At 63.0% G+C, this 253,564-nt stretch overlaps 10 protein-coding genes and 3 long non-coding RNA genes across 25 annotated transcripts; 6 read left to right on the top strand and 7 right to left on the bottom strand.

Moving 5' to 3' along the window:
- Positions 1 to 26,889: 26,889 nt before the first annotated feature.
- On the top strand, positions 26,890 to 30,557 carry LOC132515319 (uncharacterized). Of its 2 annotated transcripts, none has more exons than XR_009539128.1 (2): positions 26,890 to 28,572; positions 28,789 to 30,557. XR_009539128.1 is itself a non-coding variant. In XM_060141678.1 (2 exons), the coding sequence occupies exons 1-2, from the start codon at positions 27,724 to 27,726 to the stop codon at positions 29,218 to 29,220; spliced, it is 1,050 nt and encodes a 349-aa protein (XP_059997661.1). In that variant the 5' UTR covers positions 26,890 to 27,723; the 3' UTR covers positions 29,221 to 30,557. The 2 variants fall into 2 exon arrangements, 1 of the variants encoding a protein (XP_059997661.1); XM_060141678.1 differs by having other exon boundaries at positions 26,890 to 28,341.
- Positions 30,558 to 36,824: 6,267 nt separating this feature from the next.
- MORN1 (MORN repeat containing 1) lies at positions 36,825 to 63,816 on the bottom strand. Its single transcript, XM_060141995.1, is given in 11 exon segments — positions 36,825 to 37,237; positions 39,902 to 40,025; positions 48,787 to 48,897; positions 49,836 to 49,935; positions 58,602 to 58,686; positions 59,266 to 59,356; positions 60,256 to 60,369; positions 60,858 to 60,953; positions 61,865 to 61,936; positions 63,052 to 63,133; positions 63,307 to 63,816. Coding segments are annotated over 11 exon segments (1,437 nt in total). The 3' UTR covers positions 36,825 to 37,185.
- Positions 63,398 to 75,958, top strand: RER1 (retention in endoplasmic reticulum sorting receptor 1). 3 transcript variants are annotated; one of them, XM_060141675.1, is made up of 9 exons: positions 63,405 to 63,553; positions 65,024 to 65,190; positions 67,027 to 67,108; positions 68,168 to 68,272; positions 70,042 to 70,141; positions 71,417 to 71,495; positions 72,670 to 72,805; positions 73,360 to 75,861; positions 75,892 to 75,958. In XM_060141675.1, exons 3-8 carry the CDS (start codon positions 67,028 to 67,030, stop codon positions 73,447 to 73,449), a joined length of 591 nt encoding a protein of 196 aa, XP_059997658.1. In that variant the 5' UTR covers positions 63,405 to 63,553; positions 65,024 to 65,190; position 67,027; the 3' UTR covers positions 73,450 to 75,861; positions 75,892 to 75,958. The 3 variants fall into 3 exon arrangements, with proteins under 3 accessions (XP_059997656.1, XP_059997658.1, XP_059997659.1); XM_060141676.1 differs by lacking the exon at positions 63,405 to 63,553 and adding an exon at positions 63,661 to 65,023 and having other exon boundaries at positions 65,113 to 65,190; XM_060141673.1 differs by lacking the exon at positions 65,024 to 65,190 and having other exon boundaries at positions 63,398 to 63,553.
- PEX10 (peroxisomal biogenesis factor 10) lies at positions 75,197 to 80,647 on the bottom strand. Of its 3 annotated transcripts, none has more exons than XM_060141670.1 (6): positions 80,429 to 80,647; positions 79,397 to 79,477; positions 78,600 to 79,006; positions 77,193 to 77,368; positions 76,971 to 77,103; positions 75,197 to 75,489 (listed from the first exon to the last, which is right to left on the bottom strand). In XM_060141670.1, the coding sequence occupies exons 1-6, from the start codon at positions 80,538 to 80,540 to the stop codon at positions 75,379 to 75,381; spliced, it is 1,020 nt and encodes a 339-aa protein (XP_059997653.1). In that variant the 5' UTR covers positions 80,541 to 80,647; the 3' UTR covers positions 75,197 to 75,378. The 3 variants fall into 3 exon arrangements, with proteins under 3 accessions (XP_059997653.1, XP_059997655.1, XP_059997654.1); XM_060141671.1 differs by lacking the exon at positions 75,197 to 75,489 and adding an exon at positions 75,918 to 76,120; XM_060141672.1 differs by lacking the exons at positions 75,197 to 75,489; positions 77,193 to 77,368 and adding an exon at positions 75,892 to 76,120.
- LOC132515629 (uncharacterized) lies at positions 80,608 to 87,011 on the top strand. The gene is made up of 3 exons (XM_060141994.1): positions 80,608 to 80,832; positions 82,794 to 83,117; positions 86,092 to 87,011. Exons 1-3 carry the CDS (start codon positions 80,608 to 80,610, stop codon positions 86,512 to 86,514), a joined length of 972 nt encoding a protein of 323 aa, XP_059997977.1. The 3' UTR covers positions 86,515 to 87,011.
- Positions 87,012 to 87,105: 94 nt separating this feature from the next.
- On the top strand, positions 87,106 to 88,623 carry LOC132516399 (uncharacterized). Of its 3 annotated transcripts, none has more exons than XR_009539310.1 (3): positions 87,106 to 87,390; positions 87,600 to 87,805; positions 88,040 to 88,623. It is a non-coding gene; the product is annotated as an uncharacterized LOC132516399 (long non-coding RNA). The 3 variants fall into 3 exon arrangements; XR_009539311.1 differs by having other exon boundaries at positions 87,108 to 87,390; positions 88,183 to 88,621; XR_009539312.1 differs by having other exon boundaries at positions 87,109 to 87,390; positions 88,198 to 88,619.
- A 3,922-nt stretch (positions 88,624 to 92,545) lies between these two features.
- PLCH2 (phospholipase C eta 2) lies at positions 92,546 to 159,347 on the top strand. Its single transcript, XM_060141668.1, is given in 24 exon segments — positions 92,546 to 92,618; positions 136,135 to 136,281; positions 138,027 to 138,269; positions 138,481 to 138,611; positions 141,898 to 142,068; positions 143,521 to 143,614; positions 143,768 to 143,971; positions 144,252 to 144,372; positions 145,910 to 146,081; positions 146,468 to 146,575; positions 147,591 to 147,749; positions 150,418 to 150,500; positions 150,873 to 150,977; positions 151,067 to 151,239; positions 151,626 to 151,733; positions 152,394 to 152,518; positions 152,598 to 152,682; positions 153,005 to 153,151; positions 153,566 to 153,645; positions 155,764 to 156,061; positions 156,237 to 156,254; positions 157,499 to 158,331; positions 158,333 to 158,479; positions 158,627 to 159,347. Coding segments are annotated over 23 exon segments (4,029 nt in total). The 5' UTR covers positions 92,546 to 92,618; positions 136,135 to 136,145; the 3' UTR covers positions 158,915 to 159,347.
- LOC132515314 (uncharacterized) lies at positions 139,041 to 144,347 on the bottom strand. Its single transcript, XR_009539126.1, has 2 exons — positions 143,890 to 144,347; positions 139,041 to 139,198 (listed from the first exon to the last, which is right to left on the bottom strand). It is a non-coding gene; the product is annotated as an uncharacterized LOC132515314 (long non-coding RNA).
- LOC132515313 (uncharacterized) lies at positions 149,769 to 154,630 on the bottom strand. Of its 3 annotated transcripts, none has more exons than XR_009539124.1 (5): positions 154,117 to 154,630; positions 153,583 to 153,656; positions 152,379 to 153,314; positions 151,050 to 152,038; positions 149,769 to 150,409 (listed from the first exon to the last, which is right to left on the bottom strand). It is a non-coding gene; the product is annotated as an uncharacterized LOC132515313 (long non-coding RNA). The 3 variants fall into 3 exon arrangements; XR_009539125.1 differs by having other exon boundaries at positions 152,379 to 152,878; XR_009539123.1 differs by having other exon boundaries at positions 153,583 to 154,630.
- A 2,506-nt stretch (positions 159,348 to 161,853) lies between the features above and the next one.
- On the bottom strand, positions 161,854 to 177,745 carry PANK4 (pantothenate kinase 4 (inactive)). 3 transcript variants are annotated; one of them, XM_060141661.1, is made up of 19 exons: positions 177,604 to 177,745; positions 173,932 to 174,014; positions 173,423 to 173,853; positions 172,801 to 172,984; positions 172,354 to 172,446; positions 171,831 to 171,984; positions 171,566 to 171,747; positions 170,841 to 170,922; positions 170,057 to 170,157; positions 167,569 to 167,724; positions 166,651 to 166,763; positions 166,283 to 166,370; positions 165,235 to 165,386; positions 164,367 to 164,422; positions 164,163 to 164,212; positions 163,682 to 163,786; positions 163,222 to 163,322; positions 163,066 to 163,134; positions 161,854 to 162,380 (listed from the first exon to the last, which is right to left on the bottom strand). In XM_060141661.1, exons 1-19 carry the CDS (start codon positions 177,725 to 177,727, stop codon positions 162,167 to 162,169), a joined length of 2,538 nt encoding a protein of 845 aa, XP_059997644.1. In that variant the 5' UTR covers positions 177,728 to 177,745; the 3' UTR covers positions 161,854 to 162,166. The 3 variants fall into 3 exon arrangements, 2 of the variants coding, with proteins under 2 accessions (XP_059997644.1, XP_059997645.1); XM_060141662.1 differs by having other exon boundaries at positions 173,423 to 173,637; XR_009539122.1 differs by lacking the exons at positions 161,854 to 162,380; positions 163,066 to 163,134 and having other exon boundaries at positions 163,682 to 163,752.
- Positions 177,746 to 179,730: 1,985 nt separating this feature from the next.
- HES5 (hes family bHLH transcription factor 5) lies at positions 179,731 to 181,223 on the bottom strand. 2 transcript variants are annotated; one of them, XM_060141666.1, is made up of 3 exons: positions 181,064 to 181,223; positions 180,823 to 180,988; positions 179,731 to 180,705 (listed from the first exon to the last, which is right to left on the bottom strand). In XM_060141666.1, the coding sequence occupies exons 1-3, from the start codon at positions 181,115 to 181,117 to the stop codon at positions 180,428 to 180,430; spliced, it is 498 nt and encodes a 165-aa protein (XP_059997649.1). In that variant the 5' UTR covers positions 181,118 to 181,223; the 3' UTR covers positions 179,731 to 180,427. The 2 variants fall into 2 exon arrangements, with proteins under 2 accessions (XP_059997649.1, XP_059997648.1); XM_060141665.1 differs by having other exon boundaries at positions 179,731 to 180,988.
- Positions 181,224 to 210,813: 29,590 nt separating this feature from the next.
- PRXL2B (peroxiredoxin like 2B) lies at positions 210,814 to 214,056 on the top strand. Its single transcript, XM_060141669.1, has 7 exons — positions 210,814 to 210,985; positions 211,186 to 211,363; positions 212,211 to 212,262; positions 212,770 to 212,833; positions 212,917 to 212,992; positions 213,287 to 213,405; positions 213,899 to 214,056. Exons 1-7 carry the CDS (start codon positions 210,899 to 210,901, stop codon positions 213,920 to 213,922), a joined length of 600 nt encoding a protein of 199 aa, XP_059997652.1. The 5' UTR covers positions 210,814 to 210,898; the 3' UTR covers positions 213,923 to 214,056.
- Positions 214,057 to 215,722: 1,666 nt separating this feature from the next.
- MMEL1 (membrane metalloendopeptidase like 1) lies at positions 215,723 to 247,463 on the bottom strand. Its single transcript, XM_060141663.1, has 23 exons — positions 247,316 to 247,463; positions 233,464 to 233,541; positions 232,700 to 232,759; positions 231,535 to 231,696; positions 231,278 to 231,358; positions 228,695 to 228,790; positions 228,223 to 228,341; positions 227,596 to 227,661; positions 226,066 to 226,200; positions 225,894 to 225,983; positions 221,754 to 221,890; positions 221,304 to 221,397; positions 219,965 to 220,093; positions 219,462 to 219,560; positions 218,961 to 219,044; positions 218,488 to 218,591; positions 218,150 to 218,208; positions 217,824 to 217,943; positions 217,217 to 217,350; positions 217,054 to 217,119; positions 216,418 to 216,513; positions 215,895 to 215,971; positions 215,723 to 215,822 (listed from the first exon to the last, which is right to left on the bottom strand). The coding sequence occupies exons 1-23, from the start codon at positions 247,446 to 247,448 to the stop codon at positions 215,723 to 215,725; spliced, it is 2,319 nt and encodes a 772-aa protein (XP_059997646.1). The 5' UTR covers positions 247,449 to 247,463.
- Positions 247,464 to 253,564: the final 6,101 nt, after the last annotated feature.

Below are 253,564 nucleotides of genomic sequence, written 5' to 3'. Positions count from 1 at the left end.
CTCAGCCCGTCGGGGGCCTGGAGCTGGGCCGGTGGCAGCTCCCGGGGGCTCCGGGCTCAGCTGTCTTCCTGCGCTGCCCTGGGCTTCCCTCTGGGTTCACCTCTGGGTGGGACCTGATGGCATTAAAGGGCTCTGGGCACCCCCGGCCCAGAGAAGACAGGATGGGAGCCGTCTGAGCTCAGAACCCCCTTCCCGAGCCCATGCTGAAGGGGTCAGGGCACCCCGAGGGCTCAGAGAGAGGAGATCAGACCCTCGGGGAGGGAGGGACCCCTCCTCGGGAATTCCTGGCAGCCCCATGCCCCACCCCCCCACCTCTGAGTCCCCAGGCTCGGGACTGTCACACCAGCAAGGGCCTCTGTAGGGACCCACGGGGCCATCCCCCAGCCTGGCCTTTGCCCAAGGCCCTGGTTTGGAGAAAGTGTCCCTGCACCGGCAGCTCTCGGCGGGCCCCCCGCCCACGTTGGGGCCAGTTCCCAAGTCCCCCCGAGGCCTGGGGTGACGTGAGCCCAGGGCGGGGTGCTCCTGAGAACCTCCTCGGCTCCCCAGCTTCTGTCCCTGCCCCGTGGCTCCCACCCCCCGGCTTTCACTTCTGCTCCGTCACTGGCAGCTGCGGGCCCCACCCCGGCCCCCTGGGCTCTCAGCTGTGCCTGCCTGTGTCTTGGGGTTCTCACCCCTCTAGTCTGCCGGTCCCAGAGCCACAGTCTGGCCCCCCAGCCCCTACCCAGCGTCCTGTGGTCAAAGGGGCCAACCGCAGGCCGAGCGCCGGGCCCTTATCCGGGGAGGCGGATGCCAGGCGCGCCCTCGTGGAAAGAGGAAGCCGCCTGCCCTTTACAGCAACAGATGGCACAGCCCCTCCTCCCTTCCCCGAGCCCCTGGCCCTCGGTGGGGCCCCCACCCAGCTTCCACCCCACCCACACCTCCAGCAGAGCGCAGCTGTGGCCAGCAGCCGCCTCCCTGGCCCACCTGGCCCCAGACCCCAACCTGCCCCTGCCCCCTCGTCTCTGCCTGTCCTGTCGCAGGGTCACCCCTTCTTGCTGGCCAGGAGGAGAACTGTGGGAGGGCTCCACGAGCGGGTCTAAGATTAGGGCGGTTCACGAGACCCCTGAGGCCTCCTTCCCACACTGTGCTCACCAGGCCGCTGGGCAGCTGGTGGCCCACCGGGGCTGGCCAGGAGCCCTGGCCGCACTCTGGGTGACCTGGGTAGTCCCCCCTCTCCCCGCAGGGAGGTGGAATCCCCTAGGGAACAGGGACGCTGGCTCATCCCCCAGGAAAGTCTGTGTGCCCTCAGGAAAGGGTGGGGCTGTCAGCAGAATGTGAAACCAGGGCCTCGGAAGTGACCCTGAACCCCTCCCCACAGAAACCCACTGTGCTCTGGGGGGCAGCAGCCCTGCACCCTCCTGTCTGCCCACCCACTGACGGGCGACCCTGGGAAGGATACGGGGACAGAACTTTGGGGACCTGGATGCCTGCCGGCCCCTGCCCCCAAGGATTGAGGACGTGCGCCTGCAGGGCCATCTGTGCCCAGGCCTCTGCCAGAGGCCAGGGCCGCTGGGGCTGCTAGCCCTGGAGCAGGTGGCCGCACAGCAGGGGGGTGGGCAGGCAGGTGGAGTCAGCCCGACCTGGCTTGTCGTGGAGCGTCCTGTGCCAGGCAGGTGTCCGGCCGGGCTGGGGTCGGGCCTTCCTGCTCTGTGCCCGGCCTGGCAGCCCCTGCAGGCAGGAAGCTCGGCCCAAGCTCTCTCCCAGGGCACTCCTGCTGCCGTGGAGGCCTGTTCCGGAAACCTCCAGGGATAGGGCACCTTGTGTGGGAGGGAGCCTGAGGTTGCCTTCTCTGCAAGGCCCCCATCACAGCACTCATGTCCAAGGCCACCTGAGTCCTGCAAAACCCAAGCAGAGAGGGGAGGCAGGTAGCTGGCAGCGCCCCGTCACCGGTGCCCCCTGCAGCCCCAGAGAGGCAGGTGGCATCGGGTACCCCCTGCACCCAGGCAGGCCGTGGGCGCGGCTCTGCGGTCTACAACCTGGCGTGTAGGGAAAGCCCTGGCAGCGCGCGCTTAGTGTCGGGGTGCCCACCCTCCCCCTCCTCAGCCCCTCAGGTTTCCTCCTCCCACCCCTCCCCCACGCTCAGAACCCTCTGGTCCCTCCACCGAGTCAGGAGAAGCAGGTGCCGCTGGGCGGCAAGTGCGCACCGACTTGCATCAGGGCCCACCCCACAGGCCTTCCTGGGCTCCATCCTCTGCGGCCCTGGGGTCCCCAGGCCCACGGCGAGGGTGCGGGTGGGGGCCTGCCTGGAAGGAAGCCCTGCATCCTGAAACCCTCCAAAACCAAACCTCCCTGTTCTGGCCGGGCGGGTGGGGCGGGGCCAGCTGGTGACCCTGGCCGGGCCTAGTGCAGGGCCAGGCTGGGCGCGCTGCGTCAGGCCTCCAGGGCTGTGCTCACGGTGCCCTCCGCGGGGCTCCCAGCCAGAGCGGCTGGCAGTGGGACCACCGGACAGATGCTCACCTGTGAGCACGAGAAAGCGTCAGACACGGGGCAGCGGTGGAGAAGACCCTCCACCCTGCCCAGTGAGCAGGACACAGGGCCCAGGAGCTCCGCTGGAGAAGAGGAAGGGGCTGAGCCACCAGGGCTGGGGTCAGAGACCCAGGTCCTCAGGCCCAGGACGGCTGCGGCACCTCGTCTGGGGCAGGGGTCTCCTGGCCTTGGGGGGCAGGTTCTGCTCGGGCGAGCGGCTGCGGGGCTGGGGCCGGGAGGAGAGCACCGGTGCGCCTGCTCTACACGCCCGGGGCCGGACTCGTGGAGGCGCCACCGAGAGGCCCAAGTGACCCAGTGCTGCGGCTGGCGCCGAGTGGGCAGCAGAGCCCAGGCAGCCAGGCCGGGTCATCCTGTTTCCCTCCCCTCTCCTCTGTTCTGCGTACACCTGGGGTTCCATCGGGCGCCAGAGGGCTGCAAGAGCCGGGCAGGATGGCGAGTTCCCATGAGTCCAAACCCCCACCCTGCTCTGCCCTCGGCGGGGCCTTGACCTGGGGGACGTGTGGCCCACACCCCAACTTCCTGTTTCTAAGAAAAAACAGTCCCAGAAAAGGCTCTGGTGGTTTGTGGAGGAGGTTCCCTGCCAAGGCCGGGCCGGGGAAGGGTGGTGTTGCGTCCAGAGGGCTGCAGCCGGCGCAGCCAGGCAGGTGTCACTGGCCGCGTCACTGGGGCGTCTGCCGTTCCCCACAACTGCTTCCCCGGCGGGAAGGCAGCGGCTGCTCCAACACGCCCGGTGTTGGGAGGCCCAGCTGGTCGGGGCTCCTCCGCCCAGTGCGGCCTCCCTGCAGGCACCCCTGCCAGGACACGGGCCTCGCCCCCGCCTTCCTGCGCCCCCGTGCCTGAGGTTGGCGCTGGGCCGGGTGCCCGGGCCTTCCCCCAGCCCCGGTTTACGCGGCACCCGCGAGACCGCGTCTCGGCCAGACGCCAGGGTGGCCCCCGGCCCTGGAGGTACCACCCCGCCTTGTCGGAGGCAGACTAGGCTCCTCCCCTTGCCCCGCCCACCCTGGGGGGAAGGGCGGGGGCGGAGAAGCCCCTGGAGAATTATAAGGCTGGTTCCCAACATTCCAAATTCCTGCTCCTTCCGGCTTGGCCGGAAGCCGGGCTGGGGTGGGGGGAGGCGTTGGCGCGCGGGCTGGGTGCGGAGGCCTGTGGTAGGCCCTTTTGGGGTGAACCTAAGCCCCTTTGCCGCCTGCTTTGCACGCGGCTCCGGGTTCCCGGTCCGGAGTCTAGGGGTGCGGGTCGGGGGCCACGCCCTGCTGGGCCAAGGCTGCGCGCCACCCCAGGAGGCCTCTCCCAAGTCACGCGGGTCTCGGACGCCCAGCAAACGTGCCGATGGGGGTGCAGAGCGCGAACCCGAGATGCACCCCCAGCACGGGGTGTCCGTGTGGGGCCCGGCACCCAGTGAATCAGGCAGCGAGTAGGTGTCTCCGCCGGAGTGAGTCACCCGGAGGGTGTGCGCCCCTCGTGGGCGGTGCTAGGAGCCTGGGGGGCGGGCTGCGGGGACAGGGGCGGTGGGTTACGCCCTGCCCAGGAAGGCCCTGCTCCAGTCGGGACAGGGCAGATCCCCCCAACTTCCTTCCCCGGAGCTGCCTCCTGAGATCCAGCGAGGCTGGAGAGGGGAGGCTGCTGCGCCCCATCTCCGCAGTCGAGGGGGCTTCCCCAGCAGAGCCGGGGCGGCGGGAACGCAGGCGGCCGGGGTCGGGAATGGCCGCGCAGCTGCCGCGCCCCCGCCCCGTGGCCTCAGTTTCCGATTACGCGTCTACAGAAACCCCGACGCGGCCCCCGGGCCCCGCCGCTCGGTTTCACTTCCCCTCCCCCTTCCCGGCGGGGGGCGCGGGGCTCTGTCCGCCTCCGATTCCGACGGGGGTGGGCACGGCGGCGCTTCCGGCCGTGGGGCGGGGTCGGAGATGGGGTTACGACGGGGCGGCCCGCCCCCGCCTAGGCCCCTCCTCTCCACGCCTGCGCCGGGCGCGGGGGTGGGGCCGCGCGTTCCCCCGCCGCCGCGAGGTCGACCCCTCCACCCACCGCGAGGGGCGGGATCAGGTTCAGGCCCGGGGTGGGGGTGGGGGCGGAGCGGGCCGGGGCAACCCACGCGCCGCAGCCCGGGCACTCGGGCCCGGGGCCCGGGGGTGGCGCGCGCTCGGGAAGGAGGGAGCGGGCGGCAGGAAGTGCCCCCCCTCCCGCCCTGCGCGCTGGGGAGAGGCGGGATGGGGGGGAGACAGAGGTGTACCCTGTGGGGGGAGGGGCCTTGGGGGCACGTTGGGCTGGAGCCCCCCCGCCCTCGCTCCGGGGTAAGATAGGGGCTCCCCACGCGCTCCGAGCGTCTCCCCTGCGGGGGCGGGCGGGCGCTGACGTATCCACGCATCCGAGCGCCGCGCGGCCTAGGGGGGCCGGGGTGTCGGCGCGACCCCCGGCGGCGGAGGCGGGAACTGCACCTTCGGGCCGAGCGCGGGGAGGGGCTTGCTCCGGGGTCAGCACACGAGCCCGCCCTCCCCAGGAGGTTTCCGCTCAGCCTGCTTGGGTGTCCTTATCTTTGGGGGGCCGCCTGCCTTTTATGCCAGATCCGAAGCAAAACGGATCCTTTAAGACCCCTCGAACTTTGGGCAGCGCGTTCCCACCGGTGTGGAAAAGCATCCCTGTGAGAACCCTGCGCGGGCTCCCTGGAGGCCTTGGGCCCCGTCCCTCCCCACTGCCCTCCATGCAGGCGCAGACTTGAGTTTAGTCACTGCTGGGGGTGGGGGTGGGGAAGCCCCAGGGCACCCCAGCCCCCAGGGTGGGAGGTGGGATGGGCCTTGAAGGATGTGACCAGAGAAGGCCTCGCACGACCTGCTCCCCCGTAGAAGTGCTCTCCCCGCCTCTCTCTCTGTCCCTGTCTTCTCTAGGCCTCGCCTCCTCTGTCCCCAGCCCTCACTGTCATCAGGATGATAACCCCCTCGTCTACACACCCTTCCTCTCCCTGGCACTGGCTGGTACTTGGGGCCCCCTCCCCAGGCCCTGCCTTGCCTCTGGGACCTCACCTCCCCGCCCCCCACCAGCTCACAGCAGGTCTGGGATGTCCACTGGCCAGCTCTCCAGTGCACCCGCTGGCCAGCAGGTTCTTTCCAGATCGGGGCCTTTGTGGTGCTCCAGGTGCACCCCCAGCCCTGACCCAGGCATCTGCCTGAAGGCTCCCCTTCATCTCTGCTCCACCTTTGCCCTCTTTTCTAGTGGGGTCCTCGAGAGGGGCTCACCAAGGATTAGCGCACAGGATGAGAACCCCTGGAGGGCCAGCCCGGCCTCGATCTGGTGCAGAGGCCCCCGGTGGCTGACGCGGCCAGGCTGGCATCTGTGCTGCGTGGAGGGCCAAGGAGTGTTGCGGGCTCGGGGGTGCGGGGGGTGGACAGCACTCCTCCCGGGCCCCTCCCCAGGTGGTCCCACCCACTGGGCTCTGGAGCCGCATCTGTGGGAGGGAGCTGTTCTGGTTCCTGTTGCCGGGTGTCCAGGGGGCAGGGTCGGGGGGGGGCTGACAGTGCTCTGAGCCCCTGTGGACGGGAGGGTTACCAGGAGGACGGGTGTCCGTGTTCGGGGGAGCAGTCCCGCTCAGGGGCCGTGTGGGGCGGGAGGGCTGGCCTGCCGGCTGAGCCCGCACATCTGGTGTCCCCATGACAGTCCTATTTATAGTCTCCATCGGAGAACGTCCCCGGCCGTGGCAGTGGGGCGCCCGCCCGCGCCTCAAGACCCAGGGCCTCGCGCCAAGAGGAGCCCGGGCTGGGGCAGCTGTGGCCAGTGTGGGTCACCGCCTGGCTCGCTTGCTCCCGGGACGCCCCCAGGCTTGCTGAGGGCCAGAGGCGGTCCCGGGCCTGAGGAGGGGGGCCCGTGGCAGCCGCTCCCCACCTGCCTCCCAAGGTCCCCTGTGCCCACCCCAGCCCGGCTTTTCCATCAGAGAGGCCCCGGGCTGGCCCTCAGTGGCTGTCCCTGCCCTGAAGGGAGGGGGCAGGAAGGGGGGCGCCGCGGGCAGCTGTCTGTGTGCCCTGGTGGTGCTGAAACAGGCCTGGAGACCCTCGCCCGACTCCGCCAGGACCGAGGGCTCCCAGGGCACCTCGGGCTAGCAGTGAGCTCACCGAGCGGGCCAGGCTGCCCCGGAGCCTGGCTGGCAGGCTGGCCCCCCTGCGCCCTCCAGGAAGCCCTCCCTGGGGGTGGCGGGGGGGTGCTCTGCACAGCTGGCCTCGCCACCCGACTGGCACCGAGACCAGGCGGCCTGCCCGGGCTGCGGAGAAGGGCGGCCTCCGCCGGGGGCATCCTGGGCGACCCGCCGGCCAGCGGGAGGGGAGGCTGGGGGGAGCGGCCTGGAGTGCTCTGAGGGGCTGTGACTGCCGAGGCCCTGCTGGGAAGTGGGCTGGGCAGAGGGCAGGCGCCCCCAGCTCTCCCGGCTCTTCCCATCTCTGTGTGCGTCCCTTGTCTCTGGCTCAGACTCCAGTCGGGGAACGAAGTTGCCAGGACTCAGGCGCGTGGCTGTCACTCGGTAAATGGCCCTTCCGTGAGTGGACCATCTGGAGTCAGTCCCCAGCCCCAGAAGTCAGAGGCAGGAGGAGGGTCCACCGGGGGCGCCGAGGCCCGGGGGAGAAAGGAGCCCCCTCCCAGAGCCTGCTGGAGCCCGTGTAGCCTCCTGGGGTGTAAGGCAGCCTCAAGGCAGCCCCCCATCAGCCTCTGTCCATCTGCCCGCCCCACCCCGGTGTGGAGGAGGGTGGCTTGGAGGCCCCACCTGGCCCACTGGTGCTGCTCTCCTGGGAGACTCCCAAGAGGCCTGCCTGCCTCTGAGGAGAAGGCCCCAGGCGGGGGGCTCTCCAGGCCAGAGGCAGACGCATAGCCGCCCCCGAGAGGCAGGCCTGCCGGAGCCCCCGCCTGCCTGGGGGGCACCGTCTGCCGGTAGGGCCCTGCCTGCGGCCGCCTTGCCGCTCTGGCCTTTCGTGGTCCAGGCTGGATGCTGCCCCTCCCAGGACCCCCTCTTCCCTCCCAGCTCCTCCTCCAGAGCTGGTGTAATGGCCGGGCCAGCACCTCTGGCTTCTGCTGACCCTCCCTCTTCTTTTTTTTTTTTTTTTGTTGAGAATTCAGATTTTCTACAGATTTGTCTGTGGGACACAGTGTGAGGACTGGGGGTCCTAACGGGCTGGGGGCGGTGCCTCTGGTGTCTGAACCCCCCCCAGCACCCCCTGACCTTCAGCTGAAGTCCTGGTGGGTCCCTGGGGCCGTGGCTCAGGCGCGCGGCCAGGAGCGGTGCCTGCCCCCCACCCAGGACTCCTGGCAGCGGGTGGGCACGAGGGGAGGGGCAGGGGACAGCGCCTTTCACCTGGGACCGTCCTGCCCCCACCCCACCTCCTGGGTTCCAAGCAGCCCCTGCCCTCGGGCCTTCGGAAAGTAGGAGGTTTCGTGGGCCCTGTGTTTGCAGAGGCTGCCGACTGAACAGCCAGCTTCGCTCCAAGTCTGCGGGGGCACCCACGGTGGGCAGCCCCCGCCCCACGTCCCGGGAGGCCCGCATCGTCCTTGTGGGGCGGCGACCTTGAACTTGCTGCCCTGGGTTTGGGGACTGAAAATCGTGATTCTGATTTGGAATTCAACCCCAGAAGATGCCTCCTGACCCGGACGTGTGGGAAACACAGCAGCTGCTTCTGTTTCCAGCATTTTTGTTTTTTAAATTGAAACATCATTTTCATTGTTTTTCTTTTGACAGAAGCGTGGTTTTATCTTGAAGCAAAGAAGGAGCTGCAGAGCGACTTGCCGAGTCTTGGGGTGGAGCCGGTGGATGACGGGGCCTGGAGGAAGCTGTCTTAGGGGCTTTTCAAGGGCATGGGGTCCTGGCCAGGGCTCTGCCCCCGGGATTCACGCAGCCCTGTGTGGACACCGCCCCCGGCAGCTCACCTGCCACACCCTCCGGAGGGGGCGCTGTCCTGCACCCCCTCCGTCTGCCTCCACCACTTTGGGTGGGGTAGAGCCCCCAGGAGCCCAGGCATGATGCAGGAGTCAGGGGTTCCCGAGGACGGGCCCCTTCTGGGAACTCACTGCTGGGACACCTGCAGCCTGTCCTCTCCTGACAGACATTCAGAGGCGGAGGCCCTGCTAGACCAGGCTGGCAGCGTCTGTGGCTCCTGGAGCCCGTCGAACCAGGAGGAGGCTGGCGGATGCCGCTTGCTCCAGGCTCCCCAGCTGCCACCCCCCGTCTCGGGCTCAGAACTCCATCAGCTCCCTCATCGTGGAGGTCCTGGAACCCCCTTTCCCTCACTGGCTGTCATTCCTCTCTGTTCCTCATGCTGAAGCTGGCCCTTGGCGGGGCTCACGGCCCAGCCGCTCCCCCTGCCCTGGGAGCCGGACCGAGCAGAGGTGGAGGGTCGCCTGGGGCCGGGGCTCAGCTCCCCCGTCCTGCAGGGGATCAGCTCCACCCCGCTGCCCCATCTGCCAGCTGTCGACCGTGTATTGGGGCAGGTGTGTTGAGGGAAATTGGGTGGGAAACCTACTGAGAGAAAAGCAGGAAGGGTGCAGGGCTCTCGTGCTCTGGATTGGTTTTGGTCGTTAGCCTCCTCCTGCCTTTCACGTTAGAACATAATTATTCCACATCGACCTACGTCCTAAAGACACATGGACCTCTGCTTCCTCCATCCCTCATTACATCCATCCCCATCCACCCACCCACCATCCATCTATCCATCCCTCTGTTTATTCATACTTCCATCAGTCTGTCCACCTACCCACCCACCATCCATCCGTCTGTCCTTCCAGCTATCCCCCCACCAAAGCCCTGCTCTGCACACCTCCTCTGCCTGTTTGTCTCCAGTGCCTGCACGCTGCCCGGCTTGGAGTAGCGGCTGCACCAACTGCGTTCTCCGCATTCACCCATTCCTTACAAATACCCGCTGAGTGCCTTGTGTAGGCCACATGCTGCTCCAGGTGCCGAGGTGTGCTGGTGTACAGAACTGAAGAAATGCCCACCCTCTGGGAGATTCGTTTGTGAAACGCACAGCGTCCTAGCCCGTGACACGTGCAGAAGACGGAAGAGGAAGCAGGCAGCTGGAGGCCGTGTTGCTGGAGCTGGGGTGGGGAAGGCCTCGTGAGGAGGTAAAGAGCGAGTGCAAAGGCCCTGAGGCAGAAGCATGCCCAGCTTAGCTGAAGGAGCAGCGAGCCGTGGGGTCACCTGGTGGAGGAGAGACGTCGGGGCAGGGCGAGTGCTGGGTGGAGTGAGATGGGGTCAGCTGGGGATGCACCTTGAAGACCTGCAGGATTGCTGGGGTTGAGGTGGGGGCGTGGACCACAGAGCAAGAGAGAACAAAGGCGGACGTGGAGGATTTGGGCCTTAACGACAGAAGACTGCGTAGCTGTCAGCCCAGCAGGAGGAGCGGGTGTGGGGCACGTCAGGTCTACGGTGCCCTGGACGCCCGAGGGGGCTGCCGTACCACCGCTGCTGAAGCCAGGGGAGACCAGGAGACAGCGAGCTCCCCGGGAGGTGGGGGGGCGGCCCAAGCCCCAGGCCCCAGGGCTGAGTCAAGGGGATGGGGGGCCTTGCCAGGGCCACGTCTGGTGCCTGGAGCCCCTTGGGGCAGGTGGCCCTGCTCTGAGCGCTGAAGTGGGGGTGGGGTGCTCACGGGGACGGGGGGTGCAGATGGCGAGCGTAGGAGGGAAATGGGTGCGGGATGAGGGGCGGGGGGTCAGCAGGGCGTTTCGGATGGGAAGCAGCAGCTTCATCCTCATGGCTGGGGGCTCAGGGGCCCGTCCACTCGGGTCCAGGGGTGACTGTGCCGGTGAGGGAGGGGCTGAGGGCTCTGGGCGTCCCCTCCCCCTTCCTCCCACTCTGCGAGGGCAGCAGGTGGCCAGGGAGAGGAGGAGGTCGTGGGCTTCGAGGCAGGGGGTGAGCCCAGCCCTGTGTGGATGCGGGGAGATCTGGGGGCCCTGGGCGGAGGCTTTGGATCCGGGGTCTGGAGTGTGGTCGCACCCCGAGTAGGAGGTTGGCAGGTGCGGGCCCCTCCGCCGGCTCCTCCACGTGGCTGCTCGTCCGGCTGCCCCCAGGCCTCCCGGCGTGTCCCCTGCTCTATCCCCCGAGCCCCAGACCTGGCTGATTGGTTGGGGGTGCATTTCAGAGGCAGCTGTGAAATCTGACAAGCGGTCCCTGCAGACACGGCCTCTGGTTTCTGGAAAACCGATCACCTGCCTACGGCCTCTTGATTCTCGTTTGGGAGCCGTCCTGACCCTCAGGCTGCCAGCGGGGCCCCGGAGCCACCCTCCAGGGCAGGGACGGCGGGGAGGCAGGCGCTGGCCGGCCGGCCCCCGGGCAGTGCTGGCCCGAGGGGTCTGCTGGGCCGGCTTTGCTGCAGGGCTCTGTGGCCAGGGGACTGGGACCGCCAGGCCTGGGCTCACCCCGGGGAGAGCGCGGATGGTGCAGACGTGCCAGCCGAGAAGGGCACCAGCCACCACCGGCCGCCCCGCCTTGGGACGCCCAGATGAGCCGCCACGTGTGTCCGGGGGTCGGGGGAGGAGCCCCCCCTCGGAAGTCGGTGTTGCGCGTTCTATGAAAGCCAGTGGTGGGTTCCTCGGGCAGCCCCTAGCTCGGCGCTGCAGGGCCGCCTCCAGGGGCGTGGGGCTGCTGGCCCGAGCCCTGCGCCGAGACCCGAAGGTGTTCGAAGGCAGCAGGCAGCGTGTGGCCCGGGAACGGAGGGGTGGCCACGTCACGGATCACGACGACACACCCCCTGCGAGAGGCGGGCACTTGGACCAGGCTGCCGCTGCCCTCAGATCCCCCGCACCCCCCAACCCCCACCCAGGGACCCCGCCTCAGTACCCTGCCTGGGGCTCCAGGCCCTTCTCCTGGGGAGCTGGGTGTGCAACGCAGGTGAATAAGTGCATTTGGGGTGAGGGAAGTCACCTCCCACCCCGTGTCCTGGGGCAGAGCTGGGGCCGGACCTGAGGACACATGCCAGCTCTGCAAGGTGGGCCGGGCTCAGGGCCTCCCCACCCTGCCGATGGGGCTGCGTGGCTGAGGGCAGGGGTTCTTCTGAAAATACTTTCCTATCTTTTTAGAAGAAAAATAATTCACTTCCTCTAGGATGCTTTTAAAAATAATTAGCCTCTGAAGACACGGCTGTCTGGCTTCTCTTGTGGGAAGGGGCGGCTCTGGGGGTGGGATTGCTGCCCGCTGGGGGACATGGGAGAGAAGGAAACACTTTTCTTCCTTGCAGTCTGTAAACTGTCTGGAGAGCTTCAAAGTTGGAGAAACCATAAAAAAGAAAATAAGAAATAACAGAAAGTGAGGTTGCCATGGACACCGTCCCCTCCCGCCCCAGCCCGCCAGCGCCGGCACCGGAGCGGGGAAGACGCTCGCAGGGCTGGCCGGGCCCCACCAGGAATGCGGCCGCAGCTGAGGGGGGCGCGGGAGTCGGCGCCCACCGTCAGGGAACATTCCAGCACCCGGGGTGGAAAACGGGCCACCTCCCTGGCTGCGCTCTACCCTCCGGCTCGGGCCAGCCTGGGGGCCGCGGACGCCCCGCGTTCCTGGGGCGGGACGAGAAAGGGCCTCTGGGGCTGGCAGGAATTTGCTTGACCTTGAGTCAGTTCCTTCAGAAGAAGCCACGGTTCTGGGGGTCCTGGGGGCCGGCTTGGGCCGCTGGGAGGGGGCCCACATTCCGCAGCCGGGCACCGGGCCTCCCTGGCCGGCCTGGAGGAAAACGGCGCATGGCAACGCCGCAGTGTTTCCAAGCAGCCTGGTTTCTAGGTGTTCCCGGGAACACGCAGCCACACCAGCCGCGGCCAAGGGCGCCGGCGGGGGAGCCGGCGAGAGCTCAGTGGGCAGCGGCCGCAGAGCCGGGCCCCAGCCCTCATCTGACCTTGTTCCTGAGGCCCTTCTCCCAGCAGATGGGAGAGGGCCTGGCCAGGGGCCCCCTTGCCGGCCTCGGAAACCACCCAAGGCCCAGCCCAACCGCCACGTGGTCCCACCGTGGGCCCGGCGCCCGGCCGAGCCTGGCCTGGCTTGACCCACATCTCAGAGACTCGACCGTCCACCTGGCTTTGCCCCTCACAGCCTGGCAGTCCATTCGGTCCCCTGCTGGCTTCTCCCAGCTGGTGCAGAGGGGCACACTGTCTGCCTAGGCTCGCCGCCTCCTCCTTGGGCGCACGCGAGGGTTCCGGGGTCCTGTTGGGGGTGACCTCGGGGCTGGTCCTGTTGGCCAGTTGGCAGGAGCGTGTAGCTGTTGTTAGGACGGCCAGTGCCAGCTCAGAGAGCCAGGCGGGGGCACTGCCTGGAGCCCCAGCGCTGCCCGTGCACGGGGCCCTTTCTGATGAGGCGTTTGGAGGTCGACACGGATGACTCATTCGGATCGTGGAGTGACAGCCGGAGATGCCCCACCTGGCCGTGTCCACCGCTGCCCGCCCACCTGGGAAGGCCGCTGCTGCCAGCTCTGCCGTGACCACCCTGTCAGGCCTGCGGGGAGAAGAGGAGAAGGCCCTTGAAGGCACTGCCCGGGTCCCCCGCATCCGGGCCCGAGGACAGCGGAAGCCTCAGGCCCGCCCTCGTGTGACCATCCTGTCCTCCCAGGCCCATTGCTGCCTTTGAGGGGGAGTGTGCGCCAGCCCCTCTCCGCTCTGCCTGCACCTGGAGGGGGGTCCCTGCGAGCCCTGGGACCTGGGTCTCCGGCCCTCAGCCCCCGAACCTTGCCGTCCGATCCCAAACGTGCCCACAGACGGATGGAGCCAGAGCTGGAGCCAGACAAACCCAGTCCCAGCCCCGCTGCGGGCGCTGCCCTGTAGAATCCCGGGGCTGCTCTGAAAAGTGGGCGTCAGAGCTGCACTGAGGCCTCACGGAGGTGCGGAGTCTGTTTGGGGAGGACACAGGAGCTGCGTTTATTTCCCGGCGAAAAGTGACAAGCGGCAGCTGGGACTCGGGGTCTGGGGCCATGGGCGCTGGTGTCCCCTCGTGAGGCAGGAGAGAAAAGGCAGCGGGTGAAGACAGGAGGTCGCGGGGCTCCCAGGGGCCCAGCTGTTCAGCCCCGAGGCCCAGTCCAACGTTTCCGGCTCGACCATGCGGGCTTCTGCTCTGCAGTGAGTGACGGGCTCACCCTGCCTGCCCGCAGGGGAGGGTCACCTGCCCAGGAGGACCACCTGGGCTTCACCTCCAGGCAAGGGCAGGGCACTGTGCCCCAGCTGAGCCCTGACTGCACCCTCCGTTTCTGCCCAGCCTCGTCCACGCATCCTCGGGGGACAAGGGAGCCGGTGCCGTGTGGACGGCAACCCTGAATCCTTGGGCTGCTGGAGCTACAGAGTCCCAGGTGCCACAGGCTGGGCTTTGCCCTGACTTAGCCCCCAAAGGGACTTAGGGGAGTGGGCGGGCTCCCCCCACCCCTGCCTTCTGTGGCTGGTGGTTTCCTGTCATCAGAGCCTGGGGGTGCCTGGCACAGGCTTGGTGACCCACCAGGTTCTGACCCCTTGCCAAGCTTCCACACCTCAAGCGTGGTTTGGGTGATAAAAAATTAAAGACAAAAGATTTTAAAATTCCTTCACTTCCAGTGGGGGAGATGGGCCTTGGCTCAGACCCAGGAGCCGCGTTAAAGATTCCGAAGTGCGGGTATTCAGCTCTAAGAATAACCGGAGCCTGTCAGGCTGCCAGCTTTAAGAGAAATAAACGGGGTTACAAGAACCCTGAGAGTTTTTACAGAGCCCTCAGGGCTTCGAGAAAACAGAGGCAGAGCCGGGAGGGAGCCAGCGGATTAGCTGACGGTTCTGGTAGTCCCGAGGGCTCGCGGGCTGGCCCTGTGGGGACCGCTGCAGCTGCAGCCCGGGCGGTGTGTGAGGTGGAGGTTCTGTCTGAGCCCAGAAATGCTGACTGGGCGCCCACTGTGTGCACAGCGCTGGAATCGGGAGGGCTCAGGGCTGGGATGCTAACGGACTTCCTCTCGGAATCCACCTGGACTCCAGGTCAGTGGGGAAGCGTGCGTGGGGTCAGTGGGGAGACCCGAGACCCAGGTTTGGGGGGGCTGGGGAATGGGGCAGGATGTGGGAGGGGCCGAGTGCACCCGAGGTCCTGCAGTCCCCCATCCAAGACCTTCCTTCTGTCTGTGGCTGGTGTCCTTGTCTTCATGTTTCTTGTGCTCAGGGTTCTTGAGTGTCTGAGATCTGTGGGTTCATAGTTGTCATCAAATTTGAAAACATTTTGTTTCTTTGTTTGTTTTTGTTTTTTTGCCATACGCGGGCCTCTCACTGTGTGGCCTCTCCCGTTGCGGAGCACAGGCTCCGGATGCGCAGGCTCAGCGGCCATGGCTCACGGGCCCAGCCGCTCCGTGGCATGTGGGATCTTCCCGGACTGGGGCACGAACCCGTGTCCCCTGCATCGGCAGGCGGACTCTCAACCACTGTGCCACCAGGGAAGCCCAGATTTGAAAACATTTTGGCCATAATTTCTTCAAATATGTTTTCCACCTCCTCCTCGCCCCATCACTTTGGAAGCTCCGATTCTGTGTACGCGTTTGGCCTCTTGAAGTCGTCTCAGGGTTTAATGAGCAAGATCTGCTTACCGTGTCCGGTCTTATCTTGCTTTGGGTTTCATGCGGGATGGCCGTGTCTTCAAGCCCACTCGCCCACTGCGTGGCCATTACCCCTCCGTCAGACATCGCAGTTTCAATCTCCAGACGTTTGATTCAGTCTTCTCAACCTTCCATGTTCCATCAGTTGTCACCGGTCCAGCATATGTGCCCATGAATTCTTCCACTTGTGTCGTCCAGGGTCAGTTTTGATGGACTGATTTTTCTCCTCGTTACGGGTTCTGCTTTCCTGCATTCTCTGTGTGCCCGGTAATCTTTGGTGAGAAGCTAGACATTGTGGGTTTTACCTTCTTGGCTGCCGGATACTTTCGTATTCTTGTAAATATCCTTGGTGCTGTTACATTACTTAGAAACAGTGCGATCCTCTTGGATCTTGCTTTTAAGGTTCGTTCGGTGGGGTTTAACGTAGGACCCTTGTGAGTACCAACGCCCCATGAATTTGGAGGTCTTCTGGCCCGGCTGTTGGAACGAGCCCGCACTTTTCACAGCCCGTGTGAGCTCTGGACCCGACTCCCTTTAACCTTCTTGGTGGGTCTCTCCTGGCCTCTGGCCCGATCCTCACATGCACGGGCTGATCCGTGCTCTGCAGACTCTGGGGCTCTCTCCTCTCTGTGCTGCGAACTCTTGCCGCCTCGGCTTTCCGGGCCTCCCAGCTCCGTGTCTCCCCGCCGGGGCATCCCTGAGCCCGCCTGGGTCCCCTGCCTGCGCCACAGCTGGAGACCCCGGAGGCAGCGCGCTGGGGGACCCGAGGGCTCACCCCGATGGTTCACCCCGAGGGCTCACCCCGACGGTTCACCCCAATGGCTCACCCCAAGGGCTCACCCCGACGGTTCAGCGTCATGGTTTCCCATTCCTCGACGTCAGATGTACAATGTCTCGAGGACTGTTGTGTCCTGGCTCTTGTCCAGCGTCTGACTTGTTTACTTGCGGGAGGGCAGATCCAGCCCCTTGCATTCCATCTTGGCTGGAAGCAGAAGTCCGTTTCTGCATTTACAGACCAAACCGAGACCTGGTGCCCAGACAGCACCAACTTGTCTTCCAGTGACCCTGCCTGAAGGGTGGGGCTCCTCAGGGGGAGGGCGACCTCGAGCTCCTGCTGCGTGGGGCTGTCCGTCCAGGGCCTTTGTCAGGCGTCTTGACCTGACAGATGTGTCCCTGTGACACGAGGCCTGTAGTGAAGCCCCCCTGGTGGGTCCCCCCGAGTCCTCCACGAGGCCCAGGGGCCTCACCCTCTGCCTGCTCCAGTGGGACACGTGGTCCAGCCGGGCCTCCTGCGAGGGTCCCTGTCGGGCACTCAGCTACCCAAGGGACCCGCCAGTCCGTTGGCTGCCCTCTTGGCACAGGTGGCCCCACGGCCGTGCCTCTCCTTTCCGGAGGCCCTGAGAGTGTCCTGCCAGAGCTGGTGCGTCGCAGCACTGCACTGGGGTCACAGAGGCCCTAGGAATCTGCCCTGGACTTTCTCTGCTGAAATTACCGGGAGCACGTCTGATCCTGAGCAGAGCTGTTGCCAAGGCGACGCCCACGGAGCCTAGGCTGGGTGTGGGGCTACAGCCGAGCTCCGTGGCCCGTGGCTTCTCACTGCTTTTCCACGTGGCCCAGGTCAGGAGAGCCAATGGGCAGAGGTGAGAAAAGGGCCGTGATTGGATGAGAAGCTTGAGGCTGGTCGGCCAGACCCCGGCGAGCAGAGCGCCTGCACACAGCGGGCTCTTCTGCAGGCAGCTGGCTGCAGGAGGCGCTGGGCATTGGGAGCCGCTGGCCAGGTGCCCAGTGACCACGGGAGAAAGGGGCTCACGCTCTGGAGAGACCGGTTCCCTACTGGGCCCGGCGTCTCCAGCAGCCCACGTGAGCCGGGCCTGTCCACCCACAGACCCGCCGGGGACGGGCTGGGGTGCGGGCTCTGGGCGCGGTCAGACCTGCACCTGACCCTTGAGGCCATCTGTTTTCCAGTCTCTGGAGTGTGGCGTGGGGTGTGGATCCCCCGAGGCCTATCTGGGCATGGGGACCAGTCTTTGAGGCTGACCCGCTGCGAGAGCGTGGGGACCCCTTCCCGCGGCCTGGTCAGGGGACAGCCCCGGGCAGTCTGGGTCAAGGCCCAGGATCCTGGGGGTGGGCGGGAGCGTCACGCCAGCACTCGTGGGATGTGCCGGCTGACAGGGCCCAGTCAAGGCCCCAGTTCGGGAAAACTGTCGCCCTGAGGGTCTGCAGCCTGCAGAGAGGCCCGCCCAGGCTCCCCCAACCTGCTGCTCATGTGGGGCGTGGGCCCCGGGGCTTCTCTGGCCCCCGCGGAGAGCCCATACGAAAGTTCCAAAATTAAAAGTCAGCTCGTCGCAGTACTGCGGCTGGCCCTGACGTGGGGCCTAGCCGGGAACTGTCACTGCCTCCCTAGGACCCCGAGAGACGGGGGGTCTCACGCAGTGCCATGGGCTCTGGAGCAACAGCCCCAGGTTGGCGCGGGCCTCCGGGCGGCTCCTCTACCAGAGCCTCCTGTGCCCCGCACGGCACCGCTGGGCAGTCAGCTCCAGGCCCTGGAAAGCCTGCAGGGTGTTTTGTGTTTGGGGGTGCCTGCTGAGGGGGTCCCTCGGCCGGGGGATCGTGGGTGGTGCCCTGGGGGTCGGCATGTGAAGGGTTAAGGGCTCTGTCGGGCCTCCAGCCTCCGCATCTGCCGTCGGGGTGATTCTTCCAGCCCTGCGTCGGGGGGAAGCATCCCGCTCTGCTGTGGGGCGGAGCGGTCAGGGCGCCAGAGCCGCGCTTCCCGGCCAGCTGTTCCCGCCTGGCCCACACCTGCTCTGGCTTGTTATTCCTGCGGACAAGACGGGCTCACTTCTCAGTCTTTGAAAGTCTCTAAAGAAGTAAAGAACCTTCCGTTTCTCTTGTTCTCCATGAATGCCCACCCCGAGGAGCTCCCTGCCGAGGGCCGGGAAGGCAGAGGGCCCGTGGGCTTTGCCTCGGTCCTCACGTGGGGAGCCTTCGGGTCATTCGAGATTCAGTTCTAAAGCATCTGCCTGTGGGCCCCTGGGCTGAGCCCCATGTAGGACACGGAGTCGGGGGAGGGCTCCCAGAATTGGCCCCCAAAGGCCAGAGGGTACGGTGGGAGGCCTGGGGTCCCGGGAGAGGCAGGCAGCCCCTGGCCTGTGGCCGTGGAGTTGCCCGTTTACTCCATCACGGGGGCCGAGGAGGCCCCGTCCCTGCCCTGCGGCTGCAGGTGTGCTTCCCTCTTGTCTGCCTACTGTGGCCTCACCAAGCCGGGCCTGCCTGACTGGGCCCAGCACATTCAGGGTGCGGGGACCAGCGCTCGAGACAGGAACTGCTGACGCCGGTGGTTCCTGGACTGCGCCCCACCTCCCTCCAGTCCAGTCCAGGGCTGTCCTGGACTCGGCAGAGGCGGGGGGCCGGCGGGCGGAGGGGAGCCCAGGATGCAGGCTCAGGGAGGACGCGAGCCTGTCTTAGGGGCTCGGCGGTCACCGCGACCCTCTGCGGAGGTGGGGGGCTCTTGGACCGCGGGCTTCAACTGTCTATTCAAGTAGAAAATTGTCTCCATCTGCGTTGGCCTAATGACTGATTAAATGACTAATCACGGAAGCCTTAATGAAGCCCGTTTTTCTCTGAGCGAGCAGGGCGTGTCGCTCGCTGTGTGTCAGGCTCCGGCTGGTCCTCCGCTGAGCAGTTTCGGGCAAGGTCAAGTGCAGCCACCAGGCTGATGGGGCTGCGGGCGCGTCTTCCTGTCACAGAGCCGGCATCCAGGATTTCTGGGGAAGATGCAACCAGAGCCACGTGCTCCCCAATTCGGTGGAATTCCCCCGTGTGGCCGGGCAGGCTCACGGCCACGGTTCTGAAATGGAGAGTGTCTTGTGCGGCTGACACAGTCTCACATCATTCAGGAACTGACAGGGCTCTGTGTCATGCTGTGAAATTCCGTAATACGCCAGGAATGTCTCCGCAGGAATGCAGCGAGGCCTGCGGTGGAGACCACGCTCTCCCGGGAAGCAGCACGGCACAGGGCCGCCCTCCGGCCTCCCTGGGTCCTGGGGCCGCAGGCAGGGGCCACCCTGTCCGCACGCCGTCTCCCCTGGCCTGGCACTGCGGGGACTGGGGACCAGGGCAGGCTCCCCTGACCGTGGTGGGGCAGCAACCAGACTCTGAGACGCAAAGAAGCCACGTATGCGATGGCCGGAAAGAGCCAGAGCCCCGTGGACGCAGGCCATTCATTCCCAGGGGAAGGGGAGTTCAAGGCGGCCACACCCCCTGTACGGCCCCCAGGACTCGGGCCCTCCCTCGTCGTCCACACGCAGGGCCCTTCCAGGCCGGAACCCTGCCGGGTGGGCGCGAACCCTGCCTGCTCCCTCCACAGGGCGGGGTCTGTGTGGTGAGGGGCCCCGGTGGGCTGGGCGCCCCTTCCCTGGGCGGGCGTGCACCTCCAGGAGCAAATGGTCAGAGCGTGTCTGCGGCGGGGCCGGGGCCTGGTGGGCTGCCGGCTAGGCTCTGGGGAGGCCGCGACCCCCAGGCCGAGGGTGCCGGTCTGCCCCAGCGGGACCCCTTCCCTCCACGGAAAGGCTTACTTTAGGGGGCACAAAGGTAATTTAGTTAAACCTGAACATTGTGACCAACAGCAGGTGGTTCCCCTTGAACTTGCCCCTGTGTTACGTGAAATAAAGACCCGCTCGGCTCTGAGGCTACAGGGCCCGCGTCACCCAGCCCTCGTGGGGATGGAGAGGCACCCTTGCAACCCCGGCTACTGTTGGAACCCTCTAGATGGTGACGATGGGTGCAGCTAGCAAGTGACGACGTGAGGTGTCCTGCGGCTCTGAGGGGTTACCAGGGGAGGACACGCAGGGGCCCTGGGGCAGGAGGGCAGGCAGGTGGTGGCTGAGTGGGGGGCCATGCGGGCTGTGGGCATGGCCGGGGCTGCTCTGAGGGTCAAGTGGCCCTGGGGCCGCAAGGTCAGCTCGCCCTGGGCCCAGCCCCACAGTCGGCCGCCTGGACCACTTCCGCGGGCCCCGGAAGCTGAGCAGCGCCGGCCTACCCTTGGTCTCCTCCTGGGTCACCCTGGGTTGGGGGGTGGCGGCCACCTGAATTCAGCGGCTCCTTCCACCCTTCCTGGACCTTGGGGTCCGACACCTCAAGGCCAAAGCCTACAGGCCAGCCTGGAGGCTCCACGGTCACGGCCAGGTGTCGGATGGCCCCAAACTCAGGGCCCCGTGGACGGCGTTTTGGGGGAAACGGAAAGGGTTTCCAGCGTTGCCTGCTGCGCGCTTGCCAACCAGAGGGGAGGGCGAGGGCTGGGCTGCACCCGCCGGGCATCCACGTACGCCGTCTCGCTCCCGTGAAGACTGTGGGTACCTCAAGGAACCTCGTCTGCAGGCAGGTGTTTGCTAGTTGGCCCGAGATTCGGAACAAGCAGGAGACAGTTGTGGCGGTTTGCAGTCAGCTTCTGTCAATATCTGCGTCTTTAGCAAGAGTGACGGACACGTCTGAGAGAGCAACCAGCCCGGCGGGGGGGTACGGCGACTCTGGGGTTTGCTGCCAGGGGGAAGAGCGAGCGGGGAGAGCCTCGTCTGGGGTGGCCCTGGCAGGGCCTCGGCAGCCTTGGGCTGTACCAGGAGTGACCGATGGTCTGTGCCCCCCGGGGTTGCCACAGGGTGAGACCCGCGGGCGGCCCCCATGCTGGCCTCTCCCAGGCTTTGCCTCCTTCTGCCCCCCCCAGCCCTCCCCCTGCCCCCAGGGCTGGGAGGCAGACTGTCAAGAAACAAATGCGGAAATGCGGATGGTGACACAGGACGGGCTTGGCTTTGCTGGACGGGGACGGCCCTGTGGCCTCTGCGTTTGCCTGAGCCAGCCCGGGGGGTGGGGGGCCAGCGGGAGACCCGACTGGCCCTGCACTCCGTCTTGGCGTCTGGGTCAGGCCCTGCAGGCTAGCTGCCCATTACAGAAAGAGGGGTCCCCCAGCCGACCGTGGGGGAGGGAACCGCCGTGTGTTGCTGGTGAGACCGTTCGGGGCAGGAGGCACTAAGGACTCAGGAGGCCCCGCCGGCTGCAGGGGCCCACGTGCCCCTTCTCCCCCCACCCCCGCCCCCTGTGGGTCTGTCATTCACAAACCAGAGCCCCAGCCTGGGACCTGGCCGCCGGGTGGGGCCTCGAAAGGCGTCAGGAGGAGGTGTCACTTTGCCCCGGTCGGTCGTGTAGCGGGGAGCCCTGTGCAAACGCTGTGCCTCCTGGCAGGGGTGGGGACAGTGGGCCCAGCGGGAACCGAATGTCCACGGCTCTGTGGGAATTCTCAGTGCAAACCCGGAGGCCCAGGTGCTTCTGACTTGCCAGAGCCGGCTGCTGGAGAGGATGGGTTTCTTAGAAGTCCCAAAGGTGGGCTTTTGGGTCCGGAGGCAGGTGTGGAGGGTGGCACAGGGCACTGACGCCTGAACAAGCGCGAGGAAGTTGTGGTGGGCAGGGACCAGGACGGCCCGCGCCCCATAACGCAGAGCAGGAGGTGCTGGGGGCCTCCGGCCGGTCCCCGCCTCTTCCTTGTATGGGGCCGGGGACCACACAGACCCAGAGCAGGTCGGGGACTCGGGGGCACAGAGCTGGGGCCCTGGAGGAAGCCTTGAGGCCAATGCCCGTCGGCACAGGGCATCTGGGCAGTGGGAGTGTTGGGATCTGTGGGGGGAAAGGACCTCACGGCTGCAGGAACTGGCCCCGGGGCCTGGGAGGTGGATGCAGGCCAGGCAGTGGGCTCGGGCTGGGGCGCTGGGGCCAGGTCGGGGTTTGCCTGTCCACACTGGCATGTGTCCTTAACCGCGGCAGCTCCAGGCCCTGTGGGGAGCTCTGCATACGGGGCCCTGCCCCTCCACAGCTGGCCCGGCTGAGGGGGTGGCCCAGGAGCTGTGGGAGAATTCAGGATTAAAAATATCTCTCCGGGGTTTCTATATTCGGAGAACGAGCTCAGATGGGGCTCCCCGGGGAGAATGGGCCAGGCCTCACACTCGGGCCAACACGTGGGCACGGAGCAGTATAAGACGCAGACGTGCCCTCCTGGGGTGGTACCCACGCTAGCAGAGGACATGTCATTTCAAGAGCTTGGAAAGCCCTCAGCAGGGCCGGCCTGCGGGAGGAGGTGGCTGCTCCCCCGTCTTCTCAGAAGAATTGGACGGTGAGAAGCTTCTTTTTGCTGAAATCAGACGTTTCCACATCAACCTCAGCTGCCGGGTTGCCACAGTTACCAAATCAAGCAGCAGTTCTGCCCTGAGCATCTGGGTGTGTGCACAGTTATGTGAGTTATTCCTGGGGTGTTTCAGCCTTTGGCTTGCACGCGTGTTCCCGAGATCGAAACACTGGGCAACGTGGGGTCTCGTGTCTCACAGGATCTTGCCTGTTTGTTTTGTTCTCTTTTGAGTCTGTGCTTCTCCGGTTATCAGTGAGCTTCATATTTAATTCACAAACCGTGACTCAGAACGACACAGAAGGATGGCCCCTTCTGCTGGAAACGGCGCACCCCCGCTCCCCCTGGCGAGTGGGATCAAAGGCCTGTCAGCCTGCCGACCCCATGCCAGCCTCCAAGTGTCCCGGCCCGTCCCACTCCCGCTGGCGTCACGGATGAGCAAGCCGATCGCTGGGAGCGTCGGCGGCTGCAGCATCTCAGGGCGGCGCTGCGGACCCCCTGCCCATCTGTCCTGCGTTTCTCCTTTTCCTAGAGTTTTGTGGCTGCGTCTGTGCCCACGGGCCTCTGCTCCTGTGTGGCTGTTTCAACGTGTGCCGCGGGCTGGCGGCGAGAGGCTTCCACGGCACTCCGACCTTGGCTCCCGTGGCTGGCAAGCCTCACGCTCGGGTCAGAGGCCGGGCCTTGGGGGCAGGCGAGTGTCTCGGAGGGCCTGGCACCCCTCCCCGGCCCCTCAGGGGCCATGTCCTCCCTCCCCGCCCACCCAGGGCCCGGCTGCCTGTCTCGGGAAGGAGGGCTCCTATCTTTCAGGAGCGGTGATTGGATTCTCCGGGTCTCACGGCCCAGTTGCCAGCCCGCCTGGGCTCCGCGTGGCCACACCTCATAGGTTCCACCCGTGAAGGGGACCCCAGGTGGCGGGGCGCTGGCGGCTCCGTGGAGGGCCGCCCCGTGCTCAGGACTCCCAGGCACTCGGGTCTGGAGCGGGGCTGAGGGTCAGTCCCACCCGAGCCTCTGGGGCTGGTCTGTTTGGCTTGGCAGGGGCGGGTGAGGGGCTCCCAGGAAGTTCCTCTGGAATCCAGCCTCCCGCCTGCGGGGCAGGGTCAGCGCTGCAGGGAGCGTGTGTCTGAGAAGGAACAGCAGAGGGTGTCCCCTCGCCTCCCCACACAGCCCTGCCCACTGTGTCAGACAGAAACCCCAACTAGCCTGGGCGCACCGCGGTCTCTGGGCCCGTAGGATGGGCGTGTGGCAGCCTGAGCGGCTGTGCGGGGCGGGGGGGGACGTGGGGAGACGAAGCGCCCGCCTGCCTGAGGCCTGGCTCCCCGCCCAGTGGCCCCCGGCCTCTGTCCACTGGCTGGAGCGGCCCGCAGGCCCCGTGAGGAAGGTGTCCCCTGTGACCGCTCTGCTCCACCCCCACTGCCCCATCCCAGGCGAGGCCTTCGGTGCTGCAGGGACATCGCCGTCCTGGCCCAGGCCCCGGGCTCCCCTCGCCCCAGGCCACGGAAGCATGTGTGATTCCAGGGCAGACAGAGGTCTCGCTCGCGGCCTCCATGCCCAGGCCTGGGGACACCGGGCAGGCGGGTGGAGAAGGGCCCCCCGTCCCCGAATGCACACGCCGGCGAGGCCCTGCCTGTGGCCCAGCTGACGGGGAGGCCAGACCGAGCCCCCAGGCGCCCGTGAGTGGGGTCAGCCTCTCCTACCTGCTGTCTCCTGGCGGGGTCCACACTGTGGGCGTCGTTCTCCTGCAGCCCAGGCCTCGGGGCCTGCTGCCCGCCTTATAGAAGGAGCGGGTGGGGCTCCGAGGGCCCCCCCGCGCTGGCCTCAGTGTCTGAGCCACGTGGGGCTCTCCCGCCTCGCCTCCCGGAGGCTGTCCAGGAACAGGATGGGGTGGTACCTGGGGGGAGGGGGCCCGCGGCGGACGCCGGAGAGCGGGGTGCAGCTTTGCCCTGCTCGCCGGCGGTCCTCAGGGCAGCGGGGCTTGTGTCCCCCAGCAGAGGGGAAAGAGCTTTTCCAGAAAAATGAAGAACGAAAAGGCCTTTTAAGTGCCACAAAGCAAAAGTTTGAAGCGTGACTTGTGTGGCTGCGGTGGTCGGGCCACGGTGGCCACGTGGGCCCTGGGGGCCTGGCCCTACTGCCCGGCGTGGGGCCATGCGGCCCTCCCTAGGCAGGGCCAGGCCGGGTCCAGTGAGACAGAGCAGGCTCCGTGGCTGGTACGCTTTGGGGCCACAGCCCTTTGACGCCCCTTCATCTGGGGTCTGCTACCAGGCCTGGCAGGCTGTGCTCTGGGGCTGGGAGGGTCTCCTGTCGCGAGGCCCCTGCCGGCTGAGGCCCGGGCTGCCTGGGGCAGGACTGGGCAGGCCACAGGCCAGAGGCCTCGTGCTTGGCCAGGCAGAGCCCAGCGCCCGCTTCTGAACAGTGTGGCCAGAGGACATTCCTGCTTGCTGACGGCTGCCCAGTGCGGGTGACGTCAGACTGCACCCGTGACGGCGAGGGGCATGGGTGGGGCTGCAGCCGCCCCCCCAGGAGACCCTGGAGCCCTCCGTGCTGGGGAGTGTCAGCGAGCTGGGCTCGGCCTGCCTGTCCTGCAGCGGGTGCCCCCCGGACTGCTGCTCCCCCCGGCTTCCTCCATCCCTCCTCCGCCTGGGGCCCCAAGGGGCGAGGGCAACAGGGAGCGTTTCCCCTAGCAGGCCCGCCCCCATGCTCCGGCGGCTCACAGACAGGGGTGCAGCCCCAGCCCTGCACCTCCGCACTCGGCCTTTTCTGCACAGAGGCCGACAGCTGAGCTTCCAGGGGACTCTGCGATGTGGCGTTGGTGCAGGGTCACCCCAGGACCGTCCCCAAAACAGGCCCATCAGGCCCGCTGTCCTATGGGGGCTGGACTCAGGGCTCTGCTGCCCACCCTCTGTCCATGCACACCAGTGGGGAGGAGCCTCAGGGAGGTGGCTGGACGCTCCTGCCAGCGGAGTCTGCAGGGTGGACCCCTCATCGGCCCCCCTTGGTGGGGGGGCCTCCGGGTGAGTGGAGGGGTGTTTCTCATCCATATGCTCGGGATGGGGCCCCGGGGCTGCAGGCATTAACGCGCCTTCCCCGGAGCCCCAGCTTCTGCAGGGAGAGGTGGAGACGGGTCCCAGAAGAATTTCCAAATTACAGGTGGGGAATTATTTCTCCCGGAGGCGTCTTCACCTCATCATTATGGTACATTATAAAAAGGAAAGTCTCCCTCCACAAGGACGTTCTCTGCTAACGTCCTCTCCTCAGCAGCTTCTGCTGCCCTCACACTATTTACGTCCTGGGCAACGCCAGGAACTGTGCTGCTGACGGCACTGTTTCCATTTCTTAACGCACCACCGGCTTCCACGTGACTTCACGAGGGGCTGACTTCTCCTGCCTCTTCTATCAACACCTCTGGACAATAGAGACCCTGCGCTGTGCTCTGACAAGGTGACCGTGCTAGTGGCGCCAGGCGGAGCTGGGCTGGCCGGGGCCGCCGTCCCTCCCGGAGAAGTAACCTCAGACCTGGGCCCGCAAGACGCCACTGCCAGGGGCTGGGGGCCGGGGGCCGGGGGGTGGGCTGGGGGCCGGTCCACACCCAGCCTGAGCTGCCGCCCCCCGGCTCTGGGCTGTTGGAAGAGGCCCGTCCTCCCGACCATCACAGGCAGCCTCGGAGCCCAGGTCTCGGAAACCAACGGGGTGGACAAGGCGGGGAGAGGGCATGGTGAACCCGATGGCGGCTCAGGACCGCCTCCATCTCGGCCACGAGGGCGGGCATTCCCGACCCCCGGGACGCGCCGTGCGCCGTCCAGGGACAGAAGAGCAGGGTGCGCCGAGACCCGGCACGAAATGGCTGAAACCCCAGAGGCAGCTGTGTCTGCAGTCCTGGGAGGGAATCTTCCCAGATTCAGGTGCATTTGGACCCTGGCCTGGGACTGGGGGCTGGGAAGTGCATCTGACCCCAGTGGACGGCCCCACAGGGAAGGAGGGGCAGGCGGCGGGGCAGCCTTTGGAATTCGGATCCTGGACACAGGAGACTGAGGGGTGCCCATCCCCACAAACACGTGCTGCCCGTGCTGGACACCAGGCCACTTCCTGCCGCCTGCACTCGCCGGCCTCATCTGCTCAGGGGGAACCACCTTCTGGGGATGGGCACCCACTCCAGGCGCTTGAGCCAGAAGCCGGAGCAGCCTCCGTGCCCCCACCCCGCACCCTCTCCGCGCCTCGTCTGCTCTCAGCAGCCCCAGCGACGCCAGCTCTGCCGCAAATACTTTCGACTCTGAACCACCATGCTCTCCGCGCCCACCACGACCTCGCGGGCCCCAGCACTGCCCGGCTGCTGCCAGCTCTGCCCTTGGTGGGACTCCAGGGTCCTCCTCACCCTTCGACCTGCTCTCCATGGAGCCAGGCCGCTGCCCCAGCTGCCCCCAGAGCACAGTCCGGCCGGGCCCCGCTCAGCCCCGCTCGCTGACCCCCGTCTCGGACATGCTCCCTGCCACCTCCTCTGAATTGGCTGGATGGTGGCTTCCTGGCCCGTCCACTGGGTCACTCAGCTTCTGTTGGCTCTGCTGTGTGATGTCCAAGCCTGCAGAGCCTCCCTGGGGACAGGTCAGCCAGCCGTTCTCCTGGCCGAGTTTGCACGGACTCCGTGGGCCCTGAGGATGCCACATAAGAGGAAGGAACGCCCTCACCCCCTTATGCTCCAAAGGGGACAGTGTTCCTGGGGGGGAAGGGTCCCGCCTCGGCCTCCAGGGCCCTTGGCGCTGCTCTTGACGCGTTGCTGGGTCCTCCCCAGCCAGGCGGCCCGTGAGCAGATGCGAGACTCCAGATCTGGGGAGTGACTTCTGAAGCCTTTGTGTCGATTTTAATTACAACAATTATGGCTTTATCAGCAAGATAAAGGTCACTGCCGGCCAGGGAGATCAGGCAGCTTGACCTCTCCGGGAGGGAAATGCCAATTAATTATCTTTTTACAGCCAACTCAATTAGACTCCCTAATCACCTGTGTAGGACTCAGAGGCGAGAGGCGCAGAGACCTCGTGCAGGCCCGGCTGTTCCCCGGGGGAGAGCCGGCTCTAGGCCGGATGTTTCCTCCGTTTGCGACACTCAAACCCCTAAGAGGTTATCAGGCCGAAGCGGACAAGCCGTCCGGTCTGCTGGTGACTAGACACACCGCGCAAGCCTTCAGGGCAGCCTCCATCAGCGAGGGGCTGGCGGGTTGCAGAGACAGGGACACACGAGCACCGGGGCAGCCAGTGAAGCAGGGAGGCCATGCAGGGAGGACACGTGGGCCCTGGGTCTCGATGACCGGGGGTCGGGGGAGGCATCCTTTAGGGCTGTGCACGGCCAGGCGGGCACCTCGGGCCCCTTCTCCAGCCACCCAGGCCCCTGGCGAGGGCCCCCTCTGGGCTGCATGCCAGCCCCCCGACCCCCGTTTGTCCAGTGGGTACACACAGCTCTGCTGTGGCCTGGGGTCTGGCCTGGAGGGTCTCTCATCAGCCGGGCACGGGCAGAGAGGGTATGGGGGCATCTGTACTGGGCTCCCCTCGGGCAGAGAGGGCATGGGGGCATCTGTACCGGGCTCCCCTGCCACCAGGCCTGCAGACCTCTGTCCAGAGTCCCCGATGCTGTCTCCCCACGTGGCACGCATGTGCACACACAGGCACACGTGCGCACATGTCCCGACTCTCACACTCCCCTGCCCAGGGAGGTCTCCAGCCCCAGGGCCACTGCCCGTGCACCCCAGACGGAACCACGCCTCACGGACCAGGCCTTGGTCCCGTTGGTGGTGTCTGCCTCGGAGGGCTTCCTAACATCTGGCAAAAACCTCTGAGGGACGGCTCCCCAGCCCTGCCACGGTTCCTGGAGGCTGGAGACGGGAGGAAAAAGAGGAGGTGCCCCTCCCCACTCACTGGATCCTGTCTGGGGCTCCTCCACGTGCATTTGACGAACCAGCCAGAAGGCGTGCTCTGCATGTCTGGACGGGCTCCCCCTACACTCGTTCTGCCGTCCGCGTCCTGCGGAGCTGTCCCAGCGGCACTTCCCACGCAGCGGACCCCATGGGCAGGGGCTCCCCTCAGCAGTGGATGCGTGTGTCTTGCCCAGGGAGAGGAGAGTGACAGAAACGCCTGCAGCGGGGTAAGTGCAGCTCCGAGCTGCTGACATCTAACGGGTCAGCCTATCCTATTGGCCGATGGGGTGAGCGGTGTGGCTGGGAGACCCGAGTGCGCCCTGAGCCCCACAGGTGACCAGAGGCAGAGCAAGGACCCCTTGACCCTCCCACTCCTGCCCTCCTGACCCTGGAGCCGGGAATCAAGTCTGGCGCCCGTGAACCATTTGGTACCAGGAGATGGTCCAGGCCAGGAGGAGGTAAGAAAGGCCACGGCTGCCTGTTCAAAACCCTGCAGGTGGGTCCGTTTGGAGCCCGCAGGGACCAGAGTGGACGGGCTACTGTCCCCCAGGCGTGGCCGGACATCCTCCAGGAGTCCTGCCTTCTCACCCCACCTGGCACCCTCTGGACAGCTCAACCCATCTAAGATCCGGCTGCGAGCATCCTACACCAAGTGGGGATTGTTTCTGTTACAGAAAAACGAAGCCAGGCTCCTCGAGAAAGAACACAGGAAGCGAGTGCTAGGTCTGCAGCCGAGTGATGCCCCGGCTTCCCTGCTCCAGCCCTTCATGCTGCCTCTGCCCCCAGGGGCTCAGGGCCCTCACACCCACCTTCCTGCCCAGTTCCCATTCCCCCTTTCATCCACGCTGCCACACAAGAGTCCCTCCCAACCTGCGCCAGACTCAGGGGCCTCTTCCATCTCCTCCTGGCTCCTCCCCGCCTCCCAGGGCCCCATCTGCCTGTGCTTCTCTCCAGCTTTCCTGCTGCCCACATCCACTGGCTCCTCCATCCCCAAACACACTCCTCCTGGGCCTCCTTCCATGGCTTGTTTGGCTGCTGACATCCCAAGGATTGAAGCCTGCTTCTCCTGGACAGTCCCTCCTGGCTCTTATGGCCTCAGTCCTTAGGTGTCCTTAGGACCAGGTCTGCCTGCTGTATTGTCCTCACCACCCTGACTACCACCATCATCCCCATCACCATCATCATCATCACTGTCACCATCATCATTCTCACCATCATCACCACCATCATCATCATCACCACTGTCCCCACCATCACTAACAACACCATCACCATCATCATCACCATCACTGATGTCACCACCAGGATTGTACTCACATCCACATTATGGTCACTCTACACTCTCCAGGGGCCAGATCCTTTGATAAGCTCTTCCCATGTGGTTAACACGCATTTAACCCTCACCTCAGCCTAGAGGAGGAGTCATTGTCTCCCTATTTATGGAGGGGGAAACTGAGGACAGCCAGCTCCAGCCAAGGGGCCCTGCTGCTCTGCAGGTACCACTGTGGTGGAGGCAGGTGCATGGATCTTGTCTTTGAAGAGATCCCAGGGCTGGACCCGCAGGTCCCTCAGGAGCCCCTGCAAGGGCACCCTCCTCCACCTCAGCCTCGTCTGTCCAGGCTGCCTGCGCCTGGGGTGGAGACACGTGCCTGAGAATCAGCCCCAGAAGCAGAAATTCACCGTGTGGGGAACATAGTGCCTCATCTGTAACTGGACCCTCTTACCCACCCGGGGGCGAGGCTTTGCTTTTTTTTTTATTAAGAGATTTTCAAACTTGAGAATTTCCAGGCGAGCAAGGGGACCGTGACCTGGCCTGGCCTGGCCTGGGAGGGATGGGCATGGTGGGCATTTGGAATCTCCAGTCCCTGTGGTGGGCGGCTGTGGATCAGGACCCCCGGCAGACCGAGGTCCCGGGCCCCGGCAGCCACCCCAGGCTGAGCTCAGCAGATCCTGCCTCTGGGGCCACGGCACCGGCTACTGAGGGGAAGCCCGACCCTGGTGTTGCCTGTCCTTTTGTGAAGCAAAGCCATCGTCCCCACTGGACGCTCAGAAGGGACAGGATGCACGTTCCTACAGCCTGGGCTTTCTGTCTGCCACGTTCCTGCTGCCAGTCGTGTTTCCCTCTGAAAGGAGCTGCACGCTCTGTACGCATCGAAGCTCGGCTGAAAACTCCCCCTTTTCAGAGACGTTGCACTGGGGCGTCCTGCCCCCTTGAGGGCACAGTGCTGGTTTCAGACCGGCCTGCTAGCGCTCTGAGGAACACGAGGGGCCATGTTTCAGCTGGCAAGCCAGCAGGGCTGGGGAACGAATCTGGGGTTCTCTCCGAGCCTGTTTCTGACACCCCCACCCACTCCCCACCTCCACGAGGCTCCCCCAGCCGAGCCATTTGCACGCAGCTTGGCAGAGCAAGGCTGGGCAGGCCCCACGGGCCCGGGGGAGAGCTATGCTGGGGCTCCAGCCCTGCAGGGCGAGGTGAGCTGCCGGCCACCCACACGGGGGCCCCTGGAGGTGCCCACTAAGCCACGGGTCCCCGTCCGTCCCCACAGTCCTTGGCCAGAGATTGGAAAGCAGCCGGCGGCCCCTGTGCTCCCCGTGTGCTCTGTCTCCTGCACGTGGCTTCACTAAGCAGCGGCCTCGTCCTGGGTGGAGGAGTGGGGGTGGGGAGGGGCCCGAGGACGCTGCGTCCAAGGTCTCTCCTGCGGTGATGTGTCCTTTCACTCGCTGGGAAGTTGCAGTTTCTAAAGCTGCCACTTTGACGACATCCATCCTGGGGGTCTCGGACAGCCCTGGTTAGAGGCCGCAGGGGCCATGAAGTGGCCTGAAGTGGGGCAGCCGGCGGTTGCCTTCCAATGTGAGGGCCCCTGCAGGGGGCGGTCAGCACGCTGAGGAGGCCTGGACTGCGGCGCGGGGCCCTCGCTGGGCCCTGGAGGTCCGGGGTCTCCAGGGGCGGGAGCTTGTCTTCTGGAGGGGACGGGGTCAGCCTCAGGCTGGGGGCTTGCGCTTCTCAACAACAAAGCACTCATGTGCTTCTGTTCTTCCAGGAAAGGGTGGAGGGGTATTTGTCACTGTGTCTAGGACACTGTCCGGCTGCGGAGCTTGTGGCTGGCGTGCGGGGCACGGCCCAGGTCACACTGCACAGGGCAGGGCTGGCGTGAGGCCCGAGGCCCGGCGGGAAGGAGGGAACACAGCTGAAAACTGCCTTTAAAAAGAAAACGTGCTGATTCTGAGGCTTCAAGAAACGGCTTGCGGGGGCTCCAGCTGCCAGGCGCCTGGGAGCAGGTGGGCCGCGGCGGGATCCGGGCAGGCCGCGTGACGCGCCCTCTTCCCCGCACTGCTCTCCGGGAACCAGGCCCTGACGGGGCGGTGCGAGCACACACTTGCACACACACGAGCGTGCACACAACTCACACGGCCTCATTCACACACAGGACTCAGCCACACGGGAAACACTCTCACCCGTGCACAGGCCCTCCACGCTCCGGTGCACACACACACTCACACCCGTGTGCAGACGCTCACCTGGGGTCTGCACTCACACGCGCATTCACAGGCCCACGAGGGTAGCCCCTCAGGCCCGGGGCGACCCCTCCTGGTGGCGCCCTGCCAGTCCAGCCCCCTCCTCCGCATCACGCTGTCCTGACTCTGCCCCGCCCGTGGGGGCCCCAGGCCAGGCCTCCAGGACAGCAGCGACCCCCAAGCAAGCCCCTCCCCGGTGCCTTCGGCACGAGCTTCCTGACGGTGGCCGGGTCCTGGCCCCTCGCCCAGGGACCCTGGACAAGTCAGGGGGCCTGACTCGCCTCCCGCCCTCAACAGTCTCCAGGCTAGAGCTGCTCCTGACCCGTAGAGGCGAGACCCCAGTGCCCTGCCAGCCGGGCCGTGGCCGCACCGAACAGCGCCTCAGCCGTTGCGGGAGCCTGACCCCAGCGTGGTGCCCTGGGCTGTCCCCCTGGACGGAAGCCCGCAGGCAGCGTTGGGGCTGACACGGGAAGGCCACAGGCTCGGTGACGTGTGAGGTGACACGGGGGCAGAAACTGTGCCCAGGAGAGCCCCTGGGGCAAGGCTGCAGACAGGCGCGGGCTCTGACCACAGAAGACGGGGAGCCCCATGGGCGGCGCCCACGTGGGCGGCAGAAGGGCTGACGCGGGGTTCCGGGCGCGGGGCGAGGCAGGAGCTGCCCCCACTGATGCTGGAAGCTGCCAGCAGCCACTGGTCGGGTTTGCTTCTTGGTCCCCTGTCAGAACGTAAAGTTAAAATCAATAAGCCACCTTCCCTGGCTGGTCTGGTGGCTCTAAGGGGTCTGGGGCCCAGCCAGCAGACGGCCTGGACCCCCAAGGTCATAGGGAAAGAGCCCACCTGGCCCGCCCGGCAGGATGTCCTCACCTCGAGGCCACGACGGGGGCTGAAGGGGGTGGGCCAGGCCGGTTGCCCGCCGTGCGGTCCCCCCTAAGGACACGTGTGCACCCAGTGCGAGCGTCCACGGGGGTGCAGATCTGCCGCCATGCCAGACCTCGGCTGCACTGGGAGCCTGGGTGCCACGCCACCTCCCTCTGCTCTCCACCCTGTGGGTCCCACCAAATGGCGCCAGAGATCCGCTGCCGGGCCAAAGGGCGTGGGGCATCCGAGGCAGCGCAGGTGCTCTCCCGCTGGTTGTGCCCTGGGGGTCGCGGGACACTGGGAGGGGCTGGTGTCCTCTTGCCTGGCCCCAGACCCACAGCCATCCATGGGAAGGAGGAGCCAGCGGGGGCTCCCACTGGACCCACCCTGGGGGTCAGGCCCCCACCACCCTGCTGACCGACCCCTCCTCCTCCCTGGGGCTCCCAGGCCACAGGGCCACCACAGGGCCAGAGGGCCCAGTGTCCAGGAGAGCCACCAGGGAGGGCACCCCCTGAGGCCCCGGCTCCCAGGAGCTGTGGTCTCGGGGTCCTGCGGATCCCGACCCCTCACCCTCCTGACGCTTGGTTCCGGGCAGACATCCCCCCTCACATCTGAGCTCACCTCCATCATTACCCACGGCGTTGGCCCTGGAAGCAACGCGGTATCTTTTTATATTTCTCTGGGACGTTTCCTCTAGCTGGGATGGTTCCTAGACAAGAAGTTTTTAGCACAAATTTTCCTTTAAAAGTACGGATCTTTCATACTATTCTGCCATGATTAACCGCAGACAATATTAAAACGTGTCATCACCCCAAGAGGCAATGAAGTTTCCAGAAGTTCTCTGCCACACATTCTGTCACCTCTACTGGCAAGACTGGATCAGCAGCAAAGGGCACCTTGATTTTTAAAATCATCTTATAATTATGATGATTCTTCCTAGAGCCCATCTGATGAATACTCAAAACGATTGTTCAACAGTGAAAAAGAGGAACCACTCAGACCAATTGGAAACATTTCCTGGGAGGGTTTTGTGCATTAAAAAAAAAAAAAGCAAGCAATCCGAGGTTCTCCCTCACTGCGATGGCTTTTTTAGGTTCCCAAATCCAATTTACAGGCTCAGCCAGGCTGACAATGTCCGACTCGCAATTACCAGCACCTGCATTAGGATTCAATGGGTTTAAATTACCGGGGGTCGGGGGGGGGGGGCAAGGCAGACACCCCACTGACAACAATTAACATAAAAGGGTTCTATCGTTTAAAGCTGTGGGTGGGAATTACAAAAGGTTAAGAGACTAAATATAAAAAATTTTTTGAATATAAAATCAGTGTGCTTTGTTACTAAAATCTGGGTGCTATAATTTAACCAAAATAGGGTTTAGAATATCAGGCGATAGCCATGTCGATGAAATCCTCTTTTCTTCTCAACGGAAAGCAAATCGTCTATTCAAAAGTTAAAAACAATGGAACAACTGAGATATTTCCTATCAACAAAATAATAAAATAGAGTTTGAATTACATGTTACTGACATTAGGCCTTGGGAAAGAAAAAGCATTTTCTCTCCTCCTTTTACTTATTTGTATAATTAGAAGCCAAGTTTTTAGAGGGTCCACTTTCTTAATTGCCCACCAGATGCGGGAGGGAAGATGCTGACCTGCCGTCCTTGAGAACCTGGCCCCGGCTGGGGGCGGGGTGAGGGCCGAGCCCCCGGGTAGGTGCTCGGGAGGCCTGGGTGAGGCCGGGCGGAGGGGGGCTGAGAGCCCTGAGTGGGGGTGACTTCCAGGGGCCCGTCCTTTGTGCACAGGCCTCGGCTCCAGGCGCCCAAGGTTCTGAACCTGCGACTGAGAGGCCACATTCCCTCTGTCCAGGGAAGTCTGGGGGCGGAGCGTGGGGCACGGGGTGCCAGGCGCCTGTAGCTGCTGCCGCCTGCTGGGGCCCGTGTTCACGCACCCCGGGCTGTCGGCACGATTCTCAGAACAGGCTGGAACTGGAAAATTGCTTCAAAATGTAAGACGACTCGGGCTCTGCTCTAACTTCAAGTCGGCCTCAGCCGCGATGCTTCTGCTCCGGGCCTCCTTCCCTCCCTCCTGTCCTGGGGCAGCCCGACCTCCAACCTCCGGGAGACCCCTAACTGCTCCGAGGTTTGAACCCGACTTCGTGCTCCAGCGGCGGGGGTGGGGTGGCCTCCCCCACTCGCAGCGGCTCCCCGCCTGCCACACCCAGCGCTACCTCTAGGAGCAGGCCCCCAGCTCTGCCTTCACCCACCGGGGCCTCGGCTCAGGGCCCGGGGCACTGCCTCCTGTCAGTGAGTGAACCCCATGGCAGGAGGGCAGGGCAGGGCCGGGGGGGCAGCTCCGGACCCCCAGCCCTCAGCCCCAGCCAGCCTGCCCCATCTGGCGGGCCGCCCACTCCCTGGGGGGCCTCATTAGCTCCCGAGGCTGCGACACCCTCACGGCGCCCGTTGGTCTAAAAGAATCAGCATCTTCACTACCAGCCTGTTTTACCAAACCCATTAATCACGACCTTACAGTCCTGTCGCGGGGCTGCAGGGTGAGGTCACAGGGCGGGCAGGGGTCACGGACGGGGCCTGCTTCCTAAAAGGAGACGGGAGGGGGGGCACCGGCACGGAGGTGGCAGGAGGCCAGGATCCTTGCCCGCAGGCTGCTTCCCGCTCAGCTGGTGCCCAGCAGGGGCCGGCAGTGCAGCGTGATGACACGGTGTCTGACTCGGGCTTCCAAACCGCTTGGCAGACGGCTGGGTGACCACCCTCCCCTCCTCTGATGGCAGAGCCGGGTCTGAGCTGGCAAATCGCGTTGTTTGTCTCTGTATGGCCTGGTGTGGACACGTAACCAAGCTCTGGCCAATGAGGTGTAAGCGGCAGTGGGAGTGATTCCCCCGGGAAGCTGCTTAGAAGCGAAGGGCCCCTCGCTCCTTATGCTCCCCCCTTCCTGCTAGCTGGAATAGGGGCATGATGCCCGGTGCTTGTGCAGCCCTCGAGGACCACGAGTAGCAGAACAGGAAACAGAAGTGGGAGTCCCTGGCAATCAGGGATGTCGCCCCTGCCTCTGAACTTACGTGAGCAGCAAACGTCGATGGAGTTGGAGCCACGGCTGTGTTGAGAGAAGCAGCGGAGCCTCGCTGTTAGCGTGTGGTCTGCCCAGGAAGAAGCCACACACAGCAGGCATGCGGTGAGCTCCGTGCCCTGAGTCAGCTGGAGAGACGGGCGACCACGGTGGAGCTGCCCGGTGAGGGCAAGGGGCCCAGGGACAAGGCCTCGGCGAGAGCCGTCCTGTGTCTGGCTCTGTGGCACGCGTCGGTCATGGCAGGCATTCAATAGCGCCCGCGGCTCTGGGCCGAGAGGGAAGCCGGACGTTTCACTGGACTCCTCTGCGCGGGGGTCCCTGTAATTCGCTTCAGTAGAAACTGTCACCTCAGAGATTTCCTGGCCCAAGTTTATCTCAGGACTTGTGCTGAATTATCTTTCAATCTGAAACCCTCTGGGTCTCTTCGAGACCTGTCCGCGTGGGGATCCTGGCTGAGGCTGGTGCCCCGAGGGCGCGTTCCCCAGGCTTCCCAGGGCCCACGGCGATGCCCCCGCCCTTGGACTCAGCAGGGGCCGCCTTCTGCCTCCGCGTCCTGCCCCTCACGGCCCTCGCGCAAGTTAGCACACAGGCAGAGACAGCCACCCGAGCCCCTCAGGCCCCGTGCTGGCTGGAGAAAGGGCCACAGCCGTGCTGGGGTGAGCATGAGAGGGACGGGTTTATCTCTCTGGTTCTGAGAATACAGAAGTTCACTCTTATGAGGAAAGGACCCCTGGTTTTTGATCCCGGTACATGTGGGCCTGCCCCAGAACTCCGCACTCTGCTTTCCTTTAGGATGAGGGATAAATAAAACTTAAAGAAAAGATATCTGTCCCCATATAGTCATAGAATAAGCCATTGTATTAGAATTAGAAAAGGCTTGGGACTTCCTTGGTGTTCCAGTGGTTAAGACTCTGTGCTCGCAGTACAGGGGGCCAGGGTTCGATCCCTGGTCAGAGAACTAGACCCTGTGTGCCAAAACTAAGACCCGGTGCAGCCGAATAAATACATAAATATTAAAAAAAGAAAAAAGAGGGCTTCCCTGGTGGCACAGTGGTTGAGACGCCACCTGCCGATGCAGGGGACGCGGGTTCGTGCCCCGGTCCGGGAAGATCCCACATGCCGCGGAGCGGCTGGGCCCGTGAGCCATGGCCGCTGAGCCTGTGCGTCCGGAGCCTGTGCTCCGCAACGGGAGAGGCCACAAGAGTGAGAGGCCCGCGTACCGGAAAAAAAAAAAAAAAAGAAAGAAAATGCTTGCTCCTTCCCTAGCCCAGCAGCCCCGTGTCCCCCTCTGGCCACTTCGAGGCTTTGCTCTGCCCACCAGGGTCCCAGGTCCGACTGGGTGCCCCGCAGGCCTGCAGCCCAGGGTCTGCCTTCCTGCTGACGGGGTGCGGGGCCCCCGAGTTGAAGCCGTTTCCTCACTGGCGGCTGACCGCTCACCTCCTCACGGCAGGGCTGGAGCGTGCACCACAGGACAGACGGAGGACAGACAGACGCAGCGTGTTCACCACCCTGGGCCGACCTGGGCTCCCCGCAACACGTCCGAGAGGCTCGGGGGCAGGGCGAGTGTCATCGTGGGGGAGATGCTCTGCTGCAGCTGTGTCCGTGGGGGGAGACTTTCACCGGGAACGGTCCTGCGTGAACCCGCTCGCACGACGGGAAGCATCAGTGCTATAGGAGGAGCAAAAGCAGAAGGGAGCCCACCTCCCTGAGCTCTGGGCGGTGGGCCCTCTCCCTTCTCGGGGGCACTTTCCGGGTCAGACCCGAGACGGGGACGGAGTGGGGCGCAGGGGCTCGGTCAGCCGTCCTGGAGGTGGACGCTGTGACCACCTCATCTGGCAGAAGAGCAAACTGAAGCCCAGGGAGGGTCAGCTGGAAAATGATGGAGACTCTCCGGCCGGTCCCCAGATGCTCCTGCTGGGGACCCAGGGCCCTCCGACTGGGCGCCGAACACAGAAGGGTGACGGCCGGAACCCAGCGGGTCTGTGCCCCTCGGCTTCCCTATGGGGCACTCTCTACAGCTCAGTGCCCGTGCTGAGCTGCGCTGAGTCCAGCCCGCAGGCCCGCACTCGGCGACGCGGGGCTCGCATTCCGCATTCCACCGAGACCTCCTAGCGGCTCTGAAAGCCCTCCCGGCGGAGGGCCTGGCGCCCAGTGAGCCTTTTTACACAGAAATACAAGCACGTTCCCCGACGACAATGCAGCCAAATTTGCTTCCATAAACTGAGGCGGAAGCAGAGATGGGGTCTCTGGCCAGGCTGGCCCCGCCTGCCCCATGAGGGAGGCACCCGGGGCTCAGTCTGGACGTGCCTCACCTCAGCACCGCACGGCCACCCTGTCTGGCTCGGCCCCGGACACGGCAAATCTGTGCCCCACACCCACCTGGCGGCGCCCAGGGCTGGAATCCTAACTGGAGGGATGGGGGCCCCTTCAAGAGGCTGAGGAGAGGGACTTCCCTGGTGGCGCAGCGGTTAAGAATCTGCCTGCCAATGCAGGGGACACGGGTTCGAGCCCTGGTCCAGGAAGATCCCACATGCTGCGGAGCAACTCAGCCCGTGCACCACAACTACGGAGCCTGTGCTCTAGAGCCTGTGAGCCACAACTACTGAGCCTGCGTGCCACAACTACTGAAGCCTGTGTGCCTAGACCCTGTGCTCCACAACAAGCGAAGCCACTGCAATGAGAAGCCCACGCACCGCGACGGAGACCCAGCGCAGCCAAAAGTAAGTAAATAAATAAAAATTTATTTAAAAATAAAAAAAGAGGCTGAGGAGAGCATGAAGGCCCTAAACCGAAGTGTGCATGAGTCTGCCCGTCAGGGACCCCAGCTCCAGTTACCGAGCAGCCCTCACAGTGTCGAGGGCCCTGGGGACCAGGTGGGACCCCCAGCAGCTGATCAGCTGACGCTCGGCTGGGACGCGCCCTCTGTTAACTCACATGCCCACTCTCCCCGAAGACGCGAGCCCTGGGTTTGCGGGAGGATTCGATCCCTGAGCATGAACTGCAGTGATTAAACCAGCTTCCGGGAGTAATTCCAGAAAAGACCCGTGGCGCAGCTAGGCCCACACTCCACGGAGACAGGCCTCCCCTGCCCGGGCCTGGGGTGTGCGGGCTCTGCTGCACACCGGAGCCACATCTCCATGAAGAACCTGGAGCCAAGCGCACACAGAGGTGCTGTCGGCCCTGTGCTCCAGGCAGGGTGGAGTCGGTCGGAAAACCAGGCGAACACGCGTGACCATCGGGCCCGCAAGGTCCCCACAGAGCCGGGGGTGACCTGGGGGGCCCGGGGGGGGGCTCCTACGCGGTGTCCTGTCTGGGCCGACACAGGCCTCCTGCTGGCAGCAGCCTCGGTGGGTTGCCACCCTCCAGGGATAGCCCTGAACAGAAACAGCCCTGAGACCAGCGGCCCGGGGGCCTCACCCGCTGCCAGGCTCACAGGGGACGAACAAACCGACTTCCCTCTGCGTTCACGGCAACGAGGGCTGTGCACGTGGACAGCCCAGGACAGCGGTGCAGTGGCCCGGACCACTCATCCCAGCCCACCCCGCCCCTCCCCACCGGGGGCCCTGGGTCTGCACGGCGAGCACGTCCAGCAGCCCGGACGCCAGGTTGGCAGCCCCCAGCCTGCCTTTTAACCCATCGCCACGGTGACCGCCCCTCGGAGCTGTCTGGGATGTCTTCCTGGGGTGCCCCGTGTCTCCCAGGTCCCCTGTTCTCAGGGATCGACTACACTTCCTCCTGCCCAGGCTCGGGGGCACCGCTGTCACCCCATGCACCCCTGAGCTTGCACTGCCCACTGCTGACCCTTGGTTAACCCCACGCACCGGGCAGGTCGCAGGGGTCTCCCTCGGGGAGTGGGGGGCTGGCACCCGCACTTCCCAGGGCAGCTCTGGGCTCCAGGTCTCTGGACTTGGGGCCGGACAGAGGGTAGGAGATGCACTGCGGAGGGAAGGACAGGGCTGGGCTCTGCTCGACATGGAGCTGGGTGACACCTGGCTGCGGGGACACGGGGATCCAGGGGCCGGTCCAGGTAGGAGGAAGGGCTGAGGTGGCCGCTCGGAGACCAGGGTGGTGGGAAGGAAGGGGGGCAGGCAGGGTGTCTCGCCGCAGCCCTGGCCTCCCTGCCTCCCTGCCCTCTGCCTGGAGCCCCCTCCCTGCCCGGACCCCACAGTCAGAAGGCGCCTTGGTTCCGCCTCCGCCAGAGTGTGTCGTGACCCCAGTGCCCGCAGTGTCCTGGTGGGAGCAGGAGGGGTGCGGGAGGGGCTCGGGGGAGCAGAGTCCAGGAGGGACCCCTCCCCACCCTCATGGGTGTCGCGCGGGGTCACCCTTACTCACAACGGGGTCTGGATGGGTGTCTCTCTGTGACCATCGTCCACTTTGAAAAAGCTGACCTCCAAGTAGGCTGGGAGCTGTGTGTATCGGATGCCCGCGGAGATCTCCACCACCCGGCCGTCCTCACCTTCCCGAAGGAGAGAGAGGGGCTGCCGAGGGCTGCAGGGGCGGGGCGGCAGCACCTGGGTCCCCCCAGCCCCCACTCCAGCCTCCGTGAGGAATGTCTGCGGCAGAGTGTCCAGGAGGAGCAGGGCGCTGCCAGGGGCCAAGAGCACGGGCACCTCGCCCTCCGCTCACCTTCCTGGGCCCACCACTCCTCTTGGCCCTCAGCCGACTGTCCACCCTCTGCCTACCCGCTCCACCCCGTCCTGGGAGTCCCGACCTGAGTCCAGCTCCGGGCCGCAGGGCACCTCTGTGCCTCTGGCCCTGACCGGTCCCTACTCCCTGGGAGGGCCTCTCCTTGCTGGCTGGCCTCAGGGCTTCACCGGCTACAGGCTCAGGGCCGTGGGGGACCGACTGAGCACACGGCCACCCAGCTCCCACCTCGGCCTGGGGGATGGGCTCCACCCACTCGCCGACATCTTCGAGGCACCCAGCACAGGCCTGGTCACACGCATGCGGGGGCTCGGGGTCAACAACGAGCGCTGACCAGCGCCAGTGAGGGCCCTGTGCAGCCTCGAGTTGCTGAGATCGTAAAAGGAGACACGCAGGGCAAACACCAGCACGTCGTGGACTTGGGGAGACAAGGAGCCAAGTGTAGAGACAACTGTGGTTTGATCGGCTTCTGGTTCTGGTCCAGAGGGCGTCACTGGGACCCACGGACCCTCCTACTCGGAGCAACCAAAGAGCAGATGAAACTGAATGAGACTGTGGTTTTCAAGACCTTGGACGTCAGGCAAGGACAGCGGTTCCCGAAGGATGGGAAACACACGACGGACTCCACAGTTGCCCAGTTCCTGCCCTGAGAGGACGTGCGGGGCTGGTACAGAGCGGGTCGGGTAGAGGCTGGTAGACAGGCCCACGCAGGAGCGGAGCAGAGGGGCACCTCAGGGTCAGTGCAGCACAGATCAGAGCATGAGTGAGGGGAGAACGAGAGGCCCCAGCAGGATGGGAGGCCTGCTCGTCCTGTCAGCCAGGCTGGAGAACTCAGAAGTCAGGGCAGGTCGAGCAGAATTCTCAGTAATGGGGGGGTGACTGGTCTTAGACTGAGGCCCCCTGCAGACCCAACAAATCCCAAAACCAAGATCTGAGAGGATTAAACTGTCTCCAAGCAACTTAACTGCGCCCCAGAACATAGGTCAGGAATGTTTACAGGGACACAGGCGTCTCTAGCCCCCAAGGTAAAATTCACAAGGTCCGACATCCAATCAAAGATTACCAGGCAGAGAAGGCAGGAAAGTATGGCCCATAACAAGGAGGAAACTCAATCAAACTGACCCAGAACTGACACAGTGGAAAAGGACATCATTTTTTTTTAAGTAGGTTTTTGGGTTTTTTTTGAATTAATTAATTTATTTATTTTTGGCTGCGTTGCGTCTTCGTTGCTGTGCAGGTTTCTCTGTTGCGGTGAGCGGGGGCTGCTCTTCGTTGTGGTGCGTGGGCTTCTCGTTGCGGTGGCTTCTCTTGTTGTGGAGCATGGGCTCTAGGCATGTGGGCTTCGGTAGTTGTGGCACGTGAGCTCAGTAGTTGTGGCTTGTGGGCTCTAGAGCGAAGGCTCAGTAGTTGTGGCGCATGGGCTTAGGTGCTCTGCGGCATGTGGGATCTTCCCGGACCAGGGCTCGAACCCATGTCCCCTGCATTAGCAGGCAGATTCTTAACCACCGCGCCACCAGGGAAGTCCCGAAAAGGACGTTTTTGAAAGTTATTATTATAACTGTATTCGTGTGTTCAAAAGTTAAGTAGAGACATAGAAGATATAAAAGAGAACAAAGGTGGGGCTTCCCTGGCGGTCCAGTGGTTAGGACTCCGTGCTTCCACTGCAGGGGGGTGCGGGTTCGATCCCTGGTGGGGGAACTAACATCCTGCTTGCCACACGGCCAAGAAAATGAATAAATAAATAAATAAAAATAAAAAAGAACAAAGTTGATTCTAGAGGTGAAAACCATGAGATGAAAAAACACACCGGATGTGATCAACAATAGATTAGATACTGCAGAAAAAAAGATTCATGAACTTGAAAACACAGCTATGGAAATGATCCAGAATGAGACACTGTGAGAAAAAAAGAAAAAAAGGAAGGGAGGGAGGGTGGGAAAGAGATTCCATGGACGGGGGGCAGCCTGATACATGGAAAATTGGGGTCCCCAAAGTGGGGGCAGAGGCTACCCACTGCTTTGGGTCCCCCAGATGGGGGCAGAAAAATTATCAGAAGAAATAATGGCTGGAAAATTCCCAAATTTGATGAAAATTATAAACCCACAGATCCAAGAAGCTCAACAGATTCCAAGCACAAGAACCACGAAGACAACTACGCCATGTCGCATCACAATCAAATTATTCAAACCAGTGAAAAAGAGAAAACCTGAAAAACAGCCAGAGGAAAAGGACATTTGTACAGGGACATGAAAGCAGATCTCTCAGAGAAAACAACGCAGACAAGGTGACACCACAAAGCTCACCTGGAAGATGAGGCAGAATCCTGTATGCGCTAACAATGTCTATCAAGGAAAGCAAAATCAAGATGTACGAAAGCTGAGAGAATTCATCACCAGCAGACACATATGACAAGAAATGTTAAAAGTTAAGTCCTTTGGGCAGAAGGAAAATGGTAGCAGATGGAAATCTGGATCCATGGGAAGGAATGAGGACCAGAAATGGTAACTCAGCAGATGAGACGAACAGGTGAGACTTCCTTTTCTGTTTGTTAAATACTCTTTAAAAGATAAATGACTGTTTAAACAAAAATAATAACAATGTATCATAAAGTTTATTAGATACATGAATGTAAAATGTACTAAAACAATAGCATAAAGATTGGGATTGCAGAAGTCAGTTAATTAAATGACATAAAAATCCTAAATGTTTATGCTTCTAATAATAGAGCTTCAAAATACATGAAGCTAAAACTGATAGAAATGAAAGCAGAAATAGACAAAAACACAAGTATAATCAGAGATTTCAACATACCACTGTCAATAACTGATGGAACAAGCAGACAGAAAATCAGCAAGGATATAGCAAACTCGACAGCAGGGTCAACAAAATTCACCTGATTGACATTTATAGAAAATGCCACCCAATTCCACTCAGAAGCAGAATTCACACTCTTCTGAGCCATATTCTGAGCCATAAAACAAGTCTCAAAAAACTTAAAAGAATTCAAGACACACAAAGTATGACTCTAACCACATGGAATTAAGTTAGAATCAATAACAGAAAGATTTCTGGAAAATTCCCAAACACTTGGAAATGAAACAACACACTTCTAAATAACTCTTGGGTCCAAAAAGAACTCAAAAGGAAAATCAGGACGTATTTTGAATTGAATGAAAATGAAAGCACACCATGTCAAAATCTGTAGGATGCAGCTAAAGCAGTATGAAGGGGGAAATTTCTAGCAATGAACTTCTATATTAGAAAAGAAAGGTCTGAAATAACGTTAGAAACTTTCCACCTTAGGAAACTAAAAAAGGAGAGCAAATTAAACCCAAACTAAGCAGAAGCAAGGAAATAATGAGATCAAAATAGGAATTAATGGGACTTCCCTGGTGGCGCAGCGGTTAAGAATACACCTGCCAATGCAGGGGACACAGGTTCGAGCCCTTGTCCAGGAAGATCCCACATGCCGTGGAGCAACTAAGCCTGTGTGCCACGACTATGGAGCCTGTGCTCTAGAGCCTGCAAGCCACAACTACTGAGCCTGCGTGCCACAACTACTGAAGCCCGTGAGCCTAGAGCCCACGCTCTGCAAGAGAAGCCACCGCAATGAGGATCCTGCGCACCGCAATGAAGAGTAGCTCACACTTGCTGCAACTAGAGAAAGCCTGTGTGCAGCAACGAAGACCCAACGCAGCCAAAAATAAATTTAAACAAAACAAAACAAAACAAAATAGGAATTAATGAAATAGAAAACAGACAATAGAGAAATCAATGAAACCAAAAGTTGGTTGTTTATCAATGAAACTGATAACCTCTCACTAGACTGGTCAGGAAAAAAGAAAGAAGACCCCAATAATCAATATTAAGAACAAGAGAGATGGTATCAATTCATTAACTGGGGAGCAAGGGAGTGTTACGAACAAGCTTATGCCAAGAAATCTGAAACCTTGGAAGACACAAAACACCATACTCACTCAAGAAGAAATAGATAAACTGAACAGCTCTATATCCAAAGGAAACGGAATTAGTAGTTAAAAATCCTCCCACAGAAGCAGCCGCACAGCACAGGGAGATCAGCTCAGTGCTTTGTGACTGCCTGGAGGGGTGGGATAGGGAGGGTGGGAGGGAGGGAGACGCAAGAGGGAAGAGCTATGGGAACATATGTATATGTATAACTGATTCACTTTGTTATAAAGCAGAAACTAACACACATTGTAAAGCAAGTATACTCCAATAAAGATGTAAAACAAAACAAAACAAAAAAATCCTCTCACAAAGAAAACTCCAGGCCCAGATGGGCTTCATATTGAATTCTACCAAACATATACAAAGATTAACTCCAAATAGATAATAGGCCTAACTGTAAGAGCTAAAAATATAAAATTCTTAGAAGAAAACATGGGAATAAGCCTTCATGACTCTGGGCTAGGCAGTCTTCTTAGATATGGCACCAAAAACACAAGCAACAAAAGAAAAAATAGGTAAATTGGACTTCATCAACACTTAAACGTATGGGCTTCCCTGGTGGCGCAGTGATTAAGAGTCCACCTGCCGATGCAAGGGACGCGGGTTCGTGCCCCGGTCCGGGAAGATCCCACATGCCGCGGAGCAGCTAGGCCCGTGAGCTATGGCCGCTGAGCCTGCGTATCCGGAGCCTGTGGTCTGCAACGGGAGAGGCCACAACAGAGAGAGGCCCGCGTACCGCAAAAAAAAAAAAAAAAAAAAAAAAAAAAATTTAAACGTACGTGTTCAAAGGACACCATCAAGAAACTGCATGATAACCCACAACATGGGAAAAAGATGTTTGCAAACCAGATGTCTGACATGGGAGTCGTATCCAGAATACATAAAGAACTCTCAATAACTCACAATAAAAAGACAAGTTGCCCCAATCTTTTTTTTTTTTTTTTTTTGTGGTACACGGGCCTCTCACTGTTGTGGCCTCTCCTGTTGCGGAGCACAGGCTCCGGACGCGCAGGCTCAGCGGCCATGGCTCACGGGCCCAGCCGCTCCGCGGCATGTGGGATCCTCCCGGACTGGGGCACGAACCCGTGTCCCCTGCATCGGCAGGCGGACTCTCAACCACTGCGCCACCAGGGAAGCCCTGCCTCAATTTTTTAATGGGTAAAGGATCTGAATAGATATTTCTCCAAAGAAGATGTACAGATGGCCAATAAGTGCATGAAAAAAATGCTCCAGATCACCACTCATTAGGGAAATGCAAACAGAACCACAGTGAGATGCCACCTCCTGCCCACTAGGATGACTATACCCAGAAAGACAGAGCAAAGAGTGCTGGCGAGGAGGGGGAGGGTTTACAACCCTCAGCCATTGCTGCCGGGAATGAAAACACATCCAGGCTGAAAAGGAAGAAGTAAAATTGTATTTATTCGTAGACGACATGATCCTGTGTATAGAGAATCCTAAGAAATCCTCAGAAATAACCAGCAAGGTCAAGGAAGATGAGATCAACATGGAAAACTCAACCGTAGTCTAGCAATTTCTGAAGTGAAGAAAACAAAACAATTCCATTGATAATAGCATAAAAGAATGTAACAAATGTATTAATAAACAAATTCGAATTAAACAATAATAAATCATTGATCGTTTATTAATAAATTTAAGAAAAGTGAGAGACTTGCTCACTGAAAAATACGGACATAGATGAACGTAAAGAAAAATAGGCGGAGAGATGTGTCACGTTTACGAATCAGCGGATTCAGTGCTGCTAATGGCGGTTCTTCCAGCCTGAGTCAATGCATCCCTCACAAAATCCCAGCAGCTTGTTTTCTTTCCTTGTTGGGGGGACAGAAATGGACAAGCTGATCCTGAAATATTTATATGGAAATACAAAGGTCCCAGATTAGCCAAAACAATTTTGAAAAAGAAGAACAAAGTCGGAGGAATCTCCAGTTTCAAAGCATACTGGAAGGCTGCAATAATCAGATGGTGTGGCAGGGGCGTAAGGACAGATACATCGGTCAATGGACAGAACTGACGTCCAGACATAAACCTTCACCCTTACGGTCAAGTGACTTCTGACCAAGGTGCCCAGGCAATGCAGTGGGGGAAAGGACAGTCTTTTCAACACATGGCCCTGGGACAACGGGAGTCCACATGAAAAAAGATGAATTTAGACCTCTATCTTACCCACAAAAATTAATTCAAGAGGGATCACAGACCTAAATGTAAGAGCAAAAGTTGTACAAGAAAACTGGAGAAAGTCTCTGTGAACTTGGGCTAAGAATCCTTAGACAGATCACCAAGACCATGGTCCATAAAAGAAAAAAATGACAAACTGTACTTCATCAAAATTTTAGGGCTTCCCTGGTGGCACAGTGGTTGGGAGTCCACCTGCCAACGCAGGGGACACGGGTTCGAGCCCTGGTCCGGGAGGGTCCCACATGCCGCGGAGCAACTGGGCCCGTGCGCCACGGCTGCTGGGCCTGCGCTCTGGAGCCCATGAGCTACAACTACAGAGCCCGCACACCTAGAGCCCGTGCTCTGCAACAAGAGAGGCCGCCAAAATGAGAGGCCTGTGCACCGCAACGAGTGTTGGCCCCCGCTCGCTGCAACTAGAGAAAAGCCCGTGCACAGCAACAAAGACCCAATGCGGCCAAAAATAAATAAATAAAATAAATTAAAAAAAAAAATTTAGGGCTCCCCTGGTGGCGCAGTGGTTGAGAGTCCGCCTGCTGATGCAGGGGACGCGGGTTCGTGCCCCGGTCTGGGAGGATCCCACATGCCGCGGAGCAGCTGGGCCCGTGAGCCATGGCCGCTGAGCCTGCGCGTCGGGAGCCTGTGCTCTGCAACGGGAGAGGCCACAGCAGTGAGAGGCCCGCGTACCGCAAAAAAAAAAAAAATTTAAAATTGTGCCCTTCAAAAGACAACATTAAGATTAAAAGATAAGCCACAAACTGAAAGAAAATATTTGCAAATATATATTTGCTAAAGGATTTGTATCCAGAATACATAAAGAACTTGTATAACTAAAAACTAAGACAAGCAGCCCAATCCAAAAAAAAAAAGGTGAAATATATGAATAAACATTTCTCTGTAGAAGACGTACAAATGGCCAATGAGCACACGAGAAGCTGCTCAACGTCGTTAGTTTTAGGGAAACGCAAATCAAAACCATGAGGAGGGACTTCTCTGGCGGTCCAGTGGTTAAGACTCTGTGCTTTCATTGCAGGGGGTGCAGGTTTGATCCCTGGTCAGGGAACTAGGATCCTGCATGCCGCGCGGTGCGGCCAAAAAATTTTTAAAAAACCCAAAAAACAACCAAAAGAAAACAACAAAGAAAACAAAAATCCATGAGGAGATGCCCCCTGACATCCTCAGGATGGCTACGCCCTGGCAAGGACGTGGAGAAACCGGAACCTTCGTACGTTGCTAACGGGATGGTAAAATGGCGCAGCCACTTTGGAAAAGAGTTTGGCCATTGCTTGAAAAATTTAAACACGAACGTACCCAACCACTGACCCAACAATTCTACTCATAAATATATACCTGAGAGAAATGAAACACGTTTGCACAAAAACCTGCACAGGAATGTTCACAGCAGCCAAGTGCCAAGGACTGGACTGTCGCCCACGGACGCAGGTGAGCAAAGTGCTGGGCAGGCAGGATGGGAGGCTAGTGGTCCACAAAGAGGAGAGCAGCACCGCGCACTGGGCGGGAGGGAGGAGCAGAGCGCGACCACAAGTGAGATTGCATCCACACTCAGTGTCCAGGAAAAGGCATTTGTGGTGCCTGGGATGGAGGGTGGGAACAGGGCAGGAACGAGGGGTCTTTCTGGGGTGGAGGAAATGTTCTGAAATGGAACTGGTGTAGCAATGGTCGCCCAACCCTGCAAGTGTACTAAGAATCATTAAATCACGGAATATAGATGAATTTTATGGTATGTAAATTATGCTGCAATAAAGTTGTTAAAATAAGCCAATTGTGACTAAATATACTCGGTTTATGCTGCACGTCATGCTTCCTACGCGGAGCCGTGGAACCGAGCTGGACCACTGTGCAGGAACGTCTGTCTCCGGTGGTCCCGCCCCGTCCCTCTGGGTCTTCTCTGCTCATGGGGCGGGAAGCCCGGTCGTCCCTCTGCTTGGCCGCAGGGCTGACTGAGCATCTAGACGCAGCCCAGACGGATGGGCGTCTGTCCACCTTGGTCACCCCACGAGGAGCTTGAGAAACCCTCCCCTTGCCAGGCTGAGCGGCTGGCCCGGCGCCCACGTGGCCTCCTCTGTCCTCTGACTCTGAGTGTGTGACCGCCGGGAGGGCCGCCTGTGTGCTCACGCACATGCACACAGATGCACACACAGAGCCCATGTGCTCACACACGCACATGCACCGCACAGCGGCCTCCCACCGGCTGGAGGGCTCGCACGCCCACTGTCCTTTCTGCCGAGGCTCCGGCAGCGAGGACTTGGGAACGGGGTGACCTGGGCGCAGCTGGGAGGCCAGAAGCCACCTGTGGCATCTTGTCTGCGTTTTTGCTACTTCAGAACCCGACAGCTGCTTATCCTTCTGAAAAGAATACATAACCCGGCCACCTTCCTGGAGACACTGACTCGTGGCAACTTCCCTACCGTCCCGCTGCAGCTGGATGGTCAATGTGAAGGAAGATCCCTGGGCCACTTCCATCCCCTCCGGACCCAAAATCACGATCCCTGTGGCTTGTGCTGGGGAGAGCAGAGCGCATCTGTCGTGGGGTCAGGGCGGTGAGTGCCACGGGTCTGCATCCCGCATCCTGAATGCGCTGTGCAGCCGCTCAGGCCTGACCGTGTCCCAGCGGGGGTGGGGGGCGCATGGATGGCACAGCTGTCAGGGCTGGGGGACCGTCACTGACGCCGTGACCTTAACCTCGTCCAGAGGGCCGGCTACAGTGATTTGAAGTGGGTCATCTCAGAACTGACCTGATCACGGTAGGGGGACGGCAGAGCTGAGGTGACGGCCCGGCAGTGCCCAGTGCACCCGGGGCATGTTCCCGCACGGCCTCCCGCCCACTGCTCGGACCCGGGCCCTGCATTGCGTGCGTCTGAGTCAGCGACCTGATGTGTGCTGGACGAGGCTGTGGCTGTCTGCCCGGGAGCTGGCCTGGTGGGCAGGGTCCAGCCGCAGCTCTGAGTGAGCAGCTGCACCCGTGGACCCGGCACCAAGGTTCTGATTGGTGACCCGAGTCCCTGGAGTCTAACAGAAGCCCCCATGCCCGGAGGCAACACGGGGAGGGTGAGGCGCCAGCAGAGGACCCTGCAGGCCACAGGCCACCTGTGCGCACACTGCAGAGAGCTCAGGGTGGGGGGCTGGATGGAGGCTGTGCAGGGAGGCCAGACGCCCAGAGCCCCGTGGGTGGGAGACCCCGAGGCTGGGAGCCCTGCTTGAAGCAGGACCACTTGGGTGCAGGGTCTGACGGGGGCCTCTGCGTGTCACGAGGCCCGTGAAACCACAGCAGAGCATGTTTCTCCCAAAAGGGGATTCTAGGTTCCACTCCATCCAGCCCCGCTTGGTCCACACCTCCCGCGAGACTGCCCAGGGCCACTTGAGAAAGGACACGGCCAGACCCAGACGTGACCCCACAAGAGGACCCCACGGGGCCAGCGGCAAGGCCGGGGGCACCTACTCACGGGGTGGCCATTGATCCACACCCCTCGGTAGACGCCCCCGGAGCAGTGGGCCACGCTGCCCTCTCCACTGAACACGTCACCGTGCCACTGTCCCCGTGGAGAGAACCATGGGCTCAGACGGGCTGGTCTCCCTGCCGCACAGCCCGGCGGCCCCTCCAGGCTCCGAAGGCCCCTGGGGACCTCCGCAGAAGGCGCTGCCCTTTGAACTTTAAGAAGCCAGGAAGTTTGGAGACAATGGCCCGAATACAAAATGCAAAGAAAATATGGCTCCAAAGGGCACACTTTTTAGCACGAAACCCTTTTAACACAAAGATACTGCATTTGTGCAGAGTCACGGGAGGCCGACTGTGCAGGCGAGCGAGCGGAGGCTCGCGGGGTCGAGGGGCTGAGCGTTCCGACACGCTCCTTGATAACAAAAAGGCCAATTAAAATCACACTGGGAACCCGCACAGCCGCACCCTGGGGGCAGTGCCAACTCGCTGCACACCCCAACTCTGCCACCCCCATAATAAGCCTGCTTTGTAAACGATACGCACGACCGAGCGGAAGAACAGTGCCGAAGAGCAGAAAGACTGCTTTCCTGGAAAAGTTCGAGATCTTAATGGGGTTTTATTCAGCTATGAATTACTCCTATTGGAAGAAGCATTAGCCACAGGCGCGTTTTGGTTCGATTCACTCTGGCAGAAGGTGACTGGGCTCCTGCTTTCCTGCCCAGCCCTCCGAGTGGCCCGAGGCCACCCAGCAGCTGGGGCCGGACTCCGGTTGGCGGGAGCCCCTCAGGCCCTCGGGAGGGGCCGTCTGGCAGGTGAGGCCTGTGGGAACGGCCCCTGAAGAGCTCAGACACCCCAAGATCTGGGGGAACAGGTTCCACGGCTGCTTGGAACACACGGTCGCTGTGTTCACATTACAAGGTGACAGGGAAGGGGCCTGGCCGCGGCTCCCCCTCCAGCCGGGGCACCAGACAACTGCGGCGCCCTGGTGGGTGCATGGCAGTAGCGGCAAGGCAACAGCTCGCGGCTGCAGGAGGGGCCGGCTGCCAGCTGGGGGTGGCAGTTGGGCAGAGGCGTGGCTGTGCCCCCCACGGGAGGCCTGGAGCCGCAGGGCAGCCTCGTCCCTCCAGCCCCCAGACCCAGAGAGCTGAGCCCTCTGGGGCCACAGTCGGGCTGCGTTCCCGGAAAGCTCGATGCCAGCACGGCTGGCATCGCAGACGGTCTATCGACATCCCCTGAGACGTGGCTCACGTCTGCAGGCAGCGTGCCAGGCCAAAGAGGGGGCGAGGCCCCAGGTGTCACGCCAGAGCGGGGGCCCCGCGCTGCCGTCCTGCGAGGGGCTGGGGAGCCCCACAGTCACTAGCTGACCATCCCTGGAGCCAGTGCGGACTCCAAGCAGCAGCATCTGCTGGGCTTGCTGCCTGGTCCCAGGAAGGGGTCCTGTGCACAGGTGTGCATGCATGCGGGCGTGTGCACCTGCGTCTGCTGTGTGGTGGAGGCAGCAATGCTCAGTGATCGCGATGGGCAGGGTGACCTGCGGGGGAGCAGAGCGGGAGGGTCCTGGCCGAGCTGGGCCATTGTCTCTGAGTCTGGGTGGGGCCAGCCCTGGGGGGCAGGGAGCCGCCCCCCACCCCCAGCTGTGTACAGCACACTGACGTCAGAGCTTCTCCCAGCTCGAGCCCCGTAGTCGGTCTGCTGGGGTCAGTGGTGCTCCTCAGAGGTGAACGAGTCGCCGGAACCCCTCGCTTCCCTCACGCCGCCGTCCCCAGGCCGGAGAAGTGACCGGTTTCAACTCGGGAAGCAGGTCTCACGGCCAATCGAACGCACCTCTCAGGAGCCAAATCAACTCATCACTCCGCCCCCCCCCACCCCCGCCCTTTTACGTAGAGGTTCATGCCCTCGTCTGAGGCTCTGTGCTGTGGTGCCCGGGCAGTGGGCCGGTAGCCCCGGGGAAGGGTGGTCGCCTCCAGAGACAAACACCCCCCCTGTGGGGCCCGGCTGCCTCCCCCGCACACCGCCCCCAGCTGGAGCTGCGCCCGCTCTGTGCCCGGGGCCAGTGTGCTGCCCGCCCGCACAAGGGCAGGCCTCACCCCTGTCCTGGGCAGAGGTGCTGGGGTCACCGCCCCTGCGGGGTGGACGGGGGAGGACGCCCAGAGGCAGGTGGGAGACGGGGCTTCCAGCCACGGGGAAGTGGCGGGAGCTCAGTGCGCGCGCACGCCCGACCCTGTGACACGGCCTCGGCCTCTGTTCGAGCTTCTCCATCACGTGACTCTGAGCGCTCCCGCCAAAGAGGGCCGAGCTCTGTGGCGCTCTGCGGGCCCCTCCCAGCGGCCTCTCCCTTCCCTCTCAGTCGTGGTCCCCTCTTGTCTGTCTGTCTGCTCCGGGGCATGAGCTTCCCAGGGCAGGCCTCCATGGGGACAACTAGGGCTCGAATGAGCGCGGGCTCCTCTCCAAACAGCACGATGGCCACTGGGGCCCTCGACCGTGTCGGGGTCCACATCTTTGCACGCCCTGCCCGGCCCCTTGGCCCTCTGCGAAGGTGCAGCGTGGGTTTTCAGGAAGAAGGCAGGCAGGGCCTAGGGTCGCCTGGGAGCCAGGAGCAGACTCAGGAGGGTCCAGCACACAGAGCCTTGGAGCATGGCCTGCGGGCGCACGGGCTGCCGCGTGCAGACAGGCAGTGAACGTGCCCCTCAGACCACGAAGCCCCGGCCCACTCCGCCCCACGGGGTGTGAGCAGGGTCAGGCTCCCCGCCAAGTCACTGTCCAGTCCTCGCCATCCAAGCATTGACAGACCGCTTAATCGCTGACCGACCGCTTAATCGCGCTCCCGTAATCTGAGACCCCCCACCCCAGCTCAGGCTGCAACACAGCACTTTCCCAGGACAGATACACGATACACTCCAGCAGTGTAACTCATCCAACAGCGTAGAATCTAATTAATGTTACAAATCATGCTTTTGAAAACCCTGCCCTTTCTCAGTCAGCTGACACGCACCAGCGCGCGAACAAACACGTGTTAACGCGTCGCTGCGCCTGGCGGCTCTTCCTTCTCCTCCCCGTGCAGGTGAGGACCTGTGTGTGCTGCCGCAGTGCAGGAAGATGGGAGGACGGCCGGGCCACCCTGCACGCGAAGCACGGGTGCGCGGGGTCCCTGTTAGGAGAGGCCCCGTGGGGTGAGTGGGGCACACCTTGTGGCCGGCGGTGGCTGAGGCAACCCCAGGGCCTCTCAGCTCCAGGATAGGGACCTATGTGCTCAGAACTCCTTACCTGGTCCTTTCTTTGAAGAGCACGGAGTCGGCGGTGGGACGAGGGGCCGCTTGGGTGCCTTCCCCACCACACACGAGTTTGAATAAATTGTGAGAAATACACACCTGACTCTTCTCATTTCGGGAAGCACTTTCTAGTTAACAGACGCTGTTTTTCTTTCCCGGGAAAAGTGACGGTGCTTTCCCTGGAATTGCTTCTACGGCTGCGTTGTTCTGTTGCGTTTTCAGGCGCTCCCAGGCACACTCTGAATCTCCGCCCCGGTCAGAAGCCCACCTTCCCAGCTCACCCATCTCTTCCCCACCTCCAGGCCGCTCCAGGGCACCGGGCTTTGACCGACCACACCAGGAGGGGCCGGGGCCCGGCTCTCCACAGCATCTTCTTTGATGGCATCCAGTCTGGAGAAGGTGACTTCCCACTGTCACCGAACTCCCTCCTGGAGCAGGTGAGGACTTTCCTGAGGCCACGGCTCCTAGACCAGGGAGGGGCGTGGCCCCGGGTCACCTGCCTGGGCCTGCGGCTGCAGGGGCCCGGGGTCTCCAGCTTTCGGGGTGGCCTGCTGGGGCAGCGGTGGCCACACAGGCCAGAGTGTTGGTGGCCCCTGCCCATCATTCCCTGCAGACACAGTGCCCCTCACTTCCCAGCTAACAGCAGGGTCCCTAAGGTGTCTTTGATCTCCACGATCCTGGCCGTAAGTTCCCTGGATTCCAAAGTGTGACAAGCTCTGCTGATGCAAATGCAAGCTGCCTTCACACTCCGGGTCCTGATATCCGTCTGCGTAGAACCCCACCAGGAACGTGGGGCAGCGCTGGTTCTGCTCTGGCAGCCCAGGCCCCTCCTCCCACGATGTGCCAATGGGCCCAGATGCTTCTCACGGTCAGGCCCCCATTCCTGGACTGTGACCTCCCGGCCAGGACAGTGGCACAGGGGCACGGAGCCCCTGGCATTCCTACAGATGCACAGGTGAGGAGAGGGGAGGCTGCGAGCCACCAGCAGGTGAAGATGCGCATGAGGCCGACCACCTGCTCTGTGTGATGAGCAGGTGCGCCGCCCAGCAGGCCTCCCTTCGAGAAATGCAGAGAAACGCCAACACGAGAAATGCAGCCAATGCACACGGAGGTGCCCCGGGACGGGCAGAAGCGCAGCTGCTGGCGGCACCACGGCACAGCCGCACAGGTAGGAACATTCCATGTGCACAGAGGCTGAGGCTCACTGGAGAGCACCCCTCTGTCCCCTCCGCCAGGTGTGCGCTCGCCTCCACAGCCCACAGTCTGTCCCCAGGCTCCACGGAGGTGGCCCCGGAGGACGCTGCTCTCCGAGGGGCTGCCTGATGCCTGTCTCTTAATCACTTCATTGGCACCGCGGTTATTTAAAAAGCAGGAAACATGGGACTTCCCTGCCGGTGCAGTGGTTAATCCACCTGCCAACGCAGGGGACACGGGTTCGAGCCCTGGAAGCCCAGGAAGATCCCACATGCCGCGGAGCAACCAAGCCCGTGCGCCACAACTACTGAGCCTGCGCTCTAGAGTCCACAAGCCACAACTTCTGAGGCTCGCGCGCCTAGAGCCCGTGCTCTGCAACGAGAAGCCACCGCAATAAGAAGCCTGCGCGCCGCAACTAGAGAAAGCCTGCGTGCAATGAAGACCCAATGCAGCCAAAAATAAATAAATAAAAAAACAAACACAAAACCCCCAGAGAACACAAGCGTTGGGGGAGGATGTGGAGAAATTGGAACGCTGGTGCGCTGCTGGTGGGAATGGAAAATGGAAAATGGTGTGGAGGTTCCTCAGAAAGTTAAAAATAGAATCGCCACGTGACCCAGCAGTTGCGCCGTTCCCAGAATTGGGAGCAGGATGGTGCTCACAGCAGCGTCACTCACAGGCGCCAAGAGGTGGAGACAGACCGAGTGTCTATCGATGGACGAGCAGCCGGACGCAGCGCGGAAGGAACATCCGCACGGCAGAGCAGGAGCCAGCCTTAAAGAGGAAGGAGGTCCCGACACCTGCCCCAACGTGGATGGACCTAGAGGACACGATGCCGAGTCAAATGAGCTAGACACGAAAGGACACATCCTACACGACCCCACTTCTATGAGGTCCCGGGAGGAGATCCATAGAGACAGAAAGGAGGAGGGCGGGGCCGGGGGCTGGGGGAGGGGGTGGGGAGTGAGTGTCTAATGGGTACAGAGCTTCAGTTTGGGGAAAAGAGAAAGTTCTGGAAATGACGGTGGTGATGGCTACACACAATGTGAATGTGCTTAATGCCACCAGGCTGTGCACTTACAAATGGATGAGATGGCAAATTTTATGTTATGTGTATTTTGCAATAAAGTTAAAAAACAGAGAAAGCTCTTTGCCTAGTGAAAGCTTGGGGACAGCTGTACCCTCATGGGAGACATGCCAACTCCCTCTGGCGGCTCCATCTCTCCCAGGTGACCCTTCATGCCCAGAGGTCACAGCTTAGAGGTCAGGCGCAGGAGGCATCCCCACAGCACGGAGAGGCGGGCCCTGAGAGCTGGGAGCTCCTGTGCCCACACCGTCGGGACGCTGTTTGGGGCGCGGGGATTCAGGGCCTGGCTGTCCTCCCGGGGCCCTCAGGACATGGTCGTGGCTGCGACTGTGGGTGGGGGCAGCGCTTCCCGACCGCGGGGCTGCGTGGCCCGGTGCTCAGGGTCTGGGTCGCGCGGCCCTGAGAGGCTGGGGCATCGCTGAGCAGCGGGAACGCAGGCGGACGGCCTGAACCCCGGGGAAGGACCCTCGTTCACCTGCAAAGCGCCGGGGGGACGAAGCCGCCAGCCCCTCGCACTCCGCCGGCTCCCGCCTGACATCCAAGCCGGCGTCCACTGGGCATCCGCTTGGAGGGACGCGGCTCTAGCTCCGCAGCCGGGCGGTCGTTAGGGCCGTGCTGCCCCCTGGTGGATGGTGGCGGGGAACCCCCAGCCCCCCGGCCGAGCAGCGACTTGCTGGGGAGGCCCGAGCACGGCCCCCAGTGCCCAGGCCGCTGATGCGGAGGCCCTGGAGGAGCCCAAACTGCCTCTGGGGGAAGGGCATGCGGGGTGGAGGGTGGGGGCGGAGGCTTTCGGGATTCTCTGGAAGAAGGCGAGGGCTCGGCCACCCCCTGGTTTGGGAGGCCGCCTCGTCTTTGGAACGGTGGTCGAGAGAGTCGGGGAGCCAGAGGGCAGCTGAGGGCAGTGCCAGCGCTAGAACCGCGACCCCACGCCCCCAGCCCGCGAGGTGTGGGCGCTGTTGGGGGCTCCGAGCGAGGAAGATCCTCCCAGGCCCCCCCGCATTTCCCTCTTCCGTGGCAGCTCTGGAGAATTCAGGCCAGTGACCGTGGCTGCCCAGGATGAGCCCTAAAGCCTGGCGCCATGAGGATGGACAGACGTCCCCCTTGGGGAGAAGCAGCAGAGCTCTGGCCGGGGCACAGCGGCATCTGCAAATGGGCTCTGGCGCAAACTGCCAACCGCAGCGGCCCAGGCGGCACCCCGGGAGTGGCTGGCTACCCAGACCAGGACTTGCGGTCCCAGGAGGGGCCTGGGAGGTGGTGTCACCTAAGCAGAGCTCTGCGTTTTACAAGCAGGCAAGGTGAGCATGCCGGGGGGAGCCTCGCAGCCAGGGCAGGACTCCACACTCCCCAGCAGGCCACTCCATCTCAGGAAGTGCCCTGGCCAGTTACCAGTTTACTGCCCCTCAGCCCCCAAACGACCCTTCCTGCCCGACTCTGTGCTCCGGGAGCTGGACCCTGAAACGTGTCGCTTTGCCAGCTGGTGCCGTGCTGGGCGCTGCAAGGACCCTGCGGGGAAGAGGCTTCCCTCGGGCTCCAGGGTGCCCACTCCTAACCCCTCAGGCACAGGGGTTTGTCCTGGGCGAGTTCCTCTGCGTCCCAGGGTCTCCTGCACACGCGGCCCCGGCGGCTGGCAGCAGACGCCCAGGGAAGCTCCTCCAACCCAGCGGGCTGTGGCCACACCCCCTGTCTGCAAGGTCTGAGTCTCCGGAGGGGCTGGGCTTTCCCTCATCTCCCGGGACTTCTTTCCCAATCTCCACTCTAACTTTCACATGAGAAACTTGACAAAGATATGAATTCAGCTGACAACCTAATTCTGCAACCCACACAATCAAAATGTTTCAGCCCTGAGGCTGTGAGAAGTGAGAGACTCTCAGGACCGTGGCTGGAGCTGAGTGCAGACCTGAGCTCCTGTCCAGGACACCAAGGGCCTCGCGCCGCCGTCACTACGTCCACAGCCACGTGCAACCCTCGGCTCCCGAGGCCCAGATTCAGCTGGCGCATCACAGCCGAGCTCGGTGGCAGCTCGGTCACTCCCAAAGCCACCACGTGCCACAAGTCACATCTCCATGGCCTCAGCCCCACGCGGTCAGGCCCGAGGATGCAACCAGGCCGGTCCCCACCCCATCTTTGGGGGCACCTCCTGGGGCCACTTTCGCATTTGCTTTTGCCATATTCCTGCTTTCACCCCTTTGGGTATTTTGCTGTCTTTCACTAGTTGATACTTTCACGTTCAATTACTGGTGTGACTTCTGTCTTCCGGTGGATTCTGGCTCAGGCATCACCACCATCCACCTGACGCTTGGGCCAGAAATGCAGGGACATCTTCGCTTCTGCTCTTGTCAACCAGTCCAGTGTCTGTGCCTCCAAACCCCCCCAAATTTGGTTCCACACCCCGTGCAGGCCGCCATCACCTCTCTCCATGAGCGAGAGCAAGAGAAGCCTTCCAAACACAGGGATCAGGTCACCAACTCCTTCCAGCACTTTCTGTGATGTGTACGATAAAACTCCAAGCCCTCGTGGCTCCAGGGCCTATGCGTGGGACTGCCTGGACCTCCTGCCTTGCCTCCCCTGACCCCTGCTCTGGCTACGCAGGCTTCTTCCTGCCTTGGAGCCCAGCCTCGCCCTTCCGCTGCCTGCAATGCCCTTCCCTGTGGTCTCCATGCGGCGGCCCCTTCCCATCCTTCAGACCTGGCTCATGCGGCATTCTCTGGCCCCTGGCTGCATCTCTGCAGGGCCGGCCAGGCCCACAGGCCGGCGTGCGGGAAGCACAAGGATGGCGGATTCTGGGGGCCCGAGAAGGTCTTCCCACGTACCTGAATCTCTTGGCCTCGTGGCACCTAAAACCCCCCATCAACCCGAGAGTAGCAGCTGCGACATGATGGGGGGTGGGGCGCAGAGCCCTGCTCGCGAGGAGCAGGGAGGGGTCCTCGCCTGCTTCCCCAGGTTATCGAGGGCACTGGGACCCCACGGGTATCTCCTCTCAAAAAGGCTTCACCAGGCCATTCCCACAGGAGAGAGTGTTGGGTCATGGGGTGTTTCAGGAACCAGACGGGACGGAAAGGTGTTAGCGGGTGGCCCTTAAGCTCTCTGAACCGCATCTTCTCATCAGCGAAAAGGGAACGGTGGCCGACCCTACCTCACAGGGTCAGAAGGGCAGCACCTGGGCTGCACCCCGGGCAGCACCGGGAGCAGAGGACGCCCGGCCGGTGGGTCCAGTACCTCATAGATGGAGCCGTCCGCATGGCGCAGTGTCCCATGGCCCTGGCGCTGGTCCCGGACCCAGTCGCCCTCGTACTCATCTCCGTTCCTGAGGGACAAACGCAGAGGCTGCTCTCAGGCTGGGAAGGGCCAGGTGGCTGTGTGACGCACACCGGCTCCTCCGACTGGGGCTCAGCACGCACCCCCGGGACCAAGGCAAAAATAGGCCCAGAACAGATGGCACAAGCTGTGGCCTTGCCAGGGCCCGGCCAGAGGGGCAGGTGGCCTTGGCGCCCGGTGGCGTGCAGTGACGGGAGGCCCCGCTTGCTGGGCCCCAGGTGTGAAGGTTTGGAGAGGAAAACGGGAAGGAAATGGGGGGGCCTGCAAATCCCAAGGGCAGGATTTTGCACGAAAACTGCCTGGAGTGTGAAAGACGCCCAGCACTGGGCCCGAAGCTGAGAGCCTGCGGGTGTCACCCGACTTGGCCCCGCTCCACCCTCGCGCCCACCCGACCTCCTCACCTGGTGTTTCATTGGAGGAGGGGGACGGATGTTCTTTCTACTAAATACACACAGAACCAATGTCAGCAACTGAGGGAGAAATTGCAGGATCATATGAAAAAATCACAGACCGTACTTTCAGGGCTGGGTGTTCGATGGGGGTACGGCCCACAGGACGGCGGACTCACCGGAAGACCATCCACCCTTGGCCGTGCCGCTTGTTGTCGTGAAATGACCCCCAGTACACTTGTCCATCTGCGTCCACCAGGTGCCCCTGTCCTGGAGGCGGGCGAGAGTCGAGGGTCACCTCGTACCTCCGTTGGGGGAGGGGGGTGTCTAGAAGAAGGATGGGGTCAGCACCCCCTGTAGCTGGGCCCCATGGGGGTCCCCCGGCCCCACAATCCGATCTGGGGCGGCCTGGAAGCCACACGCAGCGGGAGCGGCTCTGAGTCCAGCTCTCAAGGTCCCGAGGGAGGGTGGGGGCGCCCGGGGTCCCCAGCATCGGAGACTGAAACGCTCTGCTGTCCGGCTGGGGTGGTGCTGCCGCGCGGTCAAGGCCAGCTCGCAGGTGCGAGTTCACGCTGAGGACCGACAGTTGTGCAGGGCCTCTACCACCTACTCAAAGGGCCCAAAGGCCAGAGGAAGTGCTCGTGAAGACACAGAGTCTCAGGGCCTGGACACTCGGGAAGGGGGGCGTCCTGACCCCTCACGGGAGGCCTTGGAGGGGTCAGAGCTGCGCCCGCGCCGGCATGCTGTCGGGGGCTGGGACTGCTCCGCTCGCTCCGGCGACCCCGGGGCTCTGCCTGCTGCTCCCCGGAATGTGGCCTCCTGACTGGCTGGGTCCCACAGGACGTGGAGGAGGTGACTGAGCCCAGGGTCAAGAGGACCCACAGCGCTGGTTGAGCCACTGCGACCCTCAGCGAGTCCAGGAGACCCGCCTGGCCGAGCCCAGGCCGACTGCTGACATGGGATCGAGGGCGATGGCAGAGTGGGGACCTGAGTCACCAGGTTTGAGGGGCTCGCTGTGAGCCCTGCGCTCCGAACCTCACCGGACCGGGGAGTGCACTCGCGCCCAGGCCCGCCCAGGCCCCGAGTCAGGATCCGGGGAGGGCTGGGGTCTGGGCCCCACAGTGTCCACCCCGAGGCCGATGCCTCACGCCTTCCCACGGACCCCGGACCTTCTCTCAGGCTGCAGGAGAGCTCCCCTTCGTAACGTCCGCCGGCTTTGTACTTCATGACGCCATGTCCTTGGGGTTCTCCCAAAACAAACTGTCCGGTGTAGGTGTTCCCCGGTGTGGACGGGAGGCGGGAAGCCGTGTCCAGGGTTAGACTCGTTTCCTGAGTCCAGCGGGGTAACCAGTAGTTCCTGCCCGACCCTTGGGCAGCGGTAGCAGAACACGGTGTCCCTTTATCTCACCGCTCACCCTGAACAAGGGAAATGGGACTCCCTCCCTCCCAGCAGTGTACGTGCAGACTCCATCGCAAGGGGACCCTCTCTGGGGCATCTGTGTGCTGGGGGCAAAGGCCCCGCCAGGCCGGAGTCCGTGGTGTGAGGCTTCTCTCCGCTGAGAACCCAACACCCGCTTGCCGGTGGGGGTCTGAGGTTCTGCGGGCAGCAGTGTGGCCACCCTGCCCCAGACTGGCATGAGGCCATTACGAGACACCTTAGGGAAACCAGGGGTCCCCAGGTTACTGATGGAAGTGCCTTCTGCGCCCGGAAGGGAGGGGCCAGCTCACACCAAAGTTGCTTTAGGAGGAAAGCGTCGGGTCAGCTAACCTGTCAGGGCCCAGTGCCGGCAGCCCTCTCCCGTGATCTCTCCGTCTACAAACTCGCCTTCGTAGTAACTCCCGTCTTTAAGCAGAAGTTTGCCCTGACCTGGTGAAAGACGTCGCGCTGTCAGGCAGTGGCTGGGAGTGGCCGCTGGGGCATGCGTGTGGCCGGGCTCGTTTCTCAGGGACGAGCACGGAGCCATGAAAGTCTCTGCATTTGGCTCCATCTCTCGTCCAGCACGTGCTCTCTGCAGGCTCACCCACACAGGTCCACCAACAAGAACGTCGTGAAACATGACCGAAAGTCTTCCTGCTGTTCTGGCCATCGAAAGTTCAAGGACCCCGCCCCCAGACCTCCTCAGAGGGGACTCGACGGCCACCTCGCCTCTGTCAGTGCAGTGACAGAAGGAGAGAGAGAGAGAGTCTGTGGTCATAGGGTGACACTGAAGCATACATTTCAAAAAGGAGGAACCACTCTGTCCAGGCCAGGAAGACAACCAGAGATTTCAGCACAACAGTGAGAAACATCCGTGGGGCAAAAACAAGAAAAGTCAATAAAAGTCAAAAGGTTCAAAATATAGAAAATCCTGGCAGCCAACAGATGTAAAAATAGCTCATGAGAAAATACTGAAAGATCAATCCTCTAGTAGAAAACCAGGCAGAGGATGTGAGCAAACAGAGCCCCAAACAGGCACAAAACCATGAGTGTAAACTTTGGAAAGTTCAGGCCTGCCTCTGGGGGGGACTCCAGGGGACTTTCGCTTGATACTTGCTCTCCTCTGCTGCTTAGATTTTCTACAAAAACTGGCAGTCTCTTTATCATCAGACAAAAAAGAAAAGCAGATTTCATCAGCACCAGGGGAGCTGTCCAGGCCTCCAGCGCTGCAGGATGGCCCCTCACGGGCACTAGTGAGTGCTGAGGGCCCGGTGTGGCCAGCACCTGTGTGGTCCCCAGATCGGCAGGGACACGGGCCATCAGCGGCATGGCTGGAGGAAGAGGCCACAGCCCATCCTTACCATGTTTCCTGCTTCCTCTCCATTCTCCTTCATATCAAAAGAAAGAATTCGGGTAAACGAAGACTCCGTAACCTGAATGTTGAAAGGAGGGCGCACAGGTTAGCAAGAGACACAGGTGACCTGGCTGATGACCAGCAAGCACTGAGGTGCGGGCCGTCCCGGGGGCTTCTCCAGGTGTCTGTGGCTTCACCCCCAGTGAACTCCCCTGCCCACTGCTCCCCAAAGGCTCAGTTTGGGTCACGACTCTCCCTGTTCATCTGTTTATGCACCAGACACGCTGAGCACCTACTCTGCAGAGAGGCCCCGGGGGAGGTAGGCTAGGAGTGAGCGCAGGGTCCTTGAAAGGAGCGTGCGGGTTGGTGGGAGGGTGGATGGGTGTGCGCGGGGGTGGGGAGCCTTCCTGAGAGGGGACATTTGAACTGAGCCGAATTAGCTGGGGGTAAGTGAGGGCACAAGGAGAAGAGCCGTCCAGGTCATCTCTCTGCAGGGACCTCATCCCCCCAGTGGCCTCCTGTGCCCTCCAGACAAAACCCACACCTGCATCCCAGGAGGGCCTGCCCATCGTCACTTCTTGCCACTCAGCTGCTGGGTGCACCATCCCCCAACTCCAGTAGTTCCCACCAGCCCCCCTATTTCAAGGCCAACTTGGGGCGAGCATTTCTAGGGAAGCTTGGGGTTGCCAGACTCTGGTATCTGCCATAAACGAGGCTCGGGTTCTACCTGAAGTTAAGAGATGTGGACTCGGATCTCTACGGCCCCGTTTTTTTCGTTCTATGAACAGGTTCTATCAAACCTCCTCTGACCGCGCGTCGGGGACGTTGGGAGGAGCGGTCAGAGGAGGCGACCCCTGCCAGGACGCAGGGACACCCAGGGTCGACTAGATTCCTGCCCGCTGGGTCTCCAAGACACGGCCGGTTCTGCTACTCTGGGCCCGGGACCCCGCCCATCCCGCGGGCACCGGGACACGCCAACGCGCGTCCCTCCCAAATTGGGGGCGACAAGGCTTCCGGGGGTTGCGGGCTGGGTTCGGGGGAGGCGCGCGTGGGGAGCCCCGCTGGGCTTGGGGGCTGCGGGTTCTGGACTTCCTGAAGTGAAAGTGCGTGTGCGGGGACACGCAGCGAGCGCCCGGACCTGCCCGCCTCCCTCCCATCCGGACCGAGGCCCGGTAGGGCGCAGTCGGCTGTTACCGTCCCGCAGTGGCCGAACCGGCGGGTCTCGGCGCGCCAAGCGGGAGCTCGCGCACCCATCACGGGCGGACGCCACTTGCCTCTAGAGTTTCCCTAGCAACCTCATAGCACTCCTCCATTGGCTCGTTGGTCGCGAGGGGGCGTGGCCTCGGGCTCAGTCTCTGGGCGTTACCAATCTCTGGAGCGGAGCTGTCTGGGCCCGGAGCCAGAGGACGCGACTGCGCTTGCGTAACGCGGCGAATTTCCGCCGCTTACGTCCCTTCCGCCGACGCGACCGCCCCGCCAACGGCCTGGGCGCCCGCACCGGAAGCGGAAATGGTTGGAGGCTCTCGGCCCCGCCCCGGAGGCCATCTTGAAGGCCCGGGAGGCGGTGCCGCTCAGCACGGAGCGGAAGTGCTCGGCTGCGTCTTCCCGGACCGAGCGAAGCGCCGGCGCGGCAGCCACTCGCGTCCTCCTTCCCGCGGCCCTCGGGAGACCGCGCTCGGCCGCAGTGGACCGCGAGGTGCCGGCGGGTGGGGTGGGGCGGGGCGGGGGCGGGGCGGGGGCCGGGGTCTTGGGGGCCGCGCGCGGGGCCGGGGCCGAACGGGGCCCCTGGGGTCGCCGCGATGACCGGCTCCCGCCCCCCGCTGGCGCGTCCTGGAAGGGGTCGGCCGCCCGGCCCGGGCCGTGGGGCCTCGGTGTCCTCGCCGACCCAGGGCGGCCTGCGGGATTTGGGTAGGAAGCGTCGCGGTGGACTTGGGTGTCTTGAGGTCGAGTCCTGGCCATTTTGCGAACCGAAGGTTCCGAGCGCTCGGGCCGAGCCGCCCGACGGCGCCCCGCGTGCTGGGCCCAGAGCTTCCTCCGGAAACTTGCCCTGGGCACCTGGGCTTGGGAGCGTCCCGGGGCGCCTGCTGCTTGTTCGGGTGGGTCTCACTTTAGGGGATGTGTAAGGCGGACCCCCCGGGGCCCCCGGTTGTGGTGGTGCAGGTACGGTGTGGTCAGGGCCCGGTGGAGACGGGAAGGTGGTCACGCCCAGGGGAGGGAGCAGCCGGCGGCGGGGCTTGGCCGAGCGCTCGAGTGGATGGGGTCTGAAAGGGCATTTCAGCGGAGGGAACAGCATCAGAGGGCGAAAGTGTGGAAAATTACCACGCTGGGGACCCAGGAGGAATGGGGAGGGGGATGAACGGAGAGGCAGTGGGAACCAAATTGTGGGTGACCCGTGCACCGGGCGGGACTGTCCTCTGTGTAACGGGGGCCATCTGAGGAGGGAGGTCCACTCCACAGACAGGTGCGGTGATGACTCTGGAACTCTGTACGCAAATCTCCAGACGTGATACTTCTGGTCTCTGCTTGGAATGGTTTTGTCTTATCTTTGCCTTTGTTTTCTTGAGGCTGAGCCTGAAACAGTGACATCCAACAGAGAACTTACCCACTGCGAGCTCTGTGCCGGGCCCTGTGGGCCGTGGGACTGGCAGTGGACAGACAAGGCTCCCCCTCAAGAAGCTTGCGTTGTAGTAGGAGGCAATAGAGAGAGAAAGCGGAAAGCAATCAGAAACGATCGTCACACAGAATAAAACAGGGTGACATGATGTGAGGGACCGGCACCTGTTGGACAGTCACAGGCGGCCTCTCCCGAGGCGGCGGCCTTGGAACAGCAGAGGGAAGAGGACCGCAGGCACCCAGCCGTGTGAGGGTTGCCCCGTTCGGGAACAGGTCTGACTCGTGTCTGAAGGAGACCCACTCGCTCCCTCCCTCCCTCGGTCGCCCTGCGGGCCAGGCCTGCTGCTGATGCTAACACGGCTGGCCGCTCACTCCCACAGAGGCCCGGGAGGGGCCTACGGTGCTTTACAAATCGGAGTGGGGCCGGCCGAGGTGGCCTGCGGGTCACGCCATAGACAGGCCGTTTGACTCCAAAGTTCACGTTCTAAACGTCGCTGTACGCAAGCTCAGCCACGGTGTGGAGCCGTGTGTCACCACGTATGTCGTTTGCCAGGTGATCTGAAGTTTGCTGTTTTGTTTTGGGAAGATTTTCCACACGTTCAGTTGAAAGAATGAGACTTAGAAGCAGTCATTTCTACTTAGGGCACGTACTTTAAAGGAATACCCAGGTTTATCTAATGGTCATCTTAATGCCTCAGCTCAAGTAGAAGCGTTTTAAAGGTAAACACTTTGGTCATAAAAAAGTAAAATAAGGGGTAGTTTGTATGGAGCCGAAGAATAAATGATGTTACTGATGTAGCTCTCTGCTGGCCTGGCTCTGGCCTAAAGAGGGTGGCTGGCTGTCCTAGGTAACAAGTTCAAATGTAGCCACTTTTAAAAAATGGAATTTTTCCCACCTTCTCGACGGCCTGTTCAGTTCAGCTCAGCCTCAGCTCCCCTGAGAGCAAAGGGCATTTCTCAGTCTCCTCCGTGGTACTCCTGGCACTCCTGCACCCGCTGGCCTAGCTGGCCTCCTCCACACAGTGGCTCCAGGAAATGGTGTCACTGAATGACAGACTTTTCAGCACAGATGTGATGACGTGTGTGGTGGGACTGCTCAGGTTATTGTAATACCTGAGTTGTACAGTTGACCCTTAAATAGCACAGGTTTGGACTGCATGGGTCCACTCACGTGTGGATTGTTTTCATGAGAAAAGTACTGCGGTACCGCACAGTCCGTGGTTGGCTGAACTGCGGATCCAGAGGCCGACTGTAAGGTATACTCGGCTTGTCGACTGCTGGGGGCCGGCGCCCCTAACTCTGCTTTCTTCGAGGGTCAGCTGTAACGGGCACATTGTTCCACTTGGGACCCGGGATCGCATCGTGAGCCTGCGGACTTGCTCAGCGCACGTGGCGAGGACGTGTCGGCGGGCGTGGGTTCAGGCCCCAGCCCCGCTGTGCGCAGGCCGGGCGTTGGGGCAGCTCGGGCCGTCGGGAGCCGTGGTTTTCTGTCTGAATGGGAAGGGCCGCTGTGCCAGGGGGTACCATCTCCCCAGTGAGGAAACTGAGCCCGCACAGCCATGCCACTCGGGCCCTGGAAACAGACTCCGAGCTGGAGTCCACCTCTGGTCCCCAGCCCTGCCGTGGTACCAGATCGGGAAGGAGCTGCCCGCGAGTTGGCGGGCAGGGAGAGCTTTGCCCCGGCGTCTTCAGCTTCGGGCTGGCAGGGCCCTCCATCCTCTGCATCCTGTGGTCCCGAGGTTCAGGCAGGGGTGTGTTGGGCTGCAGGAGCTGAGGTCAGAGCTACTCTTAACTTGGAGAAGTGGCTTAAGCTATCTGGGGCTTGATCCTCTGTTGTGGAACAGGGGTGACGATGCCCTTGGCTTCCCTTAGTGACCTGGGTTCTCACAGGCTAGATGCGCATGGAATCGCAGGGCATGTTGAAATGGTCAGGAGCAGATAGGATTACCTCCACGCACAGATAAGGAACTGGGACGCAGACGGATGATCACCCGAGGATCCTGGTCACGGAGTGGGGTCGGGTCTGGGAGGGCCTGGAGGTGCACAGCTGGTACCGTGGGCAGTGGCCTGGACAGAGGCCAGGGCGGGGCCTAGAGAAGTGGGGGCACCGAGGGGAGCCCGAGGAGTGGCAGGAGGAGGTGCTGGAGGCCGGCGAGCCCCGGGGAGGCACGGGCGCGGTGGCCCGTGCTGTGGACCGGCCCCGGGAGGTGGACACAGAAGTGGGGCCAGAGGACTTGGCCGTCAGCGAGGGCGGCTCCTGGGGACCTGCCGGAGGAGTGTGAGCCAGGTGACATTAGCAGGAACGAAAGTCCACCCGGTGCTGCTGCTTTGCATGTCACATGCCTTCCTGGCTCTCCACCAAAGCGTGTCGCTGGCTGGTTTCTTTTTTCTGGGTGACTGGTGGTAAAGACACACAGAAGGAAGCCACGGCGTGGATGAAACAGTGAATGCTGAGGAAACCTGCTTGGTGGTGTGGATGAAAATAGGGCAAAATGATCCAGTCCTTGAGTACTTTTTATTTAATTTAAAAGTGTGTTGTGTTTTTCTTGTATACAGCATGTCAGAAGGTGACAGTGTGGGAGATTCCGTCCACGGGAAACCTTCTGTGGTGTACAGATTCTTCACAAGACTTGGACAGGTTGGTTTTCGGGTCACTGAGTTGCGGAAACATTTAAATGAGACTTGACCCTGGGACGTTTCCCTGGGGCGTAAGTGTGCTGGCAGACCCCGCAGGGTGGGCGGCCCCTCCCTGGGTCTCTCGTTCACCCTCTTCACCCTCTCAGAAGCTTTTCCCATTGCCGTGAGGGTGCTGGGTCTCCTGAGGTTCAGGCCATATACTTGTCTTCTGTGTTTTTTCCCAACAACTTTTAAAATGTGAAAACCATTCTTAACTCCTGGGCGGGATGGACCTGGCAGCCCCTGCTCTGCCCTTGCTGTCCCCTCGTCCAGACACCCATGTCTGCGTCCCCTCGGCCCCTCTGTCCCTGGCCCAGGCTTGCGCTCCGTGGCGGGAATACCCCTTGGGGCTGCAGCGAGGCCTGTGAGTTCCGGAGGAAGGAGTCTAACTCAGCGAAGAATCGCACAGTTTGGTTCAAAACTAAAACTGTATTGATTTTTTAAATTAAAAACTAGCATCTGGAGAAGTTCCTAGTTATTGAAGCAGGTGACGGGCACGTGGAGGCTCGTTCTCACGAATGGTTGAAATTTTTCATAATTAAAATCTCAAAATTAAATTTAGACTACACGCGTGTATATTAATTACACACGCACGTACACGTGTATGTAGGCACACGTGTGCACGTATGTGAATCTAAGGATAAAGGCAGTCAGCTCTGCGGCTCCTGGGCGGGCTGGGACCGGCTCCGGGGGAGGCGGGCTTTGGGACGGGACCTCGGGTGGAGTCCCACATGCAGGGTGGTGACATTCTCCTTTCTCTGTCCCATCCTCTCTGGGGTTTAAGTTCAGTCTCCCCACGATGGCCCCTTGGGCCGATGCTGTAGGACTACGTGCTGCAAGAGATGGTTCTGTAGTATTTTTGCTTAAGGGGTGGACTTGCCTCAGGAAACACTGCAAATGTTGGATTAATTGTAGTCACCGCTTAGTGCCATTGACTTAAAATCTGAGGCAAATGCTGGTAAGAAGTGTGCTCTGCGGAAGGAATCGCAGGGTCTCTGTAACTTGGGCACTCTCTTTCCAGATCTATCAGTCCTGGCTCGACAAGTCTACGCCGTACACGGCTGTGCGATGGGTGGTGACGCTGGGCCTGAGCTTCGTCTACATGATCCGAGTTTACCTGCTGCAGGTCGGTGGGGGGTGGCAGTGACGAGTCACTGCACTGTGGTGTTGGCTGGGGTGTTGTTTTTCCTTCTGTCTCTGGATTAGGTGGGTTTATGGTGAAGGAAAGGGTCTCTGAAGATAATTTTACAGCTAAGCACCAAGTATAAGAAAGACTTCGGTGACTGTCTTTAAACGTTTACATCCCGTTCTAAGTTCCTTGTATTCTGTTGCTGGACTTCCCAGGACAGTCTTGGTGTCAGCCGGGCCTGGTGAGGTGACAGCACTCTCCAGTGTCCTCGTCTGCACAGGGGACCCTCTGGCGCTCCTTGACCCTGCCTCGGGCGGGACTTACGGGGGCTGGGGACTCTAGGGACAGAATCACCCGGACTGGCCACCCCATTCCCTGGGTGCCGTGAGCCGTGCTGGTGTCCGAGGAGGGCCGGGTGGGGTGACCGAGGGCGGCATGGCTCCTCCAGGGGACGGACGCCCTCCCCGCGCCTTTGGTGAGTGCTGGGCTCCTGGACAGGAGTGCTCTGTAGACCCTGAGAGGAGGGCAGCTCATGCTCCCTTGTGTCCAGAGGAAGGAGGCTGAGGCTTTTTCTCCCCCTCCTTGAAAGCAAACACCCTCCTTCCAGGTATTTCCCAAGGTTTAGGAGCATGTGTGTGCATGGATGGGTACGTCACCTCCTGGATGCTGTGCTGCGTCCAGCGCTCTAAGCTAAGCATAGAGACCTGTCCTTGGATGGTATTGTGTCTGTGTTCCTACAAGGAAGCCTAGCCCTGGCTCGGCGCAAAGGCGGTGGGGCCCCGGTCCGGCTCTGCAGCAGGGTGCGGTCTGTGTTGGGTGTCTATAACTGATGTTCAGTTTGCTGTGATCGGGTCTAGATTTTTTTAAGAAACTGGACCTTGGTCCATTCTCAGTGGAATGAATGACCTAGAAACCTTGACTTGGGGGATTTGGGCGGGGGCGGGTGCATCGCGTACGGGTTGGTTCTCCTGTGCTCTGAGCTGAGTCTCTACCTGACTTGGCATCCCTTCAGACTCAGCCCGCCACGAGGAGCTGTGTGTTAACTCCTCCTTGTGCAGAGTTAACTCAGCTGTTAACTCTGCACATTTAGGTCTTCGTTGTTTGACTTGAAAACGTTTTAAGGTAGAAAGGGCTCATCTTGTTTGTGTGAAAATGTTTAGGCTTTTACAGTTGGTCCTGCAGTGCAGCTGTGGTTCTGATCGGATGAAGTCTGTCCTCTAAGAGCGAGTCATGTGGCACGTGTGCCCCTTTCTCTGTGTCGCCTGAGGGGGGTTTGGCTCCACGACACTTTGCTGACTTGTGCTTGGTTTACTGATTTTCCGGCTCTGGTTTTCTTCTGGGCAAACGTTATGAACATTCCTGACACAGTGTGCGGTGGTGTGAACCGCCCGCCGGAAGGAGCTCGAGCCCCAGGGTCTCAGGCTGGTCCGGAGCCTGCGTCTGGGTCAGGCGCCGCTGGCCGAGAGCAGGGCTTGTGACCCGGGTGTGCAGGTCGGGTGTGAGGCTTTGTGAAGCACCCCCGTTTCTGCTGCCTTCCGGGGGGCTGGTGGCTTTATGTTCTGGGTGCGCCTAACTGGACCCTTGAAAACGTTTGCCGTGTGGACCTTGGCTCATCCACTCTCCAGACCCACGGTGCAGTTTAAGAGAAACTGTCAGCACGGATGCTCCCTGCACTTCCGTCACTTGTTACGACTCCATGTCCTGGTTCAGTCCAGACAGGAATGGGTTCAGGGTGGCCTCACTGACCGTTTCTCCTTCTCTTCCAGGGTTGGTACATCGTGACCTACGCCTTGGGAATCTACCATCTAAATCTCTTCATAGCTTTCCTTTCTCCAAAAGTGGATCCTTCCTTAATGGAAGATTCAGGTAGAGTAGAGACTGTCCACTTTGCTCTGTTTGGGGAGAGTTGTGGGTTTTCTATACTTCCCAGGATTGCTCCATTTTCTCTGGAAACATTTGAACTCTAAATTTTGGGGACTGTTCTCTGGGTGCTTAAAATGTACCTGCAACTTCAGTGATCCTGGCAAGTTTATGGAACGACTTGCTAAGTCCTTGTGACAGTCACAGGAGGCAGGCGCTCCTGTCACCCCCGTGTGGCAGAGGGGGAAAGTGAGCCGTCAGGCTGTGGAACCTGCTGAGGTCCCGCAGGGGCGGGGGGAGCCAGGGCCTGCTTCCTGGGTAGCTGGCCCGTCCGCGTCCCCTCCACGCTTGCCTGTTAGGTCCCTTTCTCACAAAAGCAAGCTTCCACGGCGGCTCCACATGGCTGACTGAGGCCACTGGCCCCCCAGTGTCCCCTGAGGACGATGGGTTGAAAGGTTCGTGGCTCTGGCTGCTCCTGGCATACCTGGGCCAGGTGGGGGCCTTGGCACACACCTGCTGGGCCAGCTGGGGGCGGGGATGGCTCACGACCGGATGCTGAGGCCTCCATTCCGGTGCGTCGCAGCCACTGTTGGGAAAACCCGCCGCAGCTCCTGTGGAGCCCCTGGAGTCAGAGGCCCAGTTGTTAACGGCAGAGGCACGCTTTATGCAGCCTGTTCACATCACGATGGGAGCCTGTGTATTTTTTTCTGTGGAGTATTTGATGAAAATAGCAAAGGAAACAGCCCTTTCATTTGGTGCTGCATTGGGGGGTTAGGAAACAAGAGGCCCTTTCAGTGGGCCTCAGTTTCTCCATCTGTTAACTGTGGAGGGCACCTTCCCACGTGGGGTGGGAGGCGGCTTGGGGGCCTCAGCCCGAGGCCCGGCTTGCGGCTCACTGCAGAGGGTGGCCGTCCTGAGCCCAGCGCCCCTGAGAGTGGATGCACAGCTCCGCCTGTGTGCTCTCGTGGGCTGTGGACTTCCATCCTCCCTGTACCTCGTGTTGTACGGTTGACACGTTCCTGAAAATCGGCGTGTGGTTGAATTTTTACGTGATCACTTAAACTGGTCTTAAAAAAAATTCTAATACAGATTTTCTAAAGCAGTGAATCGGTTTCTAAATCAGCTGAAGGTCCCCATTTTATGTCCGGTTAAAGGATGTCAATCTGTATGTCACGTATCGGGCCTGCTGGTTCACAAGCTCTAGGGAACCTTAAAAGGGCAGCGGTGGAAACGACAAGGTGCACTGTGTGCCTCACCTCCGGGTGACATTCTGCCTTTCAGATGATGGCCCCTCGTTACCAACCAAACAGAATGAGGAGTTCCGGCCCTTCATTCGAAGGCTCCCAGAGTTTAAGTTTTGGTGAGTCACTTCCTAACGGTGGTTGCGAAAGACGCTCGTGCCCACGCACGGCCGTGAGACGGGGGCAGGCGCTTCGGTCCCAGCGAGCCAGCAGCTGAGACTCCTTGGAGAAACGCCAGTTCTGTTGTGTTTCCTCGTTCTCAACGTTGACTCACCCAGAACGTGAAGCGTGCCCGCTGGGCGTGGAGGGGGGTCACGGGGCCTTGTAGTGCCCACCCCCCTCCCAAGGTAACACTGCCGCACCTCGATGCCGCAGAAACGAAGCTGCTTCTGGGGAGGCGGGTCCCGGGTATGTGGCACACTTGGCCTCGGGGGGACGCTGCTTTGTGCACGGCGCCCCCCCGGTGGCCCGAAGGGGGACCCGCTCTCTCCCCACTCGGTCCTCGGGGTGGCCTGGGCGTCCCCAGGCCTCCTGGAGGCAGTCACGTGTGTGTGACGCTGTGACAAGTACGAATGTGACAGGAGGATGGAAGTGACCTCCTAGTGTGTGTGTGTGTGTGTTGCGGGGGGGGGGGCTGGTCTGTGAACGTGTCTGTCCTGTGTTGTCACAAAAGTGAAGGCAAAGAGCTGCCGCCCTTCAGCCTGTCCTCCTGGTGCAGGGGTGGCCGTGCAGGCGCTTGGTGAGTCCCTGTGGGATGAGTGTGAAACGCTGGGCCCAGGGCTGCCGTGGGAGGGTGGGCAGTGGGCAAGGCCGGGTCCTGCCCGCCCTCTGAGGTGGCCTTTGTTTTCTAGGAAAGGGAGACCAAGGGGGATTTTAAGGAGGGCTGTGACCCTGATGGGTTGGGCCCTAAGTCGGAGGGAGGGTGGCCCTGAGGCCTGACTCCACCTGCTTCTCCTGGGGACACTGCTTGGCCACTGGGGGATGGCCTGCTGGGCGTGTGGGACTCAAGCCTTGAGGCTCAGGACTGGATTTCTAGACGTGGGCCCCAGCAGCACATGGGGGGCATCTGCATCCCCCAGCTGCTGGCCTGCGCAGTGCCGGGGCCCCCACTGCTGTTTTACACTTCTGTAATTTCAGAAAACTTCGAGTGTCCAAGGGACTAAGAACGCTGTGTCCGTGGTCACACGTAGTACGTCAGACACGCCACACGCAGCGCCCACCCCGCTCCGCAAGTGGAGACCCACACCCTCCTCGGGGCCGCCGTCCGGCACTGACCTTCTCTCCTTCCGGTAGGCACGCAGCGACCAAGGGCATCCTGGTGGCGATGGTCTGCACCTTCTTTGAGGCATTCAACGTCCCGGTGTTCTGGCCCATCCTGGTCATGTACTTCATCATGCTTTTCTGTATCACGATGAAGAGGCAAATAAAGGTAAAAACCCAGATGATTCTGCACCGTGAGACAGTGCCACCCAGTACTGGTAGCTTTGGGAGAGCCGGCTCGGGCCCGAGACACGGGGGCCGCGTGGCCCCTGCTCTCCCTGCAGGTCGATGGGTGTGGTGCTCGCTCCCCGCCAGCACAGCACAGCCGGCTAACACCCTCAGGTCTGGCCCATCATACTGCGGGACAGTCGGGGCCCAGGGCCTCCTGGACGGTGTGTCCTGCCAGCATCACCCTAGAACGGGCCTGGCCAGCAGGGTGGTGCGGCTTCATCCTGGCCTCCCCACCCGCCCAGCCACCTGGGCCCGGTGCCGCCCATCCCACGTCCCCAGCTCAGCGCTAGCCCGTCTGGCACAGGGCGCCACGAAGCCCACCCCACACCCTCAGGGTTTCCAGCAGCTCGGCTGGCTCCGCTGGGCAGGGGGGACGGGGGCGTCTGCCGGAGCTCTGGCTCCACGCCCGGTATGTGGAGAAGGTGGGGCTCAGAGTTGGAGGGAAGGTGGGTCACGGGGAAGCCGTGCTGAGACGCGTCTGCCTGTCCCCAGCACATGATCAAGTACCGGTACATCCCGTTCACGCACGGCAAGAGGACGTACAAGGGGAAGGAGGACGTGGGCAAGACGTTCGCCAGCTAGACGCGGCCGCCCTCCGCGGGCCCTGGACGGCCGCAAGTTGCTGTGACGCCGTCTTCTTTCCTCACATAAAGTAGTTGATTACAAGGGAGTTATTTTCTTTTTAAAAAGGAGCTTCAATTATTTGTAACTGAAATATCAGGTTCTTGAAGAAACTGGCCTTTAAACCGAATCGCGTTGATTTATTTTCCAGTGCCGGTCAGGCGTCCAGATGCTGGCCTTGCAGAGGGCAGGCCGGGTGGACAGCCGTGTGGGCTGGGGGGCGGGGGCGGGGGGCCGGGCCCGCGGAAGGAGCCAGGACGCCAGCTGCTGCCTCCCAGGACGCTCACCGTGGCCCCGGAGGACGCTCGCCTGTCCGTCCGGCGCGTGGAGGAAGGAGATTCTGCAGCAACTCTGGGCTCTAATGCCGGTTTCCGAATTTCATCTCGCTAGAGATGTGTTGAGTTGGCCTCTATCATGATGACTCAAAACTTCGTTCTTAACTACCATGATTGCTTCTGAGGGCCTGGAATTATAAATATATATATTTTAATTGTTTGAGATTATTTTGACACATTTCTTTGATACGTGAAGGGTTGTTTTAACTTCAACGTGTTCTCGTGCAGCAGCCCCTTTTCAGACACACCTGGCAGGAGCAGCCAGTTCTGTGGCTTTTAACACATGGCTTCCCACTTTCTACAGGGAAACAGCTCTGACCTGCATGTCAAGTTTTTTGATGTGATAAAAACCAATACTCGTAAACATTTTACCGAGTGACTTTTTAATTCCAACTTCATTAAAGACAACGTCCCTGCTCTCCTGTAGTCTTCATCTAACCCACTACGCCTCCGGCACTGTGAGGGCCTGGCGGGGGAGTGCGGCCTCCCTGGAGGGCGGGCCGTGCTGCTGAGGCCGCGGCCCAGACACCGGTGGTCTGTTCCCACTCCCTGCTGCAAGCGCCGTTTCCATCTGTCCGCGGGTTTCAGACATCGAGTGTTTACCGCCTGGCTTTTCTTTTGCCAGGTTTTGCATAGCTGAAATTGAGCTCCTCTTGCTTTTAAGAGGCCGTATGAAGACCATTTGTGTACCCGATCCTGAGTTTTAACTTCATGTGTAAATGATGTCCAAATCGGTACTTTTATTACCACGTTGTGGCACCTGAGGTGTTCAAACTCTAGACTATTTTTTGTTTTGTTTTTCATACTGTTTCCCTGGTAAATGCACAGGCCTGAAATACGGGAAATTGCAGGCACTTGGTGAGTGTAAGTAAGGGGTTTTGGGAACCGTGGAGCCTCCCCTGGGGCTCCTGCCTGTCTGGAGCAGGGCCCACGGTCACGGCCTGCCTCTGGGGCTGACCTCTGCTCACCGAGGAGTCTCTGTTCCTGCATCACCGCTCCCACAGAGTCACATGGAGGGAGAAGCGGCCTGTAGGGGCCCTGGGAGGGCCCGTTCCACACGGGCTTCCGTTCACCTCACGGCGCTAACACACCAGCACTTCTGTGGACTTGCTGTTGTAAGGATGCCTACGGCAAAGTCCTGTCTCTGCACAGCTTAGGTAGATGTAAAAACCTGAAAATAACAAAAAAGGTGGCAGGAAGTGTGTTGGACACAGCAGTGAGCCAGTGTGTAGGCGAGCTGGCCCACCACCAGCTTTGGAGACGGGCGGCCTCAGTGGGTCAGGCTGGCTGGAGCCCGCCAGGCGCTCCAAGCAGGAGGAGACGGCTCGTGTTCAGAGGCCGGGACACACACTTCCATTTTATTTTAAAAATTTATTTTATTAATTATTTTTGGCTGCATTGGGTTGGGTCTTTGTTGCTGAGTGTGGGCTTTCTCTAGCTGCGGGGAGCAGGGACTACTCTTCGGTGCAGTGCGCGGGCTTCTCATTGCAGTGGCTTCTCTTGTTGTGGAGCACGGGCTCTAGGCGCGCAGGCTCAGTAGTTGTGGCGCACAGGCTTAGTTGCTTCGCGGCATGTGGGATCTTCCCGAACCAGGGCTTGAACCCCTGTGCCCTGCATTGGCAGGCGGATTCTTAATCGCTGCGCCACCAGGGAAGCCCTCCATTTTCTAAAACGGGAAACAAACTTGACATTTATTAGAAGGCACCTGCCAAACGTGTTAGGGGGCAATCACGGCTACTCTCCGGGAAGGGCTGTGCCCCCTCGCCCCAAAAGCCAGCTCCAGTGACGAGGGTTAAGGTTTGTGGGTCGTTTGGGCTGGAAGACTGACCACGCTGGGAAGGCAGGCTGCTGGTTTCCGGCCCTTGTTCAGTCCTGGCCCGTCTGGCCCTGCCCTCACTGTGTGCCTGGTATTGGATATAAACGACCGGTTTGGGGAAGGGAGGGAAGTTCTGTTTAAGTGCTGAGCTGTCTGGCTGGCAGCCCTGCAGGCCCTGCCCAACCTGCCCTGAGGCCATTTCACGGCCAGGTCCAGGTCCAGGTCCAGGTCCAGGTCCAGGTCCAGGTCCAGCGCCTGTCCTCCCCGGCGGCTGGCACAGTATCTTCTGTGACAAAGAATAAAAGACTTGAGAATTTCATGATTTCTGTGCAAGTACAGTCAACTTGTCAACCTTGAGAATAAACTTTCTCCTGACATCAGGAAAGACTCCTGGGTTCCTCCCTCCGTCGGGTCAGCGGTAGTGCCGCAGGTAGACCAGCTTCTGGGGGAGGAACTTCTCCCTGCAGAGGGGACACTCCATCTGTGGGGGGAGGAGGAAGGTCACGGGTTGTGACCCCTACAACCCCGGGGGTCCCTCCCCCACTGGCATCTCCAGTAAAACACGAATGTACACATGTCTCCATTAAGACAGAAAAACATTTTTTTGAGATCATGCAGGCAGTTGGGGAGCAGGGCAGGGACGGTGACCAGCGAGGAGATGGCCAGGCCATGGGTGACTTGGGAGAAGGGAGGGCGCTTGGCCGCGGAACGACCGTGGCTGCCCTGAACCTCTTGGAGTTTCTGGGTGTGAGCTCACGGGTCCCCTGTCCCCACCCTCAGGGCCGGGTCCCTCCTGGCCCGGGAAGGTCAGCCCCTTGCCTGCCAGGCACGCGTGTGCCCCGGGGCCTCGCAGAGCGGCCTGGACCCCATGGAGGAGGCTGCAGCCGCCGCGCCCTGCAGGCCCTGAGGAAGGCTTCTTGGGCAGCGTGTGGACAGGACATCCCAGTAACGAGGCGGGCTTGACCTCAGGCCCCAAGGAGAGACGGGGCGGGGGTACACGGGGGCCCGGGACCGGCCCCTCCCTGAAGCCAGCACAGGAGTAAGGTAGCAGAGCTCCCTGCTCTGGCCCCCTGGACCCCACACCCTGAGATCTCAAGGCCTAGCAGGCGGCTCTCGCTCCGAGGGTTCCCAGGTGGGTGGCTGGGGCCTTCCTTTTGGGAGCAGAGCTGTCACAGCAGGCTTCCGGCCACCGCAGCTCCCTGCCTCCATCCCAGCCGGGGGCTTTTAAAAATAGCCCCCCCCCACCACCACTGAACAAGCGTGGCTGTGGAGGCAGGCAGCGGGCCCAGTGCAGCGGGGGTGGCCCGGGGGCCTACGCTCAGGACGCTCACCTTGGTGTCGGCCCAGTGGGTGATGCAGCCCCAGCAAAACAGGTGACCGCAGGGTGTGGCCGTCGAGTACCTGCGCTCCTCCAGGCACAGGGTGCACAGCGAGGTTCTGGACGCTGCTCTCTCTGCGTAGCTCCTGGCAGGAGAGGGGGGACGATGGGACAGAACTGAGCCTGAGTTCCGTGTGGCGCTGGGTAGCCCCCGCCCCGGCACAGCCCTGCGCACCTGCGGTGGGACAGGCCACGCTGCGGCCTCCACTCCCTCTGGGCGCGCTGCCTCTGCCGGAAGCCGTAGAGCTGCAGGCCCGCGGCCAGTGCCAGGTGCAGCAGGGACACGAGCCCCAGCAGCCTGTAGCTGGCACGGGCCCGAGGGTCCTCTGCGAGCGGATGGCGGACACGGAGCTGTCAGGGACCCGGGGAGGGGGGCACAGTCACATGATCCGTTGGCGTGAGGCACTGAGTGGCCCAGGGGCCAGGCCTCCCCTGTGGGACGAAGCCAAGGCCTGCCCTCTGGCTGCGGGATGGGGCAGCAGCGCCTGGCAGGCTCTGCGCTGGGTGGCAGCTGGGGGGGCGCAGCTGGACAGCTCAGGGCCTCACCCCCAACGGGAGCCCAGCATTGAGCGAGGACGGCCACGAACCTCGAAGCCTGCAGTCACTAGGCTGCAGGCAAGGTGTTGCGGGGAGAGGGGGGACGACCAGGCCCCCAAGCCTCATAGAAAAAGAACTGGGAAGCCTGAGCAGCGGCGCCCAGTGGGATGGGAGGGGCGCCAAGCGTGGCAGACCCGCTACTCAGCCCCGTGGGAGGAACAGAAGCTCCCGCTTCTAGCAAGGCACCAGACTACCCGGGTGATGTTCCGCAGCTGGGACTCCCGGCCACGTCCCCCAAAGGAAAGCTGCTTGCCCCCCGCTTCTGTCTCCTTCCCCCCGGGGAATGGGGACAGTCAGGTCAGCCAGACTGGCCAGAGCCTGGAGCCCGAGGGGCAGGGCCCTGGTTGCCTGTGTAGGAAGAGCCCCGTGGCAGCCCCCAATGCCCTGACTGGGTTGAGCCCGTGTTTCTAGGCCCCTCTGTGGCAGCTTAGCAAACACCCTACCTAACAGGTAGAGCAAACGCGGTGAGGACTGGGGCTGGGCTGAGGAGAGGGGGTGCACGTGCCGGGACAGCACTGCCAAGGGAGCCTGGAGACCTCCGGGGAGGCAGGGGGCCCGAGGGAAGGCCCTCCGGGTGAACCTGGGAGCAAGGGCATCAGCTGAGACTCCTGCGGCGGGCGGAGCCCAGGGGAGGCTAGCGGGGATGCTGGCGGCAACAGGGTCGCTGTAGGGTCACCATCAGGGTGTCCCTACACCTGACCCTCTGTCAGGGCGGCCTGGAAGGGTGGGCACGGGGCCCAGGAGCCAGGGCCCCAGGCCTGCGCTCAGGGTACAGAGCGGGGCGGCCACACGTGCTGGCGGCAGGAAGACAGACTCGCCCTACCCTCAGGGTTTACGGAAGCCAGACTTACGCAGGTCTTTCAGCAAAACGGGACCTGACAAGACCCACGTTTCCAGTGGAGGATTTCAGCTCTGGCCCTGTGACTGTGCTCGGGGACGGAGGTCCCCTGCAGAAGAGCGGGCCCAGGCGGCACCTGTGACTTACGTAGGTGATGCCTGTGAACCTCTTGGCCAGGTGGTAGAAGGCGCCATGGATGTAGAACCAGGCGACGTGGAGACGCTGGAGGCACCCGAGGCCCTGTCTGAACACCAACACAGCCCGCAGGAGCGTCCCCTGCTGCTGCTCCGTCAGGGCGGCCGTGCACCGGCGCATCCAGCGTCTTGTCCCTGACTGGCCACGGGCACCGGGGGCCAGGCTGCCCCGTGAGGGCCAGGCGCCATCACCATCGGCCTGCAGCTCGTGCTCCAGGTGGAGCAGGGCCTTGTCCAGCAGGTAGGGCAGGACGGTGTGCAGCGCCACCAGTATCCCACGGCGCAACCTCGAGGGCACTCGGCCCTGGGTCGGGTCCACCTGCAGGATGCTGACGTACTCCTCCCCGAGGGTCTGGTAGCCTGTGGGGAGAGGGACCGGTGAGAGAGACAGGCAGGGACCTGCCAGCGACTTCCGTACTGGGTCCCTACAATCCTCATAGCCCAGGCCCCGTGACAGGGCTCAGCGCTGGGACCCCTCTAGGGCCACGGGTTCAGCCATGGAGAAACGGTCCCAGACAGATGTGACAGGGGTACTGCAGAGCTTCCAGAGGCCCCAGCCTGGGCTCAGGGCCTGGCCTCCCACCTAGGGAAAGGGTTTGGGGTTCCCTCCCTCCCTGAGGCTGCATGCGGCCCAGCTCCGGGGGCACTGAGAAGCACCTCCATAAGCTTCTCACTCTGCTGACAGCCCCTCTCCTGTCCTCTGGGCTCGGCGTGTGTGGTGGGCCTTGAGATCCTGCCAGGGGCTGCTACCTGCCAGTGTAGTAAGGCCAAAGTAGGCGACATCCGACACCAGCTCAATCTCTCTCCTCCACTCCAGCCACTTCTTCGCACCTGAGAGGAGGAACCACGTCATTTCTGAGGGGTTGGGGCGAGAGTGGTGCAGTGTAAGGATTAGGAACAAGCCACCTTCCTGCTGCCAAGGCCCAGCCCCGTCACCCTTCCACGCGGCTGATACTGTCCTAAACCACACTCTGTTCTCTCCCTGGCCTCCTGTGCTGTCCACTCTGCTCCATCTGTATCTGCCTCGCCTGGGCCACTGAGTATCCTGAGAACTTACCAACCTGTAGCCACCTCCCCGTCCAGGACCCGCCTGGGCAACTGCTCTAGAGCCCAGAAGGGCCACAAGGACAGTGTAGTACAGTGACCAGGAGCTCAAGCCGAGACCACCCATCCAGCATCAAATCCCAGCTCCCCACACTGCTGGTTGTGACCTCAGGAAGTTACAAGATCTTTCTGGAATCCCCGCTTCCCTGTCTCTAAGGAGGGGACTAGCAACAGGTCCCACTCACAGGGATGTGTCGAGAATAAAATGAGTTAACGTTCTGAAGCACGAAGAACAGTGTCTGGCACAAAGTAAGTGAAAGTGTTAGCAAAACGAATACACGGGCCATTTGTTCTGATCGTGTCGTGTCCCTCTCCTGCTCAAAACCTGCCCATGGCTACCCGCCCAAGTCTACGGCCCAGCCTCGCTTCGGCTACTCCGAAGAGGAGCCCGCTGTCGTCTCGAATCCACCCCACGCTCTTGCCCCTCCACTGGGCTCCGACGCCGCTGCTCCACGGGAGACTCCCCGTGTCCCCAGAGCCGTGGACTCTTCCACGCCTGGTGCCCGGCCCCCACCCCCGCCCCCGGCAGCAGGGGGGCAAAGCCCGGGGCGCTCGCTCCTTCCTTCGCCTCAGGTCTTGGGGGGGCGAGCAGGGCCTGGCCGAGCCTGCGGGGGGATGACCGGAGGGCCTGAGGCTCGTCGGCCCGCTTCGCGCCCCCGCGGCCCCGCGGGGGCTCACCCGCGAGGCTGTGCAGGGTGCCGCCCGCCGCGCTCCGCAGCCCGCCGCGGTAGTAGTCGTCCTTCTGAGCCGCGCGGACTACCTCCGGGGGGCTGGCGGCCGCGGGGGCCATGGCCTAGGGTTGCGGGACCGCGGGGACCGTGGTGACCGGGGAGATCGCGGTGACCGGGAAGATCTTGATGACCTGCGGCTGCGGGAAAGCGGATAGCCACGCCCACGCGGCGGCGCCTCCTGATGGCGCTGCTCGGCGTGCGGCGCAGACCTTGTGCGTCACAGATCTTGTGCGTCACGGCGCGCGCGCGTTCCGGGGCGGGGCCTGCTGCGGGGCGGGGCCTGCTGCGGGGCGGGGCCTGCTGCGGGGCGGGGCCTGCTGCGGGGCGGGGGCTGACGGGGGCCAGCGCGTGGTAGGGCCGTGGGTTCCGTGCGCGGTCCGTACGGGGCGAACGCGGCCCGGATGAGGAGCGGGCGCAGGGCGGGAGGGGGCGGGTGCGCGGGGTGGGGGGTTGAGCGGCGCAGGGTGGCGAGCGGCCTCGGGGACAGCCCCCAGGTACTGCGAGAGGCATCAGAGCTAGAGGGGGCGTGCCGACGCCCGGTGGGGAGGCACTTGCCCGCGCCCTGGGGCCGGAAGTAAGGAGGGCGCTCGTCTCCCTCCCTGCAGTACCCTTTGCGGGGCGCTGGCACCTCGTGTGTTCTCATCCCCGCGACCCACTGCGGGCCCAGGAAAGGTGCTCTGCGGCCTGGGGCGGAGCAGGGAGCTCTGATTCTTGAACCGCGGTGTTTCTACTGGCGGCTGCCCAGGCCCCACAAGTGCAGACCCCTGACCCCTCCCAGCTGCTCTCAGAGAGGGGACCGAAGAGGGCCTGGGGAACTTGGAAGGCCATGCACCTGAGGGGACGGAGCTAGGAGAGCCCGGCGCCCAGACACAGGCCACGGCTGGACTTGAGCTGCAGCCCAGGGCCGGGGGAGGGGCCTGGGGGGAGAGCAGTGGGAGGAGGCAGTGGGGGTGCCCTGAGGGCTCTGGGTCTGGAGCAGGTCATGGCATCTGTATGTGTGCCCCAGTGGAGGGGGTGCAGGGATACCCCAGACAGACCAGAGGGCCCTGTCCTGTGTGCCCTAAGGGGAGCTGTGGGCCCAGCAGGAGAGAAAGAAGGCAAGTGGGCTGAGGGGCGGGGGTGCCACGGGGACCCCCTGACTTCGGCCGGGAGGGCGTGGGTTGAGACAGGCTGTAGCTCTTGGCCTCACTTCTCCCATACCTGGGCGTCAGCTGTGGGTACGTGCACAGGCTGGCACGGCTCAGCGACACAGAACCAGGCCTTGGGGACAGGCTCAGAGCTCGTTGGGCCTCCACCAGGGGCAGGCAGGCACCTTTTAGAGGGAAGGGGCAGGACCTGCGTGGTCCCGCAGTGCCTGCTGCTACCCAAGCCCCCGTGTCGCTTTGGAGCGGTGCCCCTGTCTGTGTACGCAGTTTCCTAGTCGCAGAGGCCACCTGTTGCTTTGGTTTGCAGCCAGGGGTGTGCCCTCGGGCAGGGGCCAGGTGGAGACCCTGAGGCCTCACAGTTTCTGCCTAACTAACAGGTTGGCCCCTGAGACCCCCTGGCCTATGGGTTTGCACAGGTGGACGCAGTGTCCACCGGCACCGAGTCAGATCTGGAAGAGGTCTTGTCCCCTTCCTCAGGGTCACCGGCTGGCTCCTTAGGGGAGCCTGAGGGGTGGGGCCTGCCCAGGGCACCTCCCCCACTGGCTGGTCCCGGCTCCCTGCCCAGACTGCACCTTCCCAGTCTTCTAACCAGCACAGCCGTACTGGGCAGGGCAAGGCCAGAAACAGTGTTACCAAGCGTCTGTTCTTGGGGATGTGCGGCCTGGGGTCCAGCTGGGTTCAGATCTCCCTGGTGTCCTCACTTGCCTCGGGGCTGGTTGTTTGGGGTTGCCGCTGGTGCCCCAGGGCCCCTACTGTGACTTGAGTTTGGGGGTCAGAGCCCAGAATGGCCAGCAGATGGTGCCGTGGGCCCATCTGCTCCACCACGTTAGCGGGTAGAATTATGGATTGGGGAGTGAATTTCACCCCAAAGAGTGAATCTGGATCAGAACCAAAGGAGAACAGAGTGCTGACTCGCCGGGTGCAGAGATGGCCACACGGCCAGGGAGGGAGACGAGGTGGTTTCAGAGGGAAGGCGGGTGGGAGGGACAGACAGGAGTCTCCGCCTCATCAGAAGTCAGCTCTCCCGGTCCCCTGGCAGCCAGGCAAGCCCGAGCCCTGTGCGCTGCCCGCTGTGTTCTCGGGCTCTGGGATTCCGGATGGGCTGGAGGGACGAGGGCTCTTACTGGAGGCCTCACCGTGTGACTTCTGTCCTGGCTCCTGGGACAGGAAGGGGAAGAGCCGTGTGGACTTCGGGGAAGCGGCCACCCGCGCCGGGCAGAGGTATCTGACCGGGGTCCAGCCCCAGCGTGGGGCCCTGATGTCCACTGCTGTGTACAAACCGAGCGTGCTGAGCCAGGAACCTGCTGTGACCTCGGCTGTGTGACCTCATCCACTGGGACCTCTCACACGCACTGTCTGACCGCCGGGCCTCAGTTTTCTGGTCTCCGGAATGGAGATGCCGATATTAAGCGTATACTCTGTGCGCATCAGCAGACGCAGGCTGAGTCTAAGCTCGTACCGCTCGCCGCACAACAGGCCGATAATAGAGAGGTGAGTTGTTGGGACAAGGCGTAATGACTTTATCTGGAAAGCCAGCAGACCAAGAAGATGGTGGGCCCGTGCTCCAAAGAACCACTGTGCCTGAGTTAGAATTCAGGTTCCTTTTGTACCAAGAGGGGAGGGAATAAAGTCAAACATTTCCTGGTTCCGGCCAGCCCGGAGGCGGTGTGTGAATTTCTTCCTCCCTGCAGTCATTCACACGTGGGCCTGGTCAGGATGCTTCCTGTGAGCTAAACGAAGGTATTTTAGCTTAATGCTCACTACCTGGGAAGCAGGGTTCACAGAGATGGGCCATTATGTAGAATTTCCACTTACACGCAACATCCCTGTAGTGATTAACTTATAGTAGAATACAAATGTTCTTCCCGATTACATCCCCACCAAATTCATTCACTTCCTCCCATTGTCAGATCGGTCCTTCCTCCGGGACGTTCATTGAGCCTGGCCTGGAGGGTGGGCATGGCCCTGCTGCTCCCCTCACTCTCCCAGCTCCCCCACTCATCTCCCACCCTCCACAGCCCCACCCAGCTGACTGGTGGGCAAGCCAGTGGCCAGCTGGTCTGTGTCCCTTTCCTGGGAGGCCGGCTTCACCCAACACGGGCTTCTTGCTTGGGTGGCTGCTGTGCCTGGCTCAGGAGCACCTGTTGGAAGAAGGAAGGAGGGGCAAGGGGGGCCAGCTCGAGGCCCCTGATTCTAGCCAAGGCAGTCTCACTGTGTGACCCCTCCCGCCCAATCCCAGGGCTCAGGGTCATCCGAGGCCGGCCGGACACCGGGCTGGGTGCACCCCTGCCCTGGGACTGTGGGGTGGGGTACTCCCAGGCAGAGCCTTCGCTGGACCCCCGTGTATCCCCATCCTATAAGGAGGAGCGGGTGTTTCTCGCTGTTGGAGAATGGCAGAGGGGTCACCGAGGCTGAGATGCCCACCCAGTGGTGGGGGTGGAGAGACACGGGTTGCTGGGCACCAGCCTTGCTGCGGGCCTGCGTCCATGACTGGGCAGGCGCCTTCGGGGTGTGGAGCAGAGGTGGGTGCTGCTGCCCTCCGTGGGGCATAGGGGGTGGGCAGCTGCAGTTCCAGCCCCAGGCCTGGGGCCGGGCTAGCCTGTTTCTCCCCTTCCCTGCAGCCAGCGCCTGCGGGCTGGAGAGACTGGGGAAGAGCCCGCTGCTCCCCACTGACCTTTAGGGCGCAGCACTCCCTCGGGACAAACCTGGAGAACAGGCTCCTCCAGCTGGCAGTGGTGGCTGGCTGGGAGGTCTGGGAACACACCTCACCCCAGCAGGCAGCCGTGGAGTTGGCCCTGAGGTGCGTGGGGCGGGGGTGCAGTGGGCACAGGGTGGGCTCGGGCTGCCTGGGGTGGGAGGGGTCGTGGGCATAGGTGGGCGGCCCCCCAGAACCGAGCTGGGACTCCCACCAGCCCCTTGGGCAGAGGCCTCCCCCAGTGCAGGGGTGGGAAGGCCCTGCTACGGGACCCAGAGCAGTGCCCTGCCGGGGGCTTGTTAGGTGGGGCAGGACAGGGGCTGCCTGGGGCTTGGGCTGGTCTTGGAAGTAATGTCAAGCAATTTCAGGACACAGGGGCTGGCCAGGGACTCTGCCGGTGGCCAGGGCCTGTTGTCCCTGTGCTGGCCTGGGACAGGCAGGCACGATTCCTGGCCCAGCGGTGTGCTGGGACTCCGGGGCGGTGGGCCACTGTCAGAGCTTCAAGGGGGCGGGACAGAAATCTGGAGCCTGAGGGGCCAAGGAGGGAAGGGCCACCATCCATGTGGCAGAGCTAAGAGTCAGAGCTCGGAGAGGCCCTGCCTGGTCCACAGCAGGTGCAGGGTGAATCCCAGGTCTGTCTGGTCCCACATCTGGATCCCAGCGTCTTTGCCTGATGCCAGGGTGGGTGGGGGTGGCGTGAGTGCAATCATCATCTGGGGCTGAGCTGGTTGGTAACTAAGGCCTGGACACTAAGGGCCCAAGGAAGAGGTGATCTGGGAGGACTTCCTGGAGGAGGAGGCTTTGCACTGACAGGAGAGGGAGGGCTCCGTCCAGACCAGAGGCCATCCTCCCTGCCTCCCCTGGGGCTGGAGGGAGGGGGGCGAAGCCAGGACCCTGTGGGGTGGGGCACCCAGAAGAGTGAGGATTTGTGGGCACCAGGCAAAGCCAGGGCGGCCTGAGAGAGGCTGCTGGCTGGGCAGGGGTGTTGAGATCGGCTGGCGCAGGTCACCCACACGCTCGCCTCACTCCAGCCCAAGGAAGGGCATCCACTCGGGTCTCCGCGTGTGGACGAGCACAGGGAGGTCAGGCCTGCTTAGGGGCTCTTCGTGGAGGGGGCTGTGCTGGACGCTCCCTGGAGATGCCCTCCCCCCATGTCACTGTCCCCATGACGGCATCCTCCTAATGGGGGTGGCCACGGGGGCTGCCACCTTTGTGCTGGTCCTTACCTGCCAAATGGAAGATAGAGGGTCTTACATCCTGGGCCAGGGAGCCCCCGGGACCCACGCGTGTGTGGCGTGGGCGGCGTGGGCCAGCCCGAGGCTCGCTGTGGCTCCTCTCACGGGTGGGCCCCGGGGGCTGAGCTGCTCGGGGTTTGCTGGGAGGTGGCGTGGGGGCCATGGGTGGTAGGACCTCAGAGGTTTGCAAGCATCTCAGCAGCAGCAGTGCTTGGTCTGTGGACTCGGGTGACGGTGACGAGAGTCCCCGAGGGCGTCTCCTGTCTGGCTCCCTTGTCTGTTCCCAGCGGGCGCCTGGCGTGCGGCAGCGCTCAGGGTGTCTGTGTGGACCGAGCTCCGAGGCCAGAGCGAGTGGACAGGCCCCAGTGCGTGGCGGGCACCATACACGGCTCGTGCTCGCCGGGAACCCGAGGCCACGGCCTGCCTTGCCGGCGCCCCGCCGGCCAGGGCTGGAAGGAACCACCGTGCGCTGGCTTCCACCTCTGCGTCCACGTGGTTCTGACTTTGGTTTTGGGGGGTTTGTCCTGATTTACAGCGACCGGTAGCTGCCAACGGCCAGTGGCTCTCACGGCCCCTCTGCCACCTCGGGGTGTTTACTTTCAAAGTAGAAGAGCCGATGCTATTGAAGGCCCACAGCCTCCTCACTTCAGACGTGAGAGTCGGGAAGCAACCAGGGCCTGGGGACTGCAAGCATGCGGCACGGGGGCTCCCCGAGGCAGAAGCGCAGGAGCCTGGCTCGGTGTGGCCCAGCGTGGCTTGGCATGGCCCAGCGTGTGGCGCGGCGTGGCCCGGCGTGGCCTGGGGCTTCTCCCGCGAGGCGCTGTGTGCAGACAGTGGCTCCCGGTCTGTTGGAGGCCAGGGGTCGGGGTCCCCAGCAGGAGGCTCCAGATCCCCCGCCCGCCCCCTGCCCCGTCCCCAGAGGCCAGAGCTGAGTGGGGGCCCCAGGGCGCATCTTTAGTTTTCTCCCCCTGGGTGTGGCAGCTCTGGCCGGTACCCTCACCGGGTGCCAAGTATGACCTCAGCATCCCCTGTGCTCCTCCTTCATCCAAACACCAGTCCCCCTCCCCGCCCCCCGCCACCGCTGCCCCTCCAGACACAAAACTTCTCAGAGGGGATGCTCCCTCCGGGTCCCCCTGCACTCTCCCCACCATGGGATCCGCTCCCGTTGGGGGTCCCAGCAGCCCCCGCGCCAGGCCCCCCAGGGTGGTCCTCGCCGTCCTCCGAGAAGGCATCTGCAGTGGCCACCCCAGCTCGGGGCTGTTCCGGGAGTCTGTCCTCTCTGCCCGGCCTTGAGTTTCCCGCTGAATTTCAAGAGACAACAGACATCCAGGGGAAAACGGAGGGGCGAGCAGGTACCGGCCTCTGGATGAGAGCGGTGGACACGGCTGGAGGCCGGCAGAGGGAGGGGCTGATGCCCACCCGGCAGTGGGGCGTGGGGGTCACAGCCGGCCTCCCCTGGGGGCGTGAGGACGGTGGGGGAGGAACGGGGTCGGGGGCCCACCCGGCAGTGGGGCGTGGGGTCACAGCCGGCCTCCCCTGGGGGCGTGAGGACGGTGGGGGAGGAACGGGGCCGGGGGCCTGGCCGTGGAGATGGCAGAGCCGGGAGGAGCCCAGAAATGCTTCCCTCAGCTCCCTTGGGGGAGGGAGGGGGCTTCTGTCTGAGGAAGCTGGACTGGGACTGGGGACTCCAAGCCAGCCCTGGGCCCCAGGGGCCAGACAGGCCCTTCCGGCTGCAGGGCCTTTGCACTTGCTGCCCCTTCTGCCTGAGGCGCCCCTCCCGCAGATGGCTCCCCTCTGAGCCCCTTTGGACCCTCCCCGACACTGGACCTCTGTGGTGAGTGAGACCTTCCTCCCTGTCAGTCTGGGTACTACTGTGGGGTGAGGGTGGGTGCAGGGCCCCCCCAGCCGCCCCTGGGGCTCTGGTCAGGAGCTCTGTGTCCTTGGGTTAAGGACGCAGGGACGCAGGGACGCAGGGACATGCCCTGTGCCTCCCTCCTCCTGGTCGCCTACCCCAAGCCTTGACTTACCTCTTGCACTCAACAGACACCACCCCGCCCAAAGACTCAGGATTCCATTCGGGGCCGCGGGGAGCTGGCTTCTGATGGAGGTGGTCCAGGCAGGACCTCTGCTGTCCCTTTTGGGGCCCTTCCTCTGGCCCCGGGGGGCAGTTTGACCCATTTAGCACCGTCCCACACTGTGACGTGGAGACTGACCTCGCCACACTTTGCAGATTCTCGCGGAGCACGGAGGTTGGCAGTGATGCTCTCATGGAGAGGGTGGGGCTGAGGCAGGACAGAGGGGCTGGAGCTGCCGGGAGGATCGGGGAGGGGCTCCCAGGGCCCATCTCTGTTCATGGGGTGGACCCCAGTGATTGCAGCCCGGCTCCTGTGGGGTGTGCTCCTGGCGCAGGGGTGGGGAAAGCGCCCCCAAGGGCAGGGGTCCCAGAGCGTGAAGACACGGAAGGGTCTGTGCCCACCTGCCAGGCTGGCTCCTGCCGTCTCCTGTTGGGGAAGGGCTCTCTGCACCTGCTCTACGGGCCAGGAAACCAGAGCTCAGGGAGAATTTCTTGGCTACAAAGAGGCAGGCTTCAAACCGAGCTCTGACCTGGAGACGCCCACTTCCACAGCAATCTCTTCTGCAGGCCTCGGGCACAGAGGGCTCTGGGGACCCTCCTCTTCTCATCCCGGCCCTGCTCGTGACCGACTGTGCGTGGTTGACTGATCGTGTTCACCCCATCCCGCCCCTTCTTGGGATGCGCTCTGATGGGTGCTCAGTGCGCACCTTTTGTATTAGTTACTTTTCAGAATGCATACTGTGTTTTGTTGCACTTACCTTAAAAGTTTTTTTAATACAATTTTAAAGGTTGTACTCCATTTACAGTCATTACAAGATACTGACTCTACTCCCCGTGTTGTGCACTATATCCTTGTAGTCAATCTTACCCCCAATAGTTTGTACCTCCCAATCCCCCATCCCCACATTACCTCTCCCCCCACTGGTAACCGCCAGTTTGTTCTCTATATCCGTGTGTCTGCTTCTTTTTTCTTATATTCACCAGTTTGTTGTATTTTGTTAGATTCCACATACAAGTGATATCATAGAGTATTTGTCTTTCTCCCTCTGACTTACTTCACTTAGTATGACAATCTCTAGGTCCGTCCATGTTGCTGCAAATAGCATTACTTCATTCTTTGTTATGGCTGAGTAATTTTTATCTGTTCATCTGTTATGGACATGATGGACACTCAGGTTGCTTCCACATTTTGTGTTGCAATTATTTTTGATCTATATCAATGTTAGCGGTGCAAAGGTTTTGGTCTCTGGACCCCTTTCCACTCTGAACAATTGTTGGGGACCCTGAAGAGCTTTGTGTCCAGTGGAGAGAGAGCTGGCGAGAGCCGGCTGTGAGATCTCCAGTAATTCTGGGAGCTGGTTGTTAAACATAGCCATTATTAAAATCAAATTTTATGTAAACCATATAAGTTATATAAAAGCACAGGCAATCAACACTCAGAACTTAGCACTTCCTAATTATTCACATCTTACTATATTATCCATGTTCTTGTCTAGATAGGGTTTGCGTCTGTTCCATCTGAGGACTGGAAATCCCAGGGGATGGAATGTCGCCCATTTCTTCCCAACTCCACGCTCAGTAATCTCACGGGCATAGCTTGCAATTGGCTGCGGTGGGTGTGCTTCCACCACGGGCATCAGCAAACACCATCCTCAGGGCTTTCCTCCCCCGAGAGGTGGTTGGTCAGTCTCGCCCAGCACACCCCTGGTTATGATCACCTGACAGGTACCACCGTAGAACGTAAAAGTGATCATTAAAAAAAAGTTACGGATGAGGCCTTACTAAAAATAACAATCAACTAACAATCAACTAATTACACATTAAGAGAAATAACATTTTATAACTGGTTTTTTCCAAACAAAAAATTCAGCGAGAAGAGTGACATTTTTTTACATTGTTGCAAATCTCTGTTGTGTTTGCGTAGAGAACACGACATTCCATCTGTCCCAGCGCGTTGTGGTGAAGACTATGGGGAAATGTGCCGACTCAGGTAACGGTGCTCCGCCAAAGCTGAACCAATGAGGGCTTCTTGAAGGGAGCTGAGATGTGAGAGTTGCATCCCTAGCAACGCCATCAGGGGCTCTGTTACACTAACACCCACTGGTCTGGTTTTCGCTTGGACAGGATCTTCACCTGTGAGTGATTTTGGATTATCCTGTCTCGGTCATCTGGGAAATACTGGTGTGCTGAGTTTGGTGGATTTTCCAAATGTTGACACGTTTCCTTAGAGCACATGAACACCACCGCTCTCATGAGAAAAAGCCTTCACTGCTCGGAAGCTGTCAGACTCACAGTGGTGGATTCAAGTTCTTCCAAATGCCGACGTTCCCTTAAGCTGTGGCTTTGACCGTTGGAGACAGATCCGGTCATTTTATTTATTTTCTTTTGAAGTGGCGTGCTTACTTCACTTGTTTTTGAGGAAACTTCTGCCGGATGTCTGCACACCCATACGGCATAGCCAGTTTGCCAGCTGTTCTTTCGGGTAAAAAATGGTGTCTGTGGGCTGTGTCCGCGACCAGTTCGGGGGCGGCAGCTCTGTGTGTCCTCGGGAGCCCTTCCCCGCGGTCTCGAACACAATACTAGAAAGATTCGAACCCAGAGGTGGGGTTTAATCAAATTTGTCACTCTTACTGCTCTGTCGAGGGCGGGCTCGGGGACACGGCGTTTTCTTTGTTTCATCCTGAGCGCGCAGTGACGCAGGAGGTGATGCGGCTGTGGTCCCTCCGCCTTGATCTGTGCAGAGTGTTACCCACTGTTGTGCAAATGTCAGCACGGAGAAGGAGAGCGGAATCATGAAAATAGTTCAGAACTCGTGGGCCCCCAAAGCTTTTGGGGACTCCTGGGGTTCCGTGGGCCACACCTCGGGAAGCAGTGCTCTGTGGTGTGGTCTTGGTCGTCTGCCCCCTTCTGATCTCTGCTTTCTTTGCTCGGCACTGTGCTCTCAAGACGCGTCTCTCTCCTGCGAGACACTCTTTCTTCCTCCTTCTAGTGCTGTGTTGTTCCAAGTGTGTGTCCCCAACCCTGGGGCCTCCAGCTCCCCGACCTGACAGGGCCGCCCTGGATATCCGCCCCCCCAATCCCTTGGGGCCTGGAGCAGAGCGGCTGGGTCCCAGGCTGCACACATGTGCCCTGGCTGAGTGATCCCTGCTCTCACCCAGGACTTGCCCTCAACCAAAGCCCTTCCCTCCTGTCCCCGGGCAAGGGTCCTGCTCCACGAAGCCCCCGGACCCAGACGTGTGGCTGCGTCGCCCAGTCACTCCCGCCCGGCCTCGCGGTCAGGGCTGCTGCCATGTGCGGCCTGGAGGGCCCTGGGTGACAGCCTCTGTGCTGAGCTCTGGCTGGCTTGACCCACTCGAGGGGGGAGGCCGGGCTTGTCGGGGTCCAGCCTCCATCCTCTGCGTCCTCATCTGCTAGGTCCAGGGTGCGGCACAGGGGAGGCTCTGGCAGCAGGTGGCTCCTGGTAGAGGGTCCAGCTCCAGACTCGCAGGCCACGGGGGAGCCCTGACCTGTTGCCCCGTCATCAGGGCTCCTCCACCTTGGACCCCACTCTCAGCCTGGAGGCTGTGCTGGGGTGGCAGGGATGCGGGAATAAGCAGGCTCTGTGTGGTAGGGGGCTTCGGGGGAGGCTTTGGCAGTGAGGGTCCCACCTGGGGAGGAGACTCCGCAGGCAGCTTTGGGGGAGCGGGGAGGGGGATGGGCAAGGCTGGGGTGGGGGCCCTGGGCAGCAGACGGGCCAGCCTTTTGATTCCGTGCCGTGTCAGCCCTCGGGGGCCTCGGGCCAGGTGTCCAGCCTGGCAGAGGGCCTAGAAAGGCTGGATGTTAGGGGCCAGGCCCGGTGCAGCCACACCCGCTGGGCTGGGGTTGGGGGGCTGGGATTCTTCTCATGCCAGCGCTGCCAGTGGAGGATGTGGCGGCCCCACTTCCAGGGCGCTGACACAGAAGGCGGGAGGCAACAGGGAGAGGGTGGCCGGAGGGGGGCTCGCGGTGGCCCCATGGCACTCTCACTGCGAGCCCACTGCTCTGTGGAACATGGTGAGGGGGCACCGCAGGGTTGGGCTGGAAGCTGTAGCCAGTGTCCAGGCCGGGAGGCCGGGCCTGAGGGACACCTAGGCCCCCGCAGCGGGCGACGCAGGGCGGGTGGGCGCTGTGGACTCACTGCTCGATGGCAGCCACTCCATCCCGGGGCCTCGAGGCTGGGCGCTGGCCATTCGATGGAGGCGGGCCTGCCCGTCTGGCTGTGGGCGTCACCCCCTGGGCGCTGGGGCTCGGCCGGGCCACCCTCCGGCCTACCCGGGCCTGTGCCGAGGGCCCTGATTAAACGGTCGGCTTCTGAGGGGCAGGAGTCCCGTGAACCTTTCGGCCCTGTCCCCTGCCGACCCGGCCTGGCTCTGAGTGATGTCACCGTGACTGCTCACCTGTGGGCAGTAGCCAGTTCCCGGGCCTGACGCTGGCATCTGGGCCAGGCTCTGAGCAGAGGCTGGAGGGCTGAGAGGGGCGGTGCCCCTCCTTAGCCCGGGGGTCAGCCTGTGAGAGGAGGAGGGGCCGAGCTGGCGACGGCCAGGCAGCCCCTCTGACCCTCAGCCCCTCCCCACGGGGGCCAGCGTGGCTGGAAGTGAGGAGTGCCGTCAGGGGCCCTGGCGTGGCTGGGGGGGGGGGGCCGGGCGGCGCGGGGCTCACGGGCGCCGGTGCTGCCGGGGCCTGAGCTCGCCAACCGCTGCCCTCACAGCCCTCCGTGGCCTGGCCTCTGCTCCCGGTGGGCGCTGTGGCCTACCTAGGCCCGACTGCCAGCCCAGCCCGAGCCCCGCGCCCGGCCCCGCTCTGGCAGACGTGTCCGGGCACAGCTCCTGGGCTCCCGCTGCTGCAGGAAGCGTGCGGCCTGCTTGGAAGCCTGGCAGTAGCTGGCTCAGCGGCCAGAGCTGGCGCCGGCCTCTTGGGCTGTGTGGCCAAGGGGCCGTGGTGGTCCAGCCACCTCGGGGGAGCCACCGCAGGTGAGCCCGGGAACCGGGCGGCGGCCAGGGGGCGCCCAGGAGGGGAGTGGGCCTGTGGAGGGCTGTGTGGGCCCAGCCGGGCTCGGGTGGGCAAGCGGGGGATGCGTGGCATTGCCTCTGTGCTCGTGGGACGTGCAGGACCCCAGGGAACTCCTGGGGGAGCAGGGAGGGGGATGGGCAAGGCTGGGACGGGGCCCCGGCTGTCGGGCCCTGGTGGGTAGCCGGTTCCGGGTCTGCTGCTGCTCTTGGGGGGCTGGGCCGGGTGGAGGGCTCGGGGGCTGAAGCCTGCCAGGGTGGAGGAAGGGCAGACCGCCACGGGGCCCTCCTTCCCGGGTGGCTGGAGAAGGCCACGAGGTAGGGCGTTTCTGAGGGGCCCTTGGGGAGGGGTGTTGCCCCCACCCCCGCGGTTTTTCCCACCTGGGCAGAGTGTGGCTCTGGCTGTCCCGACGTGCACCCGAGGGCCGGGCCGCAGAAGCTCCGTCCTGGGCACGTCAGACGTGCTCCAGAGCCCAGCGGCCGAGGCCCCCCATGCTGGGCCCAGGGAGGAGGCCCAGAGGAGGGAGTGGGCACAGAGGAAGTCTCTGGAAGGAGCTGGCCTGGGGGAGCGAGGAGGGCGTTGGTGGGGGAGGAGCTGGAAAGGTGCAGCAGGGGGTCCTGTGCAGAGGCCAGGGTGGGACTGAGCCTCTGTGGAGGCCACGCGGAGGCCGGGTGGGGCCTGGGCCCACTGAGAGGTGGTGGGAGCCCAGCCAGACAGCCCCGGGGCCGATGGCTGCCTGGGAGGCCAGCGTGGCCTCCACCCACTGCCCAGACCGAGTGGTGGCTGGAAGGGCCTGAGACTGCAGACCTGGGGGTGACAGTGTACTGGGACCTGAGGGCTGGAGAAAGGGCTGAGGGCCCCACCTGAGCCTTGGGCTCCTCCTGTGGTCCGTGGGGCCCCAGGGTGGCCCAGGGCTGGCCAGGGCATCCAGCACCGTCACAGCAGAGGGGGGCTGCCGCTCTCTGCAAAGTGACTCCTGTGTTGCCTTTGAAATTTATCAAGCTATGGAACCAGTCCCAGCACAAGAGAAACAATCAACACTTCGGTGAGGACGCAGCCACTGATAAGCTCCCCCGCCCTCTGGCTGCACCGGCTCCTCCCCCCAGGCCTCAGGGTCCCGGGTTGGGTCGCCCTCCTGCCAGACTCCCTGCCAGGCTGCCCTGCACCCCACCTTGAAGGGCTGCTTGTCGGGGGATGGGGTGGGTAGTGGAGCTGGGCTGCAGTACAGCCTCCTCTTGCACTCCGGCCCAGCACTAACCTGGATGCTGGACCGGCCTCACTCACCAGCCCCGCTGCCCCTGCCTCTCTAGGAGTGATGAGCGGAGACCCAGCCTCCATCCCGGCAGGGGACGCTGGGGCCCTCGGGGCAGAGGGACCTCAGAGCAGCCTCTCCCTGCCTCCCTCGGATGGCCGGCCCCAGCTTGTAATGCAGGCCAGTCCCACCTCTCACCTGCCGCCCCAGTGCCGAGAGCCCTCGGTCCCTCCACGATGGTGCCCTCGCCCGAGGACCCAGGCCCCGATCCGGAGTGCAGACGGCCTTTCCTGAGAACGAACATTCTGCCTGTGGGTGAGTGAGGCCGCCGGGTAGGCGGCAATGCCCTTCTGGGCTCAGTTCCCCAGCGGGCGTGACGTCCTGGTCCCACCTGGGGTACAGGGGGCCCCGCCTGCTCCTCCAGGATGGGGGGCCGCCACGGCCTGCCAGGAGTGGGAGTCCCCCGGCACAAGGGGAGAGGCACAAGCAGACTTATTGGGAAGGCAGCTTGGGGGCTGCCAGCTCCCCCTGCGGCTCCGCCCGGCCTGGTCAGACCCGTGCGAGCCCTGTGCTGGCTCGGGGCCTCAGCCGGTCTCCAGGCCTCGGTGTCCTGTGGCCTGTTGGCGGGGACACTTGTGGCCTCTGGAAACGGGCTGTGTGGGTTGGGGAGCCCGCTCTCTCTCTCTCTCTCTCTCTCTCTGTCAACTTTAAAAACCATGGGACTATAGTATCCAGACTGGAAAGCGCACAGACCTCAGGGGCGCAGCTGGGTGAGGTCACGCGCTCCACCCTCCAGATTGGGGAGGGGGACGTCCCACCTGCCCTGGGGCTGCGCCCCCACCCCCAGCAACCCCTGGCTCACCGTGCTTCTCACGTCCAACACCCAACATTTGTTTGCTGCATCTCGACTCCCAACTTTTGGAATCACACAGGTGCGCAGGTGGACCGGGCCAGGTGCGAGAGGCCCTGCCTGAGGGGAGGGTGGGTGCCTGGCGGTGCCCTGGTCCTCCCCGGGCAGCCCAGGCTCCACGTCCAGCCAGAGAGACCATGCCCACACCGCGTGGCAGACTTCCATACCAGGCTGGGCCTGGGCCTGCGGGAGGTGGGGGGCTTATCCCCTCCCCGCCCAGGGCACCTGGCTGCTCTCTGCCCCGAGAGTCTAGCGTGTTGGGCTGAGTTGGAGTTGAGGCCGCTGCAGCGTGTGCCTACCCCGTACCAGCCCTGGGCCTGCCAGCCCTGACTCAGAAGCTGCAGGATGAGGGGGGAGCTCAGTGCACCTGGGAGAGGGGATGGGTTGAGCCGGGGGGCAGCCCAGCACACTGGTGGGCACAGACCTGTCTCTGGCATCTCGGCAGTGTTTCCTTCTCAGGTGTGTGGTTGGGCCGGGTGCCTGGGGATGGTCAGAAAGGGTCTGGGATCTCGCCCACCTGGAGTGGGAGACCCCGGGGGGTGCGAATTTCTGGCTGGTTTGCTGGGCCCTCTGCTGAGCGGCAGGTCCACCTCTGGCTGGGGGGCGGGGCGGGGCGGGCAGGGGGTTCCTTGTGGCACCTCCTTGGCGGACACAGCCGCTCGTGGGACCCTGACTCAGCTCTTCTGGGACGGTCCCGGGTAAGGGTCTGCATGGTGGCCAGCCAGCACCAGGCTTGTGGGCATGATGACAGGTCTGCACCTCAGTGGGGTGTGTGTGTGCATGTGTGTGTGTGTGTGTGTGTGTGTGCGCGCGCGCACGTGCTCACGCACAGGAGGCCTGCTCTTCCTGGGCGGCCGAGGCCCCAGGAATGCGCGGTGATGGCAAGAGCGTGTGCACGCCTGTGGGCATTCGTGCTCCCGCCCCCGTGGGCCCGGAGCCGCAGGGACTTGCTCCTCCTACATTCCCCAAACGCACCGGGACGGGGCAGGTCTCTTCTGCCTGGGTGGTGGGGGGGGTGTCTGTTCAGAGGCGCTTAGTCCCCTGCCTGGGTTCGGGGCCCTGCTTTTCAGCTCAGTCTGGAATGGACGCCAGAGGACGGGGTAGTTGGAACAGGGGAGCGTCGGGGAAGGGAGGCTACTGGGCCGCTCCTCTGGGGAGCGGGACGGACGGAGCCTGTAGTTCTGGGCGTGCGGAGGGGCTATGATGTCGAGGAAAGGGGGCTCCACCCTCAAACTACCGACCCCTCCCCCTGCTGCCCCCCCTCCCCGAGCTCCCTGTCCCCCCCATGCCTGGCTTGCTGATGCTGACGTCAGGCTAGGTCCTCTGCTGGGTGCGGGGCTGAGGGCAGGGCTGAGGCTGCCTGATCTGGCCCTGGAGTCCTTCCAGAAGGCTCCTGAGGCAGCCCCTGTGAGCAAGGGCGGTGTCCCAGCCACGAGGGCAGGGGAGGCCCTTGGGCTGGTGTGTGCTGGAGGCCGCCTGGGGACAGTTGGTCTCCTTGTGGCCAGGAGGCTGCTCCTTGTGTTGGACTGAAGCATGTCCGGGCTCCTCTGCGCCCCAGTGCCTGTCCTGGCTGAAGCCAGCTCTGTCCCCAAGCGGCAGACCAGGCGGGGAGTGGGGGGGCCGCGGTTCAGAGCGGTGCCCAAGAGGCGTGGGCCCGTGGCGCTGTGGCTCTCATCTCGGCCTTGGGCCCTTGGCCCAGAGCAGAGCGTGTGCACTCTGGAGAGAAGCCAGCTCCCGCTGGGCCTGGGTGGGTGGATAGTGTGGGGGCCGGGTGGACAGTGTGGGGTCCAGGCGCACGGCTGGGGCAGCAGGACGGCCACACCCCCACTGTGCCATCTTCTCACCCCGTTCTCCTGCGTCCCTGGTGACGGGGTTCATTTAGAGCTACTTAATCCCATTCAACTGGCTGAAGGATGGGAGAATGCAAATGAGCTGCCCTGAGGCTATGGATTTGGGGGTGACGTGGGAGGTGCCCGGGGCCTGGGTCTGGCCCCTCACCACACTGGGTCTTACAGCGCTGGGGCGCTGGACCGTGTGTCTGAGTCTGACTGAGTCCTTATTGGCCTGGGGCTGGAGCGGCTGGGCGGCTGTAGCCTCTGGGCCGTGAGGCTAGGGGAGGGGACTCGTGTAAGTCCACACGGCAGGAGTGCAAGCTCTGGGGCCTTCACAGTGTGTTCAGATCCGCTGCTTTCCCTGGGACTTCAGTCGGCTCTATGTTGGCCTTGCCTGTATTTCTTTCTTCCTGGCTGTGGAAGCAGGACTTGCTCCGAGGAGATGTTTTGAAAGTACAGAACACAGCACCTTCCTCGAGCCCTTGTGTGCGTGGGTTTCTAACTGCTCCAGGTTACCAGCTGCGTCTCTCTGTCCCCGCCCCCACTCCCTCCACAAGCCCACAAGCCCAGCCCTGGGGGCTTAGACCTGCTCGGCCCCCCTCTAACCTTGGCGTCTTCTTCTGGAGCCTGCATTTTAATGGCCTCCTCACTGGTGGCCGCGGCCCTCGGGCATGGCCGAGCATCCAGGAGCATCAGCAGCGCCGGCTGCCGTGAATCACGTGGCGGGGAAGACTCGTGCTCGCGCCATGCTCTGTGCCTCTGGCTGTGTCCTGGGAAGCGTGGCGGCCTTGGCATTTGATGTTCACCGAAGCTCTCTGAAGCTCCCGCCTTCATCTTCCTGGGCAGCCTTGGTGTCTGGGGCACTCGAGCCGGCCGCCCCCGCTGCTCTTCCAGAATCAGCCCCACCTGCTGAGAGGTCAGAGGCCTTTCCGGAGGAGGCAGGACACGTGGACTCAGCTTCAGGGCAATCTGCGCCTGGGAAAAAGCGATCATGGCTTCCTGGACGACAGCAGCTTTGGGCTCCTTCATTCTCTGGACGCCCCTGGGGGCCTCTGGGCAGGGACGCGCTCCCCTTGCGCAGAGGGTCCTAATCCTCACGAATACAGAATGCCGTCTGGTTCGGAAAAGCAAAACCAAACCCTGCCTCTGAGTAGATAAAGTACAAGTTACTAAGTCCAAGTACTGTGAGCTCATCTGCTTCCCTCGGGTGCTCTCTCATGGCCTATTAACTCTCAGTGTATGCACAGTTCTAACAGGCAGCCCAAAGGGTCAGCTGGCCAATTTGACTCTCCAGTCTTGGAGAGTGTGGTGAGGGTCTTTCTTCCAGGAAACACCCCACCCAAGCAAGCAGAGAAGCACTTGACCGCGGGGTTTCCTAGCCAAGGGGACGGGGGACAGAACCTTTCTGGTCCTGTCCCCTCTCTGGGATCCAGCGGGCCCGTCTCCCTGGTGCCACATGCACTGATGTTCCTTGTCATCATGAATCCTGGGCAGGTTGTGTGGATGAAGCCGCGAGTTGTTTTTGTCCTCGGGCACCTACCCTGGGCCTGGGCGCACAGGGATGCCCGAGCCTCCACACACGGGGTGGCGTGCGGGGTTCCCGCGTGCCCAGGGCCTGCTGCACAGGGGAGATTTCTTCTGAGAAGTGCGGGGCTTGCAGCTCCTAACTATCCGGCGTGCGTTAGAGCTGGGCCGGGCCCTGGGACAGAGACCTGGCTTCGATGGCAGACGGGCAGGAGGCCCCAGACCATCCTGCCCAGTCTGCAGGGGAGCAGGCAGCCCAGGGCAGCCTGGGGAGGGGTGACGGACCGCTGGGCTCCACACCAGGGTGCAGGGAAGGGGCTGCTGCAGCTAGAAGCAGGGGATGGAGCTGGGAGCTGGTCCTCAGGGTGGGTGGGGCCCGTGGACAGCGAAGCTGCAGCTGGGGGCCTGCGTGCTGCTTCCCGCAGGAGGAAACCTGGGCCTGGGCCCAATGCACTGGACCTGGGACTCCTCTGAGCTGACCAGTGCTGGGGGCTGGCCCTCCAACCGCCCTACCCAGCCAGCCTGGCCAGAGGAAGCCAGCTGGGCCAGCAGCGAGCTTAGCAGAAGCTGCTTTGGGTTTGTAAGGTGGGGGATGTTAGGGGTGGCGGGGCGGGGGGGCGCTCTGCAGGGACTGGGGAAGGGGCCCAGGCCCCGACAGGGGTCCCTGGGTGGCAGAACCTCCTGGTGCATGGAGCCTGGGCAGGGCAGCGCTGGGAACAGCCGCTCACCGATGGGGCTTGTGTGGGAGGTGACCCTGCACTGGCGCTGCTGTGATTTGACAGGGGAGCCTGGGTTTCTGGAGTCTTTGGGGGTCAGGCCCGCTGCTACAGGAGGCCTAGCCCGGGCCTGGTGGGGCCCAACCTTGGGGGCTCCTGCCGTGCCCGGCGCGGGGCACTGGGAGTCTCCTTCTTTGGCCTGGAGAAAGCGAGGGCCCCTCTCTGCCATCTCGCCTGGGGGCAGCAGCTCCCTGAGCTGAGCCACCAGGTCGCCTGCAGGCCCTGTCGCTGGGGAGAGCTGGGGGTGGGGTGGCCGTGCAGGGCTGGCTGGCTATTCCCAGTGCCCTGCTGCTCCACCCCCTACGGACTGGGGCCCGGGGAACGCAGGGCTGCCCAGGGCACGGTCTCTCCTGAGTGTTGCTGGATGAGGAAGGCTTGGGGCCAGGAAGGACACCCCTTGGGTGGGGAGTGGGCGAGGCGGGCAGGCAGTCCTGCTCGGCCCCTCCCAGGGCTCTGCGCCAGGACTCACGCCGGAGCCCAGCGCCTCTGCCCTCCCTCTGGGCTGGGCAGCCCGTGGACCGGGGCCAGGCAGCCCTCAGCGTGTGCCGCCACAGGGTGCTGGACCGAGCAGCCCTGCGCCAGGGGCTTCGGGCTCTGCTTTCCTTCAAGCCAGACACGAGGGGTGCACGTGGGCAGCAGCCGGGCATCCCTCGGCCCAGCTCGGGCCCCCTCCTCTCTGAGCATGGTCGCCCGCCCCAGAGACTCGAGGTCCGCCAGGGCCCACCCCGCTCGCGGTGCCCGGGCCCCGCTCCTGGCCGGGTGCACCTGGGACCTCCCGAGGCCAGCTGGACGGTTCTGCCTGAATCTCAAGCTCAGCTGCGTGAGGAGTGGCCGTCAGAGCTCCGCAGCTCTCCAGCCTGAGCGAGCACCTGCCCCCGGAGCCCAGGCCCGCTGCTCGGTGTCAGGTCCCCGCACTTCCCTCCACCTCCGCGGCCCTGCCCGTCTGAGCCACCGGGGTGTCCCGGCCCCGCTGAGGAAGGCCTGCAGCCAGACCGCCTGCTTCCCACAGCCGCCCATCTCCCCCTCTCCTCGCCCCGCCCCCCAGCCATCTGTCCTAATGACCTTCTGGACCAACCCAAGAACCTCATCACTTTCGTCTCTAAGACCCTCTGTGATCCGGCCCCCGAATCCCTTTCCTGCCTCGCCGCCGCCCAGCCCTCTGCTCAGTCCCTCCCATCCGAGGACCCCTCCTGCTGTGCCAGGAAGCCGCCTAGCGTCAGCTGTGACAGTTTTCTTAAACTGGCGAGTTGGTCGAGGCCTCCAGGGTAGGGCTCTTGGGATGGGGGCCCACTGAATTCCTAGCCACCCGCCGGGCACCCTGGGGACTCACAGAGAGTGTTTGTCAGTGGTTGCAGGAATGAAAGAACAAAAAGGTGAATGGGGCTTCCCTGGTGGCGCAGTGGTTGGGAGTCCGCCTGCTGATGCAGGGGACGCGGGTTCGTGCCCCTGTCCGGGAAGATCCCACGTGCCGCGGAGCGGCTGGGCCCGTGAGCCATGGCCGCTGAGCCTGCGCGTCCGGAGCCTGTGCTCCGCAGCGGGAGAGGCCACGGCAGTGAGAGGCCCGCGTACCGCAAACAAAAAAAAAAAAAAAAAAAAAAAAAGGTGAATGAATGAATGAATGAATGAACGAACGAACGGAGCCGTCACCCAGCAGATGGGCTGGCTGCTGCGTGAGAGCCATCGTTGGTTTATAACAGTGGCGGGTGCAGTAGGCCAGGGGTTTGGGCGTGGGGTGAGAAGAGGGGGCAGAGCCCAGCATCCCCTGGGCCACCCCCTCCCTCTTGCTCCCTCCCACTCTCCAAGGCACGCTCCCCTCCCCCGTGCACATCCCTCCCCATCACCCAGGTCCTTCCCTGCTCCCCCCAGGCCAGTGGCCCCCAGCTAGGGGAGAAGGTAGTGGTGGGCACTGAGTGTTGGGGTGGCCGCAGGGAGGATGGGCAGGCAGCTGTGCTTCTCCATCCTGTCCCGCCCCCGCCCAGGGCCAGGAGCCACCTCCAGCCACCCCCGGTCTGGGCAGGTCAAGGACTCTGCCCGCCTCCCCGCCCCCCCACCGCAGCCCCAGGCGCCCCCTCCCTCGCCTGCTGGCCTCCACGTCCACGTTGGCCGTGAGCTGCCGACTCTCTTCTCCCCAGCTGGCCTTGGCTCTCGCGCTGGGAACAGCCCTCCACACTCCCACCTGCCTGCCCTCCAGCCTCCCACCCTCCCCGTCCACAGGCACCTCCCCTGCAGGTCCCAGGAGTGAGGGCCCCCGGGGGGTTGCTCACATGGTCTACCTCTTACACTCAGATGTGGCTGCACTGCCTGACCCAGGGGTCCAGGCTGGCCTGGGAGAGCCGAGGATCTGGCCCTGTGGATGGCCGTGTTAGACATGGCCTTGACCAGGCCCCCTCAGTCCTGACCCAGCTCAGGGGCCCCATCCTTGTCCTGCCAGACCCAGATGGAAACGCCCACCCCTGCCAAAGAAAGAGGTCCTTTGGGGGCAGGATATCTGGTCTCAGGGGGCCTGGGGCAGGTACCTTCCTCTCTCTGCACCTCAGCTTCCCCCTCAGAGGAAAAGTGGGGTCAGGAATGAATGATTCCTAAGGGCTGGCAGTGCCCACAAAGACCTCTGGCCCATCATACATGCCCCCAGTCGGCACCACCTTGGTGCAGCAAAGTGCCCTGGGGGCTCGGGGCAGGTGGGCCAGCCCTCCTCCTGTGCCATGGAGATGCCTGGCGGCCACCAGGCTGACACTAGCCTGGCCAGGGCTGCCCCGGGCTCCGTGTGTAGAGGCGGCAGGAGGCGGGAGAGCTGGATCTGGTCCTGCAGGTTGTCCTGAGTTCTGGTTGAGGACTAGACGGCTTAAGACCAGCTGCTGGTGAAAACTGAAACCCACTTCCTGAAGTCGGCGGGTGAGAACTGCACATTCACCCGAGTAAGCTTATGGACCTGGCGAGCGCGCCCTCGTTCTGCCCACGGCACTCGCTGTGCCTCTTGCTGCCTCTCTGTGTGTGTCTCTGGGCCCTGTGTGCTCGCTGGTGACCTCCAGCTGCAGAAAGGTTTCTGAGCCGGGCTCTCGCTGGGGCCACCTGTTACACCCAGAGCCGGGCAACGCTGCCCACGGGGATGGTCTCTGGGTACACGGGGCAGCAGGTCAGTCTGGCAAGCAGACATGCCCGAGGCTAGCTGCCAGGCTAGCTGGTGTGTTTGGGGATCATCTTGCTGGAGACAGACTCGAAACAAGGGCAAGGCCCCTGTGACATCTCAAGGGAAGTTCTGTGATGCAATCTCAGAGGGGGCGTGGCGTGTGGAATGAGGGAACCAGGGAAGGCTTCCTGGAGGAGGGGGCCTCACTCCAGGCCTTGGGAGCCAAGTGGGAGGGGCAGAGGCCAGTGGGTGGGGCCCCCTGGGTACCAGGCCGAGGGATCTGTGTCGAGTGACAGGAGAGCAGAGTCCCTGAGGGTTTCGAACCGGAGTAGCACTCTCAGGCCTGTGTAGGAGCAGCACGGGTAGGGTGCCTCAGAGGGAGGTCCAGAGGCCAGAGGCGGTGAAGGGGAGGCCTGGATAGCAGCCCGTCTGGGAGACACAGGTAAGGAAGGGTGGCTGGGGTGGCTCTCAGCGGGGGCGATGCTGGGCGGGGCAGGGGGCAGGCTGTCTGCCCTGCTGCTGAAGCTGCCCCGGGAGGACCTGGTGGGCGTGGTAGGCACGTCCACACACCACACACCGCGCGCAGCCTCCTGTCTGGAGGCCCCGAGCCCCGCCTGCCCAGAGGTCCTGTGGCCTCCTTCCAAGCATTCTTGGAGTCTCTGGCAGCAGAATGGAGATTTCTTTCGAGGTTTCTGATTTGCATTTCAGTTTTGGTTTCGTGCAGGAGCAAGCCCGGGGTCACTGTCTGGTCGTTGCCCTTGGTTTCCACGTCCCTGTCTCTGGGTGCGAGTGTCTGTGTGTCTCTCTGTCCCTGGCTCTCGGGCTCTCAGCCGTGTCCCCTGGGCACAGAGGGCACATCCCTGTGGGCTGCTGGAATCTCCCTGTGCCCAGGACCGGCAACTCTGTCCCCGTGAAATGAGCCACCCCTCCCCACAACAGGGCCCCATGCTGCCTGAGAAAGGTGTGCAGGTGTGCAGGTAGGAGGTGCTGCCCACTCGGGGTGCCCGGGAATTTTCCACACCTGCCCGCACCCAGCCCAGCTATCACTCAGGAAAGCCTTGGAAGGCTGGGGATGGGCAGAGGGCAGAAGGAAGCCCTCAGCCCTGCTCGCCAGGCCCCTGCTGTGAGCACCCACTGGTGTGGATGTCGTGGGGCCTCCCGGCAGGAGTCCCGTCCTGGCCGGGCTTGGCTGCCGAGGACCTGCGGGGGCTCCTTCGCTCTTACCCTGCCTTCGCTCTCACCCCACTGAGCCCCCTGCACGTTTCTGGGCGTCTCCATACTCCACCTTCTCAGCCATCTCGGGTCCTGGGCCCTGTCCAGGTGGGGCTGGGGAGGAGGGAGAGGAGTGGGCGGCCCTGGCCCGGCCTGGGCATCAGGCCCTGCCTGGGGGTGGGCAGAGAAGCCGCTGGAGATGGTATTCCAGGACAGGAAGCAGCCCGGAGCTGCTGTGGTGGTCCTGAAGGTGGAGGGATGCCCTAATTGCTGCCTCTGCAGCTCTGGGTGCATTGCTCTGACAGCCCCTCACGGAAATGTTGACGGGGTCTTTGCCTCCAGTTCACAGCCCGGTGGGAGCGCCTGATGCCTCCCTGAGCGGGGGCTGCCAGAGCCAGGTCAGCCTCAGCGCAGCGAAGCACCCCCAAACACACAGCTGGGCACAGTTTCCAATTCAGGTGTGCAGGGCTGCGCCGGGAGCTGGAGCCCAGCCGTTGTCCAGTGTAGCTGGAAAGCAGGAAGCCTCGGGAGTTCAGCTGGTCCTGGCAGATGCCAAGATGCTGTCTCTCGTGCGTCAGCTTTGGCCCTGAGAGGGATCTCTGCCCACCCTGGGGTCTGTGGCACAGCCAAGGAATCTGCCGTGTGGCTTGGGGAAAGTCAGGAACCTCTCTGGGCTGCAGCAATCTGGAAAGAACCTTAGAAACCAGCAGGTCTTATACCTGGGGAAACTGAGGCCCAGAGAGGGGAGAGGTTTAGCTGAGGCTACTCGTGGGTCCGCGGGGAGCTGGGACACGAGCTTGCATCTTGTCTCCTGTTGTCAGGCCCAGCGGGTGGGATCTCGGCCTCTCTGGACACGGGTGCTTGGCCGGACCTGTTCTCCTGACCTGTCTCTCCTGCCCCTCCTCCACTGCAGCAGAAGGGGAAGAAAGGCAGGCTGTACGGGGCTCCCAGAAGCCTGATCTGGCCGGGAGGTCCCACAAACGAGGGTCCCCAGGGTCCAGACCTCGGCTCTGTCACTGCTTGGAGGACCCTCCAGGACCTGGAGCAGTGAGAGGGCGAGTGTGCTGGGGCTGGCGCTGCCGTCGGGCAGGGGGCCCGTGTGGGGAGACAAGGGGGTGGGCAGCTCTCACTACTGCTTCTGGTCTCCACGCTCTCTCCAGACTCGGGGGTCACAAGTTTCCGAGACAGCAGCGCTAAGCGTCCCTCCCCCAACCCAGGGTCGTCTGCCCCCTGGTGTGAGCTGAGCGGTGCCTGGTTCCCGAAGAGGAGCCGCTCCGGGGCTGGGCTGCCACCCCTCCCCCACCAGCTCCAGACACTGGTGCAGGTTTCTGCACGTGCCACCTTACATCTTGGGGGAGGGGTGGCCCAGGCCCCTCGCTTCAAGCACCAGGGTGGCGGTGGGTTGGGAGCGTGGGGGGCAGTGCCTGGCAAACACCCGTCTCAAGGAGCTGAGCCGCCCGCTGTGCAAGTGCCCAGCCTCTGGAGGGCGAAGCGGTTCTCGGCCCCGCCCCCTTCCCAGTCCAGCGGCCTGGGCCAACCGGAGAGGGGATTGGAGGGGGAGGTGGGGGGTGCAGGAAGGCTACGGGCGCGTCTCTGCGGGGCAAGTACTTTGGCCGCGGGCGCGGGGGCGGGGGGGGGCCGGCTGGCACCAATGTGCGCCCGGGCTCCCGCACTCTGCGCCTGGGCTCCGCGTCCCACGCCCGCGGCTCTGCGCCGGCCGCGAGCCCGCGCCCCCGTCCCCCTCCCCGCGCGGGGCGGGCAGGGGGTGTGGTGCGGGCGGCACGAGTGACAGAGCTCTCCGCGCGCGGCGCCTCCACGGGGCGTAGTGTCAGCGCGCCGAGCCCGCTGCGCGCACAGCCCGCCGCGGGCTTCCGATCCGGCGGGGCGATGCCGCCCGAGCCCGAGCCCCGGCCCCAGCCCGGGCCCTGGACCGGCCGCTGACGGCGCCCCTACCCCGGCCGACCCCGCTCCCGCCGCCGCCGCCGCCGCCGCCGCCGCCGCCGCCGCCGCCGCCGCCGCCGCCACCGCCGCGGAGACAATGGACGCGGGAGCCGCCCCGCGGAACCACAGTAGGTGCCGCGCCGCTCCTGTTGCTGCGCCTGGGGCTCGGTGGACGCGCGGGGGCGCCGCTGCCCTGGGCGACGGGCGCGGCCGGCGCGGGGAGGGGGCGCGCGCTGCTCCCCTCGTGCCGGCCGCCACGGCCGCCTGGTCGGCCGAGATGCTTCTGAGGTCCAGACCCCGGAGGGGGGCCCCCCGATGTTGGAGGGGTCTGTCCGGGGTGTGGGTGTCGGATGGCGCGGGGCAGGTGAGGGGTCCGGGCTCTTTCGGAGGCCTCCCGGGCGGGCTGAGGGATCTGGGGGCCGCCCCCTGCGAACTTTCCTGCCCTGGTTGAGGATGGATGTCTCACCGGGGCCCCTGAGGAGACTGAGCCCTGCTGAGCCCAGGCCAGGGCACCCCGCCCCCTCACTGGTTGTAGGTGGCGCACTGCCATTTGGGTCTGCGGCGAGGGGCTGGGGGGACACTGCGCAGAGAGAGGCCTGGCACATCTCCCTGGGCGGCAGGTGCCGCTCCTGGCCTTGGGCCAGCCTCTCCCAGCACTGGCAGGCAGGCGTGCGTGCGGGTGCGCGGCCACTGCCGGTTCAGGCGGGACCCAGCCAGGCTCCGGGGCAGCTCCGCCCAGGTTGTCGGCAGGTGCTGGTGGGGTGGGGGAAGCAGGCCCTCCTGGGGCTCTGTGCCTGCGAGCGGGGCTGTGGGGCAGGCGTCCTTTAGGGGACGTGGACACTTCCGGAACTGGCAGAGGGAAGATGCCAAGGAAGCAGGAGACCTCCCCAGCCCCCATCCTGCCCGGCCACCGTTGAGGGGGACAGAGTGAGCACGGATGCCCTGCTGAGGCTGGCCTTTCCCCCTGGCCTTCTCCACCCCTCACCCATGAAAATGTGCCAGGCTGTGTCCTCTCTGTCCCTCTGTGCCTGACCTCTGAGAGGGGACGCTCGGCTCCCCGGGCACCTGGTGCCCAAATGCTTCTGTCGTGGGGACCCCGTCTGTGATCTGCCAGGGTCCTCTGAGCCCACAGCTCAGTCAAAGAGCGGCAGCCCCAGAGGGCAGTGCTGGCAGGTCAGAGGTCGTCATCTCCTCTCCTGGGTGGTGGGGGCAGGAGCCAGCCTGCCTGTCTCCCCCAGGACCCTGGGATAATGGGAGAAATTGGCTCTAAAGACCCCCAGCAGCCCCCCGACCCTGTCACGTTTCCTCTGTACTTAACCCATAGCCACATCCTCTGTGTGACCCTGTGGGGAGGGCCTGGGGGTTCCAGAAAGGGTGGGGAGGCAGGAGGAGCATGTGCCGTTGGCCGTGTCTGAAGGGTCCCCACGGCCCCCTTTCCAGAGGCCCGACTGCTCGGTGGCCCCGCCTGGCCTGCGCCCTGTGCCCGGGGTGTGAGAGGGCTGACGCTTTGTCAGGCCAGGCAGTGTGTGCCGCGCCTGGGGCTTCCCAGAATGGGCGGGGGGGGGGTGGTGGTTCCGGTGGCCTTGATGTCTTGGACGTGGTGCACCCAGGGTGCGCAGTGAGCCCGAGGCTGGGCCGGGGTGTCCAGGGGTCACGCCTGACACCCAGCCACGAATGCTGCTTTTGAGGGGCATCTGGGGGCACTGGATGTCCAGCAGGCTGGCAGTGGCCCCTCCTGTGGGTGACCAGCCAGGGACCCCCTCAGCCGGTGCTTGGGCCAGGTCTGTGGGGTCCCATAGGTGCCAGAGGGAATTGTGGGTGGAGAGACCCCTGCAGACCTTCTTGGGGGTTCCCCGAGGCCCTCACCCTGTGTAGCTGAGAGCTCAGCTTACATAATCCCCCCGCCTGGCACACGGGCTGCCGTAAGCAGCGGCAGCCAGGTTTGACGATAGGAGTCGTAATTGGATTTTAATGTTTAATGTCTGCAGTAGATGGAGAGATATGGGCCAATTTGTATAGACTCTGTTACCCTGCGCCTAATAGGCCTACTTCGTTAGCTGCTAACTATCGTGCCCGCCCCGCTCCCCGCTCCCCGCTCCCCGGAAGGGAGTCTGCTTTGGAGACCCACGGGTTGCCTGCCACCTGCTCCACTGCTGTCACTGCTGGGCCAGCCGTCCCCTCCCCTGTCCCGCACCCATGTCCACTGTAGCCCCCAGGCCCTGTGTGCTGGGGTCACTGGGAAGGGACAGCCATCAGGGGCCACTGAAAATGCAGCTTCCTTGTGGACTAGCTGGGGCTTTTGACCCCAAGGGCCACACGGCACGGATGGGTCTTCTGGGGTTCTGCCTGCCACTCCCAACAGCCAGGCCGGTCCCTGGGAGCCAGGGGTGGGGGCAGGAGTCAGGACTCTGCGGTCTGGTCTCCCGGGTGCTGGGGGGGGAAGTGCCCCGAGGTGCCCCCGGGACCTCCAGACAGAGCCAGGCCCCAGGCCCCAGGCAGAAGCAGGACCTACCTGCCCGGCCCCACGGCCCAGCATAGCCTGAGGGGTCCCAGGAGGCTGGACGGCCTTCTCCCCTGCACTGCCCGCCCCCCGGATTATTCTTAGGTCTGTTGTGTAACAGGCCCGCATCCACGGCTTGGGTAGGAAGGGCTCCTGGGAGACGTCTCCAGCGCAGCCGCCCGTCCGCCGAGCGGAGCTTTTGTCCCTTCTGCTGTGGGGCACAAAGGGACAGGAGGCTGCCTGGCCGCCCAGCCCAGCCCAGGTGTGGAGAGGGGCCCAGGGCCGGTGGGCGCTCGCTCCCTGGGGCTGATCTAGCTTGGGTCTCCTCCAGCCTCCGGCCCCTGCAGCCGTCTGTGTGTGTGTGTGTCCCTCTGGGGCAGAGTGGCCTGGTGGGGGCCCACCCTGCTCCTGTTCTACCCCCCCACCCCGGCTCTTCTTCCTGCCTCCTTCCCCGCTCTCTGCTCCCAGCAGCCTCTGGGGCGTTGATCTCAGGGTCTCCACCCCCATGGATCGGAGCAGACGCTTCCCACCTGTTTTCACAGCTGCTGCTCCACTCAGACGGGGTGGGCTGGGGGCTCCAGGAGGCTCAGGCTCAACGGCAAGCAAGCTGGGCCCGGGGAGGCCCAGGGTCGGGCCGTCCACTCACAGCCCAGAACGCGTGTGTGGGAAGGCTCCGAAATGTTCCCCTCGCCTGCATCCCGTGGGGTCAGCAGCCACGTCATCGCCTCCTTCCCCGTGGGGCCCTCGGCGACGTGCAGACCCCGGCTCTCGTGCACACACGCTCACTCCCAGGCCCCCCGGGGACGAGGGTGAGTGGCCGGCACGTTGGGGCTCCCACTTTCCACCTGTACGCAGAGGGGGCCCCGTCCCACTGGCTAATGGGACCCAGCAGCTGGGTTGGTGTGGGGAGCAGGGAGAGACATGGGCCGGCACTACAGGTGTGATGCAGCGATCCGGGGGCGGGGGCTTTACCTGGGGCTTCGCTTATGACTGAACCCCCGACCCCAGGAGCCGGGAGGGCAGGGAGGTGGGGGGCAGGGTGCAGTCTCTGCAATGTCCCTGCCCTGTCCCGCAGGGCGCCTCTGACCTGAGCGAGGAGCCCGGCTCCCCCGCCTCGCCTCCCCTGGTCCCCTCACTGCTGCGGGACCTTGGGTCTCTCACCGAGGTGCCTGCCCTCCTCCAGGGAGTTATGAGCGAGTGCTTCTTTAATGGAGCTCCCTGCCAGCACGGGGCGGCTCCTGGGCCTGAGGCCTCTGTGGTCCTCGTCCTGGTGGCCTCCTGGGCAGCCAGACGCGAGCAGAGACGCCCACCTCAGCAGGAAGGCATCCTGCTTCCTGAGCCCACGCGCCCCACGGCCAACTCGAGAGGGCGGCATGAGTGTCCTGGGGCTTCCGGAACAAATGACCACAAACTAGAGGGCTTAAAACTACAGACATTTATTCTCTCACGTCTGGAGGCTGGAAGTCTGAGCTCAAGGTGTCGGCAGGGCCGCACTCTCTCTGAAACCTGCAGGGGAGGGTCCTTCCTGCCTCGTCCAGCTCCTGGCGGCCCCAGGCTTCCTCGGCTGCAGCCTCTGTCTCCGTCTTCACATGGGCTGGTCCCCCGTATGTCCTGTCCCCCCTCTTCTTGTGAGGACACTCATCCAGGATGGCCTCATCTCAAGGTCCTTAGCTTGATGACATCTACAAAGACCTTTTTCCAGATAAGTTCTGGGATGTAGCCGCAGCTTTGGGGGCCACCGTTCAGCCCACGACAATGGTTGTGTTGCCTGCCTGCCGCGCCCACCGGTGGACGCCTGTGAGCCAGAGGCAGGGTCCGTATCTCACCCCTCTGGGCCCCATGGGCTGAGGATGGGCTGGCATGGAATTCCCTGACGGCGCGAGCAGAGCTGCCCAGGGTGGAGCCCTGCCCGCTGCTTCCTGGGTTCCCACCACCGCAGTCTCTCCTTGGGCTGGACACTGGCTCCAGAGGCTCCTGGGGGGAGGAGGGAAGGGGGCCCTGGAGGTCCTGGCCTCCTGGGGGATGTGGCGGCCAGGTGGGTCCCGGGCAGGGGCCTCACCCTCTCTCAGTGAATGGTTGCTCCCAGATCCCGCAGGCCCCGCCATCTCTGGATGGGGGCTGGGAGGCGGCCCTGCCCCGGCTCCTAACTGCGGGTCTGGAGCCTAGAGCTGTGTGTGCTCGGTGGTGCTGCCTCATCCCACAGTTATTGGGGGAGCGTCGCCAAGGGTTGCAACCTGCAGCGACAGGCCAGGAGCTGCCACCCAGAGAGTGGCTGATGAAGATGGATTCAGGGGCGATGCCGGCTGCTGGGAAGCCCAGTGAACTCCTGCCTCCCCGGAGGCCCCTCCCCCTGCCCGGTAGCCTCTCTCCAGCCACGGGAACTGGCTCCTCGGGCCACAGCTCACCCCCAGAGCTGCTACCCCTACACCCCCTCGTGAGAAGGGCCGTGGGCAGCCCTGCGGGTCTGTGGTATGGACGGCCACAGCCCCTCACCCCGTGCAGGGGCTGCCCAGAGAGGGTCCCCTGCACTTGGGAGCAGAGTGCCTCTGTGACCGTGGATCGGACCCCTCCCCAAGGGGCTGGGCCAGCATCGCGGGGCGCAGGCGGGTGGCCCCACGGGGTGGGCCTCTGCCTCCTGCATCCATGGGCTCTGGGCCCCCAGCCCCACCCCACCGCTGTGCACCAGGGCTGCTGGGAGGTGACGATTCAGGCCTGAGCTATGGGGAGGCTCTGGCATCCGGCACACCGTGCACAAGCATCTGTTCAGACAGAACACGGGTTCGGAGCCCCGGGACCTTCGTCACCCTCCACGGATGCCAAACCCGTGCTGTGGAGCTTGTGTTCCCAGCGGCCTATGGAGGGCGGGCTGAGCAGAGCCCCCCCCCCCCCACCGGCAGCACAGGTATAGCACGGCTCCCCTGCCGGGAGGGGGCGCCCTCAGGGACTGGTGGGGGCCTGTGTCACTGTCTCCTCATGGGCACCGTGTCCGCCCTGGTTTACAAAAGGAGACGTGAGCCCAGGGGATGGCTGGGCCTGGGTGCTGGACCGGACCCTTCAGGGAGCAAACCGGGAGCAGTGCCTGGGCCGGGATCCCCAGCTGCCCAGGCGGCCCACCCTGCGCACGGGAGATCAGCCTGGGGGGAGGATTTCCCCTCAGCTCAGAGGCAGCAGCGCCGACCTACAGTGAGCCCCGGGGACAGGGCTGGCCAAGGCGGGCCGTGATACTGCCCCCGCCCTCCCCTCGCTGCCCAGGAGACAGCAGGTGGGGCTGGGAGGTGCCTAGATAATTGCCGGTGGGGGAGGCTTGGCCCGGCCTCCCCAACCAGAAGCAGGAACAGGCCTCCCTTGGGGGCCTCGCCCATCGGCCTGGGTCTTGGGAGACCCCCTCGTGCCTAGAAGCCTTGGTCCTGCTGCCGCCCCGCTTACGTGGAGGCTGGGTGGGGTGACCTGCCGTGGTCCTGGGGCGGCAGGCAAGGGGTGGGCGAGACCCGCGGCGTCTGGTCAGCTGGGGCTGTCTGTGCATGCAGCAGGCGCTCACTGGGTGCTGGTTCCGCTTCCCTTCATGGACGGGGTCGTGGGGCCCGGGCATGCTGGCTGCGGTGCGGGGGTCAGGGCCACTCCTCCTGGCACGGACAGGACCCTCCACCCTCTGCACCGCCCTTCCGTCCACTCCCCAAGCTCTGTCTTCCCCTCTGAGGAAAGCCGTGCCCAAGGGTCCAGGTCCCACTGCCCTTCCGGGGTCCTCGTGCCTGTGCACACTGCCCCCAGGATGCTATCGCCCCACTCTCGCCAACCCCAGCAGTGGGCACCCCCCCGGGTGTGGCCCCCCCGAGCTGGCGTGGGCTGCTGCAGCTCCCAGTGTCCCCAGGACTGTGGCCCACAGTGGGGCAGGGGTTGCTGGGAAAGCCCTTCCTGCATTTCTCAAGTGGGGAGGGGTAGCGAGGGGAGCCCCCATCCCTGGGTGGGCAGGAGTTCTGGGGCTGCCCGGGCCTGCTCCCCCAGGGACGCAGGGAGGGGACCGTTGGGGAGCCCCTCCCCAGGTCCAGGCGGGTGGGCGCACCCTGGGGAAGGGGCTCCGGGCCCGGGCACCTCTGCTGCGTGCAGCTCCCTGCAGGCCACCTGCCGCAGAGGCAGATCCCGTGACCATGGAGCGTTTCCGAGCAACCGCTTTCCAGGCCAGGCCGTGGCCCACTTCTCAGGCTGCGGCGGGGTTGGCAAAGCGGAATTCCACAGCAGCAGGTGGCTGTCCGCTCCAGCCAGCGGGCGGCGAGGGCCAGGGCTCCAGCGGAGCTCCGTTTGTCTTGGTGGCCTTGGGGGTGGAGGGGTGGGCAGGGGGTCTGCGTCCCCAGAACAGAGCCAGCCTGTGCCCCTCCGGGTGGAGCTGCGTCCCGAGGGATGAGCAAATGGATGTCACCGTGGCCTGTCCTCGTTGCCCTCACCTGTCCAGCCTGGTGTGGCCTGTGTTGCTGTCCCCGGGGGTGGCTGCAATGAGGGGTTATTGTGTGCAGGCTCTGGGTGTCCAAGCCCTCGCCCTGTCATTCTGTAGGGGCTGGACCATCAGTGCCCTGTGTGGGCTGGACCCCTTTACCGGCAGGGCGTGGCCTGATGGCCGGCCCCAGCCTTCCTGGGGATCCTGGGGTCGGGGTCCTGGGGTGTGGGGCTCAGTAGGGCCCTTGGAGCTCCCCTCTCAGAAAAAGCCCCGAGTTGGGGAGGGTAGGATTTGGGCGCCGGTGGGCTTCTCCAGCCATTCATGGAGTCCGATTGGCCTCTGCAGCGTCTGGGCCCTGCAGGATTCTCAGTGGCTGAACAAGAGCCTCTGGACCTGATGTCTCAGGTACAGCCCCTGGTGCCGTGGGCTGCAGGGAGCCGGCCCGTCCCAGGACCCTCTGGCGAGGGAGCCAAGGCCAGTGGGCTCCTGGAACTGGCTGCCAGCCGCTCTGGGTCTGGAACTGCCAGAGGCGCCTCCTGCACCTGCCCTGGACAGATGTGCACCTGGCCCGCAAGAGGCCCCCCACCCCCTCAGCGGAGCCGGAGGACGGCCGCCCGACAGGCCCACTTGTGCCTCCCTCGGGTGTGGCGGGCACCGGCTGCTCCTCTGTTGGTGGGGGGAGCACAGGAGAGCAGAGAGGGGCGAGGGCCCAGGAGGGGGCCGGGGCGGGTGGGGGTGGGTGGCCTGGGTAGCCCCACCTTCTGGAAGAGGAGAGCTCGTCCAGCACCACCCCCATGCTGGGGGAGCATGTCGCAGGAGGTGTTGGGGGCGGGGTTGGGGAGGGCTGGGGGTCAGAGCCCTTGGAGGACTTTGCCGCGGTGGGGGTGGGAGAGCACTTTCGGGGCGCCCCGTCGGCCCCTCCACCTGCACCGCTGCCTGGGGCCTTCTGTCGGCCACTGGGGTGGGGGGGACAGGGTCCCCCTCCGCCTATGCCCTCACCTTCACCGCCTACTGCAGTGGGGGCAGGCATCCTCGAAGCGGGTGTGTGCGTGTGTTTGCGAGTGCGCGTACGTGTTTAGGGTATTTTTGAAGCAGCTCTGCAGCTGCGCTCGGCCCAGCCTCACTCTCCGGTGGGAGCGCGGCACGTGGCTCGTTGCGGGGTTATTTTGGGCTTGGCGTTATTGGGAGTTACATTCTGTGTCTGTAAGGAAGCAGCGTCGTTGCAGGCTGAGTCGGGGGGTACTTGATGCACCTTGGGGAGTGGGGCCCAGAGTGAGGTGGGGCCCTTGGGGGTTGTCGGAGTGGCAAGGTGGCCATCTCCCGGGGGCTGCCCCCTTCCGCCCGCCCATGGGTTCTGGTGGCCTTGCCTGGGGAGTCCTTCCCCGGCCCCGCTCGCAGGGGCTGCTCTGCAGAGAGCTGCCACCTTGAGCTGGACGGCCGAGGGGCGGTGCCTGATTCCGGGGGGCCTTTCTCAGGACAGCAGACTGTCGGGCAGATGCACAGGGACAGACGAAGGCCCAGGGAGAGTCAGCACGGCCACGTGGGGACGTGGGGCACAGGGAGCCCACGCCCCTCGGGTCTGTAGTTGCAGTTGGGGTCACCAAGCCGCCAGGACCAGATGGCCCATCAGACCACAGCTCCAGACCCCTACTGGCCTTTGATCTCCTCCGCCAGCTGCCCGGGACAGGAGGACGGGAGTGGGATGGGGGCTGCCAGGCCATCCCTCCTAGGAAGACCTTCAAAGGGCCACAGCCCGTCTCTAGGACACGACACCCGCAGTCGTGCAGCGAGGCCCCCCGGCCCTGCCGGGCCAGCGAAAGCATCACGCACCCTGCCTCCGGGACGCCTGCTCCTGTCCCGCGGAGGCCCCAGCTGTAGCTGCGGCCCCCGTGCCTGCAGGATCTGGGAGGCATCCCGTGGGGGGCACGTGGCTGTGTGCTCAGCCCTGACCTCGTGTTCTCTGCCACGTGCTCTCACGTCTCCTAAAAAAGACCTAAATTGCCCCCTGCACTCAGCTGCGCCTTAAAAAGCCCCGGCGGTGACTCAGGCACCACCATCGGGCCCTGCTCCTGGGGACACGTGAGGCCGCCGGAGCCGCGCGGCCTCACCGAAACCCCCAGGCAGCTCCCGGCAGCTGGCCTCCTGTGGAGCCCACACTGTTCGCGACCGTCCCCTGGCCCCAGAGGGCGGGAGGGAAGATGGCAGGACAGGACGCTGGCCCGCGTGGGGGACCCAGGCTGGACACTGCCACCACCTCAGGTGCCTCCCCTCCTGGGACTTGGGAGCTCGGCCTTCCTCTGACCTTGGCTTGTCCAGGGGTCTTGGTGGGAGGAGTGCCTCGGGCTTGTAGCCCACCCCGTCCTCAGAGGACCAGCCCTCAGCTGGGGTAGGACCCCTCCTACCTGTTCCAGGGCCACGCAGGTTCCCAGAAGGGAAGGGACCTCGGGGTTTTCTCCCACTATTGGGACACCACGGGGGTGGTTGACACCTTCCCTGGGCCTCTGCTTCGGGTCCCCTGGCTAGCCTGGGTCCCGGGCCGCCGTCGTTTCCTAAGGAGTGGGGAGCCGTCCCCCAAGCCCCCGGGCTGGCCTCTCCTGGCCCCAGGCACCCATGTGTGGCTGCAGGGGCTTTCAGTCCTGCCCTGATGGTCATTACACTGGCGAGTCCTTACCCAGGGTGGCCTGGGGTTGGGGCACTCATGGCTCTCTTGTGGTGGGCTGCATAGGGACGGCCACTCTTGGAGGAAAGCCTGGACTGACCGGCTGGTGACTCCATCCATCAGGGACCGGAATGCGGTCTGGCCCTGGAGGCCTGTCTGGGTCAGCCTGCCCCCGATTTGCTGGGACTCCTGCCTGCCTGCCCACTCCGGGGTTGGGGGCATGTCCGGCGGCGGGGTGGGGGCTGTGAGGGACCAAGGGTTTGGGAGGCCTGTGCACCTCTGCAGCCCCGTGGGCTGTGATACAGCGTCCCTGTCCCCTCTGCTTCCATTTCCAGCTGCCAGCGGCTTCTCTCCAGGTCGCCCGAATGAATGAGGCTCCCAGGGGAACCGAGGTCTGCTGAGATGGGTGGGGGGTGAGCCTGCAGGATGGGCTTCTGCTCCTGAAGGGCACGGAGGAACTGCAGGTGGTCAGTGAGGACTCCCTGGAGGAGGCGGCTTTCCTCGAAGTGACTGCCCAGAGGCTGACCAGCGCTCACCCCATGTCAAGGCGGCACCGGCACCCGCAGGGGTGGGTGTGGTGGGGCAGTTTCCGTCCTGCCCACAGGGTGCTGGGCGCTGCTCCCCGCCCTTTGCTGGACACCCCAGTGACTCACCCGCCCCATAGGCCAACCCTTGTGCTGCTTTTCTTCCCTCGCCCTAAAGAGAAGATAAACATTGGCATAGGTAGCGCCTGATGGCTGCTGGGTCCTCTCATCCGCGGGGGAGCTGGGGGTGCAGAGGGTGCAGGGGAGGGCAGGTGGCCAAGGGCATGGTGCCTGGGCTCCCAGTGCTGTGTCCTCCAGGGCTTGACTCCCCCCAGGCTGCGGGTGAAAGTGCGTGTCGAGGGGACCCGTGTGGCAGTCACCATGGGGCAGGGGATGTGACCGGTCACCACCCAAGGCCTGTCATCTTCGGGAGCCTGAGAGTGAAGGAAAGGCGACTGGCTGGGGTTGGGGCCTCGGGGAAGCTGGGCAGGAGGCTTATGGACACGGGTGCCCAGACCGACCGCTTGTGGCTGGAGCCTCTGCCTGGGGCTGCCGGACGGACCCCTCCACATCCCACCAGGCACTGATCCCACGGCTGTCTGGTGGGTGGGCCCCCTGGTCGAGTAGGATCTTGGGGTCTCTGTCTTGTCTTGAGGGAAAATGTTTTCCAGGTGCCCTGGCCCCGAGCTCTGTATTCACCCCCCCCACCCTGAATTGTGTATTCACACCCTCCCCTCCCCCAGTTGTGTGTTCACACCCCCCAGCTGTGCATTCACACCCCCCACCTCCCCGAGCTCTGTGTTCACACCCCCCCACCTCCCCGAGCTCTGAGTTCACACCCCCCAGCTGTGCGTTCACACCCCCCCACCTCCCTGAGTTGTGCATTCACACCCCCCACCTCCCGGAGCTCTGTGCTCACACACCCCCCCCCCCCCAACACACTGCGTCCCTGTTGCTAAGTGCTCAGGGCAAAGGAGCAAGGTCAGGATTAGAGCCCCAGTGACTCCAGGGCGGGGGGAGGGGTGGAGGGATAGTGGCTCTGAACTGGGCGCCCGCGACGCCTCCTGGCAGACCTGCGCTCTCAGAAGCTGGTACGGGGTTACCCACCGACCCCCCACAGACCGTCTCCACAGGATGGTCTCGAGGCCGAGCTTCATCCCCCTCGTCCACCTGTTGTGTCCCCAGTCTCACTGGCTTTGAACATCTGTGGGGAGGCAACCATCGTCCCACTGGTGTAAAGGAGATTAAAGCTGGGGTGTCGCGGTGTGGGCAGCCGGCTCCTTGCACTGGGGCTCCCTCTCCCAGTGACCGGGGCAGCCCGTGGCCACTGGTCAGGATGACCTGACCCTCCAGAGAGTTCTCGCCCCTGTGCTGACCATGGCCTTGTAGGGACCCGGCCCCTCTTTGTAAAGACCCAGCCCTGAAGCCCCTCCCGGTCCACGTCTGGGGCTGGAGCTCAGGATGCGCTGAGGGACCGGTTGGGAATCCGGCAGGTGCCGCGGGTTGGCAAGGCTCTCTCCACGCGCCAGGAGCCCCGGGGCTGAACCATGAGCCGTTCCCTCCGTGGCCTCGTCCCAGGCGGCCTCGCCTTCCCCGTGTAAGTCATCATGACAAATTCAACCCTCACTGTGAGCCCTCTCCAACTTGTTTATTGGGTTTTGTGGTTGGAGACGCGTGTGCTAGCACCCGGGATATTTGAATGGTTTCCATTCTACCAGTGAACACCAAGTAAGCCGTTGTCTGGATGTAGTGATGCAGTAAAGTTGGAAATAATTTGTACATAAAATTGCACTGCCGGGAAGACCCGGGGCAGGCAGGCTTTGGAGGATGGTTTCAGGCCAGCACCCTGTCACAGGGCCGTACATCCTTGGCACGGTGAGGGGCTGGGAGCTGATGGCCAAGGAGGGGTCTAGTACCGCCCCCCCCGACTCCCTCTCCTCGGCCCCTTTGTGCCCTGAGCTGGGTCCCGGGCCGAGAGCTCTTCTCGCTGTGGTGAGCCTGGCCCGGCCTACACCTCTGCCCCTGACCCGGCGCTCCCTGACGGTGGAGGCTGCTTCTGCTTTGCTCGTTACTCCCCGGCCCCAAGCGCAGTGCCTGGCACACAGCAGGTGCTTAATAAACGTTGGCTGTCGGCTGGGGGGTGGGCAGTGGAATAGGTGTAGGGGGAAGGGCAAGGGAAGATGGCCCAGGGGCACACAGGTGGCCGAACCTGGCCTGGGATGGTGGGTGCACGCCACCTGCGCCCCCTCTGGCCTGGGAACACGTGCAAGGCCTGCGAGCCTGGTAGCCAAAAGCAGGGCTTTGCGTGCACGTGCTTCTAATTTCAAGGATGTTTGTAATCGATGCAAGTTGCCAAGTGGCTTCCCGTCCCCATGCCTGCGTGGCACACGGGCGCCAAGATGGTGCAGCACAGGCTGGCGAGGCTGAAGGGGACGCCCAGGTGCTGGGGGCCTGGCCTGGCCTGCCACGGGGCAAGTGGTGGGCAGCTCCACACAGACCCTGCTGGGGGTGTTGGGGGTTGTCCTGGGTGGGCTGGGCCAGCGACTGTGTGGCCGCGTTTGGCCTGGCATCCGGCCCCTGTCTTGGTGCCAGGCTGGCCGTGGCTCTGCCCGGCATGCATGTGGGCACGGAATCTAGGTCAAGCTGGTGCAGGGGGGCCGGGAGGCGAGGGCAGTGCTGGCTCCCACGGGCTCTGTCCAGTGACTGGGCTGCGGCAGCCTGGGGCCGGGCGCTGACCCAGTGACCCGGCCTGGCCCCCGGCTGATCAGGGCTTGAGGTTATCCTGACGGGGCGCGGAGGGAGGCGCATGGATGTGCTGTGGCTTCAGGTACCATTGTCCGAGTGCGGACCGGGCCCCTGGGCAGCTGGGGGCCTGGGCACGGGGGTGTGGCCTCGGCCATTCAGGCAGAGCCTCTGGAAGCTCTCCTCCCTCCCTGCCAGCCCATCGTCGCCCTGGATCGCCCCATTCTTCTTGCGTCCTCCCACGGGTTCGTCTGCTGCCCCAGGGCTCTGGCCAGGTGAGGGCCTAGGCTCCCCTCCTGCCCCAGCAGCCCTTGAGGAGGCTGTGGGGGTGGGGACCTCCCTGGCCAGCAGGACTCCAACCATTCCGGGCTGCCATTTCCACTTTGGCTCGTTCTCCTGCCTGGGAGTGTGGCGAAGATGGTCCTTTCGAAGTGTCTGCTGGCTCCAGCAGGCTTGGGGGACCAGGAGACAGGTTCATGCCCGTGTTGGAGGCTGGCATGGGGGTGCCGGGGGCAGTGGGGGTGCCAGGCCCAGAGCAGCACCCTTCCCACCCGGTGCCCCTGCATCGGGGGTTTCCGGGGCTGTTCACCCTGCACCCCAGGTTTCTGGGTTCCTCGGGTCCCACTTTCTCAGGCATCTTCTCAGATGCCGCTCCCCTGGTTTGCGCAGGCTGCACACCTCACTGCTGCTTTACACTCCAGCCGGGCCCCTCCATCTCCCCCAGTGGCCTGTGGTCACTCTGGGCAGCTGTGGGCAGGCCGGCTCCCCTGGGTCTGTGACCACAACCTCAGGCCCGAGCACTGGACTCAGCTCATCACAGGGGTGGCCCCGTGGGCATATAACACTAACCCGTACTCTAACCCTAGCCAGTCGCCATACCCTAACCTGTACCCTAACCCTAACCCGTACCCTAACCCGTACCCTAACCCATACCCTAACCCTAACCCTTACCATAACACTAACCCGTACCCTAACCCTAGCCAGTTGCCATACCCTAACCTGTACCCTAAACGGTACCTGTACCCTAACCCTAACCCTAACCCTAACCCTAACCCTAACCTTAACCCGTACCCTAACCCTAACCCTAACCCTAACCTGTACCCTAAACGGTACCTGTACCCTAACCCTAACCCTAACCCTAACCTTAACCCGTACCCTCACCCTAACCCTAACCCTAACCCTAACCTTAACCCGTACCCTAATCCTAACCCGTACCCTAACCCTAACCCTAACCTGTACCCTAAACTGTACCTGTACCCTAACCCTAACCCTAACCTTAACCCGTACCCTAATCCTAACCTGTACCCTAACCCTAACCCGTACCCTAACCCTAACCCGTACCCTAACCCTAACCTTAACCTGTACCCTAACCCTAACCCTAACCCTAACCATAACACTAACCCGTACCCTAACCCTAACCCTAACCCGTACCCTAACCCTAACCTTAACCTGTACCCTAACCCTAACCCATACCTGTACCCTAATCCGGGCCTGGGGGGGCAGGGACTCTTCATAGGGGGACATCGCGGGGCCCAGAGGGGCCGTCCCCTGCCTGGTCCCCATGTGCCACTTGCTCCTCCCTCCCCAGCTGCTTCCCAAGGCAGGTCGTCGCTCAGCCCGTACTGGTGCGTTGAGCGTGTGTCTCAGGTGGTGGGGTGGGTCCGGCCACCCACGAGGGCCTCCCGAGCGGCTCAGTCCCTTAACAGGAGCCTTACCATTTACAGAGCTCTTAAATCAACCAAGAAAGTGACACTAAATTGGCTTCAGTGTTGAATAATTAATAAAACTTCCCCTGCGTGGCTGCCGGGCCCTGTGTCTCTCCCAACAATGGGGCCGTCAGTACTGTGTCGTCACCCAAGCGGCCGCCTTTCCATCTTTCAACAAGCGCTCGACCCTTTGGAGAGGTGGCTGAGATGTGCCGGGTGCTGGTTGGGGTGGGCCGCGGTGCCCACACCTGAGGTGGCAGGAGGGGCCAGTGTGACCTTTGGGATGACCCAACTGGAAGGGGAGCTGCCTGGGCTCAGGGCCTGGGTCCTGGTCTCGGCTCTGCCTCTGCCTGGCTGTGAACCCCGGGCAAGACCCCTCTGTTCAGTTTTCCTATCGGAAGAGCAGAGAGGTTGACCCGGTGGCCTCTGGGGCCCCTTCTAACTGGGACATTCTGAAGAGCAGCCTTGGAGAAGCAGAATCAGGGACCCGCCGGGGCCCCTCTGCTGTGCACGGGGTCCCTGCTGCTGGTGGGCCCTCCGCAGAGCCCTGCCTGCACCTGGGCTGCAGCCTCAAACCGGTTTCTTGAGCGGGTCGTGCGGAAGTGTTTCCTTGGAGGTTTATGTAGGACGGAAGTCGGAAGCCGACATCGAGGTGCCCCATGGAGGTTTCTGAGGGTGTACGTCTGCTTTTTCTCCACTGGTGGGAAGGCGATCACTCACAGCCTCTTGCTCCCGGGATCTGTCAGGCTCAGTGGCTGCTGCCGCCCAGGCACAGGTCAGGGCCGCGCTCTTCGCGTAGCGGCCCCCCCCCAAAGCGGGCATTGCCCTTGGACCTTCGGCGCAAGATGGCCTGGCCCCGCCGGTACCCCACCAGGTGCCCACTGCTCCGCACTGCCCTCCAGACTTTCTTCCGTGGCCTCGGGCGGGGCTCCAGGCTGGCCACCCCCTCAGAGCTGCCGGACCTTCCTCGATGACAGACACGGACGCTGAGGGCAGAGGTCGTTGAATTCCACGTGTCACGTGGAGGCTGACCCAGGCTGTGCACGGAGGCGCCCCTGCGAGCCTCTGGGCACACACACGTGCACACACACAGGCCCTTGCGGCCCCCCCGAGACAGGAGAGGCCCTGGCCTGGTCATGGCCCACGTCTCCAGCCTCGCCCTGGGACAGGGGCTGCCTAATGGCTTTTTTGGGAGATCAGAGGTGTAGGAGTGTTTCCTGCAGGACCACAGAGAGGGGCTGTGTTATACCCTTCAAGTAAACGTGAAACTCTAAGTGGAAAGTGGGTTTCAGGCTGTGGCGGGGCACTGGTGGGCCATGGAAGTCGGGGACCCAGGTTCTGCCCCCTGAGACCCTGGGCTGCCCCTGCCCTTCTTAGGCACGTGTGGGGAGCATCAGGGCCACGTCTGGGTGGGGCAGCCCAGGGCCGGGAGTGGGGGAGGGCTCGGCAGGGTCCCTATGCGGCCCTGGTTGTTGGGCGCAGACAGCAAGGGGCTGGCCCCCTTTGCAGGGCCCCGGGAGCCCGTGTGCAGTGTTCCCATCGTTCAGGCAGGGAAACCGAGGTGACACGTGAGGTTTGTCCACTTACAGGCCTGGCCGGGAACCCAGGGCTCTGGGTCCAAGGTCCAGGCTGGCCTCCACGTCTTAGGGCACAGTCTCCTCCCGGCAATGCTTGGGTGGACCCAGCTGGAGCTCATGGCCAGGTCCAGCCTCAGACTGGCCGCTGTCCGGACACAGCGCTTCGGACCTGGAACGCAGGAACCCCAGCCCAGAGAGGCGGTAGAGGGACGGCTGCTCTAGGCTCAATCCTCCTCCGCTGTTTCGACCTGTGAGGCCACACCCACTGCCCCTGCCCTGGGTGTCCAGGCCTGGGCTCTGTCCCCAGGGCTGGGGAGGGCCCTCTGCCCCCCGAGTCAGGCAGGTTTACGCAGCTGGGCCCGACCCCGAAGCAGGGGTGCTGCGCACAGGAGCAGGGTGGTGGGAGGGAGGCAGCTCAGGCCGTAGACGGGCAGTGCACCCGGCCGGGGACAGAAGTGGGGCTCAAGGGCACAAGGTGCGCACCCCAGCGAGAGGGGCTCAGGCAGGGGCCCCGCGCCCACTTCCCATCCCCTGACTGTGTATTCCAGTCCCCTGCCTCAGACAAGAAGGAAATTAAACTCCTGGGGGCCGGCAGGCCCTTCCTCCCACCCACTGCTAGCCAGGCCAAAGGCTCTCAAAGGCGGAATTTTGCTTAAATGCCCAGAAAGGAGATTTAGGAGATCAGAATCTTAACCAAATTAACACGTGCAGCAGGCGGCTTTTAATCACCGCCCTTGTGACTCGCAGGCCCAGGTAACGGAGCGCGGTGGGCGGGGCTGGCGACACCGATCAATTATTCATTAGAACCTGAACCTGAGTTTCATCCGACTTCTTCGCAGGGTGGGGCTCAGGGACCTTCGGTCCACTCCAGGGAGACGAGGCTGGGCCGGCCAGAGCCCCCTCCCCCGGGGACCCTGTGGTCCGCACGCCCTCCCGCACATTCTTACTCTCTCGGGTCAGGCTTTGGTTTTGCCTCTCATCTCCTCTCCCTTGGTTCCCTCTCTCCCTGCCTCGGTTTCTCCTCTTCTGAGAGTTTGGGGCTGCTGGGCCTTTCCCAGAGGCGACCGGACTTACCGAGCCCAGGTGTGGGCTGCTGGGCCGCCCCTCCCCGCTGCGCTCCCCGCCCCTGGTCGGCTCGTGCACGTTTGCACTCAGTGCCGCTGCTTGGACTGACTGGACCCCTGTCCTTGGCTTCAGCTCTAGGACCCCCTCCTGCTGCCACCAGCAGGAACTTCGGTCAGACTTGGTGCCGGAGGGAGGGTGCTGCCCCTCCCTTCCGTGGTCTCTGCCAGCCCTGCGCACCCTGGCTGTGCTGAGCAAACCCATGACCAGCGTGGACACGGGAGGGTCACGGTGTCAGGTCACGAGGGCAGGTCCCCAGAGCCCAGGCGCTGGCCAGTCTGGCCCAAGGGCCAGGTCTCCAGGAGGGGCAGCCAAGGGGGGACGGCTGCCCCTCTAAGGGAGCTGGGCAGTGGGCCTGGGCCTGCCCTGGGTGGGATCCAGGCGGTGGTGGTGACGGCTGACGTGCTGCCCTCCCATCGGCACCTGGGCGCCTTGCCTGGCAAGAGGCAGTCACCCCTTGGAAGGCGGCAGCTCAGCAAGCCCTGAGGAGCCCCAGGCCCTCCCGCTCAGGCCTGACGCCCACCTGCCCGTCCCCAGGCCGGGCTCCGCGTTCCCGTAACCCTCCCCAGGCCGCCCCCTGGGCTGTGGGTCAGCCCTGACGGACGGGGCGTCGGGCAGAAGCGGCAGCTTTCCAAACAGCCCCCGAGGGACAGAAATCTCTTCTGTTGACGTGGGAAATGTAATTTCCCTCAGATGCGGGCTGCCGCAGGTCAAACCAGAGCACGGCGGGGGAGGCAGGCTTTGCTGGGGGTCGGGCCAGGTGGGGGCTGCTTGGCGCTTGCCCTCCTGAGACTCTGCCCCCCGCTTCGCTCCCAGCAGGACCCCTCCAGGTGGCGTGCAGAGGCGGGCGTGGGGGGCTATTCTCCGGTACCCCCAGCAGCCCCGCCACCTCCCAGCCCCCACAGGCCTCTGCAGGACCCTCACTGGGGGATGCGTGGAAGGCAGGGAGGGAGCACAGGAGGGGTTTGGATGCAGGGGGGGCTGGGCTGTCACCAGGGGCCCTGGGACCCCCACTGTCGTCATCCTGCACACCCCCCACCAGGACAGCCAGTGAAATGTCACCCTAGCCACCTCTGAAGCGCCGAGCCTTCGTGGGGGCCCCTGTGGGGTGGGGTGACTTGTCCTGGGAGGAGGCCCTGTGCAGTGACGTGGGGGGATGCCAGCTGGGGGACATTTGGCTCCTGGGGGGATGCAAGCGTCTACCCGCTCTGGTAGGGGGGCCAACCTGGAGGGTGGGAGGGAGGCCAGGAACAGCCAGGGGTGGTGGGCAGAGCCCCAGGTGGAGGAGCGCGCAGCACCACCCCATCCCATGCTCCTGCCTCTGCCCGTGCCCCCTGCCCCCGACTCCCACCCCTACACATGCCCCGCGTGCACCATTCCTCCCTCTGTGGTTCCCAGCCTGTCAGTGGCAGTGGCAGCGAAGGGTTAAGGCAGGCGGGGAGCCCGCGGGAGGGGCGGTCCCGGCAGCAGCGGCAGCTGGGCGCGGGCAGCGCGTTGATCGGGCATGGGCACGCGAGGGGTGCCCGGCTTGGACACGGGGACACACGGGGCCAGCTCGCTGCCTGGGGACCCCTCAGGCTGTGCCGGTGGCAGGCGGGGTGGAGCTTGCGGGCCATGGCAGTGCCCGGGGACCCTGGCAGGCTCAGCCGGGACCAAGGTAAGGGGGACAGGAGGGGCTCAAGGAAGAAGGCTGTGATCGGCCCTGTGGGGAGCCCAGGACCAGGTGCTGAGCTGCCCATCGGTGACCCACCGACCCCACGTGGGCAGTGCCTGACGCCCCCGACCAGGGGCCTCTCCGACGACCCCATTCGCACCAACACCTGCACACGTCTCCCCACCCCCGGGCTCCGGCCCCCACATCATCCCTACCTGTGCCGGCGTCCACTCTGAAGGGTGGTGACAATCCCGGTGGGCAGCAGGAGGCGGTGCCCTGTCAGAGCCGACACAGTCCCCTGACCGCCACCCCGCCCCCAACGGACTTCAGCCTTGTTGGGGGTCAGATCTGGGTGTCCTGACCTGTGGGACCCAGGGGCCAAGCCTGTTCACACCGTCCCCGTCCAGGGCCGTGCAGGCAGCCCCGAGCCTCTGTCAGCACCATGGACAGGGCAGCGGCAGCCTCCACCTGAGGGACCTGCCCTTGTTTGCTGAGCCCGGGCCCCTGTGCGGGCAAATTCTTGCTCAGATCTGTCGTGCTGTCTTGATCTGGGGGCCAGGGCGCTGCTCCAGGCAGACAGCACAGATCCGCTGGGCTGGCAGGAGCTCTCTGAGGCTGCCCGGAGCTGCCTGGCGCCGAGGAGCTTGGATGGAGAGGGGCCGGGTGCTTGGCGTCGGGGCCCGTCCTGCAGGGACAGGATGGGGCAGAGCTTCTCCAAAGAGGGTCTCTGTCTGTCCCCAGTGCAGCACTTGCTCCGGACCAGGGGTGGGAGTGGCAGGGAGGGAAGGGGGACCAGCGCCACGGCTGCAGCAGGAGTGACTTGGGCCAGACAGCAAAAGAACTTTCTGATTAAGGGCTGGGATTCCAAGGACAGTAGGAGCTGCCTTCTGGCGACTCGTCTGGATCCTGGTTGTTCTGGACCCGATTTGTTCTGCCCTCTGATTGGCGTGGACACGGGGGAGGGCCTGGGGAACCTTGGAAAGCGTGTGTAGCAGGCAGGGGCATTACCGCTAGGCGGACTGAGGATGGGTCCCCGCCAGCGCCTTTGATGAGCTGTGTGACCTCAAGCAAGGCGCTGACCCTCTCTGAGCCTCTCATGGAGGAGAGGGACAGCGTGGGGCTGCCTTCACAGCGTGGCCTTGAGAAGTGTGCGCCTGGCCCGTGTGGGTGCTCCAGGAATGCCTGTCCCCTCCTGCCTCCCAAGATGACTTGCCCTTTATGAAGGAGGACAGTGTGGTGTGTGTAGACGGGGCTGGTGGTGCAGACGTTCCCAGCTTGGCCGGGTGCTCAGGCCACCCCTGGTGCACCCACTCCCTGACCGCAGCCCCCAGCGCAGGGCAGGGTTCCCATGGGTGGGTGGTCCCTGGGGAGGGCCTGGCCCAGCACATTCCTGCCAATCTGGCCTGCAGAGAGCTCTGTGGAATCAACAGTCCTGGGCCGGCCCGGCCTCGTTCAGAACCGCTGGGTGCAGGATGCCTGCTTGAAGACAGTGCAGGAACGGCTGCTGTCATGTGGCCCCAGGGCCCCAAGGTCCAGGTCGCCCCGACGTAGCCAGTGTCTTCAGCCAGTGAGGGAGCAGCGTGGGCTTGGGAGCGGGGTGGCAGCCGTGCCGCCGTGAGCCCACCCCGTGCCCTGTCCTCTGGGCTGAGGGCTCGGCCAGCCTTGAGGGTGGGGATGTGCGGCGTGGCCCTTATCTTCTGGGTCGATCGTGCTGGGCCCCCCTCCCAGGGAGGGAGCCGTCTCAAACGTGCAGCTGAGGGTGGAGCAGATGGCTGGAGTCTTGGGTCCGGCCTCCAGCTGCACAGCTGATGAGCCGGCGGCCGAGGTTCCGGCTCTCCTGTCACCTGTCTCCTGAACAGCCAGTGGTCCGGCCCCCACCGGGAAGCAGGGGCAGGGTGCGGGTGAGGGGCACGCGGGGCCCCATCCTGTGCCGGGCCGGGCCGGCTCCACGTTCTCTGAGAGCTGTCGGTGGGAGGGGGGTTGAGGTGGGGCATGAGTAATCGGAAATGTCTGTTTCTTCCTGGGACTTTGCTTCCAGCTCGTGGGCTCCCGCAGACTGGACGGACGTCCCGTGTGGGAAGGGCCGGTGGGCGTGGGCCTCCAGGTGGGGCAGCGGATGCCCGCCCCAGGACAGGACGTTTCCGTGGCTCCTGCGAGCTGTGGGGAGAGGCAGTCCCCCACCCGGGCAGCCCTCGACCAGCGTTTCCACACCCGCCGGGGCCGCGTGTACCAGCCGGTCAGCTGAGGGGCCGAGCTGCTAGGGGTCTGCCTGCTCGAGCAGCGCCAGACCCGTGGACCCGCAAGCTCAGGGTCCTGAGGGTGGGCGATGCAGGCGTGGCGGCCCAGGAAGGCTCCGTCCGCAGGCGGGTCCTCGGGAGCCGTGAGGAAGCCACTGCTCAGGGACAGAGGGCCACCCTGTCCTGGGGGTCCCCTCAGCCTGCCCAGGTCTGGGGACCCACAGGCAAGCCTCCAGGCAACTCAGGGCGGTCCCGATTTCACACTGAACGGGACCTGGCCTGGCCCGGGCCCTGCCTCAGCAGAGCGGCTGCTTCCTTTGGAAGCTCTCCCTGGCGGTCAGGCCCCCGCGGTGGAGCTGACCGTGGGCCGGGTGCAGGCGGCTCTTCCTGGGCATCCTTCCCGGTCAGCAGTGTGCATCTGGGGGCTTGATGGAGGGGGGTCAGGGTGAGGCCCAGGCAGGTCCACCGGGCCCCCGGGGCAGGAGCAGGGGCCGGCAGCTGGCCCCGCCCCCAAGTGGGGTGGGAGGGGCGTCCTGCACGAGATGTGGGACACTAGTCAGACTTGGAGGACCTGCCCGGTTCTGGAACGTCCCCTCTGTGCTGAGGCCCCAGGGCTCTCTCCGCAGCTGCCTTGGAGGTGGCTGGCCACCCTGGCTGGGAGGCGTGGCCGGGCTGGGGGAAGGGCTCAGCTTTCTTCTGTTTCTTGTCTCCCCCTGTGGCTCTGCCTGGCGGCCGTCCAGCCCCACCGGCTGCTGCCCCCAGACTCCCCGCACAGGCCTGGGCGGGTGAGGGCTGGGGCGGGGCCGGCTGGCCAGTACCGCGAGGACATCTCCCCTGGAGCTGTGCCCCAGCCCTGCAGGCGTTTCCTCTCCTCCCCACAGGCGGACCAGGTTCCATCTGGTGACTTTTCAGGGAAGTACCCCCCCATCCCCGGTGCCGCTGTGAGCCTCTCTCTCCCTCTGCAGCCACTCCCTGGGGCTCCCTGGGCCCCTCCCGACGTGGGCCGGCACCAGCCTCGGCCCCCCACCGCCTGCCCGCCCTCGCAGCCTCACCCAAGTGATGCCAGGGCAGGAGCCCCCAGAACACAGGCACCAGGGCAGCTTTGAGGGCAGGTGGCCGTGGACGGCTGCTAGCGGAGTCCTCTCCCGAAGGTCTGTCGGATGTGATTAATGCCGCCGCTGTAGCTCAGCGGGGGACCGCCGGGGCTGGGCCTGCCCCTGGCCAGTGCGAGGAGGCCCTGGCTCTGCTGGGTGGGCAGAGGAAGGCCAAACGTTGGGACCCCGCTGTGCTGGAGGCCCCCCGGCCCCCCGTGGTGCTCAGACGGCTCCATGTCAGCGTGGGAGCCCACTGCGGGGGAAGGGGCTTGTCCAGGGGGCAGGTGTCCACCAGTGCCCACTGCCACAGGAGGCCGGAACAGCTGAGGACAGCTGTGACCATCACGAACGCTTCTGCTCCGTCACTCTCTGTGGGGTGGTAGACAGAGAGCTCCCGCTGGCCACCCAGGGCTGATCCTGGAAGGAGCTCAGGCCGCCGGCGGAGGGGCAGGGGGCAGGCTGCTGCCACCCCCACCCAGAACAGGAGCAGCAGGGGCCTCTGTGGGCAGGAGGAGGGTGCAGGCCCAGCCCGGCTGGTCGGTCGGCCTGCTGGATGGAGCGTGGCTGGCCACCAGTCTGTCCCCACCCTCTAGGACACGCTCTGTGCCCGACTCCCTGAGGAGTACAGGCCCAGAGAGGGCAGCCCAAGGGGCAGAGCAGAGCCTGGCCCGCTCGCGCCCCGTCCCCCTCTGGCCCTCCTCACGGCCCAGCTGGACGATACAGGGGGGCCAGGCCCCCGCCCACCGAACGCTCATCTCCCCCGCTGCCTGCCCCGTGGGGTCGGGGGGGCCCTACAGGAGGAAAAGGGCACATCCTGGTGACAGGGTGTCTCCCTCCCTGGCTGCGGCCCTGCCTCCCGGACCCTCAGCTCTCCCCCAGGCTTGTCTGGGGCCAGGCCCAGGCCTTGCTGACCCGGCCAAAGGACCCTCCGGCTCCACTGCCGTGGTGCGGACCCCTCGGGCCAGCCAGGGCTCCTGTGTCCCCCGGCCCGGAGCACAGCCACCTTGAGGTCTTGCCTGGGAGGGTGGGCTCGCAGGAGGCAGCTCACACTGCCTGATAAAATAAACATAGTTGGGGAGGAGACACCCAGACGTGCGGGGGCGTGCCGCTTCTCAGACTAAACGTTTCAATCATCTCCAGCATACGTGAGTGGGCCCGTCTCTGCCTCCTGGAGGCCCCGGCCTCCTTCCCCTTCTCCACCTGAGCACTGTCTGAGCGCCTACTGCACGCTGAGCTGGGCCCCCCGTGCAGTGTTGGGGGAGGCTGGTGGGGGGCTGAGGACCCTGTGTGTCCTGCTGTTACTGACCATTCTGAGTAAAGTGGACACGGGGAGGGTCCACTGGAAGGTCCTTCAAGAAGGCAAAGAAGCTTCGGAGGAGGAAAGGGCTGGAAGCAGACAAGCAGGGAGGGCAGATGCTGGTTTGCCCCACGAAGGGCAAGCGAACATGGTGTGTGTCCCTTCTGGGGCGGGCCTGCGGCTCCGCAGGAGTCCATGCGGGCACACGTGCGTGTGTCTGTGCGCGCGTGCGCGCGCGCGTGCGCATGCGTGTGTGCTCGTGCTGGGAAGCCTGTGGGTGTAATTTGTGGGCTTTATTGGAAGATTAAATTGATTTCCCAGCCTTCTTTGGGGAGAGGTGGAGATGCCGCTGTCACTGCTCCCTCGTTGCTGCCGCGTTAGGACAAGATCAGTCTCGGCCATAAAAACAAAATGAAGCCAGAGCTCCCCGGCTTCTGACCGTAAGGGCCTCCTTCCTTGGAGCCATGGCCGCCAGTGTTCCGCGGCCGGCCGCCGTCCTCCGTGGGGCTTGGGGCAGGAAGGAGCCAGGTGCTGGGGGCCGCCTTCCGACAGCTGGGGGCCCTGAGGCAGGGGGCCGGGCGAGGCCCATCTGAGGCCTCCGTTTCCTGGCGCTGCTGGGCCAGGAGTCCTGGGCGGCGGTTCCGCCGCAGGGCAGCGGCAGAGGCGAGGAGGGCCCCGGGCGCCTCTCCCCTGGGGGTCGTGTGGGGTCGAGGGTGCTGTGCTCTGTCCTCGCCTCAGGAGCTGGCCCTGCCCGTCCCGTCTGCTGGGCGCGTCTGCACGCCAGGCTCTGCGGCTGGAGGTGTCGGTGCTGCCTGGTGAGGCTGAGCCCTGGAAGCCTGGATGGCCAGGCCAGACGCCGGCTCCGTGTCACCTCCTGGAGCTGGCTTGGCGGCCCGGGCCCTGTGCCCACCCCCACTTGAGCGCCTGGTCCCAGCTGGTGCAGGGGCAGAGCCGGGCAGGCCCGGACATCCCCTCCCTGGAGCACACAGTGTGCAGGCGAATACGCGTGGTCCTGTCAGCAGCCACGAGGCAGCGTGAGGAGCCTTGAAGGAATCCCCCAGGGTCACGGGACAGGACCTGGAGAGGGGAGCACAGGGGAGGGCCCCTCTGGGTGCAGGGTGGGCATGAGGATGGAGGGGCCTGGGGACCCCCTCCGCGACGGAGCCCTCCTGCCCCTTCCTGACCTGGGTAGCTGGCCCCCAACTGTCCTGGCCTGGGGGTGCAGGGGGTCCCAGTGCAGGGCAGGCCTCCCGGGTGGGCCTGTCATTCAGGGTGGGACAGGTACGAGGGCCTGGAGGCCAGGTGTGCTGCTTCCTCCCACCTGAGCCCCACAGGGCTGGGCCAGGGCGGCGGACTGGGCACCTGCAGCAGGTGTCCAGGCTCGAGCAGGGAGGCCCCTGACCGAGGGCGTCGACCACAGTTGGGGTCTGGGGCCTTGTGAGGAATGGCAGCCCCCCACCCCGGGGAGGGGTGTGTGGGTCCCAGGCAATGAGGGGAGCACACCAGGTTACCTGCCTTTGTGGGGGTGGGGTGAACCTGGCCCAGGTGTGAAGGGCGCTCCAGGGCCCCATCTGTGGCGCCCGTTATGGGGCCAGGTGGGGCGCTAGGCCCTGCTCCCTCCAGGGGTCACCCAAGTCTGCTCTCAGGCAGCCCCCTGGGGGGCTGTTTCTCAGGCCTTGGGACCTGGGCCCCGAGTGTGACTCTGCGGGAGTGGGGGTCCCAGCTGGTGTTGCTGGCCTGGCACCTTTGGGGGGCTGCTGGGGGTGCGAGGCAGGGGTCCCACACCTCCTGGTTTGGGGGCTGAGCCATGTGGGCTTGGGGCCCGTAGGGGGTCGCCTCCGGCTTGGCAATTACCGGGGGCGTGGCCTTTGCTCCCAGTGTGCTCGCCGGCACCGTGCGGGTGACACAGCCACCCCTGGGAGGGGTGCTCCCCGCCGGCGTCCTGCAGCCCTGGGGCATCCCCGTCTCGCACAGCAGCTGTGGTTCTGCGCCCCCCTGACTCCTGGAGCATCAGAGGAGGAGTGGGGGTCCCCTGGGCAGTGGCCTCGCCAGCAGAGCCCTGCTGAGGCAGATTAGCCGGACCTCATCTGCCTGGTCAGTGGAGGATTATGGCCTGCGGCAGCCGTGGAGACTCAGGGAGCCTGGGATGCAGGGGCCGGGCCCCCTCCCAGAGCCCCTGCCCAGGAAGATGGGGGCACCGAAGCCCACCGGGGTGGCGGCGGGAGACCCTTGATCAACCAGTGGCTGAGAGCCCAAGGGTGTGGACTGATGGGGGAGCTTTGCGGGGGGGAGGCGAGGGCACCTCCAGACTGGAGCCAGCTCTGGGGAGGGGAGAGAAGGAGGGACAGGTGTGAGCTGGGCTCGAGGAGACGCAGGCTCTGGGGCGGGAGTGTGTGGTCCAGGGCCACGGAGGGGATGAGGGCGGTGACCACAAGAAGGGTCAGCAGGAAGGAGGGGTGGGTATCACACGGGGCCCAGGGCACCGAGAGTGTGGGCCACTGGGCCTCTGCCGGGGCTACCCCGGCCTTGCTCTGGCCTGATGCTCCCGGGGCTTTCTGGTTCCCCTTCCCCCCCGCCCATCACAGGGGCTCCGGCAGCCTGTGTCTTCCTGAGGACGCCCAGGACGGAGTCCCCTTTCCAGTTCCACGCAGAGCCACCTCCTGCAGGGACGGAGCCGGTGCCTCCTGGGCAAAGTTCCTAACTGGGTTTGGGTACTTGATTCTGAGTCGATGACGGGACCCTGGTTCTTGTGCTCAGCCCAGGTGACCCGTCCTGTCTCCTCAGAGCCTGCGCCACCTACCCTCCCTGACCCTGGACCCAAGGGAGTGTCCCAGGCTGCCCGGTCTCTGGTGCCCTCTGGCCCTGGCTCTGTGGCCTGGCCCGGGCTCCGCCCCTCTGGCTGGGGAGGGAAGGCGGAGCGGCCCCGGCACAGCCCAGGAGCAGTGGGGTTTAGGGCAGTGAGGACTGAGGGGTGCAGGCCCAGCACTGCCGCAGGCGGCCTGGGACACGGGTTCATGCTGTCCCTGCAGTGCCTGGGCAGGGGGCACAGGGTGGGCTGGGGGCTCGCGGGCCCAGCGGCAGGAGGAACACGAGGTCTTCGGGGCAAGACCCCAGTCCTCCCTGCTGCCGTGACTGGGGTGGGGTTCTGCCCCCCGGCCTGGGCCCCCTTGTCTACCAGGCTGGCCTGCCCTGGGAGCCTCCGACGCCCGGCAGCCCCTGGCCCAGAAGAGGAGGGGGTGCCGCCCACTCTGCCTCTGCTGGTTGCCCCTCGTCTGGGCCTTAGCTGGGTGGCCTTGACGGGGCCTTGTGTCCGGTCAGTAGGCAGCAGGCGGGCCTTCCCTAGGCCCGGCCCTCCTCCCCCAGGACAGGTCGGTCATGAGCAGGGCAGCTGGCCCAGGCCAGCCCAGCCTCTGGGGGCAGAATGCTGTGAGGAATGTGCCCCCTCCGCTGGGAAAGGTCAGTCTTGAGGGCTGGTCCTCGGGGACTGCAGCTGCACGCCAGGGGCCTGGAGCTGGGTGACGGAGGCAAGGAGGGCTAGACCCAGGCTTGGGGACCTGCATCCTTCAGCCAGTGCTGGGAGTCGCAGCACAAAGGGGCCCAGTAGGCCCCGGGTCGCCCGTGGGCCAAACAGGCCCGGCCAGGCAGTCCCGCCCGGCTTGGCTGTAGGGCGCCAGCCCACAGGGAGCTGGGTGCCGGGGGGCAGGGTACTACTGCTTCCGTCCCACCTCCAGGCCCACTGGGACCTCAGGAATCCACTCGGAGTTCCCCTGGAGTACGAGAGCTGTGGGGTGAGATCAGGGCCTTCTCCTGGGGCACAGGCTGGGATAGAGCAGAGCATCCAGCCTGCGGAGGCGGGTAGGGAGACCTCCTGGCAGGGCCTGAGAGTGCGCCCCGGCGGGGGTCCCGTGAGGACCACCCCAGGCCTTACAGCTGTGGTCTTCAGGTCCCCAGGGAGACCACCTGTCTCTCCTGCCTGTCGTTACTCAGCTGGGGCGTGGGGGCTGGTGGCCTGGGGCCTGCCTGGTCCCCTCCCGGTCCCTGGCCGGGAGTTCCCTTGGCCTAAATCCTCTGCCAGCTGGGCTGGATCCAGGCTTGGATTAGCGCAGGGATTGGGCAGAGGGTGGGTGGGGCGGCCAGAGGCCCTGCAGCTTCCCCACCTCAGGCCCTGGGGCGTTGCTACTCCTGGGACCCCTTTGTGGCCCTGGTGGCGGGTGGGCTGGCTCGGGGGCCATCGGGGACAGCAGGTGAGAGGCCAATGCCAGAGGCGCCTGGGAGCAGCCCTGCGGGGGGCCTCGGTGGGCAGTGAGGGGGAGGAAGAAGCCGAGGAGAGAAGGGGGCCCCGTGGAACCCCCGGGCTGCCTGCACCGCCTGACCTGCCGCTGAGGTGGGGCTGGGGGCTGGCCCTCTCTGGCCTCCGTGAGCCCACCCCTGGCCATCATCGGGGCATGTCTGTCCCCTGGCCATTTAACCCCAGCCGGACCAAGGGAATGGTGGCCTGCCGGGCGGAGGCTCTCCTCTGGGTGGGCGGCAGCGTGGCTGTGTCCTCGCAGTGGCAGCTTGGCCCACTAGGTAAGGGAGCAGCCCTGTCTGGTCATTGGGGGCGGGGCCGGCCTGCTCCTCCCTGGCTAGAGCCCCGCCCAGCCCCCGGGTCACTGGGCTCAGGAGATTGGGGGGGTGGGGGGCTGCTCCTGGGGTTGTGAAAGGCCTGGTGGCTCCCACCCCACCTCCATGCAAACCTGTAGCCTCCTGACCCCTTGGGTCTCCCTCTGGGGGTCATGGGGCTCCGGCAGCGTCCCCCGGTGCGCCTCTCTGACCCCCCGCTCAGGGCCTGGAGGCTGAACCCCAGGCGGGCAGTGGGGAAGGAAGGGGTGGGGGAGTCAGGGGTAAAGGAGGGGCCGGGGCCACGGTCCTGGTGGATGTGCGGCTGGACACTTCCTGAGGGGATCCCTGTTACTTTGGGGGGCAGTGGCACCTTCCGCCCAGGTGTGGTGAGGCCAGCATGCTGGTGCCAGACGTGTCGGCCCTTAGAGGCCGGCAGAGTGCCCGACACCGCGGTGAGACTCTGGAGGGTAGAGTGTCTGTCTTGGCGGGGCCCCTCCGGCTCTCTGTTCCAACTGGCAGATGGGGCCTGGCCCAGGTACCGCCTTCCAGAACCTGGTTCTAGGCCTCGGGGGCCCGCCCCTGTCCCCATCCCCAGCCACCCCCCTCCCACCTGCTACCTGCGTCCTGGCAGCCATACCGCGTCTTTACCTCCCGATGTGTCCCCTGGAGCCCAGCCTCCCTGTGCACGGCTCCCCTCTGTGCCCCCCACCCAATGCCTGCAGTTCAAGGTCAGAGGTTGGCTTCCTCTGAGAAGTCCTCGCTGCCTGTTCCCTCGGGCTGACACTGCCCACGGGCCTCCACGCCACCACCTGAGGCTCCTCATGGGGGGGCGGGTCTCATGGGCTAATTACTTCGTGCTTCACCAGGGGCAGGAGAGGGGGAGGAGGAGGAGGGAGGGGAAGGGGAGGGGAGGAGAGGGGAGGGGAGGGGAGGAGGGGAGGAGGGGAGGGGAGGGGGAGAGGAGGAGGGGAGGGGGAGAGGAGGAGAGGAGGGGGAGGGGAGGAGGGGGAGGGGAAGGAGGGGAGGGGAGGGGGAGAGGAGGAGGGGAGGGGAGGGGGAGAGGAGGAGGGGAGGGGGGGGAGGAGAGGAGGGGGAGGGGAGGAGGGGGAGGGGAGGAGGGGAGGGGAGGGGAAGGAGGGGAGGAGGGGAGGGGAGGGGAGGAGGGGAGGGGGAGGAGGGGAGGAGGGGGAGGGGAGGAGGGGAGGGGAGGGGAAGGAGGGGAGGAGGGGAGGGGAGGGGAGGAGGGGAGGGGAAGGAGGGGAGGGGGGGAGGGGAGGGGAGGAGGGGAGGGAGGGGAGGAAGAGAGAGGAGGGGGAGGAGGGGAAGGAGAGGGGAGGGAGAGGAGGGGAGGGGAGGAGGGGAGGGAAGGGGAGGAGAGGGGAGGGGAGGAGGGGAGGGGAGGAGGGGAGGGGGAGGAGGAGGGAAGGGAAGGGGAGGGGAGGGGAGGGGAGGAGGGGAGGAGGGGAGGGGAGGAGGGGAGGGGAGGAGGGGAGGGGAGGGGAGGGGAGGGGGAGGAGGGGGGAGGAGGGGAGGGGAGGGGAAGGAGGGGAGGAGGGGAGGGGAGGGGGAGGAGAGGAGGGGGAGGGGAGGAGGGGAGGGGAGGGGAAGGAGGGGAGGAGGGGAGGGGAGGGGAGGAGGGGAGGAAGAGAGAGGAGGGGGAGGAGGGGAGGAGGGGGAGGAGGGGAGGAGGGGAGGAGGGGAGGGGAGGGGGAGGAGGGGAGGAGGGAAGGAGAGGGGAGGGAGAGGAGGGGAGGGGATGGGGAGGAGGAGGGAGGGGAAGGGGAGAGGGGAGGGGAGGAGAGGGGAGGGGAGGAGAGGGGAGGGGAGGAGAGGGGAGGGGAGGGGAGGGGAGGGAGGGGGAGGGGAGGAGGAGGAGGGGAGGAGGAGGAGGGGGAGGGGAGGGGAGGAGGAAGAAAGGGGAAAGGAGGGGAGGGGAGGGGAGGGGAGGGGAGGGGAGGGGAGAGGCAGTGGGGCCCCCTGGGGGAAGGTGTGGGCTCTGCACCTTCCCAGACCTGTGTGGGGCCTTGGCCTCGTGGAGCCTCGGCCTCGTGGAGCCTCCTCTGTGGCCTCCGGGTGGATGTGTGTGCGCGTGAGGAGGGCGGCTTTCCTGAAGATGCCACGGGAAGGGGATGCAGGCTGTTAGGAGCGCCTGCGGCCGGGCCAGTGAGCCAGGCTGGGCATCGTGGGGGGCTGCCTGCATGCCGCCCACCTGGGTCCACCCTGTGCCTGGCCGGGGACCTCGTTGCCTAGCAGCTCCTGAGAGCGGGCTCGGCCACCCATCCCTGTGTCCTCTCATGTGTCATAGCCTTTGGGGCAGGTCATGGTGGTGGAAGGGGGTGGGTGGGAGGCCGCTGAAGCAGGGCAGAGCTGGGGGGTGGGAAGGGTCCCGTCTGGGACCTCGCCTGGCCCTTGGGCCGCAGGACCATTGGGGAGGCCAACAGGAGCCCGGCTGGGCAGAATCGGTCCAATTCTCTGTGTGGACTCTGGCCTCTCATCAGGGTCCCAGGTTGGATCTGTGACCTGGGCCAGCACCTGGGGCCTCAGGCAGGCCTGGGGTCTGAGTTCGGTGCCCCGGTGGGTGGGTGGTCTCCGCACCCCCTTGAGCACGTGGGGGGTGGGGCTGAGGCTGCAGTGAGCACAGAGGGGCCGCTGCAGCGCTCACCAGCACCCGTCTGTGTCCGTCTGTGTCCGTCTGTGTCCGTCTGTGTCCGTCTGTGTCTGTCCGTGTCGGTCCGTCTGTGTGCCGGGTCGGTGGCCGCCAGTGGAGCGATGTATGAGTGCCATGCAGGCGGGGACGCAGATGGTGAAGCTCCGTGGCGGCTCCAAGGGCCTGGCCCGCTTCTACTTCCTGGACGACCATCGCTCCTGCATCCGCTGGCGGCCCTCACGCAAGAACGAGAAGGCCAAGAGTGAGTGGGGTGGCCCTGCGTGGGGGAGCGGTGGGCAGGGCAGAGCCCCCAGACCAGCACCCAGGGGCGCAGAGGACCCTCCCAGAGCAGCCACTGGGCAGCTGAAGGGGCAGCAAGACCCGAGCCCTGGAAGTCCCAGGCCTGGCCCATGGGCTCAGCTGGCCTTGGAGATCCTCGGTGACACCTGGGCGCAGTGGGGTGAGGGCCCTGGCCCTGCTGCCCACCTAGCAGAGCCCTCTGGGACTCAGTGGAGACTGAGTAGCCCCAGCGCCCAGCCCTGCACCAGATGCTGAGATGCGCTGAGAGGCAAAAGTCCTTCAGTCTAGCCGGGGAGATAAGACGCTCGTGAGCAGAGAGAGACCCTGCTGGGCACCCTGAGGGTATGACCCCGGTGCCGAATGCTGGCCCAGGCAGCCTGGGGTGTGAGCAGCTGACAGGCGTGTGGAGGCTGCAGAGCTGTCTGGAGGGGTGGTGGCGGGTAATGAGCTGTGAGGATTTGGGCAGGGACCAGGCTGGGGGTCCTGGGGGTCAGGAAGAGACACGTGAGTCCTTACAGGCGAGAGAGGGGACTTCATGGCCCCTCCTCTGGCTTTGGCGACTGGAGAGACGCAGGTATGCCGGGGCAGGGCCTCAGCCCCATGGGGCCCAGGAGAGAGCCACGCTGTGGAGCCCCCTGGGAGGGTGTCTTGGAGGAGGGGGCTGGGACTGCCCTGTGGGCCCCGGGGAGGTGGAACCGCCACTGGCTGCTCAGGCAGGAGCCCCTGTGCTCCATCCGGAGAGCCTGCTCTGTGCCAGGCACTGTTCCCAGCACTGGGCATCCTTTGGGAACTGAGCCGCCATGAAGCTGGTCTTTTGAGTGCGAGGTGGGTGACACCACCTAACGGTAGGATAACTTCACGTCATGCTGAGTGACGAGAACACAGGATGGCAAATAGAGGGGAGCAGGTGGGTGGGGGTCGTGGAGGCCCCTCTGGGGAAGGGGTGACAGGGCAGAGACCAGCAGGCTAGGACGGGGGGAGACCAGCTGACTCTGGTCATGGAGGGGTCCCCAGGAGGGAGGAATAATGTGGGGGCAGCTGTCTCCTGACTGTCAGTGCCCCCTAATCTGGGGGCCCAGAACCCCCACCCCCACCACGAACATGCGTGCACACAGGGAGCTGGGGAGGCGGGAGCTCCCGGGGAGGCGGTAGTGGGGGCAGAAGACAGAAGAACTCGCGCACCCTTCACTGTGCGAGTGGGGAAGACCCATCGTTACTGCACGGGACACGATAACGTCCAGGGTGGTGCCGAGCCTGCCGCTGGGGGCAGGAGCCAGGCAGGGGGTGCAGTGCTGGAGTCCCTGGCTGTGCCGAGCCCAGGGTGCTTGCTCCCAGTGGGGATGCTGCCCACCTGTGCCCCGACTGCCTGAGAAGGGGCCCTGCCTCAGGCACGGGAACAGGCCCTACAAACGCCCTTCTCAGCTCATCTCCTCGCGGTGACTCAGCTTCTGAACGGAGGCCCCACGGAGCTGCAGGCGCTGCAGCCAGTGCTGACATTCCCGACGACGCCTGAGCTGGCGTGCCGAGCCGGGCCCCGCTGCCCCCGGCCCCCACCTGGTGCCAGCCTTTATTACCGAGGCGGCCCCAGGCTCAGACGGGGCGGGAAACCCAAAGGGCCCCAGCTGTTGCTGAGAGCGCCTTGGGGCCTGCGGGTGGAGGACGCCTGGCCCTGGGGAGGGCCGTGACCGTGCCCCCCGCCCCCTGCAGTCTCCATCGACTCCATCCAGGAGGTGAGCGAGGGTCGGCAGTCAGAGGTCTTCCAGCGCTTCCCCGACAGCAGCTTCGACCCCAGCTGCTGCTTCAGCATCTACCACGGCAGCCACCGAGAGTCGCTGGACCTGGTCTCGCCCAGCGGCGACGAGGCGCGCACCTGGGTCACCGGCCTGCGCTACCTCATGGCTGGCATCCGTGACGAGGACAGCCTGGCCCGCCGCCAGCGCACCCGGGACCAATATCCTCACGGACGGCGGGAGGGCCCCGGGGACCACCCCTCACTGTCCACCGTGGGGGGCAGGTGAGCCCCAGCTGGCTCACATATTTCGGGAAGGGGAACTTGGGCGGGGTCCTCCACGCCTTCCTGCCTGGGGAGGGGAGGGGAGGGGAGGGGAGGGAGGCACAGCTGGCCTTGCTGCACCTCCGTTGGCCCCTAACTTGGCCCCAAAGTGGCTGAAGCAGACGTTTGACGAGGCTGACAAGAACGGCGATGGCAGCCTGAGCATCGGGGAGGTCCTGCAGCTGCTGCACAAGCTGAACGTGAACCTGCCGCGGCAGAGGGTGAAGCAGATGTTCAAGGTGAGGCCGGCGGGGCCGCCAGGGTCCTGGGGACAGGCGTGTGTCCGGCAGCAGGCCGGCCCTGTCCAAGCTGCAGGAGGTCCCGGGCAGTGCCATCCAGGCTGCAGGAAATGGCAGGGAAGCAGCCGTCCTGCACCTGTGCGGGGCAGTCAGTCAGACGCCCCAAGCTGCCCCCTGTTTGCAGCTGTGCCGGCACCACTGCAGCAGCTCCTGGGGCCTCCCCAGGCCGGTGGACCGGACATGTGGGCAGGCGCCGGGTCAGCGAGGGGAGCCACCCGCAGGACCTGCACCCCATGTCCCACACTGCCCCGCGATTCCCCAGACTTAGTGGGGTGCACGGGCCCTACCTTTTGGGCAGCAGCTCTGGTTACCCACCGCGCAGCCTGTGGTCCCCAGCCACCCCGGTGTTAGCAGTTATGAAAATGCATCCTCAGCTGAGCGGCGGCCTTTATTGTCTGTAATTAGTTTCTCTCTTTGTGGAACCGCTGCTGGGCCGGGGGAGGAAGGCGGTGTCAGCAGGTCCTGGATCCGGGTGGGGACGGGCGAGCAAACTCCACCTCACTCAGGCCTCACTGTCTTGCTGCCACCTGGGAAGAGGGTTCCACGAGCTTGAACCAGGCCCTGTGCCCCAACAAACACACACACACACACACACACACACACACACACACACACACACACACACACACACACACACACACAGAGCCAACTGCTCCAGAGGCTCGGCGCCCGGCTGCCCCTTCTGGGCTCTCGTGAGGGACGGGAGGTTGTGCTTGGCTGGAGCGAGGGGAGCTGGCCGGCCCGGAGCACGTGGGTACGTGCGTGAATGGCGGGGGCGGGGTGGTGTGAGCAGAGTGCTCTCGGACTGCTGGGTGAGTACTGGGGGGCTCACAGGGCCCCTCCTGAAGGCCCCAGCGGGGACAGAGCCGGCCTGGGCAGTGAGGGGCCGGCAGATAGCTCAGGCCCGCAGAGCAGCCCCACCGTTCCCTGCCTGCCCTGCTTCCAGGGGCAGCTCGGGGGTCAGCAGTGCCTTCCAGAACGGTGAGGCTGTCAGGGGCTCAGATTGGCCTCGGAGGCAGGACGAGAGACGAGTGCCCCCCACGGAATGGGTGCGAGTGGGCACAGGCCTCTGGGGCCTGAAGGTCCGCCACCAAGACCTTCCTTGAAAATGCCCCCCGCTGGGAGCTCTGGAGAGCCCACGCCCCCCGCCCCTCCTGTAAGGAGCTCCCCACAAAGGGGCACAAAAGGGGCTCCCCACAAAGCCCTCTGACCAGCCCCAGGACTAGTGGTGTCCGGGCGCTGTCCAGACCGCTTCAAGGAGGACCTGCCAGGGGGGCCCTGGAGAAAGGCCAGCAGGGGGCTGTGGGCCAGAGCTGCTGACCCCAGACCCTGGGCAGCTCAGCCCCAAGTGGGCGCTGTCCACGGTGGTCCCTGAGCACCTGGGCCTCCCTGCCCATCTGCACGGGGCCCTCTGTGGGCACTCGGGAGCCCAGGGAAGGAGGGCTGACCTCCAGCCGGGCAGAGCGGCTCTGATAATTAGTAACAATTTTATGGTCGAGAAATCTCAATATTGTTTCCACTGCCTGGAACTGCCCTAATCAAAGGAGAGATCTGTATGGTGGGTAACGAGTGGCTTGAGCGTAATTTCATTAAGCCTAAAATAACCGTGGAACATAGGCCAGGCCGCACCCTGGGCAGCTCTGAGGCCTGGCCCAGCAGCACAGCTCCGGCCGGCGTGTGCTTTTAGCCGCCGCGGTTTCCCTTTGTGGAGAGGAGAGCGGCTGCGTGACCACGTAGAGAGGCGTTTCGGGGACCGAGGGCTCAGAGCCGCCTTTCGGGCCCCTGAGGGCCTCGTCGTCACAGAGCATTTTCAGCCACCACCTCGGCATGCTGCCCAGCCCGGAGCCCGCGGAGAGGCCAGGTCACCCCGCATCTCTGCCCAGGTGCAGCCACGGCCCCTGGGAGGGCCTCCAGCCTGACTCCGTCCCAGAGGGGCCCTTTGACCTGCAGCGAGTGCCCTGCCCGGGTCCGTCCCACCAGCTCTAGACACAGGGCTGCCCCCAAACCTGGCACAGACACAGGGTGGCATCTGCTGGCCCCGTGCAGGTGGCCCTGGGCTGGGCCCCTCATACCAAGCTGGCCCTGTCCTGGCCTTGATGTGAGCACCCGGCATGGGCACCCGGGTCCTGGAGGGAGATGCTCGGGCTGTGCTGGGCGCCCACCTAGGGGCCAAGCCGGGGCAGGCAGGGCAGCCTTCCCAGGAGCCCTACTCTCTCAGGGGCCGGGGACATGGGGGTGGCTGTAGCCTGCACCTGGCTCGCTGGTGATACTTCTGGTTCAGAGGGGGGCCTCATCCCCATCTCCAGCCACCCCAGATTGTGTGGCCATAGGAGAAAAGAATGCAGACGCCCCGAGAGGCTGGCTGCACTGCTCTCCATGGTGCTGAACCTGGGGTCTCTTTTTGCCGGGCAGTCGCACCCACCCCCACCCCCCACCCCCCACCCTGCTCACCAGGCTAAGGACCCAACCTCGGCACTCAGGGTCCTGAGTACCTTCCACACGGTCCTTCTGGCCCAGCTCCAGGGACCCCCATGACTTCCTAAGGGCAGCCTGGCCTCCAGCACTGGGTGCCCTTGCCCTCTGGGTCTGTCCCTGGCTTGGGCTCTTGGTGTCCCCAGGGTCTGACACCTCAGCAGGTGCTCCCTGAGTGAGTGGATTCATGAAGGAGTCTGTGGTCTCATTAGCAGCCTGGTGGGTTTGCCTGGGGGGTTCCTGTGGGTATTGTGTGAGCTGCTCTCTGGTCTCAGCCACGGTCCTCGCATCTCTGCTGTGGCAGCCGGAGTCTGGGATTCCTGCAAGCCCGGGGGCCCTGTGCTTCTCCAGTCAATGGACGGCCAACCCTAGTTACAGATCACAGCCCAGCGTAGGCGTTAGCTCCCGGGTGGGGTGTTGTTGGCTGCAGGGTGGGGTGTTTCTCCAGGGTGGGGTGACTTTGCTGGGTTCAGTTGCAGGTTGACCTGGGAAGGCTCGGAAAGGGGGAGGTGGGGTGAGAGCTGTGTTAACGGGTCACTCGGTGGCTTCTTGGCGGGAGAGGCGAGGGGGAGCCCAGTGAGGACGCCGCTGCCGGGCTTGGGGAGCAGTCGTGAGCCCATGGCATGGGCAGTGGTGCTGGAAGCGGGAGGGGTGATTCGACTCAGGCTTGACTGAGGGATGGGGAGCTTGGAGGTACCCTCGCGGTTGAGGCCCGGGGTGGGATGTGAGGGGACCTGGAGGCCTTGCGTTACAGGAAGCAGACACAGACGACCACCAGGGGACACTGGGCTTCGAGGAGTTCTGTGCCTTCTACAAGATGATGTCCACCCGCCGGGACCTCTACCTGCTCATGCTGGCCTACAGCGAGCACAAAGACCACCTGGACGCCGCCGACCTGCAGCGCTTCCTGGAGGTGGAGCAGAAGGTGAGCGTCCCCGGCAGGAGCCGGGCTCCTGGCGGCTGCGGCCTCACCGCGGCCTCCCGGGGCATTTGAGCCCATCCACAGTGTGGCTGAGAGCTTGGGGAAGTGTGGGCACCAGTCTGGCATTTGAGGCCCACTTACTGCACCTGCCTCGGTTCCTGGCTCGGGCCACAGCCTCCAAGCCGGTGGGGAAGGACAGGGGCTCAGCCCTGACCGTGGCCCCCCCGGAGCTCCCAGAGGGGAGCCCGTGCTTGACCCCGGCCCCGACACTGGCGTCGAGCATCTTCTGGCCTAGGTCCCTTGGCCCAGCCTTCAGGCCTGGTCCAGCCACGTGGGTCTGGCCGGCTCCCACCCCCAGGGCTCTGGGCCCACTGCCAACTCACTCCGACATTTGTCCAGCAGACGTGCAGGTGCCTCTGGGTGCCAACAGGGTGTGCCTGCCTCCACTGTCCCCGGCCCCAGGCGCCCCATCCGTCCTGAGAGGCCGAGCGCTCCCTGCCTGGCTCAGGGGTCTGGACCCTTCATCCCGGGCCCGGGTTGAGGGGGGAAGGCCACCCCCTGAGGGGACAGCGCTGCCACAGGGGGGCTCGGACCGCAGACGGCGTGGGTGCGGCTACCGTGGGCAGCGCCCGAGTGAGGCTGAGGGGCCGCTGTTCCGACAGGGGTGGAGGGAGGGAACGCGGCCCGGGCTGGGATGGGTAGAACTGACCCGTTGCTCCCTGACCTTCGCCCTAAACTCTCCAGAGCTCTTCTTACTGTCTGCGGCCCAAACTATCCACCGGCTGGGGGGTTTGAACCCTGGCCCCTGACTCTGGGCCTCCTGGGTCCACAGCTGCTCCAAGCTCTGACCCCATTTGCCCCTCTGCCCCCACTACATACCCATCCCCACATTCCTGGGGACGTCCAGGTAGCCCTGCTGGTGGGTCTGCCTCTGGGAGCAGGGAGCCCCCGGGGGCTGCACTGTGGGGCCCTGGGAAATCACTCAGCCTCTGACACACGGGCCCACCGATGGGCAAGCCCACCTTGGGCTCGGCTGCCACGCACAGCTTTCTTGCGAGGGACTTGGGGAGGCGACAGGAGGGGCCAGGTGAGCCCCCTGGGCTCCTCCAAGGTGGGACGTGGTCCTTCTCACAGCAGGCCTCATTCCCTGCCAGCCCGCCCTGGTCCACAGCCCTCGAGACCCCTAACACAGCTGCGGTGGCGGGTGGCCCGGCTGATGGTGCCAAGGGTCCTCGGTCAGCGCCAGCTCCTCCAAACCCAGGGGACCCTCTGGAGTCTGCTGGCCACTGAGTCCCAAGTCTCGTGCCACTGGGGGTGGCCCGTGAGCCCCCCAATCGGGGGAGCAGCCGCAGGGACCAGGGCCTCAGCCTCGCGTGGTCAAGCCCGTGCGCGGAGGCGGCCCGCGGTGGGGCCGGAGATGGGCCAGCCTGGCCTCAAAGCCCTGCTCTGGCCTAGATGACGGGCGTGACCCTCGAGAGCTGCCGTGACATCATCGAGCAGTTTGAGCCCTGCCCGGAGAACAAGAGTAAGGGGACCATGGGCATTGACGGTGAGTGGGCGCCACGCCGGCCCAGCTGCGCTGCCGGATCAGCGGGGTGCGGAGGGGTCCACGCGGCATGGGGGCGGGCGGTCCCGAGATGAGCGCACGGCGGGGCTGGCAGGCGGGGCTGAGCCCCTTGCCCCCACCACGCTCCCCCAGCAGGGTTCACCAACTACACTCGGAGCCCCGCTGGCGACATCTTCAACCCGGAGCACCACCGCGTACACCAGGACATGACGTGGCCGCTGAGCCACTATTTCATCACCTCGTCTCACAACACCTACCTCGTGGGCGACCAGCTCATGTCCCAGTCGAGGGTGGACATGTACGCCTGGGTCCTGCAGGCCGGCTGCCGCTGCGTGGAGGGTGAGTGCTGGGGCTCTGGGACCCAGCACGCCCCTCGGCCCCAGGGGCCGGGCCTAGGCCGTGGGCTGATGTCTCCTGTGGGAGGGCGGGGTGGCCCCGAGGAGCCCTCTGGAGTCCCTGGGCACGGTTCCTGCCCTCTGCCTGGCCGGGGCCGGGCTGCGTCTCTCCTGGTGTTAACTGCGGCGCAGGAGGACCGCCTCCGGTTAGCGTGCACGGGCTGGGGGTCTCTGGGCAGTGGTGGTCCGGGCCCTGGAACCCACTGAGGCCTGTGCGCCTGCAGTGGACTGCTGGGATGGGCCTGACGGGGAGCCCATCGTGCACCATGGCTACACTCTGACCTCCAAGATCCTCTTCAAAGACGTCATTGAAACCATCAACAAATACGCCTTTGTCAAGAGCGAGTGAGTGGCTGGGACTGGGGGGCTGGCCGGGGGTTGGGGGCAGGGGCTCAAGGGCCTCATCCTGCCCCTCCGGTACAGCCTTTCTTCGGAGCAGTGCAGCCTTTTGGCGGCTGGTTTCTTGTTGAGGGTGGGGGCAGGGCAGGGGCAGAGGAGAGGGAAGGCGGTGGACGCAGGAGCAGCAGCTGGGCCAGGCAGGGCGTGTGTGTCAGCGGCCCGGGCCACAGACACCTGGTGTCAGAGGCCTTGCACAGTGGTGGCACTAATTGCTCTTCAGAAGTTACTCTGTGTCCAGACTCAACTTGCGTCACTCAGAACGGCTAGAGACACTGTTGGACAAAATCCAGTTTAGTTTCTGGGAATAGAAGACGGCCTCCCCACACTGCTACCCTCGAGTCTCAGCTCAGTGAGGCTCGTGGGTGAGAGTGAAGGAGGGGGCAGGGGAAGCGAGACTGATTTAAGAAGTAGAAACAGAGGTGCCCCTCCGGGAAGACCTGGTACAGGCTGTGTCTTGGAAGGGAGTGGGAGGGAGGGATCTCTGCAGGGCCTTCTGGCCTCTGGAATTGCAGGTGAGGGGGCGTCTCAGGGCAGGGGGCTGGGACACACAGGTCTCCTGCTGGGGTCTCAGGACGGGGCTTGCACCTCCCATGCCAGCATAATCTCTGTGGGCACAAGGTCCTCCCCCAGGCCTCGGCGCCCTGACTGGGAGATGGGGCGGGGCGGACCTTTGCCCCAGGCCGTGCCTCTCACCTCGCAGGACTCGCCCCCCTCCTGCTCTAGTTTCTGACCTCTAGGTCTGGGTCGTTTACATTTTCTAAAGGGATTATGTTGCCTTTTGGCAAAAATCCAAGTAAATGTGCACGTGACTAAGGAAATTAACAGCTGAAGAACTTACCATGGAAGTCCGCACTCCCCACTCTGCACCACGTAGGTAATAATGACGGTCCCCCCCGATGGTGTGTACCAGGCTATGTCTCCCTCCTTATTGGGCCCCAGGGCCACGCACAGGACAGCGTCTGCAGTATCTCGGTGAATGGGATTCTCTCTCTCACAGTCTATCCATTGCACCTCGGTGTAGTCCACGCCATTTTTTTTTTGGCCGTGCTCTGTGGCTTGTGGGATATTAGTTCCCCCACCAGAGGGGGACTAACCCTAACCCTGGGCTCCCTGCAGTGCAAGGGCAGAGCCCTAACCCTGGACCACCAGGGAGGTCCCCATGTCATTTTCAAACCATGACTTGCTTGAACGTTTCCTTTTGTTTTTCCTGGAGTTTCTATTCGCCTTTGTTATTTTCTTATTGGGAGAAGAAGTACATGCCTCCGTTACCCATCCCTAAGGTCTCCCAGCTCCTTTCCCCCACACTCTCTTGCTTTTGAAAGCCATTGGTGGGCCCCTTCCCAGAGTGGCTGGCAGCCCCGTCTATCCTGGGCTCCTGTGAAGATTCCTCCTCATCCAGTGGTGCAGGTGACCTGCAGTCCTACACAGGTGAGACCTAGCCTTCCCCTGGCCTCATTCTGCTCCTTCCCTCTCGGGGCCACAGGTACCCAGTGATCCTGTCCATCGAGAACCACTGCAGTGTCGTCCAGCAGAAGAAGATGGCCCAGTATCTGACCGACATCCTTGGGGACAAGCTGGACTTGTCGTCAGTTAGCAGCGAGGATGCCACCACGCTACCCTCTCCACAGATGCTCAAGGGCAAGATCCTGGTGAAGGTGAGCCCTGCCTACCGCCCTGGGGCCAGCGTCCTGCTGAGCCTCCGACCTCCGACCTCCGACCTCTAACCTGCAGTCAGGTCAAGGGCAAGGCCCTGCTGGGGTTCCGCACCATCTGTGATAGATTCGAGGGGCCACAGGGCAAGCCTGCCCCTGACCTGGCCTCCTTCTCCCCGTGGCTGTCAATCAACTTGGGCCTTTGGCATCACACCCGGGCATGTCCCTCCCACGCCGCTGCCGCAAGGATGGGTGGGCTGGCCCTGCCCCCGGCCTGAGCGCCACAAGCAAGCTTGGGAAAGGCTCCTACGCTTTGCTGCTGCTCCTGTGGGTGCCGGCCCCCCAGCACTTCCCACAGGGCCCCTGCCGAGGTCCACCTCCTCCCCCAGGGCAAGAAGCTCCCAGCCAACATCAGCGAGGACGCTGAGGAGGGCGAGGTGTCTGATGAGGACAGTGCAGACGAGATCGATGAGGACTGCAAGCTCCTCAACGGGGATGTGAGTGGGGGTGGGGGGCTTCGGGGGCCGGGGGAGCTGCAGACCTGAACAGCCAGCTCAAGCCTTGTAGAAGGGAGGTGGCAGGGACAGAGGGGCAGGGGGCAGATTCTGAGGGTGATTTGCAAAGCTGCCAGGCTGCTGGGCACCCCCCTGCCCAGCCCTCCACACAGGGCACGAACCCCGAGTTCCCAGCTAGCGGCTGTCACCTCTTCTCAGAGAGTCGCTGGGACCAGGGGCAATGCTGGGAGGCTGAGGAGTCACAAGGGCTTTGAGCAGCCGAGGGGCAGGTGGGGGTGGGGGTGGGGACGCTCTAATTAGCCTCTTCCCTCTTCTGGGTACCGCCAAGGTATTATTTCTCCCTGAGGGGCCATCGGATGGGAAAATAATTGTGCCTCTGGCTAATTGTTTTAGAAAGCCCTGAGGCAGTGGATTCCTGCCGCTCTGGGTGGGTTTGCACGTTTCCCTGCCTGGCCAGGGGTGATAGTAGGCCCTCGGTCTGTGGTGGCCACCTTGCACCCACTCCAGCCTGGCTGGGCATGGGGGTGCCCAGGTGCCCAAGGCCCAGGCCCTGCCTGGAGGGTCCAAGTTGGTCAGGGCCACGCTGGGGTCTGTCCCCACCCCATCCATCTCCTTGAGGTGCACGGTGGCTGGTGGTGGGTTCCCAGATCCTGAGCTGCTGAGCGGCTCTCAGAGCCCAGAGCGGCCGCTGGGTGCCCGGTGAGCGGTCCACTTGGTCCGGCGGCCAGCATCGTGCACCTGGAGACAGGTGTTAGAATCAGATGGGCCTGGGCTCAGGGCCTGCTCGGCACTGTCTGAGGCCCCGGGACAAATCACATGCCGGGGCGCACAGCAACGTGATGTGGGAGCGAGCCTGGGGCCAGCTCCAGGCGTGAGCTGGAGCTCACGTGGGGTGAGCGTGAAGTGGTGCTGGCCCTGCCCGAGACCGGACACTGTCCCCGCTGCTGCCCGCAAGCTGGGGACCGAGGCCAAGGGGCTGGCCGTCCGCCTCTTGCAGGCCTCCACCAATCTGAAACGTGTGGAAAACATTGCCAAGAGGAAACTGGATTCCCTAATGAAGGAGGCGAAGATTCGGGACTGCGAAGACCCCAGTGACTTCACCGCGTCCACACTGCCCCCGCCTGGCAAACTCGGGCACACGGCAGAGGCCAAAAAGGTGGGAGCCCCGAGGCAGGCGGGGTCAGCCTGCAGCTGGGAGAGGGGCCGGAGCGTGAGTTTTCTGCATAGCTGTGCACACACACCTGCACACACACACACCCGCCCCCCCGCAACCTGGGCACACACACATACCTGCACACACACCTGCACACACACACACACCTGCACACACACACCTGCACGCACACACACACACACACCTGCACGCATACACACACACTGCCCCTGGTGCACATCTCCACCCCGGGTCCTCCAGGAGCTCACACTTGGCTGTTCCAGTTCTCACCACGAGGGACCCCCAGCTGTCACCCTGTCACAGGCAGATGGCCAGGGAGGGGCTGCCCTGTGTGTGGCTGACAGCCTGTCCCCTGGAGGCCTGCGGACAGCTCCTCTAGCCCACACCCTCCCTGCCTGTGGGCAGGAGCGGGCTGGCAGCCCCCGGGGCACCTGCAGCTCCTTGCCGAAGAGGACCTGGGCGTGGCCTGGGGGGTCTGGTGGTGACAGGGAGGGGCTCCAGGCTCTCAGAGCCGAGTGATCCTGGGCAGCTGTGCAGTCCCCTGCCCGGAGGCCCTCCAGCCGCACAGGGAAGGGCCGCCGAGCTCTGGGAGGTTCCTCTGTGGGAGAACAGTGTGGGGGCCGTCAGGGCGGACGTGAAGCGGATAGGGGCCGGGCCAGTGCGGCTGAGCAGTTGTGGGGCCGTCTGGAGGGACCGGCAAACGCTGGAGATGTGGCCCCATGAGCTGAGTGGCCCAAAAGCCGGCGCCCTGCGCAGGCTGTGATGGGCGGGGCAGCTGGCCTCGGGGCCAGGAGGGAGCCCGTGGGCCCCGCAGACCCCATTTTGCGAGCACGAGGCCCGTCAGGCGCTGTGTCCTGGTGGGAGGGGCTTCCCACCCCCCCCCACCCGAGGACGGCATGCGGGTGCCGCCTCCCCTGCTGAGCTTGGGGTGCGCGCGGTGGGGGTGGGTGACGGCAGATCCTGGCTGTGGCCGCAGCACTTCTCCAGGATCTGGGCCAGCAGGCGCCTCTCCGCGCTTGTGGCCAGGTTCAGGGGTGCTCGTGTGCTGGGTGACCATGGGGTGTAAAGAGCCAAGGGGTGTGTCAAACCCGCCGGCTCCTGACACACCGTGAACGCGGCTCCCCGACCTCTGCCAGCTCGCGGGTTTTCTGAGCGCCTCCGTTGCTGCGCCTTGGGCTCTGGACCAGCGCCCCTCCGGGCAGCCAGCCGGCGGGTGGGAGACAGCACTCCCCAGGGGGCGGAGGAGGGGGTGGGGGTGGCCCCGTGGCTGTCCCTACCCCTCTGCCCTCCTTGGCCGGGCCTGGGGGGCCTCGCATCTCCCCCTTGAGCTCCAGGCTCCCTGCTCGGCGGTTCTGCTCATTTCCTGGGTGAGGCCAGCGAGCCAGGCAGGGGCATGGCTGAGGGAGGCGTGTGTGCGCAGGGGCGCCCACAGGGGGGTGCGCACAAGCTCGCGTGGGTGCACGCAGGGTGCGTGTGCAGATACGTGCAGATGTGTGTGCCCCTGGCTGAAGCCCCTCCTTGACAGGGAACCTCGGCTGCGAAGCCGGCTCCCGCCCTGGTGGGCACGTCCTGAGCAAAGTTGGGAGAGTGCGGGGGCGGGGCATCTGTGGAAGGGGCTGGGGGGCGGCTGGTGACGGCTGTGACGAGGGACCTCGGGGACACTGGCACAGACTCCCAGCCGCTCCAGAGGTGTGACTGAGCTTCAGGATGGATGAGAGCTTTGTGCCTCGGCCCCAGAGGGGGGAGGGACAGGCCCGGGGGCCCCTCGGGTGGGGGCAGGAGGGGAGCCGCCAACGCGCATGTTCTGTAAACAGCAGCGAAGAAGCTGGTCCTGCAGCCTCAGGAGGCTCACCGTAGCCCCGAGTGCAAACGGTAACGGTAAATGGCCACAGCCCAGGGGATTGTCTAAGTAGGTAATAGCTTTGCCGCTGCAAGAAGCAGGCGGGGACTCCTGAGCTGCGGGACCCCCGTATGAGGATTACCAAAGCGGGCACGCCGAGGAATGTTCCGGACACACAAGCGGCATTTATTAGGCCGTCACCATCCATGGGAAGAAATTAAGACTAGGCACTGGAGGAGTGTCGAACGGCACATCGTGGGGAGCGGATACGGGCGCACGAGCGAGCGCTGTTCTCAGGCCTCTGCTCCCCGCACACTTCCTCCACGCCCCTCCCAGCTCCCTCCCTTCCAGGAAGGCGGCCCGGGGCCTCTGGGGGGAGCTGCCCATCCCAACCCAGCCCCGCTGCCTGTCTCTCCTCCCAGGCCGAGGAGGCCGGAACCAGCAGACAGAACGGCCGGCTCCTCGCGCAGCGTCTCGAAGCGCAAGGTCTGCCGGGCTCCCCACGTGCGCCAGCCAGAGCTGGGGGGTCTCCTCCAGGACCGAGGGCCTCTGGGATTCCTGAGGCCCTGGTCGGGGCTGGATGGAGCAGGTGCCTCAATGGCCCTCCCCCGGTCCATGGTCGACGCCCGGAGTGCAGGTCACCCAGGGCCCGGGCCAAGCAGGGCACTGCAGAGGGGGCAGGCCCGGCTGCAGGGTGGGCGCCGGGACCCCAGGGCTGCAAGCCTTTCCCTCGCAGCGTCCTGGCCTCTGCAGACGGCCCGGCTGGGCCTGGCGCTCCAGCAGTCCTGACTCTGCCCTGGTTCTGCACAGAAAAAGAGCGGCAAGCTGAAGAAGGCGGCCAGCGTGGAGGAGGGGGACGAGGGCCCGGACGCCCAGGGCGGTCAGAGCCGAGGGTCAGTGCCTGCCTCCATGCCGGGCCCCCGAAGAGGCAGCGCGGCGGCATGCGCTGGGACCCTTGTCCTGGCGACGGTCAGCGTCACATGCGCAGGCTCAGGGACCCGCACGGTGGGGAGCGGCCGTGGGGGCCCAGGGCAGGGACCCCGGGGTGCAGGGCCAGACTGGCCAGCGCGGGTCCCCGTGCTTGAAACGTGTAGCAGCTGTCGCGGTCGGCCATCTGCCCCCTCCCCCAGTGTCACCTCTCAGCACGTCCGCTGCATGTCCCGACGCCTGGAACACGGGGGCATAGTGGACGCGCCTGAGGGACGCTCCCCGGAGCCTGAACAGGGAGGCGTGCGACCCAGGTCCTGACCCCACCCCTCCCGCAGGGCCACCCGGCAGAAGAAGACCGTGAAGCTGTCCCGGGCCCTCTCAGACCTGGTCAAATACACCAAGTCCGTGGGCATCCACGACGTGGAGATGGAGGGTGAGGGGCCCCTGGGGGGCGGGGGAATCGGGGCCCTGGGGGGATGGCTGACCCGGTGCCCTGACGCCGCCCGTCTCACCCGGCAGTGGCGTCCAGCTGGCAGGTGTCTTCCTTCAGCGAGACCAAGGCCCAGCAGATCCTGCAGCAGAAGCCGGCTCAGTACCTGCGCTTCAACCAGCACCAGCTCTCTCGCATCTACCCCTCCTCCTACCGAGTGGATTCCAGCAACTACAACCCGCAGCCCTTCTGGAACACCGGCTGCCAGATGGGTGGGCGCCGGGGCCTGGGGCGGCCGGGCTGGCGAGGGGGTGCAGCTGGGTTCTCCGCGGCCTCTCCGCTTGCCCTTGGCTCTGGAGAACCTTCGCGGCATCCAGCCAACTTCACCAGGATGGCGCCGGGGTGGGGGCCGCTGGGGCGGGGGCCTTAGGACCCCAGGGCAAGGCGGGAAAGACACAGGTGCGCGTCCAGGCTCCTGAGGTGCGCGGGGCCGCTGTGCCGGCTCTGCGGGAAGTCCTGCCGGGACGCACAGCCCTGGTCGTGCCCGACGTGAGCCCCAGGGCCCCTGCTCACGTAGTGGACGCGGGCTCACGGGAAGCGGCGGGGCGGGACACACGGGCTGGGCGCTGAGCCAGCCACCTCACATCCTTCCCCACAGTCGCCCTGAACTACCAGTCGGAGGGGCGGATGCTCCAGCTGAACCGGGCCAAGTTCAGCGCCAACGGCAGCTGTGGCTACGTGCTCAAGCCCCAGTGCATGTGCCGGGGTGAGGCTGTGGCCCCAGGACGGGGACACGGGGGTGGCAGGGGGCGGCCACGGCGAGGCCAGCTGGCGGGTCAGGCTGGGGCACAGGGAAGCGCCGCCACCCTGCCGGGCATCTGCGGCCCTCCCCGTGCTGCCCCGCGAGGCCCCGGGCGAGGCGCCCTGGGTGAGGTCCACCCGGCGCTTCCCCCCTTCTCGGTCGCCTCAGTTTTCTCCCCGATGTGCCGAAAACGACCTGTGGGTTTCTTCCCGTCGTAACCCCGACCCGTCCTCCCACGGGCCTCTCGGCTTGCGCTGTGCAGCGTTTATCTGCAGTGGCCTCTTCGAGTTATCGACGTGCGCAGCCCCAGGGCCCCCCACCCTGGACCCTGTCCCCGGGCACCCGGCCCCCCCACCCAGAGGCGGTGTGGCCTCGCACTGAGTCCCCGTGGTCCACCTGTGGGAGGAGCGAGCTGGGCCCACATCATGGGGAGGCCGCAGAGGCGACCGGCCTACGGCCCCCCGCGCCCACCCCTGCCCTGGAAGGCTGCCTCCCCTCCCCCTCCCGCACCCGGGGCTCCCATCCAGTGGATGGGGTGGAGGAGGGAGTGGACACACTGGGGCTGCCCCGGGAGCCGGTGGTGGGTTTGCCCTGCCTGCTCAGCCTCACCCTGGCCCCCCTCAGGCGTCTTCAACCCCAACTCCGAGGACCCTTTGCCCGGTCAGCTCAAGAAGCAGCTGGTGCTTCGGATCATCAGTGGACAGCAGCTCCCCAAGCCGCGGGACTCCATGCTGGGGGACCGAGGGGAGGTAGGAGGGAGGGCCTGGGGGGCCGGGGAGGGCCGGGCCGTTGGCCTGGGCCCCGGTGCCACCCTGCACTCTGCGCCAGATCATCGACCCCTTCGTGGAGGTGGAGGTCATTGGGCTCCCCGTGGACTGCAGCAAGGAGCAGACGCGCGTGGTGGACGACAACGGTGAGGACGCGGGAGGGCCGGGGGCGCCCGGAGGCCCCGTCACAGCTCCTGTGCTGCTGACACCAGTCTGACCGGGAAGGGAAGGGTGAGGGCCACCGCCTGTGACCCACGTAACTGTCCAGGATGCCCCCTCGGCTGGACGCCCAGTGACAGCCGCCTGGCCTTCCGGTGTTGCTTCTTTCAGCCGGTGGCCAGCCTAGGAGGAGGTGCTGGGAAAGGGCGTGTGGCCTCCAGGCTAGAGCTGTGGTGCAGATGGGACTGGCCTGTCTGAGAGGTGGGGGTGGGGCAAAGGTGACAGACACCTCCTCCTGGTGGCCTCCAGGATTCAACCCCATGTGGGAGGAGACCCTGGTGTTCACGGTGCACATGCCTGAGATAGCGCTGGTGCGCTTCCTCGTCTGGGACCATGACCCCATTGGGCGTGACTTCATAGGCCAAAGGACGCTGGCCTTCAGCAGCATGATGCCAGGTGGGCAGGGGGCCAGTGGGGGTGGGGGAGGGCAGAGCCCTGGGCCAGTGCCCCCTGTAGCGCGTCCCCCACAGGCCAGCAGAGGACGCCAGGACAGGGTGGGGCTCAGCTTCCTCCTGCAAGTTGCCTTCTGCCACGGGTGGGCCTGGGGATACCGAGGGAGCTGAAGAGGAGGGTTCAAGGCCACAGCACTTTGTGGTCAGGGTGGGGGATGGTAGCACCAGCTGCGGAGCCCCTTAGCCCCCAGAAGATGGTTGCTCTGCAGGCGAGAGCAATCCTGGTAGGCTTTCTGGAGGAGGTAGCGGCCCCAGGACCAGGCTCACAGGTTGTATTCAGGGCTTTGGGACCTTTAAGTAGAGTGTGGGGGACGTGGGTGGGTAGGAGCCATGGTGAGCATGACCCCGGCTGTTTCAGGCTATCGGCACGTGTACCTGGAGGGGATGGAAGAGGCCTCCATCTTTGTCCACGTGGCCGTCAGTGACATCAGTGGTAAGGTGAGTGTCACCTGCAAGGTCACTTGCTATTGGGAAGGGGTGCCCCAGCCCCAGCCCCAGCCCCAGCCCCAGCCCATCCGTGTCCCTGGGGCCATGAGGCCTAGTGCTTACCTTGACGGGCCCGTGTCTCCATCCACGAAATGAGTGGCGGGGCCCCCGGGCGCGCCTCTGTGTCCCGGGGCCAGTGTGGCCACCAGCACATGGAAGCCCTGGCCCTTCCTGGGCAGCCCCGGCCCCTCGCGTCTCTCCTGAGCCTCCCCTTCTACTGCTCAGGGTGCCCTGGTTCTCTGTCCCTCCTCAAAGGCGTCTGCCTGGCTTTGCCCCGTCCCCCACCTGCTCCCAGTACATTTGCCCCAGGACGGGGTCTCCCTCCGACTTCCGCAGTCTGCAGAGCCCAGGGGTCCCTGGTTCTAAGCTTGGGGCCTAGCAAGGCTGCACGTGGTGGTTGTCCACGTGGCTTCCGGCACTAACCGTCTCTCTCCTGCCGTGCTCCTCGGCCCTGGGTGCTGCCGACGGAGGCCCCGCAGGCCTCCCAGCTCCGTCGTGCGTCCGTGGTCACCCTGTCGGTCCTGTGTCTCCGTCTCCGTGCTCCACGCCCGCTGTTCGTGTCTCACGGCCTCACTCTGTCTCTTTGGTCTTGCAGTGGGCTTCTGTATGTCCAAAGTCTACTTTTAGAAGCACGGCCCTGTTAGGAGCTCGAAGGTACCCCAGCGCGGGGGCGGCGTGGCCTGCCCGCCCCCCACCTGCATGCTCAGGCCACCCCGTTAGCATCCGTGAATTCCTGGTAGCATTTTGGAGACTGTCAGCTCATGGGACATGGGTCGGGACGTGGTTCCGGGTCCCCTGGGCCATCCTCAGGCACAGAGCAGCATTTACGAGGCAGGTCCAGGACCTCAGCCAGGCCTCCTGTGTGTCCGCCCCGAGGTCTGGCCCATCTCCTCCTACCCTTGGCCTTTCCGACTCCTGCACCTCCCCCACCCCCCGCCCTGCCCTGCGCCTCCCTGTGTCCAGTCCTCTAGCTGCCGGCCCTCCCAGTACCCGTGCCCTCTCCCTCTCCCCCACCTCCCTCTGCGCTCTGCCTGCCTGTGTGCCCCTCTGATCTGTCTGTGCTTCCACGCCCAGTGCTGGAGGAGGAGGGCGGGTGGGTGGGGGCGGGGTAGACCCCAGGGACCAGGAGCTCCGAGCTTGAATTCTGGACCTTCTTCTAAATGACCTTCTAGCCAACTTTGACCAAATTGCTCTGGATTTGGGATCTTGAATCAGAGAACTGATTCAAGTGCTGGCCGCTAACGCCTCTGCCCAGATGTGCCCCGTGTCGCGGGGACCGTGGCTGTCTCCAGGGTCTCTGCATGTGAGGACCCTGCCGGCCTCTCCGGTGTTGACCCAGGCACGTGCCAGCCGGTCCTGGGGACCCTGGCTGCCGTCCTCAGGCCGGGAGGCCGGGGGGAGAGGCCTTGTAGGGGCCTCCCGGGCCTGGCCGTCTGGGAAGGACTGCCTGGCAGGCAACTGGAAAGGCTTCCCGGAAGAGGCAGCCCTCCAGGGGAGAGGGCCGGGCAGGAGCACGGGTGAGCCGACCGTGGGGCTGCACCTGGCTGTTCCTGCTTCCTTGGCCGCGGTGCCTGGGGGCGGGCGGGACCGGTGCTCTGTCTGGTTCACACCCCGTCTTGCTCTCCACACCAGGCCCACCCTGGGGGCCCCCTGCCAGCCTGCCCTGCTGGAGCTGCGGCCCCAGGGGCTGGAGGGGTGAAGAGTGCGGTGGGCACAGGGCTGGGGGCCAGGTCTCTGCTCGGGAGACCCTGGGGGGGCCTCCCCGCTCCAGCACTCCCTGGCCACCTGCCCTGAGAGCCACAGACCCTCCGCCAGCGCCCACTCCCTCCACCCTGGTGCAGGCAGGCGCCGTCCACGCTGTGCTGAGGCCACAGCCTCCGCCGCCCCTGGTAGAGCCTCCCTGGAGACCGTCCTCCTTACACACAGCCCTGAGTGGTGCCCCAAGCGCGCAGGCCGTGGGGCCGCAGCAGGCTCTCCCGGGCCACAGCCTCCGGAGCACAGCTGGACGGGGCTGGGCAGCCTCCGGCCCCTGGTGCCCAGCTGCCGGCTATGTGTCTCCTTCTCTTGCAGGTCAAGCAGGCTCTGGGCCTAAAAGGCCTGTTCCTCCGAGGCCCAAAGCCCGGCTCCCTGGACAGTCATGCTGCTGGGCGGCCCCCGCCCCGGCCCTCTGTTAGCCAGCAGCTCCTGCGGCGCACGGCCAGCGCCCCAACCAAGAGTCAGAAGCCAGGCCGCAAGGCCTTCCCAGAGCTGGTCCTGGGCCCGCAGGACCTGGGCTCTGAGGGGGAGGCCAGCGACGCGGCACCTTCCAGCCCCAGCCCCGCTCCCGAGGCCCCGGCCCTGGAGGAGCTGGGCAGCCGCAGCCCTCGAGGTAAGGCACCGGTGGAGAGGAGCCCGGTGCAGGTGCGGCCCCCGCGGGCCCCCGAGGGCCCTGGGCCTGCCAGGATGGCCACCACCTGCATGAAGTGTGTGGTGGGCTCCTGCACCGGTGAGGACGCCGAGGGCCTGCGGAGGGGGCAGCTGCCCAGCCCGGGGCCCGAGAGCAGACACGCGGCCATCAGCCAGCAGCCCCGCGCCTGGGCGGGCTCGCGGGGGGCGCCCCACACTGCCTCTGGGAGAAGCAGAGGGGCCCCCAAGGGCCCTGGGTCCCAGCAGCCGGGGCCGGGCAGCCGTGGCTTCGTGTCCTTGGACTCCAGCAGCCCGGGCAGCCCCGAAGGGACCCCCCGCTGTCCCGAGGGCGCCCGCAGGCAGGCGGGGGCCCTGCAGAGGGAGATGAACGCCCTGTTCATTCAAAAGCTGGAGGAGATTAGGAGTAAGTCCCCCGTGCTCTCCACCGGTAAGCCCAGACGCTCCTCTGCAGTGTCCCCGTGGTGGCTCCCACGCTGCCCCCGCATGGCCTGGCTGGCGTCCCCGCTGTGCTTCCGTGTCCAGAACTGTGGCCTCCGTGTGTTCACTGGCCTTCGTTTCCTTGTTCCACCGGCTGGTCCCATGGGCCCCTCAGCCCCCAGACCCCCGTCTGACCATGATTTGCCCCGCAGGCCCCCAATGCTCCCCAGGGGCTGGGAAAGTGATTGCAGCTCTGGCCGCAGCCGTCCTCACCCCGGGCTGGGGACTGGGGAGTCTGAGCCGGGTCCACTTGCCGAGGCCTGCAGCCCAAAGGGTGGCCTCTGGAGCCCAGCCTGACTGCCAGGGCCCGGGGGCAGCTTCCAGGCCCTCCTCCTGCCTCCCCCTGGCCGGCACCGCAGTCCTCTGGGGAGTCTGGCCTGGGTTCCTGGCTGGGGCTCAGAGTCTCGACGTAGAGGCCTCTGTTTGCAGTGTGAGAGGAGCAGCTTGGCCGTGGCCCTTGGCCCTGGGGACGCATGTATGAGCAGCTCTGCTCCGGAGCCCCCACCCGGCCCCAGGGCTGGTCGTGGCAGATCTGTCTGTGGCCCCTGGTCACAATCCGAGCCCGGGGAGGGCGTGCTGGAAGCTGGGCCACCCTCCCGCTCCCCCTCCGTACCCGCCCAGCTTTGCGTCCGTCTGTCCACGGCCAGCCCCACCCCGGCGCTGACCACCCTCTTCTCCTTTCTGTCCCCACGCTGCCTTCCTAGTCAGGGATTGAGAGCGGCTGAGTGCCAGGTAACGGGGCCCGGCCGCGCGTGGGCCCTGAGCTGCGCCGGCCTCAGGAGGGCCCTGCCTGTGCGCCCAGGCCCATCTCTTCCCCCAGCAGCAGCGGAGCGGGGGGGCAGGGTGGGGGCAGCTGTGAGCACGTGGAGGGACCTGGAGCCCCGCGGGCACCCCTGACATCTGCCTCTCCCTCTCCCCGCAGACGCCCACCCCTTCTCCTCCCTGTGCAGCCTGGAAACCATTGCCGAGGAGCCAGCCTGGGGTCCTGGCCCCCCACCGCCGGGGGCCGTCTCCCCCAGCCACGCCCCTGGAGGGCCCCAGTGCTCTGCGGGGCCCGGCACCAGCTCGGCGAGCCCCCCAAGGGTGGCTCTGGGAGCTTCCGGGCCCCTCCAGCTCGGGACCGGGAGCCAAGGGAACGCTGAGCCAGCCCCTGAAAGCAGGCAGTCGGCGTGCCACGGCTGGGGCCCTGCTGGGGCCTGCAAGGGCGCCCCCGGTAGCCAGACGGATGGCAGGGGCCACCCCCGGGCTCTGGGCCACGTGCTCAGAAGGGCCAGGAGCGAGGGGCAGGTCCCCTCGGAGTCCCTGGGTGGACGGTGGCCCCTGGCCAGGCCCCGCCCTATCGTGTCCTTGGATGCCACTGGCGGTGACCAGCTATGGCAGGCGCTGGAGCCAGGCAGCCACTGTGGCAGCGTGTCCCCGTCCTCCAGCCTGTCATCTGGTGACACGGCCATCGACCTCTCCCTGCAGGGCCTGGGCTTGGGACTTGACAGCCTCCCGGGGGCCCCGGCGGGACGCCTGCCCCTGTGGCCCTGCTTGGCCTCGGCCGCCTGCCTGGACCTGCCTGCTGTGACCAAGAGCAAATCCAACCCCAACCTGCAGGCGGCTGGCCAGCTGCCTGTGGGGCCTGACGAGCTGCAGCCCCGCCCCCTGGCCCCATGGCCACCCTGGGCCCACCACCCCCTGGTGGGCCTCCCGGACTGCACTGTGGCTGCCAAGTCCAAGAACCTTGGGGACCTGACCGTGGACGACGTTGCCCCCCCGCCTGGAGAGCCCAGGCCGTGGCCTGGGCCTGGCCGGGGAGAGGCCGGCAGGGCGGGGGGCGCGGCTAGACGCCCTGACGGAGCAGCTGCGCAGGCTCACGGGGTTCCAGCAGGCTGGGGGCATCACGTTGCCCACCAGCGGGGTCCCGGCTGGGGAGGGGGCAGCGGGGGCCAGGCTGGGGAGGGGGCAGCGGGGGTCCCGGCTGGGGAGAGGGCAGCGGGGGTCCCGGCTGGGGAGGGGGCAGCGGGGTCCCGGCTGGGGAGGGGGCAGCGGGGGCCAGGCTAGGGAGGGGGCAGCGGGGGTCCCGGCTGGGGAGGGGGCAGCGGGGGCCCCGGGCTTCCTGCGGCGTTCCTCCTCCCGCAGCCAGAGCCGTGTGCGCGCCATCACCAGCCGGGCCCACCGGGCCCGGGAGCGGCAGCAGCGGCTGCAGGGCCCGAGGGGCTCCCCAGAGAAGGAGCGGGGCACCCCTGAGGGCGCCTGCTGCGTGGGCCAAGAGGGCTGTGGGGATGTGCCGGCCCCCGCCAAGGGCGCCACCAACCAGCTGTCAGGTGCTGCCGCCACTGGCCTCCTGCTGTAGCCCAGGGCTGGGCGGGGCCCGCGTTTGCTCAGGGTGCGGAGCTGCTGCCCCCGAGGCTGCCGCCTGTCCGGTGTGGCTGTGCCCCTCGGCCCTGCCCCTCCTCCTGGGAGGAAGGAGCCCACCCTGGGGCAGGGCAGAGTTTTCACGATCTTTTAAGATCCACGTACACATAGAAAGATAACTTAAATTTTTAGAGGCAAAGCTTCTACAATAAGAAAATGGTGCCGTGTCCTTTTCCACTTTCCCCTGGTTTCAGCTGCGGGGCGTGTGCGGGCGCGCGTCTGCCGGGCCCTGCCATGCGAGGTGCCCAGTGACCTGGAGCGTGGCCTCCCCGGCCCGACTGCTGGCTTGTTCTGCACACACTGCTCTGTACGGGACATTGTAGACTCTTGTAAACTCCTGAACACAGCTCCAATAAACACGCTTGTGCTTGCTCCGAGTGGGCTCCCTCTGTGGCCGCGTACCCGGTGTCGCGGGGCCGGAACCCAGAAGATGCCCCCCACCCTCTGCCCGCGGATGGCTTGGCTGGACCGCGCCCAGGGTCAGGGCCACAAGCCCCGAACACACCCCTGTTCTTTCCCTCCCCCTCTCCCGCCCCACTTATCGGGGGCAGACATTGGCCCTGGCAGGGCCCCAGGCCAGAGGGTCCCCAGCTGTGGGGCTGCTGCTCCTGGAGTCTCTGCGCACAGAGGACCGTCAGGGCCGCCCCCTCCCTCGAGAAGCTGGGAGGCTGACTGCCCTCCCCACCCGGGCACCTGGCCTGCACAGAAGCCAGCTGAGGTGTCAGAGGCCCCCCCAAGGGTGGACTCACTTGGTACAACAAGCAGGGGCTGGGGGCAGCCCACCCATGGCTCAGCTCGGGGAGGCCTCGGGCCCCACACCAGGATCAGCCCTACTGTCCAGGGTCGGAGGCCCTGGGGACGGTGGGCGCCGGGCAAGGCGTCTGAAAGGCTGGGTGTTGGTGGGCGCCAGGCGCTCTGTCTCTTGCTGTGTCCCTCGTAGGCCCCAGGGACCCACGCCAGCCGCTTGCCCAAACTCGGCAAAGGCCTGGGCGATGGGCAGTTGTACCAGTGCCGCCTTCCTCCCAGGACCAGTCAGGCCCCTCGGAACCGGGAAGGCCCTCCTCCTTCCTCTGGCTGGGGGAGCTCCGCCTGGGGGAGCTGTGGCCCAGCCCCGGAAGGGAGGGGTCCCCGAGGCACTGCGTCTGGGCTACTAGAATCTTGGGAGAAGTGAAGGGGAGGCGGGGGCAGGGAGGAACACAGCCTGGGGCAATCTGCCAGGGCTCACAAGACATGGCGGGGGGTGCCAGCCCTTCTCCAGCCCCGGGTGGGCGCTGCCTCTTGTTCCATTACCTCCCAGAGGCTGCCCTCAGCTGCTGGGAGGCCCAGACCCTTCCTGTCCCAGCTGAGAGGGACAGGGCATCGCAAGAGGGGTACCTGAGGGCAGGGCAGGTGCTCAGAGCCCTGGTGCCCTACTCACCGTGGGGCCACCGCAGGCTCCCCCCGCCTGTCCAGCGACCCTCAGGGGAGCGCCAGGGCCTGACAGGAGGGAGGCCCAGCGAGGCATCATGACACAGGCCGAGCTGGGCTCTGATTGGACCTCTGGAGTCCCCCTGGGTGTCTGGGCAGGGCACGCCCTGCACAGGGAGCCCCAGACCAGCTGGGATGATGCTGCTGCGACACCAGGGACAGGACAGAGGGTGGCCTGGGCAGAAGAGGGCGCAGGCCAGGCCTCACAGAGGCGACCACAGGAAGCTGAGCCGTGCGCAGGTGCAGGCTGGGGGGGTGGCGAGGGGCTGTGTTGGGGTCAAGGTGGGTGAGCCTTTGCGGAAAGGGGATCCATGGACCACCCACTGGACAGGCCTAGCCTGTGCCCTCTAGATGGCCGTGCCCCCGGCTCCCCCTAGCGGCTGCTCACAGGAAGGCCAGGGCCCTCTCCATCCAGGGTCCATCCATCCAGGAGTGGGGTGCAGCACATGGGTCACCCAGGGGGGCTGCTGTGGTGCAGGACAGGTCGAGCACCCCCTGAGGTTCAGTGCAGGTCCCAGACCGCTGAGCTCAGGCTCCCGGAAGGGGGTGCAGGGCCCCGGTTTCCCTGGCCCAGCAGGGCAAGTGCGAGGGGATCTTGGGCAAAGAGGGTGGGGCTCAGGTCCCTGCAGGGGCAGCCCCGACAGCCTTCCTCATCCCGCCCGTCCTCACGTTGCTGGGTGCTCCAGCAGTGAGGGACCTGGGTGCTGGGCAGTGGGGCTTCCTCAGTGCACAGGGCCCGGGGCCACGGCAGCAGGGCCCCCGCGCAGCTCTTCCTGAGACCAATGGCACGCACAGGCGGCCTCGCAGCTCCGTGGCCAGTTCTCCTGCCGCGATGTGGTGTCCGAGGCTCAGGTCTGCACCCCGAGGGACGGGTCCAGTGGGGGAGGAGCCCCTGCCATCTCACAGCACCTCCATCACCGGGCCCAGTGAACCCCCCACCCGCCTGCCGTCAGGCAGGGCTCTGGGCGTGGGCGCAAGGCCGTGGCGACAGAACCCACGTGGTCTGAGGGCTCCGAGCAGGAGGACTGGACCAGCCACCAAGTCCCTGGAAGTCCTCGAGGGCCCTCGAAGCCCGTGGCCTCCTCTCAGCAGCCTGTCTGTCCTTCCCGTGCGTAGCGGGGCCAGGCGGGGCAGGGGCGCGGGGGAGGCCTTCTCCAGATAGACACGCCGGGGAGCGATGCTGGAGGCCACGTGGCAGGGCAGCGGCCATGGCCACGGGCCAAGGTGGGCCTAAGAGTTCTAGAGATCACCTAGGGAGAGACCCCACTGCTGGGCTCCCTGGGGGAGGCGTGGGCAGGGCCCCCGGGGGGGCTGCCCACCCTCACACCGAACTGCCAAGGCAGAAACGCTCTGTTCTCACTCTGGAAGCTATTTGCCGTGCCCTGACCTCAGCGTCCTGTCAGAGGCGTATACGTATATATTTATATTTTTATATATATATATATATATATGTATATATGTATATATATATAAAAGATTATTTAACAGTTAAATATATTCCAATAAGAACGTCTCACGGGACAAAAGTCGTGTCTCCCCACCACGAACACGTCAGCACTGAAGAAACACCGAGCCCGAGGCCACGAGCGCTGAGCCCACACCTGTGTGCAGCCGGTCTCTCACAGAAGCACGATATAAATACTCTGATTTGAACGCGGGTCCCTGTTGCCGTCGAGATACGTTCCTGAGGCGACGGGCGGAGCAGCCCGGCGGTGGTGGCGCCTCACTCGGCCGGGACCTCGTACTTGAAGATGACGCTGAAGAGCCGGCCCCCCAGCCGCTCGGCCAGCCACGAGTTCTTGATGACGGCCAGCTTGAGGCTCTCGCAGCGCAGGGCTGCGTGGTAGTTGGTGTGGACGGCGCGGCCCATGCCCTCGATGACCACCAGGTCGGCGCCGCGCTCCCGCACCAGCACGGCCAGCCCCTTGTCCAGGCGGCTTCGGGGAGGAAGGGGGCAGTGAGGAGGGTGCAGGCGGGGGGCCTGGCACCCTGCACTGAGCTGCACCCGGGGCAGACGCCACACCCTGCCTCCAGCCAAGGGCGGCGACTGGCGGGAACGCCGGAGACCCCCGACCCTCGGCCCCCCCAACTACGTGGGCCTTGGGTCCAGCCTGATCCCCGGACAGCCAGCCCGGCAGCTGCCCTCCCGGGGCCCGGGGCCCAGGGTCTTGGGGACCCCTGGCAGCTGCGCTCCCGTTGCTACAAGGAAGCCAGTTCTGAAAACTGGGCCTTAACGATACTTTTGTATTTTGAACTTTAAAGAATCTGAGTCCTTTCTATAGCTTTTCATTGTCCCTCCTTGTTGGTTAATAGTGGACTTGGAAGAGGATTAAGTCAATACTGGAGAATCAGCACTGGAACAGACTGAGAGGCTAACAGTCCAGAGCCCAGATGTGCCCTCCTTTACACGGGCCGCTCCAGGTTCCAGAAGCCCCGGGGTGGAAAGCACTGTGGTGACGACCTGATTATCCAAGGACAGTTATCCAAGGTGGGGACACGCCGCCCTTGCTTCTCCCTCCCAGGGCCCCGAGGGAAGAGGCGCCTGGACCCTGCCCGGGCTGTGGCTGGCATAGCTGGCTTCCGCAGGGGCCCGGGGGCCCGGGGGCAGAGGGGCCACGTTACCTGAGGTCGAGACACGGGGAGCTGGAGCCAGTCTGCATGAGCAGCAGCCTCCCTTCTCCGAGCGCCGAGCTGTCGAGCACAGCACCCGTGAGGTCACCCGTGAGGCGGCGCCCCCGGAAGCTGCCCCGCCGCGCCCCAGCCCCCCGCCCAGCTTACCGGACGACGGGGTCCATGGCCGCGATGCGCTCAGCCACGATGAGGGACTCGCTGTAGGTCACGTCGTTCAAGGCGGGTCCCGAGTTGCACGCCAAGATGACCTGCGGCAGGATGCCCGGGCTCCTTAGGGACCTTGGCCACCGGCAGTACTGAGCCAGCCTGGGCTCGCCCGCCTGCCCGCCCGCCACCCACCCACCCACCTGGGGCTGCCAGCGGAGGAGCACGGCCTCTGGCGACCTCTCACGGCTGGGCCGGCTCTTGGGGCAGGATGGAGACGGCCCCAGGGCCCCGCGGTCAGGCTGACCTAAGCCCCAGGACGTGACCGGCCAGGTCTCCTCTGCTCCTGCCGTGCCACTGCCTACCCGGCACCTACCTGCACACGAAGGGGCCCAGGGCGATGCCAACCCCACCGAGCACAGGAGCTGGGCAAGGGACCCGCCATGCGGCCCTCCACACTCACCTCCGTCCCTCTAGAGAGAAGCTCCCTGACAAAGGGGAAGACTCCCAAAATGACGTCTACTCCACTGTTATCTGCGAAAATTAAGGCACATTTGTGAGGGGGCCCCTGTAAGACAAAACCAGGACGTTCAGTTGGGAACAGGCGCGTCCAAGCGTTCCAGACACCTCCACACTCCACTCCCCACGGCCGGGCGAGGGCTGCTGGGTCCTGCAGGCACTGGGGGCACAGGGGCAGCCCCGGCCTCTTCCAGAACTGCTAGCCCGAAGGACCTCTGACCTGAGGCCAGTGACCTCATCGCTGTCCCGCCGAAGTCAGGCTTGGAGCAGGGACGCCAGCTCATGCTTGTAGCTCGGGGCGGGGGGCTGAGGGGGACACTCCGGGGGGCCCTCGGTGCACCGCGCGGGCCCACGCCACCTCCCCACCCGTGAACCCTGCCCGGGCCCCTAGGGCACAGGACAGAGGCGGGGACAGCTCCATGTACCTTCAGTCTCTGAAGCCACTTGCTGTAGGAGTCCACGAGCCAGGGCCGCTCTGCGGGACACAGGGACGCGGTCACCCGCCCGCCGGCCTCTCCAGGGAGCCGGTCCTCGCCTCCCCCTGGCTCAGCGGGCACGCGCGGCCGCCTCGCTGCTTCCCCCCACCGGCCCGAGTCCTGGCACTGGAGGAGAGCCCTGGGCGCCCCTACCTTGCAGCTTTCTCTTTGCCTCCTCAAACCCAAACTGGGGGTCAGATTCAAGGACGCTGCACAGGGGAGGAGAAGACAAAGTCACCAAAGCCCCGGACCTTGGCCTCCGTCGCTCCCGTGGGCCACGAAGCCCCTCCCGAGCTGGACGAGCGTGCTGTCCCCCGTCACTGCTGCCGCGTCGGCTCGAGGACGGGGGAGGTGGCACGGGGAAGCCTCCGTGCTTGCAGCCACAGGCCAGGCCCCTGGGGAGCACCGGCCACCAGCCTCGCCCCAACGTGCCGCCCAAGGGGCAGCCAGTGCTGAGGGCAGGGAGGGGGCGATGGCTGTCCCGGGTGCCCGGGTCCGAAAGCGCACGTTGGGTGACCCAGCAAGTCCCCTGCACGGGAGCCCCGGGGAAGGCACCAGACAGCAGGCCCCGGGACAGGACCCTTGGGGGGACGGGGAGACGCGTGCCCACCGCTGAACTTCACGAGGCACCTATTCACTCCAAACACCCAACAGCGTCTAAGCCCACCCCACACGGTCACTGTGACGCGGAGTTTCACACTGACAACACCCACACCCGCAGCCCTCTACGCGCCTGCTCTTGTGTGCGGGCAGGGAGGCTGGGTCCCAGCACCTGTCCCATCCGTTCCCGAGGCCACACGTGCCCAGCAAGCCCCCAGCAGTACCCCATCCCCCGAGAACCCCCGGTGCCCCCTCTGCCACCTCCTCGAGGGCCAAGCTGGGCCGGCCGAGGCTGGGACTGCCGGAGCCACGTGTGGCCCAGGCGTCAGTTCGGGCCCAGGGGCTGTGGCTCTAAGGCCGAGCCGCAAGGAGGAGGGGAGGGGATGGGCCTGCAGGGGCTGTGAGGACAGCGGGCACCTACTCAGAGACGGCTTTCGCTCCCCAGTCGAAGACGTTGCCAGCCAGGAGCCCTTTCACCAGGGCCAGCTGCCTCTCCTCCCAGCCCAGGGCATCCAGAGAGTGGATCACTCTCTGGAAACACTTTAATGCCACGCCGTTGTCCTTCTGTTTCACCTGCGGGGAGATGCGAATGAAGACGTGGTCTGGCCTCCCCCAGGCCCCCGGCAGAGCAGGGAGAGGAGAGCACCGCCCCGGGAGAGCACCAACAGCGAGCCCGTTCTAGGGGACAGAAGACTCCCATGTGACGTCACTGCGGGAGGCTAGACAAACCCAGATTGCGTCAGATTAAAAGCAGCGCTGACTCGGAGCAGCGCGGGCTGAGGGCAAGCATGGGGGGCACGCTGGTATCGGTGCAGGTTTGAAGCGTGCACTGAGGACAGAGGCTCAGGTGTGACGGTGCCGTGGCCGAGCACGGAGGACCCACACCCCGTGGGTGCCCGCTGCCCTGACCGTGAGACCCTTGGCACCCTGACCCACTGTCCCCAGACACCCCGTGCGAGGGCAGGGAGGAGGCGGCAGGGAGCTGAGGTCGGTGGGCTCCGGACCCCGCCCGCGGCTCCAGGGCACGCGGCTTCCTGGTCAAAGAGCCCAGGGAGGCACCTCCAGGCCACCAGCCAGGCCCTGGAAGGCTCGTGGCCAGGACGGACATCCTCAGGCACCAACCCTTGAGTTTCCAGGCTGAGTTCAGGAGGCCAGGAAGAGGCGAGGGGGCCTCAGTGCCACATGCCCGCCACCCTCACCGGCTGCGGGTTAGAACCCCCAGGACACGCTGCTGACGAGGTCACAGTGGCGCCGGCATCGGTCCACAGCCGGTGCTGCCGACCGAGGGGCTGCGGCCCAGAGCTCCTGGGAGATGGACCCTCACCAGGGCGGCTCCAGGATGCAGCCTGTCGCCAGTGCAGGGGGTCAGGGCTGCCAGCACACCCGCTCGCTGGACAGGACGGGACTGACGCCCCGTTCCCCACGGCCCCCTGCAAGCATGTGCCCACCCACGAGAAGGGGGCGCTCACCTTGGAGTAGGGGTCCGGGAAGTTGAACTCGTTCAAACAGTGCTCCCTCGTGTCCAGGAGGCTGCGCACGGTCAGGGTCCCATAAGCGCTGAAGACAGAGCCGGGCGGAGGGCGGCTGAGGGGGCTGGACGGCCGACTGCACTGCCCATCGCACTCTCCCCACCCAGGGGCGTCCTCGTGGCGTCCAGGCGCCAAAAGGAGAAGCCCAGGAGGCCAGCGGGGTGCTAAGCGTCCCCGAGTGTGTGCCAGGGGAGGGGCACAGAGCTTCCTGGAGAACTTCGAGGGACTCGGCCCTCGGGTGCGAGCGCGCGTCCCTGTAGAGGCCGCCTCTCGGGGCCCTGGCCAGGGCGAGCAGGTGGGCCACTCACAAGGGCTGCTGCCTCAGCGTCTGCAGCTTGTTCCAGTACTTCTGGCGGAACTTCTCGGCCCTCTCGGCTGCATCCACGGAGCCTGGCTGGCTCGCCACGGCGCGCTTCACGACCTACCAAGGACAGGGCGGCCAGCAGTGCTCAGGGCAGCCCCCAGCCCGTGGACGGCAGGCGTTGGTGGCAGCCACTGGGGGCTTCCCTTGCCAGGTGGGAACGGGGTTGCCGCCAGCCCTGACCCAAAGCTCATGTCCGTGTCCTCTGATACCAGCCCCAGGGCCCACTGGACACCAGCTCCTGCTCTGCTGGGGGAACTGGTGGTTCTGGAGCATCTCCAAGTCTGTGGGACCCCTCGCTCTGAAGACAGACCCCACGGGCCTCTCTGAGGGGCGTTGTGGAGGAATGGGTGTTCCCAGGAGGCTCCCATGGCCTTGACCCCCGAGCCTGGAGCCGGAGGCCAGCCACCGCTGCCCCGAGCCTGGAGCCGGAGGCCAGCCACCGCTGCCCCGAGCCTGGAGCCGGAGGCCAGCCACTGCTGCCCCCAAGCCTGGAGCCGGAGGCCAGCCGCCGCTGCCCCTGAGCCCTGGGCAAACTGCTTGCTTTTTAAAGAGACACGGCAGCCGGGAAAGCCACTTGCGAGCTGATGAGGACGCACCTCACTGACACCACGTCCCAAAAAACTACTCAGTCAGGCTCCCACCTGGGAACTATGAATTACACCTCAAATAAAAGGCTCCTGGAAACCCCTGTTCTCCCCCATCCCGCCTCTCACTGCCCCTTGGGAACCTGAAACAGTCAGAGGTAGCCAGGACCTCAAAGGCCCACAGCCCAATTCCTGGACGGACGGGTGTCTTCTTCCTGGGGGTGTCCAGCCCCGCCCCCAGCCCTCATCCCAACCTCACCCCCGCCCCAGGCCCTCACCCCGTCCAGGGCCTCCTCAAAGCAGGTGAGCCAGTACTTTCGGGCCAGCGCGTCGTCCGTGAGGTCGACCGTGTCAGGCACGTAGGAGGACGGGTCCAGAAGGAGAGGCAGGTTGACGAGCGGCCTCTCCAGACGGTCCATTTCCAGCAAGTCGAACTGGGAGGACGAGAAGCAGGCGGGCACGTCAGCCGTGTCCTTTCTGAAAGACCAAAAGCCCCTTCTACAGGTCTTGGAACCGGCTTCCCCGCACGAAGGGAGGCTGCCGTGCGCGGCTAATGGAGAGCCCGGCTCCTCCCCGGCCCTGGGCCCTGCCTGCCTCTCACGGCCTCTCTCAGCCCGGGCGAGCCCTCCACTTGTCCGGGGCCCTGAGCCCGACGCCCCGACCCTGGGTCTGCTCACGCACCCGTCTTCCTGCCGCGCCCCGTGCTCTCTGCTCCGCGCTCTGAAGCACGCACACCGACCGCCCTTCTGGTCCAACCGCCCTGCCCACCGGGCTCTGTCCTGCGGCTCCTGCCCGGGGTCAGTTCCCAGGGGGGGACACACCGCCCCGTCCCCCCACGCCCCGCATCCAGACCCACTGCCCCTGCCACGCTCAGCAAGGCCGGGACGCTCGATGCCCACGCCAGGGTCTTTCAAACGAAGGGTCCTGTGCGCCCGGCCCCGTTCTCGGATGAGAACTGCGTCAGGCAGCTGCTCCAGGGACGTGACAAGCGAGTGAGCTCAGGGCTCGTCCTCCAGGCACCGCTCCTGCCCCCCACCCTCCAGGGGGCTGCCCACCTGGGACTTGGCCCTGTGTTGCTGACTGGCCCACTAGCAGGGTGAGGCGGCAGGTGTGCTCGGACCAGGGATGGTCTGGATGAGAAGATCCACCCCACGAGGGAGAGATGGGCTTTGGGGACGCGCCACGTGAGCGCACGTTTAGCAGGGAAGAAGCCGGTGTGTCTCCACGGGGGTCAAAGGCGGCAATGGCTGCCTGCTGCCCGGCTGGCCGGCAGGGGCCGCCCTGTCCTCCGATGAGTGGGAGCTCACATCTGAGCTCGGCCTGGCCCCCTGCCCCTGGGGATCCCCACGCCCACTCGCAGGGACACCCCAGCACGACAGGCGCGTGGGGTGCCCAAGCTGTCACGGAGAGGGGCCGCGTTGCACATCAGCGTTGGCTGAAAGGTTTCTGGCCCGCCCACCCATTTCATTTTGCCGTCCGTGTGGCCGGCATCCACGTCGTCCTTTGACAAGTCAGAGACGTTAACGCCTTTCTCTGTACACCCGTCACGGCGGGCCTGGGCCTTGCCAACCCTGCCCCTGGTGCCTGCTTTTGGGAAGGGCCCAGCTACCCCCGCACAGCCGGCTGCAAAGGATGCGGTGTGGACCTGTGGGAACTGGGGGTGCCACACGTGGGGGGGACTCTCCCCAGAAAGTGAGAGGCGGATGAGGCACATTCTTGCCATGTTTACACTGATTTACAAGAGAATCTGCATCTACAACTGAAAACCAACTTTCCCTCCAAACTGGCTAGCAACCTGTCCTGAAGGTAGCATCCCGACCTGTGTGCCCAGGCCAGGCCAGGCCAGGCCAGGCAGCTGCAGGCCTCGGCCTGTCCTCCAGCCCCACGTGCGATTCTGATAAACCACTTCCTGGGTTATCAGGGACGTGATGTCAATAAGACGGTAACGGGCTTCCCTGGTGGCGCAGTGGTTAAGAGTCCGCCTGCCGATGCAGGGGACACGGGTTTGTGTCCTGGTCCGGGAAGATCCCACATGCCGTGGAGCGGCTGGGCCTGTGAGCCATGGCCGCTGGGCCTGCACGTCCGGAGCCTGTGCTCCGCCACGGGAGAGGCCACAACAGTGAGAGGCCCGCGTACCGCAAAAAAAAAAAAAAAGATGGCAACAGCTCATCCAACGATGATCTGGGCCAGGACGGGGCCACGGCAGTACCATCCCGTCCCAGCTGGGAGACCCTCTCCACACCGGCTCGGCTGGCGGGGGGAGCTCCCATCCAGACATGGTGGGCCTCACCCCAAGGGGCGACTGAGGAAAAGGTGGAATCGCCTGAGGAAATTCGCAGACTCTGCAGGCTCGGTACCGCCTTGAAACCATCACGCAGAGAACGTGTTCTAAGAGAAGAGGCCCAGGCTGGTGCCCGCGACCCACAGTTTTACCCCGATTCTGCTGTGAACGGTCCCAGAGCCCTAGGAAAGACCCCCTGTGGTCCCGAAACTTTATATTCTCCCTGCAAGCCCGGCAGGGACCGCGTGGCCCTGAGGGCTCCGGCTGAACACCCGAAGAATGTGAGACACTACGGGAGGAATGAGAACAGCCAGCTGCAGGCCGCAAACGTCTCTCTTCGGCCCCAGAGTCTGTGGTTCACGACCGGCCTGCACCAGGAGGAGGCGCCTTCGAGCCCGGCCACGGCGGCTCTCCTCGGGGACCACCAGGAGGCCACAGAGGAGGCGGCGCACGTGGGACCCAGGGCCACCCACGCCCGTACTCACGGTGCCGCTCCTCGGCCGCTGTGTTGGGCAGAGCTCGGGCGAGGAGCTCATGAGCCCGGAGCTGCCGGCGTAGTTCTCTTCCCAGCTGTACTGGTTTGGGTCTGTGGGACAAGAGACCCGGCGTCAACCGAGGGGCGAGGGGCTCGGCAAACCCTGGGCGGCTGGACTGCCTCTGGGAGGACCGGCTGCCGAAGGCCTCCCTGGCGCCGGGCGGGCCGGGGGCGTTGTTCTGTTGTGTTACTTCTTACTGGCACAGAAACCTCTCAAGCTGAGCGGCAGCTTCCGAAAGGTACCCGTGGTTTATCTCAAGTGAGAAGCTGGACTTAGGGACGCAGTGAAGGTCTGCCTGGGCTGCTCTGACTGGCGCTGACCCCCACGCAGTCTGCCCTGTGCTTCCTCGCGCAGAATCACGCCTGCGATTCCTTCACGTGTCCTTCAAAGAGGACAGACCGGATGCGCATCTGAAGCGACAGCTGGGCAGACGGCCGGGAGGAGCCAGCGGGCCGAGGCCTTCGGAGGCGAGGCCGTGCGCGCAGCCCCTGCACGGAGCCCCGTCACTTAAGGACCCATGGGTTGATTACGTGGACCCACGCGAGTCGGTTTCCACCGGCCCCTCAGAAGAATCACAGCAAAGGCTCCTGCCACTGCTGGGGAGAGCCCACGAAGACACCATGTCCACCCACAGCCCTTGGTCATCGCTTAACACGAGCAGCCATTCCAGTCACTCCCCAAGGCCTCCCCGCCTCCCGATGCCGCTGCCCAACATAGGCCGCGCTGTACTCACTGTCCTGCTCGGCTCCTTTAAGAAACGCTCCTATGGCGCCCAGGTAGCCTTCGTGCCTCAAGAACAGCGCCTGGACCTCCCCCTGCCACGGAGACGCCCCTGAAGCGCCACTCAGCCCAAGGCTGCAAGCCCACCCGACACAGGTGGCCTCCCTCCCGACTCGGCGCTTGTCCGCGGGGCTGCACGCACACGCGGAATTCAAGGGCCCACCGTTTAGAGCAGCGGTCCCCGGCCTTTTTGGCACCAGAGACCGGTTTCATGGAAGACCACTTCTCCATGGACGGGGATGGCGTCGGGGGAGGGCGGGGGGCATGATGGTTCGGGTGGTAACGCGCGCGATGGGGAGCAGCCTGGGGCGTGGGGAGCCCCGGTTCAGAGGGTAACTTCTTCCACAAAACGGATACCCACCCAGTTCCCCATGCTTGCTGGGGGCCACACACTCCCACGCCGTGACCGACACCTAGAAGCTCACCTGGAGCTCGCGGACAGTGGGAAGCGGTCTCTAGACCCCACCCCCGGCAACGCGCCAAACTCAGGGATGGCCACGGCGCCCCAAGCGCAGGATGCCCGGAGCTAGTGGGTGGGAAGGGGCTGCGGGCAGGGGCTTGGGGGTGCTCAGCTGGGTCCCGCCTTGCTCCCGTCCCCTCTCAGGCCTGCGAGTTTGGAGACACGGGGGCCCGGGCCTGGGGCGGGCAGAGCAGAGGAAGGACGCGGCAGCCCGTTACCTTGGAGAAGAAGTTGATGCTGTAGGTGATGGTGCGCATGGTGACAGGGTGGCCGCGGATGAAGAAGCCCCCGAAGTACACCCGGTCCAAGCAGTGGAGCCTGGCGTACAGGCAGGCGAGCTGCCCGATGTCGTTGCTGATCATGTGCAGCAGGCTCTTGGCCATGTCCTCCTTGGAGAACTCTGGGGGCGGAAGCGGCACGCTGGGCAAGCGGCCAGGCGGGCGCCACGCGCCTCCGACAGCCAGAGCGGGCGAGAGGCCGTACCTGTGTCTGCGGTGGCCGACTTCCCGAAGCTGCTCGCGATGAGGTTGCCGCTCAGCCCCAGGGTCTGGTGGGCCCCTCCGTAGATGTCCTGCACCAGCATGTCCACGTTCGTGTGCTGGCCTCTGGAAGCCAGATGCAGCAGCTCGTCAAACTTCTGTGGGGACAGAGCAGACGGGAGCACCTGAGGAGCCGCAAGCTGGGAGAACCCCACGGCCCTGGACGAGCCCACAGAAGGAGGCCAGCCGCCGTGCTGGGTAGGGAAGGCCCTCTCCTGTTATGGCCCAGAGGTGGGGGGAGACGGGCAGCCTCTGTGCACCACCCAGCTGGGCAACACTCTGGCCACCTGGACGCCCATCCTTCAGAGACTCGGGACGCAGGACGAGGTACAGGGAAGAGCCACTTTCACAACAACCCCAGCCAAGCACAAGCCTCCGACCCCACAGCCGCCAACCCTCTCCTGAGGGGACCAGGAAACAGGCTGCTCCGTGGAGCCAGGAGCATCCTCCCAGAGCTGCCCAAATACCTTCGTTTTGGTGAGCAGAGCCCCAAGCCCCCAGAAGGTGCCACCCCCGATGGAGCTGCCGCCGATCCACTCGAACCTGTCCTCTGTCTCCACCTGGAGCGAAACGAGGGCAGGTGCGTTAGCAAGGGGGCCCCCAGCCACTGCCCAGCAAGTCCCGGGGACGCGGCGGCTCAGGGGTATCCCCCGCCCTGCGTGGCGGCGCCCTTGAAGGCCGAGTCCAGGTGGGCTCGGCAGGTGCTCGTGCTGGAAGTAGGGGGCCCACCTCCCCGCAGACCGCCCGGGCCAGGCACTCCGCGTGCGGCCTCGCGCCGTGAGCGCCAGAGGCAGGCCTGGGTCTGTGTCCGCCTCCCTGTGCCCGCGTGCCTGTGCCCGGCATGGCTCCGACATGCAGCCAGTGCTCAACAAAGCGCTGCAGAGGCCCGTCCTCTCCCACGAGCCAAGCCCCACCTTCACGATGGAGACCCCAGAGCCGATGCTGACTAGGAGGTACGGGAAAACGCTGGGGTGGTTGGTCTGAAACCGGAACTCGGGGTTGGAGCCCTTCTGGTACACGAAGGCCTCGTGCGGGATGTTCTTCAGCACGAAGTTGCAGCCCTTGATCAGGCAGGTCATCACGTCCTCCTTGTCAACCCTGCCAGGGAGCAGCCCAGCCACTGGCACCGGCACGGGCCACGGCACGAACGGCCCCTGCCTCCCCGCCCCCCTGGCAGGGCCGTGGCCCCGGGACCCTCCGTCCAGCGGGAGCGGGCCCGACTCGGTCTCGGGGCTCCGTTCCTTTCCTTTCAGCCCTCACCTCTCCCCACCCACCATCTTCAGTCCCCCGAGCCTTCCTGAGTTTTGGCCACCTGAATCCCACTGCAGCCGGCCCAGAGCTTGGCCTCAGGCCCGCGGCCACCTACCAGCCACCCAGAGCCTCACTGGGTCCTGAGGTCTTAGGAACCCCCAGAGCCGGGCGAACGGGCTGGTGCAGGAGAGGGGCCACTGCGGCCGCCACGTCAGGGGCCCGACCCCGTGAGCGGAGGCCAACCGGCCCCCACGCTCCCCTCCCCGCCCCGAGGTCCCCACTCACTTCAGCTGCAGCTTCTCTTCGATGAGGTCTTTGAACTTGTACGCCCCGCCCCCGGTCGCCTGGATGACCTTGGTCTCGGTGTTGACCAGGTGGTCTTTGATGAAGTCCAGGCAGGCCTCTATGTAGGTGTTCTCGAACTTGACGAAGTGCAGCCTGGCGGTAACCTCCTCCTGGACGGAGATCTCATAGGGCGGCTCGTGGTCCTGCTCTGTGTCCTGGGGGTGAGGGTGGGGAACCCGCGTGTGTGCACTGCCTCGGGGAGGGGACGACGCTGACACACAGCCCCTGGGCACCCTCAGCAGCGGCGACGATTTCTGCCTACCCTGAAGTCCGTGGGAGTCCTGATGGTGACGCAGGTGGGAGATTCGGGGGGGAGGCACGAGCAGGCGGGAGGCGGGGGTGCTCTTGCCAGGGCTGGGATGGAAGGGGAACTAAGCTGGGAGCGTGAGGGAGGGGCATTGGCACTAGAAGCTTCCAGGGCCTGCCCGGGGTCCTCCCAGGAGGCTCACCTTGTCTGAGTGGTCAAAGGACCGCACTCTGGCAACTTTGTGCTGCACGGTGGAGTAGTAGGCCAGCTTGGTCAGCGAGCCGCCTACAGGGGAGACAGATGCCGCGGATTCAGAAGTGGCTGGAAGGGACCCGAGGCTGCCCTTCCACAGGCCTCCTCTGCCAGCCCTGGGTCCTGCCCACAAGGAGTCTGGTGCTACCTGAACGTGAAAACCCTGCAGGGCACCAAACAGAGGAAGGGAATGAACCGTGAGACCTAAACACACTCTGCCTTCCTTGAAAACCTCTGTTCCTCCTCAGGGCCCAGACTGAAACGGAGACTGTCCGTTTCTCCACCAGCACTGAGTCCTTGACGAGCAAGGGACCCGCTGTTTCTGGGTGACTCGGCGACCCTCAGTGGTTTAGGAAAATTCTGTTTCAGACTCTGATCTTGAGGATGAACCAAAGGAAAACGCTGACAAATGCACTGTTTTCATTGAAAAGCATACAACTGACGGTCCGCGGAAGGAGGTGGAGAAGGCAATGCAGGCGGGGGAGGGGCTGTTTTCACCAGGAATGTGCAAGGAAGGGGCCGGAGAGCAGCAGCGGAGGCCCGGACTCACCAAGGAGGCCCTGCAGAGGGCGGCGGGGACTTGTTAATGCCCCTGGGAAGCCTGGATGCCCCTGGCCTGTGACCAGGGGCAGAATATCAGGAAGCAGATAAGGCCTTTGGGCAAGTTAAAAAGATCCCCAGAGCAGTCCTCCTGGAGGAGGAGTTCTGGCGAGCCCCACTCCTGAGTCAGAGAGGAGGCGTCGGAGGCTATAGGTGATTCACGGCTGTGAAGCCACGAACGGCGGAGCAGAGAGAGGCAGAAGGCTCAGCTCTGCAAAGTGACCTTGGAACCAACTGTGCTTCCTAGGAGGCCCGACAAAAATAAGGGGGAAACCCCTTGTCTGGAGAAGGCAGCTAAAACTATTAACAACTGTTGTTTTGTGACAAAACACTAAGGGAATATTCCACAAACACTCAAGTCAGAAACACAGATTTGGAAACACAGTATCCGAAGGCCAAAGCTCTTCCAGGTAATAAAAATCAAAGCCCAGCTTCCGAGACCAGTCACACCTGTCCCATCGGAGCCACCTGTCTGGCAGTGTGGACAGGGCCTCCCGGGACGTCCTGCGACCTGGCCTCGTTGGGCCACGTTTGGTCACTGAACCCCGTCGTCCTGGGCTTGCTCTCATCCCCAGACCGTCAGCTTACGACACAGAACCTGGCCTTAAGCCTCCTTATCCCTCCTCCCTGCCCCCAATCCCGGCCTGGCACGGAGCATCTTCCACTGAAATGCTTGTTGCCCGATTCACCTCTGTGAATAAATCGTTTCCTAAAAAGACAGGCAACGCAAAGGGATGAAGACATCTTTTGAGAAGCTCATCGTAAGTTACCCAGGTCACAGAAATCCAATTCCAGACAGTGTGCTCTTCAAGTCAGCTATAAATCACAACCAAAACACACAGTGTTGGGGTTTGTGGGGGGCCGTGGGGAGTGAGCTGGGTTCTGTGCACCGCACACCATGTACCCCGAGTGGGGCGAAGCCCGGCACTGCCCAGACTTGTCTCCCACCCGAGCCAGGAGACAGCGGATGGGGCACGGGGCTGCGAGCAGAGCAGTGCAGTCAGTCTGAGCCAGGGTGAGTTCACAGAGCAGCACAGGGGGCGCCTGTGGGAGCCCACCTGCTCTCAGGGTCCCTTGCGATTAGAGTGAATGCCAACTCGGGCCGGGGCCGCACACGTCACACCTGACGAGGGCAGTGACCAGGCGGCCAGCACGGTCCTGCGCTCTCTGGTGGACGCCATGGGCTCTCCGGGCCACCCCACCCCATGCTCCACCCTGGGGCCCACAGCACCCCCGACTGATGGGAGGGACCTGAGCCAAGACCCGCCAGTTCATCCAGAACCCCGGGGCATGGTGCGGGCTGTCCTTCCACTCCAGGCACCTCCGTGCACATCCCTGCCCTGTGGCCCCTTCTGCTTCACCCAAGGGACCCTCCCTCTGCCCAGCAGAAACCTGGAGTCAAGTCAGCTTCAAGTATGTGTTGACCCAAAGCATCCCTGAGGCTTCTGAAGCAGGGACTCCACCCGCGGAGAGGGGCGCCCCGTCAGAGCTGGACTGAGAGGCTTGGGGACGGGAGAGGAAACCGGAAACCTGCTTGTGAACCACTGACCGCACTCTGGCTTTGTGGATTCCTGGGTGGAGAACCCCTGCCCTGAGCCCCGTGACCTCCCATCAGCTACACTAACGAAGTCTGTCCTTGTGAATTCCCTGGCGGTCCAGTGGTTAGGACTCTGCGCTCTCACTGCTGAGGGCCCAGGTTCAATCCCTGGTCGGAGAACGAAGACCCCACAAACCTCGCAGGGTGGCCAAACCCCGCCTCCCCCCCAAAATAAACGCACAAATGTTTGTCCTTAGTAGCAATGAACGTGTCTTTTAAAGAACCAGACAGAGGACCCAGAGCCGGGGGGAAATTTCAGAGAGGAAATAAACATGGACGCTGAAAATATGCCTTTGAGTGTTCTTCTGCTAAGGAACCCTGACCGGGCTCGGCCCTGGAGGACAGGCAGGAACTCCCCCTTCCGCGCCACAAGGTAGGGCCACGCAGAACGACCCAGGTAAGCCCTGTGGCCAGCCAATTTTCGGGGGCGCTTCAGCAACGTTAGGGGCCGACCCGTTGGAGCAGAGCCCCCAGGGTCAGGGCAGCAGCATCAAGTGCGGAAGCTCCGAGCACACGGCCACTGGACTGCCATCACATCCGGAGTGCACAGGGCTCCGAGGACAGCGGCAGGGCCCCGAGGGGCTGACTTGAGCCCCCAGGCGGTTCCTCGCGCTCACCGTCTCTGGCCCAACGTCCAGCCGGGCACCGTTCTGGCGGGTCCCCTTCGGGGGGCCGACCTCAGGCTCACAACTGCCCTCGCCCGCCCTCTGCCTGGCTCCGCCCGGCCTCTGGCTTTGCAGGTGGGGGCTCAGGACGCTCCCCACTTCCCTGGACACCGCCCCCCCCAAGGACAGGGGAGCGGGGCGGCCCAACCCCTCCGGGGAGAAGCGCACGGTCTGTCCCTGCATTCACGGAGCGGCCACGGCGGGCCAGGCGCACGGGGGTCCCGGGCCGGAGGTCATGGACCGGCCCCGAACCGCCCGGGTATCCGCGCCTCAGCGTCCACATCTGAGAAAGCGGTCGGCGGGAGGCGTCAACGCGTCGGAGAGAGAAGGAGGGCCCTGCGGGGGGCGGGGCTCGGGGGTGCTTCCGACCTGAGGTCTGCGCCCAGGTCCTCCAAAGCCCTGGCCCCAGACACCCGGCCCCCGATCTCCAGCAGGCGGGGAGCTGCGCCGCCCGGCGGCCGACCCCCACCCCCGCTCCCGAGGCGGGATGCCAGAGGGGCAGCCAGGCCGCCTCTCCCGCGGGACTACGAGCCCCTGCATGCCCCGCTCCGGCCGCGCGGCGCCTGCCGGGAGCTGTAGTCCGGCTGCCGCAGCGAGCGGGCGCCGCCGGCTGCCCGCGGACTACAAGGCCCGACAGGCCGTGCGCGCCGACGGCCCGCGCCCCGCCCTTCGTCCTTGCCACCGCCCCGGCCCGCCGGCCTCGCTGCCCGCGCCCGCGCCCGCCCCCGCCGCCCCGCTCCCCGCGCCCGCCCGCGGCGACCTATGTCTATGGCGAAGCGCTTGGCGTTCTCCAGGTTGCGGAAGATCTCGTCGGGGGGCAGTGTGATGCTCTTGTCCAGGCTGTCCCCGCTGCTCCCGCTGCCGCTCGCTCCACACTCCGCCATTTTGAATGTGCTCGGCCAGCCTCATCAGCCATGGAGATATATGCGCATATATTTGACTGCTAAACGCCTCCCGCGCATAGATTATGCTAATGAGCGTTCGGGCCGGCCCTCGCCCCTCCCGCCGCCGCGGCGGTGGCGGCTGGAGGGCCGACTCAGGCAGGCGGGCGCGGATCTCCCAGACAGGACCGCGAGGCAGCTCAACACAAAACCTCTGGGCTGTCGTCGTCTTTGTTGTTCCTTCACTGAGTTGGCCGGATGCTGACCTCCAATGATATGAGCTAGTGCAGAGGGGGCACCTGGGGTTTGGAGACCATCAGGGTAATCGGTTTCTTTAGTGACTGCTGTTGTGAGCCTGGCACCTGCACGTGAAGACGCTTGGGACCCACCAGCTTGGTTCCCTAGGAGTGCAGGACCGTGGGTGTTAAAAACCCTATGCAAACAGGGGGAGTTCTAGAGGGACCCCGCCCTCTAGAAGCCTTTCTCACCCCGCCCGGAGTAGGAGCTACCCTTGCAGCTGGGCGAGATGTGTGAATGATGGTGAGATCCTCAGAAATTGCAGGGGAAAGCCGAGCAGCCTTCCTGGAGGAGGCCGTTTTCTGGCAAAAGAGGGAGTCTGTGGGAGTTTGCAGGGAACAAGCTGAGAAAGCTTCCATGTGGTGTTGGGGACAGACTTCCAGGGCTAGTCTCTGGGAAGGCGTGGGGGCTTTTCTTAAGGGGTGTGTACCCCTCAAAGGCAGTGGGCACTTTGCAAAAGAGCCCAGTGTTGGAAGCATGCCGAGGGCCCGCGGTGGCTTTGGCACCTGCCTCCTAGGGGACCCTGGGCCAGTTACTTGGAGTCTCTGGACCTCAGCCTCGGTCTGAGCATGCCACCAGCTGCCTGACCAGGTCAGCCTGACCAGGAGGTACACCCACGAGAACAGCGATTGCCCCCGCTCAGTTCAGTGGTGTGCCTGTGCACGAGCAATAAACGTGAGGGGTGTGAGGGGCTTCCCATCCCTTGCTCACCACTCCCAGGGCTCAGCAGGTACCCCAGAGGCCACTAGCAGTGCTGGCCTGGAAGGGGTGCTACGGACCTCCGCTGCCTAGTGGACAGAAAAGGATGGAAGGCAGAGCAAAGAGAGGTGCCAAGCAGAAATGAGGGAGGGCAAGTCTGGGTACCTCTGGGTCCCTGCAGACTCAACCAGCACCCCGGGCCTGCCTAAAAATAGGTGCCCTTTCTGAGACCAGGGCCTGCCCTGGCAGGCTCATTGCCAGCACTGCCTGTTCCAGCCTTGGTGAGCGGTCCACCTGCAGGAAGGCAGGGCAGCTGGCCATCTGTGGGCCAGCCGAGAAAGTTACCCCAGGAGCTTGTCCCAGGACAGGGCCGCCGGGAGGGAGGACCGTGGCGGGGCAAACACCTTCTGTGTGTTTGGCCCAGCTACACCCTTTTTGCTGCAGCAAGAGGTCTGCTGCAGGCTGTGGCTTTTGGGTTGCTCTCAGCTGGACGGAGCTGGACATTCCTGTCACTTTGCCACCACCCCCACCTGCAGGAAGCTATAGTGAGAGGTCTAGGGCGGGAACCCAGGTTCCCCGCCATGTCCCCTCCTACTGCACACGGGGGACCTGATGTGTTCCGTGAGGCCCTCTCCCTTCCGGCCTGCCTCTCCCCTGCTTCCCTGCCTCTCACTCACTTTCTCCCCAAAGCCCGTTTCTCCCCGGCCTCCTGACCTGACCCCTCACCCCTCATTTCCACCTTCTGCTCCGCCCCCTCCCTCCCTCCCTGCCTGTCACCTCTGCTTCCTCCCTCCGGGCTTCTCCTCTGCCTGCCCTCCTCCCTCCCCCCTCCCTTCAGCAGGAGCCCAGCCCTTCTTCTTGTGTCCAGGGGGTCGCTGGCAAGGACACTGCCCAGCCGTGGCTGCAGACCATGATAGTCCCCACTCCCCGTCATCCCTGCAGACCCGCCTGCCCGGTGGCCACCGAGGACACGTGTGAGGCACAAGAGACAGACAGTGGAGGGGGCTGAACTAGTCCGATTTTATTAGAAGTCTTTAGAGCAGTCCCGTGGCTCCCACGTGACTGAGAGTTCAAATTCTGAGTACAGAGTTGTGCCCACGCGCACCCACCCACACGGGAATCCTTTAAGGATCGTGGTGGAGACCCCCAGCCGCCCCACACAGCCCCGGTGTGAGCCCCGACCAGACAGCAAAGCATCCCCAGGGGCTTTGCGCCCACGGCTCTGCCCTGTCCTTCCACGCCCATCCAGGCTGACACTGTCGTTCCTACGAGGATACACCTTGAGTTCCGCCTTCACAAAAGGCAAATGTGCCCACGGCACGGCCTGCGCCAGGCCCACTGGCCTGGCAGCACCGGATCTGAAGAAAGCCCTCTACGCATGGGGCGCCGGCTGGCCGAGCCCCGCCGCCTACAAATATCATAGAACCCCGGCAGTGGGGACTTCCCGGAAGTCACTTGCTGAAATGCAAACACAGAGCAACCCCATGGGGTCAGACATTTGGCAGAAGATGGGCCCTAAATGACAAGGACACTGCACGCACATTCTCTGAGAATGACCCTCCTGCTGGCCCGCCAGCCTGGAGAGAGAGCCTTCCGGAGAAGGGGCCAGTCCAAGCCAGGGGCGGCACGGACGATGGGGAGGCCCTTCCCTCTGCCAGAGGAACGCGCTGGCCCTCTGGTCCTCCGGGCAGGGCTGCCGCCCGCGGGTCACCACGGCCGCCAGAGGCCGCAGGCGGGCTGGCGCGCAGAAGCGGCGGCGGCGGCCTTGGCCGGGGCGGGCGCGGGCGCGGAGCTAGGCGCCTTGGGCTCCTTGGCGGGCGCGGCCGGCGCGGCCGGCGGGCGCTGGAAGTGGTAGAGCAGCTTCATCTGCGTGTCGCTGGCCGCGTGCAGCGTCAGGAACTGCACGGCCTCCTGCAGGCACCACGAGTAGCCCTCGCTGTAGTCCTGGTGCAGGCTCTTGGGGCCGGCGGCGGCGGCGGCGAAGGCTGCGGGGAGTCGGGGCGGCGGTGAGCGGGGCCGGGGAGCCCGGGGCGTGGGGCGGCGGGGAGCGGGGCGGGGCGGGGGTCGCGCGGGCCGGGGCTCCAGGGCGCCGGGCGGCTCACCTTTGCTGTGTTTCAGGTAGCTGACGGCCATCTCCAGGATGTCGGCCTTCTCCAGCTTGGAGTTGGGCTGGTGGCGCGCGAACTCCTGCTCTAGCAGCAGCTTCAGCTGCTCGATGCTGCTGTTGATGCGGTCGCGGCGCATCTTCTCCACCACCGGCTTCCGCAACTGCGGGCGGGAGGAGGGGGCGTCAGCGGGGCCGCGCCAGCGCGGGGGCCGCAGGGGCCGCGGCCGCGCACTTACTCGGTTTTTCTCTTTGGGGCTGAGCAGCTCCACGGCCACGGTGCTGGGGGCCATGCCTGGCGCGGGGAGAGGCAAGGAGGCGAGGAAGCAGGGAGCGGAGCGGGCGCGTCCCGTGCTGGCGCGGGCCCCGGCCCCTATATAGGCGCGGGCGGCGGGCTGGCGCCTGGGGCCCGGGCGCCGCGGCCGTTCCCACACTCCGCGGCCAATGGCGGCGCGGGCCGCACAAAGGCGCCGGCCCATTAGCGCACGCTAAATTGCCTGTGAATTGGCGCGGGCACAATGGGCGCTCCCCGAGGAGCAGGTGGGCCGCGCGGCACAATGTCCGGGCTGTGGGAACGCGCTCGCCCTCATTAGCATCCCGGGGCCTGATGCTGGGAGCCCCGCGCCTCAATATGCTGCCTTTTCCCAGGCCGCGGGGACAAGGGTGGGGGCAGGAAGGAGCTGCGCCCCTCCCCTCCCCTTCCCTCCCTCCCCCTCTTCTCTCCCTTCCCCCCCCTCCCCAGCGACTCCCCGCTGCTGGCTGGTAGAGGCCGGGAGCCCAGATAAGGGGAAGCTTTAGAATGCACAAGTGCGGGCGGCTTCCAGGAGGGTGGGCACCGTCCCTGACAGGCGAGGGGGACGGAGGAAGCCGCCCTTTTCCTGAACAGACACAGTCACCTCCCTCTGCACAGGTGGAAGAGGGGCCCAGGCTCTCAGGATCAGACCTACTGGCACATGTGGCAAGTCTCCCCAGGCTGTCACCTGGGACACGTGACTTCAGAGCTAGAAAATGGGCTGCCACGCCTCCCTGGCTGGGCTCTGGGTAGCTTCAGGGAGCCAGAGAACCCGAAACGCCCAGCATGGAGCCCGGCACCTAGGCGGTCCCCCCAGGAGCTGCACTCCCTCCTCCCTGGAGCAGTTCAGCAGACTGTGGCAACTGGGGTGCTCTGAATCAGCAGGTGGCCTCCAGGGTCCCACCCCACCCCCATCTGGATGGGAGTCTGACCGTGGCTGTCCACGGAGCACGGGAGGGCGCGTGGCTGCGGGCGTGCTCTGTACAGGTGTGTGGTCACTGCTCCTGCGTGACTCGGGGGAAGCCTTGGCTGCATGCTACCCTCTGCACTGCCTTAGGAGCACTTGGAGGGCTTGCTGTCCCTAGGCATTTTGCCAGTGCCGAGGAAGGGGGTGCCAGGTGGCAGACATGAGCCTCCTGCCTGGAGCCCACACGAACGCTGTACCTACTCAGACGCCCTGGAGGAACCGCTGATCCCGGTACTTGGTCAGCCCAGCTGAGGGCCAGCCGCTGCTTGGGGGGCCACCAACCCCACCCTGGGTCCCTAGGGGAGGGCTTGTTGGGAGCACCCCTCCACCCAAAACAATCACTTTACTTTGATTCTCTGCAGCCAGGAATCCAGTTCTGCAGGGACTGCGGGAGGGGGTGGGGCTGGGAGTACCTTCTAGGGGCAAGGCGGGACCCAGCAAGGTCCAAAGAGGAGGCAGGGCTTCAGCCCGGGGAGCCAGCGGCTGGCATCAGGGTGCGTGAGCCGGAGTCGAAACCCAGGAGCACAGTTCCCTGGACGGCAGCCACGTCCGAGCGCAGCTGGGAATTGCAGGGCCTTGACAAGGGTCTTGGCAGTGACTCACAGCTATGAGTGGCCTACTTGGTGGACCCGCTCAAGAGGTCTGCAGCACAAGGAGCCTTTGGGGACCCGGAGATGGGCCCATCCGGGAAGCAGGAGGATGGTGTCAGGACGGCCAGGGCAGCCCCAAGAGACTGCTGGTCACCCACTGGGATGGATTAGGCTGGGGGGCTCCCGGAGAGGAACCTATAGGTGACTTTGGAAGGGAGTGGAGGGCAGCCCCATTCACCCCTTGGCACCTGCTCTACCCCCAGAGCACCTCTCTTGAAGGGGAAACAGGCCCCAGGCTGGCTTTGGGAGGTGGGTGACCCTGAGCCCTGGGCTCCTCTCGAGCAGGTGGACCCCCTACCACAGATATCCGGCCCGATCAGGTTTGATGCAAAAGGGCAGAGGGCACCCAGGCTAACTGGGATGGGCGTGCTGGAGACATGTGCTCTGCCCTCTGCTCCACAGCCCTGGCTGGCACTGTCAGCGTGGGCTGGCATATCCCACAGGCTGCAAGGGGCACCCGGTGACGCTCAGTGGAGCCATTTTTGCACCAAAAGTGGGGCTTGCGCTGGGCAACCAGCACGTTTTGGTGGGTCCCTCGCCTGCCTATGGACTCCCTGGGGGTGGACTGTCGGGGGGAGGGCAGGATGGCTTAGTTGCCTGTGTGCCCGTCGCCCACACCCTGCCAGCCCGGCACCTGGCGCCAAGGAGGAGCTTGGCCAAGGAAGAGGGAATGCAGGGACGAGGGACGTGTGCTCGACTGCCTCTCTGCGGGCAGCGGGGGCCCCAGGGCTCTGCCCGGAACTGAGGGCAGCACGCGGGCCGGGCCCGTCCCCCTGTCCCCCACCCCGCCAGCTTCAGAGGGGCAGTTGGCCACCTCCCCCAAGCCAGCTCTCGGCCCAAGGGAGACACGTGCCAGAGACGTGGTCCAGGCCCTACCCCACCCCACCCCAGCTGCACGCCCACCCGCAGTGGGCCAGGGTGGAGGTGAGGGTGGCGGGTGGGCCGTGGGAGGCTGACTCCTCCCGCCTTCCTCCCCTCCCCCCTCCCCCTGGACAGTAGCAGCTTTGATCCAATTTTGAGTTGTGGGAAATATGAAATGAATGGTGTTAAATCTCAGTCCGGCCGGATGAAAGGCTTGATCCCTCCCCGAGTGCGGGCCAGATGGCAGCGCGGCCTCCGAGGCACACGCCTGGCCTTTGTGGGCCGTTTAACACTGTGAATGGGGCCAAAGTGTGGGAAAGTCGCTGGGCTCCTGGCTCACACGTCCGTCCGAGGTGAGTGGCCCAGCAGCCTGGGGGGGCTGCGGAGGAGGGAGGAGGCGGGAAGAGCCCAGGGCCTCTCCTGGCTGGCAGGCTTAGCGCGGAAGCATCCCAGAGCGTGGAGGGGGCTCGGACCCTCCGTTTTGGCTGCCCCCAGCAGCTGGGGGGAGGGCGGGGAGAGTTCGTCCTGCCCCCACCCTGGAGAGCTCGGTAAGTCTAGGGTGGGGTGAGGTGTCTAGAAACAGCCGCTGAGGCAAGGTGCCTGCTGTGGATGTGGGGCTCCAGGCCAAACCCACGAGCTGGGTATGATTATGCTAGAATTCAGGGATCTAGGACCACAACCCGTTTCTTTTTTCTTTTAAAATTATTTATTTATTTATCTGTGGCTGCGTTGGGTCTTCGTTGCTGCACGCAGGCTTTCTCTAGTTGCAGTGAGCGGGGGCTACTCTTCGTTGCGGTGCGCGGGCTTCTCATTGCGATGGTTTCTCTTGTTGCGGAGCACGGGCTCTAGGCGCGCGGGCTCAGTAGTTGTGGCTCGCGGGCTTCAGTAGTTGTGGCTCACAGGCTCTAGAGCGCAGGCTCAGTAGTTGTGGCGCAGGGGCTTTGTTGCTCCGCGGCATATGGGATCTTCCTGGACCAGGACTCGAACCCGTGTCCCCTGCACTGGCAGGCGGATTCCTAACCCCTGCGCCACCAGGGAAGCCCCATAACCTATTTCTAAATAACCCACACCCCAATTCCACCCTTCCCAGGCTGACTGCAAAGCAAAGGGCACCATGACGGGGGCGGTGCTCCAGGGGCATTTGCTCCCCATGACAAGGGAGGTCTTCTTATAGGGATGGTGCAGCTGCTGTGGTAAACAGTGTGGTCGTTCCTCCAAAATTTAACGTAGAATTACCATATGACATGGCAATGCCACCTGTGCTCTGTACCCAAGAGAATTGAAAGCGGGATCTCAAAGAGACCCTCATATATCCATGTTCACAGAAGCATTATTCACAGTCACCAAGAGGTAAAAACAACATGTGTCCATCAACAGGTGAATGGATAAGTGAAATGTGGTCCATCCCTATGACAGAATGTTATTCAGCGTTAGAAAGGAAGGTGATTCTGACACCTGCTCCAACGTGGATGGACCCTGAGGACACTGTGCTGAGCGAGATGAGCCAGCCAGAAAGGACACATCCTACATGATCCTGCTTCTGTGACATCCCTGGAGGAGTCACACTCACAGAGACAGAAAGGAGGAGGGTGGGGCCGGGGGCTGGGGGCGGGGGTGGGCAGTGAGTGTCTCATGGGGGCAGAGTGTCAGTTTGGGAAAATGAGAAAGTTCTGGAGATGATGGTGGTGATGTTTGTACAACAGCGTGCCTGTGCTTAATGCCACTGAGCTGTGCACTTATAAATAATTAAGGTTATTTTATGTTATGTGTATTTTACCATAATTAAAAAAAAATTAAAAAAGGAGGACTCCTTGGAGAAGAGCCACACGCTCCCTCCCACCCACCCCCCATCCAGCCCCAAGTGACCCTGCCCTGGACCCCCCAGTGCCCTGCAGGCTGGACTGGTGTGGAAGGGACCCTGCTGTACCCACTGGCCTCTGCCGCCTCCGTCTCAGCCCGGGGCCAGATTCCCTGGAGCAGGTCGTGCCATCTACAGGGTTCTGTGAAGTCCCAGGCTGTCCACAACCTGGGTGTTTCTGGCCCCAGGAGGGTTTCCTTCTTGGGGTGTGGGGAGTGGGCAGGCTGGCCTTCTGGGAGAAAAGAGACAGTGACAACCCACTGTGACACCGCCATGTGCCACCACAAGGACCCCAGGCTGCGCACAGACCAGAGACTGGTGCCCCCTGGGGTGGTTCTGTGCCATGGCTCTCGCCCTGGGCCCATCCAAACTCAGTGCTGTGCCCCTCTCCTGCCCTCCAGTGGCTCCCAGCGGGGCCCCCGGCCAGCCCTCCATCACCAGCCGGTCCACCTGCGGTGGCCACTGAAAGAGCACCCAGGACAGCAGGAAGGCGCCCGGCTCGGGTCCCCAGGCGTGAAGGGGCAAGGCTGGACTGGGTGCCACTCCCAGTTGCCCCCAGCCAGGCAGGCCCCTGGGAGCACTGGAGAGGCGGTGGCTATAGGTTGCTGAGTTTGTCCGGGGGTGGGGAGGGGGTTTGGGGTCTCTCCCTGGGGATCCGGGCGGGAGCTGGATTGGGGTAAGATTCCCAGTTTCTGAGAATCTACTAGGCACCAGGCAGGGAACAGGAATCTGCCTTCTTAGAGCTGCCCTGTGAGGGGAGTGTCCCTGCCCCATTGCACAGATAGGAACCAGAGGGTTTTTGAGCATTTATTATTATTATTACGTACTAGGCAGGGCTAACAGCTCTGGTATATTTCCCAGGCTAGACCTGCCTGGGGACCAGGCAGTATTATTACTTCCTTTTTCCGAGAGCCCCCAGGCACCGAGAGGTTGCTGAGGCCACTTGGAGGGTGAGGGTGGGAGCTGGGACTTGGACCCGCGGAGACAGGATGGGGGAGGGGAAGGGGCGCAGCGCCTGGGCTGTGGGCCTGGGGCGCTGGCGTGAGTGGCGCCTGCCGCGGAGAGTGAAGCGGGGAGGGGTGGCATGCGTCTCCGCCGTGGCACGCAGGAGCAGCCTCATTGATCCCTCCATCCCCAGTCGGACTCTTGCTCCAGATGGCGGGTGGCCAGGACCGTGGACAAAGGGCGGCCGCTCCCAGGTGGCCTGCGAGCCCCGCAGGCGGAGGGTCCAGAGTGTGGGAACCTCCGGCTGCGTGGCCGCTCTGGGGGAGGGGTGCTCTGGGGGGTGGGAGGAAACCCCGCCCTCCACTCCCCAGCCCCCTTCTGCCCTAGCTCCCCGAGCCCCCTAGAACCAGACCAAAGAAGTGGATGCGAGAGGGGGCTCTTTCCTCCCTCCCAGCTGCGGGACTCTTCCCTTCCCTTCCCTTCCCTGGGGCAGCGGACACCTGGGCACACCTGGGCTGAGAAGGGACTGAGGCCTGGACCCTGCCCTGGGGGGTGGACGGGGGCTGAACTTGGGGCTGGGGAGACCTTGCACGTAGGAGGTCACTTTGGGGGTGTAGTTAGCCCACCATGGAGTTACATCGAAGACCGAGTGTCCACCTGACATTGGCAGAGAGATGGAGGGAACCTCCCGAATGCTGACATTTTGGGGACCAGAAGCTTGGTTAGTTTTTCTTATGTCTGCTTTCTCCAGATTTTCTTGAAGGAGTGTCTGCCTACTGTTTGTATAATGTCTAAAAAGGCACGTTTAGGCTCCCACAGGGGCCCCAGGGAACAAGGGGGCGTCTTGGGGAAGGCTTGAGACACTGACGTTTTTCAGAAGAGCCCTGGATGTAGGGCGATGAAGGGAAAGGCAGAGTTGCCAAGGGAGGGCTTCCTGGAGGAGGTGATGCCCGAGGAGGTCCTTGAAGGGAGCACGGGTGTGTCCCAGGTGAGGAATTCTGGGAAGCTTTATCCAGGAAAAGAGAATGGTGGGACACGGACCTGGGGGTGAGCAGAAGCAGGCACCAGAAGTGTCCAAGAATGGCTGGAAGGGGCTCCCCTGCGTGCGTGCCTGTGAATACACACCCGTGCCTGGGCTCTGGAGGTAAAGGGCCTGGCACTGCCCCCCGGCCCCTCAGCTTGGCCCGCTTTCCTTGGCGGGTCAACGCGTGGACACACCTCACTGCCCAGCGTTAGAGGCCCCGACGGGAGGGGGGCCTGAGTTGGGGGGAGCGCTGCTCTGGGCACCCCTCCTGGAGTAGGTGGACCCTGGGCCCCGGGTGGGTGTGAGGAAGACCCTGTCTGTCAGCAGCCCCTCTCCTGCACTGTCTAGGGGTCAGTGCCCTGCCCAGTGCGGCACCATGGCTCATCCAGGCCTCCAGCAACGTTCAGAGGCAGGAAGGATTACCCCTGTTTCATGGGGGAAACCGAGGAAGCTGAGGTGTTGAGGGTGCAATAGCCTGCCAAAAGGCCTGTGGCCGCGGACTGTCACCACCCTACCTGGGAGTGGGCTGTGGTCCTGGGCCACATGGTGGGTCAGTCGGCCCCAGAGCCCAGAAGCGGGCTGGGGGTATGCCGGACCCAGGAGGGGGACTTGGAGTCCAGTGATGGTGGGTGGGGGGAGGCTTACACACAGCGGGAACCTGAGGCCCCGAGGAAGGGGGGCAGGGGCCAGATGCCTTCTCCTGCCCCTCGGCCTGGAGCCCCCATAGGGGAGCCGGGCTGCAGAGGGGCGGCCCCCAGACCTCTCCCCAGGGCAGCTGGGGCTGCAGACAGCTTCGCAGCTGAGTCTGGGTGCTGCCGGGTGGGGGGTTCCTGGTGGCAGAGCCCATTCAGCCCCAGGACAGAGAGCAGGCTGCAGGGGGTGATTGGGGGAGGGGGGGTGTCTGCCATCCTGTCTCTACATCTCCTCTGTCAGGGGTTGGGCATCTTATCATCCTATCGGTGGATACCAGTCAGCCCTCGAGGCGGGGCTGCCCCCAGCTCACAGGGCGCTAACGTAAAGCTGACATTTACTGAGCGCCTGCCGCACGCCGAGCCCCGGAGGAGGGGCTTTGTATCTGGACAGCAGCTCTGGGACTGAACGATGATCATTATCCTGTGCATCGCACAGATGAGGAAACTGAAGCTTCGCAAGCGGAGGGGACTGGCCCAAGGCCACAGAGTGAGCCGGGCAGCTGGGGCCCTGCAGCTCTTCTAGCCCAGGGGTCAGAGGAGGGGATGCTCCAGGGGCAGAGGCAGGGGCGGGCAGCCTTGCCTTCTGCGCTCACCTCCTCTCTACCCCCCCCTTAGCTCCTGCCTAGAGTTTTCCTCTCGCGCCCTAAGGCCCCAGAGCCCCTGCCTGGGCCCGCCCCTGGGGGTCAGACCCTCAGCCTCTGTCTCGCAGCAGCTGCCCCAGCTCTGAGTTTTCCAGGCTGGGCCCCATCCAAAGCGGGGTGGTTTCCAGGTCGCCAGTGGGAGCCAACCAGTGCCCGTGGTGGCACCTCACCCCGGGTGCTGAGTGGGACCAAGAAGCCCTTCCCGTGGTTGGTCGACTCCGCAGCTGGCTCCCAGTTTCTGGGGTCTGTGCTGCCCCCCCTGTGTAGACACAGATCATCCTCGCTGAAGAAAATCTCCCTCCCTCCGACATTTCAGTGCTGCGCTGCCTGGAGCTGGGTCTCAGGGGAGGAGGGACTGGGCGGGATGGGCACAGGGGGTGTCCAGGTTGAGGCGGGGCTCTGCCCTTGGCTTTCTGTGGCCTCAGTTTACCTGTGTAGCATGGGCTTTCCCTGCTAAGGCCACCTGAGGGAGGGACTGGCTCCAGGTTGCTGGAGATGACCGAGGATGGCCAAAGCGGGGCTGGGGCATTGCTGGGCGCCCCGGCCCAGAAGGAGCCCCCGCTGCTGGGGCTGATCACGTGGGCTGCCTGTGGCTCTTGCCTGAAGTATGGCCAGTGCACCGAGTCAGGGGCGCGGAGTCATGGGACAGGGCCCTCCGTGCCCCAGACCCACGCAGCAACCTCTCCCTCTGCAGCGGGAGCCGCTGGGGGCTCCGAGCCGGAGGGCTGCTCAGGAAGGCTTGTGTGCAGGTGCCCAGGAGGTAGGGCTGGGCTGGGGCTGCGGGTGTCCGTTTCTGCGGCTTGCCTGGCCCGGGTCTGGCCAGCTGGGGGGTCAGGTCACAAACCTGATGACTCGATCAGGTTCTGTGACTCAGGGGGCTTGGACCCTTCCCCCGAAGCTGCCCTTGGATGGCTGCCCAGCTCCCCCCACCCCCTTCTCTCATCTCACCGAGGTCAGGCTCCACCCTGGGACCTGACTGTGGGGTTGGGGCAGGGTGTCTGTAGATCTGAGGGACCCCTGCCCTCCAAGGCGGGGTGGGGGGTGGGGACGGTGGTTAGCCAGTTTTTGCAGTCCTGTCAAGTCTCCAGGCCAGACTTGGGGACCCCCGCTTTTGGGGACCAAACCAGGCCCCAGGTTCCCAAAAGGGCTGCACTCCAGACTTGGCAGACATGGGCATAGACCCCAGGCTCGTTCAAACCCCCGCTTCCCGTGCCTCGGTCTCCCAGGTGTAAAGCAGGGGCCAGGGCGGTGGGCACAGGGACGCGTAGAGGTGGGCGGTGGGAAAGCGCGGGAGCCGCGCGTCTCACGGGCACCTCCGGATTAGGGGCCGCGCAGGCCCACGTGGCCGCGCCCCGCCCCCTCCCCGCGAGGCCGGGGCAGGGCCGGGTCGCTGTCCCCAGCTGGTTAAAAACCCCGCGGTGTCAGAGAGCAGCTCGTTCCCAACCTCTGAAAGGCAGACAAGCCCTTTATTGCTCTATTATAACGCGGAGCCAGATGGTCTTTTGGGAGTTGCCCCCCCTCGCCCCCCGCGGCCGCCCCCATTCATTCAGAGGCAGACCCCGGCACTAATGCCGCGGGGGGCAGGCACGCTTCCGCGCCCGCCGCGCAGTGTGGGAACCGCCTGGCAGCGCGGACCCACAGCCCGCCGGCCGCGGGAGGGGCGCGGATGGGCGCGCGCGTCGCAGCTCCCGGCGGGGCTGCCCGGCGCCCAAAGGAAGGCTCGCGGGTCGGGGCCTGGGGCGGGAGGACTCCCGGAGGCCCCTGCCGGGGAGTCTCGGCACCGGATGACTCGGGTAGGCCATGTACCCTACCGGTGCCTCGGTTTTCTTACCTGTAAAACGAGGACGATGCCTGCGCACACCTGCTGGGTTTCAGAGGATCAAACCATTTTAGGGCCGGGCAAGCATCAGGCCCGTCACCATTTTTGTGCCTTCCAAGAAGGACTCTGTTACATTTTTAAATCCTTCAAAAAACATCCAAAGGAGAAAAATATTTTGAGGCAAGTGAAAATGAGATGGAATTCAAATTTCAGCACACAGAAATAACATTTTACTGGAACACAGCCAGGCCATTCCTTTACTATGAGGAGTGTTGCTTTCCTGATGCGAGGCAGAGTCGAGTGCGTGAAACAGTCACCTAAACCCTAACGTGTTTACTGTGGGGCAGGTTTGCCCCACCTGCAGGGTGGAATGGCACCCACCACGCTGTCGCTGCGGTAACTGCTGTCCTTACCACCCACGGGGGGCGGGGGGCGGGAGGGGGGTTGCCCCGCCCATCCCTCTTGCCGCTGGGGCTGGTGTGGGAGCCCCACTCAGGGATGGCTGCCTTGTTGAGGCTGAGGGTCTTCCTGCACATTGTACAGGTGGTGGCTGAGGCCAGACTGGACCCCGGGTTAGGGCAGATGGGGCAGCTCCCCCTCCCCGGAGAAAGCACCAAGGTGGTCACTCAGCCCCCAGGCCCCTCCTTGTGCTTCCTCCACGGCCTGGGGGGAATCTTCCCCTTCACACCCACTGGGTGGGTCCGTGCCTCCCCACTTCCCCGAGCATGTGTGCTCTTGCACACCTGGGGAAGATCCGTTTTGTCCTAAAATCATCAAGCTCCCCGTCCCTGGCTAAGGTCACCTTCACCAGCTGCCCCCGCTTTCTCATCGGGGGCCCTAGACTGACTCGTCCACTCCTTTCCTCCACCAGCAGTCCCGCTGTGGGCCTGCAGGAGACCAGGCAGCCTGCCGGAGACCAGGCAGCCTGCCATGGGCCTCATTTTCCCCACTGATGGTTGCGTTGGCCTGGCTGAACTTTAGGGAGCTCCCCTGCCTCCTGGTCAGGTCACTGGGGGCTTGCAAAACAAGCACGGGGGTGGGAGTACCCTGCTTTCTTGAGGGGCAGGAAGTAAGGAGGGCGGCGGATCAGAGGACGAGGGCTTTAGGGGTTGGCAGGAGAGGACAAAGGGCCCCATGGGGGTTGGGGGCTGCCTGTTGCTGGTGGATCCGTTATGGGGGCTGGGGTGGGAAGGGGACCTGCAGCTCTGGGGCGCTGGGCTTGGAAGTCCTTTCTCTTTGCCTCACTGGGCTGACCCAGGCCCGCCTCCCCCCATCCTATGACGGCTGAAAGGAGAGAAGAACCCCAGCCCTGCAGGTACCATCCCAGCGGGGACCCTCGGCTCCCAGGTATTATGGGGACCTGAGGGATCACAGTTGTGGGACTCAGGCTCCATGCCCTTCACGGTCATTGCTCCCTGATCCCTGGATGCCCCAGCTCCTCCCCAACCCCCCATAGGACTGCTGCCCTGACACTAAACAACAACTTCATCAGCATTCCCTGTGGGTACCTGCTGGGGCTCCCACCTCCTGCAGACCCCGCATTAGACTGGCAGTCAGAGCCAGCTGTCAGGAGCTCTGGGCTTCCAGCCCATTGTGGGGACCCCTCGGTGAGGCTCAGCAGTGGCCCAGGGCACATCTGATGCTCCTACAGCCACTGGGCTGGGGGTCTCCTTGGACCCACTCAGTGGGGCAGGGGACATGGTCCACAGATGAAGGCAAGTGTGGCCAGACCAGCCCTGGGCTCGCAGCTGGCTGAAAGCTGAGGGGAGGAGGCCGGAGCAAGGTTGCCCACCCCCAGCTGGGCAGTGATGACCCACTTGAAGTAGCTGCTCTGTGCCAGGCAGAGTGTCCAGAGCCTGGCGCTGGGTAGGGCTTGGGGGTACTGGGTAGAGGTGAGGGCTCCGGAGTCTGGCCCTCCCTTCTCTGCTTGTCCCTGAGGGGTAGGGTCCGGGGGTACTGGGTAGAGGTGAGGGCTCCGGAGTCTGGCCCTCCCTTCTCTGCTTGTCCCTGAGTTGGCAGTGGCCTCATCCTGTCTCCTGCCCCTGCCCTCCAGGACTCAGATGGCGCCTGGTCTCAACCAGAGGCGTCCAGGTCACCACCTGGGCTCGCCCAGTAGGCTCTGGGCCCCATGGGGCAGCCGCCTCCTACCCTGGAGCCCACTCCCATGGGAGAGTGAGGACTGCCACTGTCAGTCCCCCAAGGGCCTCTGGTCCTCTGTTTGCGCAGAGAACTCCAGTGGTCTCGCGGGCCTCATGGAGCCCTGTTTGTCTGATGCCACTTGAGAAGGCCCAGGAGTATGGGGCACGGGGGGGGGGTGCCCGCCGCTGTGCCACCGGGTCTTGGCTCTGGGGCTCCCCCTCCACCAGCAGCCGCCCCAGAGCCCTGCCCGCCCCCGGTCTTGTGAGAGAATTCGGGCGGGAGGCCGCTCCGGGTGGCTTCCCACACCCCGCCCCCCTGCTGAGGACATTCATCCGGCACAAAAGGCGCGTGCCCGGCGACAAACTCATTTACATGGGCCGCCTGGCTTTGTGTGCAGAGCTGTGGGCCCAGAGGCCATCTGGGGAGCAGTCGTCCCAGCGGGGCGGGGCCCCGGGTTGCCTTTGAAGGTTGGGGAAGCGGCAGCGGCTGGAAGGCCACACATCTGGCCCAGCGTCGCCTTCCTGCCCCACAGCCCCCGGGTGTCCTGTGCACGCCCGGCCTGGCATCGCTAGGCATGAAAGCATGACGGCAGGAGGCAGGACGAGGGGACCAGGGGGCCACCTGCCTCCCTGCCCCCAGCCCTTCGGATTGCTACCCCTTGCATGCGCTCGCCAGAGAGCCTCTGGAACCAGCACGGATTTGGGACAGCGCTGTGGGCTCAGGATTCAAATCCAGGTGCTGCCACTTAGTACTTGGGTTCTCTGGACCTCAGTATCTTTATCTGTAAAATGGGCCTAATAACAGCCCACCGTGGGTATGTGCTGAGGATGGGGGGAGGGGTCAAAAGCAGAGTATTCAGGTGGCCTCGCAGCCGCTTCTGGTATTAACACCAGGGTCACCCTGAGCCTTTGCCTCCGCCCACCCCACTTTGTTCCGTTTCTTGGGTGGGTGATCCCCGCCTACGTCTGCGCCACCTGGAAGCCAGCTGATGGAACAGGAAAAGGCCAGGCACGGTGCCAAGGTGCACCCAGGACAGGGTGACCTCAGCAGGGAGCTGGGCCTGCTCTGTCCCCTGCTCTGTGGAGCAGCAGAGGTCCTGCCTCCCTCTGGGGATTCCAAGCAATTCCAGGGAGAAGGCGCACGTCCCGCTCAGCCTGCATGCAGTAGGTGCTAAATAAGTGTGCCCACCCTCCCCTTCCAGGCCTCCTGACCTCATCCCTGGGCCTGCCCTGAGTCAGCCCAGTGCGGGCACAGCCCCGAGCATGACCTTCTGCTGACCAGCCCCCCAAAGGGCCAGGGGCCTGGACAATCGGAGGGGAGAGCCCCAGAGGGGCATGGTGGGGGGCACTCTTGTGTGGCACGCGGTTCTGAGCCTGGCAGCTGGACGGCTGGGGGCAGGGTTTCCACCCAGGGGACCCTTCCCAGCCAAGGGGCTTGTAGGGCCAGGGCTTGGTGGACGGGACCTCTGGGAGGCGCCCTGCCCCCACCCCTGCTGGGAGGGATGTCCTTGAGAGGGTGTCCTGCAGGCCCCAAGATAATCCCTGCCTTTGAGAGGCTGTGAGAGGCTGGCCCGGGGACTTTCCCACAGCCCCACATAAAGGCCGGGCCGCCAGCTGCTCTCCCACAAAAGGCTCCAGCCTTTCAGGGCCCGGAGGCGGGCGGGCTGAGCAGAGGCTCCGCCGCAGCCTACCTGGCCACCCCCAAGCAGCGCCTGTGTCCAGGGGGCGGTGCCTGCCCGCTGACCACCGAGGGCCCAGTGGTCCCTGGGCTGGGCCCTTGGGAGAGCCTTGTGGGGCCTTCCGGGCCAGCCCCTCGCCACCCCCGCCATTTGCCCGAGGCTGGCGCGGTTCCCGGGCCCCCGTCACTCATCCTGGGCCTTCTCTCTCGGAGCCTCACATTCCTGCTGCTGTGCCTGCCGCTGCCATCGGGCTGCCCGCCCCCCCCGCCATCCACGCTGGGCCGTCACCTCGCTAGCACACTGCCTTGCTTCTCCCACCTCCCATTTGCTTTGAAACCCTCACCCACCCCAACCCCGTTCTGCCCCACAGTGCTGGTGACAGGAGGGGGACATGGTGGGGGCAGAGGGCTGGGCAAGGCCTCCTCCCTGACCTTAGCTTCCTCATCTGACGTGCGGGACAGCACTGCCACTTCCCTGGGCTGGTGTAAGAGCCCCCTAAGTTCAGCTGTTTAAAAATAGCAGGTCCTGGAGAAGCGGGGGTGGGGTTGGCAGGGAGGGGAGGCAGGGTACCTGGCCCCAGGAATTAGCTGCCCAGAGCAAATCAGAAGAGAACCAGCCTGGGGGAGGCCAGGGGAGGCCAGGGGAGCTTCCTGGAGGAGGTGGCAGCTGGAGCCTGGCTTCTCAAAAGCAAGGGGGAGGGTGGGAACTCCCAGGGGCAGAGGTGCTGGCCCAGTCTGGGGGCCCTGACCCCTGGGTGCAGCTCTGCTGGTGGGACCCTTCTCTGATTAGGATGTGTCTCCACGCTGCTCCCCTATCCCGGGCGGCCCCTGCACCGCTTTTGTCACCCAGTGAGAATGACCAGGTCCAGCAGGTTCCCTGGCTGAGAGAGCTCCTGGTCAGGTGTGAGGAACTGGAGAGGTTCATAAGAGGGACCAAGGGTGTCACCGGTGGACAGGCAGTGACCAGAGGGTGGCCAGTGGGGATGCTCGTCCTTGGTGTCAGGGAAGGAGCTGCTCCGTATGCTAAGACCCCAGGGAAGGACCCTGCTCCTGGCCCTGCATCCTGGGGCTGCTGCTGGACCGCTGGGGGCTGGTCTGTGGGGCTCTGAGGGCTGGACGCAGGGGCAGGGCATCCAGCTTGCGCCCCACGTGTCCCCGACCGCCCTGCCCACGCCCCCACCTGCTGGGGGCGGAGGCATGTCCTTACCCAGCCCAGCGGCCTCTGGTGTCCCGAGCTTTGTCCAGCTCCAGCCTCCGATTGGCTGCCGAGAGTGGGGAGGTGCGGAAGCCCGATTGCCCTTGGGGCCCCCCACCCCGACCCAGTCCCATAAAGGCACCACCACTACCGCCTTCCTGCCACCCTCCTATGCCCAGCGCTCCAGTCCCTCGCGCCCGGCGGCAGGCGTGGCCCCGTGAGTACCCCCAGAGTGAAGCCCAATCAGGGTGTGGTGTGATAGCAGCACAGGGCGCCCCCGGGGGTCCCGGCAGGGTACTGTGGACGCCACGCCACCGCTCTGCTCTCCCTCCTGCTCGAGACGTTTGCGCCTGCGCTGGGGAAGGGACATCACGGAGAAGGAGGTGGCACCCTCCCTGGTGAGCTCCGCGCCCGGCCTGGGGGGTGGAAGGGGTTGTGACGGGGGTGTCACCCAAACCGGGGGCTCGGCGCCCCGCCAGTCTCCGCTCCCCCTGCGCGGTCACCAGCTGGGCTCACTCTTTGCAGCACCCCAACACTGAGAGTAGCACGGATGGATCCAGGGAAGGCACGGTGCGCCGCCTCCGCGAAGCCTTCCTGAACTCTCCCATCACCAGGCGAGGATGGAGACTCAGGCGGAGCTGAAGAGCGACTTGCAGAAGAACCTCCCTCTCCCGCCGCCCCAGAGCAGCACGCCCGCGCAGCCCCCTCCCACAGGGTCCGGGTGAGGCCCTGGTGGGGACTTTGCCAGGCCCCTTGGGCCCAAAGGAGAGGGGGCCCGGGCTGGCTAGGCGCAGCGCTTCTTCTGAAGAAAGGAACGTGGTTCCCATCCTTTTCCTGCCTGCGCAGGGCCGACGTTGAGCAGCCAGCCTGCCACTGGCGGGGCCGTCAGCTGCAGGCAGTGCCTGGGTCTTAACCTTGAAGGAGGGGTCCTGGGGACAAGGGTTTTGTGTGTTACAAAGGCTGTAACTGGTCAAGATCGTCCGTGGCAGGGAAGTGGGGAGGGGCCTGGGGGAGGGTAGGTGTGCTCGGTCATCCCAGCCAGGCCCTGCAGTTGGACCTCTGCTTCTTCCAGGCCAGGAAAGGGCTGGATGCTTTACGTCAGAGAGGGAGTGGGCTGGGGGCATGCTGTGCATTTGAAGGGCGTGGCCACCTGCCCGACACCAGTGGGGGCGAGGGGCACGTGAGATCCCCGTGGGATGCAGGTGTTTGCATTGCGGATGCTTGCAGGGTAAACACCGTGTATGTCTCAGAGCTGGATAACGTGGGGCTCGAATAAACGTTCTGGTCTGCAGACTCCCCCTGGGTCTCTGCCCCACCCCCAAGCTGACCACCACCCCCGAGATTCAGGGCCCCCGCCCAGCGCATGGGGAGGGAACTGGGTCTGCTGAGGTGGGGCACTGTGCCAGGGCCTCTTCTCTGGAACCGTGGTCGATGCCCAGCCCACTCCCCCGGCCCCTAATGACAAAGAAGACCCTCAGGGTGCTCTGAGGCAGCCACAGCTCCTTCCCCCCCAGGCCTCCTGGGGGGGAGCCTCTGCTTGTGTGAGCCCCGCTGGTGCCCAAGTCGTGGGTTCCAAGGCAGCAACGTCATTGTCACAGCAGAGCATTCCGAGACCTTGCTGACTCAGGGACCCTGCCACGTACACACCAGGAGTCGGGGGTGGGCTGGTACCCCTCAGCAGTGGGGGCTCGCCCTGACCTCCTTCGCCCCCTCCCTGCCCCTGCTGTGGCCGCCCAGCATGACGGAGCAGAGCAAGGAGTGGAACGCCCCCTGCATACCTCTTCCTGGTCCCCCAAATCTCGCCCCCCGTTTATTCCCCACCTTCTCCCACGTGGCAGCAGGGCTGAGAAGTGTCCTGCACTGAACCCGACAGGAGGGGGCGTGGGGTCACAGTGTTAAAGGGAGTGTGGGGCTTCCCTGGTGGCGCAGTGGTTGAGAGTCCGCCTGCCGATGCAGGGGACACGGGTTCGTGCCCCGGTCTGGGAAGATCCCACATGCCGCGGAGCGGCTGTGCCCGTGGGCCATGGCCGCTGAGCCTGCGCGTCCGGAGCCTGTTGCTCCGCAACGGGAGAGGCCACGACAGTGAGAGACCCGCGTACCGCAAACAAACAAAACAAAACAAAAAAAATGTAAAGGGAGTGTGGCCCCAGACCCCTGCCCACCAGCTCCCAGACCCCGCGGTGGAAGCTAAAGCCGGCCCAGGAGAGACCGGGGCACAGGTGTGGGGTTTGCTGCCCCCTGGCGGCTCGCGGCCTGGCCCTGCCGCCTGGCAGCTCCCGGGAAGGGAAGGGGCGCCGAGGTCTCTCCCGCGGCGGAGGCGGAGGCGGAGGCGGAGGCGTTGGCGGAGGGCTCCTCGGCTCAAGCCTGCCCCAGCCCCGGGTGTGTGCAGGGAACGGTGGGTGGGGACAGACAGCCAGGGACCGCCCCGGCCTGGGCGGGCCTTCAGGCAAGTTCTGGGAAAGGGGTGGGGTTACGCTGAAACAGAGGGGCGTCACCTTCCGGGAAGCACCGCCCCGTGGGGGCGGCAGAGGCCGGCCTCACGCGGAGAGGGACCAGAGAGGGAGGTCAGCGGGCAGGGGTGTGTGGTGACCACAGCAGCCTGCGGCCGCCTTGTAGATACCGCGGCGGCCTCTGTGCCTGGAGCAGCTCCAGATCATGGGGTCGTGAGCCGCTCCCACCCCAGTTAAGGTGCCCACCTCTGAGCCCCCTTGTCCGCACTCAGGATTCTAGTTACCCTGTCTACCAGCACATCACTCCTCTGGGGGAGGGGACAGCCCCAATGGGCCATCCCTCTGCCCCATTCCCTGGCATGCAGTAGGTGCTTAATAAATGTGGGCTAAACAGAGCATGGTTTTCTGGAGGCTTGCGGAGCCTGGACTCAGGGTAAGGCCGCGCTGGCTCAGGGCCCTCCAGCTTCCCTAAGGGGGCAGGGGCAGAGACCCTCAGCCACGCAGCGGGCGACCACTGCGTGCCTGGGCCGATGCCCCCTCCTCTCCCCGCCAGCCTGTCTCAGGGCCTTTGCCCAGGGGCAGGGCTGGGGCCGTGGACGCACCCCCTGCTTCTGGGTCACTTGGGCAGTTGGTCAGTGTGGCTGGATGGCGAATCCAGGGATCCGATCTGTCACCTGTCAGATATCTCAGCAGCAGTATTGGGGGGGTCCCCCGACAAGATGGATTATTTGGGGGTCGATCGAGGGCTTGTGCGGAGGACCTTCTATGGGACACAGGAACGCAGGTGTGGGACGTACACTGAGTGTGGAGTGGGAGAGCAGCCCGGCCCTGGGTGTCTCAGGCTCTCCATGGATACACGTCAGCGTGTCCGTTTCACAGGTGGGTGGGGGCTCAGGGCTGCCCCACAAATGCCCGAAGGGGCGAGAGAGAATGAGTGGGGGATGGGAAGCCTCTCACCAGGCTGTTGCCACACACGGATCTCCGGCGGCCTCAGCCTGCAGAGGCTTGAAGCAGGATCTCGGTTCCCGGGCCTCAGCAGTGACAGTGCTGAATCCCAGCCACTAGACCACGAGGGCCAGCGGCCAGTGACAAGACCCTGGCTTGTCTGCTTTGTAGAAATGAATTTCAACAAAGAGACGGAAAGTAGTGAAACAAGTAAAGTGTTTATTAGGAGGAAAAAGGGAGGAAAAGGTACGTGTGGATGGACACACACAGGCGGGCTCAGAGGAAGAGTTGTGCCCTTGGGGTAGAGTTTGAATCACTTATGTGGGGCATTTCTTCTGGTTTCCTCTGGCCAGTCATCTTGGTTTGCCTGGCTCTGGGTCCGTATTTGGTTTATCTCAGGGTCCTCCCCTGTGTGCGTGCTCATCTCTTAGCCAAGATGGATTCTAGCGCAGAGGCCTATGGGTAGATTGGCATCACGTACTATGGGGTGGCACCCCCTCCCTCTTGACCCCCAAGGAGGCTTTCTGCGCATGTGTAGTCGGGAAGGTCTCCTTGACCTCGAGAATGAGGACTGTGTGGTCTCTTTATCTTTTATCTGGCAGGGCTCAGCTCCTCCTTGCTTCTGTGATTCTCTTTATCTCGGAGTATCTGTCCACAGCGGACAGATCCCAGCTGCTCAGCCCGGGGCCCATCTATCTCCTGCCTCAGCACCAACATCCCCTTCATCGTCCCAGGTTTTCTTTGTGAAATTACATCCTGTGACCATGTTTAAACAAAGGCGACAGGCCAGGGTGAGCTATGTTTTTTATTTCTTGATGACAAACATGATTATGGGGAAAAACATGTTCAAGGTTCACATTAAAAGAAAAAAAGGAAACTATAGCTCTTGAAGATGGAGGACAGGACAGGCACTCCAGGCCCAAGGGGCCTAACCCTCCCAGGTCACCTCCTGGGGGCAGCGTTTCCTGTTTCTGGCCGAGGACCAAAGCTGGCGAAACACCCCAGGTGGCATCTCCGAAGGTGCAGGGTCCACGGCCGGTGAGCTTGGGCACCCGTTGGCCAACTTTTCCTGCACCTCCAGAGCAAACTTCAATTCACAGTGCTTCCCTTTTATTTGTATTCTTTTAGTTGAACGTTTTGTTTGGAGATAATTCACAGGGAATTGTAAGAAACAACACAGGAGGATCCCACGCACCTTTCACCTGGTTTCCCTGTCAGTAACGTCTCGCAAAACTATAGTACAGGGATGAGAGCAACAGGCACTGATCAGGTCGAGATATAGAACATCCCATCCCTGCAAGGATCACTTCTGCTTTCTTTGGGAAAAAAAAAAACAAAAAAACTATTGAATCATTGATTTCAGATAGTGATAAAACATACATACATAATATAAAAGTTACCACCTTAGGCATCGGTAAGTGTACAATTCTGTGGCCTTAAGGACATAAACATTGCCGTGCAGCCATTGCCACCATCCGTCTCCAGAAATTTTTTACCATCTCAGTAGAAACTCTCTCCCCATTAAACACTCACCCCCCTTTCCCCTCTCCCGGTGGCCCTGGTGGCCCTTCTTCCACCTGCTGCCTCTGCGAGCTTGGCTACTCCAGACACCTCACACACCTGGAATTAGTCGGTACTTGTCCTTTGGTGGTGGCTTATTTCACATAGCATCATGTCCTCAAGGTTCATCCACACTGCAGCAGACGTCAGAGCTCCATTCCTTCTTCTGGGTGAATAAACCTCCCTTGTACAGGGGTGCCGCTCTTCTGTGGCTGGATTCCCAGGTGTCTTCCACCTTTTGGTGATGGAGTGACTAACGCTGCTTTGCCACATGGGTGTACCAAGCCCTGGATGTGGCCGGGAAGGGCTGGGCCCGATTCATTTCCGAACCCCGCAGTCCAGGACTGAAGAGTTGGGGGCCCAGCGTGGAGAGTGGGGAATGGGGGGGTGCAGCGGACAGGGAGTGCCTGGCGGGGCTCCCTTCTGGGGACAGAATGGGGCCCCCCGGTGCTGGCCTGGGGACTCGGCCTTGACCAGAAGTGAATGTTAATCTGTGTCCTGATCAGCCTTTTTCTTGTAAAAAGTGAAACTTACGGTTACCAACACTCACACCATGCAGAAGAGGGTAGAGGAGAAAGCAGACGTGGTCTGTGGCAGTCCCCTACCCCCCCACCCCCACTTCCCCCATCGCCCCCAGCCCGGAAGCACACCTGGCGTTTTTCAGGCTGTGGAGAAGCATACGCACGCAGGAGGGACTTCGGCTGGGCCTCCCTGTCCTTGTGGCTGGGATGTGCGTGCACACACGTGTGTGGATGCTAGCGCACACTTTTGTGTGTGGGTGTCCCAGATCTTTTAGCAAATTGATCCCCCAGTTCTGCCCCAGGGTGGATTGCCACAGGCAAGAGGAAGAGCATCTGTTCATCTTGTTGCTACTTTACCTGAAGAAGCCGGATACTAGCCGGAGCGCTGCAGCCAGGTGCTGGGAGCACGTCCGCGTCCCACAAGGATGCAGTGAGGGTGTCCCGGTGAGGGTGTCAGACAGGAATCTGGGGTGTGGTGCTGTGCAGGGTGATGGGGGGAGGGCTCAAGGAGTACTCTCCATGCTGACGACTCGGCCTCTGTGCACAGGTGCCGAATCGAATCGCAGAGACAGAGTTTGGGGGAAGTAGAAAAGAATAGCTTTATTGCTCTGCCAGGCAAAGGGGCACAGTGGGCTCATGCCCTGAAAATTATGTCCCAGCCTGGGGGGATTTGGTGAGGAGTTTTATAGCCATGGCTCAAGGGTGGGCTTGCTGATAAGGATTGCGGTGCAGGGCCTGCGCTCCTTTAATCTGGCTTCAGGTGGTCTCCTCCCTTGTCTCTGCATCCCCTCCCTTCCCTGATTAGCAACTGCTCAAATCTGCCCTTTGGAACTCAGGGAAGGTCACGGAGGCTGGAGTCTATTCCCTACAAACAAGAAACGGGGGACACAGAAAGGTTTCCGTGCCCAGGATCCCCAAAGGCTCCTGTTCGGTTTCACTGTCAGGGGCCAGGTAAGTCCGTGATGGGGCATCTCAGTACATCTCATCCAGGACGTCGGTGGATGGAGCGGGGCTGGAGCTGTGGGTGTGGAAGGAAGGAGCTGCGGTCACTGCATCAGCCTGGTCACTTTTGTGCGGTGACGGTGTTTGAGTTCAGTCTGAGGTCAGACCTGGTCGGCATGTCCTTGCAGGTGTGACATGGTTCAGTTCACCAGGAGGGCAGTGATGCTGGCTGAAAGCACCGGGTGGCTTTCCTCCACCTCACCGTTGTCCAGCAGATTTGTTCCAAGTGCCCTCTTGTCGCCAGGTGCTGGCGACATAGCACTGAGCGGGGGAGAGAGTTCCCTGCGCTGGGGAACTGGCGTTCTGCTCGGAGACTGTTTGCTCTGAATTCACGTGTTGAAGCGCTGACCCCCAGGGTGGCTGGATCTGGAGACAGGGCTCTCAGGAGGTGGTTCCAGTTAAAGGAGCTCGAAAGGCAGGAGTCCTAATCCCATAAGACTGGTGTCCTTGTACGAAGAGAGACACAGGGATGTGCACAGAGAAAAGGAGAGGTGAGGACGTGACGAGAAGGCAGCCATTGGCGAGCCAAGGAGGGAGGCCTCAGACCAACCCTGTGACACCTCGATCTCAGACTTCCAGCCTCCAGACCCGAGAGAAATAAGTTCTCATTGTTTAAGCCCTCCAGCCCCAGGTACGTTGCCGTGGCAGCCCTTGCCACTAACCCCGGCCCCTTGCAGGCAGGCCCCAGCCCTGGTCCAAGCATCCCTGATTGGCGGTCACTCTAGGTTGTATCTGCCTGCTTCCGAATTTCACGTCCATGCAGTCGTGCAGCCTGGCTCCTTTGGGCCTGGTTCTTCACTCAGCATCGTGACTGTGAGGTTCCTCCGTGATGCTGTGCGTATCAAAATTCATTTTCATATTACCGACTAGTATCCCATTGTATGAATATGCCACACTTCGCATATCCACTCACCTGTGTGTCTGGGTGGTTTCCCGCTCTTGGTTATTACCAGGAAAAGCTGCTCTGGACTTCTATAAACGAGTTCTGGTGTGGACACGTGGCCTCATTTCTCTCTGTTATTTACCCAGGAGGGGAATTGCTGGGTCCTATGGTAGGTGTGTATGTGACTTCGTAACGATTTGCCAGTCCGTTGTCCGAAGTGTCCGTTCCACTTTCCATTCCCACCGGGAGTGTTGAGAGTCCCAGTGGCTCCAAAGGCTCGTCAGCACTTGGTCAGACTTTTACCTCAGCAGCTCCGACGGTTGTCGTTTGGGTTTCCCCGCTGACCAATGACGTTGCGCCTCTTTGCGGGTGCTGTCTAGGCATCTTCTCTGGTTTGGAGGATCTGTTCAAATCTCTTGCAAATTGGGTTGTTTGTCTTATTGAGTTGGAAGAATTATATCTTTTGGATCCAAGACATATGTGATGTGAATATTTTCTCCTGGCAGGTGGTTTGCCTTAGCTCCGGCCTCCCTACAGGATGGGCCATGGCCGGCATTGTGTCGCCACCCGCTGCAGGCCTCACCAGGAGTGGGCCCTGCCACATTGCTCAGCACACATCCTTCCTCAGAGAACGCCTTTCTCACCTTGTCCCTCCCACCCCCCCCGCAGGGCTCCTATTCATCCTTCAGAGCCCTGCCTGGCATCTGCTGCCTATAAGTGAGCCTTCACCACATGAAGCTACTCTGGCTTTTAGACTCGGCTTCCTCACTAGACCATGAGCCCCAGGAAGGTGGGCACCAGGCTGCTTTGCCTGTCAGCCCCGTGCCCAGCCTGGGGCTGCCACAGAGCAGGGGGAGCTGAGGCTAGCCTGAACACAGAGGACAGGAAGGGAAGCCTCCAGAGTGGGGCTTGGGACGCTCCGTCCTCCCGCCCCCCAGGACTGTGGCTCATCTCCCAATCTCTCTCCACCCTCAAGACCCTGGAAATCTCCCTCTCAAGAAGAGAGGGGAAATGTGATCAGGGGTTTCCAGGAGTCCATCTGGAGGTGTCTTGACAGGGTGGCTGGGGTGTTGGGTGACACAGTGGGAGAGGCAGCCCCTTGGAGGGCACAGTTGGGGCTGTGGGAGGATCTCGAGGGGACAGCGGGTGATGTGGGCTGGAGTTGGGGCTCCTTCAGCTGCGGTAGAACTGGGATGGGGGAGATGCTCAGCCTTGTGTCAGGGTCTGTGATCCCGACCGGGCACAGCCCTCCCCTGGGCCCTGAGGGTGTCGGGGGGTCTCTGGCACAGGCTCTGGCTCAGCAGGAGAGGGGAGAGGAGGCCCTGGGTCCCAGCGCCACAGTCATACAGGGAAGTGGAAGGAGAGGGCCTGGGATGCGGGCTCTGCCTCTGTCCCCCCAAGTATAGATTGGGTGCAGGAGCCCCACGGAGCCTCCGACAGACACAGGGCTCTCTGGGGGACACCCTCTGATCCTGCCCTGCCTGCTGATGCTGGGGGCCTGGAGCCGAGGGAGGAGAGGGGACACCAGCAGATGACAGCCAGAGATGGGGACACATGGTGAGCGGGGAAGGGCCCTGCCCCAGCCTCCTCCAAGGATGCAGGGGTGCCCCTTCCCCTTTACTGGAAACCCCCCGGTGGCCTGCAGGCAGTGGAGAGGTGAATAGCAGGACAGGCCCTCCCAGGGGGACGGGAGCCTGTGCTGGTGGACGTCTCACAGGGGCTCCCAAGCCGCTGGGTCACACTTGTCCTCCCCCCTGCCTCAGACTCCTGGAGTCTGTGGGGCTGGGCTGGCTGTACTGGGGGACAGGGGCTCGTGCTTAGCTCTGCGTCTGAGCTCTGGGAAGCTTTGCAAACAGGATGGTAGTCAACCCCCCACCCCAACGCCCATGACTGCACCCCTGCCCTGTCCCTTCCCTGGCACCCAGGCTCTCCTCCCCAGGCTCCCCTGGAAATGGAAGTAGGTGGCGACCGTGAGGACGTGGTGGCCGCTGGCCAGTCCTACTCGTGTAGCTCCTGCCTGGGGAGATCCAGGCAAAGCTGGCTGACCCCACGTGTCTGCAGCCTGGCGACACGCGCACCTGCCGCTGGGGTCCCCACCCTCCCGGCGCCCTGCTCCAGTGTCATGTGAGGTGGGGCTCTTCACACCCTCCTTCTGCAGCCCGGAGGCACAAGAGGGTGGCAGTGGTGGTCCCCCCCCACAAGGCCTGCCCCTGTTCACCAGCTCTGAGGGCACTGGTGGAGTGAGAAGCCTGGGTGGGGAGAGCCCCGAGCCCCACTGGACGGGAAGATCGGGGTTTGGGTCTGAGCACAGCTTGCACGGGGGACTCTGGGCAAGGCCCGTCCCTCTCTGAGCCCCTGTCTTCCCTTCAGTGAAATGGAGCAAAATGACCCAGCCCTGCCCCTTTCCAGGGACAGGTGGGGTGTGGACAAGGTGGGGAGGCCCTCTGGCCGTCAAAGATGGCAAGGTGTGCGCTCCCGCATCCCCTCGGACTCCGCAGAGCTGAGCTCAGGAAGGCGCAGGAGGCAGCTGGACTCAGCCTGGCAGCGGTGGGGACGCGCATGGGACACACTGCATGCGGGCGGGGACTGTCACCTGTGGAGGCTGGGACAGGTAAAGGGAAGCCAAGCTGGGCCCCCTCTGTGGGCTCAGAGCACTGGGCGGAGCGCACATGACTTTTGGGGGGCCACCCGCTTCTACAGGAACAGAAGTGCGGCTGCTAACGCACGGGGGCGGGGCCAGGAAGCTGGCACTGGCTGGGGCAGGAGGACCCGTGCCCGGAGACTGCACCAGTCGGGCCCGACCTCCCCGCTTACACGCCCCTCCCCTCGCCCCCCGCCCGGCTGGCAGCCCGCACCCCCCGCCTGACTCCGGTCTCCCTGCCTCTCCCCTGCACGCAGCCTGCACCCCCGTCTGAGCTGTCGCCGAGAGGGCTCGTTACCCCAGCAGCTGTGGGCCCAGGGGACCCTGGGGGCTGGAGAGCAGACACTTCCTGCCGCAGGCGACCCCTCCTCCCTGGCTTTCTGGGGGACTGTAGCCAGGGTTTGAATGGTCCTGTGGAGGGACACGGAGCCTCTGCGAGGCGGGGGGCTGCCACCCTGGTGCCCGGTGCCCAAGGCTAATGCTTGGAGCCTGGGGAGACCCCTGAGCCTGTCTGCCTGTCCCACCACCCAGCAGTGTCCCCACTCCTGCCCCCTGGGTGTGCCCCACTGACCCCTCCTTCCCCATCCCGGCCTGGGCCATGTCCCTGTCCTGACGTCACATGGGCCTCTGTCCCCCAGTATCTGGCTCTCCCGGGCTGACCCAGGCCCTGGCACCCTGCCGCCCTGACCTCAGGAGAGCCAGGCCCACCACCAGCAGAAACTGTCCTCCACAGGCCCCTGCGCCGCAGCCCCATCCAGGAGTCTCAGGTGAGCCCCCTGCAGGCGAGGATGCCCCCTGGCCTGGCTGCTCTGGGAAAGCCTGGCTGGGACGTGCCCTTGGGGTGGGGCTCTGCAGCAGGCAGCCGATCTCCACCCACAGCCGGCAGCCCTGTCCTGGGTGATAAGCCCAGATGTTCATGCACCGGGCCAGAGGCCACCTGCTCCCGCCAGTGTGGTCCCCTGCCAGTGCAGGCCGTTACTCCTCAGGGAGGGCCCCTGACTGCCGGGCGGAGCCAGCCCTGGGACCAGGGCCCCAGCGTGGCCTCCCCCAGCCCCGGGCCCGGAGCAGCCTGTCTCCCCGACTGGGCAGGCCTGGGGGCCTCCCCTGCTCTGATGCTTCCGGCTCCCCAGGGCTCAGCAGGCCCAGCACAGGCCAGCAGGGAGGCTGGCATGCTGTCCAGACCACAGGGCCTTGGGCTCCCTGAGGGTGGCGTTCCCACACTGCCAGGCAGGGGGTGCCAAGACCTGAGCGGGCTAGTCACACTCAGGCATTCCTGGAGCCTGTCCTGGGTCCACCCGTGGCATCCCTGCAGGGCATGGCCAGAGGCAGGGGCTGCTGCCCCATTTCACAGAGAGAGAGACTGAGGCTCGGGGCCCTCTCCCTTAGGTGCTGTACCTCCTGCTCCCAGCGATGACCCTGGGCAAAGAGGAGGCGGCGGCCCGAGTGCAGCCCTGGAGGGACCCTCTCTGTGGGGCTGGTTTGGGGGTCCAGCGCTGTGGGCTGAGGGCAGATCCCCCCGCCCCTTCCCTGTCCAGGAGTCCCTCCCTTCACAGCGCCCACCACCAGGGGTGGCAGGGGGCACAGACGGCAGGAGTGGGCCATGAGCCCTGTAGGGCGGCCCCTGTGACAGAACCAGGCCCAGGTGTCCCAGGAGGGCTCCACGTTCCCCCAGAACGGTCTGACTTCCCCCAGCATGCTCACCAGGGCGTGGGGAAGAGCCCAGGTGCCTTTAGGTCACTGCAGATGGGGTCGTACCTGCCGAGGGGTCCAGTGATGGGGGGCTCCCTCTGGCCCTCCCAGCCCTGAGTGCCCTGGGTCCCTGGGCTGCAGGGCACCGGGCGAGGCTGCCCTGTGGGGAGTTGCTCCCTGCAGCCCCAGGGCCTCCATGGTCCACCTCAATGCCTGATCGAGGGTCTGCAGTGCCAAGTCTGTGACCCAGGTAGGAAAGCTGACCCCGGCCCCCAGATCCTGCCACTGCCCCACCCCCAGCACGTGGAGGACCAGGTGCTGCCCCCGGCCCTGCCCCGCCTCCCGGGGATCTTCTCTGCCGGGAGCCTTAGGCCTGTGTCCACACCTGTCTGACCCCCAGTGGAGGCCGGAGCTTCCAAATGAGGAAACGGAGCAGAACATGACTACAATTTAGAGAAATCCCTTCCAAATGTGATGCTCACATAAGGCCACATTCAGGCCCGTCCGGTCCAGTCCCAGCCCCGGGAGGGACGTGCCCACAGGTCCGTCCTCCGGATGAGCGCCTGGGGCTCAGAGGGCCAGGGGTTGGGGGTTGGGGCGCCAGGAAGGGCTAATGGCTGCCTCCTCACAGGGCTGGCTCAGTGCTTGGGCGGCTCAGGAGCGAGACCTCCTGCAGCTGACGGGGAGGTGTGTGTGAGGGGTCTGCAAAGCCCCCTGAGCAGCGGCCCCTCTCTCTGCTGGGTGGAGCCTGAAGCGAGCTCAGGAGGGGTCCCACCAGCTCCCCTCGCCTCCACGCTTGGGCCCGGGGGGGCTGAAGCTGCCAGCAGGCACGGCCCGAGGTATCTCAGGCGCCTGCGTCCCGGACCCGTTGATCAGCAGGTCGGCCCCTCGCAGTGAACTCGGTTGCAGTGTCCTGCACAGCCTCTGCGGTGACACCCGGCAGGGCCTGCAGAGCCTGGAGAGCCACGTCCACTTCTGCTGGACACGCTCAGCTCCAGCCCGGCTCCAGCCCCCAGGTGTCCCGGGGACCCAGTTTGTATGGGAGGAGTTGTGTCTCTCTTCTCAGCTTAGCACGCAGGGCTGTAGACTAAGGACTCAAGACCATCAGAGGCCTGGGAGCATCTACCCACTCCCGCAGCATCACCTCCAGCTGGGGGGACAGGTGTTAATATCCAGCTGGGGGGACAGGTGTTAATAACTGGAGGGAGAATCTCCCTTTGGCGGGTCTTCCTGTGGAACAGAGACACACATGAGGAGGAACCAGACAGAGATGTGGGGCCTCTCCCCAGGAGACTGAGCTTTTCAGAGACAGGCCAGGCCAAAGCGGACAGGGCTTCTTGCTGGCCTGACCCCCAGGGGCCCGGGACACACGAAGAGATATGGGGGCAAACCTGCCCACCTCCTCAGTTGCCAAACCCTCGTCCCTAACTCCAATTTGACTGTCAGGCACAGACAGGGGGTCAGCACTTCAGAGGGGAGGTTCCCCCCCACCCCTCAAGGAGCAGGTGCCACAGAATTGGGGTGAGAAGGGACACTGGCCACTGCCCGGCCGGTCTGCTCAGAGCCTGGAACCCGAGACCTCTCTGCACCTTGGGGGACTTCGGGTGAGGACACAGCAAGGATTTGCTGACACACCCTGAGATGGTCGCCGACCTCTCTAATTTGGATATCTTTGCTGAGTACCTGCTCCCTTTTGGATGTGCATGGGGCTTCCCAAAGGCCAGAGCTGGGTCTACACAGGCCGGATGTTGGTGTCCAGCTGGGACCTGGTGCAGACGAGGAGCCCAGAGTAGGGCAGATAAGAGAAGAAGGGAATAAATGAACGAACCAGTAAAGGCATGAAGGACACTTAGGCTCTTGGTGGGGACACAGCCTTGACAACGGGGCTTCTAACCCTTTATCCCAGTGCCTCTCCCAGCTGTTTGCAGCCTGCCCTGTGCCCCCACTGCCCCCTCAGGGAGGATGGGAGCTCAGAGTTCATGGCTGTGAGTGGGCATCAGGGAGGAAGAGGGCTCCCCATCCTGTCCCCCTACCATTGAGAGATCTCATGACACGGTGGCTCTGGCTCTGTGGGAGGTCCACATCCCTAAGGGGCAAGGAATGCTGGACATACTCTTGGGGTCTGCCTCCTCTAGACTTGAGGGATAGAGCGTGGAGGGTCTCTGGGCTGTCACTCCTCGGGACCTGAGCCCTGACAGGACCACAGGCTTTGCTCACCAGGTAGCCTTCTGGTTTTCATGCATTGCCAGTATATTATGACAAGTCCCACAAGAACGACGGGGATGATAACCACGAGATAAATGCTCCAGGAGGAACAGGTCACGTGATGTTGTGCTGCTGGTCCCAGGCTTTGCCTCCCACTCGAAAGGGTTGCCGCACTTTGGAGACAGGAGAGGCGGGATGTGGAACAGCACACGTGGCACCAGGATGCCTGATGCTCACAGAGATCCGGGAGGTACCTCGGCCTCGGGGGCTGCATGGCTGGGTTTGGCATTTTCCGCTTGTTTCTCCGTCCCTACTGGGCAAACGGCCCCCTGCTGCTACTAGTTTCTGCATGGCCTGCCCTTTCTGCCTTCAATACCCAGAAACTGAAGTCTTTCTCTTTTTGGCATAGTAACTTGGTTTTGGAGCCTGGACCTTCAGCCACTCCCAGCACCGTCATCCTCCCAGGCCCAAGGGCAGGCTAAGGAGGCAGCAGCACCCCCTTGGGTCTCAGTTTTCCCCCTCTCTCTTGGGAGGCCCTGTGGAATACCGTGTGGTATCAAGAGGGGGACTCCCCCCTCCCCAAACCCAGGGCAGGCTGATTGCTGCCCCTTCATTCTCCAGCCTTGTCCAGGGCCTGGAGCCGTCTGTGGGTCCTGGGGAGTGAGGCCGAGTGCCAGGAACCGCAGTCCCTCGGAGCGGGGCGGGCCATGGCCAGGTGGGACCCCGCGGTCCGAGTCGCCTTGCTCCACCCCTCAGCCTCTGTGCCAAGGGCCCTCATCGGTAAGATTGGGTGATACTGAAAGGTGTCAGAGGGCTGTCGCGAGGAAAAAACAAGACAAATCGGCAAGGCACCTAGTACACTGCTGTTATCCCTTTCGGGTCCCTTTCACCCAAAGTTTGGGGGTTAAAGGCAGGTATTAGCTGGCATGAAATTGACAGTATTTTATGATTAAAGCCAACACGAACGTGTAACTGAGAAAACGCTGCATTCTCATGGATTTTCAAGATGAAACAAGACCACGGGAAAAGCTAAGCCCTCGGACTCCTCCACCAGATGGGACCCCCGCCGGAACTCCGGGACCCCCACCGCTCCGTCGCTTACCACCCCGCACTCCACGACTGACCCCGCCCCCGGCCGGGCGCTGCACTCTGCGCAGGCGCACCTCCAAGCTCCGCCCACTATCAGCGGCGCCATTGGGTGACGGGCTCATGCATATACAAAACGAGTGCCCGGGAGCCTATTTTGCTTACGGGCAGCTGCGGTAGGCGGGGCCGGGGCCGGGGCCGGGGCGGAGGGGGCGGGCCGGGGCGGTGGTCTGGGGGCGTGTCCGGGGCGGAGCCGGGCCGCGCGTAGTACTGAAGGCTGAGCGGACTGCTGGAGAGCGGGCTTGCTGCTGGGGTCCGGGGTGGCAGTCGCCATGAGCACGGTGGACCTTGCCCGCGTGGGCGCGTGTGTCCTGAAGCACGCGGTGACCGGGGAGGTGAGGCTGGACGGGCTCAGGGTGGTGGGTGCGCCCCGGCACCTGGCAGCGGCATCCGAGGCTGGCGCTGGGGCACAGGGCGGAGCTGGGGGCGCAGGCTGGGCGCGCAGGCTGGGCGTGCGCGGCGCTGGCCGGGGGCACGGGGCGCGGGAGCGGGGCCGGGAGTGAGGACGTGCGCACGGGCGGTGGTCCGACGGCGCCCCTCACCCGCCCCGGCGCGGCAGGAGCAGGCGTGCGTGGTGGCCGGCCTGCGGCGCTTTGGCTGCATGGTGTGTCGCTGGATCGCCCGGGACCTCAGCAGCCTGAAGGGGCTCCTGGACCAGCACGGCGTGCGCCTGGTGGGCGTGGGGCCCGAGGCCCTGGGCCTGCAGGAGTTCCTGGACGGTGGCTACTTCGCGGGAGGTGCCTGCACTCCCCACCCTCCTCCCCCTGCGGCCCCCCAGCCTTGATAGGCTCCTGTGTCCCCTCCCCTCCCCTCCCCTCCCCTCCCTCCCTCCCCTCCCCTCCCCTCCCTCCCCTCCCCCCTCCCCTCCCCTCCCCTCCCCTCCCCCTCCCCTCCCCTTCCCCTCCCCTCCCCTCCCCCTCCCCTCCCCTCCCTCCCCTCCCCTCCCTCCCCTCCCCTCCCCTCCCTCCCCTCCCCTCCCCTCCCCTCCCCTCCCCCTCCCCTCCCCCTCCCCTCCCCTCCCCTCCCCCCTCCCCTCCCCCCTCCCCTCCCCCCTCCCCTCCCCCCTCCCCTCCCCTCCCCCCTCCCCCTCCCCTCCCCTCCCCTCCCCTGCCTTCTCCGGCCGTGGCCTCTACCCGCCTGCCCCAGACATGATGTTCTTCCCACTGTGGAGGGCTCAGTGGTGACTCTGGCCTGCGATCCAGGGCAAAGGTCTTTACTGGGTCAGTTGCCAGCTCCTCGCCTCCCCAGGAGCCAGATCCTGAGCTTCTCCAGATGCTTTCCCCAAGGAGTATCTGGGATCAGAGCCCAGGCTCCGCTGCCTCCCGACCCCACCCCGCTGGACCCCTCCCCTCACAGAGCCCTGGGCCCAGTGGCAGAGTCCAGACAAGTCCTGCTTCTCCCTTTCCACCTGTACCTCTGGGCCTCTGCCTCTCCTCTAACAATGGGGACAGTCAGCCCTGCTCTGCCCCTCCTGGTCCTTGGTGGGCGAGCTGCGTACCAAGGGTGGACAGAAGGCCGGATGCAGGAGGGTGAGCCAGGGGGGCAGGTGGGCCTGGGGCACCACCTGTGGCCTCTACTTTTCAGAGCTCTACCTGGATGAGAGCAAGCAGTTTTACAAGGAGCTGGGCTTCAAGCGGTGAGCTGGGGGCTCGGGGCTTCACCGCTCCCTTCTTCCTCTTCTCCCCTCCCTCTCTCCCTGGCCAAGCCGGCTCTGGGGCCATCCACTGCTCCAGCCAGCCCTGCTGGGCTCTCTTTTGGGTGCCGAGTGTCTATTACGGGCTGTAGGTTAGGCTTCTCACCCAGGGCCTCCCCACAACCGGCTGCAGAGGGCACCTGGGCCTAGTGCCCCAGTCAGGGGCCACGCTAGCCACCTCGGGTGCATCTGCCAGCGGCTGGCTGCCTCCTCTGACTGGCAGTGCCGGCTGAGCCGGCAGCCCGGGCTCACCCAGTCCACACTCCCCACACCCTCTGTGGGGCCCCAGGCCTGCCAGCCCAGAGGCTGGCTGCCCCGTGCCTCCTGAGCCCCTGGTGAGATGGGGCGGGGCCTGCTTGTGGGAACTGGTCTGTGCAGAGCCTGGGGGCAGGCGCTGGGCTGTCTTTGGTGAAGAGGCAGAGCCTGGACAAGCCAGCCGTGTCTCGGCAGGTACAACAACTTGAGCGTCCTGCCGGCCTCCCTGGGGAAGCCTGTTTGTGACGTGGCCGCCAAGGTTTGTGACGGCCAAGGTCGTGTGGGACTCAGGTGCAGGGCCTCCTGTCTAGGACTGACCTGGGCCTGCTCCCCTCCCCCCAGGCCAAGGCTGTCGGCATCCAGGGCAATCTCTCCGGGGACCTGCTGCAGAGCGGAGGGCTGCTGGTGGTCGCCAGAGGTGGGCCAGGGGCGGGGCATGAGGGGCCACCGCAGGGTCACGGGGTCAGGGGTGCAGGGCCACATACTCAGGTGGGAAGGTCTTGATGAACTCGACCCTGCCCTCACCCTCCCTCCCTCCGGCTTACTGATCTCAGCACAGTTACCCCCTTGGTGGAGTGGCCCAGCTCTGAGTGTCATCCTAACTGGGCGGGGTGTGGCCAGAACAGCTCACTCATCTCAGTAACCAGGTGGGGTAGTGGCCACACAGGGGCACCCTGACGACGCCCCCCCCCCCCCCGCCCGCCGGCTGCAGGTGGAGACAAAGTGCTGCTACACTTCGTCCAGAAGTCTCCAGGTGACTACGCCCCCCAGGAGAGCATCTTGCAGGCCCTGGGCATCTCTGCGCAGGTCTGTACCAGTGAGCCGCCCAAGGTGAGCGAGGTCTGGGGCGGGCGCTGCGCCAAGCCGCCCCCCCCCCCCCCCCCCCCCCCCCCGCCAACTCCTGGGTTGGGCGCTTGCTGTGGCCGGTGCTGAGCCAGACCTTGTTGGCCTTAGGCGATTCTGGGCTCACGGCAGCCCCAGGATGTCACTGCCACCCCACTTTGCGGTGACGGGCCAGGGGCAGGGTGGCCAGATGGGCAGGCACAGCAGGGCCCTCTCCAGGGGACAGGGGGCTGGTCAGGGGCTGCAAGGCAGAGGAGGGGCCCGTCCTCTCAGCCTGGGAGGGCTGGGCTTTGTCCCAGGTGACCGTTGCCCACGTTAGTTTAGCCTGGTGCTGGTGGTCTACCTCCTGTGCCCCGAATGGAGGGGACTGTCCAGCACACTCCTCCTTCTGCTTGGGCCACAGACCCCTGGAGGGTGGGATCCGCTGCTCTTGGCCCCGGGGAGTGTGGCCGGGCTGACGGGGCCTCTGCTGGCTCCGCAGGGTGACGAGGCGTGCTCAAGGTGAAGGCCCCGGGCCTCCAAGGATGTGAGCGGCGTCTCCTGCCCTGGGCACACTGGGAGCTGGATGTGAACAAATTCCGGAATCTCTGGGCTGGGGCTCAACTCTGCCTGGTCTGCAGGCAGCGATGAGCATTAAACTGCACTCCCTGGATAGTGTTTCTTCATTGCCTCTGAGTCTTGCGTCCTTGGCAGCCCTGGCCACCCCGGCCTCGATCGCTCTTGGCGTCATCCAGGCCAGCGGGGCGGTCATGCCTCCCGAGGCGGCACCTTCCTGCTAGCAGAGTCGCTTTCCCTGGTGGGTTGTTGTTGGTGGACGTGCCCCTGCAGCCTCCCTGGAGACCTCAGGCCTTTGGCACATGTGGGTCAGGGGTCTGAGAACAGGTCCAGGGTGTGGGAGACGAGGGTGGGATGGGCTCCGTCTGATAGTGAGGAAACTCCCCAAGCTCCAGGCGGGAGCCTGGCCCGGAGGGGTGGGAGCTAACGGGGTTTCCAGGGAGGAGATGGTTTCCATTCCACCCGCTGGAGTCTGGGGGACAGTCGGGGACTTTTAGGGAAAGGGCTGCTCTGCCAGCAGGCCCTTTACTCACGTGAGACTTGTCATGTGCGCCCGCTGGGGGTGGGGGGTAGCCTGGGGGGGGGATGTCCGGTTCCCCCGATGCCCCTGTCACGAGGCGGGGAGGTGACAAGCACCTCAAACCTAACAGGTCTAGAGCAGAACTCCTGTCCTGCCCCGTCAGGAGCTCTCTCGTCTGAGTTCAGATGACTTTCTCAGCACCCTCCATGCCCCTGGTCCAGGCCTGGACAACCACAGTGGCCTTCTAGCTGGCGTCCCAGCGTCCCCGGCCCCCAACAGAGCCTCTCTGTGGTCATTTAAAAACTCAGGGCAGGGCTTCCCTGGTGGCGCAGCGGTTGAGAGTCCGCCTGCCGATGCAGGGGACACGGGTTCGTGCCCCGGTCCGGGAAGATCCCACATGCCGCGGAGCGGCTGGGCCCGTGAGCCATGGCCGCTGGGCCTGCGCGTCCGGAGCCTGTGCTCCGCAGCGGGAGAGGCCGCAGCAGTGAGAGGCCCGCGTACCGCAAAAAAAAAAAAAAAAAAAAAAAAAAAAAAAACTCAGGGCAGGTGACAAGGTTTAACCGCTCACTGGCTTCCAGTTACACAAAACCCCAAATCCAGATTCTGGGCTGCAGCTCAGATCCCCCCGCCCCTCTCCTGGAGCTCAGCTCCTTCCTGGGTCAGGATCCCCTCTCCCTACCTGAACTGTGATCCCCGAGGGCGGGCATTTGGGGGCATCATGGTCATTGCTGTGCCCCCGGCAGAGAGACCCTGGGGAAATTGTCAGGAGCGCCCTGCCATTTCCTCACTTGGCCACCAGCAGTCAGCGGCAGGGGCAGCGGGAGAGTGGGGCACTTTCTCAGGTATGTCACCCCGACGGCCGGCCCTGGGCCCTGCTACACAGACAAGGTAGCCGACTGCTTTAAAGCCTTTACTTAGCTCAAGTCTGAACCTCGTGGACATCTGAGGAGGACGCGCTTTGGCGAGCGGGCAGAAGACTGATAACCGTGTCTACAGGGCTGCGGTGGGCGGTGTGGATCCTCGCGGGCGGGCGCGGAGGGGGCTCAGGGCCGGGGCGCACTCCAGGCCGGGCGCGGAGGCCGGGCGCGGCATGGGTGGGTTGGCTGCGGGTGGGTCGGCTGCCAGGAGCGGGGCGCACGCCGGGTCCTCGCTGGCAGCACCGTCTCCGCGCGGACGGGGCATCTCGGGTCGGCGGGTGGGCGTGGGCCGCGCAGCTCGGCTTGGCCTTGGCTACCAGACATGGCATCGCACCTTCGGGTGCATAGGGGAGCCCCGCGCGCAGTGGAACGCGTCTGCGAAGGCGGCCAGGTTCTGCAGCGAGCCCAGCACCCTGCGGGTGGACAGAGGAGCCTGAGACAGCGCCGGCCCGGGCGCGGGGCGCAGGGGCACGGGGGCCACTTGCCTGTACTTCAGGGGGCTGTGGACGTCGGTCTTGATGGACTGGATGGCGAACTCGGGCCGGTAGGACCCGCACCACACCTGTGGGTGCATGAGGGGCATGTCTGCGGGACTTGGAGGAGGGGCAGGGGGATGGGGTGCAGGGGCAAGGAGGACCAGAGGGGATGCTACGGGGGCACCGTGGGCCTGGGGAGGCAGGCGCCCCTAGGGCTGTGGCACGGAGGGAGTGCGGCCTGGTTCCTCTCTGGGCACAAAGGAGTCCCATCAGGACTCCCGCTGCTCCTTCTTGGGTGGGGGGAGGGAAGCCAGCGGGTCACCCCTCTCCCTCCACAGCTACGTCTGAATCTTCCCCGGCTCCAACGCCGCCACCATCCTTTCCCTCCAGGAAGCCTTCCTGGCCCACTAGTTCTGGTTCTGCCTGGCTTGCCCGCCAGGGTGTCCCTGGAGGCATGCGTCAGTGGGGGCCCGCCAAGGGTGCAAGTGGGGGAGCCGGTTTCCAGCCAGTGGGGCAGGGGACCGACCCCCACCTGTGCATAGCTGATGAAGAATAGCTGCTTGTCGGTCAGCTGCAGTCCTGGCAGCGGCTGGTCCTTGCCGCCTTCCGCCACCCACTTCAGGTAAGCCTGCAGGCACCAAGCGGGTGCTGGGCCAGGGCCTGCCCTCCTGGGGGCAGCACCGGGCTGGCCAGGACTCCAGGGTCCTTGCATTGGGGCGGAAGGGAGGTCTGGCTTCTGGGCCTCCTCCGGTGGGGGTCCTGCCCCTGCAGCGTGGGGCCTCTGAGAACCCCAGGGACCATCGGTAGGAGCCCACTGCCTGGGCAGCCCGCCACATGAATGAGCGCCTGACGGCCAGTGCCCGAGGCTGCTGGTGCAGGGCTGTCGCTGAGGCTGGCGGGCGTTCAGTGACTGTCACTGCCTTACTTGGCAGTGGGCAGTGGTCTCCCCAGAGCGCGGAGGCCTCAGTTAAGCTTGGGGTAAAGTGTGGGCCTGCCCGCCTGTGGCCGGCAGGCTCCCCCAGGGCTCTGCTGCCTCCCTGTCAGATGAAGGGTCCCGGGATCTGCCTGGGCTTGGGGAGGGGTCAGTCCCTGCCGCGCTGAGGGGCCGTCCCTGCCTGGACCTGGTCGCTCCCCGCCCCACCTCCTCGGGGGCCCTGCTTGGACGCACCTTGTAGGCCTGCCGCACCCCTCCATTGTCTGCGATGTTTTCCCCGAGGGTACTGAAGCCATTCACCTGCAGGCGGGAGACAGGATGGCGGGGGTGCCCGGGCTCCCCGGCTCCGTCCTCCCCCAGGCCAGGGCTGCGGTGTGTCCGGGTGGTGGCCACTCACGTTCTGGTCGTCGGCCAGGTCCCAGGAGTAGTTACCATACTGGTAGACCATGCACTCCGACTGCTTGCGGAAGTGCTGGGCCGAGAAGTTACTCCACCAGTCCATCATGTTCCCGTTCTTGTCGAAGTTCCGGCCTGGATGGGGGCGGGGGGCTGCCCACGAGGCCCAGCCTGTGCAGCGCCAGCCTCTCCCCCACGTCCTCCCGGGAACCCCAGTGTCTAGAGCTCACGTGAGCAGAGAATGGGCCCCCTGTCACGGGGCTGCTCAGGCCCTGGGGGATGGAAGGCTTCAGTGGTGTCCATGCCATCCCCAAGGTCAGGGCCCGGGGTCTTGGGTCACAGGACCCCAGAGGCACTGTGGACTAAGGAGCCTTGCTGTGGTGTCCACACTCTCTAAACCCCAGGGGAGGGGAGCGCTGGACCCTGGGGACATGGGGCTGCCCTCAGAAGGTTTCGCTGGTCTAGCCCAATGGGAAAGGCAACCTCGCTGGGTGGCAGCTGGAGGCCCCTGGAACCAGGCAGGAACCAGGCGGGGGGCCCCCGCGCAGCGGTGGGAGGGGTGTGTTTGTGACTGGAGGTGCGGCTCTGCCCTCCAGGCAGCCCCGTACCGTTGTCATCAAAGCCGTGGGTGATCTCGTGCCCGATCACCATCCCGATGCCCCCAAAGTTCAAGGCCTGGGGCTGCTCCTTGCTGAAGAAAGGAGGCTGGAGAATCCCGGCAGGAAACACTGTGCGAGGAGGCGGCGGGGGGCGGAGTGAGCTGTGGGCGAGCACACCTGTGCGCCAGGCTCGGGGTGGGTGCACCTCGGCGTCCTGGCATTTAACCTCACGGCCGGGAGGTGAAGGTTATGATCCCCTGCCGCATTTTACAGAGCAGAAAACGTAGGCTCTGAAGGCAAGACGGCAGGGCTTATGGGGCGTGGGGTGAACATACCAATCTGGTTTCGGTTTGGGGAGTAGAACGCATTCACCGCAGCGGCCCCGGTGATCCAGCTGTGATAGACAAGTGGGTCATTCAGAGCCCAGGTCTCCTGGGCCTGCCCTCCAGGTCCCCCTACTCAGCTGGCCAGAGCCCACCCTGACCCATGCACAGCGGTCATGCCACGAGGCCAGCACGGCCAACGGCCAGGGCAGGGTCTAGGCCAGTCCAAAGCCCTGGCTTCTCCCTGGGACCCCAGAAGCAGAGGGCGGGTGCAGGGGGGCTCTGAGTCAGACCCACCGCCCTCCCCCGCTGGCCCATGTGCCCCCCTTCCCCGTGCCGTCCCCACTCACAGGTTTCGGTCCACCTTCTCCCGAAGCTTCCTGAGGCTCCGCTGGGCGCCAGCCTTGAGATTCTGCAGTCCGTTCTCAAAGTACAGGTGCTCCGAGAAGTTCAGCTACAGGAGACGGGTGGGCATGCATGTGGGGTCCTCGAGGGGCCCGGGGGTAAGGGAGGTCCAGGGCGGCTGGGGACTGGCCTCAGGACTCGCCAGGCAGTCCCAAATGTGGCCCACAGGCTCTGCCTGCAGTGGACTAGGGGCCAAGCCTGGCTCTGTGCACTTACCGGGCAAGATCCAAGTCCCTCCCAGCCACGGTTTCCCCACCTGTAATGGGAGGTGATGCCAGAGCCCCAGCATGCGGCCAGGGGGCTGAGTTATGGACGGAATCCACCCCCGGTAGCTGAGGGCCCAAGGTCCTCGGGAGCTGGCTCAGGGGCGGGTTGGGTTGGGGCCAGGGGATGGTGGGGCTGTGTGGGTGGCACGCACATTGGAATACTCCTCGTCCAGGTGTTTGTTCCCCTCCTCCAGGATGTAGTCGGGATACCCAACCTGCTCCTGGATGCTCATGGCCTAGGGAGGAGATGGGGGCCGGTCCCTGCCCACCCCACTGTGGGCATCCTGGCTTTGCCCCCGCCGTGTGGGTAAGGGGCTAAGGGACTCGCCCTCCTTGCAGGCTGTGGGGAGGCTAATGGGGACAGAGCGTGGAAGGGCTCGACCAGAGACCGACCTTCGCACCCGGCCGCCAGCCAGGGGTCTGGGCTCGGGCCGGGCAGAGCTGCTTGGCTGCTGTCACACCAGCCCAGAGGGGGTCCTGCCCCCTGGGGCCGTGGCCGCCCCCGCGCATTGCTGGGGGGTCTCGCCTCTGCCCGCAGCCCCTTCCTGAGCCCCCCACCCCCAGGCTCACTGCCCTCATCTCTGAAGAAGGGGTGGCGACGATTACCCTGTACCCCTCGCACCGGGGCCACCCTCTCCCAGCCTCCTGCCCACCTTCTCCTGGGCCGCCTTCTTGGATGACTTGTCCATCCAGCTCAGCTCGTCCAGGGTCTCCATGAACACTGCCCGCAGCTGGTCGATGAGCTCTCTGACCTGGCGGGGGCGCGTGACCCTGGTGCCCAGCTGATCGGCATTGGGGTCTCTGCAGGGGGCCGCTCCGAACGTGGTGGGGGGTTGGGGGCGGAATCTGACCCCCTGGGACAGGGTCCCCACGGCAGCACTCTGTCCTGGGTGGGCCTAGGGCCTGCCAGGCCCTGGACCCACACCTCGTACAACTTGCCCCCTTCCCAGGCAGGCCCTCAGGGCTGGGGGTCGGGGCCAATAGCTGTTGGGGGCCAGAGGCCTGGGGCGGGCAAGGCTTCCCCGCATCCCGCTGTGTGATGGGGCGCCGGGCAAACACGTGCTCCCCGGTACCGCTGAGCACACAGGCGCTGCTGGGGCGAGAGGTGCCACGGGCTGGTGTCCCCTGGCCCAGGGCGGGGTCTCCGGGCACGCACCATGTTCTTGCTGTCCCTGGGGAAGGCCTCCTTGACGTAGAGTGAGCCCACGGCGCTCTCCATGTTACTGTTGACGTAGCTGACGCACTCCCGCCAGCGCACCTCCTGTGCCGACGTGCCGTACAGCGCCTGGCACGTTTCATTTCACCACGTTTACCAACGTCTGCCTCCCTGGCCTCGGCCCCAGTGTGCCCAGGGGCCAGTGGGGGACATTGGTGAACTCAGACACCCCCTTTGAACACCGCCCCTGGTGTGGGAGGACCGGGTGTGCAGTTTGGAAGGCTGGGCTCCCGGCCCAGGCCGACCCCGGGGTGCGGGTGCCCTGCCCGGCCCCGAGTTCCTCCTTGGCCCCTGTCCCTGCCACCCTGGCCTGGCTGTCTGGCCGACTCTGCTCTCAAGGACTCCAGCCCTACCCCAAAGCACAGGCTGGCGTTGACCTTGGGGGCCTTGTCTAGCTCAGCCGTGAGCCGCCAGCTGTCTGGGCCCTGGTGTTCCCGTCTCCAAAATGACGATGAGAATGTCTGCCCATCTGTCCCTGGGGACACAGGGCACAAGATGGAAATGTGCCCCCCGTCAGATTTCTGGCCCCCAATCGTGGCCCCCTCGGAGCTCTGCCCAGCATCTGGCCACACGCTCCGGGGCTGTGGGGTTTCCTGCCTCTTAGCAAGTCAGTGTGACTCATTCTCTGTCCTCTGAGCTCTGGGATTCAGCTCCCTTCTCCACGCTTGGCTCGTGGCGTCCTCAGCCCAAGACGGCAAAGCAGGAGGCCTGATTGCCACAACGGCTTCTGCCCCCATCTCCCCGATCGGGGCCGGACCCCTGCGTCCACTCGGCCTGTGCCCCAGCAGCGGCCAGAATGACCACACCAGGCGGGACATCGGACTGTGGTTCCCGCTCTTAACACCCCAGTGGCTCTCAGTGCACGTGGAATCCGCATGCTGCTCTGGCCCATGGTTGCCTCCCCCTCCTCCCCGACCTCATCTCCCTCCTTCCCCCATGTGACCCCGGGGTCCCTGCCCCAGGACCTCTGCACTAGCTGTTTCTGCTCCTGGGAATCTGGCCTGGGTCGTTCGTGCCTTGAGGTCTCCATGGTCGCTTTCTCAGAGAGGCTCTCCCTGCCCTCACCCCCTCCCCTCACATCCTACTTGCTGGTCTTGAAAGAGCAGATTGTGCTTTGTCGATGGATGGCTTATTGTTAGGCTGCCCCAAGAGGGCGTGTCTCATGAGCCTGGATCGCAGCTCTGATCCCAGGGTGGACCTTGGTGCTTGGCCCACAGCAGGTGGTCAGTGTTAACAAGGAAACAGGCCAGGCTCGGTGCAGGGGCAGGGCATCGCTCACCTTGCGGTAGTTTGCGCGTGCATCCTTGAATCTCTGGCTCAGGCTGCTGATGCGGTCCAGGACCAGGCGCCAGACCAGGTAGTTCTGCATGGTCCTGGGGCAGGAGGCAGAGGGCAGCGGATAGAACAGGTGTGCGCTGTTTGCCCAGGGAGAGGGTGTGGTTTATGGGCCCTTGGACAGCAGGCTCCACACCAAACAGAGACTTCAGGGTGGTGGAAAAAATCTCCAAGACGACCCACAGATACATCCTGCCTGCCCCTGGATGACTCAAGGAGGGGTTCGCATCTCTAACGTAAGGTTCCACTGCCCACAAACATTTGACCCCATCATGTCCCTCGCACCTCAGAGTAATGCTTTATGGGGTTCTCTCCTGAGAGGAGGAGCTGTTGGGGATGAGGAGAGAGCAGGGGAAAGATGCTGACACCTCTTGGGACCTTCCTTGAGCCTCACCTGGATGAGTAGACATCGATGATGTCTTCAAGATTCTGGAGGTAGGGGATGCCATAGACCACCACTTCCTCATCTGGCAGCAGCTCGATTTTGACAGAGGATAGCACAGATTGTATGAAGAGAGTCCAGTTAAATCCCTGGAGAAGGAGGGAGTGAGGAGAAAGAGGGAGAGATGGAGAGGTAGACACAGTTCTTGGGCATCCAAGAAACCCAGCCCCCTCTAAAGAATATTCAAAAAATAAGAGAGAAGGTGCAGGTAATCAGAATCAGGAAAAAGGTGGGTGACATTACTACAGAGCCTACAAACAGTGAAAAGAGATTATGGCAATATATTGGAAAATCCAAGTGTAATGGAAGAATTCCTGGAAAAACACAACTCAGCAAAAAATGAAAGAAGAGATAGAAAATATAAATAGTTTCGTATGTAAGAAACTGGATTATTTAATTTAAAATATTTCCACATAGAAATTTCCAGACTCATCTGGCTTTTCCAGTGAATACTATCTGACATTTAAGGAAGATATACCACTAATCTTAAACTTTCCAGAGAAGGAAAAAAGAGAAAACTCTTTCAACTTGATTTATGAGACCAAGAATAACCTTAATACCAAAATAAGGACATTAAAAGAAAAGAAAACAATAAGCCAGTCTCATTTATGATAATTGATACAAAAATTCTAAGCAAAATATTAGCAATCGGAATTCATCCATACCTATATAAAATGGATAATGCAACACAGCCAAATTAGACTTACTCAAGGAATACAAGTGTGGTGTAACATTTGAAAATCAATATAATTCACTATGGTAACAATACAGAAGGAAAATCACATGGTAATTTCAATAGATGCAGATAAGGCATATTAAAATTGACTATTCATGAAAAAGATTTCAGCAAATCGAAATAGAAGTTCTGTAATCTAATAAAAGGATCTGTACAACAGCAACAGTGGCAACAAACAAAACCCCACAAAATTCTACAGCAAACAAAATTAAATGAAAGCTTGCAAAATGTTGCAAAGCTTTTTTTCTGAGATCAGGAGGGAAACAAGATATCATGGCTTCAGCCTTATGCTGAAAGTCCTAGCCAGTTCAATAAGACAAGAAAAAAATTAAATCAATAAGGATTGAAAAGGGAAGACATAAAACTTATTTTTTACAAAGGACATGATTCTGTGTCTATAAAATATTAAAGGATAAACTGTTAGAACTACTACATGCTTTGAGTAAAATTGCTGTATACAAAGTATTGCTGTATACTAGCAACAAACAATGAGAGAAATTGCAAAATGATACCATTTACAATAATATTAAAAAACCAAGCACCTAGGAACCAATATAATGAAAGATATGTAAGGCCTTGAAGTAGAAAACTATAAAACTTATTGAGAGAAATGAAAGAAAACAAAAATATATGGAAGTAACTATATGGAAGTTTCATGGATCAGAAGACTCAACCTTGGAAAGATGTGGCTCTTCCCCAAATTGATGCTTAGATTTCAAGCAATCCCGGTCAAAATCTCAGCAGCATTTTGTGTGTGTGTGTGTGTGTAATTGACTAGCTGACTTTGAGTCTTGTAAGAAAATGCAAAAGATCAAGAATAATTGATTTGAAGAACAAAGTTGGTAGACATCAAAACTTACCACAAAGCTATAGCAATGGAGGCGGTAGGTTCCGGCACATGAATAGACAGACCATTGGAACAGAGGAGAGTTCAGAAATACACACACAGGTACAAACGCACAGACCCAGACATGCACTAGGCACAAGCGTGCAAAAAGGCACTCGGTCTTTAATCAAGTTGGCACACAGCGCAATGGCTGATGGGGGAGTCTTCTCAATAAATGGTGCTAGGTCATCTGGACAGCCACAAGGAGCAGATGAAACAATTCCTTCTCACTGTACATAAAAATCAACTCAGGGTAGACTGTCGACCTAAACAACCTTGGCGGGCAAAGATTTCTTAAGCAGAACACAATGAACGCTAGGATCCATCCGTCTTTGGATAAATTGGACTATTTTAAGCCCTCTTTTAAAAAAAAGAACCAGTATGAACGTGTAACAGTAGGCTGCCCACTGGAAAGGACATTTACTACACAGACACTGACCAAGGGGTCACATCCAATGTATTCAGAGAACTAAAAGTCAGTGAGAAGAAGGCAGATATCCCAGTAGTGCAGATGGGCAAGAGACCTGAGCAGACACTTCACAAAAGGGGGCCACTGCTGGCCAATCAGTGTGAAGTAGTGCTCAGGGAAAGTCAAATCCAACCCAGATGAAATTCCGCAACACGTTCATCTGCAACACATCCCTAGATGGGCTAAGACGGAAGGAACGAGCACCGCCAAGCACTGGAGGGGGTGTTTCACACACTCCTGTTGGGGAGTGTACATCTGTATGATGATTTTCGAATGACCTGTGTCCTAAGACCTGGCCACTTCATCCCTATGGACACCTGACAGAAATGCTTGCGCGTGTGTGCCAAAAGACGTGCATGGGAATGAGCGTAGCCACGTCGCTCAGAAAAGTCCAGAACTGGAACAGCCAGAGGCCCAGCAAGAGTAGAACGGGAGCACAGCCGTTGAGTGTTCTTAGGATCGATCGCACGGGGATCAGGGTGACTGAGAGGCCGCCGCTGCCCCAGCGAGAGGTGTGACGACGGTGAGAAGTCGTCTCACCTACAGAACGTAGGCGAGAGCAGCCCGGCCCACGCGTGTGGTGGAGGCCGGGTGGTGGCTGCTTTGGGGAGGAGGGCAGGGAGGGGGCTGTGTGGATGGGCTCACGTGTGGCAATTCGAAGCTCTGTGAACGCATTAGAGTCCAGACACCCCGAGCCCTGCGTTCCTGCACGTGGCCACCCCTGCTCCGGGGCGTCTCCGCGGCACCTTCCGGCCATCTGCGTCCCCCCTTCCTCTCACTTCCCACGTTTGGTCCATTTGCAGGTCCTGCTGTTCTCCCTTCCAAATGAATCCACGAGCCACGCCTCTCAGCCCTTCCGCTGCCGCTGTCCCAGGCCGCCACCTGGTCCCGCCTAGGCTGTGCTGCAGCCTCCTGACCCGTCTCCCTGCTTCTGGCCCTCAGTCCCTTCCCTGTGTCCTCAGCAGCCAGGTTCTCTTCGCTATGAGTCAAGTCCTGTCCCATCAAAGCCGGTGCTTTCAAAATGGCCCCAGAGGCCCGACACGGCCCACCCTCCCTCCCCGGCCTGGGCTCGGCCCCAGCCGCCCTGCAGCCCCGGCCTCGCTCGCGGCCCCTCTGTGCCCGCCTTGCCTGCCCTCCGACACACTCCGCAGCCCACGTCTCTTTCCCCACCCAAGCCCTGGGCGGGGGGCTGCCTGCTTCGATTATGGATGGAGTCAGTACCGGAGCACGGCTGGCCCCCAAAGTGCCCGCCCGGGGGGGCGAGGGCGGGCGGTGCGGGCCGGTGCCACGGCAGGCCAGCGCTGGGAGCCGGGAAGGAAGCGTGGGGGACGACGGGGCCTTCTGGGGCGCCAGGTGCGGGATCCCCGGGCAGGGTCCCCCCGAGTTCTCCCGTCTTGTTCTGTGGCGCCAGAGCTTAGGTGTTCTGCTCACAGGAAGGACCTTCAGGCCCTGCCCCTGCCGGCGGGCTCCGTCCCCAGCTGCACCGTCTCCCCCGACCTGGGCCTCGGTCGCCGCAGTCAGCTGGCGGCGGCTAGAGCCACGTCCGGACCCTCCTTCCGCAGGAGGAGGCCCCTCTGACGGCTCAGGACAGGCTGAGTGAGTGCGGGGCCTTGGGGGGCGCAGGGCTGAGCTCCCCCTTCCCGGCCTGGCCAGCGGGAGGGGAGGGTCCGAGGGTCCGGCCGTGGGGCCCTCTGTCAGGGCAGAGCTGCGCTGGGGCCCCGAGCCGGGCCTGGGGACAGGAAGCCCCGGGCGGGGGGCCTGCCCGACGCGGGCGGCCGAGTCAGCAGCCCCTCGCAGGCCGCTCTCCCGCTCGGAAGACCTGGGACGCCGCAGCCGGCACCTCACAGGCGGGTGGCCCCGCGTCCCCAGGCAGCCAGCTGACACCTGCCGTCCTTGTGTGGACGTGTCCCTGTTTGGGTGACCGGTCCCGTGGGCCCTGCTTGGGGTGGGCGTACTTGAGGCTTAGGGGAGAGCGGCGGGGCGGGTACGGCTGGGGCTCACCTTCAGACCGAACTCGTTCTGGAGCTGTTCCAGGTCCATCCTGTGGTACAGGGCGGTGACGTCGTGCCGCTCCTCCTGTGGGGCCGTGGCCTGCAGCGGGGCGGGTGGTCACAGGGGCGGGGCGGCTGGCCTGATCCCCCCAACCCCATCCGCCCCCGGTCCGCGGCCTCACGTTGGCCAGCTGCGTCTCCAGCTCCAGCACCTGGGCCATGTCCTCCCGCACCAGGTCGCTGTTCTGGGGGAGGTTCATGTCCGCCCGAAGCATCGTGGCCACCGACGTCATGAACTGCAGGTAGGCTTCCCGTACCTGAGCCAAAGGGTGCAGGACACCATCTGGCAGCCTCGGGCACCTTGGCCCCCACGGAGCTCTCTGTGGGGGTGGGGTGGGCATATGCCACAAAGCAGCCCTCGGGATGCTCAACGGTTTGGGGGTTCCAGACGGCCCACGCCTCCCAGACCAGGGGCCCTCGGCGCTGGGACTCATGCTGCTGGCAAGCCGGCGGGTGGGAGGCTGTGAGCCCCGTGGGTGGACGGCGCCTGCTCCCCACACCTGCTGGATGGGCTGCTCGCCGACCCACAGCCAGACGCTCAGCGCCGGGGTCGCTGCTGCCTCCCTTCTGTGTGTGACCCCGTGCCCGAGCAGCTCGCACGGGACCGGAGACCTATTCCAGCGGACTGCACGGCTGCATATAAAGTGCGGGGCACACAGTAGGTGCTAGTAAAGGCCCAGAGCCATCGGGCGCCAGGGTTCGGGTGGGCTGCCCTAGCCAGGCTCGCCTAGGCTGGGCGTCAGGAGCTGGGTCCTGAGGCTGTGTGTCCCTCCTGGACCCACCTTCTTGGGGCCTGTCTGGGCGGGGGTTCCTCATTTGCAGGCAGGGACCGCAGAGGCCACGCCTTCCCAGGTACTTGGCATCAGGCTGGGCTGATGCCGCCAGGCTGGTCTTGGCCAGCAGCTGCTGGGTCTGATCCGTGGCTGCCAGGCGTGAGCCCTTCCAGGGGCCCCAGTCCCTGCTGCTCTGGGTTCCTTGGGCTGTTCTCCCAGCCCCACTGCCCACTCCACGGCTCCTTTTGGCCACGCTTGTCTTTTCTCTTGGCTGGACCCTCCCAGCCTAGCTCACAGCCCACCTCCTCCACGAGGCCCCCCACACTGCTTCCAGGCCGTGGGCCATGTCACCTCCTGTCTTTCAGTCTGCTCCCCGGCCTTCCCCCCGACTCCCCCCTCCACACCCCCCGGCCCTGTCCCGCGCGCCTTGCTGCTGTTCGGTTCCCCATCTCTCTTCTCCCGGGTGCAGGAGGAGGGTGGCTCCGGGAGCAGCCTCGGGGCCCGGGTGGCCTGCGCTCAGACCTCTACAGGCCACGTGCAGAGAGCCGGCGGTGTGGACCGCAGTTCTGCCCTGGCGAGATGGGGATGGCAGGTGTGCCCCTCGGGCCTGCAGGGCTGAGTGGATCCCCGAGCCTGCCCCGGGGGCTCAGGGACACCCCTACGATGGTGACAAAGGCAGGGGTCCACGTCTGCATGTCCAGCCCTCAGCGCCGGGCTTGAGCCACGCAGGTGGCCAGCTGAGGGGCTGGTGTCGAGCGACGCACAGGGAGCCGGGCCACAGGTGGGCCCTGGAGTGACGGGCGGAGGGCGCCCAGAGTGGAAGGGGCCAGCGGGAAAGCGCCAGGGGGGCAGGTCCAGCGTCGGCTGCCCCCGACTCACCTTCTGGTCGCTGCCCTCATTGAAGTAGTGCTCTCGGGACGGCATGCCCAGGGTTGGCTGGTCTATCTGGAGACAGAGCGTGGGACCCTGGGCATGGAGCCGGGACACCCCTAGCCTTGCCGAGGTGGGCCCAGCCCTCTCCCCTCCACCATGCTGTGCCTGGTGGGAACGGGCGCTCCATCTGGAGCGTGTGTAGGTACTGGGCCCCGACCCCTGCTCTGGGGCTGGACTGCAGGTGGGCTGAGGGGTGGCCAGGGGGTGCGGGCCGCCCACAGGGCCTTGGACAGCCCCCCTCCCAGAGCGGGGTGTGTGTTCCACGCGGGGTCCTCTGTGGCCTATCTGTGGCCAGTGGTGGCTCTTTGAGGTCGGGCTTTCTGTGCTGCTGCCAAAGGCCTGGACGACCGTCCCGAGGACCAGCTCGGCACCTGGGCCGCCCCTCTGGCCCAGCAGAAACCCAGACCATTGGCACAGTTCCCCTGAGCTGCAGGTGTGGATGATAGCAGGGCCCTGGGAGCATTTGCGGGCCACCCGCCCCCTGTGGTAACAGCTGTCTCCCCGCTGCCCTGCGGGAGCCCCCAGCCAGGCCCAGGGGACCCGGCCTGCCCGGCCCCCCGGCGCGGCTCGTACATAGATGATGTGCTGGCTGGAGTTCTGGTCGTCGTTCCAGATGAAGAGGTCGATGAGGACCCGCCGGTTGAACTGCGCGTTCATCACGGCCAGCTGCTGCTCCAGTTCCCACCGGGCGCCTGGGGGCCGGCACCCCATGCTGGAGACCTGTCAGGACCTGGGGTCCTAGCCCAGCCCCTCGTCCAGAGTCCACGGGGATCAGCAGGGCCCGGAGAGCAGCGCTGTGCGCCCCCCACCCCCCGAGAGCAGGGAGCAGAGCCCACGCTGAGAGCCGGGGCCCCGGCCCTTCCCTAGGGCTCTGGAAGGGATGCCCCTCTGCAGAGCGGAAGGGCCCAGCCGCTGGGAGCCCGCCAGCAGCTGCTGCACACTCTCCGGCTTGGGCCTGGAAGGCCTAGGGCCCCCCACCCATGCGAGGCCGCCACCAGGCCCAGGGCCCCCGCCCATGTGAGGCTGCCACCAGGCCCTGCCTTACCTACACTCTCGCTCCACTTGTCCGTGGCCACTGGCCAGCCTCCTACCGCCTTCAGGATGTCCAGCAGGGGCTGCGAGTCTCGCTTTTCTATCTCACCTGAGAGGGGAGGGAGCGGTCGCTCACCCGATGCCCTGGCGGGGAGGTGGGGGGGCGGGCGTGACGCCCGCCGGCACAGGGACCCGCGGGGATGCTGACGCCCAGCGCGGAGCCTGACCCTCCCGGTGCAGACTCTGCAGCACAGGACACGCAGGGGCCTGGAAAGAGCAGACACGGGACGCAGGCGGGAAAGGGGCCTGGGGTCGATGGAAGCACAGGCGCCACCAGGACAAGGGTGTGGAAGGGAGGCCCCGAAGCTCAGAGCAGCCCAGGCGGCACTCTGGAAGGCCGGGAACAGGCAGGGGTGGGGGTCCACGCCGGCGGCTGGGAAGCCCGCGTGCCCTCCAGCTCCAGCATCGGGTGGACTGAGCTGCGGACAGAGCACGGAGCACAGCTTCCCAGCATGGGGGCGCCCAGGAAGCTTGGGAGAACTTGGCACAAGAACCCGCGAAGGGGGGAATAGAGCTGGCCCGCTGCTGACGGGGTGGAGGCTTGGGGCGGGGAGGGCCTCGCCGGCTGGTCGCTCGACCTGGAGGGGCGGGCTGGGAGGGGGGCGGTCCAGGGGGAGGGGGGCGGCTCCTAGGGCGCCCTGATGGGGGCCGGGGCCTGGGGAGCAAGAAGCAGGGTGTCCCACGTGGCTGGTGGGGGCACACTGGGCTTGCTCTCTTGGGTCCTGAGTTGGGAGCAGGGACAAAACCTAGGGAGCTGCCAGGGCCGGGTCAGGTCGGCCGTGTCGGGCAGATCGTTACAGGAGTTACTGTTTGGCTTCCTGCGCTGGTTCCTGTAGTGACGGCCTGGCCGCCTGGCTGCAGACCGGGGGTCAGAGTTGTATTTTTATACACGGTCTGGCCCTGGCCCTTTCGTACATTTGGTCTCTCAGGCCAGAAACTCTATACAGGTGGGAACTTCACCTGGCAGGTGCTGGCCAGACTGGATCCCGTGACCTCCTGTTTCCATGGGGAGGAGAGGAGCGCGCCAGCCCAGGACCCCATGCAGACACCCCGATAATGCTGGGGCCCTACAAGTCTCGCTACGAGGCACACCAGAAACAGACCCCGCCCTGTAGGAGACCCCTGGGGAAACAGCCAGCCTCAGACGCTGGTGCCGGGGAGGGGAAGCGGCCCCCAGAGAAGCCGGAACCACAGGCTGGGCTTGCAGGCCCCCAGGCAGGCGCCTAAGGGAAGACGGGCCGGAGGGGCCCCAAGTGTGTGAACCTCTTAACAGGAACCAAAGCACTGGGAAACTCCCCCCCACCCCTGCCGCACAACACACACATACACACTAACACACACTCAGACATACACACATACACACAAACTCACACACACATAGACATGTATACCCATATACACACATACACAGCATAGGTAGAATGCCCATATACACACATATATGTACACACACATACACACAAAACACATAGATACACACAGACACATGGACACACACACATATACACACAGACACACATATGCCTACACACATACATATACACATGTATACGTACCCACATACACACATGTACACACACAGAGACATACACACAGACATACACAGACATAATACTCATATACACATATATGTACACACACATACAAAACGCATACACATAGACACACACACATACAGGCATACAGACATATATATATACCCACACACACACATAGATGTAATACACATATACGTGTACACACATATACACACAAAACACATACAGACACACAGACACACAGAGTAAGATTTTCTCTCGATTCCGCCTTCAGTCAGGCTCCTGCACCGTCTGCTGGGCCCATCACCGCACCTCCTGGTAAAATCCAGTTTTAGCAAGAACTCTGCGTGGTCGTTTTAACGAGAAGCCCCCCCGCCCCTTGAATATCTGATCCCTCTCAGTAGCTGACCGCAGTCCTCGCCCCTCACTGTCCCCCAGGTGATGTCTGACTGCCTGGCCTGCCTTCAGCAAGAATCCCATTAGGTTAGTTTTGCCAGACACGCCCCCCCCCCATGTTTCCTGTTAGTAAAATCTTCCATTCACTGACCCCTCCTGCCCCTCGGCTATAAACCCTCACCTGCCTGCCCTCGCTGTATTTGGAGTGGAGCCCAATCTCCTTCCCCTCTTGCTAGACCCCACCGCGGTGATGCCTGCACCTACTGAGATGGCCCTGAAGAGTCTGCCTTTTACTATCTTTACCAAGTGTCCTGAATAATGTTTCCTTCAAACCACACACAGGCACGCGCACACACACACGCGTGTGCGTGTGCATTTTCCCTGGGCACAGTGTGGCTGGTGGGGTCAGGGTGCGAGCCGGTCCCGGGCAGCTGGCAGTCAGCCTGGACCCCGTAGGGCACCTGGGCCCGGTGGCCAGCTAGGGGGAGCACACGGCTCCCACCGTCACGACTTTGGAGAGGCGCCCACTCCACTGTGCTCTGTCTCAGGGCTATGGGGTCCTGGAACAGGGTCCTGGCGGGGCAGCTCCATCGGCCACTCACTCTCGTTCATGCAGGAGCGGTACAGCATCTTGGCCTTCTGTACAGCTGGCCGATCCTTGGTGGTAGAATTCTCCAGCACCCCTGTGGGCAGAGGAGAAACCGGACAGAGGCCTGAGGAGGCTGCTGGGGAGGCCAGGTCAAAGGTGCCCGTGTCCCTGCCGCACCCAGTGGAGGCCCTTATCCTAGGGGACTCCCCCTCCCCTGGGCCCACTGACCCGATGGGCCGTCCCCACTCCTTGGGTGGAGGCCACGCTCACCTTTGAGAATGATCTCCAGCTCATCCTGGAGGATGTCGAAGACGCTGTATCGCGAGCTGGTCTCGGGGATCACATGGCGCTGCAGCCAGCCCCCGCACGCGTACTGGTAGAAGTCGTCACAGGGCTTCTTGGACGGGTCCATGTTCTGGAGGATCCTGGCGGCTGCTCGTCCCCAGGGGGTGCAGAGGAAGAGGGGAGATCTGGTGTGGACAGCCCGGTGGGCTGTCGGGGATTCAATCACGGCCCTGTGCCCTCAGAAGCGTTAGTCAGCCCGGGACCTCGGGGAGGTCAGCAGCAGGGCCTCCAGTTCTAAGGACCCCACTTATCAGCCACGTGAGCTCGGACCCCGTGACCTCTCCGATCCTCCGCTCACACATCTGCGAATCCGGGACGCCTGGGTCACACAGATGGCCAGGTGTTGGCCAAGCCCGCCCGGCTCACCGCGAGCGCTCAGCACTGGCCCTGCCCTGGAGCCCCCTCACCGGTCCGTGCGTCCGTGGGGGAGGGTGGCTCTCGCCCACCATAGGGGTTTGTTTTCTGTTGGAGCAGATGGGTTTGCTCCCAGAACCCCATGTGGCACGGACAGTGGGGCCCCCATGTTCCCGGCAGGATGCTTTCAGCAGAGGTGGCCAGGCTGGACCCCAACCCAGGACCCTCCCTCGCCTTCTGTTCCACTTGGCTGGGACCTCGCAGGGGGCAGCCCCACAGGAGTCCATCCGCTACCCCAACGTGGGCAGAAATTTCACATTTCTGAGTTTTTACACTAGTGTTTCTTCATACCATTTTCACTGTGTTTTATCTGCAAATAATGGCACGTGGCGCCCAATTTTAAGACAAATGCCTGGGAGACAACTTGAGAGAGTGTGTGTGTTTGTGTGACCTTCTTTCTGTAAGTGCAAAAAAGAGCGCCTGGGGTCCCTGTGCCGGCTTCTCTGTGGTCACGGGGGCCTCTGCAGGCAGGGGAGCAGCTTCCTGGGGGCAGGGCAGGTGAGACACCCGCAGTAGAGTCCCTGCCCCCAGGCACATCCAGGGTCTGCCCAGCGGCCAGTGCCGCGTCTCGGGAGCGCGGCGGCTCCCCGTGGCCTCGAGCAGCGCCTGGGCCAGCATCACGGGGCCCCCGGGCCCCTGGCGGGGCTGTGGAAGGCTCGGAGGGAAGGGGGCTCACCTGCCATCGCGCAGCCAGGGCTGGTGCCGGTTTCGCTTGCGCCCCTGGGCTTTTGGACGTCTGCGGCAAGGAGTAGTGTGAGCACTTGGCGAGGATGGTCGGTGCCGGTGGGGCTGGCAGGGGTGGGCGGGGCACAGGTGGGGTGGGAAGGGATGGGGCCGGCAGGGTTAAACCTCGGCCACCCCCACCCCCATGGGCGGTCCAGCCTGGGCCCTGAGGGCATCTGGAGGGCAGCCTGCATCCTCCCTGGGTGGCCCAGTCCTGGGGCCTTAAGTGAGGGTAAGCTCATTCTGGCTTGACCCCTGCAGTGACCCGGGAGCCCCTTTACACCCTGTGATCCCCACAGCTGAGGGCTGGAGCTGGCCATTCTGCCCTCCCGCCTGTCGGCCCAGCCAGCACTCACCCATCAGGTGTCACCTCCTCCAGACAGCCTGCCTGTGCTGCCCCGTCCCTGCACGCCCTTACTCTCTCCCAACCCCCCACCCCCTCACCTGCTGGTTGTATCAATGTGCAGCTGCAGAACCTCAGGAGCCGCTCCCTGAAACTGCCGGTTCCCAGGCGCCCAGGAAGCATTCTGCATCAGCAGGTGCTCACGGCTGCATCCCTGCCACTGCCCTTTCTTCCCACGGGACTGTGGTGCCCTGGGCAGGGCCCCTGTCCTGCCGCACACCCCGGGCCTGCAGTGGAACCCAGCCTGCCCATGCGGGGTACCATTTCCTAGCACCCCCCTGCTCGGGTCGTGCTGGCAAGGAAGATGGGGCTACCTCGGGGTGTTCGCTTTACAATGGTCTTCTCTTCCTTTGAGAAGCAAAGCCGGCTAGTAAAAAGTGGCGGCTGCTTCCCTGGGGAGAAACACAGAACTCAGCTCTCCTGCTGCCGCCGCTTCCCGGGTGCCTTGGGGCCGACCTGGGGCAGCACAGGCATTTTCCTGCGGAGGGGGTCCTGGGGGATCTGGGGCTTCCTTGTGCAGGGCTGTGGCCCCTTCCCGCTGTAGTGAGGGCTGGTCACCAGGCACAGCAAGACACAGGGCTCCAGCAGAACTCAAGTCTGAGCAGAGGGGGCGGCCCGCCGGCCCTGGGGCCGCAGCTGCTGGGCCCAGAGGGGCCCCGAGGCAGGACCTCTCCCCTAAGAAGTGCTCCCTAACACCCTCCTCTACCGCGGGGCCACGGGCCTCACCCAGGCGGGGGGTGGGCAGCCCCTGGGGTCTACCAAGACAGGGACGATAAGCCCTTTAAGGGGGAAAGGATGTCCTCTGGGGGGAATCTTCCTGACCCACTGGCCTCAGCTCCAGCCCCTCCACCTGTGCAGGCAGCTGAAAGTGCCAAGCTGCCCTCCCTCATTTGTCCACTACATAGGGGGGGCGGGCACGGCCTGGAGGGGGTGCAGGAAGGGGGCGTGAGTGCAGGGAAGGGGGTCAGGTCCAGGGAAAGAGCCCACCAGGCATGGCCACCTTCCCCACCAGGGAGACCCACGGAGAGGTGGGCAGGAGGGAACCGGGCCTCATTCAGGTCAGGGCTGTGGGCAAGCCTGGGACCCGGTTCAGCCCGGCCCCTGAGACCGCAGAGGGTGTAGGAGGCCCTGAATGTGCTGGGTGTCCCCTGGGGGCCTGGCCATTGGAGGGAGTGTTTATGAGATGTGTGATCTGGGGGGTGGGGGTGTGGGGAGAGGTGTTTCTCCTCCACCTGTTAGTGGCTGCTCTTTCCACCCATCCTTTTGTTCATCCATGAATCCAACATTTGCTAATATTATCAACCAGCCCTGGTGCTGGGCTCTGGAGATTCAGACCTGAGTCCCACACGGGCGCTGCCCTTAAGGGGCCCCCAGTCCAGTGGAAAAGGAGAAAAGTGATGCATAGATTGAGGCAAACCGTGGACGGTCCCATGGATCAGAAACAGAAATGCAGTGCTCAGTGGGTGCTACGTCTGTCTGCCCCACGGGCATCTGCCAGTCTCAGCAACCCAGAGCCTCTGGACAAGGGCCACGCCCTCGGTGGAAGAGTGGACTAGGCATCTGAGCTCTGGCCAAAGAGATGGTGGGGGAGAAGGGGTCTTTGCTTCTGATTAGGATGCAGAAAGTCTAAGCAGACTGTGGCTATTTCACCTGCAACCGGAGCAGGAGGAGGGGCAGGGCTCCTCCAGGAGGGGTATGGAGTGGGGGGATTTTTAACAAGCCCTTTGCTCCTGCCCGTGGGCTGGAGGGAGGGATCCGGGTTCCAAGGAGCCCCTGTCACACAAGGCTCTGGTTCCTGCTCTGGGGCCTCCCATAATGCATGGCGGTGATGCAGGTGAAGGCAGGGCCAGGGCAGGAAAGCTGGGAGAAATCCTCCTTCATGAGGAAACAGGCAAATGTGACCCATGACCAAGAAGAAAACCCCAAAACAGTTCAAAGTGGATTCGTTGGTGACCAGGTGTCAGAGTTAGCAGACAAAGTCTTTAAACTCACCATGATAATTAAGATAAAGGGTCTTGTACAAAAGACGGAAAAATATGTAGATAGATGGTGAATTTTACCAGATAAATGGGAATTCTAAAAAAGAACTAAGTGGAAATGTAATAGAAAGAGTGAGGAATTCATTTTTTGGGTTTAAAAACACACTGAATACTGCAAAAGAAAGTATTAGTGTCAGCATATATAGGTCAGTATCAATGATCCAACCTGAAGTACAAAGGAAAAAGATGAAAAAACCGAACGGAGAAAAACATCTAAAAAACACCCAGAGCTGACATGGTAGTTAACAGTGAGAGACTGGGTGATTTCCCCTAAGCCTGGGGACAGGCAGCACTGTCCTCTCTCATCTCTCCTATCCAACATCACATGAGAGGTCCTGCTGGTTCAATATGACAAGAAAAGGAAATATAGGTAACACAGACTGGAAAGGACGTAATAAAACTCTATTTGCAGATGACATGGTCATCTATGTAGAAAATCCCAAAGAATCAAGCAAAACAAAACAAAACAAAACAAAACAAAACAACAACAACAACAACAAAAAACTCCTGGAACTAATAAGAGACGATAGTAGGTGGCAGGATACAAGATTAATATACAAATTGCTTTCTTATATATTAGCAATGAACAACTGGAATTTGAAAATTTCAAAGCAATACCACTTACAATAACACCTAAAAAATGAAAAAGTTAAGTATAAATCTAACAAAATATGTGGCAGGATACAAGATTAATATACAAATTGCTTTCTTATATATTAGCAATGAGCAACTGGAATTTGAAAATTTCAAAGCAATACCACTTACAATAACACCTAAAAAATGAAAAAGTTAAGTATAAATCTAACAAAATATGTACAGGACCTATATGTGGAAAACTATAAAACACTGATTGAAAAAAATCAAATATGTAAAGAAATGGAAAAATATTCCGTGTTCACGGACTGGAAGACAGCATTATTAAGATGTTGATTCTTCTTAACTTGATCTACAGATTCAAAATAATTCCAATCAAAATCCCAGCAAGCTATTTTGTATTTATTGACCAACTGATTCTGAAGTTTGTATGGAAAGGCTCAAGTAGCTAGAACAGACAACAACAATGAAGAAGAATGAAGTTGGAGAGACACATGACTTGATTTCAAGACTTACGATAAGGCTACAAGTAATCAAGATGGCATAGTATTGGCAAAAGAAGAGACAAATAGATCAATGCAACAGAATAGAGAGCCCAGAAATGGACCCACACAAATACAGTCAACTAACCTTTGACAGAGGAGCAAAGGCAATTCGATGGAGAAAGTATAGCCATTCAATAAATGCTCCAAAAGGAAAATTGGACATTCAGATACAAAAACAAACCAAAAAAATTAGACACAGGCCTTATGCCTTACATAAAAATTAACTAAAAATAAACCACAGACATAAATATAATATGCACAACTGTAAAACTTCTTGAAGAAGACAGGAGAAAACCTACATGACTTTGGGTTTGGTGACGACTTTTAAAATACGACACAAATAGCATGATCCATGAAAGAAAAACTCGACAAGTGAGGCTTCATTGAAGTGCTGACAAGTTGTTTTCTAAATTGTTGAATAAATAAAAAATGGGGGTGGTGGTGGAATAGACAAGTCTTCCAAACAGAAGAATTCCAAATAGATTACACAGATACTCCATTTCTAAGGATGTGTAGTGTAACTCCCCACCCCTTAAGTTTGGGCTGCATGTGCTGCCTTCCTTCCAAAGAGGACAGTGTGGAAAGAGAGGGGACAAAGGTACCTATACAATGGAAAAAGCTGACAAACACTACCTCAAGCCATGTGATCAAGGTTGACATCAATGTGGTAAGTCACTGAAATTATGTCCCCTTGGTCTGTAGGCTTCCTCCCCAAAACATCACCCCAGTCTGAACATCAGACAAATGAGAGACATTCTACAAAATACCTGGCCAGTCCTCCTAAAAACTGTCAAGATCATAAAAATCAAGGGAAGGCTGAGAAACCATCACAGCCAAGAGTCCAAGGAGATTTGCTAACTAAGTCATGTGGGGTCCTGGGACAGAAAAGGACATGAGGGGAAAACTGAGGAAATATGAATAAAGCATGGACTGGGTTAATAGTAATATATAAACATTGGTTCATTACTTGTGACAGATGTATCACACTTATGTGATATAAGATGTGGTATGAAGTATATGGGAATTGTGTACTCTCTTTGCAATAATTCTGTAAATCTAAAGCTGTTTTAAAATTTAGAAAAGTTGGACTTCCCTTGTGGTCCAGTGGTTAAGACTCCATGCTTCTTCCAATGCAAGGGGCCTGGGTTTAATCCCTGGTCAGGGAACTAAGATCCCACATGCCGTGTGGCATGGCCAAAAAAAAGAAAAAGAAAAAGAAATTTAGAAAAATTACTTTGAAACAACATGAGCAGAGGATCTGAGATCTGTGGAACCATATTAAATAGCTTAGCATCCATGTAGCTAGAGCCCCACAGGAGAATGGTATGAGTCAGCAATCTTTGAAGAGATAATGGCTAATAATTTTTCAAAATTGATGAAAGACATAAGCCTATAGATCCAAGAAGGGCAGTCTATCCCAAGCAGGATGAATACAAAGAAAACCACGCACGCAGCAGCATCAAGTCAAGCTGCCAAGAACTATAGAGAATGAGATATTCATAAAAACAGTCAGAGGAGAAAAAAGACATTAATTCATGGGAGGTGCAAGAAGAGTGACAGCTGGCTTCTCATCACAAACAGTGGTGGTCAGAAGACGATGGAACAAACTCTTGAATGGATGCTTGAAGAAAACAAACTAACTACCAACTTAGAATTCTATATCCAGCAAAAATATAGTAAAAAAGTGAAAGTGAAATAAAGACATTTCAGGCAAAATCTGATAGAATTTGTCTCCATTACACAACACTCACTACAACAAATAACTAAAGAAAGTCTTCCCATAGAAAGAGCAGGTAACCAGTTGGGAGTCCAGGTTGGTGGGAAGGAATAATGACCAGGACCAGAAAGGGGAGCGCAGGGTAAACAGGGTGAATGAAGCATTGTGGAAACCCAAACAGTGCATCTGATTGATCTGCTTCCAGTCTAGACAGACGAAACCAGAACAAACACCCAACACTGGGGAGGTAAGTTCATGCCTTCTCCATGTTTATGTCCCCCTCCCATTTCCTCCACTGCATTCCCAGCGTGGGCTGCCATAACCTTCTGGTTGGGGGAAGTTCCTGGGGTAAGTTCATCTGATGCTACAGCTCAAGAGGATGCAGTGGGCTCTTGAGAAAACATTTCCAAAATTGAATGAGATGAGATCACCATGTTTGTGTACTTTGCCTTTAACTTACACCACCTCATTTGTGAGGCTCACCACCTCCATTTTTCTGATGAGAAAACTGACAGGCACGTGGGGTGATGCACCCACGGCCAGTCACTAGCCTTCTGAGCAAGAGAAGAGGCAAACAGCAATGCCTTTGACACAAAAGCTGAATAGAAATGAAGTCTTCCTCTAATGCTAAAATAGGATCAACAGGACACACAGCAAACAGAACCCAAACAGGGATATTTCCCCCCTTCATGATTCCAGAAGGGAGTAGACTTCCTTGTGCCCAGTTGACATGTGTCTACTCTTGTTCTTTTTTATATTTGCTTGAATAACTTCTGTAATATGCCAATTATTTTCACATAGACACTCTACATTAAAAAAACCCAACAACCTGACATTTCCTTTGAAAGATCTGTTCTCCTAAAGGTTGGCCTTGAAGTGAATAATTTGTTTCCTCTTTCTGTCTCTCTCCTGTTCCTGTCTCTGTCTCTGTCTCTCCCTACCTAACAAAAGAGGGATACAAAGGAACTTTATTGGGTGGAAAATAACCGTCCTTCCTGGAGAATGTATCATCACAGGCTGGTTGTCATGCAGGTGTGGGGTGTGAGCTTACATGACCCTGTGGTCAAGGAAACCACAAGCTGAGAAATTAAATTTAGGCTGGTAGCATTCCCAGGTGCCTGATGGAAACAAACACACATATTGTCTGGAGGGAAACTTAGCCCAAGTAACAAAGGCTTCTCGCAGATAAAGCCAATTTGAACATGGACTGAGGTTTATGAAAAGACCAGATTCTATGAGTGAGAAACAGCAAACAGCAGGACTAGAACCCCAAGGATTCATATTTGGGGATTATCTGACCCATAACATGTGGAAGCTGGCATCACAGGCCCCAAACCTCAATGTCTCTGTATCTGTGCCTTTGCACATGCCATTGTAGTTGCTTCCCCTGAAGGGGCAGAGAATATTTCCTCCCTCTCTTCACTGTGGGTTTGCCCCTATGGCTTTGGTAATAATGTACTCCAGCTCTGAGCCTAGGCCCTAAGTGTGTTTCCACTTGTCCCCATGAGCTTCTGTTTGGAGAGTGACATGCTTGCTAGTCCTTGTAGGAGGATGAAATTCATGGAACAGCTGCCCCAGCTGAGGCTGACCTACATCAGCTGAGCCCTGCAGCCTACTGATGGATGTGTGTCATGATAAATAAGTGTTGTTTTAAGCCCCTGAGTATTGGGGTGATTTGTTAGGCAGCAGTGGCTAGCTGATGCAGAAATAACTCACGTATGTTTGAATCATTGAAAGAAATAAAAATTAAAAATGAGGGCAAAGAAAAAATTGAAAAAATCAATTTGTAAAAGAATCACTTGGAAACTCTAGAAATAAGAAACATGAAATTGTTGAAAATAATTTTTTTTTTTTTAGAAAAAATCCAAAATGGATGGGTTAAGTGGCAGATACAACAGAGCTGAAGAGAGATTTAGTGAATTTGAATGTAGTTCTAAAGAATTTACCCAGAATGTGGGGCAAAATCAAAGAGATGGAAACTTTTCTCTAAAAGATATGGAAGATAGAGTGAGAAAAATTAAGTGCATATGTAATCATAATTTTAGGAGAAAATAAAGATAATGTGGGAGACACAATATTAAAAAGACAGTGGCTACAAGTTTCCAAAATTAATAAATGTCATTAGTGCTCGGATTCAAGAATCACAACAGATGTAAAGCAGAATAAATAAAAAGAGCTTCATAGTTAGACACCTCATGGTAAAAATGCACAGTACCAGGGAGAAAACAGCTCAGAGGGGAAAAAGTTCATCTGGCAAGAAGGCCAATTAGATTGAACCAGATTTCTGAACAGCAGCAACGGAAGTCAGAGACAGTGAAACTAAATCTTTAAGATATTGAGAACGTAACTAAGCCCAGATTTGTGTAACCAGTTAAACTATCACTGAAGGATGACTACCAAATAAAGTCATTTTCAAGTAAACAAAAATGAAGGTTTACAGTTGAAAGAGTATTTTGAAGCTGTGCTCCCCAAGTCTGCCTGATCACAAGAAAGGCCTCACATGCTGGTTACAGTACAGAATCGGGGGTCTTACCCTGTAAGATTTCCTGGTTCTGCCTAGGTTGAGTCCTGTTATGGACTCAACTTTTGTATCTTCTCCCCGCCACCCACCACTCCTATGTTGAAGTCCTAACCCCTAATGTGATTGCATTTGGCGTTGGCACCTGTGAAGAGGTGAAGAAGGTTAAATAAGGTCATAAGGGTGGGGCCCTGATCCAGTAGGGCTGGTGTCTTATAAGAAGAGGAAGAGACACCAGAACTTGCTCTGTCCACCACATGAGGACACAGTGAGAAGGTGGCTGTCTGTAAGTCAAGAAGAGAGTCCTCACCAGGAACTGAACTGGCTGATACCCTGATGTTGGACTTCTGGGCTCCAGAACTAGGGGAAAATAGATTTCTGTTGCTTAAGTCACCCTGACTTATGGTATTTTGTTACAGTGGCCCAAGCAGATGGAGACAGGGTCCAAGGTCTGGATTTTTAACAATTGCTCCAGGTTACTCTGATTATCAAGCAAGATCAACAAATGCTGTGTCCCAATCAGTGTTTCCCAAACTTTAGTGCAGTTGAGTTACCTGGGGATTAAATGCAGATCCTAATCCAGTAGGCCTGAGATGGGCCCCGAGTTTCTGAATTTCTAACAAGCTCTCAGGTGAGGCCAACACCACTGGTCCACGGACACGCTTTGTGTAGGAGTCTCCAAAAGCATGTACTTCAGAAAGAAGGTAAATGATTTCATAAGGGCTACCTGAGAAGTAGGAAGAATGATGAGCAAAGAAACTGATAAGGGACTTCCCTGGTGGCGCAGTGGTTAAGAATCCTCCTGCCAATGCAGGGGACATGGGTTTGACCCCTTGTCCGGGAAGATCCCACATGCTGTGGAAAAACTAAGCACATGCGCCACAACTACTCAGCCTGCGCTCTAGAGTCCATGAGCCACAACTACTGAGCCCATGTGCCACAACTACTGAAGCCTGTGCGTCTAGAGCCCGAGCTCTGAAACAAGAGAAGCCACTGCAATGAGAAGTCCACGCACCACAACGAAGAGAAGTCCCCGCTCGCCGCAGCTAGAGAAAGCCTGCACACAGCAATGAAGACCCAACAACAAAGACCCAACGCAACCAAAAGTAAATTTAAAAAAAAAAAAAAAAGAAACTGATAAGGACTTGGGAAAATCGAAATTAAATTGAGTATATTAGAGAATGTTGCCTATGTGCAGTAAATAAAAAATAAGATAGAAACCACGGACTTACCCACAATAACATGTGATCAGGGTGGAGGACGAGTTAAACTGTTCTAAATCCTTGTATTGTTTGGAAGAAATATGAAGATATTGACTAGCTGAATACCTTAAGTTAAATACGCATATAAAATTTAAGGTATATTACTTCTGCTCTCCACTTACAACATCAAAAGCCAACTAGAGTATCATTCCCTTTCTAACAACAGGAAAAATCCAGACAGTCTACAGAAATCACAGCTTTTCTGGAGCTCATCCAGGACCTGAGGCAAAAGGGTGACCAGGAAAACAGAGTGGCACGTCCCACCAAGCAGAACTGAGAACTCTGACAGGACCTAGGAGTAAGAGGCAGTCACCACACAAGTGGGTAAGAAGAATCAGCTAAGCTTTTAATGAATTCTTGAAGGCCAAGTGCGAGTTAGCCTGTCAGTGTGGAACAGCTGGAGCCTCAACACAGGGGGATTTTTTTTTTTTTCCCTGCGGTACGCGGGCCTCTCACTGTCGTGGCCTCTCCCGTTGCGGAGCACAGGCTCCGGACGCGCAGGCTCAGCGGCCAGGCTCACGGGCCCAGCCGCTCCGCGGCACGTGGGATCCTCCCAGACCCGGGCACGAACCCGTGTCCCCTGCACCGGCAGGCGGACTCTCAACCACTGCGCCACCAGGGAAGCCCCAACACAGGGGGATTTTGCACTCATTCACCAGTTATTTCCATGGATCCTTACCAGGTGTCAATGAGAAGAACTGGGGCAGGTCTCAGAAGACCGGAGAGTCCCCCTCAGTGGCACAGGCATGCAGGAGGTTATCTGCTTCTGCTGGGGCGCCAGCATGAGGCGTCTCCCCCTGTGGGACCCTCCTCCTGTGGGACCCTCCTCTTGTGGGAAGCAAGAGCTTTAAACCACTGAGGGGAGCGCAGTAAACCTCTCACTCCCATGGACCAGGTGAAAACCTACTGGCCCAGAGGAGAGTCAGATATAAAAAGCCTCTGCTCATGGGAGCGGCACAGGACACCCCTGTGGGCCCAGGATCCTAGACTGACATCAAGCTGAGGTCTGCTGCCACTAGGAGAGGGGCAGGGGACTCAGGCATGAGGCAAAGTTTGATGGACATGGGGATCGGGGCAGGGGTACTGAGACGCCCCCACTCCAAGACGGAGATGGGGCCAGGACACCAGAGATCCCGCACCCCAGCATGAGGCAAGCACTAAAAAGCAAGGGCAGCCCACCATCTGTGGAGGGGCAGAGGCATGGAGAACCCTCTGTGCTGCACACATCCAGGGACTGCTGAGAGCTGAGGCTGGAGCAGGAACAATGGGGAACCTCGGGCCCCCCCAGACCCATTTCTCTAAGAACAGGTAATCATTGCTCACAGCCAGAGAAAGGTGAAGTGTGTGGGGCACCGAGGGTGACAAAAGTGAAAACAAAACCCTGACTGGATGGATTCCATCTCTCACACTAACAGACAGAACAACTGTGCTTGTCTCTGGTGCAAATGCTGTTTACCTCAGCCTCTGCTCTTTCGCTGGGTGTTTAGCCTTCAGTAAAAATGTATCTCACACACACACACACACACACACACACACACACACACACAGGCAAGGAAAAACAATCCATTGCCATGAGATAAAGTAATCAATAGAACTAGACTCAGAGATAGCTCAGATACTGGCATTATCAGAGAAGGACTGCAAGATAACTATGGTTAATATGGTAATACTTTTCCATCCAATGGAAAAGGTGGATAACATGCATGAACAGACAAGACATTTCAACAAGAGACGGAAACTATAAAAAAGAGGGAAATGGAAATATCAGAAAGAAAAAGCATGTTATTAGAGATGAAGAATTCCTTTGACTGGCTGACCAGCACACTGGATACAGCTGAGGAAAGAACCAGTGGAACTGAAGACTAATTAGGGTCAAACTCTTCAAACTGTATCACAAAGAGTAAAAGAATGAACAAAATCTGAACAGGGCACCCAAATACTGTGGGATAATATCAAACCATCCCACAGATATGTATATAGAGTCTGAGAGAGAGAGAGAGAGAGAGAGAGAGAGAGAGAGAGAAATGAAACTCCTTAAACAAGATAGCTATTAATGATAAGAAAACAAAATAATAACAAGGAAAGTAAATGTAATCCAACTATTCTTCATGGCTCAGCTGTGAAAAATGCTCAGGAGAACTATTGTAATGACGCATATGGATTTATCCAAAAGCAATGATGTACCTATACCAGGACAGTGGAAGCCTGGGTGGCTTAAGGAACTAAATCTGCCGCCCATTCGGGATGTCAATAACAATATGGATAGGGAATCAATGACAAATCTAATATTTTATTATTAAATCTGATCATAAATGGCATGACAGACATTTTTCTAAGTGTTATTGATGTATTAAATCATTGAACCCTCCAGTAAGCCTCTATGTTGTGTTCCATTTTACAGATAAGGAAACTGAGGCACAGAGGTGTGAAGAAAACCTTCCAAGGTCACACAGCTGGGATCCGGGGGGCTGGCAGCCCACCCAGGCTGTCAGATTCAGGAGCCTGGGTGTTAACCACAACCTTACGATGCCTCCCTGTGATCTAACACTGACGATAAAGAGAGAAGGGTCCAAAGATGAGGCTTAGACACTCCAGTCCAGGGGTTGGCAATATTTTTCTGTAAAAGGCCAGACAATGTATGTTTTAGCCTTTGTGAGCCATATACAGACTCTGTCTCACCTATTCAACTTAGCGCTTGTAGCCTGAAAACATCCACGGACAATACATAAGTGAGTAGGCACAGCTGTGTTCCAATAAAGCTTTATTTACAAAAACAGGCAGTGGGCCAGATTTGGCCCACAGGCCATAGTTTGCAGACCTCTGCACTAGACAATGAATATGGCTTTTTCTGAGAAGCAGAATTCCAGGAGGCAGGATTGTGGGTGTAGGATTGTATTTCCCACTCAAAGTTTTATTCAAAAAACACTCAATTTTCTGAAAAAGGTTTATCTATAACTTTTGAAATAAATATTAAAACAAAAAACTAAGGTAACCATTAAAAGGATTAGAAATATAAAACTTTCAAGATAGTTACAGGAAAACAGAGTGAAAAATAACAGATCAATCCAAAAGAAGGCAAGGAAAGAGAAAGAGGAGGCATCAGAAACACAGAAGAACACAACAGAAAAAAATCGTACATTTCTGTGTGAATGCACAGAGACTAAATCCTCCAGGTACAAGATGGGGACAAAATCCAGCTGCACACGGTTCCAAAAGACACACCCAAAGCTAGAGAGACAAAGTCTCAAAGAAAAAGGATGGAAAAAATAGAGAACAGATGCTAGTTCATATCAGACAAAACAGAATTCAAAACAAAACATATTAAGGCAAAAGGCACAGTTAAGATAGAAAGGGGCGCTACGTAATCATACGGAGTGAAGATACACTGATTCTAAATTTGCATCCACATAATAATGTGGCTTTTTTTTTTTTTGGCGGCGTCCTCGGCAGTGAGAGCACGGAGTCCTAACCACTGGACAGCCAGGAAATTCCCATAGTTTAACCTTGAAATACACAAATTAATACTTGGCATCACTACAAAGAAGCCTGATAGTTCTCTAGGCCAAGGTTTTAGCCACACACATCTTTCAGTAATTGAAAGGTCAAGAAAATGGAAAAAAACAAACATATAGACGATTTGATTGACCTAATGGACGCATCTAAACCTCTGTCTGTATCTCCACTTTCACTTAAGGGTGATTGTGTGCACTGCACGTGCACACGTGGATTATTTATAAAACTGACCGTGTGTTAGCCCTAAAGCAGGCCTCAGCAAAGACCAAAGAACCAATATCACATAAACCAGCGTTGCTGACAATAATGCAATTAAATTAGAAACCAATTTAAAAAGGTAACTAAGAAAAAGTCTCCAAGCATCTAGAAATTTTAAAGCGAGAGATTTCTAAATAACTCATAAATCAATGAAAAAACCCCACAGAACCATAGTGGATGAGAAAGTCTTTAGAAATAAATAATAATGCAGCATTTAAACTCTTCCACGGGCTCCATCAGGACCTGAGGCTGAGATCGGCTTGGGTCATTTCGGGGGGTAGGGGCACAGAGTCCTGCCTGAGGGGCCCTGGCAGAGACCCCACTTGTATTTAGGGGACCATGAGGAGGAGGCAGGCTGGGCAGGGAGGGTCCCTGCTGTCAGGCTGGTACCACCTAGATGAGGACTGGGGTGGGGTGGGGGTGGGGGTCAGCCCTGTCCCCTGGGAGCCTCTCAACCAGGTGTTTGCAGCCCAGTAGTCCTGAACAGAGGTTCCCTGGGGTCTGGGCTCTCCAGGGCTCTCCGAGCAGTGAGCGGTCCCTCCCCACATCCCGTGACCATGGAGATGCAGTGTCCATCGACCCTGCCAGGAGACCCGGAGGGGCCAGAGACGGCAGCGGCTGGCAGGGTCCGGCCAGGCACCTGGTCAGGTGGGAGCAGCCCTGGGCAGGGGCCGCCCAACACATCTGTAGGCAGCACCCACGCCTGGTTCTCAGAAACAGCCTTGCCCAGTGATGGATGGATGGTCCCACCACAGCGCAGGTGGCTCTGGCCAGTGAGGGAATATTCTAGTAACAAAGCCTGTGCTGCCCTACTGTTGGGGCCGTGGGGAGGGCTTCTCCTGCAGATCCTCCTGAGTCCTGAGCCCACCCGTCCACCCACCCGCCTGCAGGAGGAACCAACTGCATCTCCCAGCTGTGCCCGAGGCTGTGCCTGCTGGGAGTAAGGTGCCTCCCGGCTTTGACCCAGGCCACCTGGCGCCCAGGTGCAGGCAGGCGAGCCCCTCCCCCCGCCCCCGCAGTGCTTCCCGACGCAAGGGGGGAACAGTCCAGGCTCCTCCACGTTGGCCTTGGGGAGGGACTGTGAGTGGGGGTGTTCCTGCAGGGTGGCCCTGGCATTCCCATCTCCCTAGGACCCCAGCCTGGCCCCCACCCATCACTGTGCAAAAAGCAGGGCCTGGGAAGCCACGAGGCCCCGGGGACCCAGGCCTTCAGGAGGCCGCGAGGAGGATCCCAGCAGGTTCTCTGCAGGATGGCTGCCCGGGAGGCGGCAGGCGAGCCCCGCTGGCTGGAGGGACGCTGTGCCGCGGGTCCCCAGCGCTGGAGCGCGGGCTCCTGCTGCTGGGCAGGCCGGGAACTGCAGCGCCCTGTGCGGCAGGGGAGGGGAGGGGGCCGCGCAGATGTGGCGTGGGGAACCGCTCTGCCGCATCTCGGGAGTCCCGCAGGGCCCCGCCAGCCCAGAGCCAGCAGAACCAGCCTTGTGCCGGCCAGCGCCTGGGCGGAGCCTTCTGGAAGGGCCCCGGCCCCCGCAGGTCAGTGCCCCTTCTCTCCAGGCTGCAGCACAGCCCGGCAGCCCCTGGTGCCCCGAGCAGACCCCACCTGCCCGCTCAATGGCTGGCTTATCCAGGTGGGCGGGCACGCGGACGTTGCCGAGGCCGCGTGGGGAAGAGGCGGTGAGCAGGGTGTCGGTGGCGGGCCCGAGGGGAGGGGCGCCCTCACTCACCTCTTCTGTCTGCATAGAGGAGGCCCAGGGCGGCCAGGGCACCCGTCACCAGCAGCAGCAGCAGCAGCAGCAGCAGCCCTCCCTCCAGGAAGCCTCGGCGCTTCTGCCCTGCGCAGCCTGCGATCTCCACCATCCCCACCGGGCTCTCGGGCTTCCTCGTTGCAAGTCTCTAGACGGGGAAAGCGCACAGCTGAGAAGCTCCAGGACCGAGGCCTGGGGCGGCGTCCACCCAGCCTGGGGCGCCAGGGCCCGGAGGACGGGCGTGGAGCTCCCGGGGCCCTGCCTGAGGCTGGCGGATGCTCAGCCCCTCTCTCCATCCCAAGGCCACGGCCGGCCTGTGCCTGAGGGCTTTCCTCTCTCTCTCCCCGGGCCAGCGTCCGAGTGCCGGGGGTGGGGCAGGACTGGCCTGCTGGCCCTGGTGGCCGTCCCTTCTGGAGGGAGTCCCCTCCAAGCTAGTTCTCTGGCCAGGGCTGGTCTGGGGCGGCTCCGCTCACAGCTTGCGGTGGGCACGCGGGACCCAGAGGCCCAGCTCCCAGGCTTGTCGAGGGGCTTCTGCAGCGGAGCCTGCCTGGGGTTCTTGTGCCGAGAAGCTGTGGGCCTGGGTGCATCAGGGACACGCTCTGGGAGGTGGCTTGGGCCACTGGGCTCCCTGCCCACTGTTCCTGCCTGGAGCCCAAGGGGCAAGGGGGAGGCGAGAATGACTGGAACCTACGCAGCGGTGACCACGCAGGCCACAACGGGCCCCGGCAGGGCAGCTCCAGGAGTCACCTGGCTGGCGCGCAGTTCCCGCCGTCTCCCCACCCTGTCACTACAGAAGGGACGCCTTCTCCAGCCAGCCAGGCGGTGACAGCCGGACGGTGAGCAGCGGAGGAAGACACCCAGGGCTGCTGCTGTGTGCAGGAGAGGGTGTGCTGCTCCGGCCAGGTGGGGACAGCGGACCAAGCGCTGCGCGTGCTCCTGGGTGTCCGTGTGCGCTCGTGCGCACGCCGCTCTTGCTAGCACACAGAGCCCTGACCCAGAAGTGTGCCCGGGCCCCGGGGGAGGGCTGGCTGCCCTGCCGAGCTTCAGTCCTCACACAAGCTCACACTCCTGACGTCGGGGTTGGGGTCGGTGGGAGCCCAGCCCCGCCCCAGGACAGAGGACAGACCCTGTCCCACCCGCCCGCGCAGCCCGGAGATCGCCCAGGGCTGGGTTAGCTGTTCTCACCTGCTGGGGGGTGGGGGGGTTGGGTCTCTCAACCTGTGACATCACCTGTCACATGACCCAAGCAGAGAGGAGAAGCCAGGCCCGCTCTGATCTCAGGAGCCCCTCGGCCCCCATCACATCTCTCTGCACTCTGCACTCCGGACCCCCACCTGAGCCCCTCGCCCCCGGAAGTCCATGCTCAAGGTCACCTCAGCTAGACCTTCTCCGGGCCCACCTGCCCCCAGACCTGACCTGCTTCACCACCTCGCCTGCGGCTCAGCCTCTACGGCCCTTATTTCTATTTCTGTTGCCCACCGCCCCCTTGGGAACGTCAGTGCCAGGGGCAGGGGGCTGCTCCTGCCTGGTCCCCAGGACCTAGACGGGTGCCCACGACCTTGGAGGCACCCATCGACGACTGTCGAATGAATGAATGGCCGGGTCCGAGCCTCGCCTGGCACTTGTGGCTCTGGGGTCACTAGCGTCTTCTTTCTCTGAGCAGAACTAGAGTCCGCTCATCACTCAGTTAATCCACTTCACTCTGTCCTGCTGACTCCCGGGGTGCTGGGCTGCCTGCCCCACGGCTTGGGAAATGGGCCGGCGCTTGGAGAGTGTTCCCCCCGCCGCACCGCCCAGGAAAGCTGGCCCGGCTCACCTGCGGGTCTCTCAGAAAGGCCGCTACCCACAGGCAGGTCTCAGAAGGCTGGGTCGGCAGGGCTCCCAGGGGTGGGGCTGTGAGAGGCCAGTGTGGCTCCTTCCGGGCCCCCTTTGTGATGCGGTCATGGGTTCTCTGGAGGCCTGGACCGCCCCCTGCTCACAGCTGGCAGGTTCCATCCGGGCTTGGTGTGGGGGGAGGGGCACGAGGCTCCCTGCTGAGCGGCGCCCCCCAAGGCTGAGGACCCTGCCTCCCGGCCCTCCTTCCTCCCTCCCTTTGGAGTCCGAAGGGGCCGCACGGCTCCTGGGAAGGAAGGCCAGACCCCTCTCCTCAGCCTGCCCGCCTTGCCCAAGAGAGGTCGGAACCAGAGAAGCACGCGGGCCGCGGGGTCCTTTCCCTTCCATCTCCAGTGAGGCTGGTGCGTTCTGGGGGTCTTGCCGGGGTGTCAGGGGAAGAGGCGTCCCTGCTCATCATGACGGGGGTGGTCCGCACCCAGAGACACCCACATTCAGCTGGCGTGGGGCTCGGCTGCCTCTCCGCCCCTGGGGGGTCTCGAGGGTCAGACCCTAACCCCTAGGAGGCAGGTGGCCCGGCTGGGGGACAGGAGGGGCCCTCCGGGCTTCGCAGACGCACCCCAGTGCTTCAGAGCGTTAGGCGGGCGCCCCTGGCCCAGGGCTGGGGGCCGGGCTGGGGGGCTGTGTGTGGAGTGGGCCCCAGTCAGGACCCAGATGTCCCTTCTTTGGGCCCAACTCGGTCATCAGCATGGTTCTGCCTCCGTTTCAGAATCCCACGGACGGATGGCCCCTGGGACTCTGTAAGGGTGTCCAAGGCCAGGGGCCAGGCCACAGAGCCAGGGTCTGAGGGTACACAGCCGCTCACGCCACCCCTCACCAGAATGCCCGCACTGGGCCTCGTTGGAATATTCCAGTCCACGTTCAGGTGGCCTCTTAGATTGGCCCCTCCCTGGGAGGAGGGCAGCACTTCAGGGGCTCAGATCCAGAACCCACCCCGACCCCCAGGCAAGGCTCTCCTCAGCCCCCGGCTGCCCTGGCAGCCCTCCACTCCCCCGAACCCAGCCAGAGCGAGGGGCTGGCAGCCTGGCCTGGAAGCTGTCTGGGCTGCTGGCCTGAATGGGGATGAGGTCAAGGTCAGGGGACTGAGAAGCTGCAACTGCCCTTCCTGGGAGCCAGAGGTGGGTCAGGGTCCAGCCTGCCAGCTAGAGACTCCTTCCCAGAGTGTGACGGCCCTGGGGACCTACGCTCCATGCAGTGCAGCCAGAGCGGCCCCCATCCCTGCCAGAGGCTGCGTGGATGCAGAGGCTGGCTGGTCTCAGGAGCTCAGCTGCGCTTTCCCACCCACACTGCCCCGTTCCGGGTCCTCCCCGCCTGTAGCTCCATCAGTGAAAGATAGAAACTTTGAGGGAGCAAGGAGCCTGGGGTCCTGGCCCGGCCTCCTAGCAGGCACTGCGCTGAGGCCGGCAGGTTCTGGGGGTGCCAAGCCTAGCAGTGCTGGCTCCCTTCTAAGAAAAGCTGGGAAGCGGGGCGGGGGAGTCCACAGGCCAAGGAGCTACAGACTCCCAGCCCCAGCCAGGTCCCTACACAGACAGCGACCCAGCTGCTCAGGACACCTCCAACAGGTGGATTTTAGTCCTTTCTCCTAGGTGAGCTCAGGGGTCAGTGCGGGCTCCCTGCCCACCCCTCCCTGTCTCTCAGGCAGTAGATGCGGGATGTGGAGGTCTGAGGCCCAGCGTCAGCTCTGGGGTCCAAGAAGGCAGCCCCCCATGATGGCAGGTGGTGGGCATCCCTTCCCTCTTCAATCCTGGGACCATGGCAGGCAGGGAGTAGCCTCTGTTCCTGGGGCTACCCTCAGACCCTGCAGACGCCTGCCCTTTACTGCTGGGTCCGGTCCTTCCCTGCCCCACGCTCTCGGGCTGGGTGGTCTGGGGTAGGTCCTGTCCTCTGCAGGAAGACCAGCATCCCGTGGCAGGCGTGTTTCTGGGCCTCAGCACGACGGGAACCGGACCTCTCCTGGCCCTGCCCATCCACGCGGCAGGCAGGCACGAGGTGCCCCGCTTGGAGAAGACCTCCAGGCCGGAAGAGGTTAACTAGTTTTGAGGCAGTTGGAGAGCTGGGATGAGAGCCGGGCCTCTGGGAGGCCCCGCACCCCCTCCCTGCTCGCTGCATCCTGAGGCCAGGCCTTGGGCCTCCTGGGCAGAAGGGAAGGGGCCAGGGCGGTCTGACTGTGCCCCAGGGCTCCGTCACTGAGTGCCCAACCCAGCCCCAATAGCTGGAACACTGGTCCCCTCCCCTACAAGGTTTGCCACGGAGTCAGAGGAGAAGACAGATGTGCAGTGCCTGGCCCAACAGTGTGGTTGGGAAACACCTGGGGGCGGGAGGGCCCCGTGCCGAGGGCCGGGTTGCCTGTTTTGGAGCTCGGCTGCTACTTCCGTGACCCTAGAGTTATCTTACCCCCGTAACTAACCGTTCTTTATATTAAATTCTCGCTATTTGAATCACTGGGTGTGGTTTTTGTCTCCTGAGTGGACCCTGATGACACACAAACTGGCACTAGGAGCGGCCCCAGCAGGTGCCTCCGGAGATGGCTTTGGGGACTGGCCTAGTTGTGTCCTTGGGCCTGAGGCCGTGGGACACGGTGGCTTTGGGAGTGACCGAGCTGCCACCGAGCTCGGCTGTGACGTGACAGCTGAATCTGGGCCTCGGGAGCTGAGGGCTGCCCCCACTGTTGACAGAATGACAGCAGCCGAGGTCCCTGGTGTCCTGGACACTCGCGAGCTCAGGTCTGCACTCAGCTCCAGCCACAGCCCTAAGAGCCCCTCATTTCTCAGCAGCACAGCGCTGATGTGGCTGAAAGGCAAACACAGCATTTGATCCTGTGAGTAGCACAATCCCAGCAGTGTTGGTGCCTTCACAGCCTCACCAAGTTTCTTACGAGAAAGTTCGGGCATTGACTGGGAAGGAATGGGACCCTGAAACGAGGAATGGGATGTGTGGTTGGGCTCAGATGAAGCTGAGAACCTTGAACACGCAGGGTCCTCTGAGCCCCTCCAGGGTCTGAGGAGATGAGCCCTTCTTCACTGTATTTATTTTTGGCTGTGTTGGGTCTTCGTTTCTGTGCGAGGGCTTTCTCTAGCTGCAGCGAGCAGGGGCCACTCTTCATCGTGGTGCGCGGGCCTCTCACTGTTGCAGCCTCTCTTGTTGCTGAGCACAGGCTCCAGACGTGCAGGTTCAGTAGTTGTGGCTCACGGGCCCAATTGCTCCGCGGCATGTGGGATCTTCCCTGACCGGGGCATGAATCCGTGTCCCCCGCGTCAGCAGGCAAACTCTCAACCACTGCGCCACCAGGGAAGCCCGAGCCCTTCTTCACTATAGACCCTGCGAGAACCTCACGTGGATCAGGTGCCTAGAAAGAGGATCCTCATTCTACTCAACCCCTCCTGCTGACCCCAGACCCATAAGTAGGGTCCAATCTCAGCACGCTCAGGGTGGGGGAAAGTACGACATCTTTCCCAGAAGGAAATAGCATATCCACCCAAAGAATTTCAAGGTATAATTAATTGACACTGAGAAAGCTGAGGATTACGTGTGGGGACTGGGTCTAGGGGTGTCAGACCACAGTGGAGGGAGCCCAGCACTGGGCTGGGTTGGCCCCATTCATACGGGTGCACCTGCCAGATTCTGCATTTGTGTGTCAGCTCACGGCAGCTGCGGGTAGTGACTCTATCTGGACTTAATGGTGGTCTGTAGCTAATGAAGCTGAGATGCCAGAACCTCCCTTGTGTGCCATAGAGGAAGGAACCCAATGGCACAGGGAGATGGCATGTTGGAGTGACTTACCACGCGTGACCCGTGCCCCCGCTACAGACCCAGGAAGGGTCACGGGACTCACTTTCTCCTTAGGTCTATTTCTGTGATAAACTATATGAACACCTTTCCCAATTGTGAACCATCCTTGCATTCCCGTGTACGTTGCTTGTGGTGTGTTATTCTTTTAACGTGCTGTTGGATTCAGGTTTGTGGGTATTTCATTTAGGGTTTCTTGGTTTGTGGCTTTCATTTGGTTGAGATCATGCTTTCTTCAAAAAAGAACTTGGAAGGGAACTGTATTCACTATCTTGTAATAAACTATAATGGAAAAGAATCGAAAGAAAAGAATACAGATATATACATGTATATGTATAACTGAGTCACTTTGCTGTACACCAGACACTAACACAATATTGTAAATCAACTATACTTCGATAGAAAAAAAAAAGAACTTGGAAGCTTTTCTTCTTTTTCTTGGCTATGAAGGAGTTTAAAGCAATTACGAGTTGACTGTTCTTTAAAGGCTGGCAGATCTTCCCTGACACCATCTGGAACTGGAGCTGCTCTGAGGAAAGCTCCCTAACAACC

The sequence above is a fragment of the Lagenorhynchus albirostris genome, chromosome 2 (assembly GCF_949774975.1).
Source record: "Lagenorhynchus albirostris chromosome 2, mLagAlb1.1, whole genome shotgun sequence".
NCBI lineage: Eukaryota > Metazoa > Chordata > Mammalia > Artiodactyla > Delphinidae > Lagenorhynchus > Lagenorhynchus albirostris.
Note: the sequence above shows the minus strand (reverse complement) of the source record. Positions and strands in the feature narration are given on the sequence as shown.

What these genes read in the sequence shown, in the direction of transcription:
- LOC132515319 (XM_060141678.1), top strand. Translation starts at nt 27,724, where the DNA reads ATGGGGGCATCTGTACTGGGCTCCCCTCGGGCAGAGAGGGCATGGGGG. An exon ending in ACAGAAACGCCTGCAGCGGG is followed by an intron (nt 28,342 to 28,788) that starts GTAAGTGCAGCT and finishes TTTCTGTTACAG; the next exon opens with AAAAACGAAGCCAGGCTCCT.
- RER1 (XM_060141673.1), top strand. Translation starts at nt 67,028, where the DNA reads ATGTCAGAAGGTGACAGTGTGGGAGATTCCGTCCACGGGAAACCTTCT. An exon ending in TCTTCACAAGACTTGGACAG is followed by an intron (nt 67,109 to 68,167) that starts GTTGGTTTTCGG and finishes CTCTCTTTCCAG; the next exon opens with ATCTATCAGTCCTGGCTCGA. An exon ending in CGATGAAGAGGCAAATAAAG is followed by an intron (nt 72,806 to 73,359) that starts GTAAAAACCCAG and finishes GCCTGTCCCCAG; the next exon opens with CACATGATCAAGTACCGGTA.
- PEX10 (XM_060141670.1), bottom strand. Translation starts at nt 80,540, where the DNA reads ATGGCCCCCGCGGCCGCCAGCCCCCCGGAGGTAGTCCGCGCGGCTCAG. An exon ending in CACCCTGCACAGCCTCGCGG is followed by an intron (nt 79,478 to 80,428) that starts GTGAGCCCCCGC and finishes TCCTCCTCTCAG; the next exon opens with GTGCGAAGAAGTGGCTGGAG. An exon ending in CCCACTGGGCCGACACCAAG is followed by an intron (nt 75,490 to 76,970) that starts GTGAGCGTCCTG and finishes TTCCCGTTTTAG; the next exon opens with AAAATGGAGGGCTTCCCTGG.
- LOC132515629 (XM_060141994.1), top strand. Translation starts at nt 80,608, where the DNA reads ATGACCTGCGGCTGCGGGAAAGCGGATAGCCACGCCCACGCGGCGGCG. An exon ending in CTGACGGGGGCCAGCGCGTG is followed by an intron (nt 80,833 to 82,793) that starts GTAGGGCCGTGG and finishes CTCCTGGGACAG; the next exon opens with GAAGGGGAAGAGCCGTGTGG. An exon ending in AACAGGCCGATAATAGAGAG is followed by an intron (nt 83,118 to 86,091) that starts GTGAGTTGTTGG and finishes CCTGATTTACAG; the next exon opens with CGACCGGTAGCTGCCAACGG.
- PANK4 (XM_060141661.1), bottom strand. Translation starts at nt 177,727, where the DNA reads ATGGCGGAGTGTGGAGCGAGCGGCAGCGGGAGCAGCGGGGACAGCCTG. An exon ending in TCCCGGACCCCTACTCCAAG is followed by an intron (nt 165,387 to 166,282) that starts GTGAGCGCCCCC and finishes ATCTCCCCGCAG; the next exon opens with GTGAAACAGAAGGACAACGG. An exon ending in TTCTCTCTAGAGGGACGGAG is followed by an intron (nt 163,323 to 163,681) that starts GTGAGTGTGGAG and finishes ATCCTGCCGCAG; the next exon opens with GTCATCTTGGCGTGCAACTC.
- HES5 (XM_060141665.1), bottom strand. Translation starts at nt 181,117, where the DNA reads ATGGCCCCCAGCACCGTGGCCGTGGAGCTGCTCAGCCCCAAAGAGAAA. An exon ending in GCCCCAAAGAGAAAAACCGA is followed by an intron (nt 180,989 to 181,063) that starts GTAAGTGCGCGG and finishes TCCCGCCCGCAG; the next exon opens with TTGCGGAAGCCGGTGGTGGA.
- PRXL2B (XM_060141669.1), top strand. Translation starts at nt 210,899, where the DNA reads ATGAGCACGGTGGACCTTGCCCGCGTGGGCGCGTGTGTCCTGAAGCAC. An exon ending in CGGTGGCTACTTCGCGGGAG is followed by an intron (nt 211,364 to 212,210) that starts GTGCCTGCACTC and finishes TCTACTTTTCAG; the next exon opens with AGCTCTACCTGGATGAGAGC. An exon ending in AAGGAGCTGGGCTTCAAGCG is followed by an intron (nt 212,263 to 212,769) that starts GTGAGCTGGGGG and finishes GTGTCTCGGCAG; the next exon opens with GTACAACAACTTGAGCGTCC.
- MMEL1 (XM_060141663.1), bottom strand. Translation starts at nt 247,448, where the DNA reads ATGGTGGAGATCGCAGGCTGCGCAGGGCAGAAGCGCCGAGGCTTCCTG. An exon ending in CCCTGGCTGCGCGATGGCAG is followed by an intron (nt 231,697 to 232,699) that starts GTGAGCCCCCTT and finishes GGGGACGAGCAG; the next exon opens with CCGCCAGGATCCTCCAGAAC. An exon ending in ATCGATGTCTACTCATCCAG is followed by an intron (nt 221,398 to 221,753) that starts GTGAGGCTCAAG and finishes CTCCTGCCCCAG; the next exon opens with GACCATGCAGAACTACCTGG.